Raw genomic sequence first — 288,358 nt, 5'->3', positions numbered from 1 at the left:
ATTTCACAGCTGCTGATGGACCAGGAGATCGTTTCATCATTGGGGAATCCCAAGCTGGTGAACAGGTGAGGTTAATGGCCTGAGAGCTCTAAAAATTTTGGTTTTGTGGACTTTGGAAGTCTAATTCTGAACAGTAATGATTATTTTAGAGATAGGTTCAGTTATTGATGATGAATTCAAGTGTAGTTCATAAGACAACAAAAGAATTATTGCTTAACAGCAGAGGACAGTTTCGAAGTAATTACTATGTACTTGTTAAGTGCTACCAGTAAACAAAGCTCAGAAATGTGTGTGTGTGTGTGTGTGTGTGTGTGTGTGTGTGTGTGTTTATGTTGGGAGTTAAACACAGGTCTATTTTATGAAGTCAGGCACTAAACCACATGCCCTACCTATCTAACAATATTCTTTTGTCTCAGAAAGTCTTTTTCATTTTTTGGTTTTCATTTTGGGGCCACACCCGGAGGTGCTCAGGACTTACTCCTGCCTCTGCTCTCAGGGATTGCTCCTGGAGAGGCTCAGAGGACTATATTGGATGCCAGGGATAGAATCCAAGTTGGTCACCTTGTAAGCAAGTACCAACTGGTGTACTATCATTCTGGCCCCAAATATGTCTTTCTCTTTATGGAGTATAATTTGAGACAATGAAAGTTTCTGATTTTTGGTACACAACTGTGTATAAAGTATCAAATCTAGCTCGTACTTCTGTGTAACATAAAACATCTTTTACCTTGTCCTATGGCCCAGTTGAGCCATGAGCTGATGAGTTTTGGAACCCTAACCCACCAGGAAGCTAGTGCACTGACAGAACCCTTCTGCCCTGTACTGGGGAGAACACAGTCTCAGCCTGCAGGAACCACGTGAATCCCTGAGAGCCTGCTTACACCAGTGTCTGCCTGATACACAGTTATTAGGTCTTACTCCGGCCACTTCCAATCTAAATTCCACCAATCCAGATACACTTAATGGACCAGTAACTTCCCCTTCAACCCTGTGCAATCAGGAAAAACACAGTCTTAGCCCACAGGGACCATGTGGACACCAAGCACTGCAATTTCTGTACTCCACCCACTTCACATACTCTAAGAACATATGGAAAACTACAGACTCTTAACTCAGTGCCAGAGTATTTCCATAAAATCCTCAACAAATATAAAGGAGCTACACTTACATCTGCTTATCCCATTGAAACATAGTAATGGAAAAATCAGAATAATAGAGGCATAAAAAGTTGCCTGTTAGAGTAAAATAATGAATCAGGTCAGTACTCAGTCAGAAAACTAAAACTCCATTGTCAGTACCTACAAAGCTCTAAGAACAATAGGAAAACAAGAATTCAACTACTTTCGGTAGATAGGAACCAGAACTGATGTCCAGAAAAGTCCTTGAGTGTCTCAAAACTCTCAAGTCTGGATGAGGAGGATCTCAAATCAAAGCTATATGCAATGGCAATAGAAATTAAGCTATTGCTGCAAGAGAAATTCAGTCAACTCAAAGAAGTGATTCAAAATGTGAAAAAAAATCCATACAAATAGAATTGAAGGAGCAAAAGAACACAGTAACAAGCTGCAGCAATAGAATTCTGAATGCAGAGATCCCTATCAGCATATCTGTAGACACTACAAGCCAGCATCAGAAAAAAGAAAGAGCGAGAGAATGGAAGAGAATGTCAGATATTTAATGAATAACAACAAGAGGTATAATCTCTGAGTTATAGAAATACTGGGGGGGGAGGGGAGGAAAGAACTACTCTGTAAAAAATAACAACTTGTTCATATTTTTGAATGATTGTTTTTCTGTCCTGGGGTTAAAAGCCCAAAATGAGATTTCTGGGTCCTATAGCAGCTCAATTTTAAGTTTACTGAGAACCCTCCCTACTGTTTTCCATAGGAATTGAACCAGACAACATTCCCACCAGCAGTGGATGAGGGTTTCTTTTTTACCATATCCCCACCAAAACAAATTGTTCCTGTTATTTTTTATATGGAGGGTGAGGGAAGAAGAAAACAGATGAGAAATAACAGGGAACAAGGGGCGGTGTACATCTGTGGTATTAAGGAATGATAGAGCTAAATTCCAGATCATAGAGTCAACAATACTGAAAGCATGAGACCAAAACTTCAACAAACTTTTAAGAAGTGCCTATAAAGATTGCAGACAGGAATTAGTGGTGGGGGTGGCAGAGGGAACCTGGGAACACTAGTGGAAGGAAGATGAAGTGGGATCAGTAATGGAACATTATATGTCTAAAACCGAACTGTGAATAACTGTGTAAATTATGGTGCTTTCACAAAATAAAATCATGTGAGGGGGATAAAAGATTGCCAATAAAGAATAAATAAATAAATAACAACTCAAAATCCACAACAGTCTCTGAAGAAAGGCTTCTGCACAGATTCAAAAGGTTCAAAGTGTACAAAACAAAAATAAACTCAAAGAGACCAATAGTATAAATACACTGGAATCAAAGATAGAGACAGACTACTTAAAGTAACGAGAGAAGAAAAACCTACAAAACAAAACAAACAAAAAAACACTTTCAATTTAGAGTCCAATCCCCTGTAAAGCTGTCATTTAGATATGAGGGAGGCATAAAAACATTCTCAGACAAACATGAGCTGGTGATTTTTGCTGTAACTAAGTCAAATTCTGGGGCCAGAGAGATCATACAGCAGTTAAGGTGCTTACCTTGCACACAACTGACCCTGGTTCAATTCCCGGCATACTATATGGTCCCTTAAGGACCACCAGAAGTGATTCCTGAGAGCAGAGCCAGGAAAAACCCCTGAACGTTGCTGGGTGTGACCCAAAGACTAAAAAAAAAAAAATTTAAAAACTAAGACAACCCTGCAAGAAGTACTGAAAGGTCATATAAGAGTTTATTTGGGGGCCAAAGCAGTAGGATGTTTGCCTTGTATGTGTGGCCAACCCAGATTCAATCCCCAGCACTACATATGGCCCCCTCGAGCACCTCTAAGAGTAATTCCGGAGTGTAGAGCCAATAGTAACCCCTGAGCATTGCTGAGTGTGGCCCAAAACTAAGATTTTAACTAAGATTCAATTTGTGATAATTGTTGTATCTCACAATGATGTTACCAAAGTCATTGTCTGAGTATCTACTGTGTTAGTGATAGTTGAACCTTCTGTGCTATTGTTTAGGCTTATTGAGTTTTGTGGTCTTCTATACAACTTTCCAATCAGATTTGCTGACAGTACTATGAAATTTTGTGGTGTCAGGGCCATGCAATCAAGGATCTATAGATCTGGAACAGTTTGGTGGCTTGACAGTTTGATGAAGTTTAGGTGTGAAACTGGGCCATTCCTATGTTGGAGGGCGTCAGGTATCACTTCGGACTGCTGTGTCTTCATGGAAATGGACTAAATTCTCCCATTAAACCACAGAGTGGCTTATTGGATCAAGAAACAAAATCTATCTGCTGCTTATATAAGAAACACACCCAAATTCACAGGATAATTAAAGGTTCAAAGTAAAAGGATAGAAAACAATCATATAAGCCAATGGTACAACAAAAGCAAAACAAAGTTGATGGCTGTACATATTTCAGAGCAAATAGAAATAAATTGAAAGAAACAGCTTGGAACAGACACTACTTATTGGTTATGAGAACAATAGATCAAGAACAATATATGGAACAGTATATCTTATAAATATATATAATAGAGTTGATTCTGCTCATATACCTAAAGAAATATAGACAGAAACAAAAAAATAGTGGGAGATTTCAACACTCAGCTGTCACCATCAGACAAATCCACCACACACAGCTGGTATTATTCTCACTGGTGAAAAACAGAAAACATTCTCTCTGAGATTTAGGCACAAGGGAAGGATGTCCACTGTCTTTGCTATTATTCGATATAGTATTAGAAGTCCTAGAAACAGCAATCAAACAAGAAAAAGAAAGATCTAAATTGAGAAGTTAAATTATCACTATTTGCACATGACATGGTATATGTAGAAGACCCTCAAGAGTCAAGTGAGAAGCTCATAAAAACAATAAACCGATATAGCAAAATAGCCAGCTACAAAGTAGCACACAAAATCAGTTGCATTCCTATATGCAAGTAACAAACTAAAAGAGAAATTGTTCAGAGTATAATCTATTCAAAATAGTATCTGAAGACATTAGGTACCTAGGAATCAACTAAGATGTAGTAGAGCTATACCATGAAAATTATAAATCAGTTAAGAAAGAAACACCTTAGGAAATTAAAAAATAATCCATTTTCATAGACTGAAAGAATATTGTCAAAATAAACATCCTACCTAATTTATTATATAGGTTCAGAGCACTGCCATTCCAAATTCTGATGATATTCTTCAAAGACTTAGAACAGCCAATAATTAAGTTTATATGGAATTATGAAACAGAATCAGACATAAGAATCATAGAGATAAAATAGCAGGGAGGGCACTTGCCTTGCATATGGCCAACCTGGGTTTGATCCCCAACACCATGTGGTCCCCTGAGCACTTCCAGGAATGTTTCCTAAGCACAGCTGGGTATGCCCCCCAAAAAAACAAAAGAAGCGACCCAGAATAACCAGAGTCATACTGAAGAATAAGAAATTAGGAAATACTCCATTACCTAATTAAAACAGTACTATAAAGCATAGTGATAAAAATAGCATAGTACTGAAATAAGGATGGACTCTGACAGATGGTTTAGAGTCAGGTATCCAAACAATAATCTTCAGATCTATGGTCAAGTAATTTTTTAATATATTTTATTTGTATAAAGTTGTTCACAGTGATTTATTATATTCAATATTCCAACACCAATCCCACCACTATCACATCTTTCCACCACCATTATTTACAATTTTCCCAGCCACTACCCAAGCTTGCCCCAATAGCAGGCCCTAGATAATTTATTTTATATTGCTTGTTATGAATAATTCACTAAAAATTATCAAAATAGATTTCCTTAGAAGAAAGTGTATAAAGATTCTTGTATCTCACCCTGGAGCTATTAAGCTATTATATTTAGCCCTTGTAAAAGAGATAACCAACATGTTGTTACAGGTTAATCCTGTGCGTTAATATTTTCTTAATCGAATTTGGTTGCCTTCTACTTTATATCCCATCCCAACTACTCCTAATATTTCAGTGGTGTAGAGCTTGAGATGCTCCAGGAATTCTAAAAATGTGACTGGGCTGATGTACCAGGAATTGAATTTTTAATTGATTGGTGACTTTGGGGTCCAGAAGCATCTCTTCAGCTTATTGATGTCTTTCGAGATTTATTTATGGAGTCTCTGGATCATGGCAGGTTAAGGTTAATGAGCTTATGTGGCGCCAGAAGCAGTTCATGGGCGTGATATCCAGGCTCCCGGAAGAACAGGGCAATGAGGAGAGGTAGTCCTGCGAGCCTGGAGATTTTGGTCACAAAACCCAGATACCTTAGTTTTTCAACAGATTTATTCCTGGGTAAGGCTCATCCCAAGCATATGAAGTCCAGCTGTGAGCACAACGATGATTGAAGTGTGGAAGTTTTCATCTGCCAGGGCTCTGGGCGGGTGGTGGGCTCATCCTCTACATATAAGAAATGTCACCATAATTGATAAGATCTAGTTTTTAATCTTAATCTAAAGGAAGTACCTCAAATATTGCAAATTTTGGACCAGAGCAATGATACAATGGGCAGGGTGATTTGTGGAACATAAAGTAACATAACAGGAGAATAACACCTAAGGATAGTAGAGATAAGAGCCAGGAGGATCGCCCCATGACTTGAAAGCTGATCTCATATGCTGGGGAAAAAGGCAGGTGGGATGCAGAAGAGACCACTAAGTAAATGATGGTTGGAGGGATGGTTCAGTATGGTAGATGCGTGCTGAAAGTAGACTATAGACCAAACATGATAGCTTCTTAGTGCCTATATTGCAAACCATAACACCCAAAAGGAGACACAGAGAGTAAGAGGGAATATGTCTGCCACAGAGGCAGGGGGTGGGAAGGAGTGCGGGTGGCGGGAGGAACACTGGGAACATTGGTGGTGTAGAATGGGCACTAGTGGAAGGATGGATACTCGAACATTATTTGATTGAAACGTAATCACAAAAATTTGTAAGTTTGTAACTGTATCTCATGGTGATTCATTAAAATAAAAAAATATTTTTTAAAATACTGGGCAGGGTGGTTGCCTCACATGCAGGCAACACAGGTTCAATCCCTGGTGTTGTAGTGATGGTCCACAGAGCTCCTCCAGGAGTGATCCCTGATCACAGCCAGGAGTAAGGTCTGCCACTGCTGGGTGTGGCAAAAAGAAGTAAAATTCCATACTGCAATATTTTCTGTTCAACTATTGGTTATATGTGTACTCTACTCTTAATTAGATATGAAAATTTCTTTATATGTTGAGTAATATCTTTTTATGTTGGATCTAATTTTTGTAAACTGGTAAGAATCCTTTACCAGTTAGAATTACTAATTTTGGAAAGCACCCAATTTTTTTATTTTAAGAACCACACAAAAGCACTTATTAAAATTTAATGGAAGGGCCAGAGTGATGGTACAGAGATTAAGTTACTTCCCTGGTACTCACCACCTCCTCCTCCTCCTCCTCCTTGGAAATCTACCTTCTCTAAGGAATAAAGAGAAAATGTTCCCCACCAATTGCACTTGGGACTACTAATGACTCCAGGATCATTCCAGTTCCTACTCTCCCCCACACACCCCTGCCCACCTACACACACACACACACACACACACACACACACACACGCAGAGGTATCACTTAGGCTGAATTTATAGAATATCGTACCCTTGAAACAAACTGAGTAGGCCCAGAGGCTAATACATTTAAGTTCAAGAAGGAAATGCCCTAAAGTGAGTATCTTTAGTACTCACTTACTGCCTTAACCAGTAAAATACTGTTTGCAAAACGATTCATGCCTCTATTAAATATATTTGTTCAGGCTGGAAAGATAGCTCAGTGTACTGGAATGCATGCTTTTCATGTAGAAGTCCTTGGTGTGATACCCAGCTTTGAACACTGCTGGGAGTAATCCTGAGACTGAGCCAGAAGTAGTCCCTAAGTATTGCCAGCATAGCCCACAATCCAAAAGCATGTTAAAAAATAGGACCAGAGGAATAGCTCAATGGATTGAGTAGATACTTTGCATACAAGAGGCCCAGGTTCCATCACCATAACCACACAATACCTTAAGCACCACCAGGAGTAATCCCCCAGCACAGAGTGTGGTCTGAGCACTGCTGAGTGTGGTCAGAATCCAAAATAATAAAAATGATAGGGGTCAGGAGATAGTAAAGCAATTAGGGTTTGATTCTTGGCACCACCTGGTCCTCTGAGCATTACTGGGCAAAGCTCTGGAGAACCCCAGTACTGTCAGGGTGACCCAGGTAAAGCCCAGCTCCTCAGAATCTCTGCAGCATCGTGGCATTGCATCCTTGGGCTCTTGGATTGAACTACTGGCCTGGCTGACTTAGAATTATCAGTGTAACTCCCAGGCCTTCTGGGTGTCACTTGGGAATTCTCCCAAAAATAATAATGATATATACTGTTGTTTCACTTGTACAGAAGACCAACTTGGCTCTCATAACTCCACTCTAAAGTACACATGGTATAAAAAAAAAAAACATGGTTTCATTTTTAAAAATCATCACTGAAATGGTCATTAAGAGACATCCTAGTTAAAACATCATAATCATGGTGGGTTAAGAGACATCCTAATTAAAAGATGTCCAGATTTGAGCTGAAGAGATAGTACAACGGGTAAGGTGCTTACAGTTGACCTGGGTTTGGTCTCTGGCAACCCGTATGGTTCCCTGAACCCAAAAATTAATCCTTGAGTACAGATCCAGGAATATACCCTAAGCACAGCTTGATAAACCATTGCCCCCCCCAAAAAAAAAATAAAAGTGTTTAAGATTGAATTATTTTAATTAATGTACCTAAACTCAGGTGTTGCTCAGGAGGTATGGGGGCCCCTCTGAGTGACTCTCAGTCAACTGGGTCTGTGACTCAATGTGAAAGCCCTAGAATGTGATGTTGCTCAGGCCCTTCCATTCCAGGGACTACCAGGCAACCCCTGAAGTGTTTGTTGACCTCTAGGGCTGCATCCAGTAATGCTCAAGGAACTATGTGGCACCAGGAATTGAACCAAGTTAGACCATTTGCAAGGCATGACCTCAATTCCTGTACCATCTCTCCAGCCCATCTCTCCAGATTTTATATCTTATGTGTTACCGTGGCAGAGTATTATATTCACTGTATTATTGTCATCCCATTATTTGTCGATTTATTCGAGCAGGCACCAGTAACGTCTCCATTCATTCCCAGCCCTGAGATTTTAGCAGCCTCTCCTTACTCGTTTTTCCCAACAATTGGAGGCTCTTTTCAGAATCAGGAGAATGAGACCTGTTATTGTTACTGTATTTGGCATATCTAATATGCCATGGGAATTCCAAATAAGCCTGGAGTGTTTAATTCAAGGGAAAGAATAAAGTAATATAAGATAGACACCTGATCCCAAGAATCTACAGTGACTAAAGTAGAAAAATAGAACACTGGAATTATATCAAGAAAGGTTGCATAATTCCTGTAGTTATAGCTGTTTTGATAATGAGATTGTTCTTTTTATTGGTCATCAATTTTTTGCCAGGCACTTTCTAGGCTCTGACATAGAACAATCAATGTGTCCACATTAAAAAAAAAAACAAAAAAAGATTAATTCAGGGACAATAGCCAAGCTATTTGCAGGCTTAAGGGAAGCTCAGAGAGTAATGTGAAAACTTTAGGTGATGGTAACAGTTACCAACTCTCAGTGTGAAGGAGCAAAAGAAGAGAGTGGTATCAGGACCAGAGGAGATTCATAGCTCTGAAAGATATCACTTAACTGGAGCTGTAGGCCTCCGTAGTCATGGCTTAACCATCACCAAAATGTAGCCTAGAGGAAAAGAGAAAGAGGTATAAATTATTGTTTTCTCTCTCTTGTACCTTTTAATCTTCTAGTGTTTTTTCCCATTGACTAAACCTTACTAAAAGTAGAATGATGGTATCCTGGCAGAAATAGTCAATGGAGGGGCTAGGGACATAGAGAACCCTTGTACCACAAGACCTTCTGAGTACCATGGGTATAGCCTTGATGGCCTCCTGCACTGCCAGTCCAAGCAGAACCACATCATTGGGCCAAACATTGAATTACCCTGCCCAGTTGGCAGAGTATCCCTGGCCCCCCTGAACATAGCTTGAGAGGTCCCAAACTATTAAATAGTCCTTAGAACTCAACATTCTGGGCCATGTAAATTATAGAATAGCAAATGGTGTCGTGTGGGAAGGCAAAGAGAAAATAAGATAAGTTTTTGTCTTTGTAGGACTCTTTTTTTTTTTTAAATTGAATCACCACAAGATTGTTACAAAGCTTTCATGTTTGAGTTTCAGGAATATAGTGATCAAACAGCCACCCCTTCACCAGTGCACATTTTCCACCACCAAAATCCCCAGCATCTTCCACATCCCAACCCTTGCCTGTGTGGCAGACAATTTCCACAATACTCTCTCTACTTTGATTTTAAGCATTATAGCACTGTCGTCCCATTGTTCATTGATTTGCTCGAGCAGGAACCAGTAACGTCTTCATTGTGAGACTTCTTGTTACTGTTTTGGCATATCGAATATGCCACAGGTAGCTGATCAGGCTCTGCCGTGTGGGAGGGATACTCTTGGTAGCTTGCCAGGCTCTCTGAGAGGGACGGAGGAATCAAACCCGGGTTGGCCTCATGCAAGGCAAACACCCTACCCGCTGTGCTATCGCTCCAGCCCTCTACTTTGATTACATTCAGTATTTCGACACCGGTCCCACCATTATTATTTGGAATTTTCCCACCACTGAAACCTGTTGAAAAGGCACTGCTAGACAATTAATTTTGTATTGCTTGTTATGAATAGCATATGATGTTGTGTGGCCGCGAGAGTGGCTGCGCACTCCTGGAATTCTGAAATTTTAGATAATTAGAGTCTGGAGAGATCTGTGCCGTGAGCTGCTCAATTCCAAGATTCTTTTGTCTCTGGATCATGGCTATTTAAGGAGCTTATATAGTAGCCAGAGGCAGTCCGTGGGCATCATCTCAGGGTCCCATCAGGGCAGAGGGATGAGAAGGACCGGCCCATCCCCTGTCCTGTGAGGCCTGGCGTTTGCCGTTACTGCTCCCACGTACCTGGGCTTCTCATTGGGTTCTGGAAGATGGCAGCTGCCAGGATTCCTAGGAGGCAGGCAAAGGGAAAGCACCTGCTCCTGTCTGGAGTAGCCTGGTGAAATCGGCCTGGTGCAAAGTCCACAGGCATCTCTGCAGTGAGCTGCTCAGTTCTGAGATTCTTTTGTGTGTCTAGGAATAATATTTATAATACAATAAGTACACTTAGCACTGCGCCTAATATAAATTGAGAGTTCAAAATATTAGCTGTTGGTGGCATAGTTTAAAGCAACAATATTATGAAAATGTATTTACAAGTATTTTTAATATAGTTTTACTTTGTACATCCAGTTTAAGGTTGTTGTTTTCTTAAGTATTTCCTTAAATTTTTATATAATACAAAATATATGGGCTAGAGAGATAGCACAGCAGGTAGGGCATTTGCCTTGCACGCGGCCAACCTGGGTTTGATTCCTCCGTCCCTCTTGGAGAGCCTGGCAATCTACCAAGAGTATCCCGCCCACACGGCAGAGCCTGGCAAGCTCCCCGTGGCATATTTGATATGCCAAAAACAGTAACAACAAGTCTAACAATGGAGACGTTACTGGTGCCCGCTCAAGCAAATTGATGAACGGGGAACAGTGACAGTGCTACAGTGCTACAAAATACATAACACAAATGTACCATCTTAACTATTTATAAGAGGAAAAACTTGATAGCATTAAGTATATTCATATTGTTGTATTCTATTATTTTAAATTTTTATGATGTATGTATCTTTAGAAATATATTTTTATCAAAATTTTCTTTTGGAGGAAACTTAAAGCTTTCAGTCCTCCACAGTAACCTCTACCCTAACTCAGTACAAGGACAGAAATATACCTTTTTTCTGTGCTGGGAGAAGTATACAGGGTATGTTGTGTTTTTAGTCTCTTTGTCAGTATTATAAAAACGCAGACAATAAAAATTTTGAACACAATGTTTAACTCAGATCATTAGAATAATTTTAAATAATTATAGTTACTAAATTTTTATTAATTGAAAAGTAAGCCTATATATTTTAGAAAGTTTTCAAGAATAATAATTAAAATTATTTAACTTGCCTTGATTTAACCAAAAATTTAGATAATAAGGTATCAGATCTCTCAAATACTAGAACTTTAGTATATGAGCAAATCTTGGTTTCCTATTAACTGTGATTCATAAAATTACATTGCATGGCGGGTTTTTTAGGTTTTCAGATCACTTTATGTAAGAGTTTATAGTAATAAATACAAGTGGCAATTCTTTAAGAAAATGAACTTTAGCCATAATACAAAGACAGTTAACAGAATGGGAAAGGATATTTACCCAATACACATCGAATAAGGGGTTGATATCAAGGATATACAAGGCACTAGTTGAACTCTACAAAAAGAAGACTTCCAACACCATCAGAAAATGGAGCGATGAAATGAACAGAAACATTGTCAAAGAAAAAATACGAATGGCCAAAAGGCACATGAAAAAATGGTCTTCATCACTAATTATCAGGGAGATGCAGATCAAAACAACAATGAGATATCATCTCACAACACAGAGACTGGCCCACAACCAAAAGAACAAAAGCAACCAATCTTGGCGAGGATGTGGGGAGAAAGGGACTCTCCTTCACTGCTGGTGGGAATGCCGACTGGTTCAGCCCTTTTGGAAAACAGTATGGACGATTCTCAAAAAATTAGAAATTGAGCTCCCATTTGATCCAGCTATACCACTTTTTGGAAAGGTATCCTGGAGAGGCAAAAGAGTATAGTAAAAATGACATCTGCACTTGTATGTTCATTGCTGCACTGTTTACAATAGCCAAAATCTGGAAAAAATCTGAGTGCCCAAGAACAGATGACTAGTTAAAGAAACTTTGGTACATCTACACAATGGAATACTATGCAGCTGTTAGAAAAGATGAAGTCATGAAATTTGCATATAAATGGATCAACATGGAAAGTATCATGTTAAGTGAAATGAGTCAAAAAGAGAGGGAGAGACAGAAGGATTGCGCTCATCTGTGGAATATAAACTAACAGAATAGGAGACTAACACCCAAGAATAGTAGAGTAAGGACCAGGAGATTTACTCCTTGGCTTGGAAACAGGCCTCAAATGCTGGGGGGGAAAGGCAGCTCAGATAGAGAAGGGACCACCAAGTAAAGGGTGCTAGGAGAGCCCACTTGGGATCGGAGATACGGGCTGAAAGTAGACTATAGATTGAACACAATGGCCACTCAGTGCCTCTAGTGCAAACTACCACACCCAAAAGGAAAGAGAGAACAAAAGGGAATGCCCTGCCACAGAGGCGGGGTGGGGTGGGGGTGAGGGAGTGGAGGTGCTGGGAAGGATACTGGGATCATTGGTGGTAAAAAAAAAAGGAGGAAAGAAAGAAAGAAAGAAAGAAAGAAAGAAAGAAAGAAAGAAAGAAAGAAAGAAAGAAAGAAAGAAAGAAAGAAAGAAAGAAAGAAAGAAAGAAAGAAAGAAAGAAAGAAAGAAAGGAAGGCAGGCAGAGAGGGTGGGAGGGAGGGAGGGAGGAAAGGAGGAAAGGAGGAAGGAAATAAACTTTAATGTAAATGGACCTGTTTGTGGGTAGATTTTTACTACATCTCTTCAAAATGAGTAAAACTATAAGCTTCTCCTTTATGGTTTCTATTTTTAAATGTCACATCTTCATGCTTTTCATTTGCAGCAGCAAAGTAAATCATCTTTCTTTTTCCTTTTTTTTTGGATCTTTTAAAAAAATTATTTTTGTAATGTTCATGGGCTGGAGCAATAGCGCAGCAGGTAGGGCGTTCACCTTGCACGAGGCTGACCCGGGTTCGATTCTTCTGTCCCTCTCGGAGAGCCCCACATACTACCGAGAGTATCACACGGCAGAGCCTGACAAGCTTGACAAGCTACCTGTGGCGTATCCGATATGCCAAAAACAGTAACAACAAGTCTAACAACGGAGACGTTACTGGTGCCCGCTCGAGCAAATCAATGAGCAGTGGGATGACAGTAACAGTGACAATGTTCTTCATAATATTTGATTACATTTAATATTCGAACACCAATCCCACTTTCCCACCACCATATTTTGGATGTTTCCATCCTAAACCCCAAACCCTGCCCCCAAAGCAGAACCAAAATAATTTATTTTATATTACTTGAATATTCTCCCTCTAGGAGAATCTGGCAAGCTACCTAGAGTTTCCTGCCCACATGGGAGAGCCTCGCAAACTCCCCATGGCGTATTCATATACCAAAACCAGTAACAGTGATGGGTCTCATTCCCCCGAGCCTGTAAGAGCCTCCAATGCGGCACCATGGAAAGAAGGAGTAAAGAGAGGCTTCTAAAATCTCTGGGTTACCATGAATGGAGACATTACTGAGACCGCTCAAGAAATTTGATGATCAACGGGATGATGATGATGATGATGATATTGCTTGTTATGAATGATCCACTAAAAATTATCCAAAAAAGTTTCTTAGAGGAAAATGTGTAAAAATTGTTGTACTTCACCCAGGAGCCATTTCAGCCCTCTATGAGATTAGTAACATGTTGTTAAAGGTTGAACCTTGTGTGCATATATATATATATATATGTATGTATATATGTATGTATGTGTATGTATGTATATATGTATGTATACATAAATATGTGTAAGTACAAAGGTAATTCCCCCTGAGATTGGTTGCCTTCTACTTTAAACCCCATCAAATATGGCGTGATACTCTTGGTATATTAGAGATGAAAGTATGAGATGTCCTACAGTTCAGGAATAAACTTACTCATGGGTGAGGCTTGTCCAAGCATGTGGAGAGTGTCTGTGAGCCTGGCGGTGGATGAGTTCTGGAGGTTTTCGGCTGCTGAGGCTGATTCTGTTGAGACTGTCACTGTCACTGTCAACCCGTTGCTCATCAATTTGTTCGAGTGGACACCAGTAACGTCACTCATTGTGAGACTTATTGTTACTGTTTTTGGCATATCCAATATGCCATGGATAGCTTGCCAGGCTCAGCCACTCGGGCTCGATACTCTCGGGCTTGCCGGACTCTCCAAGAGGGGCGGAGGAATCGAACACGGGTCAGCCTTGTGAAAGGCGAAAGCCCTACCACTGTGCTATGGCTCCAGCCCAATCTGAGAGCACCCTCCAAAACTCAGAATTATAAGACCTCTTCCCCACCTCCCCTCCTGTACTTTCGATTCTGTTGAGACAGGGAGGAAAATTCACCTGCTTCCCTCTAGGTTGCCTGGCACTGGGTCTGGAGGAATGTCTATGGCATATCATTCATTGCTCTCTTTAGAGAGATTTATTGTTGAGTCTCTGGATAAATGAGATTATATGGCAACTGAGGCGGCTTGTGGGAGCAACTGCCAAACTCCTGGAAAAGGGGGAAATGGGGACAGGTCACCCATCCCAGTTCCATTGAGCCTGCACTTTTCAGTCATAAGTCCCGCAAAATCAACTTTCTTGTATCTTTGTATTTTCAGCCAACTCAGACAGTAATGCCAGGACAAGTCATGCGGGTTACAACAGGTGCTCCAATCCCCTGCGGTGCTGATGCTGTAGTACAAGTGGAAGATACTGAACTTATCAGGGAATCTGATGATGTAAGTCACCACCATGTCTTCCCTTGCCTGCAGCAGTATTAGAAATCATGTCTATTTTCTTCATTGTTTATGAAAGTAATCCTATTTTATAATTATACTAGATCTTACATCGTAGTGTTTATGTTTCCAACTAAGAGTGATTGTCTTAGCCTAAAAATAGTTTATTACAGAATTTTTGTTATCATTAGAGTATAGCAGAATTTGAGTACAATAGATCCACAAAATTCTATGTACAAGTAAGTAAAAAAACTACCTCAGAGCTAGGAGAAATGTTAACTGCTCACATACCTCCTTACAGTGAAATTTTTCATTCAGACTAGCTTCTAATAAAGTGGGAAGAAGAATTTAAAAAATAATTCAATAGCAAACAATTGAACAAGTCTTTTTTAATATTACAGTGTCAAGATTTTGAACCAGGGGCTGGAGCGATAGCACAGCGGGTAGGGCATTTGCCTTGCATGTGGCCAACCTGGGTTCAATTCCCAGCATCCCATATGTTCCCCCGAGCACCGCCAGGAGTAATTCCTGAGTGCAAAGCGAGGAGTAACCCCTGTGCATTGCTGGGTGTGACCCAAAAAGCAAAAAAAAAGAAAAAAAATCCTTTTAGATTATTCTGTTTGAAATCATATGACTTGTTCTTGTTTTAGGGTACTGAGGAACTTGAAGTACGAATTCTGGTGCAAGCTCGGCCTGGCCAAGATATAAGGTAAGTTCTTAAGTTGTAGAATACATAGCCACTTTTATTTCTACATGATCACAAACTAATAAGAATGTGGTTATTATAAATCCACAAATCAGTCAAGTTAACATTATCTTTTCGGATTTTTAACAGAAACTAAATTTTCTGAATTCTGCATCCTTGACTATACTGCCTTTTTTTTTTTTCACAAAGATGGTAATCACAAATAAAATTTTAAAAACTATAAGGAGGTAAATTTTTACACCTTTTTAACTGATAGCAATCCTACTCCTAGATAATTCAAAATTATCCAAATCATCCCCTAAGTAATCCATAAACTATCAGTCTTCCAGATAAATCCCAGATTATTTATACAATTAGCTTATTACCCCTCCTTTACTACTTACTACCAATACTCACAGATTAATTTGCTGTTTTTTATACAAAAATAAGACAACTTCATAAACCATGATATATTTTAATTTTTTTCTTTAAATAAAATATATTTCCCTAATTCCATTAATGCAATTTTGTTCAACACCTCCTGGTAACAAAGCTACATTCCCATTTCTTTGACAGCAGACCAAGATAAATAGACCTCTGCAGCCATAGGATTGGACCAACCTAAGTGGCACAATTGGAAATTATCTCCATAGCATTATTCTCCATACCACAAAGCTAGCAAGCTAAATTAATGCCACTAGATATTTTCATAATAATAACAGACTTTATGTTAAGGAAGTTTGAAGTTTATGCTTTGACAGTAACATGCTATAAAGCAATTTATAAATAATTTTCAAATATATAGCAATGTATTCTGTTTTGCAGTAGTAGATTCAATATTTTTTCTTCTGTGTGTAATTTAATTTTTTCATTTAAAAAACATGATTTTTTAGAATATCCTCATTTATTATTCTGCTCTTGCTTCATCTCTTGATGTCTTTCTCCCCTTTAGTGTCCTACTCTGGCACTAATTTTCCCTTTGGTTGAGCAAGTATTATTTTTTGTCATATTGCTTATGGTTCTTCTCTGACTTTCAGACCGATTGGCCATGATATTAAAAGAGGAGAATGCGTTTTGGCCAAAGGAACCCACATGGGCCCCTCTGAGATTGGTCTTCTAGCAACTGTAGGTGTCACAGAAGTTGAAGTTAATAAGTTTCCAGTGGTTGCAGTAATGTCAACAGGGAATGAGGTAAAAAAAAAAAAAAAAGAAACAAAGAAAAGAAAAAAAAATGGTGGTTGGGGAGTGGGACTTTCAGATAAAAGTATTTAAAACATTTATTCTGTGTTATCAATAGAGCATGTATATTATTCATCTTACCACATCCCTGTAATAGGGAAATAATAAGTTGACCTCAGGAAGTATAATTACAAAAAGTAAGAAGGAACTATTGAAAATTACATATTAAGAAATGCTCTCCACTTATTAGAATAAAACATAACCAGTGCCCTTTCCACCCCCTCAGTGCAAAGAATCTTTGTACTGCCACCCATAGAAATTTGATCATATATACTCAGTCTCTTAGGACAGTGAATTTTGCTACTGTGCTCCTGAGATGATGAACCACTTCTGAGTATCAAGTATTTCAGTGAATTGGGACATTACATCTAGACTTTCTGCTTCCTCAGAGTTCCATGAAGTCACCAAAAAAGTGTTTAGTAATCCTTTTTACCTCTAAAACATAGTATTTTTTATGGCTTTTAATTCAGAATATGTCAAAAATGTCATTTCAACCCTGATATGGGAAGGTGAATTTGATAGTCTTTTTTTTCTGAGGACTCAAAATTTTCCTTGTCCTTGTTTTGCTTAGATTATGCAAAATCTCAATTGATGACTCTAAGGTCAAACTATAATATTGAAAAGTGAATCTGCCAGAAATTCAGCACCTAAGAACAGAATCAGAAAATATTAACTCCTTTAAATTTACTGTTTAAAAGAAAAAGATTAACAGAATTTTTTCTCTTTCAATCCCTAATTTTGTTCTAAAAATAAATCATTTTTAACTTCTAGAAACATTAGAAGTGAACATGTTTACAATTTTTTCAAATCTCTTTACATTCTATAAAAATTGTTCAGTGAGAGCCAAGAAAATAGCTCCAAGTATAGCATACATGCTTAGCTTGTATGAAATCCTGAGTATAATCCCTGCCACAGCATATCCCCGGAGCACCACCCAAACAGATAGGCCAATTTATGTGTTTGTTGATTTCAACAGACTATACATGTTGAAATTTAAGTAATACCATCCAAATTACATGATTGTGGACATATATTTCAAACTTCATATATATATTCAATAAATATTTACTAAGCATCCATCACATTCTGTTATACCAATCAGGAATTGTCTATACTAAATGTTAAACTTGTATGATTACACCATACCTTGAACCAGTTTACTTAAAAGTTGTTGAAAAGGAAGCAGCATCAGTTTCTTCTTGAGTGGTACTAGTCTTCTTTTGGCAGTCCACATAACTGTCAATGCATTATTCTTTTTCCTTTAATAGTTCTGGTGCAAGGGAATAAGAATCATGCTAGGAGAATATGGAAACTACCAATTTGGAAACCCCTGTATCACACAGGAATTGGGATGCCTGTTTTATTTGAAAGGTTTCTTTCTTTGGGGAGAGTAGGGGGCCACATCTAATGGTGCTCAGTGCTAACTCCTGGCTCTGTGCTCAGGGATCACTCCTAGCGAGACTCAGGGGACCATATTATTTCTGAGGATTAACCCCAGCTCAGCCAGTGCACAGCAGATGCTCAGCCTGCTATAATATCTCTCCAGTCCTCAAAAGTCAAGATCTCTTATATCAGTGTTATATAGCTTCCAGGTTCCCGTAGAGAAATACCCACTTCCACATATCATGTTAGTAGAAGCCCAAAGCTATGACTACCCACTAAGTATTTATTATTGCTTTCAACCATTTGCCAATCAGGTCATATTTTTCATAAGAAAAAAAATGACATTTCATCATGAACAGATTTCTGCAGAACAGAGCTAGAAATAAACCTAAAGTCAAATTTCTCCTAAGAGATGGAAAAGGGGTTTTGTTCATCTTTACCCTCACCCAAGAAGGTGCATTTTCTATAGAAAATTAGAAAATAATAATGACACTGCATATAAATCATTCTGCTTTTTAGCATCACTATACACTGGCCACTACTGAGCAGTGTCAGTGATTCTCCTCTCCCCTTAAACAGGCCACTCCTCGTCCTCCCTCAGCATGCCACTGATGCCAGGTACTATTCTTACTACTGAGGAAACAGAAGAAAACAAGATAGAAAAATTGATGGCTCTTACAGAATTTATATTCTAATTGAGAAGAATACTTAATTTTTTTAGATGTTGGTTAATGGTGTAAAGATACAGAAGGATAAAGCAATAGTGGCAGTGGAAGAGATTTATGTCAAATATTATCTCCTGAAACACTGCTGGAGTTGCTCAGCTTTACCAGGTTACTCCAGTGTGTATAGGAGATAGACAGATTAATAAATTACTTTTTATTTTATCAAAAGAAGAAGTTAAAAGCCTGCATCCCACATCAGCCATTTTATATTCTCTCCTGCATAATAAGGATAGAAGCACAAAATTTCAATTTTCCAGATTCTCTTTCCAATTGTAGCCTGGTTATGTGTTCTCTTTAGGATAAGTACTATTATGTGCTAATATATTAGAAGATGAAAGTATCAAAAGCATATGCTCTTTAAGTGTCAGGAACATCACTTTCCCCAACAACTCTGAGCATGATGGTGACCTTCTATTGTTAATAACTTTTGGTAATATACTTTCTTTTGTTTCTCTGAATCTCCCAATATATTTGTAATTAATTCCCTGTATAAGTTTTCCCGTCTCTCATTCCCCTCCATTTGAAATACCTAAAGGAATTTTGTTTTCCTGTCCAGACCTGACTTATAGTCTTCTATTTTATATAGGGCAATCAGGCCTCACTGATGCGGTGAAATTAGAGTGGAAATCTGAAGGAATTGAGGGTGTATGCCATGTGAGAGGAATTGTGTTCCAAACAGAGGGAACAACAAACAGAAAAGCCCTGAGGTAGGGTGCATGCTTGTCATGTTTGAGGAACAGCAAGGAGATCAATATGGCTGATAGAGGAAAAGGAGCAAAGTAAATGGAGAAAATTGGAGCATTAACAGAAGCAAGATCATTTTAAATAGTTTTGAAACAGAATCATAATACCTTAAATTATTGAATGTTACTGTGCCTTCTACTCTAGCATGGCATATGGAAGGGAATAAGGGAGAACAAAGAGACTTTTAAAAAGCATACACTATATACCCCCTCAAGAAATTTGGATTGGATTATTTGCAGTGGGGATGGTGACAACTAATCAGAGCTAAGATGTACTTTGAAGGTATATCTAACAGAATTTCACTAGTAAATTCAAAATAGAGTTGTAGAGAAAGTGAGAAATCAAGATGAATACCAAGATTTGGCCCTGAGAAAGTCTATGAATAGTTTTTATTTACCTAGGTAAGAAAGGTTAAGCAGTAAGAATCATGTCTAAAATTCTATTTTGGACATGTTAAGTTTGAGATACTTACTAGAAACCTTAAGAAATACTGAGTATGCAGTTGGATATTTTAATCTGGAGCTTATAGGAAGAGTAGGGCTAAAGAAAAGACAATTGGAAATTATCAGCCTATCCACATAGTACTTAAAAACTGGGCACTTGCCTTGTATGTGGTGGACCCCGATTCTATCTTCAGCATCATATGTCATCTCCTGAGCTCCACCAAAACCTACTCCTGAGCCAGAAATAGCCCCTGAGCACCTTTGAATGTGGCCAAAAAATAAATAAATAAATAATGTGGCCAAAAATAAAATAAAAAGCTATGTGAGAGGCCAGAGACATAGTCATTGTATAGGACTTAAGGTTTTCTTGCATGCTGCCAACCACAGTTTGAATCCCTGACACTGCATTTGGTACCCTAATCACTGCCAGAGGTCACTCTGAGCACAAATCCATAAACAGTTCCTACATGCTGCAGGGTAGGCCTAAAACCCATAAATAAATAAATACTGTGTAAGTCAAGATAAAATTATTTAGGATATGAATTTAAACAGAAGAAAGAAGTTTCTGGTTTTTGTTTCGAGGCTACACTCTTTAGTGCTCAGGGCTTACTCCTGGCTCTCTGCTTAGGTATCACTCCCAGTCATGTTTAGAGAGTCATCAGTGGTTCCAGGTAGCCAACCTGTCAGCCACATGTAAGGCAAGCACCTTACCAACTGTACTATCTCCCCTCCCCCTATGAAGGTACAAATGTTATGCTTAGGAGGCAGTGGTATCTTTCTCCTCTTTGCCCAACCTTGATTTTTCCAAGATTTTTTTGTTTGTTTTTAAGCTAGACCCAGCAGTGCTCAGGGAATACTCCTAGCTCTGTGCTCAGGGATTACTCTTGGGGGGCTCAGGGGACCATATGGAATGTCAGGCATGGAACCCAGATAGGCTGTAAGTAAGGCAAATGCCCTACACACTGTACTATCTCTCCAACCCAAGTTTTATTTTCTAATCTGAATATTGATGACATCATTTCTTAAATTATGTAATACATTCTAATCCACTTGAAACTTTAGGTGATCTATATGTCTTTGGACTGGACATCAGTCAAGCAACTCCCATTATTTTCAGAAAGTCAAGTTTATATGCTTGTTACAGCGGGTAGGTCGTTTGCCTTGCATGCAACCAACCAGGGTTCGATTCCACTGTCCCTCTCAGAGAGCCCAGCAAGCTACCAAGAGTATCCCACCCACATGGCAGAATCTGACAAACAACCCATGGTGTATTCGATATGCCAAAAACAGTAACAAGTCTCACAGTGGAAACGTTACTGGTGCCGCTTGAGCAAATCGATGAACAGACAACAGTGCTATAGTGCTACCCAAAGTACTCTCAATATTTATTTAAATAATAGATGCTGACTCTTGGCTAGTTTTGAAAGTATTATTACCATTAGTCATTGTCCTTCATCATATTTATTTAATCATTATTTTCTCTTTTATATGCACACACTACCTTCATTTATTTTATTTCATCTCTTATAATTTTCTTGGCCAGTATCAATAACAGAGGATTCTACAAAGTAGCTTCTGTTACATAATTAGAATCTTTAAAATCATTGACCCCCACAAGAGAAAGAATAAGAATTTGAATGCCTACTCTGTCCAATAAATGTGGACAGAGTAGGCATTCAAATTCTTATTCTTTATTATTAAAGCAATGCTATGAGATTAATATATTTATTTTTCATTTTATGTACGAGAAAAATTGAAACACAAAGAACAACTTTCCCAGCATCATGTTCTTTGTATAAGTCATAGAATTTTGTTTTATATCTGTTTTAAATTAAAATGACTTTTTTTCAGCTATGCCACTATGCTTCCTTAAATTTTATTTCTTCAACTTGTCAGTAGCAGTTTCTAAAACCTATCACATTATGTTCTCCAGCTCTCTAATTCATGTACAGATAAGACTATGACTAACCTTTTAAAATTGCCCTTCATTTTCAGATGCCTTCATTTCTTTAATATTTTCTTTTGCCTAGTATGCTAAACCTGAATTAAAATGTTCCATCCTCTAATTTCTCCACTTCCACTTCTAGGCAAAAAACTATTTCTGAGGAAAACTGCAGAACTGTGATCGACCCACTCCATTGTCTGCCATTTAATGTCAGTCTGTTGCTCAATAACCCAGTATATCTAGTGAAATGGCTGGATACATGAGTTAAAAATGAGCACTGGGGCTGGAGCAATAGCATAGCGGGCAGGGCGTTCGCCTTGCACGCAGCCAGTCCGGGTTCGATTCCCAGCATCCCATATGGTCTCCTCAGCACCACCAGGAGTAATTCCTGAGTGCATGAGCCAGGAGTAACCCCTGTGCATCACCGGGTGTAACCCAAAAAGACAAAAAAAAAATCTCATTTTTCTTTAGCTATATTTCTTTCTTCCATCTAAAAGGAAAAGGTGCATATTTTTTCTAATAGTAATTCATCTTCTTCTACATTTCAACCCTTTTTTTAATCTTTGATTTCTAACTTATGTCCTCTGAGTATTTTCTGATTAAATCTTCCTATGCTACTTCTTCCTACATCAAAACATAAAAGATTACATCAAAATTTAAAAGATTAACACTCACATTGTACTTAAACAATATGATGCCTCCTTAGGCTACTGTACTATTTACTCTTAGATTTGTTGAAAAACAGGTCTGCAGCCACTGCTTTTCCTCTCAGTACCTACCCAAACCTGATTAATGCCCTATTAATGCAGGAACTGCTTTCCTTATTATACTAATAACCTCCTATGTCTTCACATCCCGCTCTGATATTCATTCCTGTCTATATCATTTGACATTAATTACACACCTCGCTCACGTAACTTTTAAACTCTTTCTTTGTATTCTATAACTGTTCTCTTGATGCCCAGATACTCTAATTTTTTCCTTTTATTCCTTATCTGTCTTCTATATGGTGTATTCTCCCAAAGCTTGGTTCTCTACTGTGTCTTTCTCTCTCTAAATTCAACACTGGACTTTTTCCATGTATATGAAACACATGCAGAGGGTCAAAGCAATAGGACAGAGGGCATGACATTTGCCTTGCATGCGGCCAACCCAGGTTTGATCTCTGGCATCCCATATGGTCCCCAGAGTACCATCAGGAATAATTCCTGAGTGCAAAACCAGGAGGAATCCCTGAGCATTTACATGAGTGACTCTAAAACAAAAACAAAAAAGTTCAAACAGTGCTTACCAAAAGGTATCCATCTGATGGATCATTGCTCACACCTAGAGATGCAATGCTCAAGTCTAATGGTGCTGAAAGGCCACCTGGACCATATTCAGTAGTATTCAGCAGCCACATGTTGCTTGTATTGGAACTCAGGACCTCATATATGCTGGCTATGTACCTTACTACAAGATTTGCCTCTTTAGCCCCTATAGTTAGAACTTTATTAACATTTCCATCATTGAAGTCATGAACTTTGCATATAAGTGGATCAACATGGAAAGTATCATGCTAAGTGAAATGAGTCAGAAAGAGAGAGAGAGACATAGAAGAATTGCACTCATCTGTGGAATGTAAAACAACAGAATGGGAGACTAACACCCAAGAATAGTAGAAATGAGTACCAGGTTTGCTCTATGGCTTGAAAGCCGGCCTCCCATGCTGGGGGGAAAGGCAGTTCAGATAGAGAAGAGAACACCAAGTAACATGTGGTGGGAGGATCTGCTCAGGATGGGAGAGGAGTGCTGAAAGCAGACTATAGATTGAACAGGATGGCCACCCAATACCTCCATTGCAAACCACAACACCCAGAAGGAGAGAGAGAACAAAAGGGAATGCCCTGCCACAAAGGCGGGTTGGGGTGGGAAGATGGGCTGGGGGGTGGGATAGATGCTGGGGTCATCAGTGGAGGAGAAGAGGCACTGGTGGAGGGATGGGTACTCAAGCAGTGTATGACTGAAACACAAGCACGAAAATATGTAAATTTGTATCTGTACCCTCACGGTGATTCATTAATAAAAAATAATTTAAAAAATTAAAAATAACATTTCCATCATTAAAATAAATAATGCTGATGAACATTCAAATTTATCTGTACATTTAGACTATCTTCTTAAACTCATAAAAGTAGGATAGGTAGGCCAAAGATACCTCCTTAAGCTACTGTACTATTTTGTTGTATATTGTACTGTAACATTTTACAATGCTTTTGGTTTTGGTTTGGTTTTTAGTTTTTTATATTGTTTCGATTAGGGGCCACCCAAGCACTGCTCAGGGGTCACTCCTAGCTCTGCATTCGGGAATCAGTCCTGGCAGACTCCGGGGACCATATAGAATGCGAGGGATTAAATCTGGAGTTCCCTATCCACTGTACTGTGCCCAACCAGCTATACTATCTCTTGGCCCCCTTTACAATGTTTTTATATTATGTGTTGTCTGATTACTTGCTCAAGTATTATACCAGTTAACAGTGATAAATATTATATGCTATACTAATTTGAAGCAAATGTGTGCTGATTACTAGGTACGCAGACCCAAGTTTATTTGTAATCAAGATAATATGATATGACAAGGTGTCGTCGCTAGATATGAGCAGAAACCAAGTCTTTTAGAAGCCCTCATCTGTTCCCTAGTATTTTTCATTAGATTCAATTGAGAAGAGATTCTCTCTTTTTTTTAAGCCTAGAAACTGAACCCTTAGCTAAATTTTTGGTATACATTTATATACTACCTGTCACTGAATAGCACTGGTAATAAAGGAAATTTAAATGATAGAGAAAGTATACTAGAGAAGCCTAAATAGATAATATGTCTACAATAGAGGTTCCCAAACTTAATAACTTACCTCCTCCTTTTCAGGAAAAATTTGATTATTGTGTGTATAATCTCCAGATGGCTAGGGATAGCCCCAACGGCTCTCCCTCTTGCATCCCGTGTTGGGGGAGGGGGGTCGGGCCACTCCCCCAGCCAGGGAGGCCCATGCCATGGGGGGACGGAGGAGGAAACAAGGGCCAAGCCAGTTGATTGATCAGTTGCCGTTTATTCCATTCTCTCCATGCACCTGTTCTAGTCTCTCTGAGCTCCCCATTCTAGTCTCACACTGCCCCTTATTCTTGTCTCCTCCTGGCTCTCCCACTCATCTCTTTGCTCTCCATCTTGCAGCCTGGGCTCTGTCTCTCTCTCCAGTTGCCTGCACCTGTATTCTTCTACATTCTTCTTCCTCTGTCCCCCTTGCTAGTCTCTCCACAGTCCATCTTGCTGCCCTGCTCTCTCTCTCCTCTCTCTCCTACTCTCTCATTTCTCTCCAACTGCCCAGCACTGGGGGTAGAAGCTACACCCAGTCCTATAGCAGAATCAACATAAGAAAGCCCTTCCTGACTGCCCATTAGGCCGAAGTAGGGGGAGGAAACACCACCTAGGGCTGTTCCTCTTCTCTTTAGTCCAATAACTTAATTAACATCTTAATTCTACTTCTTAATATTAGTTATTTTGTATGAATGCAGTAAGAAATACATTGAGCTTGTAGCGTGGCTCTTCTGGGAACATCTCACCACAGACTCAGACTACAGCGCTCAGGCCAGAATAATCATTCCTAACCCTAGCAGGGTCCGAATCTAGTTATTGCTTTTTGGACCATGACAGCATTTGTCCATGACCATGCTCTTAACTTATAGTTTAGTATTATGGCACTTTGGCCAGGCCCATTTTGATACCAGGGTAGTATATAGCTCACAGCTTGCCCTGGGTTCATCCATCCCTCATCAAGACCCTGCTTTTAGGGTGCTAGGAACTAAGGGCAACTGAGGCTTAAGTTGAGAGAACAGATGTCCAGGAGGTAAATATCATTCAGAGTCAATTAACTCCCAAGTTACAAAAAGCATGGTTTTAACTATCTTCTTGTGTCCATACAAAAATTACATTGCTCTGAATTAACAATACAAAGGACTTAAGGAGAAGAGAAAAACAATATTTACAAGTCAACAGAGTACAAAGAAAGCTACAAATAAACACAGAGGAATAGGGGCACTGTAATGGGAGCAACCCAATAAACCTAAGCTCCCTGTGGCAAGGCGGAAAGAACAAACCAGTGTTATCCTACAATTGTGATTTGGAGCTCCCTCCAGGGCTCCAAAACACCCAGTTTGGGAAGCATTGATATTAAGTCTATAAGGCAGGGTGTAGAGCTCAGCGGTAGAATATATGTGAGTCCTGTGGTTGTATCTCTGTTACCTTAAAAAAAAATCTATAAACTTAAGAGATACATTCAATAACACTATAGATGAATCAAACTGGAATTTTTTTAATGTTACAAAATGGCAAAAGGAAAAAAAAGAGGGAGAAAACAAAATAAAAAAGAAAATAGCATGTTAGCCCTAAAGTATCAATAACTACATTAACTATAATGGTCTGCTTTACTTGTTATAGACCAAAAGTGGAAACACCATTTAAAAAGTATGAGCTATTGCTTTATGCAAAAACATGGTTGGATAGCAGTGGTATCATGCTGTGTGAAAAGGTTATGTATAATTTATATAACAGTCTTCAGTATAGTGCCAGAGAATCAATAAATCCCAGGGCATGTACTCTATCATTGAACTTTTCCCAGACACCAGAGACATCTTTGTGAAAATGGAATTGTTTTATATATTGATTAATGTCCCAGTTACAGATGTCTGCATACAGCACCCAGATAGTACAGCAGTTAAGGCACTTGCTTTGCATACAGTCAACCCTAGTTCAATCTGCAGCATCCCATGTGACCCCCTACCATGCACAGGTAGGAGTAATGCTTGAGTATAGAATGTATGGCCCAAAAACAAACAAAAGATCTACACATGTGGCAAATGGGAAAAAAATTACATGTATGTATATGTAAATTTTTTAATTTTGATATTATGCTATATTTATATAAAATTTTATCAATGAGGAAAAATGGGTGCGGAGCACAAGGTCCTCTGTAGCATTTTACAACTTCCTTTTTTTATTATTGAATCACCATGAGATACAGTTACAGCTTTAATGATTGAGTTTCAGTCATACAGTAAGCAAACACCCTTCCCTCCACCAGTGTACATTTTCCACCACCAATATCCCTAATGTCCCTCCCACCACCACCACCCCACCCCACCCCCTGCCTTTATGGCAGGCATTTTCCTTTTTACTCTCTCTCTACTTTGGACATAATGGTTTGCAATACAGATACTGAAAGAGGGACAGACATAGAAAGACTGCACTCATTTGTGGAATATAAAATAGTATTTTACAACTTCTTATGAATATACAACTATTTGTGAAAAAAGATATTTAAAAACTACATATATAAAATTTGAAAGAAGCTTCTGTTTATTAGCTTTAGATGTATGTAAGTTCTGGAAGAATATGGCTGAATGCTTATAATTTTTAAGAGTAGTTTTCTTAAATGAGGTGAGTAAGCTTCTGCTATAGTATTTAAACCATGTAAAAAGTGCCTAATGGCTAGACAGGGTAATGGTGCTGAGTAAAGGTGAAGAGGAAAAAGTTATGAAATTGCTATTTTAAAACTGTAATTTCAATAGATGTATGTTACTGAGCTTCAGAAATGTCAAAAATCCACTGTGATGGTGATAAGGTACACCAAGGCCATAAATGTCAACATCATTGCAAACACACACACACACACACACACACACACAGAAAAACCACTAGAGAAGCATGTTTTGTAATAGTAGGTATTAAATTTGTAGTAAGAGGAGGTATCAATTTTTTTATTTAATTTAGGCAATATTATTTATAATACAGTAAATCGCAAAATTTCAGGATATAAAATTCCAACACCACACACTTTTACAAGAGTATCAGCATCCCTCCACTAATGTATCAAGTTCCCCACCATCCCACCCTCTTGGTAAATTCAGTATATAGGCCTACTGTCAGGATCTGTTGCCAGTGGCCATCTGTTAATCACTTGTTGTGTTTCCTTATATTCTACATAGCAAAGAGATAATTCCATATTTTTCCCCTTTTCTTCTGACCAACTTCACTCACATGATACTTCCTAGCTCCAATCACATTGTTGTAAATCACATGATTTCACAGTAGCCAAGATTTGGAAACAAGTCAATTACCAAGAAAGTAGATTAGTGAATAAAGATACTGGTATTTATGCACAATGGAATGCTATATAGTTGTGAGAAAAGATGAAATCATCTAATTTCTACTACATGAATGGAACCTGAGCATTTTTATATTAGGCTTAATGAATAGTAGGAAGTCATAGAGAAATAAATAATATAGAACAGCACATATAAGGAAAATATATAAATTTTTTGTTTATAACTCCTTAAATATGTTAACTAACCTCCAATGTTCTATTTTCCTTCTTACCATATAATCTAATTACCAAGTCAAGTACCTTAATTCTAAATTAAAACATTTTTCACCAGATTATCAATAAACCATATTTTTTTCATTTTTTATATGTAATATATATTTTTCTGTAACAACGGGAAAGAAAAACTGGAGCGATAGTACAGCGGGTAGTGTGTTTGCCTTGCACATGGCCAACCCAGGTTCGATTCCTCCATCCCTCTCGGAGAGCCTGGCAAGCTACCGAGAGCCTGACAAGCTCCCAGTAGCGTATTCGATGTGCCAAAAACAGTAACAAGAAGTCTCACAATGGAGACGTTACCGGCGCCCGCTCCAGCAAATCAATGAACAACTGAATGACAGTGCTACAGTGCTACAATACATATTTTAACTTAGTCAACATAACTACATTTTAAAGAATAGGTTAAAAGAAAATTTAAAATGTATAAAGGAAATATTACAGTAAAATGGAAAGTTATAGACCACTACAAATGCCTAATCACCTTTTTGCAAAGAGAAAGTCTTAGAAACTTATTTCAATGCATAAAAAAATGATAAGTGAACTGAAGAGATAGTACAGTAGATAAGCACTTGCCTTATATGCAGCTGACCCAGGTTTGATCTCCAGCACACCAGTATGGTCCACCAAACCCCTAAGCACAGAGCCTGAAGAAAGCCCTTAGCACAATTGTAGGGCAAAAAAACAAACGAAAAAAAGTTTAAAATAAAAACTGAGTTACCACACCCAGGCTTGAGCCATTACAATTCCATCAAGACCACTGTCACTGTCACTGTCATCCTGTTGTTCATTGATTTGCTCGAGCGGGCACCGGTAACGTCTCCATTATTGGACTTGTTGTTACTGTTTTTGGCATATTGAATACACCACTGGGAGGACATCAAGACAATACAATTAAATTTTCTGAAGAAGAGAAACTAAGATTATCTCTTACAGTAAAATAATTTTATACAAAGAAGATTATCTCAGAGAACTTAACAAAGAACTCTAGAACTAAATTACTTAAATTTATTTTTTTTATTTTATTCTTTTATTGAATCACCATGTGGAAAGTTACAAAGCTTTCAAGTTTAAGTCTCAGTTATACAATGCTCAAACACCCATCCCTTCACCAGTGCACATATTCCACCACCAAGAATCACGGTATACCTCCCCCCTTCCCCCCACTTCCCCAGCCCCCCACCCCGCATGTAAATTACTTAAATTTCATGCTGAAGTTTTGCATAACAATAAATTGCTAATCCTTGAATATTCAGAATTTCTTCTTGTTAAAGTGCTTTCAGTAAAAAAATGTAGCATGTCAAAAATACACCAAAATGGCCACTTTAATTTAGTCCCTATAATGAAATTTTGCATTTTAGAAAAAGCAGAAACCAAACTTATGCCAAGAGATAGCACATGCTTATTAGTAGATGAATCCATTGATTTTTTTTTTTTTAGCTAATGGCCAAAAGAAACTTATTAAACATCCTTAATGGCTTCTGACATCTCACCTGTATGGGTGTAGAAACTATATCTTTTCCCCTCAAAAAAAAAAATTATTCCTCATATATAAACACGAAAAGTTCTTATAAATATACAAATAGAGTAGGCCAGTTGGCAAAGAATATAGTTAGTATTAGAAAAAAAGAGATAATATAGGGGTAAAGGTGCATGCCTTGCATGCACCTAATCCCACTTAAGGGCCCTAGAACTGGGGCTGGAGCGATAGCACAGAGGGTAGGGCATTTGCCTTGCAAGCGGCCGACCCAGGTTCTAATCCCAGCATCCCACATGGTCCCCTGAGCACCGCCAGGGGTAATTCCTGAGTGCAGAGCCAGGAGTAACCCCTGTGCATCACCGGGTGTGACCCAAAAACCAAAAAAAAAAAAAAGAGCCCTAGAACTACATGGTCCCCCTATTTGGGGGTGATCCACAGCATCATAGGGCCCAAGCAGCGCCACATCCTCAAGCCCTTATATTAAATCCGCAGGAGGGACCCCTGGGCCTTCTGAATACACCTTGGGAAATCCCCCTCCCCCCAAAAAAAATGGATGGTTAGTATTAAATCAGTGCTTCAATACATTTTCATCAAGGAAGCACTATAGCACTGTAGCACTGTCATCCCGTTGTTCATCGATTTGCTCAAGCAGGCACCAGTAACGTCTCCATTATGAGCCTTGTTGTTACTATTTTTGGCATATCGAATACGCCACGGGGAGCTTGCCAGGCTCTGCCGTGCGGGCAGGATACTCTCGGTAGCTTGCCAGGCTCTCCGAGAGGGACGGAGGAATCAAACCCAGCTCAGCCGCGTGCAAGGCAAACTGTGCTATTGCTCCAGCCCATGAAAGATCACACACTACTAAATTTCATTAAATTAAGAATACTGTGATTAGGCAAATCTATAGAAAGAAAGATCAGTAATAGTTGCCTCAGGCTGAAAGACGGGGAAAAACAGCAGTTAATATAAATCTAATCAAATAAACCAAAAAATCCTGGGAACACTAATTTTATAGTAAAGTAAATACTAGCTAACTTTGGGAGCTCAACAAACCAAGAGGATCAGACTTTAACATAAATGCTTCATTTGTATTCAAAGACAAAGTCCCTGAACAAAGAAAGAGGCCAAAGAACTTCTCTGAAGTGTGCAATAACCACTTTGAGAACCTTGGTGGCAAGGGATCACATCCAAGTCTTTGTGAAACCTCCATAAATACCAAAGTCCTAATATAAAGACTACTAGGAAAACTTTAGTTATCACACAAAGCCAGATCTATTAAAGTTTCTGAGCAGGGGAGCAGAGAGAGTGTGGGGGGGAAATCACTTGAACAAAAAGAAGACAGGTTTACTTAGAGGATTTAGAGTACTGGCTTTCGTAATAGGGTGGCTAGGGTGAGTTTAAGGTTAAAATTAGTAATATGTAGACATACTGCTCAGATTTTGTAAAATAGATTAGTGGATGAAAGTCTTCTTTTTGGGACATCAGTTCATGTGGCGCTTCTGTAAGATGGTGAAAATTGATTTAACTGCCATTTGAGGGCCAATCAATCAATGAAGAAACAAGGGAACTGGTAGACAAAGCTTTTTTATCAACAGATTGGAAGATTGTTAACTCATATTCTGAAAGTAAACATATTGCCTGAACAGTCACAAGAAATTCTTTTTATAGGATAAGAGAACAGAAACTATGAAAGACATTTTAAAAAAGGGTGAGGTGCACACTGGTGGGTACCAGAGAGATCAATAAATTCCTTTCTGTGGTGTTTTCTGGATGCATAGTTTTTTAGTATCTGCAAGTAAAGATTTCTGCTCTTTTTTGCCTTAGGACAAGATAAGGGGGACAGTCTTCATATTTTCTTCTAAAATTTCCCAGACAAGTTTTGGGTTTATAATGGTTTATAATATTGAATTCTTAATTTCTCTGTGCTCTTTCCATTACCATGGGTTCAGTTTTTTTATTGTGTTATTTTTTGGAATATATAGGTCTAATCAAACTTGCATTGAAACCCTATATGTCATGGTTTGGAAAAATTTATGTTATTCTAGTAATGACGCAGTTTTGCAAGTTGCTAGATCTGTTTTATTTCTCAGAAGGAAAGAATTTATGGGCAGTATAGGTAACTGTAAGACTATTCCAGAAATTAAGACATGATCAGTGGCAAAAATTATAAGAGGATACAGGAAAGCTTAGTAAAAGATTGGGTGAAAATATAGAGCTAAAAGAGAGATGGATTTAAAAGTTCTTAATGATTAAGACCTTTGGAAACATAATAGACAACAGGGGAGGGGAATATTGTAAGAATAACGGGTTGAAAGCTGAAAAGATAATGGCATCGTTGACAATAACAAACAAAATTAAAATTTAATGTGTTGCAGATAGGAAAGTAACACTGAACAGAAAAGGTGTGTTTTACTTTGCACTTTTTTCTTTTTTCTTTTACTGTAATAAATTTGAGAGATCTTTTCAGAGCCTACTGAGAGTATAATGTAACAGAAAACAGAACTCTGTTTTAGTGGAAATTTTGTAAGTTAAGTCTAGTTTATTCAGCCTCCCAATTTTCCATTTAAGTCTCTATCTTTTCCTTGAAAAAATACTGAAAATGCTCTTTAATTTCCACTCTGTAAGTCAAATAACTAGCTGTTATTTCATTATACAAATAACTGGTTACCTAGTATTTCATAGTTGTTATTTTGGGAACATTATAAGCAAAATATCAGAGAGGACTATGAATGGCAAAGAAAGTGCCCCAGTAATGAGGGGATCTTAATTGCTGTCAACTCTCTTCTGTGGAAAAAAATTGTATATGAAATTGTTTTCTTTCTGAAGCAGTTTATCTGGTAAATGGATTTGAGGAACTATAAACATTGACCTTTATACAATTATAATAATTGTAATAGTTTTGTTATTAAAATCATAAATCGAGTCTTATTAGTACATTATATAATAACAATTTTCCAAACTCTGCCAGTGACAAAGGATAAAAATGGATTGTGGTGATACATGGTAGCTAATAGTGCAGTATTCGAAGGAAATATTCCCAGGTACTAAGTTTTTCTCCAGCGTATTGGGCATAGACAATTGTTTGTAAAGGTACTACATTTCTAAAATAAAGCAAAAGAGAAGATTTGGGCACAACCTATTACTAAACAATCACAAGGAAAACTGAGGAACTAGAGATTCTCAATTAGAAAAACTGAGATATGAAGTTCTGAGTATTGGCCATCTTAGCTACCCATACATCCTAAATGTTCAGGCTTGCCTTTTAACTCTTAAAATAATATACCATATTTTATTACTTCAGATAAGCTTTTTCCTTTTTATAATATTTTCAAAATTACATCTTAAAATTGAGTAAATTAAAACTGTTTTATGTGTCTGTGCATTAAGGACCCCCTTCTATTACTCTAATAAATCTAAATCTGCATGCACATGATGAGTTTAATTCCATCTATGTTAACATGTAGGAGTAACATTGTAAGAGAAATTAGAGAAAAATAGATTATAATATATCTTGATGATAATAATCACTTTATTGTAGATTCATCTATATTAACTGCTGATTATCCAGATCCTAACAGCTACCTTTCAAGGTATTACTGCTATATATTATTGATGATAAAATTAAAGAATAGTGTGTTTGGGTAACTTAAATTTCAATGTGGTCTGAATTCCAAGTAAGACTTGTCTCACTGGAGAATAGAATAGTTTCTTGTCTAGACATATAATAATAAATGTCAAATCTCCAAAGAGTGATTCAGTTCAGAGTAATGGAATTGTAATGTATATAATTAAATATTATTTGTTTAAATTTGTTAGTTTAAAAGGTATCTCTCTGAATGAGATCAAAAAGCTTAAAATAAAATATAAATTATCATTCTCCTCAGATCTTTATTTTGCCCCAGTAAGCAACTTCTGGGAAGGGCAGGAATCCCAGAGCGTTGTTGTAAAATTATAGCCAAAACTTTGTGTGTATTCAGCCTGATATTTAGTCACCATTTAAATTTCTACAGTTTTTTAAAATTATAGAATAATGTTTGTCTCATCTTCCTAGGTTTTCAGTATTTATTCAAAGACCCTATAAGCATCTGTCTTCTCCTTGCCATGTACTATTAATGAACTTGATATACTGTGTTCTGGTTTCATTAACAATCGAAATCATTATTCTAAGAGAATAATTTATGGATTTGGTTTATTGTTTTGTTTTGGCTTTATAGCTTCTAAATCCTGAAGATGACCTCTTACCAGGAAAGATTCGAGACAGCAATCGTTCAACCCTGTTAGCAACAATTCAGGAACATGGATACCCTACAATCAACTTGGGAATTGTGGGAGACAAGTAAGTATTGAATTTTATTTGAAAGCTATTATTGTATAAATGTGAATTCTATAAGCTGGGTATGATTTTCACCAAAGAGAAGTCTAATCCCATAATTTTCACTTATATCATTATTTAGATGCCAAATAATTATGCAGGTGTCTAAGTACTTTAGGGATAGGCTGGAATGCCTATCATGACAAGAGAAATATTGTTGCTCTCATATAGATATGTTAAAGTTATAGGAATCTATTTAATAATGTTGGCTTTAGGGGCTGGAGTGATAGCACAGCGGGTAGGGCGTTTGCCTTGCACGCGGCCAACCCAGGTTCAAATCCCAGCATCCCATATGGTCCCCTGAGCACCGCCAGGGGTAATTCCTGAGTGCAGAGCCAGGAGTAACCCCTGTGCATCGCCAGGTGTGACCCAAAAAGCAAAAAAAAAAAATAATAATAATGTTGGCTTTATCTAAATAAAGCTAATGGTGAATGTGTTATTTTATTCACACTTTCAAGAAAGACAGGGAAAATATGGAGGAAAGAATAATAGAATATCAAAATTACTACTAACTGATTCATATATTTAAGTGCAATTATTTTTAGGACTTTCATATTGATATTACACCCTTAAATAACAAATTTTTCCAAAATATTTAGCAAATATTTTCCACTTGTAAATATTACAAAGGAAGGTAGGTGGGTTGGCTATAAATTCCCTTCTCTAAGAGCATATTATCCCATTTAATAAATTAATTCAGCGCCTATGTTTTTAAATCTCCAACTCTGTCTGACATGTAATCAAAAGCAAGTGTGCTCTCTCTGATCATCCCACTGTCAATCCATACTTCTACTTAACTATCTTTTCCCAGGCTGCATTTCCAGTTCTCAGGGAGTGTGCCTGCTTTTCATAGTACCTGAGAGATCAGCTTATTATAAACATAGATTAAAAAAAATTTTTTGAGTGATGCGTACAAGAATGTATCTGTTGCCCATAATTACCACTTTCTTTCAGTACCACCTTGTTACTAAGTAAAACCCATTACATCTGAATCCTGTTTGATTTCAGTTGAGTGCTCTCCTAGTACTCAAATATCCTACCATTTCACTATATGCTCTGATACATAATGAATCCCAGTTTAGGCTTCAACTAGACATAACACAATCCAAAACCTTAGACAAAGCATCTTGCCAGTAACCTGCACGGTTGCATCTTCTTTGTCATCTCCCCTTTTTGGAGGGAGGGAATTGAGCAATACCAGCTGTGCTCAAGGGCTTATCCAAGCTCAGTGCCTGGGGCTGTGTGTAGTGCCAGGGCTCAAACCCAGGTCTCCCACAAAACATGCATTAAGTCCTCCGAGCTATGTCTGTGGCCTATCATTTCAATTTTTTAACTTAAGTTCTTTCATCCAGATATTTTCTTTTTCTGAGGACATTGGAATAGAGTTTATTAAACTTACTTTCAAACATATTTCTTTTAAAATCTTCTCCATTTCTATTTTCCTAAATAATTATAAACGTGTGTATTGTTAAGTAACCAGCCAACTTCAAACCCATGCTTATGAAGTCATTGCAGTGTACCTAATACCATCCTGACCTTTCGCTGACAGTACTTGGGGGCCATTTTTGGCTCTCTTTTCAGGGGCTACTGCCAGAAATGCTTGGGGAACCATATAGTGCCAGAATACTGAGGATGGAACCAGAGTTGGCTGCATACAAGGCAGATGCCTTAACCAATGTGCTACCCAGCTCCTCGGCTCTTAGTAATACCAACAATCAACATTAAAGTAGAGGAATAAGATTTTGCAACTTATTTGGATTGAAGTGGACTGAATTTTGTCTTTATTTAAAAAGTTGACACAGTAAGATTATAGGAGGGGTACTTCAGAGTTCTATTATCTTTTGGTTTGCTCCCTCTCTGTTTATATTATACTTTACATGTGTCTGTGTATGTATGTACATATATACATATACTTTTTAATTATAGTTTAGGTAAGATGTTTATAATAGTGTTGAAGTTTATGATATTGAAGTACAGTTACTGCATCCCACCATCACCAAAGTGTTCAAGACCCTCAACCATTGTTCCTATATCACCTAGAGTCTGATCTTCATTCTCTCCTAACCAGTCCCCCGTATTTGTGAATAGGTTCTATAATATAAGTACAGGAGTTTGTCATTGTTCAATACTGTTTATTTCCTCATTTGTCTCTCTATGTTTTACAGATGAGTGGACTCATTTGTATTTGTCCTTCTCCCTCTGATTTATTTCACTTAACAGATACCCTCCAGCTCCATCCACACTACAGTGAACTGCATGTTTTCATTTTTCTTACAGTTGCATGGTAATATTCCTGTGCATATATACCACAACTTCTTATTAGTCTGTATTAATTTTTCTTAATTTTTTATTTTTTATTGAGGTATCATAGTGTACATAACTACTAGGGTTGTTTCACAGTGACAGAGCTACTATACCAATATCTCCACCAGTGTTTCAAGATCCCCACCATTCTTTAGTGAGCTCTTCCCCCTCCTCTTTCCTATAGCTGTATCCAATCATCTGTTGTTTCACATTTGGGTTGTTTCCATCTCCTTGCTGTTATACTGAAGCACCCCAGGGAACATAGGTAGGAATATATCCTTTTAAATGAATTTGGTAGCTACATTTTTTAAATACTTAGAAAACATGCACTCCTGTGTTCATTGCAGCTCTAGTCACAGTAGCCAAAATCTAGAAATAACCCAAATGCCAAGAACAGATGACTACGTAAAGAAAATATAGTACATATATGCAATGGATTATTACTCGGCCATAGGAAAAGATGAAGTCCTGCTATTTGTTGATATATAGATGAATCTGGAGAGTAAGAGCTGAGTGAAATGAGTTAGAGGGAGAGGGACAGACACAGAGTGATCTCACTCATATGCGGATAACTAATGCCCAAAGGGACTAGATACAAAGAGTAGGAGAACTGGTCCTTAGTAGAAAACTTGCCTCTGTGGGTGGTGGCAGTAGGGTGGGAGGTGGGCAAAGATGGAAGGGACGGACAACTATGATGGTAATAGAAGATTGGGTGCTGTAAAGAGGTAAAGTAATATGCATGATATCCTATCTCAGTACAGTATTATAAACCGCAGTGCCTAAAAGGGGAAAAGAAAAAAGTGCCTGCCATGGAGGAAAACTGGGGACATTGGTGGAGGGAAGTGGACACTGGTTATCTCTACTATTCTTGGGTGTATTGGTGTTGGAACATTGTAAGCCTGAAAGTCAATCATGTTTAACTCTATAATTTTGTAATTCACAGTGATTCGGTTTTTAAAAAACTTAACACTAGGACTAAAGTGGGGTGGTGAAGATAGTATAGGGCTTAAGGGTATTTGCCTTGCATTCTGACAACCATGGTTTGAACCCTGGCATTGCCTCTGTTCCTCGGAGCATTTCTGGGAGTCACATCTGAGCACAGAACCAGGAATGGCCATTGCGCACTGCTGGGTGTGACCAAACCCCTGTGGTAAAAAATATATGTAGGATACCTACTCATTCTCAGTGCTGTGAATACAAGGCTACTAACTCGGACAAGTTGTGTCTTGGTAACTCTGTGTCCACAGCATTTGGAATGAGTACATCTCCTACACTCAACAGTCCCTTCATATTTTAATAAACGCTCCCTCCCTCACCATGGCACTGAGAAAATTCAGCTGTCCAGTGGGTTTTAATCAGCAGTCTTTGAAGCAAATATAAAACTTTAGTCATAGGAGTAGACCACCAAGTAATGGCACTAACAATAGAATTCCATCAGTATGGACATCCACATGTAAAGCTTTGCAGCTGAAGTGAGTCATTTTATATTTCTAACAGAAAAGATCAGGGGGTAGAGAAAATTAATTTCAAATGGATTTAGGAATCATTTCAAAATTAGGGAAACTGCTCCCTCATGCTTAGACTGTCTTACATATTTACTTCTTGAATATAACAAACAGTAATTACGATCCAAATACATAGTATTATAACACTGTCATCCTGTTGTTCATCGATTTGCTCAAGCAGGCACCAGTAATGTCTTCATTGTGAGACTTGTTGTTCTGTTTTTGGCATATTGAATACGCCACAGGTAGCTTTCGAGGCTCTGCTGTGCGGGCGGGATACTCTCAGTAGCACGTGCAAGGCAAATGCTCTACCTGCTGTGCTATCGCTCCAGCCCAAATACATAGTATTAGGCAGAGAAAATATCTTAAATCTTGTGAATCAGTATGCCTTACATAAAAAAGGCCCTGATTTGGATTCCCATTTCCACATGGACCCCTGAGTACTACCAGGTATGGCCCTGATAACCCTAAACCTCTCCAGTCTGAGCATCCAATCAGTGGGAGAATATAACCAGAAGTGGCCCTCGGCTCCCTAGCACAATGAAGAAATAAAACCCAGATGCATAGAAAATCCACTCACTTGGGAATAGGTTTTAGGTTTATTTGGGTTTTGTTGTTTTTGTTGTTTTTGGTTTTTTGGGGTTTTTTTTTTTTTTGGACATGCCACCCTGTGCTCAAGAGGTTTCTCCCTGTGATTCTTAGCCAACCAAAATGACATCAATACATCAACCCAAGGATGTAGGGCTACTCAGGTCCTGTGGTGCTGGGGATACCTAGGACACCCCAGCCACTTGGGGAGTCTCCAGAGCCATGCTCAGTATTTCTCAGGAGTCTCCTAATCTGCAACTAGCAATTCTCAGGGAAACCATATGATGCTGGAAATGGAATGGGGTCAGCCACATACAAGGAATGCTCAATAACCCCTGTACTATGTCTCTTACCTGACAAGGGCCTTGCAGAGGAATAGTTCTTTTAAATAAAGATCAGCAGCAGTTAAATCTATGTTATTCCGTATTGAACTGTTTCTATTTCTACATCAGCTTTCAAACAGCTTGGTAATCTAACTTCCAAACTGATGACTTGGACCTTCCAGCCTTTCAAGGGCTGACGGGAGGCAATTCCCACAACTAAGAAATGGGTTCTGCCTTCTAGAAAATTACCATCACAGATGCCTCCCCCATTCATCAGGCTAGGCCTGCTTTGGCTCTGTCATACATTGGTATTTTGGATTTGAATTTTCTGCTCCTGCTACTGCCGATTTGTGAAGCTGCCTCTTCATTTTAAAAGCATGAACCAGAAGGGGAATAAATACTGAGATACCAAATTGGATTCTTATAAAACTGGCATATTTAGCAAGAATTGTCAAGATAGACTTAACAGTACAGTGATTATTTGGACAAAACCCAGTACCTTACATGTTCCAATTTGTAAAGCAAACATACACTTACTTCCTAGTGTTTTCTTTATGTTCTTGAAGTAAGAATTTCTAATTTTCTAAATTCTGCAGGAAAATTAGATCTGAATTTCATTGGTGGTGGTATTTATAAACTTGCTGCTTCACTATATAGAATAAAAAACCTTTTCTGTTCAATGCAGTTTTGATTTTTTTTATATATTTTATTAGTGAATCACCGTGAGGTAGAGTTACAGACTTACAAACTTTTGTGCTTGCATTTCAGTCATACAATGATCGGAGTACCCATCCCTCCACCAGTGCCCCTTTTCCACCACCAATCGTCCCAGCATCCCTCCCACCACCCCCATCCCACCCCCGCCTCTGTGGCAGGGCATTCCTTTTTGCTCTCTCTCTCCTTTGGGGTGTTGTGGTTTTCAATAGAGGTATTGAATGGCCGTCATGTTCGGTCTATAGTCTACTTTCAGCCTGCATCTCCCATCCCAAGTGGGCCCTCCTAGCACACTTTACTTGGTGGTCCCTTCTCTATCTGAGCTGCCTTTTCCCCCAGCATGCGAGACTAGCTTCTAAATTGTGGAGTAATCCTCCTGGTCCTTATCTCTACTATTCTTGGGTGTTAGTCTCCCATTCTGTTATTTTATATTCCACAGATGAGTGCAATCTTTCTGTGTCTCTTCCTTCTTTTTCTGACTCATTTCACTTAACATGATATGTTCCATGTTGATACACCTATATGCAAATTTCATGACTTCATCTTTTCTAGCAGCTGCATAGTATTCCATTGTGTAGATATACCAAAGTTTCTTTAACCAGTCATCTATTCTTGGGCACTGGGGTTTTTTCCAGATTCTGGCTATTATAAACAGTGCTACAATGAAGTGCAGCATACAAGTACAGATGTCTTTTCTACTGTATTTTTTTTTTTGCATCTCTGGGATATATTCCCAGAAGTGGTATTGCTGGGTCAAATGGGAGTTCAATTTCTAATTTTTTGAGAAGCATCCATACTGTTTTCCAAAAGAGCCGAACCAGTCGGCATTCCCACCAGCAGTGAAGGAGAGTCACTTTCTCCCCCCATCCGCACCAACACCGGTTGCTTTTGTTCTTTTGGATGTGGGCCAGTCTCTGTGGTGTGAGATGGTATCTCATTGTTTTATCTGCATCTCCCTGATGGCTACTCATGAAGATCATTTTTTCATGTGTCTTTTGATCATTCAGATATCTTCTTTGAGAATGTTTCTGTTCATCTCATCCCCCCATTTTCTGATGGGGTTGGATGTTTTCTTCTTGTGGAGTCAACCAATGCCTTATAAATCCTTGATATTAACCCCTTATCAGATGGGTATTGGGTGAATATTCTTTCCCATTCTGTAGACTGTGCCTGTATTCTGGGTCACTGTATCTTTTGAGGTGCAGAAGCTTCTCAGTTTAAGGTAGTCCCATCTGTTTATCTTTGTTTCCACTTGCTTGGCCAATGGTATGTCACTTTTAAAGATACCTTTAGCTTCAGTGTTGTGGAGGGTTTTACCGACTTTGTCTTAAATGTACCTGATGGATTCTGGTCTAATGTTGAGGTCTTTAATCCATCTTGATCTTACTTTTGTGCATGGTGTTGAGTAGAGGTCTGAGCTCATTTTTTTGCATGTAGCTACATGCAGTTTTGATTTTTGAGTTACAGTTTATTTTTTGATGATTTATCAGCAGAGTTCTCTTATTTTCTTCTGTTGCTTAACTATAAAATTATTTTCATTTTCACAACTTTGTTTTATTAAAGAAATGTGGGGCGGCTGGAGTGATAGTACAGAGAGGATAGGGCGTTTGCCTTGCACGTAGCCAATCCAGGTTTGATTCCCAGTATCCCATATGGTCCCCGAGCACCACCAGGAGTAATTCCTGAGTGCATGAGCCAGGAGTAACTCCTGTGCATCACCGGTGTGACCAAAAAAGAAAAGAAAAAAAAAAGAAATTCGAGGCAAGACCAGTTGTATAGCAGGTAGGGTGCTTGTCTTGCAGACTGCTTACCCGGGTCTGATCTCTGCACCACATATGGTCCCCAAGCCCTGCCATGAGTAATTCCTGAGCACACAGCCAAGAGTAAGACATGTGCACAAGCCAGGTGTAGCCCCACCAAGAGAAAAAAAAAAGAGGAAGGAAAAAAGGGAGGGAGGGATGGCAGGAGGAAGGGATTTTCTCACACTCCATAACAGACTTTTTCTTAATGGCTATCATGTTTACTTTCTTAATTCTAATAAGTAGCTATTGCAGTTGTTCTAAACCTTTAGGTATTACTATACTTAAAAAATAATAATTTTCAAAGGGCTGAGCATATGTTTTACACTGGGGAAATCTGGATTCAGTCTCCAGCACCATCTAGTCCCACAAACACCCCAGGAGCAACCCTCGAGCACAGAGCCAGGAGTAGCCCCCTAATACCACTGGGAGTGACTCAGAAATAAGTAAAAGATAAATTTCTTGCCAGATTCCCAAAAAGCTTTTCCTAATTATCCTAAGCCAATTTTGATTATTCTGTTTTAGTTACCATTTATATACTATTTATATATTTTCATTTTGTGGGGGTTTTTTATTTGCTTGCTTTTTTGGGTTTGAGGTTTGTTTTTGGGTTATAGCCAGCAGTGTTCAAGAATCTCTTCTGGCTGTGTGCTCAGGTATCACTCCTACTGGTGCTTGGGGAACATATGTCATTATTAATTTTGTTGATTCTTTCACTGATTTTCCTAAATTTTGTTCACATTTCCTGTAGTAACTTATAAATTTAAAGTCATGGACTATGCTTTCTTCTTTATATGATTCCTTTGAGCTCAGAGACCCAGTGGGACTGAAGTAGGATTAATGTCTATAAGTTGTAAGTAGATTGATTCCATACATAAGATAGACACACAAAAGAGTATCAGTAATTGAAGAATATGTTGACCTCTGAAGAAATTAGTAGTGGAGTACCTGAATTATTTTCTTATCATGGTAAGATAAACTGGTATATATTTTAACCTCCAAAATATAGGAATTTTTCTCACTCTCCCACTGTCATCGTCACTCATCTTAAAATGATACAGCTCACAGTTGGTATAGCAGATGAAACAGGAAACTAATTAGCAGCTGTTGTCCATCTGTGTGTTTATATTAAATATTTTAAAATAAAACTGAGATTGCATTCTGACTACTCTAAAATCTATAATATCTAAACTTGGATAAAGGCTCTATCTTGGTTTTGAATTTCAGAGTAGATTTCATGGTGCAGCAACAACAAAAAAAAATGAATGCAAGAATCAGAATTATAGTAACTTAAGGTAGATACAAACTTGTAAAGCAAAGTGTGAGCCAGCCCTAAGAGATAGCCCACAGTGTTGGAGTACATATTCATGAAGGGGGCCCAGGTTTGATTTGGTACAGCAAAGTTCTTCAAGCACCAGACAGAGCAACTGAACCTCAAAGTATGGAGCCAGTGTGGGGAAGAGAGAGGGAGGGAAGGCCCAGATGGCAGAAAAAGAAGCAGGTCTACCTGATAACCTTTCAGTTACTTCATTGCAAACCATAATGCCCAAGAGGAGGGCAGGGGAAGGATGGGAGGAGAGGCAAAGGAGGGAAACTGGGGACATTGGTGGGAAATGTACAGTGGTGAAGGGAGAGATGTTGGAACATTGTATGACTGAAACCCAATCATGAACAACTTGGCAACTGTGTATCTCACTGATTCAATTAAAAAATAAAAGAAAAAAAGAGAGAGGGGGAACTAGAAAAAATAAAAAGGCAGTTCTACAAAAACTCCTGTGTTATCACACAAAGAACACATTTTTTAAAAAATGAACAGAGAACATGATTCCCTACAAGGAGTCTCACTGAAAAAATTCACCAGAGAAACAGCATTCACCTCAAGGAGACCCAACTAAGGAGGACTTCCTCAGGTTGGGTTGATGGCAGAAGCAGAGATGGAAAATGTAAAGGGACTGGCAAGTCCAGCAAGCCAGTTCAGAAAACACTGAGGTAGGGCAGGAGGGAGCCGAACATAAAGGAGTTAAAGAACATCATTTCACTAAGACACTAAATCAAAAACAGATATCAAGTCTAAATGGTGGACTGCCAATCCTCCTGTGCAGCTATTCTCGTGGCAAAACATGTCTACTAACATTCTGTATTTACTTGACAGAATCACCACCTGAGTTGACACAGCCCCTTTCTATCCAACAGATTTTCTTTGAAGTGCTGAGCATTTAGGCTGTCACAGAATTCCATTTTGTACTTAAGTCTCCTGTACTCAGGAGACGTAAGAGTCTTGGGATTTCTTGAACTCAACAAAAGTCATGACCCACACCTGGCACCAACTAGAAGCAAGTCATTCCCAAGATATTTCCCAACAAGGTCACAGTCTTGGCTTCATAGAACAAAGATTACAACAATGGTGCCACAAGTGACAGGTTCAGAGTCCTAGCTCCGTCTTTCAGGTTTTTAGTCAAGGCCAACTCAGAAGCACAATGAAACACCACCAAAGTTACACTCCACGCTAAGTCAGAAAACCCCAGATAGATAGTACAGGTGTTAAGTCATATTCCTTGAACACACAGCCAACCCTGTTTCATATCCCCAGTGCCACATATGGTTCCCCAACCACTACCAAAAATGACTCCTGGGGGCTGGAATGATAGCATAGCAGGTAGGGTGTTTGCCTTGCATACGTTCGACCTGGGTTCAATTCCCAGCATCCCATATGGTCCCCCTAGCACTGCTAGGAGTAATTCCTGAGTGCATGAGCCAGGAGTAACCCCTGTGCATTGCTGGGTATGACCCAAAAAGAGAAAAAAAAAATAGACACAGAGCCAAGAGCCGAAGTGCCTGAACAGCACTGAGTAGCTCCTCTCCCCCACCAAAAAAAAAAAAACTCAAGCAAGATCTGCACTCAGTTGTAGGGTACAGTTATTGTATGTATGAGTTTTGAGTTCATATCCAATAAAATAATAATAATAATTTAAAGGAAGAAGGAAGGAATGAGAAGGGAGGAAAAAAAGGGGAAAAGGAGATTTTATAACGTAGTCACAAATTATGCCATCCGCATCTACAGCCATACCACCTTGAACACACCTGATCTTGCCTGATCTCAGAAGCTAGCAGGGCTGGATCTGATTAGTATTTGGATGGAAGATAAATATTCCATCAGTGTCCATCTTTTTTTCTTTTCCTTCCATTTCCTCCTTATCTTTCTTCCTCCTCTTCTTCTCACTGTTACATTAAGGTAAAATGGTCATAAACAAACTTCACAACTACAGGAAGTTAGGGAGAAAATATTCTTTAACATTGAAATATAATGTGCCTTCAAGTTGACAGAAGCTTGCTGAATCCAACTAAAGGAAGAATTTATGGGAATATGTAGATAATCCCATAAGGGTTATCTTCTGGATCCTAAGAGCAAATCTAGACCTCAATAAGAACTAAAAGCAGAAACTAGAAAATTAGAATTTAGGATTTCACCCTTTCTTTTGTATCCATGTTGGATATCTAAAGGGGAAAAATAAAGCAACCAGCTACCTCACAGGATAAGAAGTTTTTAGAAAATAATCATGTAGGCTGAAAAAAATAGTCTTGAATTGTTACCTTGATCTGCCCTCTTCATTTGAAGGGAAGTGCGAGCGCATTGTTCAATAGTCTCTTTCAGCTATTCCTTGCTCTCCTGCTTCCATAAGCCCTGCTGCCCAGAATTGAGGGCGGTAGAAATTCTCATTTATTCATGCTTAGCAGATCTTTACAGCCACTCTCAAATCTGAAGGATAAGACATTTGATTTTTTCCCATTTATCCTTTCCAGCTTTTAGAACTATTCAGTCAGAAGTACTGGTTCACTGTTCTTTCCTGTTGACTATAATAAACCTGACTAATTTCAGATTCTAAGATACCCTCCTACTTTTCCTAGTAGATGAAGAACAAATTCTTGAGCATAAGAACCTCCCAAAATCATGTTCTACCATATCTATCCAGTTTTTCCTTCCTTCACTCTAGGCCATTTTCCACATTAATCTAGGAACATTGCAGTCTTCATCATTCATCATTCACAAGCATATGCTAGTGTAAATTCTCTTGATTTGATGAGATTTTTCCACCATCACCACCTCCATAGACTGTTTCACTCACTTTGGGAAACATCTAGAGTGACCAACTTTTTAAATCCCAGTTTGTCTAGGATTTTCTAGTACATTTAATTTTGGGTACAAAAAGTGGGTCACTCTTATATTATCTGAGCAAATATCCCTGTGAAAGTACCAATGGACACTATTTCAGTATTCATAAGGCTGTCCTCAAGTAGTTTCATACAGAGTTCTTTTGATTCCCAGTTGAAACAGGACTTCATATAGTACTCATATTAAACCTATTCATTGAGGAAGGTGGTTTCATATTTGATTGGTATTATATCAGAAAACCTTTTTCTTTTATGTTAATATATTTGTCTTTATTTTTTTCTAGCCCAGATGACTTACTCAATGCCTTGAATGAGGGTATCAGTCGTGCTGACGTCATCATCACGTCAGGGGGTGTGTCCATGGGGGAAAAGGTATGAAAAATGTGGGACTCATGAAATTTTATCTATGTAATGTCCTTGAACACATCTGATAATTGTGGTTTGGTAGATAGCAGGTATTCATAATGACCTTTGACATGGGGCATATGAAATGTGTTGGCATTCTGGTCAGAGAACTTACCTCAGCAACACCATGGAGAACATTCAGCAGACTGGTTTTGTTGTCCCTCTCGAGGTTTCTGTAAAGCTGAATGAAGCTAACTCAGCTTTACATTAGAACTTCCTTTATAGGTAATATTTACCCCCAAAATAAAGCTCTGTAATTTTTCATTCTACTTAATTTAAAGATGCCATATATTACAAACTGGGGGAAAATAAAACCCTCAGTTCCACCCAGGTAAGAAAAAGAAGAGAGGCATCCTGGGCTGGAGCAATAGCACAATGGGTAGGGCGTTTGCCTTGCACGCAGCCAAACCGGGTTCAATTCCCAGCATTATATATGGTCCCCTGAGCACAACAAGTAGTAATTCCCCAGTGCTAGTAATTCCCCAGAGCCAGGAGTAACCCCTGTGCATCGCCCGGTGTGACCCAAGAAGAAAAAAAAAAGAAAAGAAGAGATGCATCCCTTTATGCTTTTTTATTGAGAAAGATAACTCAATTATTATTGAGGATAAGGTCAATAATCATAATAATCATATAAACAAAAAAAATGTAGGATTTTATGACTAAGTATATTCACATAAGATATAAATATAGACTATGGTTATAATTTGAGTATCTCAGTATTACTAATTTTATCTCAGTGAAGTTTTCAATTCATGATATTGGATCCCCTTTGAATATTACAAAACAGTATTTTTTTTTTTGCTTTTTGGGTCACACCTGGTGATGCACAGGGGTTACTCCTGGCTCTGCACTCAGGAATTACCCCTGGCGGTGCTCAAGGGACCATATGGGATGCTGGGATTTGATCCCGGGTCAGCCGCGTGCAAGGCAAACGCCCTACCCGCTGTGCTATCTCTCCAGCCCCTACAAAACAGTATTTTTACAAGAATAACTAGACTGATATTTGAATGTAAAATATTTAAGATCACAAAATATATTGCCAGCCTATAATCCTTTCCATATAGATCTTGTCTAAGTTTAATGACAGAACTAAAATTTCACAAGAATATTGTTATATGGGTTTGCAGATGGAACCCACATCTTGGTCTCCCAAGCACCACTGGCAGTAGTACAAAAGCATCAACAGTATGGCATAAAAGTAAAAATAGGATAATAATATCAGTTTTTATTAAAAATTCACATTTTTAAGGGCATGATTTATTTTAAGCTAGGTCTCATGTTTATAATTATTCTTGAGCTTTCCCTAATTAGGTATAAAATTGCCTAAATTTATGATCTGACTCTTTAATAAATGAATTCTCTTGGCTCTGAGAGCAAATGTCAGAATCCAGTAGACTGAATAGAGAATGCCAGCCTTTCACTCCCAAACTAAAGTGATTTGGCTGCCAATAACATATTTGAGTAAAAAGAATATTTGAATTCAAGACTGAATTACATTCAGAAGTTAAGGTATGAGTTCTCCTTATAGTAGACTGCTTTCCTCAAAGTCTTGTAGAAGTCTTTATCCCTGGTGGAGCAAATTGCTACTGCCCACTCCTAAGATCACAAAGCCCAGACCAATGAGCTCTGGATTATAGTAGAGCTATCATAAATTATTTACATCATGTCTGTTTTCTTTATCATCAGTGCCCGTGGTAATATGAATGTCATACAAGCAACTGTATTATCTCTTTAACCCAAAGTGTATGTGCGTATGTGTATACATACATACATATATCTATACCTGTATAGATATATGTAGATATATATCTGTTTGGGGGCTACGTACAGCTACATATAGATATATATCTGTTTGGGGGCCACGTACAGCTTTGCTCAGCATTTATTCATGACTTTGGCTCAGGGGTCACTCTTGGTGGTGCTTAAGGGATATATGTGCTTATGTGGTGCCAAGGATCTAACTGAAGTTGGCTGCATGCAAGGCAAGTACCTTATCCCCTATATTATTTCCCCAACCCAAAGTATCAATAGTTTAAAAAGGACCTATGAAGGTCATTTTTTCTACTAATCTGAATCTTTGTTGCATACGTTAACTAATTTAACTTAGAGTGGTCAAGCATCAGAATAAAACAAATTATAAGTGATAGTACTTAATAACTGTACTTAATTTATTGCTGTAATCATTAATAACAGTCAATAAGTAAAATTTTTATTACTTATCTGAATATATAAATAGTTGACTAGTTTAAATACTGAAATAGTTAAATACAGCATTTTCAGTATTTCAACTATTTCATAAAAGTTTTTCATACAGTATTCAACTATTTCATAAAAGTCTTTTTCTGTGTTTTCCATGAGGTTGAAAACATTATGGACTGCCATACTGTCATAGCCCCAGTTACTTCCCATAAACCATATAATTTCTGACATGTTTCTGTTACATCATTTTCTGTACTTAAGTCTTAACCTAAGACATATTGAGCATGTTTTCCTGGAAATGACAGATTTTCCTTTACCATGAATCTCTTATAATGGCTACATATCAAATCTAATTATTTCTAACTTCACTTTTTATAAGATAAGAGGACAAATTGTTCAGATTTACTCAGAACTCTCCATGAAACTTAAAAGATAGTCGTAGGTATCAAAGATACTCTGAAGTTATTTTATTTTTTCTAAATTTAGATATGATCAGGCCAGAGAGATAGTAAGCAAGTAGGGCATTTACCTTGCATACAACCAATCTGGGTTTGATCCCTGGCATCCCATATGGACCCCAAGCACCACCAGGAGTAATTCCTGAGTGCAGAGCCAGGAGTAACCCCTGAGCATCACTGAGTGTGACCAAAGAAGCAATAAATAAATGAATGAATAAATAAATAAATTTAGATATGATCACTAGAAAGCAAAATCAAAAGAATTATCAGAAAAGAATTTGGGACTTGATAAAAGTGGGATTGTGGAAACCTGAGAAATAGTTCTCATTTACCTAATTTTCAAAACAACAAAGTATTCAAAAAATAGCATAGATAGACTGTGACATGATTATAAACTTTTTTAGTTCATTCACACAGAGAAGCCCTTGTTCTCTTTTATTTCCTTAAATAGCCAAATGAAAAATTAAATAAATATAAAGTGTAGACAGAAAATTACACAAAAATCATAATCTTTTATATTATAGGGAAGGTATTAATCAGTAAGACAAAGAAATAACCTTATCAAATCATAGTAAAAGTTTGATATATGTCTTAGCTGCATCTTAAACGGAAATATTATAAACCATAGCAAATAAGTCACTTTCAAATTTTTGATCCTCATTATACTCTTCCCATATTTTTGGAACACATTTTATTTTAGAACAGAGTTGCTCCCAGGCGCATAATGGTTCCTGAGACCTTTTAGGTGGATCTACAATGTCAACATTATTTTTACAGGACTGAGCATGTGCTCACGGAGTGCAGCACGTGCCTCCCATGTGTTAAAGCCCTAGATTTTTTGTTGGCAAAGCATGGCCCTCTAAGTAACACCAAGCTTAACCATTGTGGCCCTTAATCACCTCTGTACCCCCAGTACAGTCAAGAGTGACCTGAAATTATGTTTATAATGAAACTAAGATTTTATCTGACACTTTTACTTGTGAATACATAATTTCTTTTTCTGGTGGCTATACAATTTTCTAACATTAATAAGGCTAAATGTTAAATCTCAAATTTTAAAATATAAACATAGAACAAAACTTAGAAATAATAAAATTATTATAGGTAAATATCAATATATTCATAGATATGGGTATTGATATGTATGCAAAAGAATAGAGTATGCATAGTTTTGTTGCCCTGTTATTATTTTTCCTAGTATATCGGTACAGCCACCTAGGCTCATTAGTAATATTTCAGAAAATAATCTCTGGGATGTACAGATAGACCAGTGGGCTGAGTGCTTATCTTGCATATGCCAACCCAGGTTTCATCCTGTCATTCCATATAGTCTCCCATGCCCCACCTTGAGTGCAGAGCCAGGAGTAAGACTTGAGCAGCCCTGGGTGTGGCCCAAAAAACAAACAAAAAAAAAATCTGTTTTACAGGGAATACAAAGAGGCATAGATAATTGCTAAATTATTTGTAAATATTTTCTCAGACTAGCACAAGTCTTAAACACACAGAACACAATTTTTTGTAACTGTGTATATCCCTTTTGTATCCTCTTAATAATACTGCAAATATGAATATATTCATTACCATACACAGACATATATTTCTAGGATGTATAAAAATAAGATGTGAAATAATGAATTTAGACATGCTGGTCTAAATCAACTTAAAATCATGCTTAGTAATCTGATATTCAGTATTCTGTATTCTATTACTTAGAATTCACCTAATGTGATAATATTTACCATCAACTCAAAGTTTTAAGTTAAAGGTCTTAAAAGCGATTTTCAAACTAACATTCTAAACATGATTCTACTTAAAAGTTTATAGAAAAATTTAGTTTAAATTGAACCCAGTTTTACAGACTTAAATATCTTGTAGGAATACTATTTGCTAATTTTATTACATAAATGTAAGAAAAACAAACCCAAATGAAGTAAAATGTATTTGTCTATTAACTTATAGCATTAATAAATGATTAAGTATATGACTACATTTTCTTTAAAAACGAAATAATTGTTCTACTATCAATTCCTAAGTATTTTTCTTAATACAACATAAACTAATTTTTTTTAATTATTATGAAAATATTTTGTGCATAGCACATTCAAAATTTGTTAGATTCAGAATCAGAGAGATAATACAGCGAGTAGGGCACTTGCCTTACATGAGGATGACTGAGGCTTGATTTCAGCACCCCATGTGATCCCCTGAGCCCCTCCACCTCTAGGAGTGATCTCTGAGTACTAGTCAGGATGAAGCAGCACTAGGTATAGAAAAACACAACTTTAAAAAATTGCTAAACTAACCAGAATGCCCCAAAGAGGAGAGACAGAGACAGAGAGAGAAGGTGCCTGGCATGGAGACAAGCTAGGGAAGGGTGACAAGAGGGAAACTAGAGACATCGGTGGTAGGAAATGTGCACTGGTGGAGGGATGGGTGTTGGAACACTGTATGACTGAAACCTGACCATGATCAGCTTTGTAACTGTATATTTCATGATGATTCAGTTAAAAAAAAAATTTTTTAAACATTAAAACTGAAAAAAAATTTGCTAACTTGGTTTGGAAAAGTAGTACAGGAGTTAAGGCACTTTTCCTTGTATGAAGCCAACTCCACTTCTCACACTGCCAGGTGTGACCCAAACCACTCTCTCACCCCCCAAAAAAAATCAATTTTTAAGTTATTAAGTTTCATTAATTTCTGAGAAATTTAAGAATATTCCATTACATAAGTACTTTCCTACTCCTAAGTTGCAACCTAGTATCTTTAGATCCAGAAATTAAAGTTGTTTTAGTGTTTCATTTTATTTTCTCTTTCTGGAAACAGAATATATGCCATGAGAACTACAAGACAAAATGGGCCTTCCTTGAGGGTGATCCCTCAAGGAAGTCATCCCTGAGCACAGAGCCAGGAGTAAGCCCTGAGGACAAGTGGGTGTGGCCCGCTCCCAGAAAAAACAAAATAGAGGAACTGAAAGATAACTGAGTTCATATTTTATTGCTGCTCAGTATTCACTCCAGGAACTAAGGAAAACTGCACCTATGTTTAAATCACCTGTAAAATGCCTCTTCTGTATAATGAAAGTTACCTCTTTCTGTCAGAAAAATTAATGGAGCATCTCAGTGGAGCCTCCAGTTATTAAAGTATAATATTTAAAGATGAGTGTGAAGTCAAATATATTAAATGAACACCTCTGATTTTATTTAATACATTATTTATTTTGGTGAAGGGGCTGGGAGACCATACCTAGTTCTGTACTCAAAGGCTGCCCCCAGAGCTGCTTTGGAGTCACTCCTGGCAGTGCTCAGGGGACCATTCAGTGTTGGGGAGACCCAAGCCTCCAGTGTGCAAAGCATGAGCTATTTCTCCAGCCTGAACTTGTTACTTAATAAGGAAACTGATGGATATTACAGCATAATAAAAAGAGAATTGAAAGAACACACAAATAGATAAAAATCAGGAATACTAAAATAAATTTGCTAACAGATGCAAAACTATTATTTTAAACCCTCAAACAAGTAGTGAAGTAGATCTCCAGGGGTAAAATTAACTTGCATTTCTTTGAATAATAATCATGTTCACCATCAGTTTTCTATTCCTTAAATTTTATAAAATAGTTTTTAAAAAATGAAAAGCACAATAACCGCCCAAAAATTGAGCTACACGGAACAATAATCTTTTATTTCTCCACTTTAAAATCTTTCACAATTTTTCTAACATTATTTGTGCTTATCTGAGTTGAAGAAAAGACCTACTACTCTATCTACTCATTTTTCTTCTCTCTGTATGACTCTAGATAGGTTTTTAACCTTTATTATTATGTCTGACACAAGATTTTTCTGTCATAGGAAACATGGAATATTCCATCAAATTTTTTTAATGAGTCAAAAAAGTGAGATTTTTAACAGGCAAAAATTTTTAAAGTAAAACTAAACATTTTTATCCATTTTGCAAAAATGAGCACATTTGCTTTAAGGCTCTGCAGGTATGACCTCTGCACATCTCTCCAGCCTCATCTTATGCCTCTTTCTTACTCATTGATTACTTCCTTGCTGCTTGAAAGTATTGGTATGTATTTCCCTTTACCCAGAATTCTCATTCCACCACATTTTGTATGACTGAATCCTTATTTTTACTAACTCTTTCAGAATGGCCTTTTTTTATTTTCTACTTCACTCCATTATTCTCTAGCTCAGCACTTCCTTCTGTAGTAAGTATCACTCAGTAGTAACCTTTTTTTTTTTTTTTGGCTTATTTTAAACTCCCCCTCCAATACATTCTCCGTATCAAGGACCATGCCCATCCTCATTAATTCTTTAGTACGTAGAGAATTCCCAATAAAGACTCATCATCCCATTGATCGTTGAATTTCTCGAGCAGTCTCAGTAATATCTCCATTCGTCCAAGCCCTGAGATTTTAGAAGCCTCTCTCTACTCATCCTTCCAATGATGCCATAGTGGAGGCTCTTTCAGGGTCAGAGGAATGAGACCCAGCTTGTTACTGGTTTTGGCATATTACTACACCATGGGGACCTTGCCAAGCTCTCCCCTGTGGGCAGGAAACTCCCAGTAGTTTGCCAGATTCTCCCAAAGGGAGAAGTAGGCTATAAGATATAAAGACTAGACAATCTAAACTATTTGTTGAACAAGCAAGTAAATGAAGACATATGCTGTTTAGTAAGGTTTCAGTGTGTGTGTTTCTGTGTGTGTGTGTGTGTGTTTAAGAGAGAGAACCAGAGAGAAGGTTTCTATTCTCACAAACTTCATATTACAGTAAAGATGATGTATCAGTGTTTAGGCATTTGCAATGTAAGATATCAGAAGAATACAATGTCATAAAAGCACATCTATTAGAAAAATCTGGAGAATTCTATTTCTGCTGTAATGAAATAATTTGTTTGAACCAACGTTCCATCATGAACAACTTTAGAAACTACGATCTTAAATTATTATTATTTAAGATTATTTATTGTTAGCCCAGAAGGTAGCTCAGAGATTTAAGGCTCTTGCTTGGTAAACACGATATTGTAAATTCAAATCTGCATATCACGACATGCACGGAGGTTATTAAGACAGTCCCACTATTAGTGAGAGACCCAGAAATAAAATAGCCTACAAGATGACTCAGTTATATAGAAAGCACCCAGGACAAGCCTAAGTTCAGAGTTTAATCCCCATAAAGAAATTTTTTAGGCAAAAATTTTCTTTGTGTCCATAAAAGCAACTTCAGGCACTGTTGCATTTTATTTCCAAAGATCAAATTTTGTTAGACCACTTAGGTTGTTTAGGGTAGAATATAAAGCTAAAGAGCTAAACTTCCTAGTATTTCCCAGTTTAGAGCTTTCTACCTATTTTTCATTTTAGTTGACTTATATTTGGTAATCTAGTGGATAAATGTCCAGTTTTCCTTCAGGAATATACATTATGTTATATTAAGTCTAAAGCAAATAGTATAAAACATATATACATGTCTTTCTTGCCAAGTCCTAGGCTATATTTAACATTATTTCTCTGACATTAAAACTGTCTTGAGGGGCCAGAAAGGTAGTTCAGAAATTAAAGCACATACCTTGCATGTTACCAACCTGATCCCATCCCTGGTACTTCATGGTCCCCAAGCATCACAGGGTGCAGCTATTGAGGTCCCTGAGCACCACCAGATGGTCCAGGTAATTAACTCTGCACCACAAGGCCCAGACAGCACTATCCACAAGCACTTTCATAGAACCTCCATCCCACCCAAGAACCACTAGAAAGAACCCCGGGCATCCTGAATACCATTTAGGAACCCCCCCCAAAAAATATATAAATGAAATAAAAGTTTAAAACATGGTTGAAGCCAGAAAGATAGTTCCAAAGGGTTCTTTTCCAAAGATCCTATGTTTTATTTCCAGGACTAACAGGGTGGCCCTGGTGGCAGCCAGAGCCACTAGATCGAGCATTACCATATTACTGACCCAAACACCAAATCACCAGGTCCACACTGCTCTGAAAGAGGCTTCCAGACCCCAAGCATTGCTGGAGATGCCCCTATTTTCTAAAAACTTTGTCTGGAGGCTGGAGAGATAGTACAGCAGCAGGCAAGGTGCTTACCTTGCATGCAACCAACCCATATTCAATTCTGGGAGCCCATATGGTGATTCAGCCCCACCAGGAGTGATCCCTAAGCCCAGAGACTAGAATAAGCTCTGCAAACCTCCGGGTGTAGCACAAGATTTTTTTTTTTAAGTTTGTCTTAAAAGAACAGCAGTAATTACATAATGATATTATAAATTAATGTGGTTTTTCACTTTTGGGGACAGGGATGTACTTTCTGTTGTCTCTTTTGGAGACATTATTTCTTTTATTCATAGTTTTATCTCCCTACGCCTAACTTAGTAATCAGCATATATCAGGTGTTCAATAACTATTTATTTCATGAATTGATGACTATGGAATTAAGTTATATAGGAATATATGTCTTAAGCAATCAATTTCACTTCACCTTTCAGTCTTAGAAATTTATTTCATTTCATTCATTTTAAATGTTTTGAAAGTCTGGTATTAGAATGTTTGTCCGTTTGGAGTAAAATGATTATTTTTCTTATTTGCAGGACTATCTCAAGCAGGTGCTGGACATTGATCTTCATGCTCAAATCCATTTTGGCAGGGTTTTTATGAAACCAGGGTATGAAAATAATCTTTTTATCTTACAAATGGAGTTGGTTTGGCTCGGTTGATAATCAAAGTTTGCATTTTCTTTGTGAATTATTCAAACAAAAAATATTATAATATTTTTTAAATCTTTGCACAAAGTTTGGCTTTTAGTTGAAATTTGGATTCATCTTATCATGGTATAATTGAAGCAGAATAACTCTCACAACCTTTTTCCCCTTTGATCCCATAATTTTATTCCTTTTTCTTTTTCTGTCTCCTCATACTACTTCTCTTTATTTAATAAGCAATTTTTCTATGAAAATTCTCTACATGCAAAATTGGAGAGAACAATGAATCTTCTATGTATCCATCACCCAGCTTCAGTAACTATCAATAATTTTCATAATTGTTTTATAAATCCCCTTCTCATCTTTTATGGGAATAGGGGATGGAATTTATTAAAATCAGTCTCTATAGATATTTTGTCATTTTGGTTTACAACTTAAATCATAGCAGCAATGTTCTCTTGTATAATCTTATTCTCTTGCCTAAGAAAACAAATACTTTCATTCATCTAATGCTGTGAAAATATTTAAAACTCTTCCAAATATCAAGAAAAAGAATATTTCCCTTTAATTGTTTTATAAGAATTCAGGTCAGGTTCTTTCTTATTGTATTTGATTAAAACAAAAACACATACTTCCCCCACCCGGCCATTTTTTTCATGAACTTAACTTATTGAATAAACTAAATCACCTTCCCAAGACACAGGATTGGCTAACTGCTTCCTTAATTTGTTCCTCTCTCTTTCTATGCTTTAGTTCAGAATTACATTCTCAGGTTCTAGGATATGACTCTGTGTGAGCCACTGGGTTTAATTCCCCAAACCACATATACATAAAAAAGGAGAGAATTCTATTCTAATGGATGTCCTTATGAGCCTTAAAAGAGAGTAGAGACTTCCCAGTTGTTAAAGAGTAACCTGTGGGGCTATAGAAATAGTACAGAGGTTAAAGGGCAGTCCTTGCACTCAGTCAACCCAGGTTCAATCCCTGCACCACATATTGTCCCCTGAACACTGGCTAGATGTCATCCTTTTGCATAGAACCAGGAGTGAACCTGGAATACCGAGGGATGTGGTCCAAATCCCACCCCACTCCCCAAAAAAAGTAGCTATGGGAGTTGTCTACAAATTCAAGAAGCCTTTTGAGTGCCAAGCCAAATTAGCCTTCCCAATTTTTCAGATGTAATGGGTTCCACTTGTCAGTTCCAGATCAAACTTTGCTTCCTTGATTTTGCCATTTCACAATAAAATTAAGTATCTCTAAAACATTTTCCACGATTTAATAAAATTTAGAATTTCTGGCTTTTTTTTATATTATTATGGTTGCAGGTAACAGGGCCATATTTCTTTTTCTCAATTTATTATTGAAACTGTTGGGTTGGGATAATTCTCAACTTCTTAAGAATATTTCATTTGCAGGATGTTGAGCTAGCACACGGGTTAAGGTATTTGTCTTGCATGCAGTTGACCCAGGTTTAAATACTAGGACCACATATGTGAGTCACCAGGGGTCACTTCTGAACTAGGAATAGCCCTGAGCACCTCTTAGTGAGGCCTAAACCACCAACCCTTTTGTGGGAGGGAGATTTTTTTAAGCATATGTTATGCTATAAATGCACGGATTTTCTTTTTTCTATTTCTCTGGATTATAATTTTATTTTTTTGCTTTTTGGGTCACAACCAGCGAAGCTCAGGGGTTACTCCTCTTTCTGCACTCAAGAATTACTACTGGTGGTGCTTGGGGGACCATGTGGAATGCCAGGGATTGAACTTGGGTCGGCTGAGTGCAAGGCAAACCCCCTATCCATTATACTATCACCCTGATCCCTGGACAATTAAAATCTTATTAAAATATAGAGAATAGGAGCTGAAGAGTTAGTACGAGGGTAAAGCCTCTTGTCTTGCACATTGCAACCCTAGTTCAGTGCCCAGTACTGCCTGTTGTCCCCAAATCACCACCAGGAATGATTCTGAGAATAGACCCAGGAATAAATCCTGAGCATCTCCAGGTATGGTCTAACCCCACTTCAAAAAAAGTTAATGAAATTTAAATTAAATAATAGAGAATATCCCCAAATAATGTCAATGTGCTTTTCTCCAGTCTGAAAATTAAAAAGACTAATCTTTTTATATTAAGAAATGTGCTGATACAATACCCATCAGATAAGAGGTTGATATCAATGGTATATAAAGCACTGGTTGAACTCTACAAGAAGAAAACATCCAACCCCATCAAAAAATGGGGCGAAGAAATGAACAGAAATTTTACCAAGGAAGAAATACGAATGGCCAAAAGGCACATGAAAAAGTGCTCTGCATCACTAATCATCAGAGAGATGCAGATCAAAACAACTTTGAGATACCACCTCACACCACAGAGACTAGCACACATCCAAAAGAACAAAAGCAACCGCTGTTGGAGAGGATGTGGGGAGAAAGGGACCCTTCTTCACTGCTGGTGGGAATGCCGACTGGTTCAGCCCTTCTGGAAAACAATTTGGACGACTCTCAAAAAATTAGATATTGAATTCGCATTTGACCCAGCAATACCACTGCTGGGAATATATCCCAGAGAGGCAAAAAAGTACAATCGAAACAACATCTGCACATGTATGTTCATCGCAGCACTGTTTACAATAGCCAGAATCTGGAAAAAACCCGAATGCCCCAGAACGGATGACTGGTTGAGGAAACTTTGGTACATCTATACAATGGAATACTATGCAGCTGTTAGAAAAAAGGAGGTCAAGAATTTTGTAGTCAAGTGGATGGGCATGAAAAGTTTCATGCTGAGTGAAATGAGTCAGAAAGAGAGAGACAGACATAGAAAGATTGCACTCATCTATGGTATATAGAATAACAGAGTGGGAGACTAACACCCAAGAACTGTAGAAATAAGTATCAGGAGGTTGACTCCATGGCTTCGAGGCTGGCCTCACGTTCCGGGGAAAGGTCAACTCAGAGAAGCGATCACCAACTACATTGTAGTCGAAGACCATGTGGGGGAAGGGAGTTGCGGGCTGAATGAGGGCTAGAGACTGAGCACAGCGGCCACTCAACACCTTTATTGCAAACCACAACAGCTAATTAGAGAGAGAAAACAGAAGGGAATGCCTTGCCACAGTGGCAGGGTGGGGTGGGGGGGAGATGGGATTGGGGAGGGTGGGAGGGACACTGGGTTTACGGGTGGTGGAGAATGGGCACTGGTGAAGGGATGGGTTCCCAAACTTTGTATGAGGGAAGTATTAGCACAAAAGTGTATAAATCTGTAACTGTACCCTCACGGTGATTCTCTAATTAAAAATAAATAAATTAAAAAAAAAAAAAAAAGAAATGTGCTGATATTACTTACCCTCAAATATGAATTGTGTAAGAACCTATTATTTAAATTAGTCCCATTACTTATACTTAATTTTGATACTTTTTAAATTTTCAGTCTACTATTTATAACTTACTTCAACTTTAGTTCATCAGTTTCTAATAGTTTTTCTTCTACTAAAGTAATAATATTCTGTGACTTCACTGTATAAATGCTGTTACATTCTGTTTCAAGAGAATTGGAATAGGTATTGAGCTATTGATTGAGCTAACAACAAAAACTTCACAATCTAACAATAGGACAGCCAGGATACCAATGCATGATTTAAAAACATTTTTATTGTAAAACCTTTTTCCTTAATTTACTGAGGTAGTTTGCAGTATTGAAATAATTATTTTATACTTTCGGTTTAGCTTTACCAATCCCCTTCAAGAATCTTTTTAAATGGATACCTTTAGAAAAATCATATTATCAGACTGCAAGATGCAAAAGATCATTTAAATTGGCCTTAAATGCGGTGGAATATAATTGTTGTATAGTCTCTTTTTGTGTGTTATTTTGCTTTATTAAAGTGGTTTTGGAAATTTATATGAGCTTCCCTTAATTGGCAAGAATTTTGCACTTGTTTAAAGAAAGAAGAATTTAAAGATAATTGCAGGTATAAAGATCTTAAGATTGATTTAAATATTAAGATTGGCTTAAGAATTGACAGGAAATCTTTTTATTTAATAAATGATCTAAATTGAGTGCTGTATAACAAAACTGGGATAATTAATTTACTCATCATTCTACTTAGTAGCATGTAATGAAACAACTTTTTGTTCTCTTTAGCCTGCCAACAACATTTGCAACTTTGGATATTGATGGTGTAAGAAAAATAATCTTTGCGCTACCAGGTAAGAATAATTCAGATCACTTTTTCTTTTTAATTTCTCTGGTAAAATTATTCAATTCTTTTTTTTTCTTTTTATCCTCAGTGGTAATTCCCCTGTCCAAATACCTGATTTTGACCTTGAACAAATCACTTAAACACTCTGATATTGTTTCTTCATGTATAAACTGGGGCTAATATCTACTTAATGGGTTGTTGTGCAAGTTAAGAAAAGTTTCTTTTTAAAACAGTCTAAACTGGGGCTGGAGCAATAGCACAGCGGGTAGGGCGTTTGTCTTGCACGCGGCCGACCCCCCGGGTTCGATTCCCAGCATCCCATATGGTCCCCTGAGCACCGCCAGGGGTAATTCCTGAGTGCAGAGCCAGGAGCAACCCCTGTGCATCACCGGGTGTGACCAAAAAGCAAAAAAAATAATAATAATAAAATAAAAAATAAAAAAATAAAACAGTCTAAACCATAGGATGATAATCAAGTGTTAGCTGTTACCTAACCTTAGATTTTCTAGGAAACCTCCTTGCAGGAAATTTGGTGAAAATTAGCAATCTAATTAATTCCCACAGCTATAAATAATATAATGAAGGGACTAATGACCTTACATTACCCATGCAAGTCTTGAACAAAAAAATACAAAGCTACATTTGGTCTTTGCTAGATTTGAACTGGGAAGGGAATCACTGTATCACTGTATCACTATCATCCTGTTGATCATCTATCTGCTCAAGCGGGCCCAGTAATGTCTCCATTTGTCCCAGCCCTGAGATTTTAGCAGTCTCTCTTTACTTGTCCTTCCCAAAGGTGCCGCATTAGAGGCTCTTCAGGGTCAGGGGAAGGAGACCCATCGTTGTTACTGTTTTTGGCATATGAATACGCCACAGGGAGCTTGCCAGGCTCTCCGGTGCAGGCAGGAGACTCTCGGTAGCTTGCCAGGTTCTCAGAGAGGGAGAACTAAGCTATAAGATGTTGCATGGCTGCAAATGCGACTGCACGCTTCTGGGAGCTTGGTTTTATAGTCTCTGGATGTTGACCATTGAGATTCTGTAATCTGGGATTACACGGGCTGAGTACAGTTTCTGGGTGTGACTTCCTAGCTACTGGAAAACAGGGGATCTGGGTGGAAGAGGCCCAGTCCTGATTCAAGCAGGCTTGGACATCTCAGTCCCTGGTCCCGCACACCAGGATTCCTCTGCTGGTTCCTTCATGTGTGAGGCTTGTCCAACCATATGGAGAGGGGTCTTGAGCATGGCTATGGCTGGGTTTCGGAGCTCTTCAGCTGCCGGGGTTCTACTCGGGGCGGGGAAGGGGATAAAGAAGGATTAATATACAAGGCAGTAATGCTAGTACTGTTGCTTCTCAACCAAGTTTGTCACTGACCCCACCCTTATTTCCATGGGTTCATATTGTCAAAAAAGAAAAATGGTTCCATTTACAAATATTTGTTCAATTCCATTTTTTATTGATTTTTTTGTCGCTGCTTTTAAAACTATTACTACTTTTCATTGTATAGTAATTTAGAATTTTTGCAGATCTAATTTAAATTTTCCATTTTTAAAGTTATCTTCCAATATGTATCAGAGTCTTATTCTCTCATCTTTGACACAGATTCCTTCAGAAAATAACTGACTTATTCCTTTTCTATGGGTTCCTAATATAGTTCTCTACTCTTGGTACCAATAAATATTTAAAAATAAATAGTAAGAATGTAAGAAGACAGAAATTTTTATAACATTTTAAAACTCCTTTGTATAACTATAGAAGAGATAAGATGTCTATATCTAGAAAATTTTGAGAGAAGTGAGTAGTCTTCACAATGTAATTACAGTATGGAACCTCTTGGACCTCTCAGAAGACCATTTCGTAAAGACTTGTGATTCTCTTCCTAGCTTCATTTTACCTAGAAGAGATTGTTAATTTTCTCTGCAAGGTATACTTGAACTAGAGCCCATCAGTGGTATAAAAATATATATAATGAAGTTTACTTAAAATACACAAATTATTTTTAGTATAACAAAGAATTTTATAGTGGGAATCTCTTTCACAATTGCTAAGGAAGTTGATATACCAAGGAAGTGACAATTAACCGGTTTTCAAATTGGTACTATTATTTGAAGTTTTCTGTGCTCAACCTGAGAGAACCAAAAGAGGGCAGCAGCAACACATGTTCAAATTGAAGAACTCAGCCCCTTTTATAAGAATTTTAAGGGTCAGCTTTTTTTCTGCTTTCCCGAGGGCCATGCATTTAAAGCCACTTCTAACCTTACTGAGTTTTAAATCGGTTTCAAAGTTATGATGCCAGGGCCAGCAACATGCTTCAGGAGTCCTGCATTCTATTCCCTGAGCAGTATAGTATGTTCCCCCAAGCAACATCATCACTGGAAGTAGACCTGAACACTATCAGGTATAGGCAAGAAAAAACAAGACAAGTAACAAAACAAAAGTTATGGGTATTTACTTACTCTTTTTTAAACTTGAATATTAATTGTAACACACTGGAAAAGACACATGAACATTAAGAAATGGTATCAGTGATCTCTTTTTTTGGTAATGGTTTTCTGATCCTTTTTTCTTTTTTTTTTTTTTAATTTTTTATTGTGGAAAGTTACAAAGTTACAAAGTTTTCAGGTTTAAATCTCAGTTATACAATGCTCGAATACCCATCCCTTCACCAGTGCTCATATTCCACCACCAAGAATCCCAGTATAGCTCCACCCCGCCCCCTCACACCCCAAGCCCCCCCACGCCCCTAGCCCCCCCACCCTAAGCCCCCCCCCGCCTGTGTAACTAATAAATTTCACTTTACTTTCACTTTGATTGCATACAATATTTCAACAAAACTCACTATTATTGTTTGGAGAGTCTCTCCCCTAAAGTCAGACCTGCTGAAAAGGAAGCATTAGATAATTTGTTTTCCATTGCTGAGGATGAAGAAGTATGAGGTCGAGTGACCACACTTAGCGGCCTCTCAGTTTTGGGTTTCTGTAATTTAGTATTTTAGTAACTAAGTCCAGAGAGATATCTGCCAGAAGTTGCATCGTTGCCAACTTGTACTTCTCTGATCCTTTTTTCTTAGAGCACATAATTTTTTGTAGATTAATTTTATGAAGGAGTAGTTACAGGAGCTCTGCAATTATTTTTGAACAGTAGCAAGGGAAAAGCAGTTGATTCCCATTAATAATCTAATATTCTGTTGGAAAGTCATTTTTTAATTGAAATAATAGTATCATTTTTATAATTAAAAAATATGTTCTTCACTACTTTTGTCTGTAGAAGAAAATTAAAGGTACAGTTTTGGCTAAACATATCATTGTCTTTTACTTTTATCTGCTACAATTAGCAACACAGAGTGAGACCAAGGCAACCAGAAATAGCCCATCCCTGCTCCAAGTTTATAGGTGCATATATTCACATACAACTATAAAAAGTATTAATAAAGTGAAACTGGGTATTAAAAATTATTTAGTTCAAATGTTTAATTTTGTAGGTGAGTAAAGGTTTAGAACTCACCAGGTTCACAAGCTTGCTTATTTAGCAGGCCCACACAAGAAATTAAATCTGGGCTGGAGCAATAGCACAGCAGGTAGGGTGTTTGCCTTGCACGCAGCCTACCCAGGTTCAAATCCCAGCATCCCATATGGTCCCCTGAGCAACGCCAGGAGTAATTTCTGAGTGCAGAGCCAGGAGTAACCCCTGTGCATCGCCGGGTGTGACCCAAAAAGCAAAAAAAAAAAGAAATTAAATCTGTCATTCTTTGCCCAGTGGTTTTTTTCATAAAGTGTATAACACATTCAGATTTCATCTTGGAGAAATGTAACTAATTTCCAATTTTTTTCTTATATCTTTAAAAAAAAACTTGGTATTTTTTATAAGCTACCATAACAAAATGTCACTGACTATATGACTAGTTCATAACATCAAAAAGTTAATTTTCTCACAGTCCTAGGGGTTGGAAATATAAGATCAAGATGCTAGCCTGTGCCAGAGGGATAGTATAACAGGTAAGGCTCTTGCCTTGCACAGAACCTACCTCAATTTGATCCCAGGAGTGTTCTCTGAGCACTAACCAGAAATAATCCCTGAGCATAGTCCAAAAATATAAAACAAAGACACAGCCAAACTGGTTTCTTTTGAGTTCTTCCTGGCTTGTAGATAAGTGGCCAGCTTCTCACTGTGGTCTTGGTAAGGTCTTTTTTCTGTGTTTATAAACTCCCAATATTTGTTCTTTTTTGAAGGATACCATTTCTGTTTGATTAGAATGTCACTGTTATTAACTCATTAGCACTGTCACACTGTCGTCCCTTTGTTCATCGATTTGCTCGAGCGGGCACCAGTAATGCCTCCATTGTGTTACTTGTTGTTACTGTTTTTGGCATATCGAATAAGCCACGGGTAGCTTGCAAGGCTCTGCCGTGCGGGCGGGATATGCTTGGTAGCTTGCCAGGATCTCAGAGAGGGTTGGAAAAATCGAACCGGGATAGCAAACGCCCTACCCGCCATGCTGTCACTCCAGTTAACTCATATAACCTTAATTACTTCCTAAAGACCCTATTTTCAATTACAGGCTCATTGGGAGGGGGTAAATATTCAACATAGAAATGTGAAGGGACACATTTGGTTCATAATATTATTAATCATTTTTTTAATTGAATCTCTGTGAGATACAGTTACAAAGCTTTCGTGATCGGGTTTCAGTCATACAAAATTCCAGTATCCATCCATCCACCAGTGTACATTTCCCATCACCAGTATCCTCCTTAAGTCTCCTTATTGTTCCTGCCACCCATCCCCCTCCAAGCCCCTGCCTCTATGACTGGCACTTTTCTTCTCTCTCTCTCTCTCTCTCTCTCTCTCTCTCTCTCTCTCTCTCTCTCTCTCTCTCTCTCTCTCTCTCCCTCTCTCCCCCTCTCTCCCCCTCTCTCCCCCTCTCTCCTCCTCTCCCCCCTCTCTCCCCCTCTCCCCACCTCTCTTTCTCTCTCTCTCTCTCTCTCTCTCTCTCTCTCTCTCTCTGTCATATTATGGTTGCAATACCAAAACTGAGAGGACATTGATCTTTACATTGATCTTTAAGTCCTTCTAATTTAAATAAATATATGGGTAGGGGGCATGATGAGTGAATTTATTTTGCTTATTTTATTATCCAATTTTTGTAGTCATTTTGTATTGCTTGGGGGGAAAAAAACAACATGTGGTAACTGCTTTAATACTAACCAAGATTATTAGTAACTGTTTAAGCATGGTCCTCTAAAAAGTAGAAGTAAGTGGAATTAAACAGGCAGCAGAAGTTCCTATGTTTCACGGGTAGACCTAAATATTTACACAGTGTGACATTTGAATGACTGTACTTAATTTGTGCAACCTTTGGTGTTCACGGTGATTCAAAAGAGGAAAACTAGTTATTAGTCATTCCTGTCTCTGTGATACCTGAAAATATAGACAGACATAAGGATTTTGAAAAATTTTTGTGTATGTGCTATAAATTTCTGTTGGTTGACTTTCAGGGAATCCTGTATCAGCTGTGGTCACCTGCAATCTCTTTGTTGTGCCTGCACTGAGAAAGATGCAGGGCATCTTGGATCCTCGGCCAACCATCATCAAAGCCAGGGTAATGTTTTCCAGTGTTCAGCAACCAAAGCTAAAGCCAAAATTGTGAATGGATGTTATTTCCTAATGGTCCCAAACAACTTCTAGAATGTTATACATTAATTTTGAGGGAAGAGCAATTATATTTACTTCCAGTGGAGGAAAAGGGGGCCCTTTACTTTCTTCATTTTCTCTGTGATTTTCAAAGTAACTAATTTTTTTCCAGCTTTTTTCCAGCTGAAAATCCATAGGGGCATGCATATGTAATGACAGATGGTCAGTAGATTATAAGTGGTGCCACCTGAACATTGATTGCCACTATACCTGCTCTGTGGGTGGGAGGACAAGAATTCCTTTCCCCTATGTAGACTCCCAGAGGGCAGCAAAAGTTTATCTATTCACTTTCTAGGTGACCTCACTCATAATTTTTGAAAGTTCAGAAAAAGGCAAGGAGCCAAAGAGAGTGCAGGTGCAGGGTTTAAGATGTTTGCCTTGGGGCTGGAGCAGTAGCACAGCTGGTAGGGCATTTGCCTTGCACACAGCCAACCTGAGTTTGATTCCCAGCATCCCATATGGTCCCCTGAGCACCACCAGGAGTAATTCCTGAGTACAGAGCCAGGAGTAATCCTTGAGCATCCCCAGCTGTGACCCAAAAAGAAAAAAAAAATGTTTGCCTTGCACACAGCTGGCCCTGGTTACATTCTAGCACAACATGTGGTCTCCCAAGCCACTCTAGAAGTGATCAGTGATCCCTGAGCACAGAACCAGGAGTAAACCCTGAGCGTATCTGTGTTTGGCCCAATCTTCCCCTTGCCAAAAGTGTTAAGAATAAGACAAAGACTCAGTGGATCAGAAACAGGTAACTTTATGTGATATTATTTGTTTCATGGTATGAAGGCTGTCTTCTCACATGTTTTCTATATCATAGAAAAAGTTAACTATAGGTACTATGTTTTCAAGTGACTCCAGAATTGACTGATTAGGCATAACAGAAATTTGATATCTATCTGAGAGTTCCTCTCTTCCTCTTCCCCTCTGTCCCTAACAGTCACCATTTTGTTCTCTGCTGTTGTAAGTTTAACTGTTTTATGTACTTGACATAAGGACAGTTATTTGTCCTTCTGAGGCTAGATAGATCACTTAACAATGTACTCTGGCTTTATTCAAGTTGTCACAATGTAAATTTTTAATTAAATTTCTTTTTAAGCTGAATAATATTTCAGTATATGTATATTCCACATTTTCCTTATCCATTTATCTTTTAATGGACATCTGGGTTATTTCCATGGGAAGACCATGCAGTGCTGGGGATCAAAGCCGGACTTCCCACATGCAGTACATGTTCCAGCCCTTAGAGATATCTTTGTTGGGGGATGTGTCTCAGTAGTAGAGCATTTGCCTTGCCTGTTCAATGCCCTGGATTCAATCCTCAGCACACCACAAAAAAAAAAAATTCTCTCCTGATTATTAAAAGAATAATAATAGACATGCTAAAAGAACAGACATATGTCCAAAGGAGGATTACTGAATTATGATGGTCTTATTTTAATTTGAGGAGCTTCCATAATGTCTCTATCAGTCTGCAGTTCCACCAATAGTGTAAACAAGTTCCAGTTTCTCTACAACCTTACCAGTATTTCTTATTTTGTATTTTTTACATAATAGCTAACATGTATGCGGTGATGTTCATTGTGGTTTTGATCTGAATTTTCCTGATAGCTGGTGACCATGTCTTATTTGGAGAAATGTTTAGGCCATTTGCTTACTTTTCAGAAAATTTGTTTTTCACTATTTGTTTTTCACTATTTACTTGTGAGAGCCTTTTGATTTATGAGTTCAAGTGAATTATGAGATATGAAGTCCTATCTTTTGGATTTTAAACTGTTATGAGGAAGATTGAAAATATTTTCTTCCAGTCCATAGGTTGCCTTTTGACTCTGCTGATTGTTTTGTTGCTTTGCAGTAATACTTTTAGAAGTATGATATATTCTTACTTTTATTTTTTTTATTATGTTACCTGTGCTTTTGATGTAAGAAAGCATTGCCAATGTCAAGAACCTTTTTCTTTATGCTTTATTCTATGAGTTTAGAGTTTCAGGTTTTACATTTAAGTCTTTAATTAAATTTTATTTGGTTTTCTATATATAATGTAATGTAGGCATTCAGTTTTATTCTTTTGCTTGTATTTAGCATGTTTCCCCTAAATGCAAATCCACACTTTTCAAGAGCTCTGAAATAAATTAAAATATTAGCTACAACTAGTTATAATCAGTCAAAGAAAGAACATAAAACATAGAAGAGAAGAAAGAAATATAAATATTATTCTGATGATATATAGAATAAAATTTTCATGAAAAATATAGGTGTCAAATTTTTTTTTTTTTTTTTTGCTTTTTGGGTCACACCCGGCAATGCACAGGGGTTACTCCTGGCTTTGCACTCATGAATTACTCCTGGCGGTACTCAGGGGACCATATGGGATGCTGGGAATAGAACCTGGGTTGGCCATGTGCAAGACAAATGCCCTACCCACTGTGCTATTGCTCCAGCCCCTAGGTATCAAATATTTTTAACATTGACTTAAATATTGAGATAGTTGTAGACCAGTATATAAAAAATAGTTTTTTATTAAATTTTACTAAATTTTTATTAAATTTTAGTAAAAGTTTAAATATTTCTGTAAACAAAATTTTATGGGAGTTTCTCAATAATGACAGTGGTGGTCTTACCTTAAATTAAATGAAAAAATGAAGAGAATCACCAGAAAAAAGCATACTGGTCAAGTGGGATCAGTCACAAATTTAGACATATAAACCAATAATACTAAATTTGCTCATTCTCAAAGTTAGGGAATAAGAAAAATTCACAGTTAAAAGAGAAAAAAGAAGATTTCTCTTTAACTTTTAGATGCTCTAATGATTCTTATTTCAGTTTTAACATCTTCCATCTCTAAAAAGAACAGTGGGCTGACAACAGTAGTGAGGTAGTGCTCTGAAATTGAATCATAGTACATTTCTCACTCCCATCAACTCACAGGTTTGAGCATTGGTGTAAGAATATGTAGCACTCCTTTCTCCTAAACTATCACTAGAACCATCTGAATGAATTGACAATATGCTTACCAATCTGGGGAAATGACATAGAGTGTTAAATCCTGGTGTTAGTAACTCACACTGTTAGACTCTCACTAGTACACTATCTAGCTAATGTCACATGAATTTGAAAAGTTAGTACCAAAAGAATCATCCTTTGATGCCAACTATTCTGAAGAGTATCAATTAAAAATAAACACTTTGCTTTGTGCTTTGTTCTTTTATGATTGAAGTTGGAAAAACTGATCTTCAGGAGCTGAAGAGACAGCAGGTGAGGCATATGCCTCACAAGGTCATTATCCCTAGAACTTCATATGGTCTCCAAACCCAGCCAGAAATGATCCCTGAACACAGAGCCAGGAGTAATCTCTGAGCATATCCATGTATGGACCAAAAACCAAACAACAAAACAAAAATACTGATCTTTAGTACATAATGAGAAGTACAATTTTTGCAATTCATGAAATTGAAGAACTGATGTAATTTTTCCATAAAATGTTATCCTATCTTACATCTCAATATTTTTTGTAAGCACCTTAAACAGCACTATTCTTGGCACAGCTGTATAAAGCAGCACTGTTTTTTTGTAGAACCCTACCTGAGATAACTCCTGTAAGAATCAGCTCATTTCAAGCAGTGATTCAGAGAAGGGAATTGCCTTCTTCTTCCATGAATTAAGGTCAACTTGTCCTAGGAGAGAGAGCTTTGAGACATTACTAAGCTATTATAATTTGTCCACCTTCAATCCTCTCTTGGGCCTTGCTGTCCTGCATTCTGTAGGAACTTGATGGATTTTTTCTGGCTGATGCCATGAACAGTATAATGAAAGGAATTCAACAAAATAGTTATATTTGAAAACTGTTAAGATGTTTACAACTACAAAGAGAATTGTTTACTGTGGTAGTATCTATCCTTGATCACCAAAAGACTATTTCTTTATATAAGACTTATGATTTGTTAACAATAGATTTAAATCATAGAACTGTTTGTCATAAGAAACTTAAATCATAATAACATCAAGAAGTGAAATATAAAATAGGATTATAGGAACTTTGAAAAATGAATTTGAAACCAATCCATACAAGTATATACAGTACATGTTAAAATTTATGGGGTACATTTAAAATTATATTGTAAACTTATCAGAAATCAGAGTGATAGTATAATAGCTAAGGAAATTAATTACCTTACACAAATCAAATCCAAGTTTAGTCCGTCTGATTCCAGAGATCCCATTTGATCTCTCATTCACTGTTAAGAGTGATCTCTGAGCACAGAGACTGGAGTAATCCTTGAGTACTGACAGGTATAGCCCAAAAATCAAAATAAGTTTACACGGTAAATTTTAGGAAAATTAGGATCACTAGTACATCAATCAATAAGTACCTCAAACATCTATAGTACTTACCAAGTGACTTAATACAAAGGTCCACTGGAATGCTCCTTAGCCACTGGAATGTCTTATTTCCAGATATATTGAACTACTTTGGTGGGCTATAGTCTGAATTATATGTTCAAGGAATACCTCTTTGGCCTCTTCTACCAAAACATTACCACTTTGACTTACCAGATTTCAGCATGAATTTAATGAGACAGATTTTTAAAAATAGCTCCAGGTTGATTGATTGATCAGCCTGTATTATGTTTATAAATTCAAGTTGCTAGTTATAAAAGATCTTATCTTTGTTAGAAAGATGTAGAAGATGCCATTCTGTAGCAAAGACTAATTGAAAGGAATTCATTTAATACCAGTGATAGACTAGACCAAAATGGTTTAATTTTCCAAACAGCCTATTTTTCTTCACTGTAACATATTGCAACACTAGGGGAATATTCAGAAAAGAAACAAAAAGTCTCTATACATTTTTTTTTTTTTTTTTGCTTTTTTTTGGGTCACACCTGGCGATGTACAAGGGTCACTCCTGGCTCTGCACTCAGGAATTACCCCTGGCGGTGCTCAGGGGACCATATGGGATGCTGGGAATCGAACCCGGGTCGGCCGCGTGCAAGGCAAACGCCCTACCCGCTGTGCTATCACTCCAGCCCCTCTATACATTTTTTATTTAAGCTATATTTTTAACAGTGGCTAAATAGTGCCTCAGTAAATATTTTCTGGAGGAATAAAAGTGGGGACAGAGGGATAGATTGATGAATACTCAGAAGAATGAGTATTGAGGTTATTTGTTTAGGTCTGCTTTTTTGTTTAATGATAAAAATTTATTTTGATTTCTCAATTCCTAGACCAGAGGCATCTATTCATTCTCAAAACTCATAAAATTAGACTTGAAGAGTAAAATTTGTGTCTTTTTGTAATGGATCACCATGAGCTACGCAGTTACAAAGTTGTTCATGATTGAGTTTCAGTCTTACAATGATCTAACACCCATCCCTTCACCAGTGTACATTTTTCCCACCACCAACGTCTCCAGTTGCCCTCCTGCCCCCCACCCCCAACATGCTTCTATGACAGACACTCTCTCTCTCCCTCCCTCCCTCCATCTCTCCCTCTCTTTTTCCTTCCCTCCCTCTCCTTTTTTTTCCTTTTCTCCATTTATGCACTTAGGCTTTCAGAACTGTTACTGAAAGGGTATCTTACATATCCTTTCAATACCCAGTTCCCTCTGTGGCAAGCTTCTTTCCATAGACCAGTCCTCCTGGTCCTCATTTTTATTGTCTTTGTGTAATAGTCTCATATTGTTTTTTTCATATTCCACAAATGAGTGCAGTTATTCTGTCTGTCCTCCCTCGATTCATTTCACTCAGCATGATCATCTCCTTGTCCATCCATGTATAAGCAAATTTCATGATTTTATTTTTTTGTAATGGCTATGCAGTATTCTATTGTTTAGTACCATAGTTTCTTTATCCACTAATCTGTTTTCCGGTACTTGGATTATTTCTAGATCTAGAAATTGTGAATAGAGCTGAAACAAACATAGAAATGCAGACAGATAACTTTTCTGCATTGTGTTTAGAGCTCCTAGGATATTTTCCGAAGAGTGGTATTACTGGGTCATATGAAATTTCAGTTTCTAGTTTTTTCAGGAATGTCCATGTTGTTTTCCAAAAAGACTGGACCTAGTCAGCATTTCCACCAGAAGTGAATGAGAGTCCCATTCTCCCCATATCTATACCAGTACTGATACTTTTTTGATGTTTGCTGTTTATGAGGTGTGAGATGATATCTCACTGTTTTGATTTGCATCTTCCTGATGATAGGACATTCACGTAGAACATTTTTTTATGTGCTTTTTGACCAGTTGTATTTCTTCTTTGAGGAAATTTCTGTTCATCTCTTCTCCCCATTTTTTGATGGGGTTAGATGTGGGTTTTGGGGGGTGTTTTTTGGTTTTTTGTTTGTTTGTTTGGTAAAGTTCTACCAGTGCCTTGTATTTCTTAGATATATATCAGATGAGTGTTGAGTAAATAATTTTTCCCATTCCATGGGCTGTCTTTGTATCCTGGTTGTCATTTCCTTTGAGGTACAGAGCTTCTTAGTTTATGTCCCATTTGTTTATTTTTGCTTCCACCTGCTTGCTCAGTGATGTTTCATCCTTGAAGATGCCTTTAGCATCAATGTCATGGAGAGTTCATTTATTTATTTTTTACATGTAACTTACCGGTTTTCTCACCAACAGTTGTTGAAAAGACTTTCCTTGCTCCACTTCATAGAAAACTTATATTTTTAAACTTCCCTTCTATCCCTTCCCTACTATGAGTGCCAACTAATTAGTTGCCTTTTTTTTTCTTTTTGGGTCACACCCGGCGATGCACAGGGGTCACTCCTGGCTCATGCACTCAGGAATCACCCCTGGCGGTGCTCAGGGGACCATATGGGATGCTGGGATTCGAACCCGGTTCGGCCGCGTGCAAGGCAAACGCCCTACCCGCTGTGCTATCGCTCCAGCCCCATAGTTGCCTTTTTTTCATCAGAGCAATACAACCACTAACTTTCTATCATAACAGTAAAAACAGCAGAATGCTAAGATCTTTTGTATGTTCATTATATTCTTTGCACAACCTCCCTATTCTAATTTCAAGAAGTGTTTAGGTAATTGAGTTTGTTTTTCTTTCTTTTTTTACCCCTGTAGTTATCATGTGATGTAAAACTGGATCCTCGTCCAGAATACCATCGGTGTATATTGACTTGGCATCACCAAGAACCACTACCTTGGGCACAAAGTACAGGTTAGTCATTCACTCCTGCAGGTATTGTAATGCATCCAAAAACATACACACATACATATAGATCTTCCTTTTAGTAATTCTGTAATTTTCCAATTTGAAAGATTTAATGAGTTATATTATTGTTAAATAGTACAGCATAAAACATAACAAGAATTTAAAAATTAAGAGGGACCAGAGAGATAGTAAAGGGGATAAAGTGTTTTGCCTTACATGCAGGTGATCCCAATTTGATTCTCAACACTTACATGTGGTTCCCTGGGCACCACCAGTAGTCACTCCTGACCACAAATCCAAGCATATTACTCTAAGTATGGACAAACTGCCTAAAAAATGAAAATAAAGATGTAAAGTTTAATTTTTCCATGCAGATCTGTTTTCTAGACGAACATTTGAAACACAAATCTAGAATGACAGATTTTTGTTTGTTTGTTTCTTGTTTTTGGTGTGGTGCTAAGTGTGGAGCTCAGGACCGCAGCATGCAAAGCATGCACTGTCATTGAACCACATCCCTAGCCCCAAGACAGAAGACTTTTATTGGTGTATTCAACTTATAAATTCTGGACAGAAACTTTATCTTGCAGTAATGAGAGCACATGGCTTATGCCACCCTGAGTGTGAAATGAAAGCCCAATTATAGACTGATTCTCAGTAGCCTTTGTTAAACCTTAAATTTTAAACATTGAACTTTTTTTCCTCTCTCTTCTTTTTTTTTGTGGGGGGCAGTGTTTGGACTACACCTGGTGATGCTCAGGAGTTACTCCTAGCTCTGCACTCAGAAACCATTTCTGACAGGGCTCAGGGCACCATGTAGTTTATATGGGATGCCAGGGTCAAACCTAGGTCAGGTCGGTCGGCCCAACCCACTATACTATTGCTCTGGCAACTAAACATTAAACTTTTATTCCCAACTTCCACAGTTATGTTATGCCTAACTTTTGATAAGACTCCAGAAAAATCATGTAACCCTCTAAACAAAGGTCTTACCAAATGAAAATGTCACCTACACCATGACTGAGTACATGAGCTTTACCATCTGAGATTAGAACTCAGATTAACCACCAACTAGGACCCTGGGGAAGTTAACCAAACCTCTTTAAACTCCTCTGAGAATTAAACAATTCTCAGAGGAGTTTAAAGAGGTGCCTACCGCTTTTTTATGTCTGATATATTTAGTAAATACTAAAGAAAGTATTGCTATTGCTATGTATAAGTAATTATTTCATCATTTTAAAAGCCATACGTTTCAGATACATATAACATTTCATAAAACATTTCATTAAAAATTGAGAAATTCTGTGGCACTTTGAATAATGCTAAAAATGTCTGATTTTGTTATTTGAAGTGCAATTTATAATGTCTCTTTTTAAAGTTTACTGAGAAGGTAGTAGGATACAGTGGTGTGGCTGCTATAAAAGGTAGTAGGAAATTTGATCACTTCTCTTTTTGAAGAACTACAAGGATTCCAAGTACATAGTATACCTGTTCTGGTGCTGTAATGAGAGTATTCTTTCCTAGGCAATCAGATGAGCAGCCGTCTGATGAGCATGCGCAGCGCCAACGGATTATTGATGCTACCTCCAAAGACAGAACAGTATGTGGAGCTTCACAAAGGCGAGGTGGTGGACGTCATGGTCATTGGCCGGCTATGATGGTTACAGTGGGAGAAAGCTTTGATGCATGTCCACATATCATTGACTGTATCCTGTAATATGCAACGGCACAGCTAGTTTTTCTGATTTGGATAAAAGTTGATCTGTATAGTCAACATCTTGAACTATATTTCAAAAGAATTTAAATACCTTTTAAATAAAAGAAAACACCTAAAAATAAATTTAACAGACAACTCTATTCTGATTATATCAAAGCAAATTTTTCCTTTCTCGCAAATTGCTTTGTGTGTTCAATGCTAGGTCTGATAGCGATAGCTTTTAGTAGACAGCAGTAGGTGCCTGCAGAACTTGTGTTTTTCTCATCTTTAAAATACGCGACTACTTATGCTCTTAAATCAAGGCTGTCTGCTTATTTATACTAGTGTAGGCAACACTTGGATTTCCCTTCTTAGTATGCTTCATAACCGCTTTACAGAGAGCTTTTGCTTGTTCTTTATCATGTATCTCGTGTTTATGTGCACAGTGCCAAAAGAAGAGTGACTGGGTGGAGACTCTACCCTACCTCCAGGAGAACCACCCCTGCAGAGTGTCCAGGGAGGTTTCTCACCCAGAAGCCTAATGGCACAGAACTCCTGGGCAGTAACTGGATACCTTTTATTCAAACAAACTGGGGAGGGGGAAATGCTTCCTTAAGTGCTGACAGCCTTTTTAACCAATACATTTAAAATTGTACAGAAAAAAAAAATAAAATCAAAGACTGATCTTGTACAGATATTAGTGTTACCAGCATTCATGTGGAATTCAAAAGCAAAGAAAAAATAATGTTAAACAACTCTGTACCATAACATTTTCTGTAATGATACTAAAACTTAATGAATAAAAAAAAATCCTTGATCATTATTTAAAAACCATTGTGTTGGACTTGTTATTTTAAAAGAAAAAGATTGTCATTCTAATGAGGCATACTTAGATAAAAGAATAGTTTACTCACAAGGGTAAGTAGTATAAGGAAGATTTTAAATGTGGTTTAATACGTTATACTGTAGCATTGTAAAAATAGAGCTTAGAAAATTAAAGGGAATCTGCTGTTATTCTGTTGTTTGTACTTATAGCTAGAGAATCACAAATTTAGAGGAAAGATGCTTGATAATGGTAGTGGAAGAACTAAATTCTTATTTTAGATACCATAAAAATTCAAGCAATTATGATTACTTAGAGTGGAAGAGTAGATAAGTAATGAACCAGTAAATTGCAGGTGAGTATCTGGGTTTTCTTTTATCATACACAAAAGAAAGATTTTTTTAAGTGTACTGACCATAGAAATATAACAAATACTTCATCCACAGTGGTTCCTTCAGTAAAAATTTAGGGGCTCTTTTAAAAAGTTGTGGCAACAGAGAACATTAAGTATATAGAGAACTATTCATAGTAAAACAGAAAACAAAAATTAACCGAGTAAATATGGTGCTAAATAATGGTGATGAATAAAGCTAAGTAGAAAACAGGGGCCGGAGCGATAGCACAGCGGGTAGGGCGTTTGCCTTGCACGCGGCCGACCCGGGTTCGATCCCCGGCATCCCATATGGTCCCCCAAGCACCGCCAGGAGTAGTTCCTGAGTGCAAAGCCAGGAGTAACCCCTGAGCATCGCTGGGTGTGACCCAAAAAGCAAAAAAAAAAAATAAAAATAAAAATAAAGCTAAGTAGAAAACAATAAATATTTAATTGGTATTTGATATATCAAGTTAAAAATAAGATGTTCTATATTTTAAATTTGTTATATTTGCAATTAAAGACGATGAATTTAGTTAACTAAGGTAAATTAGAGATTATACAAAGAATTCTTTACCTAAATGCATACAAGACATATTTATTAATTATTTACTGTGTGCTTGGATACAGGTACATCGTGCTACTTTTTGCAAAGATGAGTAGGAACAGTACCAGACGAAATACTCCATCAAGGGAGATTACAAAAACATGAGCAAGTAACCATAATATTTTACTTTGTTTGTTATTAAAATAAATGATAGAGTACATATATGTAATAAGTGCTATAATTCAGATTTAGAGAATTGTATGAGAACCTTCTCTAAGGTAAGATTTCAAGAAATAAGATACCATTGCAGGGGCTGGAGCGATAGCACAGCAGGTAGGGAAACCGACCCAGGTTCGATTCCCAGCATCCCATATGGTCCTCTGAGCACCGCCAGGAGTTAATTTCTGAGTGCATGAGCCAGGAGTAACCCCTGTGCATTGCCAGGTGTGACACCCACAAAAAAAGTAAAAAAAAAAAAAAAAAAGATACCATTGCAGTGTATCTTAAAGAAAGGTTGGGAATTTTTAAATGATACAGGAAAAGGGTATTCCAGTAACAGGATCATGAATCCTTAACATTTATTATTTTTATTATAGAAGGTGAAATTCACAAGGGTAAGGATTTTTTTATTTTTCTTGTCCTCTAATATTTTCCCCAAGTACTTTGAAGAGTGTTTAGCATGTGTATGTATACTTAAGTATCAGAAAGTATTTGTTCAATGAAATACAATATCTAGAGTTTACTATAATGCCAGACACTTTTCTAAGTACTTTAATATAATTTTTATAACCCTATAAAGGTTATTATTGCCATATTACAAATGAGTACACTGAGGCACAGAAAGTTTAAGAAATTTGTCCATGTCAAACAGTAATAGGAAAAGCTGAGATTCAAATTTAAAAGTCTGGCATTTCAGACCATACTCTTAAATACTAAGCTATAGAAATGCGATGAGTGTTTGTAATACATTGTAATAAATTGTAATACATGTAATAAAATAATAGACGTTTGTAATACATGTAATACAGAAGAGGGGGATGGAAACAAACATGTTTAAGGCTCTAACTATTAGGATTTTCAATTTGTATCAGAGACAAGCTAATAGAAATTCTTGATTATGCAACTATTAGCATAATTTTAGGTAAAATGCTCAAAGAGAGTCAAGTAGCATCAATTTTAGGAAGAAACTACACTGATAAGAGCTGAAGAGTATGGTTGTAAGCTATAGAGATCCAGTGGCTGGAGCACATAATAAATTGCCTTCCCCTTCTCCCCCAACATGTCCCCCCCACACACACCTAACTTCTATCAGATGTGACCCAAAAATAAATAAATAAATGAGTTAATTGTGGTATCATAGGAGAAGAATGATTATAGCTTTAACCATAGTAGTGGAGCAAATGGCAATGGGATGGGAAGGGAAGGTCACAAGAAATCAATGTGACTGCAAACTCAATGAATGAAAAGGTTTTGGTGATTGATTTAAAATCTTGAAAAGGAAGTTAAAGAAATAAGAGAAAATGTTTCAACACTTAAAAAAATTTCCCAGAAATATCTTTTGCAAAGGGAGTGGTGAGTTTGGACAGGTTGTGTTTCAGATACCAGATGTAATCTAAGGTTAGACATGACCTACTAGCATTTGAAAATACAGGTTAGAACTTCAGGAAATGTAAGGTGATTAGGAACACTTATTAAGAAAAGGTTTTCTAAGAAAAGAGGCCATGGCCTTAGGGAGAACTTTGTTTTGGAGGTTGGAAGAAGAGATCATGAATGAAATGAAAGAAAATAGAGGTTTATAGAAAAGAAAAAACAGTGTTCACTGTCCAAAAAAAATCAAAGAAAGAATTTCCAGAAGGAATCACAATCTAGTGTCCTAAAGAAATGTCAACGTTAAGGCAAAAAGTACTGATAAAGAAGAATTAAAACCATGAGTTCTTGGTAATTTGTTCATGAGAAAAACAAGATGATAGCTTGAGCAGATATACAGATAGATTCTGTTGAGTTTTAAAAGAGAAGCAATTGTAGTGGATATATTTTTTTAAAAAAGGTTCAATATGGATAAAGAAGAAAAACAAAGGCTGAATTGTAGGATCCTGGTGACATAATTAACCTGAAGAATAAAAGGAATATTTTTTCTTCCAAGAGAAAAGGAAAGAAGTACTAACACATTTGTAATTAGTGCAATGGAAATCTCCTTTTAAAGTTAATAGTTCTGCTTTCCACCATAGAAATGAATGTCTTCTAATCTATTCGTCTTCATATAACAAAAATTATTATAGTATCATGCATATGTAACATATTAAGATGTATGATACACATCAGAGAGAGATTAGAGAGTCGGTAAAAGAATTCTTTATCTCATATTTAAGTAAAAGACTAAGATATTTTCAGATTCTAATGAAATTCTTTTTGTTATTGTTGTTTCTTTGGGGGAGGAATGGGAGGCACAACCAGTGGGGCTCAGGGTCTGTACTCCTGGCTCTGCGCTCAGAGATCACTCCTCGAGTTACTCAAGAGGCTGTCTGGGGGTTCAGGGATTAAACCCAGGTTGACTACATGCAAGGCAAGCACCCTACTGCTATATTACCTCTCCAGCCCCATGAAGTTCTTACATGTGAAATTTAAACTGGTCCTTTCACCTGTTGTTTAGTTTCTTTGATTTATTCAGTGTAGGGTTGGTTGATTTATTTTTGGTTGTTGTTTGTTTGGTTTTTGTTTTTTGTTTTGTTATGTTTTCTGAGTCACACACAGACTCCGATTCAGTGCTCAGGGATCAGGGGTACTATATAAGGTGCTTGGGATTAAATCTTTGTTGATCACATGCAAGGCAAGCACCTTATCTGCTGTACTGTCTCCCCGGCCCTACATGTTTTGTTTTTTTGAACTATATCACAAAATTAAGAGAAACTTGTACTTACCAATAAGTGCTTTTAAGTGATGTCACAAGTTACAAATGGTTTTTTCTTTTTTTGTATAACTTTCTTTTTTATTATTATTACTTACTAACCAAGACAACTAAGAATCTAACCTGTAACCAATTCTCAGTCGTCATGAAACCCTAAAAGGTAAGTCATTTTCATCCACAATTATGGAAAGTGTGGAGTTATGCAACTGCAGAATTCGCAGCAAATAAGCTATGTATCTTATTATTCGATGATGCTGAAACTAGGTTTGAAAATGGTTTGAAAATGCATTTCATTCAGCTGCTTAAAGGAAGAAGCTAAGCTTGATTCCCTTTAATAGTTATGCTATTAGAGCTCAGTAATAACTTGTCCTGGAACCAACAAGTTTGAAGAATTGCTCAATTCTGGCAATTTTGTGCATTCAATTACTGTTTTTCATTATACTTAAATAAGTTAAAATTTTCTATCTCTACAGTATGTCAGGCACCATGCTAGACACTAAGGATAGAGTGATAAAGGAACAAAGATTCTAATACCCTGGTGTAGAAAATAACTGAGAAATTGAAAATTTTAAAAGAAGAGTACAGTCTATGGAGATCCAGTATAGTAGAGAGAAACTGGCTAGATGGCCTAAATCATCATATTAGCTTGTGTCAGGGTCCAGCAGTTTTTAAAAGCAGAAATAATCCAAAGAGATTTTTAGGTAAGAATAAGTTTAATGGGTGTTAGAAGCCTGGAAAAGCATAAAGGAAATATTGAGATACCACAGAGCCAATAAACTGCAAGAAGCAATAACCACAACTAGAGCTGGGAAGGTAGGAAGGAAAGGTTAGAGTAATCAGAATCTAAGACTCAGTCCTCTAAAGGAAAGACCAGGACCCAACTACAGATTCTAAGAGTATCAAAAAAATAACAGAAACTAAAGCCAATTACTGTTGCCACGGTGACAGTTACAGAAACAAGAATCAAACAGTAATCAACACCAGTCCCTTCTCCCCTCCCTTTGCTTTCCAAGTCCCAGTGCAACCAACTGTAGAATATGAAGCCAGCTGGAAACGAAATGTAGTTTTCACAGTTTAAGCTCCAGCACCACAATACAGATTGCAGTAGTGGATTTATAACTGAGATATAGTCATGTGTTAAGTGGTGACATTTGAACTTCAGTCTGAAGAATGAAAATAACCCCCATGTGTTAAGAATTTAGAGATGATGGGCCAGAAAGCTAGTAAAACAGATAGTGCACATGCCTTGGAGTTTTCCCTGAACACTTCCAACTGTGTCTGTCCCCCCCTCTCACCACTCACACACACACACATACATGCACACACGCACACATTGAGTAATGAGTGCCGGAGAGATAGCTCAATGGGCTGGAACACAAGCATCACATGCAGAAGGCTCAGGTTTAATTCCTGCCACTGCATGGTCCCCATAACATCACCAGGAGCAACCTCTGAGCACAGAATCAGGTGTGGTTCCTTATCACCACTGAATGTATCCCCAAAACAAGCAAACAATAAAATTGAACCGAGAGCAGATATTTCAGAGAAAGAATATTAACAAAAATGACATCAGTAAGAAGACAAAGTATGGAAAGGAAAGAGATTCTCAGATGTATTTGGAGAGAGCTGAAGCCAGCCAGGATGAGGGTACTTACAAATGTATACATTCTTGGGTGTAGTGTGAAACTCATACACTTATACACAACATAACATACTGTGATATATGTCAAGTACTCGAAGAAAAAAATAAGTAAAGTATTTTTACTTTACAAGTAAAACCACTGAAGGTTTAAGTAAAAAATAATTACTATGAACATACTGAATGTAAGTTATCATGCTAGACAAGGGCTTCTGCAAAAAAGAATGATACTCTCTGCCTCCATTTCTGCCGTTATTTTGTTTCTTGGTTAATGGATCACCATGTATCCAGTTTCCCAAACCAGAAAAGTCTCTTCCTTCACACTTCCTACACTCTGTTAGCCACAAAACTCTGTCAACTCTACTGTAGGTCTTAAAATTAACCTCCTTTTTTTTTTTAGTTGGGCGGGGGGGGGGGGAGAGCATTGTTTGTTTGTTGTTTGTGTTTTCATTTGGGGGGCCACACAAAATTACTCCAAGCTCTATATTGAGAGTGGGGATAGCATTCTTGATGGTGTTCAGGGGGATGATACAGTGCGGATCAGACCTGGGCCTCCCACATCTAAAGCACATACTCAGTGTTTTGAGCTTCTCTCCAGCCCCAAACTCTCTTTTTTGTTGCCACTGCTACCACACTGATGTCTCTCTTATCTCCAGAATTTCCCTTGACAAATTCTGCCTATCAGAGTGACCAATTCAGAACACAGATCTCTCCATTTAACTCTTCATTGGAAAACTACTATAGGGCACATGCAAGGGGGTTAAAATAAATGCCTTTTATGCAACCCACCTGGGTTTGGTCCCTGGTACCCATGTGGCATCCTGAGCATCACCAGGTGCTGTTCTGGCAGAGTAACAACGTTACCCTTCTGGTCCTCAGCACTACAGACCTCAAGCAGCACAACTTTCTGAGTTCCTATCATCGTCAGTTGGCCAAGAATCATCAGGAGAGAACCCCAGGCTTCCTGCCCACTGCTTAGTAGGTCCAAAAATAAAGACCAGAAAGGAAAGGTATTTTGGGAAGGAAGGAAGGAAGGAAAGAAAGAAGGAAGGAAGGAAGGAAGGAAGGAGGGAGGGAGGGAGGGAGGGAGGGAGGGAGGGAGGGAGGGCCTAGAGAGATAGTACAGCAAGTAAGTTGCTTACCTCGCATGTGACCAGCCTGTGTTCTGTTCCCAGGACCACATATCATCCCCTGAGCTATGCCAAGAGTGATCTATGAGCACTTCCAGTTGTGGCAAGAAGGAAGGAATGAATAAACAAATGAAGGAACTACAGCAAATTAGATCCAGGACCCCAGTTAAGGCATTTGAAACCCTCTACAATCTAGTTCTTCCCTTCCATCTTCATTCCCCGACCCCCACCTCCCATTTTTTTATTAGTGAATCACCATGAGGTACAGTTACAGGCTTACAAACTTTTGTGCTTGTGTTTCAGTTATACAATGATCGAGTACCCATCCCTCAACCAGTGCCCATTTTCCACCACCAATGGTCCCAGCATCCCTTCCACCATCCCCACCCCATCCCCACCATCCTGCCCTGCCTCTGGCGGTGCATTCCCTTTTGCTCCCTCTCTCCTTTTGGGTGTTGTGGTTTGCAGTAGAAGTATTGAGCGGCCATCATCTTTGGTCTATGGTCTACTTTTAGCACGCATCTTTCAGCTCAAATGGGTCCTCCCAACATCCTTTACTTGCACCCACCGATTTTTTATGTAACACGAACCATTTACAGTTAACACTTTCAAATCATGTCAGTTTTATGCATTGTCTTTGCTCAGGCTTTCCAGATTTAATATGGGCGTCAACTTCCAGGAGTCCTTCTATAGTTCCCCAAATTAACTAAATGCTCCCTCATTTGTGTCCTACTTACTATTACCTCTTACAAGAATCATCTACTACCTCTCCACCTGAGGATTCCTTGAAAGACTGTTCACTATCTCACAGTGATTCAATAAAATTTACAAAAAAAAAAAGACTGTTCACCTTTATAGTGTAGCACACTGTCATTACAAACTGACCAACAGAACTGACCTTCTATAACTCTCACCAGGAAGTCAGAGACAGAACTAGCAAGAAAACATAACCTAATCTTCAAATATTCAGCAGACAGGCCCCCTTGCAGATAGTAGCAAACATGCACATCTCACAAATAAGAACAGAGGCCTCCTAATCATAAACTTCACCTCAAATATTGTCTTGTAGAATCTTTTACAATGAAGTTATGCATCATTTTACATTTTCTTCATGTTTAAAGGTATTAATATTCCAAAAGTAAATGAAGTAAATGTTTAAAATTACTGTAGCTTTTTGGTCTTTTTTTTTTAACTGTTTAATATATACCAGCAAGCTCAAAAAGAGTGGAAGTAAGATAATGTGAAAGAATTTCCTCATTATATCAAAATTAAATTAGTAATATCAATATGGAGGAAATAAGATTATATTTATACAGAAATGTTTTTCAATGGGGGCTGGAGAGGTAGTATAGAGATAGAGAGGCTAGGGTGCTTCCTTTGCATGCCATCAACCTAGGTTTGATCTCCAGCACCACATATGGTCCCTGATCTCAGAGCCAGTAGTAAGCCCTCAACACCACCAACTGTGACCCCAAAAAAACAACAAAAACAAAAATATTTCTGATCCTGAAGCAGGAAGAACAGGACAAGATTTTAAAAGGTGAATGAAGAAATGAATGAGTAGACATCTAGTCAATAGTATTCATCAACAAATACAGCCTAATCACATATCCCTGAAAGGATAACTTTTGAATCATCAATTTGTGTATATCCATTCCTCCAAGAAGCCTATGCTAACATCCCAAATATACTAGATACTACAAGACAACAGAGGCCTCTGCCATCTAAGACTATGACACTCAAAGTTTTTCCTTACAGAAGTTCAAAGTGAATTAGATTTGTCTCTGAAAACTGGGATACAGGAGAGAGAATGGTAAATCACATAAAGAGTTCTCAACTTCCTTGGTAGGATATCTTTAATACAACACTATTAAATTGACTTTTCTCTCCAAGAAAACCCTGAACACCTCACACCATACTGGAAATGAATGGGCATGTGAGGAACACTGGAAACTCTTTTATCTCACAGACTGACCTTCAGGGCTTCTCTTTCCCAGTTCTCTTACTTCAGAGACTGTGTCAGCGCATTATGATGCAGGAGCCATAGAACAATGCCTAGAACTTCTTTAGATGAAGTGGTTGGTTGCCTCCCTAGTAGACATTAACACTTTCTGCTAAAGAAATGTGAAAAGAGTGGAAACGTGTTTTTTGGAGACTATTCTCCAAATAGACATCCAAGAGATTTCCAAAGACCTATTTCGGCCTCATCTCTATGTAAGTAACTGGTTTTGCAATTTTGATATAAACCTGAAGGAGAAGGAAATGAATAGTTCACTGAATTCTAAGAAATGGAAAACAAGTCTTTTTTTTTTCATCTTCCTCTTTCATTTCTGTACCACACCAAAACACAAAAGATTAATCAGATGCTTAACTCCTATTTACAAAATTTCTTTTTCTTAAAATAATTTCATTGAGTTTTAAATTTTAAATTAAGACCATTTTCATATTATTTTAAATTTTTTATTTTTAAACGGTTAGCCAAATTCTCAGTAATAGAATTGAATAAATTTGTGGACAGGTATTGGACGTTAATCAAATGAGAGAGAAAACCCAGCACCCAGCACTTTTCTGTTCAAAGCTGAAAGGTTGTTTGGGGAAGTTTGACCCAGATGGAGGAGGATTACACAGTTTGACCTCCTAAAGGTGCATACAGAATTGCAATTTAAAATTATAATGAACCAATTCTAAAATATGTCTATTAGTATGTTTAAGAACCTTAGAAAAAAATCAGCTAAGTAAATGCTATGCTTCAAAATGTTACAAAGAACTAATGTCAAAACATCAAGATTACAGAAAACATCTTTAACAAGTGGCAAGTAAACTCTGTCATTAAGAGATTTTGTGTTATTACAGACAGCCATAAAAGAAACACACAAGAGAATTGGTATAGAGATGTTATCTATCAGGTTATTTTAGCTTTGTACTAGGTCTGAAAATTCTTATGATCAAGTATCATAAAAAATTACCATATGGGACTAGCAAGTAGCAAACAAAGGACAGTTTAGGGGCATTTATAGGTTATCTGAATTTCAAGGTCAGAAACTCCAGGACTCCTGGATTCCCAGTCCCTCCCCTTCTCAGTTTCCTTTCAAACTCCAGTTGCCACCTGCAAAAATTCCTAGTAACTATATTGCTGGGAAATGGGCATCTCACCACCAATATAGGGCAAATATACCTCATTTACACAGGATTTTTTTTTAGTATTCAAAATATTACTGCATGTCTTACAGAATCTTACATCTAAAATTTTTTTGCATTCTTTGGTTTATTCTTTTTTAATTAAATATTTTTTCATTAAATTACCTAAGATACAGAGTTACAAAGTTGTTCATCATTGGGTTTCAGTCAGTCTTCCTACACACATTCCTTCACCTGTGTACATTTTCCACCCCCAGTTTCCCTCCTCCCCCTCCCCCATCCCTTCCTGCCTCTATGGCAGGCGCTCTCTCTCTCTCTCTCTCTCTCTCTCTCTCTATCTGTCTATCTATCTCTATCTCTCTTTCTCTCTCTCTCTTGTTCTCTCACTCACTCTCTTTCTCTCTCTCTCCTTTTGGGCATTATAGTTGCAGTACAGGTACTGAAGGTTATCATGTAAGATTACCTACTTTCAGCACTCAGTTCTTGTCCAGAGTGATCATTTTCAACTATCATTGTCATAGTGGTCCCTTCTCTATCCTAACTGCCTTCTCCATGTCCCCCACCCCATACTTGTGGTAAGATTCTAACCATGGGCCAGTAGTCCTGGCCCTCATTTCTACTGTCTTTGGGTAATAGTCTCATACTGTGATTTTTATATCCCACAAATAAATCCACACTGTTCTTAACCTAAATGGGGACTTAGTCATTCTTGAACAATATTACCCAAATGGAATAGTGCAGGTATCTTGGCAGAACAGCTAGATCAAAGCTGATTTTTTTTTTTTTTTTTTGCTTTTTGGGTCACACCCAGCCATGCACAGGGACTACTCCTGGCTGTGCACTCAGGAACTACCCCTGGCGGTTCTCAAGGGAACATATGGGATGCTGGAATTCGAACCCGGGTCGGCTGCGTGCAAGGCAAACGTCCTACCCGCTGTGCTATCACTCCAGCCCCAAAGCTGAAATATTTTTAACCCTAAAATGTAAGCACCATTGCTTCTTTGTGCTATATTTCTCCTTTAATCCACTAGCATTTGTTTCTGGTCTGCAATCAGGTTTTGGTTTTTGTTTTTGTTTTTGCAATCAGGCTTATTTTTTAGCTAAAGTTTTATTTAGAAATCTGAGGTATGGAGAGAAAGACAGAGACTGAGACTGAGAGAGATAAAGAGAGAGAGAGAAAAGGGAGAGATAGAAGTTCAAAAGAGAACTTGGGCTTCCTCAGAGGGGAGAGAACTAGGAGTACAGATCTCAAGTTTCAATATGAGCAATTCCCATGATGGAGAATTCACCATAAAGTAAAAGAAAGGAATTACACATTTCAAGTTGAAATACCAGTGAATCTGCAGGTACCTGCAATCAACGTTCTGTAATTAAGTTTTAACATAAATTTAACTTAGTCTTTTTTAACAATTAAAATTAGCCTTTTATTTTTATTTACAAATAAAAGGTATTAGGATATGACTCAAAGTAGTAGACACATGCCTTGCAATTAGAAGATTCTAAGTTTGATCTCTGGCACTTCATGCCCTCACCACAAGCATGAAACACCATCAGGTGTAACCCTGGCAGTCCCTAAGAACAAACAGACCAAGTGATCCCTGAACCACACCCTCCTCCCTAACACCATGAGGTATGGCCCTGTTGATAATCAAGTATTCAAGTGCTTTTCAAAAGAAACATATACTGTAATTCTTCAGGAAAGTGCAAACTAATGTAACTGCTGAATTCATCTCCATGTAATTAGAGCTGAAAAGAGGAAAAATAAGAAGACAGAAATTACTAATTTTAAAAAAATAGCAAAGAATGTTAAGAATCTGAAGAGAAATTAATTGGGTCAATCTCAAAACTCAAAAAAAGACTATGCTCTCCTTGTTCAAAAGTCAGTTAAAACTCATCTTCAATATTAATAATGTCTAAAATGTAAAGACACTTAAGTGACTAGTGAGAAATATAAACTATTCTAAAATATAAACTATAATAGTAAAAATAAGTACAAAATCCCAGTAGAACAATTAGAAAAGATAACTTATTTTTATTAAAGAATTTTTCTATAAAAATGAAAAAGAAAAAAATATTTTGTTTTTATGTGAAATGAAGCCAGTTCAGTGTTGCCACATGACCTATAGCATCCCTGCTTGCCTTCTTTGCTTTAATTCACACAGATATCCAGCACTTACTATATTTCTATATTATGTACACTCATAGCCCTGTATGTGATTAATCTGTTTTAATGCTATAATTTACTTTCTGAGGTTTTTTTAAATTAATTAATTTATTTTTTTGCTTTTTGGGTCACAGCTGGCGATGCTCAGGGGTTACTTCTGGCTCTGCATTCAGGAATTACTCCTGGCAGTGCTCAGGGGACCATATGGGATGCTGGGAATCAAACCCGGGTCGACCACATGCAAGGCAAATGCCCTACCCGCTGTGCTATCACTCCAGCCCCTACTTTCTGAGTTTTAAAAGATAGGCTTGTACTGAAATGTAATTTTATTAAGACATGATTGTGTGAACTTTCGTAAAGAGTTTGCTTAAATAAGCCTTATTTTAAAAAATACTTTATATAAAATTTACCAACATTTGTATCACTAAGTTAAATGAAATTATGCAGATTTCATTTGCATTACCTTTCTGCTCTGATTTCTCATCACAAATGCTATAGTCATATTATTTTCTGACATTCAGTGATCATGGAATGATGCAAAAGATACCAAAATGCACTGTCCGTATCCTCAATGTATGAACAAAAGTCTTCTATGTCTATTATACAATGGTTGTAAAACTCTCAAAACTCATTAAAATATATTACTTAAATGAGTGAAATTAATGGTTATGTAAATTATTTCTTTTGGTGTAGGGGGCAGGGGGCTCATTCCTGACAGTGCTTGGGGCACTGTATATGGTGCCAAGGATCAAACTGGGGCTGGCTGCATGCAACGAAAATGTTTAAACCCCTTACTATCCCTCCAGCCTTGTAAATTATTTCTAATAAAACTATACTAAAAACTCACTGATAGATAGAAATAGTAGGAAAGCAGAAGTATTTGTGTAAGTCCAGCCTACACAAATTAGCTCATTTGAATCACTCATTAAGGTTTACTCCTTAGGGACTTTGGGAAAGAGGGCTGGGGGCTGTAAACTTTCAATCTGCTCTTCAATACCCCAACATGAGAGCACAGCAGAGCACAAGGAATGTATCATAGTGAAAACTTTGAGAGATTGTGATGTCCCAAATAGATCACTCTTAGAGACTGGTGATTTCTGTTTCAAAAAATATTTAATGTTGGGCCAGGAGTTTAGCAAGAAAACACATGCCTTTCATGTTAGATTATCTAACCCATGTCCTGAGTTAGATCCCCAGCACTGCCAAAAAAAAAAAATACTGATATATACTCTATGGAAATGTAATCGACACGATATATTATATATGTGTTATATATGCAAGGGGTGTATATAAAACAACTGAGAAGATATGCTGAAACTTTAATGCCATCTTCAGGTTTTGAGAGTAAACCAAGTAAATTGTTATTTTAACAGCTGATACCGCTCTTTAATGGTTGACAAAATGTATGGTGGAGAAAGTGAAGAATTGGTTTCACATAACCAACTCATTTGTATTAAGAATACTGCAGTGGAGTTCTGCCATAGTAAGGTGCCCAGCTCTACAGTTTCTGAACTCTGCACACCACCACACCATCCCAGATAGATCCATTGCCTGAATCATGGGTCAGGCAAAGGCCAACTCGTTGGCCTTTCTGGAAAGGGGTCAAGTGGATTCCCCTTCCATCCAGTAGGTCTGATCACTATAAGAAGTTGCCCAGCTCCACAGTTCTTGAACTCTGTGTTCCCCCAAACTATCCCAGCACAATCGGAGCACCTCAAACTCAATGAATGAAAACAAAAGGAAAGTTCAAGTAGCACCAGCTCAGAAAATCCTCAATGACTTTCACGACACTTTGTGAGGATGTTAAATGAGATCAAAAGAAACAATAGCACAGGTAGTCAGCAACCCAACAGTGCAGAAGAAAGAATGATGCTGAAATGAGAAAACTTAAGAGCATAAATGAAGATCATGGTCGTGATTTTAAAAATTCAAAGCTTAATAGAAGCTCTTAACCGCAGATTAAAACAGCTGAGTTTGGTCATTTCATCCAGGACCTCATCCTTGGTCCAGGATGGTATGAAGGAAGTAGAAAACAGAAGGTAGGAAATAGTGAAAGAAATGATGGAAGAAATGAACAGCATACCAGAGAAATACAAGACAAGCTCAAGAGGGAATAATAAAAGAATCATCAGAGTCCCTGAAGAACAGAAAAGCAAATTAAATAGAAAAAAAACATTAAAAGTAATATTTTTTTAATTTTAAAGAAATATCAGGAATTTCCAAGAATCAGGATTACAGGCATGAAAATCTGAGACCCTGAAGGATCCCAGTTCAGGGGAACTAGGAAAATTCCAAGACACATCATATTTAAAAACTCAAAGATAAAGAATAATGAAAGCAACAAGATCAATAAAGAAACATGCATACAAGGTAGATTCACAGATCTATCAAACGAGACTCTATGAGCCATATGGGAATGGAAGAATATGGAACAAAAACCCAATGAAATGAACACCTCACCAAGAATACGCTATCCAATTAGATTATCATTCAGGTTTTTTATTTGGTTGGGTTGTTGTTGTTCTTGTTCTTGTTGGTTTTGGAGCTGCACACTCAGTGATACTCAGAGATTACTACTAGATCTCCAGTCAAAATTACTCCTGACAGTGCTGGTAGACATCTGGGATGCCAGGGAATTGCAATGTAAAGCACCCTACTACCTACTTTACTATTGCTCTGGCTTGTCATTCAGTTTTTTGGTGTGTATGTGTGTGTGTGTGTATGTGTGTGTGTGTGTTTAAGAACAATACAGAGCTTCAGGGACAGGAAACAGCTTAAGAAATTCATAGCCTTGAAACCAGTTTTTCAAGAAACATTAAAGGAGCTTAAACTTTAAAGGAGGATCAACTTCTCAGGCACATGGCTTTGCGTATGGCATTCAATCAGGGTGCTTATCGCCCTCTACTATATAAAGGAAGGTATTAACGTCTCATTTATATTGAATGTTCTATGGCTTATTAGTCTTTCCAATATTTCATTTCTTAGGATAAAATACTTTGTACTTTCATAGGCCTATCGAAAGCTTTTTTTCTATCTTAATTTTTTTCTATATTACTAAATTTTACAGTTGCAGGCTCTGCCTATTTCATGTAAACTCCAAAACATTTTTATTGTTTTTTAATGATAGGGAAAACAGGATTATTACCATAATGAGACCCAAGTACAAAATAAGTTAGTGCAATATATTTTAGATACAAGAGTTGAAAGCTTTGCTATATAAATGAGAGTATCCATTATTTTAATTTTATTTACATAGGTTAAAATCATACAGCAATCAGTTATCACAAATTTACTTTTATTGATTTATTTTCTGATAATTGCGTTTGCCATTCTTCTAAGTTTTCTTATAGTAAGCAATATGAAATAAATTTGTTTAGTACCTGCTAAGGGGGATTGCTGATGGGGGAGGGAAACTGGGGAAATTGGTGGAGGAAGGTAACACTGGAGGTGGGATTGATATTGGAACATTGCATGCCTGATCCAATTGATTATGAGTAACTTTGTAAATCACTGTGTTTTAGTAAACATAAATTTTAAAATTAATTTTTTTAAAAAAGAATAATGCAGTCTTGCGCCAGAGAGACAGTACAAGAAGTAGGGTACTTGCCTTGAACATGGCAACCTGTTTCAAATCCTGAGCACTTTTTTTGAGCACCATTTGGAATCACTCCTGAGGTCAGAGCCAGGAATAGCCTCTGAGGACTGCCAAGTGTGACTGGGAAAAAAATGTTGTCTTGTTGTCTCAACTAATTGACCAGAATAATTGGATGAATCTGGGAGAGAGGGCATTGTGCCTGTCAAGTGTGAGGTACCTCATGCAAGACAGGTGCTCCACCACTGAGCCAGGGGCCCAGTCTTCATCCTTAGCTTCCTTAAAGCTGAAGGATTTCCTGTAGACTTTAGGGCTTCCAAGTGTCTAACATGCATTCCCCAAGTTTTGTCCTAGAACTAACAATATTATCAGAAGCTATCAAAAACAATTTTCAGGAACACATTTCAAGTGACAATGAAATACAACAAATGTAGTACAATCAATATATAGAGTGGAAACAACTATGACAAAGTTCCTACCTATGCAGCCAACTGACAACCATTATATATGATCGCTTCCTACACTAGCAGAAATAAATCAGAAGGCACATTCCACCTCAGAGTTGTTAACAATAAATGTTTCTTAAAATGTATGAGGTTTTGTGAGTCAAGAAACTAATAGTGAACAAAAAGGAACTCGGTCAAGCAAATGCTGAGTAGATTTATACTTTTAGACACAAGTCATATGTGGTAGGTCAACACAGACATTACTTTGGTGTTTACTTCGTGATAAACATGGTGCCTAGTGTTTTCTCTTCACCTATGTGTTCAGCCATCCCAACACTGAATTTAGTTGGGTCATATTATCCTCTTTCTGTAGCTCAAAGATGTTAAGTAATGAGTTCAAGGTGAGAGAAATACCAGGCTGAGTCTAAATATCCAGAACCTGGATCTATCTAATTCCAAAACCCATGGTATTCCCACCATACCACTTTTCATGCTGATCTTATAGCACTTGAGTTCTCATAGTGATTACAACTGCAGTTCCCTGGTCCAGGCTTTCCTGAAGTAAAAACTCTTAAGGAAAGGAAATATGTTATGGGAAGATAGAAGACATTAGAGCATTGCATAGTCATTCTAGCTTTTTACAGGAAAAAAAAAAAATTAGCAGGCTCCAAAAAGCCCTCTGTTAGGCCACTCAACACCTTTATTGCAAACCACAACAGCTAATTAGAGAGAACAGAAGGGAATGCCCTGCCACAGTGGCAGGGTGGGGTGGGGGGGAGATGGGATTGGGGAGGGTGGGAGGGACGCTGGGTCTACGGGTGGTGGAGAATGGGCACTGGTGAAGGGATGGGTTCCCGAACTTTGTATGAGGGAAGTATAAGCACAAAAGTGTATAAATCTGTAACTGTACCCTCATGGTGATTCTCTAATTAAAAATAAATAAATTATATAAAAATTTAAAAAAAAGCCCTCTGTTGAAAGGCTGTTTGGGTCTTTCACTTCATCACATTATCAGATATCTTCATATCTTCATTGGCTAGAGGAACCCAGGATTTCCCTGTTTGTCAGGTAAGGCCAACTATAAACAACAGACTTAGCATTCCCCACTTCAGTTCACCGAAAGAACATGTCCAGGATCATCATCAAGAGTGGATAGCAGTGTTCTGGCATCTTACTAACCTAGTTTAGAGAGCTTGAAGACACAGATATCATGTTTGAAGTAAGAGTGAGAATTAGTATTGAGATTTTCTTCACTTATATTTTGTTTATTTGTTTGTTTTACAAAAGACTGCATCATGAAAAGGAAACACAAACTGAAGTAAGTTTAAAAACTTTGCTTCCAACTGACAATTCTGACTTAGTCCTGAGTTGAGGTAAGATACATTTTCTTAATGTATGTCCCCATATGAACAAAGTCATTGCTCTTTCCTTTTTAATTCTTTCTCTGTCCCTTCCTATTCTATTTAGTTCACTTTCCCTGGCTTCCTCCTTCTTTCCTTTTTCCCCTCTTAAAACCCAGTGTTCCAAAAAGTTCTTCGTAGATCTCAAGAAAGGATGTGCACAGAGATAAGAGTATATGGGTTGAGAGACAAAATGTAAAAACTCATGACTTCTGGAAAGAGTGAACAGTTGCTGAGATATAGTTTGTAACTCTAACCCAAAAATTCACTGATTTTTGCTTTCCTTCATCCAGCATACCTTTTCCTTACTTTTTAAATGATTCTTTTAATGATGCCTTATATAAGATTTTTAAAATACAATTATGAACACTTGCTGAGACCTCTGATTCTGTAAGTCTGCAAAGTTGTTCCACTGGATAAGTAATGGAGAAGAGAAAACAAAGATGACAGCATTTCTGTGCTTGTTTCCCCTAACCATTCTATCACTGTGAGAATTGTTCCATTGTTGTTGCAAAGCTCTCTTTGGAAACCTGAAATGGCTAAGTAAAGCTTTTTGTACTCTTGATTTAGATCTCAAAACTTCTCTGTCTTCCCTCTCCAGTTATCTCCTCCTTACCTTCTTGTACTTCCTCATTTCTTGCATTATTTCCTTCAATTTTTAAGCAATCATAAACTTAACACAAATATTACAAGAAAAGTAAAAAGCTTTTTCCCTGGATCTTTTGATAATATTTTACAGTTTGATAACCTATAATCCCATGTACTTTTGTAAGTATATCCTATGATCAAGGACATTCTCCAACACAACCAAAATAAAGCCCTCCAATCAGTTCATGTTGGAGCTGGAGCAATAGTACAGCATGTAGGGTATTTGCCTTGCATGAGACCAACCTAGGTTCAATTCCTGGCATCCCATACGGTCTCCTAAGCACTGCCAGGAATGATTCCAAAACCAAAATCAAAACCAGGAGTTTCTCTCTCTCTCTCTTTCTCTCCCTCTCTCTCTCTCTCTCTCTCTCTCTCTCTCTCTCTCTCTCTCTCTCTCTCTCTCTCTCTCTCACTCACACACACAAAAATCAGTTCCTACACATTACATGTTATACAATATTACTCTGAGATCTGTCAGATTTTACTAATTGTCCCAATAATGACCTGCAAAGCTGAAGGATTCATTTCAGAGTTTCAAATTGTATTTCCTTATCTTGTCTCTTTAGCCTTCTTCAGTCTGAGCTATTTAAATGTTCTGTTCCTCATTAGACTTGTACTCCGATGTCATTTATGTCAGTATGGATTTTCATGGTTTCCAATTCATTTTATCATCTCCCTATAACTGATTACCCATCTCTTCCACCTTCCCCTGTCCCACGTAGAGGGCCCTCCTTGCACTATTCTGCCCCTTAACCTTTCACACTAGTCTGAAGCCCCTTTCTTCTTGCCTTATTGAGTACTGGCCTCACCAGTAAAGACTCCCTTTATTTTGTCTCAACTTTTGAACTTATAACTTAATTAAAAAACAATTCAGTGCCAAAAATAAAAAAAAGGAATAGAAGGAAATAGGAAGAAGAAGACAAGGAAAGTTACCTACTCTATGTTTTTGGTTCTTCCTCCCTTTCACCTTTCCTATTCATCATGGACCCTGTTGACCCTGTCCGTCCTCACATTCTTCTTTTCAGTTACTCAAGGCAGAGTTGAACCTTGTAACTAGAGGATAGTAGTTCATCTAGTTACAGTAGTCTGCATACTGATGTTGGACTTAAAAGCTGTGGAACCTTGGGTAGGTTATCCTTCCCCTTTTTGCATCAGTTACATGAAATATTAAAATAATGCTACTTCATAGTGTTACCAGAACTAAATGAGATGTAAAGCCTATGGTGATTGCCATGTAGCAAGATCTAAGTACATTTTATTGATTGTAATTCCTCATTATCTCCTTTTCTAGATGATGGTTTTCTTATTTTTCCTTATATATGCTTTCTTTTTGTCTGATTCTTTTGAAACTTTGAATTCTTCTGGTTATTTAACTCCCTTACTATTCTTGACTCTTACTTTTCCTGTTTGTGTGTAAGCTGTCCTAAAGGAGATACTGAGTTCCAACTAGCAGAATGTCAAGAAATTTCTCTAGCTCCCATGAGCAGTCTCAAAAGTCATGGGATATCATGCAGCTGTGATATCTGTGTGCCATACTCTGATATGATATGATAACAAGACAATCATTATTTATCATTTAGCTTGAGTTAGAGGAAAGACAAGACTCTGCTTGGAAGCATTAGGGTAGAAATATCTACAGGGCTTCCTTCTTTTAACTAACATCAAGTCTGTGATAAGGGACGAGTGGTATTTTGAAAACAAACAGAATTATATTCTGGGGAACTTTGTTCCATTCTTGAAATTCTGCCATTTCTAGTAATGAAAGATGAAGTCCAATTGTTTAATTCATTTCCCAGGAGATATCCAGTTGCTCATCTTCTATTCTACCCAAAAGTAGATGAGCAATTCTCATGGATTAGATAGATACCCACTACTTCACAACCAAGAGGTAAGCCTTCGTCATGTCAGTAAAACAAGTTTTCCATTTAATATGATTTTGTATAATTTATACCTTTTTAAATTATATTTAATATGTTTGTATGTTTGTATGCAAGCACAATGAAGAAGATCAATAAGAAGGCTACCACAAAGATGAAAAAACAAAGTGATATGTACATGTCATCCTCCCAGGATTCAGCAAATCTTCAAGATACGTTGAATGATGGAGAATATGCCCCTTTTATATCTCCTCCCATGTTAGAGAGCAATTTTATTCAGGTAAATATTTGCACCCTGAATTACCATATAATGACTCCAGTAAACTTCATAAAGTCAAGTGAAGAGGTTGATAGAATTGTTTTGAGAAGGGAATGTGTGAGACAAGCAGAACAGTTTTAGAACCTAAGACCCCTTAAATTTATAAGGTTAAAGGAAAATTTATGAGTGGTCAGGTATAGTAACTTTGAATATCAAAACCATGACAACACTGTTGTAATCAATAATCAATAAGAAGGTTCATTTCAATTTTCCCAGCAAATTCTCATTTAGTAATTCTATACTAATTCTACCATAATTGCCATTATATTCTAAGCTTTCCAAAATTGCATTAAGAGAATATGGTGAGGGCTGGAGCAATAGCACAGCGGGTAGGACATTTGCCTTGCACGAGGCCAACCCGGATTCTATTCCCAGCATCCCATATGGCCCCCTGAGCACCACCAGGAGTAATTCCTGAGTGCATGAGCCAGAAATAACCATTGTGCATAGCACAGTGTGACCCAAAAAGCAAAAGAAAAAAATAGGAATACGGTGATATTTAGAACATCCTATCAAAGGAAAGTATTTAGATAACTTCTTTCTTAGACTCCAGAGATCATGGCCAGAGAGGTTCGGTATTTGCCTTGCACAATGTCAACCCAGGTTTGATCCCCTGTCCCACATATTGACCCCCAACCTGCCAAGAGTAATCCTTGAATAGCTCTGGATGTGGTCCCAAAACAAAAACAAAAAGATTTGGAGAAAATTTTTAAAATAATACCTGTGGCACAGCTAGACATCACAATGAATGAATCTTTGTTAATTCTGAAGATAAATTGTAATTGCTAAATTATGTCAAGGAGAAAAATTTTCTTCTCATGAAAAAGTGCCTACATTATGAATTAGACATTTCATTGCATTGAGGAGCATTTCTCATTTTTCTCTAAACTTTCTAATTTAAATTTTCGAACAGAGGAATAGAGGGAAAAGTTCAGTGGTGTAGGACTAACCCTAAACTTTACAGAAATGCTACAGTCAAGGCTAACATGAAACACACTCTCAAGCTGATCCTCAATTTAAATCTACAGAGGACAGGGAAACTCCAGAAACACCCTATCTTCAATGCCCGTGTTTTCATTGATGCACGCATTGATGCCTGGGTGTTGCAGCCACTTCCTCGCCTACAGAACACTCTAGGGGAACATTAATGAGTGACATCTCAGAACACACATGATTTGATGGTGCACTTGACCTCCTACTTGTCTCTTTCCCATCAACGATGTTTTCAATTTTTTTGCATTGCTTCTTGCATCCTTTCCAAATAATCTAATCTAAGTATTTCCAAGTGATCTAATGAATGCTAGGGGAGGTAATTAGCATTCATTAAACCAAACATAGTTACATACCATAAGTGGACAAGTTATTTCCTGCCAGAGGCACCTCTCTGAAAATTTAAACTCAGAAACAACAACATGAAGTAGGGATGTGATTCAAGTGGAAGAGAACATGCCTTGCATGTGTAATGCCCTGGGTTTGCTCCCCGGAATCACATAATTCCTTAAATATAAATAACCAGGAGCCTGCAGCACTACCAGGTGTGACCCCTACAACATAAGCCAAAACACAATGAAGAAAAATAATTTTAAATAAAGTGAAAAAGCCACAATGCACAGGTTACCCATGTATACAATGTCAAATGAAGTTACAAGTCTACTGTTTTGTTCTATTTCTCTCTAGTTCAGAAGACTGCCCAAATGCAGTACCAGAGAGACATCTCATCCTCACAACACTTTTTATAAAAACAATGTTATTAATAAATGTTTTTAAATTTTCAGATGTAGTTATTTTCATTTCTCTAGTTTCTTTAGCTTCAATAATATTGTATTAAATATATGTCTTACTACTCTGTGAGGGCTGAGAAAGTTTTTCCAGAGAGACCAAGAGGCCCCCACTTATGCTTCTTTGGCCATGCATGAATCACATGAGTCTGCTGAAAGCAATCACAGTCTTGTGGGAGTGATAGAATCACTAATTTAACTTAATCAGGATTTCACCCTTGTCAGCCCTGAGAGGGGAGTACTGAACAAATATCAGAATTATGTTAATAAGGAAGAAGAAGGACATGAATGTAGATGGGGCATTAATTATTGGGAGTTAAAACCTCATGTTTTATGGAGGGGCTACATCTGGCAGTACTCTTGGGCTGCTTATGGCTTGGTCCTTCTGGTGGTGATCAGGGAACCATGTGGTGCTGGGGATCAAGCCCAGGTCTTCTATGTACAAAGCATGTGCTCAGGTCTTTGACCCATCTTTCTGATCCCTGCAACCTCTTTCTGAGTACATTTGTTTTTACATTACTTTTTTGTTTTTGTTGAACCAGTTATTGAAACCAAGTGATGGATGGCCCTTTCTGGCTTCCTTCTCATCTTTGTTCACCCAGCCAGTTGATCTCCCACATTTTCCAGGTCTCGGCTAGAAGCTCTTCCTTAGAGAACCCTTTCCTAGTAGCCCGATGCCAAAGGTATGTCCTGGAGTTAGCCATTTAAAAACTCTGGAAGACATTGGCTAGTCAGTCATTAAACAGCCGTTATTAAAAATTAAATTGTGTAAATTTACAATTAAATTATATTCAACAACTGGGCAACAAATACTCAGAAGTAATTATTTCTATTATTTTACTCCATTTTACTATTACATATTCTTCAGGTTGTGGACACAGGAATTTGTCAAAGATTAATGAAGACATCTGTGGAAATCCATTGACTGTGTTAAATTTTAAATAGAATATTGCACATTTTTTCTTTTTTCTTTGTGTTATACTCTTATTTTATAGCAGTAAAATTCATTATAAATATGTGTATTCCAAGAGACAGTTGTTAGGAATATGGCTCAATGGTAAGATGTGTTTCTCGCATACATGAGACCTGGGTTCAATTCCCAACATTGCAGAGAAAAAGAGTTGGTATTTATCAGCATGACATTACTTATACTATACTCTCAGCCTCCTATTTTAACGTAGCACTTACACTTGGTAAAACCTCTTAGAATAATAATGGCATACTGTTTAAAGTTCATTTCCCTGGGCCTGAGAGATAGCATGGGGGTTAAGGCACTTGCCTTGCATGAAACTGTCCCCTGAGCATCCCCAGTAGTCATTTCTTAGTACAGATCCAGGAATAACTGAGCACTGTTGAGTGTCCCCTCACAAATAAATAAAAATAAAGTTCTCCTTTCTTTTTTTATTTTATTATATTTTTAATAATGTAGGCATACTGCTATTTGTTCAGCCATTGATTAAGTTGATTGAATTGGGCATGAACTCCACAAGTTCTCCTTTCCTAACAAACTCTCAGGGTCTGCGACTTGGGTCTGCCTGCTCATTAAAATGGAATGACTCCAGGAATTTACAAGAACTGAATGAACAAATACCTCATGACTCATTTCTCTTCCATTCCTCCTTTGCTCAGATAAGCAAGATTTGTAGGGGCCATGCATGTTATCAGGAAACTTCTCTTCCTATTCTCTGCCTTAGGTCAACAGGAAAGGTGAATCCATTTATCTTCATAACAGAGCCAACTGGGTGACTGTCGGCATCTGCTCTACCAGCCACACCAACAAGATTCCCAACGTGATGCTGCTAGCCCATCTAACATCTGCCGCCAATAGAGATACAGATCCCCTTTTCAGAAGTCTTCTGACGTCATCATCATCTCCAGAGACACTGGTACTCACCAGGTGAGCTATAAAGGTTGGAGGTTAAGGATCTCTCAGAAAGTATGTTCTTCCCTCAGGAGTTGAAAATAGAAACTACAGCAACAAATGCTTCAAGGGAGCACCTCACTTGTGCCAAATGAAAGTTTCTAAGTCTCAAAGATCAATGTGACAACCTGGCCATCAAGCAGAAAGTTAATTGCAATGTTTCTTGAAGTTTTATGTAATTCTTGTGCTGATCCAGGCTAATATTCTCTATCACTCCAATTTTAGTTCAGTGTAGTTTGGCCAGAGAGAGCTCAACAGGCTGAGCACATGCTTTGCATGAGCGAACCCCAGTTTCAATCCTTGGCATCGTATGGTCCTTCAAGCACAGAACCAGGAAGAGTCCCTAAGCACCTTCAAATGTGACCCCAATAACAAAGGGGAAAAGTCTAGAGCATATTCAGTTGTAGTATTTGTGCCTCTCAAATGTGAGCATTGAAACTATTTTTTTATTATTTAGTAATTAAAAAGAACTGAAGATTCATAAAAATTCCTCTCAGTATGCCCTTTCTCCCTTCACTATCCCAACTTATCAGAATTCTCTCTAGTATTGTTTCAAGTCATTAACTAGCTGAATGTGCAAGAGTAAATCTCTTCTGTAAATTTCAACTTGGCAAAATTAAATGGGACATCTCATGGTAGTAGATAATTGCTACTCTTTTAGAGCATCAGAGTTTTAGGATTAGAATTAGGATGAAATGGCCCTCCAGAGCCTGACATATATTAAAAGATTTTTTTAAACTTGTAATTCAGGTAATATGAATACAACAGCATTAACTTTTTTGGTTTTAATATACAAAGTCTTTTTTATTTTATTTATTTATTTAACTTTTATTGAATCACTGTGAGATAGACCCTTACAAAGCTGTTCATGATTAGGTTTCAGTCATACAGTGTTCCAATACTCATCCCTCCACAAGTGTACACAAGTGTTTCCCAGCACCAGTGTCCCCAGATTCCCTCCCATCATCCCCCAGCCCCACCCCCAGTCTGCCTCTATGGCAAGTACTTTTCATCTCTCTCTCTCTTTCTCTCTCTCACTTGCTCTCTCACTCTATCTTTATACCCTCACCAACACCAAAGTGCTTAAGACCCACCACTACCATCTTTATGGCACCACTAGTCCATCTTCTCACCACCACCACCACACCTCTCAGTTCTACAAAGACCAAACATTTGTCATCATTTGGTATTGTCTGTCCCCGTGTTCTGTTTCTCCAAAAACCACAGATGAGTGAAATCATTCATCACTGTTCTCCCTTTTATCTCACTCCTCAATATAATACCCTCCAGTTCCTTCAAAGTTTCTGCAAGCTGCAATAGTTTATATTTTTTCATAGTTGCATAACATTTCACTATGTGTATATGCAATGGCTTCTTTAACATTTTGATAATGTTCATGTTTTTTATTTAATTTTTCATTATATTGAATGACCATGAGATAGACCATTACAAAGCTGTTCATGATTAGATTTCAGTCATACAATGTTCCAAAACCAATCCCTCAACCAGCATAGTTTCCCAGCACCAAGTCTCTACCTCTCCCACACCAGCCTCTATAGAAGACACCTCTCTCTCTCTCTTTCTCTCTCTCTCCTCTCATTTTAGGCGTTATGGTTTGCAATAAAGATGCTAAAAGGTTATCATGTATATCCCTTTACCTACTTTACCTACTTTCAACACTCAGTTCTTGTCCATAGTGATCATTTTCAACTAATGTTGTCATAATGCACCCTCCTCTATGTCATCTACCCTCTACCCACCCTAACCCCTGATAAATGTTTGTTATTTTTTTTCTTTTTAGATCACACCAGACAGTGCTCAGGGGTTACTCCTGGCTCTGCACTCAGGATTTACTCCTAGTGGTGCTTAGGGGATTGAACCCAGGTTGCCTGCATGCAAGGCAAATGCCCTACCCTCTGTACTGTTGCTCTGGCCCCAATACCACAGTTTTTTTAATTCACTCATCTGTCATTGAACACTTAGTTTGCTTTTGTATCCTCACTAGTGTACTTGACATTCAATAAAAAACACTTTTTGAGTGTTTTCCAAGGGGGAGATGTTGGGGCCACACCTGGTGATGCCGAGAGATTATTCCTGGCTCTCTGCTCAAGAATGACTTCTGACAATGCTCAGGGGACCATTTGGAATACCAGGGATCAAAAATGAGGTCAGCTGCATGCAAGACAAGCACTTTAACTCTTGTACTATTCCTCCAGCCCATATATTGGGTTTTATAGTGGTGGAATTTATTAATCCATGTACATGTTTATTAATACCAGTTCTAACTAGTCATCTTATACAGATCTTGTTTCCTTAATGATATTTTGTGTGGTTTATCTGCCCAATTATGAGTAGGAAGTTCAAATCTCCTACTACTATTGTGTTGCCATTAATCTATCATAAACTTGCTTTATAAAATTTCCTATAACTTTATTTGGTTAATCTGTTGATCCCTTAACAAGTATGTAATGTCTCTATCCCTTTCTCTCTCTCTCTCTTTTTAACTTTAATCTATTTAGTGTGATGTAAGTATAGCCACTCCTGATTTTAGTATACCATTAACTTTTATGATTGTCTTTCAGTCTTTTACCTGAATCTGTGTTGTGGTGAGAGTTCAAGTGTGTCTCTTGTAAGAAGCTGAAGCTTCTTACAACCAGGGATTGAACCCAGGTTGGCTGCATACAAGGCAAGCGCTTTACCTGCTGTACTATCATTCCAGCCCATTGATGCCATTTTTTAAAGAAGATTTTTGTTTTTTCCATTTAACTTTTTTTTTTACTTTTTGAGTCACATTCAGCAATGCTCATGAGTCACTCCTGATTCTAAATTCAGGTATTACTCCTGGCAGTACTCAGGGGACCATGTGGGATACTGGGGATCAAATCTTGGTTGGTTGGGTGCAAATCGAGCACCCACCCTGATGTCGCTCAGGCCGTAATATTTCTTTTTTATATGAGACCATCTTCTTGCATTTTATTGCCTGATCCATTCAGCCACTCTGTACCTTTTGATGAAATAGTTTAGTCCGTGGCATTTAGATACATTTTTGATACGAAGGATTTTTTCCCACTTTGTTTTAAACACCATGGTCTACAAAGTTTGTACATGATCATTTGTTCTAGGTGTTCAATATTCCAACCCCAATCCTACCACCACAGTCACCTTCCCTCCATTATTATCTCCGTTTTCCCAATCACTCCTCAAACCTGCCACATTAGCAGACCCACAATAGTTTATTTTATATTGTTTGTTACCACTAGGTAAAAATATTTAGCTGATCAAAAAATATTTTATGGAAGAAATTTTGTGAAAATTGTTGTATCTCACCATGGGGACATTGTCTTTGTCTGAGGGTTTACTAAACTACTCTTGCAAGTCAAACCTTCTGTGTTAATGTTTTCATTACTTGAGATTAGTTGGCTTCTATGTTGCATTCCATTCAATCTGGTATGCCCCTACTAGGATGACAGTATTGTAGAGTTTGGAGATAATGTTCTCTCCAGGAAATTCAGAATTGGGCAGTTCAGCTGGAGGCATTGGGGTGTGGGAGCAGCTGTCAGGGCTTTGTTAGGGTGAGACCTGGCCTGCCCCTATCCAAGATTGCCTCAGAGGTCTCAGCCAGGAGTGGGTGTCTGAGAAATTTTTGTGGCTAGTTGATCTCTTTTGAGATTTGTTTACAAGTCCCTGGAACAAAGCTGGTATATGAGCTTACATGGTCATGGTGGTGGTGGTGGGACATGGGCCTTTGAGATTAAGGATCTTGATGCCATTTTTTGTTTGTTTGTGTTTGTTTGTTTGTTTGGGTGCCATATCTGGCAGTGCTTAGCACTTACTACTGACTCTGCTCAGGGATCACTCCTGGCAGTGCTCAGAGGACCATGTGGGGTGCCAGAGATTGAACTCAGGTTGGCTGCATGCAAGGCAAGCACTTTACCTGCTATACTATCATTCCAGTCCATTGATGATATTTTATTTATTTATTTATTTTTATTGAATCTCTGTGAGAACAGTTACAGAGCTTTCCAGTTTAAGTCTCAGTCACACAATGATCAAACACCAGTGCACATTTTCCACCACCAAGAACCCCAGTATGCCCTCCATCCCATCCCTCCCCCTGCCTGTGTGGCAGATGATTTCTACTTTACTCCACTTTGATCACATTCAATATTTCAACAAAAGACCCACCATTATTATTTGGAATTTTCTCCAACAATCAGACCTGCCAAAAAAGGCATTATTAGATAATTTGTTTTCTATTGCTGGTTATGAAGACATACAATAGTCGCATGGCCACAATCCAAAACGGGATTTTGTATTTCTGATATTTTAGTAATAAGTCTGGAGGGATTTCTGCCAAAAGCCTCTAGGTTCTGAGATTGGTTTGTGTGCCTCTGGGATCATGGCCATTCAGGAGACAGAGGAGCGGTTTGTGGGCAGCAACTCGGGGCCTCGTTGGGGCAGGGAGAGGGGCCAGTTCCACCCCCATCCCATAAGACCCCAGTCTCGTCACTGCAGTCTCATACCTGGCTGTCCAGTAGGCTCTGAAAAGGTGGTGGCCACCACATTGCCGGAGGGAAAAGGCGGAAGGGACAAACACCTTTCACCACCCAGGGTGGCACGGTGCCATAGTTTAATGCTCAGTCCAGATGCATTTCTGCCAAAAGCCGCTGGGTTCTGAGATTGGTCTGTGTGCCTCTGGGATCGTGGCTGTTCAAGAGCCAGAGGAGCCGTTCATGGGTGGCCATTTGGGGCCTCACTGGGGGAGGGGGAGAGGGGCCGGTTCCACCCCCCATCCGATGAGGTCTCAGTCTCATCACTGCAGTCTCATATCTGGCTGTCCAATAGGGTCTGAAAAGGTGGCAGCCACAGCTCTGCTGGTAGGAAAAGGCACATTGATGCTATTTTTTAAAGAGGATTTGGGTTTTTCCCATTTCATATTTCCTTTTTATATGAGGCCATTCAGTATCCTTGCAGAGCTGATTTAGATGTGAAAAAATTCACTTCATCACTCCTTCAAATATGAGTGATTACCTTGAAGAGTAAATAGCTTTCTTTTGGAGGTTCTTTTCATTTAGTACTTTGAATATATTGTACTATTCTTTTCTAGCTTGTAAATTTTATTTGAGAAATCTGATGTGAGTTTTATGTTGCTTCCTTATATATGAGTCCTTGCTTTGCACTTGCTGCTTTAAGAAATCTCTGTCTTTGGGCCTTGCTATTTTTATTATGATGTCCTTTGATGTTCTTTTTGACTTTATATTGTTTTGTTTTGTTTTCTTATGAGTCACTTCTGGGGCTCCCCAAGCACTTGGGGAATCTTGCGGTTCCAAAGATTGAGCCAGGGACTCCTGCATCTCTGGCCTCCCTTCGACTTGTTTTGATTGGTCACTGTCACTGTCACTGCCATCCCGTTGCTCATAGATTTGCTTGAGCGGGCACCAGTAATGTCTCCATTGTGAGACTTGTTGTTACTGTTTTTTGCATAGCGAATACACCACGGGTAGCTTGCCAGGCTCTGCCATGCGGGCGAGATACTCTTGGAAGCTCTTTGGATTTTCTGGATCAATGCATCAGTTTCCTTCAGATTGGGAACATCTCAGCTATTATTTATTCAGTCTGCCATTCTTTGCTTTCCCTCTCTCCCCTCCTTCTGGAATTACTTGAGTCTGAAGTTGTTCCTCCTGATAATATCAAATATATATCTTCAATCCTCTTCATTCGGTCTTACTGTCTTTTCTGTCACCTCTTCTTCATAAATGGTGTGTGACCTGTCATAAGGTCACTGATTTGATGTTTAGCTTTTGTATTCTGCTGTTGAGACTTACTAATATATTCTTTAGATCCTTCATTACTGTTTAAATACATTCTTTCCATTTTTTTTCTTTTTTCTATCAGAGTCTCTTCAAGCTATTGATTCTCTGTTCAGATGATTTTGTTTCAGATCATTTAACTTTGTGAGGATTGTTGTTGTAGTCTTCTTCAGGCAATTTAGAAAGATCTGATATAATTAAAGTTCTGCCTGGACTTTTTTTGTCATCATCTGTTGTGGCTGAATTTCTTCATTTTTACATTATTACCAGTACTGCATGGGACCTAAAGATGAAGGTCCAAACTGTTCCAAGCAGAAAAATCAATGTTCCTATTCACAAGATAGACTAGTACCTGTGACACTAATGATTTCCTTTTTCTATATAATGTAGGAGCACTGCCATTTATTTAGCCATTGATTAAGTTGATTGAATTGGGCATGAACTCCACATTACTTTTTTAATTATTATTTATTTTTTTATTTTTAAACATTTTTTAATTTTATAAGTTAGTTCACAATGTTTGATTACATTCAATATTCAAACACCAATCCCACCACCATTACACCTTCCCACCACCAAATTCAGGATGTTTCCATCTCAAACCTCAGTCCTGGTCTCAAAACACAACCGAAATAATGTATTTTGTATTGTCTGTTATGAAGAACTGCTGAACATGTTTACATAAAAGTTTTCATATAGGAAACTGTGAAGATTGTTCCATTTTGGCAGGAGCCATTAAGACATTCTATAGGATATCACTAACATGTTGTTAAAGTTTGGGTGATGTGAGCTTTGCTATATATATATATATATATATATCTGAAAATATGTATATATTCATATATATATTTCCCTCTATGGTTTATTGCCTACTATCTGAATCCCATCAATTGTGGTGTGGTAGTTATAGAGAATGGGTAGGGAGTGTTTTATGATGTCGCACAGCCACAAAAGCAGCCACATGGTCCAGGAATATGTTTACTCATATATGAGACTTGGCCCAAGCACGTGGGGAGAAGCCTTGGGCGGTTGGGTTGTGGAGGTTTTTGGCTGCCAGAGCTGGATCCCTTGGGGTGGGGAAGGCTCTCACCCACCCCCCTCTGGGGCACCCGGTGTGAAACAGCCTGGTGCGGAGTCCGGTGGCATGGTTATGGGTGGCCTCATGTTATGCTCCCTTTTGAGAGAAGCAACCGTTGTGATCTGGATCGTGGCCGATGATGAGATCTGGTGCCGGCAGGAGGTGGCTTATGGGCATGACCCCAGGGTCGCCAGAGACTGGGGAAAGCAGGCAGAGGGTCTCCGCTCCTGGTCCCGTTGAAGGTCACAAAGTTCCTCATTACCTGGGTTCCATAGGACTTCACTCATGCATGAGGCTTTGCCCGAGCACGTGGGGAGCGGCCTTGAGCATGGTGGCAGTTGGGTTCTGGAGTGTTTTGGCTGTCTGAGCTGGGTGCCTTTGGGTGGGGAGGGCTTTTCACCCACCCCCCTCTGGGGCGCCCTGGTGAAGTCAGCCTGGTACAGGATCAGGACATTCTGTGGTGCTCTCTTTCAGGAGTTTTAGTTTATAGTCCCTGGGTTTTGGTCATTCATGAGATTACATGGCGCTGGGGGCAGTTTGTGGGTGTGACTGTCAAGATACTAGAAAACTGGGGGCCAGGGGGGAGGAGGCCCAATCCTAATCCAAGCGGGCCTGCGGCTCTCAGTCACAGGTTCCCACCTACCTCTGCGCTATAGGCCCTAACTGTGTCTTTTGGTCTCTTTCGAGTTTTATGGGTCTCTAAAATAAGGCCAATAAATGCACATATATAGCTGAGCCGGAGGTGGTTTGTGGGTGACTCCCACATACCTGACTTTTGTCCTTTTAATTTCTTGGTAAATTTGGCCCCAAGTTGTTGGGGTCTGGTCAAAAGGCACAGCAGCAATTTTGGGGTGTCTGGAAGTCTGAAAGCACCATCAGGCTGCTGATGCACTCACCCCACAGTACAGGTTGACCTGCTGGTGGCACCATATCCCCAGACACTAATGATTTCTGATAGCTATGGATGCTCTTTCACCAGCTTCAAAATACCCAGATGGTTATGGTAAGAGAAATCAGACTTGTACATGACCACAGATAGCTATGAGCCAAGTCTGTTCCACCTTGAGAGGTGGGGGCAGGGAGGAGAGGACTTGGCTTCATACTGCCCCAGCCAGAGTCATTCAGCTGAGAAGGCTTCATTGGCAGCTAGGGCCTCTTCATCGTCTTGCCAATTGTTGTATTCCTATGCATGTGCCTGTTTTTAGGGGAAATTCCGGGCAGCTGTGCTCTATCTGTTATCTGTTCATCCAGAGCATTCCCTCTTGAACATGTTTCCAGTTCCCTTTTCTTTTTCCTTTTTCTTTCTTTCCTTCTCTTTCTATTTCTTTCTTTCTTTTTGTTGTTGCGAATGAGTTTAGGCCACATGCCACAGTATTCTCAGCTTACTCCTAGTTCTGTGCATAGGACCCATATATGGAGCCAGGAATTGAACTGACATATGCTGCATGAAAAGCAAGCATCTTACCTCTGCTGTTATCTCTTCAACTCCCAGTTCCCTTTTAAATTCCTGTCACCTTGTGAACTATCCATAGTTCACAAATAGCTTGTTCCTTAGAACTTGGAGCTATAAGCTATCTGTTCACCAGGGGGCAGCTGCACTCAAGTGTGTACCTGCCTGTTTTCTTTGTTTAGGGCAACCTGGGAACCACTAGTAGGCATTCAGGCATACACTGGCATTGGAGAAAGCCCAGCCTGTTTCTCAGTTTCCTCTGACCAGCATTCCATCTGTTCGCACAGAACACCTGCACTGGAGTGCACTTCTGCTTAGTGCTCCATTCAAGGTAGCCTGAGGGTCTATGCTGTTAACCGCTCTTCCCTAGAGACCATATATTCTATACAATGTCAGATGTGCCCTCACGACTCTGTATTCAGAATGGGGACTGGGAGGGGAGGGACTTCTGAAGCTGTAAAGCCATTGATCCTCTGCTTTGGGCCCTCGAGTGCTCATGGAAGGTTTGTGACCACCCACAGTGGAGATCTCCCATTCCCTCTGGGCTCTGAGTTCCCCACCCCTTGCTGGGAGACCCCATGTATAGGCACTGCCTGACACCTGGACCTGGGGAACATTCTGGTCTCAGTTCTCTGTCTCTTCTGGCAACCACTCCCTCCCTTAGAGCAGGAGGGAAGCTACTCAGCTATGCCTCCAAATTCTGTTCCAGTAGTTTTTCTAGCAGAGACACCTCTGTAGCTGCTCACTGGTCTCTGATTAGTTTTTCAAGGTGAGGCCTAGTAATGACTTATGTCCATACTTTTTTTTTGGGGGGGTTGGAAATGCAGGGAATTTTAAACTTTGTTTTCTTTTTCATCACCTTGGTCCCACCCTCCTACAAAAAGATTTGAACCGCAGAAGCTAAGCACCACACCTGGGTTCATTGTGGCTACGAGTTAGTACTTCCCATTCCATGACTGCCACTACCCAGGCCTGCCTGGGAGACAAACTATTTTACTAAATCTCTTCAGCTGCTATAAAGCAGAAGTAGAGAGGCTAGGAATACGGTTTAGCAGTAGAACCCTTGCTTTGTGTGTGTAAGATTCAATCCCCAGTACCACCCAAAAGAAAAAGAATGAACAAAAAGGTCTTTTGAGGAGAGAGAGGGGGGCAGTGAGGAAAAAGTTTCTGCCATAGAGGTAGAAGGTTGGGGGGAGACTGAGGATATTCGTGTTGGAAAATGTACAGTAGTGAAGGAACAGGTGTTGAAATATTGTATGACTGAGACCCAATCATGAGCAACTTGACTGTGTATCTCACAGTGATTCAATAAAAATAAATCATTTTATAGAAAGGTCTTTTGATAGGTTTCAAATCATAGCTCCGGATAACATTTGCATTTTGATTGCAGGTTTCTTCCTCTACAGTTTGTTACTCTTAGTGTGCATGATTTTGATAAAATGCGACTGAAAATAAAGCTAGTGAGTCGAAAAGCCTACTACCTTCAGCTCTGCGCCCCTGCATGCATCCAGGACACTTTGTTTTATCAATGGGTAGAGCTCATCTCCTTTCTAAATCAGGAGAAAGCCAAAGCTTCCAAAATGTCAGAAGTCTCAAGCCTCTCAGAAATCACAAACAGCACAGACAATACATGTTCAACAGATATCATGGATTTTGTGGCGTTCACAGAAGACCAGCCCCCATGCAGGCACTCAAGTGCATGTGAACATGCTGCTGAAAGTGTAGACTTCTCCGATGTCACCAGGAACACTTATGTCACCGATGTTACAGATATTCCAGAAAATGAAGTCACAGAGGTCCCAGATATAAATATTGTCACGGAAGTCATAGAGGTCCAAGATGCCTGTGAGATCAAAGCTGCCTCAACTGTCACAGTAGTATTTGAAAATGATGACATAAAAGAGTGCACAAAGGAAGAAAAGGTACATGACATGAAAGACTATTTTCTGATAATTGAGAACAAGAGTGTTAACATTACTCTTCTTAGTTAGCTTCCTAAAATTGAATATCAAAATCCTGTGGCACTTACAATAAGTAACACTGACATCCGATATTTTGGTTTTTGTTTTTTGGTTTTTGTTGGGGACAGGGGGCTTCCCTACCCAGTGGCGCTCAGGGGACCAAGGGCTCACTCCTAGTAATACTCAGCCAAGGATCCGAATATGCCAGTAACTTGGGTCCTGCATTGCTGGATTTCTCCAGGGTCACCTGAGTGGTGTTCAGGGGCCTCCAAGGCCACACATGGTGTGCTTGGGAGGCCATCTGGTACCAATGATAGAATTCAGGTCTACTTGCACCCTATCCCCTGTACTAATTTCCTCAGCCTGAAGATTTGATCACTTCCACAGAGAGATTTTTTGGCACTGAAATCTAGTGAAAAGATTTCTAAAATCTAGTGAAATCTAGTGAAGAGTTGTAATATATGATCTCATTAGATTGGAAGTCACTATCATCACCTTCAGATTTATTCTGGTATCAGAATACTATGATGGGGAGGAAAGAACTTTGGAATTAGAAGACCTAGGTTAGACAGTCTATTTATTAGTTGAGTAATAAGTACCCTATGTAATATGTACCCTGCTACATATTAGTTGATTCACTGAACCTATATGAGCCTCGGTTCCTCATTTCTAGGATGAGGATATTAATATCACATATGGTTTAACTTAAGATTTAAGTGATTATAAAATTACTCAGTACCTTGAAGGATTTGGTGAAATTTCAGCAGGTTAAAGTAATAGTGAAAATAGGAAAGACCAGAAAATGGAAAAATAAAGAGTCACAACTGAGAATGGTTCGGTTTGACTGGACGATGAGACTGAGAGAAGTGAGAGAGAAGTAGAGAGAGAAGTAGAGAATATTAGAATATAAGAATGGATGGAGATATGACCCAATGGGCAGGGGTGAATACTTTGTATGCAGAGTGATCCCCTAAGAACTTAGTGCAACCCCTGAGCTTGGAATATCCCCAGTGGACCCCAAAACAAGCTAAAAAGCAACCACCAACCACACATACTTTTAATACAGGATTAGAAAATAGCTAGCAAATCTTGAATGACAAATTTTATAAGTATGGACTTAACCCATTGGTAAATATTAGCCACCAAAGGCCTCCATGTAAGAGAATGAAAGAACTTGTTTTTTTCTCCTCACTCTGCATTTTTTTAACTTTATTTTATTTGAACTGTGTTTTTAACTGTCTTAATATGATGGCAGGATAGGTTGTAGGTAAATAGGTAAGTATGGAGATTGCTGCAAAAAAAATGTCCAAGGTAGAGTGGGTGACAACAAAAATATGACAAAGGGCTAGAATAGACATTTTACAGAAAAAAAACTGCTGATAATTGGGAAAGTTTTAACTTCACTAATAATCAAGACTTGAGAACTTAACAACAATATCACCTATGAAACCATTAAGAGAATAAATAGGGCCAGATTTAAAAATACACAGTGATTTAGGCCCTTGGGTTCACATTACTGACCCTAATTAAATTACTAACACTGCATTAAATTACTCAAGCACTACCATAGTGATCCTTGATCATAGCGAGTTTAGTTCCCCCCAAAATTCAACAACAGTAACCACAAAATATATTATCAACAGTGAACATGTGTGTAAGTATAGTCAATTTGAAATTTATACAGATGTGTAATCGGGATGAGAATTGATGCAAATATTTCTAAAATCATTAAGAATCAAGGTCCTTTTGACTCAGTGATTCAGATTCTAAGAGTATTTTATAAGTAATTCATCTGAAATATAAGATGAGGTATTACCTACCAAGATACCAATTTGGGAAGGAAAATAAAGAAAAGGAAAATAAATCAATCATACCACATCTATACCATGTTTATAAAAATTAGACAAAATTGGGTGCAGTCAGGGTGATATGATCATAGAAAATATTTACAAAAATTAAATAATGGGAATCTTTCATAAATATTTTGTTATTGTTTTCTGCACCACACTCAACAGTGCTTGGGGATACTCCCAGTTCTGTGCTCTGGGGTCCCTTTCAGAGGTGCACAGGGTAATATGCACTGCTCAGGATTGAACCCAGGCATGTGTTCAACATGTGAAGCTGTCTCTCTATTTTTATTTAGTGAATATTAAATGAGGTCACCTAAACATAGGAAATAGCTAAGTGGATCTAATAAATCCAGGAAGGGCAAATAGCTATTGATCTTCAAGAGTATCAGCCAAGACTATAGGTGTTCAGTTAACTTCTGTTAAATATATGTCTATTCTGTATAAACAGTTGTAAATACTTGGGTTGATAGGGTTGGAGGCCCTGTCAGGCAGTGCTCAGGAGGCCTAGAGGCCCCTCCTAGCAATTCTCAAGAAGGGAGGTAAAGGCAGAGACCATATGGTGCCAGAGATCAAACTGTGGTTGACTGCATGCAAGGAATGTGCCTAAACCTATTGTAGAGCTTTATAAATTGTAGAGCTTTATATAATGCATAGAAAAATGTTTATAATAAAATACTGAGATGAATATTATGATCCTCTTACCTAAAATTACATGTATATATGCAGACAATAAGAAATGAGCAGGTCATATTGTTAAATTTATTTTTATATTGTGGGATTATAGGCAATTTATACTTTCTTTATACTTCTAAATGTAGCTTTCATAAAAATGATTTTATTTTGAAAACAAAAAGGTTTCACACAATTTTAATGACATAAAATTTATAGGGCTAGAGAGATAGTACAATGGGTAGGGTGCTTGCCTTGCACCTCAATCCCTGATACCACATACAGTCCCCAAGCACAGCCGGGAGTTATCCCTGAGCACAGAGCCAGGAGTAAGTCCTGAACACTACTGGGTATGGCCCCAGAACAGAAAAAAATGTTTATAGTAAAATCATTAAGTAAAAAATGTAGGGTAAAGAACTTCACTATGATCAGAGAGCAAACACAAACAAACTCAACAAATGGATGAAAAGAACAGAAAATGTACCATAAAAATGATTGTTTTTGGTCTGTGGCATGAAGCAAGCAATAATGTACTCCCTTTCATTTTAGGTCTTGTAATGTTTTCTAAACATTCTCTATAAAATGTGTATTATGTTCATTTTCAAGAAAAAAATAAAGTGTTTTTAAGGAAGAAAATAATGGTATTATCTCCAAAGAAGCATTTTATAGATGTGATAAACTAGATTATGGGGAAAAGGGATGGATGGTTTTCACAAACAATGTTTAGGTCTGAGACATTCTAAAAAGGTAAAATGACAGGGAGACATGGGGTATCAACACAATCCAGGAAATGAGGAAAATGAAAGCAATGTTAGAGTATTAAACCTTAGACATAGATTCTACATCTGTTGAAAAAATTCTTGGGGCCGAAGCGTTGGAACTGCAGGTAGGGTGTTTGGCTTGCATGCAGCCAACCCAGGTTTAATTCCTGGGATCCCATATGGTCCCCTGATCCCCACCAGGAGTAATTTCTGAGTACAGAGACAGTAGTAACCCCATAAGAAGTTGGTATAGCCCCAAAGCAAAAAGAAAAAAAAGTAAAAAGAAATTCTTTACTATTAGTATGAACCACCAACTCTTATTACCTATTAGAGGTTTTTAAACCAAGAGCAACCTCAGTTTAATGAGTAAGTAGCTGGCAAGGCAGTTGTACAAAACATTCTGACAATTCAGGAAAAGAAAGTACTATAATAATTAAATGCTGATATTCTTGTTTGAATGTATACATGAACACATGAGATTTGGCATGTGCTATTTTATATCTGCATGTTGCCAGCCCCAGTATCCACAATGGGGCCCACCTCAATGGTCTGGCAACTCTACCCACTTTTACTCCTCATTACTTGTGCACAGAGGGAATTCAGTAAATACAAATGGAATATGATGGCTGTATGAGACATAGGTCCATGAATATTCTGTATCTGACACTTTTCTGTTATTTACTTTGTTACTGCTTATTATATCTATAGGAAGTAAAAAACATTCTGAAGCCTGGATGTCTACGAGACTCAAGAAATAAGAGTGAATTCAAAGAACCTTCAAAACATGTCACCATCTCAAACTTAACACTGACTTTTGAAGGTGAAAAATGTATTTACTCCACCATGAATCCAGACAAAAGTGAGATGTGTTCATCCAGTGAGGTGGATGGAAGCCTTGAAACAAAGACAACTTATCTTAAACACATGACCAAAAATAATGAAATATCCAGGTATGTGAAACAGGGAAATATGAGGGAAGCTAAGATGGGAAGTAATGAAAATAAGTATATGCAGCAGATTTTGCCGAAGATTCTCAGACACCAATACAATGAAGTTAAATGAACATATAATTAACTCTTAATTAATCAGTTGGTTCAATCTTAGCTGATTTTTATATTCTTGCCAACTTCTCCCACTATTCAGTTCTCATCCTTGCCTCTCTTCCTGGAGCAGTTTTGTGCTAAAGAAAATAGAATAGGGACAGCAGTACAGCAGGTAGGCTGCTTGCCTTGCACACGGCTGACCCAGGTTCAATCCCTGGCACCCCATAGGGTCCCCCAAGCTTTCTAGGAATGATCCCTAAGTATAGAGCCAGGAGTAAACCCTGAGCACCACAGGGTGTAGCCCAAAAACCAAAACAGAAGAAGGGGAAACGTGTGTGTGCGTGTGTGTGTGTGTGTGTGTGTGTGTGTGTGTGGAAAACTGGTACAATCAGAGCTAGAAAACATCAGAAAAATTATACAAGAAGAACCAGTATATAGTACAGCAATTAGGGCTCATGCCTAGCATAATCTGATCTGGGTGCAGAACTGAGTATCACAGGTACTGAGCAGCACTGAATTTAACCACTGACTGATTGGCAATTGAGACACTGCCCCACCCCCCACAAAAAAAATCCTAGAGCTGTTATTAAAGAACAGAGTTGTGACTTTTACTGATCCATTTTTCAGTTACTCGAAGAATTACCTCTATTTCATATCATTTCTTTTAAATATAAAGAAGCTAAATTTTGGGGGGCTGGGGCAATAGCACAGCGGGTAGGGTGTTTGCCTTGCACGCGGCCAACCCGGGTTCGATTCCCAGCAACCCATATGGTCCCCTGAGCACGGCCAGGGGTGGTTCCTGAGTGCAGAGCCAGGAGTAACCCCTGTGCATCACCAGGTGTGACCCAAAAAGAAAAAAAACAAAAACAAACAAACAAAAAGAAGCTAAATTTTGCTTTCCTAACTTTATGAAGCAAATAACTCTTGATTGTAAAAGCCTAAAAAAACCCACAAGGCAATATCACATTCCTTGAAAAACTAGAAATTGAACTCCCATTTGACCCAGCAATACCACTTCTGGGAATATACCTTGGGGGCCCAAAAACACACAGCAGAAACATTATCTGCACTCCTATGTTCATTGCAGCACTATTCACAATAGCCAGGATCTGTAAACAACCTGAGTGCCCAAGAACATACGAATGGACAAAGAAACTATGGCACATCTACACAATGGAATACTATGCAGCTGTTAGGAAAAATGAAATTTGTCTATAAATGGATGTACATGGAGAGTATCATGCTGAGTTAAATAAATCTGAAGGAGAGGTACAGATAGAGAATGACTGCATTCATTTGTGGTATATAAAAATATATATAGTAGAAGACTAATATCCATGGTCAGGGAAAACAGGGGCTAGGAGAACTGGTCAGTGGTTGGAATCAACCACAAGTGTGTGTGGGCAGAAGGTAGGTAAGATAGAGAAGAGACCAGTATAACAGTAATAGCTGGGAATGATCACGCTGGACAATATCTGAGTGTTAAAAGTAAGTAAAGGAATATTCTTGATAACCTTTCAGCATCAATATTGCAAACTACAATGCCCAAAAGGAGAGAGAGACATACAGGAAGAGAAGAAAACCACCTGCCATAAAGGCAGGAGGGGTATGGGGAGGTGTAGGTGATGGAAGGGAACCTGGGGACACTGTTGCTGGGAAAATGTACACTGGTGGAGGGATGGGTGTTGGAAAACTGTGTGACTGAAATCCAACCATGAATATCTTTGTAAAGGTCTATCTCACAGTGATTCAATAAAAAATTTTTTTCTAACCACAAGGAAATTCTAGAATATGAGTACTTTTAACAGTAAGTGGACAATTTGTAGACTACATGGATGCAAAATATTACAAGGATAATATAAAATTAAGGATACTTTATGGGGCTGGTATAGTGAGTAGGATACTTGCCTTACACCATGGCCATCTAGGATTCAATACTGGCATCCCTTGTGGTCCCCTGAGTCCTCCAGAAGTAATTCCTGAGTGCAGAGCCAGGAGTAAGTCCTGAGTATTGCTGGGTGTGGCCCAAACAAATATCCATAAAAATCTAAATATACTGTCAATATGAATTATTAAGCATAGGGGCTGGAGCGATAGCACAGCAGGTAGGGCGTTTGCCTTGCACGCGGCCGACCCGGGTTCAAATCCCAGCATCCCATATGGTCCCCTGAGCACTGCCAGGAGTAATTCCTGAGTGCAGAGCCAGGAGTAACCCCTGTGCATAGCCAGGTGTAACCCAAAAAGCAAAAAAAAAAAAACAATTATTAAGCATAGAAGAGCAGAAGAATCATAATACTTGAGGTACATTTTGTTGACATGACATTGTTATGATAAATATTTACAAAATAGTTATCCTTCCGAGGGATAAAGAGCTTTTTCTAAGAGCCAGAGAGAGCTCAACACACTGGGGTTCATACTTTGCATGTAAATGTCCAGGTTCAGTCTCCAGCACTGCACGGTCTCCTCTACACCGCCAGGAGTGACAACACAGGGCCAGCAGTAGCTCCCAAGAACAGCTGAGTGTGGCCCCAAAACCAAACCAAGCCAACAAAATGTTTTTTTATTTGTTGTTAATGGAAATTAACAACAAAATGTTAATGGAAAAAAACTGCAACTTGAATACGAAAAATTATATTTATAGAAATGGTGAATCTTCATATATTGCTTTATTTAAATGTTTTATGGCCCTCACTGATATATTGAAATTATTAAAGACCATTCTTCTACTGTATTCCTTTCTATTCTCTCTGAGAGAATATTCTCTCTAAGAGAGAAAGAGAGCAAGCCAGAGAGGGAGAGAGATTATTAAAAGTATGAGGGTGAGTAAAAGAAATTTGTCTGGAGTTAAAAAAATACTCAAAGCTATCTTAAAGGGTGGCCAGAAAAATATCACAGGGATAAGGTGCTTGTGTTGCATGTGTAAGGCTAATCCCAGTTAAATCCCCTGCACTGCATATAGTACCTCTGAACATTACCAAGAGTAATCCCTGAGCACAGATCCAGGAGTAAGCTCTGAATACCGCTAGGCATGGCCCCAAAACTAAAATATAAAGCTATTTTAATGATCTAAGGATTAGCTACTCTATATGGACTTTCTCTTTCACTTTGTCTCTTAGCTAACTCTTGATAAGGGAAATAAAAGAGTATGAAAAAAGCTCAAGATATTGATAGACCTTGAACTCAGAGTTATGTTAGCTTTTGGACTACATAGTTTTCATAATTCAAGAGCCTCTACATCCAAGGCAAAGTATTGGCAGGTCTCAGTTAAGATTTATAATTGTTTTGGTTGCTTGCTCTCAAGCAAAACATCCCTTGCTTTCTAGTATTATATGCCAGTAATTCTCAGTGTGAACAGTGAGCAGCAGCACCTGATAACTTGTTAGAATGGGACATTCTTGGGTGCAACCCTATCCTTCTGACTGAAAAACTTGGAATAGGCTCAGTGTTGGTATTATGGCTGTGGCTGGTACTACAGCCAAAGCCATGCTCAAGGTCCCTCTCCACACTTTCGGACGAGCCTCACACATGAAGGAACCCGCAGAGGAACCCAGGTGTGTGGGATCCGGGGCTGAGATCTCCAAACCTGCTCAGAACAGAACTGGGCCTCTTCCACCCAGATACCCCATTTTCCAGTTGCTAGGCGGTCATACCCAGAAACTGCCCCCGGCACCATGTAATCCCATCAACGGCCAATATCCAGAGACTATAAAACCAAGCTCCCAGAAGCGCATGGCCACAAAGTGGCCATCTTATAGCCTAGTTCTCCCTCTAGGAGAGCCTGGCAAGCTACCGAGAGTTTCCTGCCCGCATGGGAGAGCCTGGCAAGCTCCCCATGGCATATTCATATGCCAAAACCAGTAACAATGATGGGTCTCATTCCCCCTGACCCTGAAAGAGCCTCCAATGAGGCATTGTTGGGAAGGACAAATAAAAAGAGGCTTCTAAAATCTCAGGGCTAGGACGAATGGAGATGTTATTTTCTCAAGGAAAATCGACTTGAGAAAATCAACGATCAACAGGATGATGATGATGATGATTAGTATTATAATAGATGCCAAATGAGTCTAATACAGAGCTTCTGAAACTTTTTTCTCTCAAAACCCCTTGACCACCTGGGGGGGGATGGAAATCTCGAGTGAGCTCTGCTAACTCCAAAGTTGATTTTTGAATTAATTTTTGGTCATTGCATATTCAGAAACATTTTGCTGTTGCCAAATATTTTGCAACCCACACATTCTGTTATGGTCACAACCCACAGTATTAAGAAGCTAGGCTCTAAAGCATGGTTATGTTTGAGAACAGTTGCCTTCTCAGAAGCCAGTATCACAAACAAAGTAAGGTCTAGCAAGAATTTTTTCCCCCACAAGAAAGAAATTCTGCAGCACTCACTATAGTCAAAATAAGGTTCTTGTATAGCCACAAGAAGAACCCAAACTCAAACTCAATGGTGTCTGAATAAAGTTCCTATATATGACCAGGGAAATTTGGATTCTGACTTAATGCAAACATTTTTAATTATAAGACTTGGTTTAATATTCAAGAAATTTTCCTGGTTCAGTTTGAAGATAGAAAAGAAGTGAGGGGCTGGAGCAATAGCACAGCGGGTAGGGCATTTGCCTTGCACGCGGCCGACCCGGGTTTGATTCCCAGCATCCCATATGGTCCCCTGAGCATCGCCAGGAGTGATTCTTGAGTGCAGAGCCAGGAGTAACCCTTGTGCATCACCAGGTGTGACCCAAAAAGCAAAAAAAAGAAAAGAAGTGAAACTTCTTCCAGAGCATTGATCATTTATTTCATTATGTATCAACTGAGTTCTTTCAGTGGGACTAAATACCAAGAGAACTACTGGTAAATCTGCTATGTTGGAGGAGAAAGAAAGACAAAAACGAGGGAAAACTAGGAGACAGTCAAAATGAGGAAAGGATATTAAAAAATATAAGAACTATCGGTTAGAAATAGTGATAGAAAGACAAAGAGATTTAAGACAAAATGATAGGTGCAAGAGCCACTTGAAGACTTAACTTTTACTATGTCTTGTATAGAAAAGCATAGGTTTATGAAAAACGTATGACAGAAAAACGAATCCATCCAGTTTAACAGTTTGTACCAAAACGAAGGTGATCAAATCTATTCACTTTGATGCCTTATTCTACTTTAGTACATCCATATGTTTGAAACATTATTCTACTTATCTATATCTTTAAAAAATACTCCATAATTAAACATCTCACAAGGTGTTAACCGTTTAAGTCATTTCAACTTCTCTTACTTGCCTTTTTGCGCAGAATGGATATCCTGATATATTACATAACCTTTTTCTTTTCAACAAGCTATTAACAAGTAATAGGCTATAGTATAGCTCAGTAGTAGAGCACTTGCCTTTCATGTGTGAGGGCCCTTACCTTAATCCCTGGCAACAACAACAAAAAAATTCTAATTAAGGTTAATAGTTATTTTTTGTTTTATAGAAAATCTCAGGGCTTATTCCTGGTTCTCTGTTTATGAAACACTCCTGGTGGCACTTGGGGGACTATATGTGGTGCTAGGGATTGTTTGCCATGTGCAAGGCAAGTGCCTTCCTTACACACTGTACTATCTCTCAACCTTTAGATTTTATTTTTAAGTAGCATTTTAGATTAACAGAATATTTGAGCATTTAGAAAATGCTAAGCTACCACCTCCACAGTTCCCCATCCTAGCGCATATCCCCTATTAATAACACTTTGAATTAATTGTACATTTGCTACAGTTGCTACATGATATCAACGCATTATTAACTATCACTCCTAGATTGAAGTTTATTCTTTGTGCTGTACTATGCATCAACTTTGATACATGCATTTTGATATGTATGCACCATTACAAAACAGTTGTCTCAATACCCTAAAGGTCCTCTAAGGATTAGATTAGCCCTTTATAATTTTTTTTCTTTTTGGGTCACACCTGGTGTCACACCTGGTGGTGCTCAGGGGTTACTCCTGGCTCTGCACTCAGGAATTACCCTGGGGCGGTACTCAGGGGACCATATGGGATGCTGGGAATCGAACCCGGGTCAGCCGCGTGCAAGGCAAACGCCCTACCCACTGTGCTATCACTCCAGCCCAGCCCTTTATAATTTTTAAAGATTGTAAACTTGAAAAAATTTTAGCATGAGAATAACTTTTTCTATTAAAATGTTTTTAGACTATTATCACTATTGAAACAATTAAAAAATGAATTTACTATATAATTTGCAAACATTGTAGAATTTTTAAGATGAAAAGGATCTTCTTGTTTGTATTTTTATTGATTGAGATTCTCTGATTTACAGTAGTGTTAATAATGTCTTACTTTGCACATAACTCCAACATTACAACCATCATCAGTGTACTCACTTCCCTTTGACAACGACCCCAAGACCCTTCCCTTTCACCACCCCCCCAGCCCAGTTCTGTTGATCAATTCTCTTATAGTGTTGCTTTTGGCCCTTGGTTGCTACTTTGCTGTGTTTGTTTCAACCCCACAAAAGAGAGAGATCATTCTGTATCTATCCTAAGATAAAAAAGGATCTTAAATGTTCACTGTCAATGTCACTGTCATCTCAGTGCTCATCGATTTGCTCAAGTGGGCAAGAGTAATGTCTCCATTGTGAGACTTGTTACTGTTTTTTTGGCATATAAAATACACCACGGGTAGCTTGCCAGGTTCTGCCGTACGGGTAAGATACTGTCAGTAGCTTGCCATACTCTCCGAGAGGGGTGGAGGAATCAAACCCAGGTCAGCTGCGTGCAAGGCAAACGCTCTGCCCACTGTGCTATCGATCCAGCCTAATATTAGCAAACGTTGCTTAAATGTTAGCAAACCTCAAATTCTTCAAGACCTGACCCAATAATCCCCTCAACTTCCTATGCCATTTATCTTCTAATTCTACATGGAGAAAGAAAATAAGAGAGGGGGCCTGGGAGAACTTCAGTGACTCAGGTGCCCTGCCTTCCAGCTTGAGACCCCAGGTTACACTGGAGCCACCCCACAAACCTGGTGCAATCCTGACAGCTCTGCTGTTTGTGCATCTGTTACACCTGAGATTTCTGGCACCCTAGGCAATTTCCAGCAGCAGCACTGTCAGATGTGAGTGAGCGCTGCACGAACAGGTGTGACCCCCAGCAGACATGGGAATAAAACTGCAGACACCGTGACACAATGTGAGCACATTGTGTCAGCATCACAATTAAAATACATAATCCCAAAGCCGGAGCAATAGCACAGTGGGTAGTGGGTCGGACATTTGCCTTGCACACGGCCGACCCAAGTTCGATTCCCAGCATCCCATATGGTCCCCCGAGCACCACCAGGAATGATTCCTAAGTGCAGAGCCAGGAGTAACCCCTGTGCAATGCCAGGTGTGACCCAAAAAGCAAAATAAATAAATAAAATACATTATCCCCAGCAAGTACTTTCAAGTAGGATGCTTATCACAGCTAAATACGCGTGATCTTGATAAGCACATCTACAAGCAACCACAGCTGAAGGAGTAGCTGCAGTAGTACCAACGCAAATACCACAACCAAATATGCAAGCACCAGTGTGTGTATCGTCACAAAAGCCATCCTTAACATAGCAAAGGGAAAGATTAATAAAGAGAAAGGGCGGGAAAGAGGAGGGAAGAAATAAAGAAGCAAAAAATAAACTTTGGTTCCAAAAATTACTCTTAAGCTCAGTTTAATCAAGCATGGATGATTTTTTTATTGCCTGTTTTCATCCAGGACATAGTTACTAACTAGAGCTAACTTTAGAGTATTATAAATGAAAGATGTAAGGTCTAAGAATAGAATGGAATGGCATTCCTTCATGCTTTATTCCTTGGACATTTGTAGGATTAAGTCAGGATCATTCTGAGACTGAAAAAAGTTGCATATTTTTTCTATCTCTGCATGAAAAAAGGATTTAAATAACACTAGGTTCACTGTATCACTGTATCACTGTCGTCCCATTGCGCATCAGTTTGCTCAAGCAGGAGCCAATAACATCTCCATTCGACCCTGTCGTGTTCAGGGTCAGGGGAATGAGGCTCATTATTGTAACTGTTTTTAGCATATCGAATACACCACCGGCAGCTTGCCAGGTTCTGCTGTGACAGATTCCACATCACTCTCTTCTGGGAGCTTTGTTTTATAGTCTATGGATCTTGGCCATTGATGAGATTACATGGTGCCGGGGGCAGTTTGTGGGTGTGACTGCCAAGCTACTAGAAAACTGGGGATCTGGGTGGAGGAGGCGCAGTCCCCATCTGAGCAGGCTTGGAGGGATCTCAGCCATGGGTTTCACATTCCTGGATTCCTCTGTCAATTCCTTCATGGGTGAGGCTCATCCAAGCATGTGGAGAGTGGCCTTGAGCATGGCTGTGGCTGGGTTCTGGAGTTTTTCTGCTTCCGGGGCTCTGCTTGGGCGGGGAGGGAAACAACCCATCCCCCACTGAGGGGGCCCCAGTGAAGACAGCCTGGCATGGGGGCAAGAGATTCTTCCAACACTAGGTTACTGGAAGAAAAAAAAGTAATGATCTTGGTTAATATTTTGCCCTCACATTAACTTGTCTTTCCATGTAAATTGAACTATTAAATCTAGATGATTCAAAAATTATGGATAATTTTATGATGTCATTTCAAATGTCATTTCAAAGATTTACTACTTACTACTGTGACTCTTCCCTTTATTTTAAAGAAAATGGCAGCCTTTATTTTAAGTATATTTACTTCACATTTCTCAGTCTCTTGAAAAATTTTATCATTAAGTGCAACCATAAACTGCACTAAATTTAAATCACCAGATGTATTTTGAAAATTTCTTAGCAAAGTAGTTTTTTATTTTTTAAATAGTCATTATAGAACTTGAACTCAATGTATTTGCCAGACCTCTTTAAAAGGATCAGAAAGGGTGCCATAAAGATAGCAAACCATTGTGTAGATGTACCAAAGTTCCTTCAACCTGTCTGTTCTCAGTACTCGGGTTTTTCCCAGATTCTGACTATTGTAAACAGTGCTACAATAAACATACAAGTGCAGATGGTTATTTCTACTGGGTTTTTTTTTTGCATCTCTGGGATATATTCCCAGCAGTGGTATTGATGGGTCAACATGGGAGCTCAATTTCTAGTTTTTGGAGGAATATCCATATTGTTTTCCAAAATGACTGGACCAGTCTGCATTCCCACCAACAATGAATGAGTCTCTTTCTTCCCGAATCCGTTCCAGCACTGGTTGTTCTTGTACTTTTTGATGTGTGCTAGTTTCTGTGATGTAAAGTGACATCTCTGTTGTTTTGCTTTACATTTCCCTGATGGTTAATGATGTAGAACATTTTTTTCATGTACCTTTTGGCCATTTGAATTTCTTTTTTGAGAAAGTTTCTGTTCATTTCTTCTCCCCATTTTTTGGCAAGGTTGGAGGTTTTTTCTTGTAAAGCTTTACCAGTGTCTTGTGTATCCTGGATATTAAGCCCCTATCTGATGGATATTGGGTAAATAATTTTTCCCATTCCATGGGCCCTTTCTGTATTTTAGTCACAGTTTCTTTTGAGGTATAGAAGCTTCTTAGTTTAATGTAATTCCATTTGTTTATATTTGTTTCCACTTGCTTGGTCAGTGGTGTTTCATCCTTGAAGATGATTTTAGCTTCAGTATCATGGAGGGTCCTGCCTACATTTCCCTCCATGTACTTTATGGATTCAGGTCTGATATTAAGGACTTTAGTCTATTTGGATCTGACTTTTGTGCTTGGCATTAGAGGTCTGAGTTCATTTTTTCGCTTGTAGTTGTCCAGTTTTCCCAGCACCACTTGTTGAATACTATGCAGTTGTTAGAAAAAATGAAATCCTAAAATTTGTAAATAAGTGGGTGGACATGGAGAGTATCATGCTAAGTGAAATTACTCAAAAAGAGAGGGACAGACATATAATGACTGCACACATTTATGGAATATAAAGTGACATAAGATGAGACTAACACCTAAGGACAGTAGAGATAAGGGCCAGGAGGATAGCACCATGGCTTGGAAGCTGGCCTCATATGCTGAGGGAAAAGGAAGCTGGGATAGAGAAGGGACCACTAAGTAAATGATGGTTGGAGTGATCGTTCAGGATGGAAGATATGTGCTGAAAGTAGATAAAGGACCAAACAGGATGGCCTCTTAGTACCTGTATTGCAAACCATAACACCCAAAAGGAGAGAGAGAGTAAGAAGGAATGTGCTTGCCACAGAGACAGAGGGTGGGGAGGTGGCAGGAGGGATCCTGGGAACACTGGTGGTGGAGAATGGGGACTGGTGGAGGGATGGGTGCTCAATCATTGTGTGACTGAAATGTAATTATGAAAGTTTATAAGTCTGTAACTATCTCACAGTGATTTAATTAAAAAAGGGGGAAAAATAGCAAATCATAATGCCCTAAGGGAAGAGAGAGTGAGAGAGCAAGAGAAACAGAGAGAAAGAGAGAGAGAGACGGGAGAGAGAGATAGAGAGTGAGAGGAAGAGGGGAGAAACAGAAAAGGAAAGTGCCTGCTGTAGAGACAGACTGAGGGGAGGGGAGGGGGAGGGAAATTGGAGATATTGGGAAAGGGGGAAAGGTATACTGGTGGAGAGATGGGTGTTGGAAGACTGTATGACTGAAACCCGGCCATGATCAGCTTTGCAACTCTGTACCTCATGGTGATTCAATTAAAAAAAAAAAAAAAAGATAGCAGGTAGGACACTGGCCTTGTACATGACCAATGCAGGATTGATCCCCAGCACCACATTTGGGTCCTTCAAACCCCACCAGGAGTGATTCCTGAGCACAGAGCCAGATGTAAGTACTGCGCATTGTAGGGTATGCCCCCCACACACCAAAAAAGATCATAAAATTCGAAGGAAAAAGCCAGAGAGATAGTACACTGACTAAAACAACTACTTGCACGTGGCCAACCAAGTTTGATCGCTGGCACCACAAATGGCCCCTTGAGCACCACCAGGAGTAAGCCCTAAGCATCATCAGGTGTGGCCCAAACCTCCCCAAATAATAATTAATTACTAATAAGTATTTTTTAAAGGGTCAGGAGATAGCTCAGTGAGTGGGCTGAGTGCACACTTTGCATGCAGGGGCTGTGGGTTCAGTTCTTGGCATAGTGTGATTCCCTAAGCACAATTGGGAGTGACCTCCAGGTACCACAAAATATGGCCCAAAACCAAAACAAAAATTCATAAATTTTTTGTACATTGATATCAGAAGACATTATCTAAGGATAATTATTATTACCGAAGGCTTCTTTTTATATGAAATAGTAATGCTTCACATGTTATTTAAATATCTTAAAAATATTTAAGAGAGCTCTTAAATATCAAATATCAAGAGGGCTTAGGGAGGTGGCTTAGTTGTAAAGTGCATGCCTTGCATTCATGAGACCTGGATTCAATCCCTGACACCACACCAAAAAAAGTTCAAAAAACAAAAATTTGGTGAAGACTGAAATGAGTTAAGCACATATACTCCTGAGTAGCAGCAGTTTTTCTCAGTCTCAATCACTTCAAAAGTTTTCAGGTACAGGAAGACCAAGGCAAAGGGGTCTTCAAAGCATCATGACGTGATAAGTGGTAGATCTACTAAAGATAGGTTCTATAGTGCTACATATCATTCCTCTCCAGGCTTTTATAGGTTAGAAGGAAATGTTACAGAATTTCGGTCATTTGACTCTTACATATTATGATTGACAATGCCCTAGGCTTGCTGTGTTTCACTTCTACCCATAAAGCATTTAAAGAATGGCCAGTTATCTCATACCTGGCAAGTCTTTGAAATGTTTGAAGTTACACTGGCAAATTTTGAAATGTGCTGTTTATTTTTACAGGAGCTTGAGAACTGATTCAGACACTTCAGGTATGGAACAAATTCCACCAAGTTTCATTGTGATCCCTGGTACCCAATAGTCATTGTGGGTTCTGGAACAGAGTAGTTAATAGCAAAGGAATCTAGCTAGATGTTTTGATGCATTTTCTTTCCTGCCTTTATATTCTGGGAGTCCTGCAATGGGCAGACTATTCCTCAAAGTCTCTCTTCATACTGTCTTTCAAGTGGTAGGCATCATTTCACCTTTTTCTAGGCTAGTAGAATTCAGCTTCCTACTTCCCTGAATCAAACTCACTTGATATGCTCCACTCCCAGGCTAGATTTTGGGCCTCTCTTTTTGGAAAGGAAGTGGTCCATAACTAAATTTCTTGATACATCTATACTCGTATAGCCCCTTTTTACTTCCTAATTACATCTTTGGCCTCTGCTTTGTTGTCATGTAATTCCAATAAAAGATTTTGCTTTATTTTCTAATAGAATTTTTCTTTACCTATTCTTTTCCTCCAAATCTTTAACTTGTACCAAGTTTTTGAGCTGATTGTTGTCATATAAGCACCAATGGAAATCTCTCCCCTTGCTTGACCCACTTCTAAGTTACTGTCTAACCTGGGGAATGGAATAGTCCAACTTCAGTCATGCACATAAAAGAACATGAGGAAAGAACACAGAGGCACATTCTACTGTACTTAAATGGAGAGAGAAAAATGGTTCTATTTAAGAAACAAAGAACACTTCAAGGCATTCTTAGTCACCTTTGCCAGAAACCTAAAAAAGAAGCAAATGATCATAGGGGAGGAGTTTCTACAAATGATATTTGTCTTTTGGCCTTTCGCAAGTCTTCAGTGTCTAAGAGTATCAGATGAACTTCACAGTAATGTAGTTTTGCCTATATCCCAATCTAGAGTATCAAAATTGATAACGTTATATTTGCTCTTATGGTTTATAAGGAAATTCAACTGCAGTGGGTAGAATTTTTGACCATCAGCTCCTACCCAGAATTTTATTTCAAAATGAAATAAAAACAAATTTATATAAATTCCAGAGATAACTATTACGGAAAAACATTTCCTCTGATTTTCTAAAGGCAGGGATAAATCTAGCAGAAGCTTTCTCTTTAATACATAATTAGTACCTAAGCATATAATTAGTACATTCTGCATGTATTCTGAATCACTTATTATTTAAGCCTGTGTTTCTCAACCTTCATCGAATCTAGTTTACTTCTGACCTGTTTCCTTCCTATGCTCCCCTGTTCTACAAGTTAGACCCGTAGTCTCATGCTATGGTCTCCCCTCTTTCCCTTACATTTACATGATTTTCATCCATGACCCCCGGAATATCCTAGGAACCAACGGGGCCATGAAGCCTCTTGATTGAGAAACTCCAGTTATTGGGGCTGGAGCAATATACAGCAGGTATATTGCCTTGCATGTGGACCACAGTGGTTCTGTCATCAGTACTCCATGTAAGCCCCTGAACACCACCACATGTGATCCCAAAACAAAACAAAACAAAATAGACTCCAGTTTAAACCATGAAATTTTTAAATGAATGTCAGACATTGATACCTTTATTTTTATCTCATGCAAGACTGATTACTTCACTGTCTTCTGCCACAAACTCAATGTGCTTAGTTGTACGTGCTTTCAGTGCCTTTCAGTTACATATGAGGCACTATGGCAGGCTCTTGGAGAGATTAAAAATAAATAGTAGAACATATTACCTAGCTCTGAGACATGGGCACAAATAAGTTAAATTGAAATATTATAGCTTCTAAAGAGAACATCAGAATACTTTATTTTAGCTGAAATAAAGGAAAGCAATCATGAAAAATTCTATGAATGCAGTCTCTATTGTGTGTGTGTGTGTGTGTGTGTGTGTGTGTGTGTGTGTAGTAAAACTCATGAAGTAAAAGAAAGGAACTGCACACAATAAGTTGAGATATGGACAATTCCAGAGTGGAATGCTAAAGAGGCAGTCTTTGAGTTAGGAAAAGGAGGAACAAGAATATCCTGGATACAAAGAGCAAATGCTCTGAGTGAAATCAAAGAAATGGGACAGTGCTGAGCATGTTCAGTTTAGGAGCACTGAGCGAGACAGCAAGAGTCAGATTGTGGACACCAGGAAATGTGAACAGCTCTAGTAGAAAGAAGGAGCCGCCTGCTGCTGAAAATTTTACAATCCATATTATGTTTTAGGACAATTAATCTTTGTGATCAAATCCCCATCTCTAAGAAAAGTTGGAGGAGGCTAGAGGTAGGAGGTTATTATAATAGTCCTCTGAAAGGTACCAAAGTCTTGAACTAGGTAATTAGCCATCAAATAGAAAGAAGGAAAAAAGACTTGAATACACAGTCAGGATTTGCCTAAGACAAGACAAAGTGACAACCACAGAAACTAAGGATGAAAAGTCTGGGAAACAGCATAATATGTCTAAGAGGTAGACAGTATCTAAAACTCACTAGAAAAATTAAGTGAAGGAAATTTAAAAGGGAATGATGAATAAATCATCTATTAAACATTGAGCTTAATTTTTTCTTAAAACCCTAGATCTAAGTTCTAATTGCACTTCCTCTGCTTCAGGAAGGTGTCATTTAATCTCTCTGGATCTTCATTTTTCTAACAATAAAATGTGGGTGTATATGGGGGTGAAGGAGGTAAAGAGGTTATTGTGATCTGCTTTTTGGGGGCGAGAGGAGGGCTATACCCAACTGTGCTCAGGGGTTATTCCTGGCTCTTTAGTCAGGGATTAATCCTAGCAGTAGTCTGGGGACCATGTGGAGTACTGGGTTTGCAGCACGCAAGGTAAACCACCAAGCACCTAGCCCTTAATACTATTTCTCTAGCCCCTGTGTTGAGCTGTTTCAAGTCCCTTTCTGCTGTTATTTTAAACGCTGAATTGTTTGTGTTGGTGGTTGGCCCCTATGTAAATTTAGCAGGCAGCTTGAAACAGCAACAGTAAATCAAGAGCTAATTCCACTTTCAGCTAGCTAAAAGCACAAAGGATAGAACAATATAAAAATTTGATGTCACAAGGCATTAACTATTTTCACTGTCTTTTTTCCCCCACATACTTTCTCATTCTTTCCACCTTTCTCTCCTGTATCTTCTCATTTTCCCTTACTTAGACTTGTATAATTTTTCAATTTTCCCTCTGATTAGCCTTTCGCTCCCCCTTTTCACAGTCTTCTGAACTACTTTTTTCTCCATTTCATACTCTCTTTCTTACATTAATTTTTTTTAATCCAAGGAAAGCAAAGATTAGTAGAATCTTTAATTCCTTGACTTATTGATTAAATGTAAATTTAAAATGAGTCTGTAAATCTGATTTCTAGTCTGGGTGAAAACTATAAAATAACTTATCCATACAGTAAAAGAATAAATTGCTGTTACTTTGAACTTTGTCAGATTCACATTCACCCAACTCCTAGGCACTGTTCACTGGATACCTGCCCTCTCATTTATCTCTCAAACCTCTCAGCAATTTGAAAAACTTTTACTTTTTTTACTTTTTGAGTAAAATTTTGGATAAAGAGACATATTTCCAAATGTATTGTTTATATGAGAGGTTTAGTAGGTAGGGTCCAGCAGAAGCCTGTCTCTGGATGAAGCCCTCTCTCCTTCCGTGACTCTCCATTACTCACCATTTTAGGTTTTTATTCTCTTAACTGATTCTTTACTATGAGCCAAAACAATAGGCTTATTTATCCTATGGTATTTCTTTTCAAGACGGAGAAAGAAAAGAAACAAAAGCTGGAAATTCGAGAAAGGAAAAGGGAAAAAAAATACAACACACTGGCAGTGTGAGGCCCCGGACCGCCCATCTTTCTTTTTCACCTTCCTCTTAACTATTGAAAATCAAATTCCTGGGAATCCTAAGTAGCCTGGTTCATTCTCCTTATGAAATTTGGGCGAAAGAGAGAGACTGAAAGCCATAACAGGAAACCCGTTTGTGGAATTTAGCAAGGAGCTCTACTGGAAAGAGCAGAGAGATGGAATGAGGTGGATAGAAGAACCTGTACATGAATTTAAGACCCAAATTTAGTGTTTTCCTTCTGTGCTTTTCTCTCTCCTGCTTTTGGCTTTTTTTATTTCACGTTTCCCCCTTTCTACTAATCTCTTCCTCTTATCCCTTCTCCTTGCCCTCTGGTTCTTCCCCCATCAGGTCTTATCCTCCTCTTCTTTCCCCAAACTTGTGCCTCATCTGTTTCCCCCTTTCTCAGGGGGTTGGATGTGAGAATGAGAAAGTAAAGCAGAAAAAGAAAAAGCCAATGGAATATCTATGTAAGACAACCTCAAGGTAACTTTATTAAAAAAACAAATTTAAGTTTCTGTATATATAAACATATAGCTCTCCAAATAGTAACACTTTTTAAAAAATCCATGGATCTCATGGTTCACTTATTTTCATAAACAAAATTTTATTCAAAATATAATTCAAGAAAGGTATATTTTGGTTATTTTAACTAGTTCATTGAAGATCTCAAAAAAAATGTTTCTGATGATTGCACTTGGATATTTACAAACAGTTTTCTCTTCTGTTAATAGCAGCTAAAAACATTGATTATAAGATTATATTCTTTTAACATTGGATCCTATTTATTATTATAGATCCTATTTATTATTATTGGAACCTATTGGTTATTATAGTATCAATAGAGCTAGAAATGGTCAGGGTTTTGTTGTGGTTTCTGAAATCTACCATGAGTCCAAATGTTGTCTTAGTAAAGGCAGAAGAGACCTGGGGGAGAATTACTTAATGTTGTTTGTACAAGTCATCCTTTTCATTTTCTTTCACCCTTTTTTGCTCCCTCCTCACACTCCTTTCAAACCTGTTTTCTTAGATTAATCAACACAACCTTTTTTCATATGAAAATGATACAAATGTTTATAGAGTGTCTACTGGACCCCAGTGTACACTTGCACATTATAATCTGTGTACAGGGCACCTTCACAGCAAGTATGTGCTGGCCCTGGCCTACTATGTTCTAAAGTTCTTTAAGTCACTAGATTTTCAGTGAATTACTTAGCAGTGACTCTCTTCTGTGGGTTACAGTACTTAAAGTCACATAAAGAATAGAAGCAACCAACTTTAGGAACTTCTGCTTCCTCCCCCATCATTGCTAGAGTGTGTGTGTGTGTGTGTGTGTAGAAAGTAAACTAGGGGTGTTCTTGGCAGGAATCACGTATCTGTATCATCTGGGCTCTGCTGATTAAATTAAACCCTTCTTTTCATCCTTCTGAAACTACTACCAAAAACTGGCTCGTGCAAACATTTAGTTTATTGATAAGGACCCACCTACATGCATCACAGAATAGAGGGAAACGTCAGAGGAAAACGTAAATGAAAACTAACTTATGTCAGTGCTCTATAATGCCACATTGTCCACACACTCTTTAGTCTTTGTTCTGGTCATTTCCCCCACCTATAAGTAAACTCGTTTAATGTGGTGGAGGACAGCAGAGTGGTGGGGCACCAGGCAAGACATCTGGTTCCTGTTTCCTACATCTACCTAGTAAAGACATCTCTCAAGCCCTGACATCATTTACTGTATTACGGAATTTAGAGAGATTAGCTTCTTTGACAGTAACCCAATTCTTTTTTTTGAGGGATTGGAGTAGGGGTGTGGAGTGTTAGAATTTTGAGCCAAATCTCAGGGCTACTCCCTGCTCTGTGTTTGTTGGGTCACTCTCACTGGGACCCAGCATCATGTGGTGTCCAGGATTGAATCAGGTTCTGTCACATGCAATGCCTTAATTCCTGCACTATATCTCCAGCCTGATAACAAATTCTTTTCAGTGATTTCTACAAAATATCAAATTGATATCTCCTATGCTAATGAAATTAAAGGTATTTTCAAATCAGAGAGATAATTCAATGGGCTGAGCACAGGCTTTGTGTGCCAGAGGTCCAGGTTCATTATGTGACCCCCCTATTGTTACCCCCAGAGTCACTGTCAAAAGTCAAAGGGAAAAAAATACTCCAAAAATTGTGGTCTCTTTAAGGGAAATCTGATAAAGGAACATGATGGCATCACACCATATTTAAATGTTTTAAGTAGTTTTAAAGTAGTTTTCAGATGTAGTGAAAAAGGACACACCATATTTAATTCATTATTGGGGTAGGGGACAACCCAAGCAATGCTCAGGAGGCCCAGGAGCCCCTCAGAGCAATTCTTAGCCAACCAGGCTAGTGATTTAATGCAAGGACCCAAGAATCTGGTGCTGGAGATTACCCAGGTCACTCTTGGAATGCATGGTGAAGCCCTCCAGAGCCACACCCAGCCACACTTGGTGGGAGTGGGGGGACGACCATGTGAGCCAGAGATTGAACCAGGGTCAAACAGTTGCAAGGTGTGCATCATAACCTCTGTATTCTCTTTGTAAGCTCCACACTACATTTCAGTCTTCACTTTTGAAATTTTCAAAATGTCCCACAAATATTTGAATTGTAAATGCTGACATATAAGGAGAAAAGATACATTTTATTGGTGAAAAAAATTAATAACAGACTTTCAATTAATCTAAAATACTGTGGAGCCTGGCAAGCTCCCTGTGGCGTATTTGATATACCAAAAACAGTAACAAGTCTCACAATAGAGATGTTACTGGTGCCTGCTTGAGCAAATAGATGAACAACGGGACGACAATGCTACAGCTACTGTGGAAGTTATTTGGTTCCTCAGTTAAGCATATATTATGTGTATATATATATATATCTCAGATATAGATGATTTATTTTAAGACACAATTTAGCATGTATGAACCTGTGAATAATTCAATATTATATATTTTGCAGAATAATTTTTTTAATCTAAATATCTTAAATTTTTAGGTTTTATATGAGCAGAAGTAGTTCTCAAAAACAAAGTATTTAGGGGCTGGAGCAATAGCACAGTGGGTAGGGCATTTGCCTTGCACACGGCCGACCCGGGTTCAATTTCCAGCATCCCATATGGTCCCCTGAGCACCGCCAGGGGTAATTTTTGAATGCAAAGCCAAGAATAAACCCTGTGCATCGCCAGGTGTGACCCAAGAAGCAAAAAATTAAAAATAAATTAAATGCTGTAAAAGTGATTTTAAAAAACTAGGAAATTTGCACAGATAGCTCAATGGGTTGGTGTATGCTTTGCTGTGGGAGGTCTGGGTTCAATCCCTAACCCTACATGATCCCCTCTACATACTGTAAGAAGACACTCTCAAGCAAGGAACTGGAAGTTGTCTCTTAGACTGACTGGGTGTTGCCTCCAAACAAAAGAAAATTAAGAAACTGGAGCCAGGAATATGGTTCAAGTGGTAGAGCACCTTGTGCTTGTCACACCTGGGTTTCAGTTCCTGGGACCTCCTGTCCCCTTGCCATCACTGGGTATGGCCCTGGTGGCCCACAAACATAATATGAATAGCCCCTAATTTTTAAAACTTAAGAAATTAGGTTTTCTTTATGCATAGCTTTAATGTCTAGATTTTAAAAATAATATCTTGGACTGGAGCCATAGTGCAATGGGCATAGTATGTGCCTTAATCGCAGCTGACTTGAACTCAATCCCAGCACCCCAGATGGTCTCCTGAGCCCCACTCAGGAGTGATCCTTGAATGCAAAGCCAAAAGTAATCCCTGAACACTACTGTTTTGTGTGGCTCAAAACAAAACATAAAAATTAAAACGAAGATCTTACCTGCCAAAAGAATATTTATTGTTATATCAAAAAGTTATAATAAATGTAAAATTATTTTAATCACTTAGTTTATTTATATTTGGGGGATTTGGGTTTTTTTAAACAGTAATAATCTCAAAACATTAAATTGCAAACTTTCTAATTAATTCAGTTTACTTCATCTTTTTTTTTTTTATCAGATAAAAACAACTACAAAACAAAGCTCAAGAAATAACAGCTAATGCAAGGGGAAAATAAAGCATTTCCCATGTTGCAGAAATAAAGGCTACTTCCAAGAACTAAGATCTTAATGTGTGTCAATCTAATTTTTAAATCTTAATTCCTATAATAGTTACGATCATGATCACGAAATCCCGTTAATCACCGATTTCTCGGGTGAGCTCAGTAACCTCTCATTTCGTCCTTTCCCTGAGATCTTAGAAGTCTATCTCAGCTCAGCCCTCCCAACGATGTCGCACTGGGGGCTCTTTCAGGGTCAGGGGAATGAGATCCAGCTTGTTACTGAATTTAGCATATGGATACACCATGGGAAGCTTGCAAGGCTGTCCCATGTGGGCAGGACACTCTCAGAAGATTGCCAGTTTCTCCCAGAGGGAGAAGTAGGCTACAAGATATTGCGGTCGCACGCTTCTGAGAGCTTGCTTTTAAGTCTCTCTCTGGATGTTGGCCATTGATGGAATTACACACACCTGGGTTCCTCTGCCGGTACCTTCATGCATGAGGCCTGTCCAAACGTGGAGAGGGGCCTCGAGCATGGCTGTAGCTAGGTTCCGGTGGTCTTCAGCTGCCAGGAGCTCTGCTCGGGGTGGGGAGGGAAGCTGGAGCCCATCCCCTCCGAGGGGCCCCGGGGAAGACAGCCAGGCGTGCAAGCAAGAGACTCTCTGCATCCCTCTCTTCTGAGAGCTTGCTTTTAAGTCTCTCTCTGGATGTTGGCCGTTGATGGGATTACACATTATGTTTACTATAATAGTAATTAATTTTAAAGAACCATAGATAATATGGTTTTCAATTTATAAAAATGTTTAGCTGTAAGAATTCTTTTCTTGGGGCCGGAGCGATAGCACAGCGGGTAGGGCGTTTGCCTTGCACGCGGCTGACCCGGGTTCGATCCCCGGCATCCCATATGGTCCCCCAAGCACCTCCAGGAGTAATTCCTGAGTGCAAAGCCAGGAATAACCCCTGAGCATCGCTGGGTGTGACCCCCCCCAAAAAAAAGGCAAAAAAAAAAGGATTCTTTTCTTTAGGGCTGTTTGATAAATCTGTTACTTTCTCGCTTTATTTTTTTCTCCTTTAGACTTTTACCAAACAATGTGTTATTTCTATTATTTCTATTATTGATCACCATAGGGACTTGGAAGATGGGTGCCATTGTATGCATTCTATTGCATTCTGCGTTCATTTTATTTGTGTGGAGGATGAGAGGTTGAGCCATACTCAGCAGTGCTCAGGACTTACTCCTGGCTCTATGCTCAGGAATCACGCCTGGCAGTATTCAAGGGACCACATGCAGTGCAGGTATTCTACATTTAAAAAAATCCTAATGTTTGGGTCAGAGAGATAGAAAGTTCTTGGCTTGCACACAGCCCACCCCAGTTCAATCCCTGGTATTGCATATGGTCTGTGAATTCTGTCAGGAGTGATCCCTGAGCTCTGAGCCAGCAGGAAGCCTTGAGCAGTACCAGGTGTGACCCAAAACCAAACAAACAAACAAAAAAAGAAATATAGAGAGACTGTATCCAAGGAAAGGCTGGGATTTGTAAAAGCCTTGTTTTCACAAAACTTTATTTATTCTACATTGTTTGTATCCATGTATCTCTGTATCACTGTCATCCTGTGATCATCGATTTGCTCAAGCAGGTGCCAGTAACATCTCCATTTGTCCTAGCCCTGAGATTTTAGCAACCTCTTTTTACTCTTTCTTCCCAGTGGTGCCGCATTGGAGGCTCTTTCAGGTTAAGGGGAATGAGACCCATCATTGTTACTGTTTTTGGCATATCAAATACACAACAGGGAGCTTGCCAGACTCTGGCATGCGGGCAGGATACTCTCGGTAGCTTGCTGGGTTCTCTGAGAGGGAGAACTAGGCTATAAGAGGTCTCAAGGCTGTGCTATAGTGGGAGTTTAGTGTTATAGTCTCTGGATCTTGGCTGTTGATGGGAATACACAGCGTGGGGTGTGGGGGGGAGCAGTTTGTGGGTATGGCTGCCAAGCTACTGGGAAATGGGGGAATCTGGGTGGAGGAGGCCCAGTCCCAGTCCTGATCCGAGCAGGCTTAGAGATCTCAGCCCCGGGTCCCACACACCTGGGTTCCTTTGCTGGTTCCTTCATGCGTGAGGCTCGTCTGAACATGTAGAGAGTGGCCGTGAGCATGGCTGTGGCTGGGTTCCAGAAGTCTTTGGCTGCTGGGGCTCTGTTCAGGGTGGGGAGGGAAACTCAACTCCCCTCCAAGGATCCTCCATGAAGACAGCCAGACATGGGGGCAATAGACTCTGCCATAAATCATGATATCTTAATTTTTCTTTTTTTAAATAGGTGAATAGTATTTCATTGTATATTTACATCACATCTTTATCTACTCCGTTATGGATTGTTTTCAAGTCTTGGCTATTGTTGGATAACACTGGGTTGTCCTTACTACTCCCGCAGGGAGCTTAAGGTTTGTATGTGTTCTTAATTTCCACAATAATCTAAGGTATATTATTTATTTCCTGCTTTAACAGAAAGATGGTGGAAATGAATCTTAGAAAGTTTATTTGTTTGGACCAGAGGGAGTACAGTGAGTCAAGCACTTGCCTCCCACATTGCTAAGTGCCATGTTCAAGGGACGTACCAAAGTTCAACATGAGTTCAATCCTCTGCACCTCATTCAGTCTCCAGTTTCAGAGATCAGAGATCAAACTGCCAGGTTTGGTCTCTGAGTACCACCAGTATGAAAACAAGCAAACAAGCAAAACAAGCAAACAAATGAAAGTGTACTTGTTCAAAGTCGTAGAGCTAGAAAAATATATATGTATCAGATTTCACACAAGTCTTGCTGGTATTTGTACTGTGGACTGTATAGCAACAAGGAATGTGTCATACCTCCATCTTCTCTCTGTCCCATAGACAAATGCATTAGCTACTGGGTATATGTAACTGTTGAGCACATGAAATGTGGCTAGTGTAAATGAGAAACTGAAAATTTAATTGTTGGAGGTTTTTTTCTTATACAGTTCTACAAGTATCTTGTATATCCTCAATATTAATCCCTTATCAGATGGTTATTGGGTAAATATTCTTTCCCATTATGTGGGCTCTTTCTGCATTTTGGTCACTGTTTCTTTTGAAGTGCAGAAGCTTCTTAGTTTGATTGTAGTGTAGAATATTTTTTGATTCTATCTGGAATGGGGGAAATTATTTAGCAGTTAAGGTACATGCTTAACATATACTGCCAAACATGACTGGGTTCTATCCCTGGCACTACATGTCCTTCCAGGCACCACAAGGTATAGCTCTGGAGACCCCTGAGCATCACTGACTTTGCTGGGTATGGCCCTGGAAGTCCAGAGTACTGCATCCTTGTACTCTCACCTTGAACTGTCAGCCTGTTTGGCTGAGTCTTGCAGGAAATAACCTGTACACCACCTGAGAACAGCCTGGCAAGCCCTACACCCTCACTGCCAAAGCAAATGTCATTTTATTTCTCCTCAACTATTGTAAATTTGTTAATTAAATTGAATGTAAGTATAAAATACAAACCAGATTTTGAAATCTTAGTGTGAAATATAACAAATATCTCAATTTTATATGGATTATTTTAAAATTACAATATTTTGGATATGGGCTAAATTTATAAACTAATTTCATAGTCATGTTTCTAAATTTTTCTTTCCAAATCAACTAAAGTGATATTTGGCAAATTATACAGTGTTCTGACATATTTCTATTGGACAGTGCTGCACTAGAGTAAAATCTCCCCATTCCCCTTGCTGTCACCCCACAGGATCCCCATCTTCCTTTTCTTCTGTTTCAAAGAAGGAAGGGACTACTTTTTTACCTTCACAATCAGGAATGAAGTTGTTTCCCAAGAAACCAAAATGATATTATCAGCAGTGTCATTTTAAGTTTTAAATATATGTAAAACGATTTTTTATTTGGAAATGCTTATCATTATAGAAGGTGTTTTCTTAGAAGAAGTTATCTAGAAAATTTTATTCTAGGGAAGAAAGTCATAACAATGACTGATTCTTGTTATGTGACAACAGGATTCTTCAAAATGCAGTACCAAGGCCAGAGAGAGTTTAATAGACTATAATGTATGCTTTGCGTAATAGGAGATCTGGGTTTGATCCCCAGTATCACAATGCCCCTTGAGCACCAAGAGGATTAACCCTTGGCCCAGAGTTGGGCTAAATACTGCCTCGTGTGTTCCCAAATCTAAAACCAAAACCATGGGGGTATGGTGCTACCAGCAGGTCAGCCTGTACCTACAGGGCGAGTGCATCAGCAGCCTGATGGTGCCTTCAGGCTTCCTGATACCCTAAAATTGCTGCTATGCCTTTGGACAGACCCCAACAACTTGGGATCAAATTTACAAATAAATAGTCAAAAGCTAGGTATGTGAGAGCTATGCCCCAAAACCACCTCTGGCTCAGCTATACAAGCTCATTTATCGGTCTTATTTCAGAGACCCATAAATAAATCTTGAAAGAGGTCAAAAGCCACAGTTATTCTTGGACATGTGCATGGCTGAACAGACCAGGGTAAATCAGAGAGGTTGGGTTAGCCTGGTGACCACCCAAGCAGAGGCCCTGGCAGCCTCTTGCTTCTGCAATCCAAAATTGCTGCCGTACCCCTGGCCTGACTCCACTGTCTCAGGATGTACCTCATCAAGATATAATCTGCTGAAAATTCTGGTATGAAGATTTTGTGACTGAAATCCCCAGGCTTTCTTTATGAGGGGAGTGTCAGGATGGGCTACCTCCCCCAATTTCACTGTACTTCTGGAAGCCTCAGCAGTCACATCCACACCCCAAAGCTACCACCCAGTTAAAAACTTCTCCAGCCTTACTGTCCCTATAAAAATACTGAATGCCCTAAACAAACACGATGACCTCTTAGTACCTGTATGACAAACCATAATGCACAAAAGGAAAGGAGAGAGAGAGCGAGCGAGCAAGGAAAGTGCCTCTCATAGATAGAAGACTGGGGATGGGGGTGGGGTGTTGGGGGATGGTGGGAGGGAAATAAGGGACATTGATGGTGGGAACTGTAACTGGTGGAGGGATGGGTGCTGGATCATTGTGTGATTGAAACCCAATTATGAACAGCTTTATAATGGTCTATCATGAATATTCAATTTTAAAAAACTTTTAAATAATGTGGAGTTCATGCCCACTTCAGTCAGCTTTGTCAGTGGCTGAATAAATAGCAGTACTCCAACATTTAAAAAAAACCAAACAAAATTTCAGTAGCAGGGCCAAAGAAATAATATAGTGGGCAAGACACTTGCTTTGTCTGTTATGGTCCCTTAAACCCTACCAGGAGTGATCCCTGAGTGCAGGGCCAGAAGTAAGCCCTGAGCATTGCTGGGTAACTCCCCCCAAAGTTCTGTACCAAACCTCACTAAGTACAAATGACTGTGTGGAACAGCCTGATCCAAGAACCTACATCATGGTCTACGAATAACCACTTTGAAAAACAGAAATGTCATAGAGTTAAAGCATTCTTACATATGACCAAACAGTTCCACTCTAGGTATTTGCTAAAGAAAAATAACATGTTGACAGCAAGGTATAAGGTATGTACTTATAACAAGCCTTGCATATAAATGACCTAGGAATTTCACTAATAGTAAAAATCTAGAAACAAGGTCAACAGCTCAACCATTTTTGAATGATTAACAAATTGCGGCATATTCATAGAATTAAACCACTTACCAACAAAAAGGTAGATTCAAGTGGGAGACAACAATGAGTGCTGGAAGAGGAAGGAACCATAGCTACCTTTTTGGAGGCCCTGGTACATAAACTTTCTTATCATCATAACTTGTTACTTGAGAGGTCCTTGTACCTTTAAACACATTTGACTGATTGAGAGTCTGCAAAGTAGAAAGTCTCCATGGCTCACTGAACACATAAGTAAATCTGCCCTGTCTGAGTTAAAAAGCAGCATGACTTCTGAAAAGGAAACTCATGCCAGAGAAATCTATTTAAGTTCACTGAGTCCAATAACATAAAGCACTGGTAGAACTTTATAAGAAAAAAAATTTTTAATAGAAAGAAGAGATGTTCATCAACAGAAGAAGTTACGCAATGGCTAATATTTGTATGAAATAATGCTCTGCGTCATTTATTTTCAGGAAAATGCAAATCAAAACAGTGAGACTGACACATCACACATAAGGAACAGAAACTACCGGTATAGGCATGGATGTGAGGGTAAAGGGATCCCCATTTATTACTATTGGGAATGTCAACTTGCCCCAGCCTTTTTTTGGAGACAATATGAACTCTTATTAAAAATAAAAGCTAGGAATTGAGCTTCCATATGACCCAGCAATTTCTATTCCTGATATTTACCGCAAAAGGCTCAAAAACTCTATTTTGAAAAGACACTTTATGTTAATTGAAGTACCAGTCATATTAGCCCAAATCTGGAACACCCCATAGCCAAGAACAGGTGACTAAATATAGAAACTATGGTACACATACACAATGGAATACTATTCAGATCTAAGAAGAAATCATGCAATTTTCTGCTTTGTGCACGGATTTGGAGAGTATCATGTTGAGTGAAATTAGGGCGGGGCAGATAGAATGATCTCTATTATATGCAGGATATAAAGAAATATAGTTGGAGAATAACAAATGCCCAAAGGCAACAGAAACTTAGAATCATTTTTTAGTAGGAAGCAAATCACTGTAGGGGAGGTGGGAGAGGAATAGGATGGGGGAGGGCACACTGGGAAAATGTATCCCACGTGGAGGGAAGCAAACACTCTGGTGGAGGATATGTACTTGAATGTTTTATGCATGAAATCCTACCATTATGAGTATTACAAATCTTAAAGCCCAAAATTAAAATTTTTTTAAAGTTCACTGAGGTTATTAATCAAATTTAACACTATATAATTTTAAAAAGTGATCTTGAACTTTCTTTCTTTTCACAAAGACCCACATCAAAATATTTTGTTCTGGGTGGGAGCAAACAGGCTGTGTGAGTGACTTCTACACGCATTGTAAGAAAGGCGTGGAGGGCTGGAGAGGGCTCTGAGGGAATTTACCACAATTAAGCCAGTCAGACTGGCACCTTCAACCTCTGTCCAGCAGAGTTGATCACAGAGAATGAAACAGATAAACACGCAATGACTATCCAAGCTTTAAGGTCACCTGAACAGCCATGAGTGAGCTCATAGGCTGGTCATTTTATTCAGTACATGTCCAAAGGCTGAGCACCTGATTTGCATGTGGAAAGTCCATGTTCGAGTACTTCCAGGTGTGATACTAAGCACTGAGCTGGAAGTAGCACCTAAAAACAACAGGGTGTAACCCCCAAAACTGAAGGGAAAAATATAGGATGTGGATAAGGATTTCTCTGTCAGAACCAGAGTAAGTTGAGAGTGAGTTTGGGAAGGAGCAATTAATACCTCTTATTACAGGAAATACTGTAGGTACAGACAATGGATGTGTTGATGTCTAAAATACTTACCAAATAGTAGATTTTTCTGAAGATTTTAATGGAAGACTACAAATATTAATTCTCCTCCTTTTGAGTGATAGAACCTTTTTCACTTGCTTTGCGTATGGGCTGGGCTTAGTGAAAAGAGTGGCAAGGGGGGTGAGTAGCTTGGGAGGCTGGGTTATGAAAAGGACTATAAGGACAGGGAGAGTGCTCAGAGGGCTGGAATGCATGCCTGTACGCACATGGCCCCACGTTTGATCCCTAGCATCACTTGCCCACCCCCACCCCATAACACTATTTTTGAGTGTAGCCCTGGCAACTCTAGCACTGCTTGACTGAAGCAGCACCACATCAGTGGGCACAGGCATCCACCATCCACCCCAGAAAACTGGACAGAGGATGGCCAAGACTGACCACCAGGCTCCATGAGCACTGCTTGGTAAGCCCTCCTCTCCCCACCCCAAATGGATGTACAGTTTCTAGCTTGGTTGCTTTTTCTTGTATCACTTGCTCTGGGAGAAACCAGTTGTCACATCCTAAGTAGATTTCCCCACGCCAAAGAGCTAAGTTCCCACTAACAGTCATGTGAGGAAGCTTTCTTGGAAGCAAATTCGCTAGTCCTAGTCATGGTTGAGATGAGTTGCAGGCTCAGCTGACATCTGAACTGGAGCCACCCAGCTAAGCTAAGCTCTTGGTTTCCTGACTGCAGATATAGTTACATGCGCATGTAACTTTGTATCATTATTTTTCACACCCCTAATTCTACTATAGATGAACTGTTCTTTAAAAATTCGTTTTATATAAGAACTTATAGGCGTTTTTTAAAACACGTGAGCTGAAAGTTTAGAGACCCTTTAAGACAGCTCAGTTTTCGTTATTAAATTTTATGTGTAAGGACAAAATTGCCCTAACACAGCATGATGGACAGCAAATAACAATCCCCCAATGCTTCATGAGGAGTTGACTCTTTACAGTGCTAAATCAACTTCTCAAAGAGATTTTTAAAAGAATAATTGTTCCACTGTGATCACCATCAGAGTTCTGCCTACTTACAAGGGTCTTCAACATTTGGTTTATATATGTGATGTTTGCAAATTATATTCAGGGGCTAGAGAGCTAGTTCAGTGTGCACATGCTTTGTGAGCAGAGGCCTGGGTTCCGTTCCCAGTATGACATGATCCCCTGAGTGACCTCTCAGCACAGAGTAGGGAAGTAGTTTCAGTAATGCCAGGTGTAGTAGCCCCCCAAAACAAACCCCAAATTATATTTAAATTTGAAAATAAAAGATCTGGAGAGATAGTACAGGGCATAAGATGACTGTCTTGTACACAGCCAACCCCAGTTCAATCCCTGGAAGCATATCTGATCCCTTGAACACCTCCAAGAGTGATCCCTGAGCACCACTGGATGTGGCCCCAAAACAAAACAGAAAGATTACAAATACAAATTCACACATTTTACCAAGATCCTACGTGTTCACTTGTTACAGGCTTTTTAAAAAATCAGTGCTTCATTTTCTTTTCTTTTCTGGTCAAACTCAGTGCATCTTTTATGCTTTCTGTCTTATTTTCAGCTCTTTGCACCCTATTTGTTGTTCTTCCTTCCCGCATTTGCTTCAGGAATTCTCCAGAAGTCATGTGGGCTGACTGCTTTCAGTCTAAACACTTGATTAGTTAGGCCCTCAAGTAGCTTCACATCATTTCATTGACCTGATTTAAAAATTTAAACTCCCAAATAAACCTTGAAAAGATTGTCTAAAAACTACTCTGGAAAAAGGAAGGAATGGTATTTGATTGTCAGTGACCTGAAAGGGACCCTTTTGGTGTTCGGATCTTTCATTAAACCCATTTTTGGGGGCTTGGTTTGGCTTGGTTTTTGATTTTTGAGCCACACCCAGCTGTTCTGGGGTGGCTCAGTGAGGTCACTCCCACCTGTTCTCTGAGACCCTGTAGTGCCAAGAATCCAACCCACGGCTTCCGATTACATAGTATGCACTCCAGTCCTTTGAGGCATCTCCTGGCCCTGAACACATTTTTAAAGCCAATCTGACGGATCAGAGAGATATCAAATAGAATATGAGGGTAAGGCATTTGCCTTACACATGGCTAATCCTAGTTTGATCCCTAGCACTGCTATGATCCCCTGAGCATTACTAGGTGTGAGCCCTGAGCAGTCAGGTGTGCTCAACCCCTCTCTTCCCAGCCAAATACAATCTGAGTGCCAACACTTGCTTTAAATCTTCTGCAAAGATTAGGACTTCATGAAAAAAATTTTAAGTTTAAGATATCAGTTTCTAATAAGTATTTACAAATTCTTAGCTGTAACTACTTTCTACATCTAATCTTTAATTTCCAGTAGAAACTCCCCTCATAGGTTGACTCTACCCCTTCCTTATCAGGGATATGTACACTCTAAACTGACACTCCTATGAAAGGGTTACTGCATTACTAGTTCTATTTCTTATTAGATGTAAGCAAGAGAGGCTACTAAAATCTCAGGGCTAGGATGAATGGAGATGTTACTAGGCCCACTCGAGCAAATCAATGATCAGCGAGATGACAGTGATACAGTGATACAGTGACCAGCAGTACTCAGGGGCTACTCCTGGTTGTATGCTAAGGTAACTTCCTGGCAATTCTTGGGGTGGTGGTGGTGTTGAGGATTGAACACAGGCTTCCAACTTTCAAAGCATGTTCTCAGCCAATTGAATTCTGTTCCCAGGCCCCATATTTTTACTTTTAAAGGAACTTTTACTTTCCACTTCTCAGTTATAGAAACTAGATGCAGAATTATTATAGTGTCTGGAGTTTTCTCTTCCCTTTTCTCTTTTGTACTTTCCAGTTTCTTTCATACCACTGTGTTGAAGCAGAACAACCATCTTTAAGCAGAAATTATTTGTAAGATGGATTAATCAAAGATCAAACATTAGACAAAGCTGGATATTTCCATTGATCTTTTCATCATCCTATTTCACCTCTTTATATATATTCATTCATTCATTCATTCATTCATTCATTCATTTAACCTCTCTGTGCCCCAGTCTTCTATCTATACAATAGGAACCAGGAACTGTGGCACTACTTACCTCATAGAATTGTTATGAAAATTTTAAGAAATAGGGGTCCAAGGATCACTGAGTGGTAGCTTATCGCCTGTCAAGAGTTGGAGTAGGTCACTTGCCTTGCACGTAGCTGACCCAGGTTTGGTCCCCGGCATCCCATAGGGTCCCCCAAGCCCTCCAGGAGTGGACCACTGAGTGCAGAGCCAGGAGTAAGCCCTAAGCGAAGTTGGGTGTGGCCCCAAAACCAAAGCAACTTGTCCAAGGTTGCACAGCTGTTATGCGGCAGAATTTGGAGCTCAGGGGCAGGCTGATGCCAGATCAGACTTCACTGCTATATTATTTGTGCTGGGCTGGAGCGATAGCACAGCGAGTAGGGCATTTGCCTTGCACGTGGAAGACTCAGGTTCAATTCCTCCGTCCTTCTCGGAGAGCCCAGCAAGCCACCAAGAGTATCTCGCCTGCATGGCAGAGCCTGGCGAGCTACCCGTGGTGTATTTGATATGCCAAAGACAGTTACAATAACGTCTCACAATGGAGACGTTACTGGTGCCTGCTTGAGCAAATCGATGAACAACGGGATGACAGTGATACAGTGACAGTGATTCATTTAACAAATATTTGAGGACTATCTGTATATCAGGTACTGTTTTAGATTCCAGAAAATCTAAAAACAACGAATGATGGATAATACATAGTGATTGCTCTATGAAACTTGTTTTTATTTTAAGAAGACACACAGTAAATATGACAGGTGATGAATGAGTAAACAGAAATAAAGTTGTACAAAGTGAAAGGAGTGCTGGATATGGGTGTGTGGGACATTGCTATTTTATCTCTAGTGGGACAAGAATCTCAGATAAGATAGCAGTTTAAATAAGACCTAAAAGAAGTGAGGCAAAACAGGCAAGTGGAAACTGGATATTTAAGCAAAAGAAACTGCTTTGAAACAGAAGCTATGGGGACATGTAAGGAGAGCAAAGATGCTGGTGAGGCTGGTGTGGAATGAGAAGGGGAAAGAATTGAGGTTATAGAGACAAACTGGCTATTAAAGCAGTGGCTTACTCTTTTATTTTAGATGGATCCCTCTGGTTTCTATGCTGAGAAAATATAGGTGGAAAAGAGCCCACTGAAGTAATCAAGGCTAGTGAAGATATCCTGGAGTAGTTTGGTATCACTGGAGATATGTTTTATATATAGAAATGACAGGATTTCCTGATGGATTGAATGGGCAGTAAGTGTGAAAGAAAGTTTGAGCAATTGTGTAGTGGTATTACCATATGCTGAAGAAAACTGAAAAAAAAAATAGATAAAAACAAGTTCTAGGGTTGGGAGATGTGGCTTGGTCATAGAAGATGTGCCTAAAAGTACTAAATCCTGGGGCTGGAGCGATAGCACAGTGGGCAGGGTGTTTGCCTTGCACGCGGCCGACCTGGGTTTGATTCCAAGCATCCCATATGGTCCCCCAAGCACTACCAGGAGTAACTCTTGAGTGCATGAGCCAGGAGTAACCACTGTGCATTGCTGGGTATAACCCAAAAACAAACAAACAAACAAACAAACAAAAAACAAAAACAAAAAGAAAAGAAAAGTACTAAATCCTGACATATTAAGTTAGTAATATTCTGTGGAAATTCAGATGGTGGTGTTGATGCTGTATATGATTCTGGAATGTAGTTTAATCTAAGATTTAGAATTGATAGTGATAGAATTTAAAGTCATGAGATCAGACGAAATTATCTATGGAATCAGTGATAAAAGGAATACAATGATACAAATAAGGAGAGGACCTGAGGAACAGCTCAGTGCAGCGTTGCAAGTGAATGGGCATGAGTTCAATCCCTGGTGCCACCATAAGTGACAAGCATCTTGGTGATTCTCTTGTCTGTGATACTCAATGCTGCAAGTCATTTCTAGACACACTGGAGCCAAGAGTGTGTTAGCGCTGCAACAAAGGGGTACAAACTCCCCCTAGAAGTACCACAACTAAAAAGATATGCAGGTGCTGGGGTTGGAGCAATAGCACAGCAGGTAGGGTGTTTGCCTTGCATGCGGCCGACCTGGGTTCGATTCCCAGCATCCCATATGGTCCCCTGTGCACCGCCAGGAGTAATTCCAAAGTGCAGAACCAGGAGTAACCCCTGTGCATTGCCGGGTGTGACCCAAAAAGCAAAAAAAAAAAAAAAAAAGATATGCAGGTGCCGTACCCAGAAAGCACATCCTTGAGTGAGCATTACAGAGCACCACAACTCAAGGAAAGAGGAGGGAAGAGGAGAGATGAGTAAAAAAATAAGGAAAAATTTAATGAATGTAGCACTTTACATAATAATTTCATTTGATCCTCATACTTTTGTACAAATGAAGAAGCTATTTTATTATACTCTTTATGATTAACAAAAATAAATTCTGGAAAAATTAAGTGACTTTTTTGGTTTAGTTTTGTTTTCTTGGGGTGGGGGGCATCACTCCTGACTCTGTGCTTGGGGACCATATGGTGTCTTATCTGGAACCCAGATTCTCTTTCATGCAAAGCATGTGCTCCAACATATGTTGAGTTATCTGTCTGACCCCAAGTCACTTTCCTTTGGTCAAACAGAAGGTACTGAGTTGAGATTCAAACACGTGCAGAGAGAAGTGAATAATTGAACATTAGACCTGTAGGACACCACAGTACTTAGCATTCTGGGTGGTTAAAAGAAGAAGAAAGAAAGAAGACTGAAATGGAAGTTCTGATGAAGTCAGAGAAGAAGTGGATTGAATGTCATTTACCTGTCTTTTTAAAAAAATATTTTTCTCTCTCTCATTTTTTTGTGGGGGAGTGGTCACATCCAGCAGTGCTCAGGGGTCACACCTGTTTCTGTGCCCAGGGGCCACCACACTGGTCCTGGAGGACCATGTGCAATGGCAAGATTTGAACTAGGGTCATATCCACCATCAAATTCTAGGCAAGTGCTTTCACCTTTGTGCTATCTCTATGGCCTGAGGCTGACTTATCTTAAATTATACTGATTATACTTAAATCCAATTGACATTATTGGATTGACTATATTGCTGGCAAACAACTGCATAACATTCTTTTTTTATTTCTTTTTGGGTCACACCCGGCAATGCTCAGGGGTTACTCCTGGCTCTGCACTCAGGAATTACTCCTGGCAGTGCTCAGGGGACCATATGGGATGCTGGGAATCAAACCCGGATCAGCCGCATGCAAGGCAAATGCCCTACCCGCTGTGCTATTGCTCCAGCCCCACAACTGCATAACATTCTTAACATAGAAACTTAATGTTTTTATTTATATTAATTTCTATCTTTATGAAAGACAAAGTACTATGAAAACATCAAAATAATAAGCCAATTGAAAAAGTCCATAGCTTGTTGACTTGTTTACTGATATTTAGAAAAATATGAAGAATAATTTAACAAGCAATATACCTCTATTTTCATAACTTCTCATGTCTGAATCAGTTATTACCCTGCTTGTAATTGACATTTTTTATCATCCTACTCATACAATTATTAAGTGATTAGACTACATAGTAAACTATGAAAAACTTTCACATGTACATAGGGATGATAAAAATCAAATGGATATTGTAGGCTTTGTTAAAGATTTTACATATAACAATGTAAACAACAATGGGAGACTGTTAAAAACTGAAATTCCAGACCTGTTGCAAGTGCTGAAGTTCCATGTTAACATATTTACCAGAAACCCTTAATAAAATAAATAGCATTTTATTACATAAGCATGTAACAGGGAATGTTTGCGATGATATATTAAGCAAATGCCAAATATGAGGAAGGATGTTTACTATAGATATTTTCTATGGAACACTAAATTTACAGCTCGGTTTTCACATTTCACCCATAATACTTAGTTACACATTTTCCAGGGTGACTCAGTAAGTTAAGTATCTTGTGACAAGGATGAACAACTCCTCTGACATAAAGGTTTAAATCTTAGGTTATGCGTGTTATTTTATTTTTGTATGAGTACTATATCTTTTTAACCCTCTTACTATCCTGGTTACACTCCTTGTACAAAGGTTACCAGGATCTTCATATTAGGATGGGGGCAGAGTAGTTAACTCCTTTATATTGCAGATGGAAAAAGATGTTGGTCCAGGAAATTTGTCATTCAACCAAATCACAGAACAAATGAGCTACAGACCAAAACTCAAATCACCTTGCTTCCAGTTTTTACTTTTCTAGCTGCTCTCTATATTTTGCTTATTTGGGGCTTCTGGAAATGATTCCATTAACTAAGGAATTCATTTTTTTAAACCAGGATCTACCACTTTTTAAAATACAAATATCTAGGGCTGAAGTGATAGTACAGTTGGCAAGGGATTTACTTTGCATAGTATCAACCTGGGTTCAATTCCTGGTACCCCATAGAGGTCCCCTCTGCCAGGAATGATCCTTGAGTTCAGCCAGAGATAAGTCCTGAGCACTGCTGTGTGTGACCAAAACAACAACAACAAAATCTTTTGTTTTTTAGGTCACACCCAGCAGTGTTCAGAGGTACTTCTGGTTCAGTTCTTAGGGGGTCATTTCCAGGGTGTTTGGAATGGGACCAGGCATCCTCTATACAAAGCATGTATACAACCCACTGAGTTATCTCCCATCTCTCAGGACCCAAAAAAAATGTCTTTAGGAGATAAGACTAATGTTTGTATACGCTTTACAGAAGAATTCCCACTATTTCGAGATAAGTAGCTTCTATCTCATACTGATAAGGTCATCATTTTATTAGGGCAGGATTATGGGAATACTGAGTTGTTCATGTTACTGGGGAAGTAAGGCTAGGTAACTAGAGGTTTCATTTGGGTGGGGTGATCTGCAGAACTGCTTGGGGCTAATTAATTGGAAGGCATGAGTAAAGAGAAACTAAAGAGGTTATTTCTTTGAACAGCTTAATCAGTAGCTCATCAATGGAGGTGATTTTGTCTCCCAGGGGATCTTTGGCAACATCTATATATTGTGGATCAATTACACAGATACAGCGAAATAGCATTCCCGTTTAGCATATTTTAATTTTAAAAGCAGGTATATCCTGTAGCAGATTTTAAAAAATGTATTCCTTGGTTAATGGAATCATTCTGAGAACTCCCACATCAATAGCCTTACGTGCAAAAAATAGAGTAGCTAGAGTATTAACTTTTAAAATGTCCAGAGCAACGCCCAACAATAAAGAACTATCTGGCTCCAATATTCGAATCATGAAAGTATTGCAATCCTTGGATATAGAACGAAAAATTTAGGACCTAGAGGAAGCTTTTTCAATTAGTTGTTAAAGCGTTTACAATTTATTTAAGCTTTTTCAATTACTTATTTAAGCATTAATGAGCTTAGGAAATAGGACTTCTTTCCTTTGGTATATAGTTAAGTTTCTAGGTAATTTGGGGGGTATTAAGATTTCAGTTAAACCCCTGAAATTCACAAATCCTGTTGGCTTCTTTGCAGAGGTATACGGACCAAAAAAAGAGCTTAGTTGAATAGAATTGGAGCTGGTTGTTCAAAGTACTGTCTACTTTGACAAATGCGGTGGCAGAATTTCTTGGTCACATCAACAACTTGAATCAACTTTTGGACGAAGTGCTGATCAGATTTGAGGATAATTAAAAGAAAAAAATATCCAGGAAGAGGCCCAAAAGTATCTTTGACACTTTGGAAACCAGTTTATATTTCACTCAGAGTCCCACAGTTTCTGGGACAGAAGGTGAAAAAATAGTGGGAAGCAACGGGAAAGCCATCAATGGCATATCAGATCACTTTGAGGAGTGGCTATGTGCAATGTGCATTTAGGAAGAATCAGATTTTCTTCAGGAGTGGACAGCAGTAGGTGAAAAGGGCCAAGCTACCGAAAGTATTGGCTCACTTCCTACTGCGACTCACATTTTCCCTGAGTCCCCACTCCAGCAGGACAGCGGATTCCAAAGCGAACGGCTAGAGCTCGTGAAACTATCCCAGCGCGCAATTTATACTTAGAGAGCGAGTGCGCGCGACCGGCCGCTGGGAGAGTTGCAGAGTTAACCAATGAGAGGACACTCTCCCAGAGCCGGCTCGGGATTGGCCAAGCCCCTCCAGCTGCTCCTCCTAGCATTGGGCGGGACGCTTTGGAGCAGGACCGGGATAGGCGCACACGCAGTGCCAGAGTCTCGGGGGCGCGTGCGCGGTCTCGCGGCGGCCGCGGGGGCCGGTCTCGCGCGGTCTCGAGGTGGAATCGTTGGCGGCCGCGGCGACGGCGGCGACTGGCGGTGGGGCGGGGGCGGGGACTCAGGAGAGTGAGGTGGGGAATCGGGAGTTTCTGGATTCTTTATCCGGTATTTTAAGTGCCGCCGGGGAAACTGTCGTTCCCGCGACGTTTCGGGTCGGCTGCGGCGAGGACGATCGGCGACCGCTGTGGCGCCAAGGTAAGAAGAGGTGGACAGTGGGCTGGAAGCTGTGGCGAGCTTAATCAACAGGTCCTCCGCAGCGCCGTTGTGAGGCGGGGAAAGGGGTGGCCGGGCGCGCCCCCTCCCCCACAACGGCGTCCTCCGGGGCCCAGGCGGGACCCGGAGCGGCTCCTCTGGCTGCCGCGAGTTGCGGCACCCGGCGGCCGGCAGCCGCGGACGTGAGCCCAACCTTTGTCCCTTTCGGAGGCGCCCTGCCTGGCGTCGCGCGTCCCCTCAGCCCGGGCGCGGGACGCACCTTGGCGAGGGCTCCTGCCCTCTCCCGCCCGAGTGGCCGGGGACGCGAGGGCCAGGCGCTGGTGCTCTCGCGCCGGCGGCCGCGAGTTGGCGAGGGAGCCCCCCCGGACGCCGGTCGGGGCTGGGTCAGGCAGCGACCGACTTGGGGCGCGGGGCACAACTTTCCTTTCGGAGACGGAATGTTGTCAGCTCGCCTCCGCCTGACTCAGCGCCTGGTTATTCGGTGCTCGTTGCATTCTTTAAACAAATAAACACACGGTTCCTGCTTCCTTGTGACCACTGTGAAAGAAAAGGCTCATCTTGTTGATGGCTCTGAAGGTTGCCGATTGCAAGGTGAATTTTCTGTGTGTGTGTGTGTGTGTGTGTGTGTGTGTGTGTGTGTGTGTGTGTGTGTGTGTGTTGAAAGGCAACCTTTTAACAGTCCCTGGTGTTGCAAGGTGAATTTTCTGTGAATTGCGGTGTGTATGTGTCTCTGTGTGTGTGAATTGCGGTGTGTGTGTGTGTGTGTGTGTGTGTGTGTGTGTTTGTGTGATGAAAGGCAAGCTTTTTAACTGTCCCTGGTGAAAATTATGTAACTTAACTGGACACAACTCGCCTTCGACGTAGCTGATTGACAGGTACAGTAAGGTGACGGAATTTAGGTTTCGGTCGAAAAGGTTTTTCTTGGCAGTTGGCGCTAAAAATCTTGATAGCTTGTTGGATTTTAGAAGTAGCATAGTCTGTGTGTCTTGTGTTTTGTCTGCATACTCTTAGCGTCCAATAATTTAGATTTAGAATCTGTGAGGAACAAGGCTTCGAAATTTTAATTTTCCCAACAAAGTGAAAGGCGTTAATATTGCTGATTTTTTTAAAGTATTGTGCTCTAATGTTAGTATTCTAATTGTACTTTGAATTATACCAGAAGTTAATAACCTATTAAATTCTGCAAATGATATGTTGGTTATTGGTGTCTTTGAAGTATAAGTATTGTGATGAAATTGCTAAATAAGCCTTTTCGGACTATGAAGTACTGGTACTTTACTAGATCCTGTGTATATGACAAACTATAGAGTTTAAAAGGCTTTTCATTATAACTGACTGTTAAATTATCTTTATAGGTGCGACTGGCAAAAATAGGGAGAGCAGTTCATTGTTTGATCTTTGTTAAAAATTGAAGTAGATATTACTACATACTTGAATGGCTTTTGATTAGAAAAACCCGAATTTGCTAAGTAAAAATCACTGAGTGTTAACTTTATTTTTAAAGATTATTAAAATGGGAGAGGATATATGTTTTAAGTGACAGTGACTTAGTCAACTTAGTGACTTTAGCTCTTTATATGTTTTTTTCTAAATTATGATCTTCATTACAGACATTCTGATACAGTACTCATTACAGACATTCCTGATCAATAAGGGGTCCTTTTTATCTAAAAGATTCTGGTTTTTAAAAAAAATTCTGATTTCAGAGTTTCTAAGGAAAAAAATTAGTTTGTCAACATATGTGCTTTATGGTATAATTTTTGATTATGTACTTACTGAATCATAAAATGTGTGTATTGGAAATAATAATAGTGTTATATAGGCTATCTTTATTTTCCTGGAAAAGAAGCTGAGTTTTATAGGTAGGGACACAGTAATTTGAGTGCTAGTTAATGACATAGTTCGAATTGAATGTTAAAATGCTTGTCCCCAAATTGCAAGTATATTGTTCTTTTTCACTGTATTCTGTTACCAAAAAAAGAGATGCTATCTCATATATGTATAGAGGGGAGGTGGAGGGTGGGGGGGAGGAGAAGGAAGGGAGGGAGGAGAGAGCCAGGATTTTTTTGGGGGGAGGGGTCACAACTGCCAATGCTCAGGGGTTACTCCTGGCTCTGCAGTCAGGAATTACTCCTGGTAGTGTGGTGCTGGGTGCTTGGGGACCATATGGGTTGTTTACAGCTTTTCAATATTGTAAACAGTGTTTAAGGAGGATTCTTGTGCATCTGAAGTTCACTTTATTGACTAAAAGTTGAACGGCTTGCATCCTTCCCTAAGTATGAGTTGCATTGGCTTCTCACCGTTTCCACACTTGGAGTTGTCAGATAAATGTTACCTGATTTTTTTTTTTAAATGTCTGTTAATCTGATTGTGGGAGCATGGGGGGTGGGGGTTATGTATTTATTTCTTTCATTTAAAAATATTTAAATTTTAATTTACACAAAACATAATTGACACTTTATTTTGTTTGGACAAATATATATAAAGCTAAGTAACTTAGCAAGATAAAACTTCTATTACCTCAAATCAAATTCTTTGTACTACCCTTGTGTAGTCAACCCTTCCCCTACTTTTAATCCTTCACAACCAATGATTTTTAGTTTGTCTTTTCTAAAATATCATATAAATAGATTTTTTTAATATTTAGTCCTTTGAATCTAATTATCCCTTAGCATAATACATTTGAGATTCTCATGTTCACTGAGTTCTCTTCCACGTTGTTGACAATATTAGCAATTTCTTCTGGTTTTATTATTATTAAAAGAGTTTGAAGAATTTTTGGTGACCATTATCTCGTACCAGACATAATATATGTCAAAAAGAAAAATAAAGATATTCTTCTATTACTTTCTCTGCTAAATGCCGATTTTCCCTCCCCACTGATTTATCTGGCTGTTTTTGCTAACTATTCTAGCTATTTTCAGGCGGAATATGGTGGGAATTACTTAGTTATTATTGCATACTTGAGTCTTAAGGGGCTCAGTCTTAAACTCAGAGTTACCACATTGCATGCAGAGCATGGGCTACACCCTTTGAGCTCTCTCCCTAGCCTTTGAGTTACATAGTTTTAAAGCTGGGCTGGAGCGATAGCACAGTGGGTATGGCGTTTGCCTTGCATGTGGCCAACCTGGGTTCTATTCCTCCATCCCTCTCGGAGAGCCCGGAAAGTTACCAAGAGTATCTCGAAGAACGGCAGAGCCTGGCAGCAGAACCTGCCTAGCTACCCGTGGCATATCCGATATGCCAAAAACAGTAACAACGAGTCTCACAATGGAGACATTACTGGTGCCCGCTTGAGCAAATCGATGAGCATTGGGATGACAGTGATACAGTGTTACTGTTTTTTGGTTCCACACCCTGTACTGCTGGGGCTACACCCATCTCGGTGCTGTGGTAGTTGATTGTTGGGGAACATTGATGGGGAGTCCAAATGGGACTCCCACATGCAAAGCATGCACTCCAGCCCCTTGAACTGTCTCCTCGGTCCAGTTCCTTCTGTTTTAATGCTATGTGTAGTATTCCGGGCTGGAGCGATAGCACAGCAGTTGGGCGTTCGCCTTTCACGCGACCGACCTGAGTTCAATTCCTCCGCCCCTCTTAGAGAGCCCGGCAAGCTACCGAGAGTATCAAGCCATCGAGGCAGAGCCTGGCAAGCTACCCGTGCGTATTGGATATGCCAAAAACAGTAACAATAAGTCTCTCAATGAGAGATGTTACTGGTGCCCGCTTGAACAAATCGATGAGCAGCGGGATGACAGTGACAGTATAGTATTCCGTTTTATGGATGCTTGTTCATTTACCAGTTAAAGGACATTTGTGGGAAGTAGGTTATGAATAAAGCTGCTATAAATCTTTGCCAACAGGGTTTGGAGTGGGAAAGGATGAGGATGGGGTAGGGGGAGCACACCAGGCATGCTCTGGGATCAGGGGATCATTCTTTGCACATTGCAAGGACACTCACACACTGTAAGTATTAAAGAAACCATATGTAGTGACAGGGATCAAACCAGGGTTGACACTAGGCATGGCAGATGCCTTGTGACTCTCACCTCCCAACTGGGTTTTGTATAAATATTCATTTGTTTTGGTTTTGATGATGGTTTTGATGATACGGTTTTGTATTGATGACCATACTCATCAATACTCAAGAGTTTACTCCTGGCTTAGGGATCACTCCTGACAGTGTTTGAGACAAGTGCTTTATCCCTGTACTAACTCTCCAGTTCTGTGAAAGTTCCTTTTTTTATTTTTGCATAAACACCTGTAAGCAGAATTGTATGTTTATTGTACATTAATTGTCCATGTACATTTAACTTTATTATAAAAGGAAAGTGTCTGTTAAGCAGAATAATTACCCATAAAAATGTTCTGATCTTTAGGAACTAGAATACAAAGGTGAATTAAAAGTGTGTCTAAGATTAAGATTGCTTATCAACTAACTTTAATAGGGAAGATTTTATAGGATTTTAATGTGTCATAAGGTCCTTAAAAAGGAAAGTGAGACAGTAGTCAAGGGAAAAAAAGACGTAAGGGAAAGGCCAAAGAGAGAGCTCAACAGGAATGTGGGAGGCCCATGGGCCCCCTCACTACCTACCAGGAGCTAACCCCAAGCACAGAGCTGATTAAGAAGCCTGGAGTTGCAGGTGAGGCCCCCAAACCATCAGAACTAACAAAGCAAACAAAACCAGAGAGCAGCAGAATTGCTTAGTTTGATGGAGAAGCGATACTATCTGGTAAAGAATGTTGTGACCCTTAGAAGCTGGAAAAGATGATGAAGTGGATTAGTAAACGTCAGAGCCCCCAGAAAACCAGTTCAGCCAATACCTTGATTTTGCTTAAGGAATGATTCCTATGTCAGACTGTAGTGTAATAAATGTGTACTGTTTTAAGTTTGTTACAGTAAATTGTTGCACAGGGAAATGAAAGATTAATATACTATAAAACTATTTTCAAAAGATGTTTTGAAACACTATTTTCAAAGTGTGTTGAACCATACTTTGCATTCTCACCAGCAGTGTTTTCATTATTTTATACCAAGCCTCAACACTTGATACAGTCAATCTTCTAAATTTTAGTCATTCTGTTATGCAATGTAGTATGTGATTGATTGTGGTTTTTATTTATATTTTCTTCTGTTTAATGCTATTGAGAAGCTTTACATGTACTTATTTACCATATGAATATATTCTTTGGTAAATTGCCCAAATATTTTTCCCATTTCAAAATAGTTTTCTTGTTTTGAGAGCTTGTTTTGCTATTTCAAACAAAATTTATTTTAAAAAGAGAAGGTGGATCCTGAGTGTTGATTCACTTCAATAGGACCTTTGATTCTGTTATTTACTTCTGAAATCATATACATTAACATTCTTAAAAATGAAGGAAACTGAAAAACAGTTTTTGAACTAAAATGTTATAAAGTTAGGAGTCAAGATATTTGACTTTACATATTGGCAGGATTTATGTGTTCTTTTTTTGTTTTTTATTTTGTGTCACACCTAGCCATGCTCAAGGGTTACTCCTGGCTCTGCAGTAATGAATTATTCCTGGCAGTGCTCAGGAGACCATAGGAGATGCTAGGGATGGAACCCAGATGAGCCACGTGCAAAGCAAATGCCCTAACTGCTGTACTCCCAGGCTCTAGGGTTTATGTTGTTTTTTTTTTTCTGAAGTTCTTTTCTTACTTCCTTTTTGGGGGAGAGGGTGGGATTTTTGAGCATACCCAGCAATGCTCAGTGACTACTCTTGGCTTAGCACTCAGAAATTACTCCTGGTGGTGCTTGGAGGACTATGTGGGATGTCAGGAATTGATCTGATTGTACTGTGTGCAACCACTCTACCTGCCTATGACTCAGGTCCTTATTCTGAAGTTTTTAGACTGTATTACTTTAAAATTAGAAGTGAAGAAGGAAAATGTTACTTTTTATCATTATAGTCTAATATTTTTCACGCTAGGCTAATATAAGCAAGTTTAATGCATTTGACTAGTGGAGTATATTTTGAATTAAGACAATGGCTTAGATTTTTATTTGGTATAAGAAGAGTAGAAGTTAAACAACCCACCCCCCCAAAAAAAATAATAATGATCGAAAGCCCGCCTTGTTCCTCATACCAAAAAATCAACTGGAGTTTTGACTGATGAGCTAAATGTTGAGTTTGTCAGATTAGGACAAATTTCATGTATTAAACTTTAAAAAGAGTGAAGTACATTTGACCCTTGAACAACAAGGTTTTAAACTATGTAGGTTCCTGTGTATGTATGTTTTCTTATAAACAGATGATATAAACTTATGGTACAATATAGTACTATAAATGCATTTTCCTTGTGGTTTTCTTAACATTTTCTCTTTAGTTTTGTTAAATACAGTATATGATACATTTGATATAAAATATAAAATGTCAATTACAATATTACTTTAATTTTTAAAATTAAAAGTATTTTTAACTTTATTAAAAATACCATGATTTACAAAGTTGTTTGAAATATAGTTGTTTTAGGCATTCAGTGTACCAACGACAATCCTACCACCAGTGTGACGTTCCCATTGTCCCCAGTTCTTCCTGTCCCCTAAGCCTGCCGCATTAGCAGGCACAAAATAATTTATTCATGTTGCTTTTTACAACAAAATGGTAAATAGAATTTACTAGAAAATAGTTCAGTAAAAGAAAATTGGTGAAAATTGTTGCATCTCACAATGGGGTTATTAAACTCATTGAGTGTTTACTGAGCTGCTTTTGCTGCTTGATCCTTCTGTGTATTTTGTTGTTGCTAACTTATTGAGCTTGCTTTTGTTGTTGTTAACTTATACTACTAATATGCTATGCTGTCAGTTTTGTGGAAATTGGAGGTGTCTAGAACTGGGATGATTCTTGGCCTGCCCCTTTCCCAAGGGTGCCCCAGAGTTTTCAGAAGAATTGTGTACTCATGAGTTGCATCAGGTTGACCTGGCATCTCTTCTGAGATTAATTGTGAAGCTGTGAATCTGGGCTGTACATGTGGCAGTGACTATGAAATGTCCACAATTATATGATTTGTAAAGTTTTTGGTCTACACAGTCACTGTCACTGTCACTGTCATCCCGTTGCTCATCGATTTGCTCGAGTGGGCACCAGTAACTCCATTGTGAGATTTGTTGTTACTGTGTTTGGCATATCGGATACGCCACGGGTACCTTGCCAAGCTCTGCCGTGTGGGTGAAATACTCTTCGTAGCTTGGTGGGCTCTGAGAGGGGCGGAGAAATCGAACCTGGGTGGGCTGTGTGCAAAGCAAACGCCCTACCGCTGAGCTATCGCTCCAGCCCTTGGTTTACAGTAGGCTATTCATTGTTTTATTTTAAGGGAACCAGAAATTACATATTTTGTTGTTGTTGTTGTTGCGCTGGGGTATTTAGGAGTCAGCTGTGCAACCACCTTCCAGCCCTTTCTCCTCCTCCTCCTCCAGATTATCCTAGTGTTCCTTTCCCTATTCTCTCTTCCACCCTGTCCCAAGACTCAGGCATCCTACTAAAGACCATATTGTGTTTTTTTTTTCCCCCTGCTTTTTGGGTCACACCGACGATGCACAGGGGTTCCTCCCGGCTTTGCACTCAGGAATTACTCCTGGTGGTACTCAGGGGACCGTATGGGATGCTGGGAATTGAACCCCGGTTGGCTGTGTGCAAGGCGAACACCCTACCCACTGTGCTATTGATCTGGCCCTAAAGACCATGTTTTTCATTTATATTATTGCCTTTGGGTGTTTTTAATTCCCCTACTATGTTTCTTTATTTGCTACATATGAGAGATCATTTTGTGTCCCTTTCCTAAAGAAGTTTATTCAGAACGATACTCCATGTAGCAGCAAATTGCAGTTCATCTTTTCTTAGAGCAGAGTAGTATTTCGTTGTGTGTACCTACCATAGTGTCTATCTCCAGTCATCTGTTTTTGTTCACTTGGGTTGTTTCCAGATTTTGGCTATTGTGACATGTGCTGCAATGAACATAGGAGTGCAGAGGTCTTTTCTGCATTGTGTTTTTAGGCCATTGGGATACATTCCAAGAAGTGGGATTGCTGGGTCATATTGAAAGTCAATTCCTACTTTTTTGAGAAGTGTTAGTATTGTTTTCCAAAAAGGTTGGACAGTCAGCATTCCCATCTGCTGTAAATGGGTTTCCTTCTCCCTCACACACCTCCATCAACACTAACACTGGTGGTGGTTTTTCTTTATGATGTGTACCAGCCTATCTGGTGTGAGATGATATCTCATCGTTGTTTTGGTTTGCATTTCCCTGATAATTAGTAATGCAGAGCATTTTTCCATATGTTTATCTGTATATCTTTGTGTGTGTGTGTGTGTGTGTGTGTGTGTGTGTGTGTGTGTGTGTGTGTGTGTGTGTGTGTGGCTTTTTGGGTCACACCTGGCGATGCACAGGGGTTACTCCAGGCTCTGCACTCAGGAATTACCTCTGGCGGTGCTCAGGGGACCATATGGAATGCTGGGAATCGAACCCGGGTCGGCTACCTGCAAGGCAAATGCCCTACCTGCTGTGCTATTGCTCCAGCCCCTGTATATCTTCTTTGAGGAAGTTTCTGTTCATCTTTTCTTCCCATTTTTAATGTGTGGTTTTTTTTTTTTTTGAAAGTTCTGCCAGTGCTTTAGATATCTTGGATATTAACCCTTTATCAGATGAGTGGTGGGAAAAAATTTTCTCCCAGTCTGTGGGGTGTGTCTGATTCTATTTTACTTTGAAGTACAGACGCTTCTTTATTTAATATAGTCCTTTTTGTTAATCTTTGCTTCTGCTTGCTTGACCAATAGCATTGAATACTTAAAGGGCATTTTTAATCTTTTAAAGGCAGGACTGACAATTTTCTGTAAAGGATTAGGTAGGAAATATTATAGGCTTTGCAGGCCCTATTATTTCTATCTCAAATACTCATTGGTACTGTTGTAGTGCAAGGGCAGCCAATAGAATGTGACTTGTGTTTCAGTAATACTTTTAATACTTTATTTATAGAAGGTTGAGCTAGATTTGATGTGTGGTTTAGTTTGCGTATCTTTGATATAAGCAAGTGTTAGCAGGAGTGACAATAAATTATAACATACTGTAGAAAGCTTTAGCTGTGTTGCATAGTAGCTGCTATAATTCCCAGACAGGGCCTTCTTAGACTTTTCTTTCTGATATGTAGAATATATGCATAGGAAGATGATGGAAAAGTTAAAAATACGGTATGGAAGGCCCTAAGTAAAATATTGTGACTTAGATATTAAGTTGGCTTTGTGACATGTGAGATGTATATATTTAGTTTTTTTCTCATTTGTATTTTAATTATTCTAAATATTAGAAGTTATATTTGTGTTTATGTTTACAGCTAAGTATATTTTGTTTTCTGTTGTTTGGGGCACACACTGAGGTGGGCTGGGTGGCTACTCCTGATTCTGTGCTCGGGGAGGTTTCTCAGTGATATTGGGAGAGATGAGGTGTCTACAATTAAACCCAGATCTGCATGCAAAGCCTTTTATGACCCTAAGGTTTATGGTTTATGCTTTAAAAAATATGTTGTATAACTGGCTTTATAGTAGCACTGTAGCACTGTCGTCCCATTGCTCATCGATTTGCTCGAGCGGGCACCAGTAACGTCTCCATTGTGAAACTTGTTGTTACTGTTTTTGGCATATCGAATACAACATGTGTAGCTTGACAGGCTCTGCGGTGCTGGCGGGATACTTTTGGTAGCTTGCTGAGCTCTCCAAGAGGGATGGAGGAATCGAACCCAGGTCGACCTCGTGCAAGACAAATGCCCTGCCCACTATGCTGTCGCTCCAGCCCGGCTTTACAGTAGCATCAAAATTTGTGGAAATTGAATGCTAGATTCAGATCTCTGACTCAAGTGATTGATGTAAGTGACCGGCAAATATTTCAAAATAATGATTTCATTAAGAGTAATATTTAAGAGTTTATATAAAGCAGTTTAATCAGTTTTTGTAGGTATAAAGGGATGATGTTCTTGGTGCTTTTTGTATGCTTATTCTTTTTATTCATAAATTTTATTTAAATGTAGTAGTTACTTTGATCAAGTCACTGCATCCCTTATTTTTTCCTAACTCTTGACCATATCTCCTGTCCATTGTCCTATCTCAGTGTATATATAACACAATGGCATGCTGTATTCTTTATGTTTTAAATATTGGCCCCATGTCCAGTTTTTTTTCAGTACTTCACTTTGAAAAGAGGAAACAAGTGCAGAGAGATTATTTTATCAAAAGTTCTTTTGTAAGTACTAAGAATTTATAGTTATTATATGCCTACAAGCCTTTAAATTTTTATATTGTATTAAGACTTTTGTTTTACTGTATCGTTTTTTTTGGGGGGGGTCACGCCCAGCAATGCACAGGGGTTACTCCTGGCTCTACACTCAGGAATTACTCCTGGTGGTGCTGGGGGACCATATGGGATGCTGGGAATCGAACCTGGGTTGGCCATGTGCAAGGCAAATGCCCTACGCGCTGTGCTATCGCTTTAGCCCCTACTGTATCTTTTTTTAAAAGATATTAAAATCTATTTTTAAAAATCTGTGCTTAACTCTACTTATTATTTAAAATATATTTGAAGTGAAGAACCTTGAACCTCTACATCAAAAACGCCTTAAGAATAGGAGCTATGGGGGCTGGAGCACAGAGGGTAGGGTGTTTGCCTTGTACTCAGCCAACCCTGGTTCGAATCCCAGCATCCCATATGGTCCTCTGAGCACCGCCAGTAGTAATTCCTGAGTGAAGAGCCAGGAGTAACCCCTGTGCATCGCCGGGTGTGACCCAAAAAGAAAAAAAAAAAAGAATAGGAGCTATGTTATCTTAAATTTTTAATGCCTAATGTGACACATACATGTTATCAATTTGTACTTTATCATCTGTCTAAACTTTAGCCTTGATTATATGCTTCTTACCATTAACTATAAACTAGTCACTTCCTATAATCTCCAAAGATTTGAGATTCAAAACACAAATTTTATTTATCCTAGGTTGGCCATAAACTGTTTATAATGGTGGCATAGGAGGATATCTAACTTTTTAGTGTTCCTGATTAATTTTCTCTGTAGAAAAAAGTAAACAGAATTTGCTAATGGCATTTTCTTTCTGAAGGTGTTACTGTGCAGTTAGAGCATGTACTTTGATCTACATGTTCAGTGATCAGATTCTACAGACATGCTGAAATATTTCTTCTTGACTTGTGTATGACTGAGCAGGTTAATATAAAAATCTGACTCCATATTTGCAGAATGAATAATGTATTAATGAAGCTTGTAGGAGAGGAAAAATATTTTTTTTCTACTAGGTTTATTATCTTTGTGCTCTAAATTAAATTGATGAAACAGATTAACAAGAAAAATGATTTATTACCCAACGGTATTTTTCCCATAAAAATATGTGAGGATCCAAAGAAGTAGAGAAACATAAATTTTAGAAAAGTAACCAGACTAAGGAGAAGCAATTTAGATTTAGCGATTTAAGGGTTGTTAATTTTGGGAAAGTAAATATATGGAGGGGAAAAGGAGGTTTACTAGAGATATGTTGGCATCTTCTCCATTGATAAGTTAATTCCAGGAGAAACTACATTTTCTGATATCTTTACTATGGATATTTAGGTTAACTTCACAAAGGGAAATTTATGCCTTGATGTTTTTGCCAGAAAGAGAAAGGACAGCACTGTTTTTCTCTCTGTGCTTGTCTGTAGCTCAAAATAATTCTTATGCTGGAGTGTCTTATTTTAGATTGACATATTCTGATACCTTCCAGAATCTTATTTTGGAAGATTTGTTAAATGATCCATTAAGAATGATTAGATAGTACAGAGTGATAATACAGTGGGGAGGGTGTTTGCCTTGCTTGTGGCTGACCTGGGTTCAATCCTGGGCATCCCATTTGGTCCCCTGAGCACTGCCAGGAGTGATTCTTGAGTGCAGACCCAGGAGTAACCCTTGAGCATCGCCGGATATGACCCCAAAAGCCAAAAATATAAATAAAATAAAACTTCTCTTCTTAAAAAAAAAAAGGTTAATTAGCATAGTTTAAAAAAAAAACAGAATGATTAGCATAGGGGCTGGAGAGATAGTACAGTGAGTAGGGCATTTGCCTTACACACAGCCAACCCAGGCTGGATCCCTGGCGTCTCATATGGTCTCCCTAGCACCTTGAGTGCAGAGTCAGGAGTAACCCTTGAGCAATGCTTTCTGTGACCCAAAAAGCCCCCCCCCCCCCCCGGGGCTGGAGCAATAGCATAGCGGGTAGGGCGTTTGCCTTGCACGCGGCCGACCCGGGTTCAAATCCCAGCATCCCATATGGTCCCCCAAGCACCGCCAGGAGTGATTCCTGAGTGCATGAGCCAGGAATAACCCCTGTGCATCGCTGGGTGTGACCCCAAAAAACCAAAAAAAAAAAAAAAAAGCCCCCCCCCCCACACACAAAATGATTAGCTTAATGCCTCCTGCATACTCTGTGCAGATAAGATATGGATAAGATATGAAGTAGACTACAAGTCTAGTTTGTATCATTCACATGAGTAGTAATGAACTGCATGTTTCAATAAACATACTTTAATATCAGTAGTTTAATTTTTTGGGTCACACCCAGCGATACCCAGGGGTTACTTCTGGCTCTGCACTCAGGAATTACTTCTGGTGGTGCTTGGGGATCATATGGGATGCCAGGGATAGAACCCAGGTCAGCCGTGTGCAAGGCAAACACCCTATCCTCTCTAATATCGCTCTGGCCCGATTAGTAATTTTTTTTTGCTGGGGAAGAGGGTAGGCAATCCTGGCTCTGTGCTCAAGACTTACTCTTGGTTCTACTTGGAAGGCAAAATCATACCTGTTGTACTAGTAGTCTTATATGAATTCTGTGAATCAATTGCATTAGATTGACTTAATGAATACATAAATCTGCATGTTGTTTCAGCTTTTTTTCCCCATCTCTGAAAGAGTAGTGAAGGTTAATAGATGGAAACAATATCTTGCCCCTTATAAACAACTTACATATGTAGTGAGATGAAGCTGTACTAGGCTTTATGTTTCTCATTGACTCAGAAGCACTGAGTATATTTTTCACTAGATCATTTTCATTATACATTTATAAATAAAATTTAAAATGACATCTTCACTCCATGGTAAGACCTTGCACATATATATAAAGTCTGTGCTTACTCCCTGGAACTCCAACAAAACAGTTCACAGAGTTGTTTCATCATGGTGATTTCAGCTCTATGTTTAGTAAAAAATTTAATTTTGCCCAGGTCGGTGTGCTTATATCAATAGTAAATGTATGTGTTTCATTTTTTTTAAAGGTCATCTTTCATATCTATCTTAGGATTTTTCTTTCCCATTTATATCATTTTTTCAGGGTATCTTTCTTTGTCTACAGGTAACCCCTGTAACATCTGTGCAGTTGGAGTATAGCACTTACCTAGTAAGAGTGCAGTTGAATAGTTTTGCTTGTTTACAACGATTATAGTTTCCTAAGGATAAAGACTTCCCCTTAGCTTTTTCTTGCTTTTGATTGTCCAAGTTTTTGTACCAAATGAGTAATTACATTATAGAAGATGTGGTTTAGTAATCTTTTCCCCCTTTTTTTGAGTGTCTGGGTGGGGGAATTTCCATGCAACCCTCAGAAGATCCTTGTGGTCATTTCTTACAGTGCTTAGAGACTTCTAGGCCATACTTATCAGTTCTGGGGTCATGTAGTTCTGGGGATGGAATTAAACTATAGGATTTGGTATACAGTAATCAACTTTGGTCTTTTGTTCTAATTTCTTATTGCATAGTCTCCCTCATATACTTTTTTCCTTCTAGTACTGTCTGTCAGCAGTAGTATTAAAACTTTAATGGGTTCTAAATTTGTTAACACTTGTATGCCCATCTGTTTACTATTTCTGATTCTTCTTTTCTGTTCTGACATCATAATCCTGCTTCTGATCCTGAACATAATTTTTACTGCTTCAGTTGATCACTACTTAAGTTAGGTATATCTTTTTTATTACTAGCTTAATCTTATTCTGACAATTCTTTTACATTTCTTCAATGACTAGGCAAGCTATTCTTTTTCCTCTTTCCTATCTTCTCTTTCTCTCATGTGGTTTGAACATTGCATATCAGAGAGCCATCTAGGCAAAGGTAATCATCTACTATTTTCCTGACCTTTGGAGCATATTTTTTCCTCTAGTAAGCTGTAAGTCACTTAAGGTCACAAGTTGGAATTTCTTATACTGCAATTTTAGAAGCCTGAAGAGTCCGACACATTGTTTCAGAGAAAGTAATTAACTAAACAATTGACATTCAAAATTAAAGGTAGTGAAGTAGGGGCTGGTAGCTCATTTATGAGGCCCTGAATTCTATCTCCAGAACTATATGCTCACTGCCCTCACCCCACAGAATCACTGAATATAGCCAGGGGGGTCTGAAGCACTGAACATTAGACCTGCATTGCTGGAATCAATCTTGCATTGATGCATTGCAAGAATCACTGCCAGTGGCACCACTGTTTAGAAATATCAGAGAAGCTCTCTGTAAGATATACAAAGAATAGGCATCTAGAGTATGGTAATAGTCATGTAAATTTGGTATTTAGGGTTCCTTGAGAATTTTCTTTGATTTCAAGACCAACCAGTTCTTTTCACAAAAAAATATAAATAGATTTCTTTGGAAACAGACAGAAAGACCATTTGGAAAATACAGCTGTTTTTCACTATGTATCATGGTGATAACATCGCTGTCATCCCATTGCTCATTGATTTGCTCGAGCAGGCACCAGTACTGTTACTGTTTTTGGCATATCGAATATGCCACGTTTAGCTTGCTAGACTCTGCCGTGTGGGTGAGATAGTCTCAGTAGCATGCCGGGCTCTCCGAGAGGGGCGAAAGAATCGAATCCAGATCGGCCGCGTGCAAGGCAAACACCCTAGCCGCTAGGTTATCGCTCCAGCCCATGCTCAGTATTTAATTTAATTTATTTTTGGGTTAGACCCAGCAATGCTCAGGAATTACTCCTAGCCCTGTACTCAGAAATTACTGCATGTAGTGCTTGGGGGTCCACACGGGGTGTTGGGGATTGATCCCCGTCTGCTATGATTATTCAAAACTATGTATTGAATAATCATAGTTTGAAATTAGCCCCTTTCCTTATGTCACTTTCTTTATTTTCCTATGCGTAAAAAGCTTTAAAATACTGACTGGTGTACTTATATTTCCTCATGTCAACTCCAGTTAGTTCAGAGTGGGTTTGACTTTCTGAATAGCCTTGTTGTTTTTTGTTTAATAAGTAAGTAAATAAATAAATACAACCCACTAGGAAACATTCTTCCATTGCTTGTAGAAGAAAATGAAAACAATTTAGCTTAACTGTCAGAGTCAACCCTGACTTTATCATCTATCTCTTACACTGGCTGTTTCCTTATCAATACTATTCTTCTCCAACTAGGCCATATACTATATTGGTAACAATATACTGAAAAGCCATATTGTAAATAATGTTGTCCCTCAAGTTTAAAAAGATCTCTAGTGATTTTGAAAATGCTGTACATTACCTTTGTCATAGTGTAGTTTTTAAAACTTTACTAACATTTTGGATGCATTTTAATCTTTTATTACGAAGTTGTTGAAGGTGATAATGGGCAGTTCAAATAACCATCCATTTGATATCTTTGATACTGTTTGGCTTTAAACCAATACCTATCTTCAGTGTGTGGTCTTGAATATCGCCACAGAATGTCAACTTTGTATTTGATACAAGCAGATGGAAATTTTCCCCACTAATTAAAAACAAACAAAAAAATCAACATGCAATGTATAGTGAGTTTAGTTACCTAGATAAAAATTTTGTTCGCCAACTCTTCTTTGTATTGTAAGTTACTATAACAGCATATGCAAATTTGTAAAGGAAAATAATAAATTTAGATTTGGTATTTATCTCATTGGTTCCTGGGAAAACTTAAAGGTCATATTAAATTTTAGGCATAAAATGTAAGAAAGAGGGTATTAGGTGTTTGAATCTGTTTATTTATTTATTTATTTTTTAAGAATATCCATGTACAAGTGAAGGGAAATCTTAGGAAGGTAACCCTCAAAACACTGAATTGAGAATTTTAATGACCAATAAGAACTTTCCTTTCTTAGTGTTAAGACTGTCACTGTATCACTATATCACTGTCATCCCATTGTTTGTCCATTTACCCGAGCGGGCACCAGTAATGTCTCTATTACACTCAGCCCTGAGATTTTAGCAGCCTCTCCTTACTCATCTTTCCCAACGATTGCAGGCTCTTTCAGGGTCGGGGGAATGAGACCAATCATTAATGTTTTTGGCATATCGAATACGCCCCGGGTAGCTTGCCAGGCCCGGCCATGCAGGCGGGATACTCTCGGCAGCTTGCTAGGCTCTCTGAGAGGTATGTATGTATCTTTTACTGTATTTGAGATATGAATACATCATGGGGAGCTTGCCAGGCTCTCCCATGTGGGCAATAGACTCTTGATAGCTTGTCAGGTTCTCCAAAAGAGAGAACAAGGCTATAAGATGTCGCTCGTCCGCTTGCAGCGTCTCGCTTCTGGGAGCTTGGTTTTATAGTCTCTGGATGTTGGCTGTTGGTGGGATTACATGGCACTGGGGGCAGTTTGTGGGTGTGGCTGCCAAGCTACTGGAAAATGGGGGGTCTGGGTGGAGAAGGCCCAGTCCCAGTTCAAGCAGGCTTGGAGATCTCAGCCCCGGGTCCCGCACACCTGGGTTAAGTCTGTTTGTCTGTTAAGACTTTAGGAAAATCAATGCTTGCCGTATAACTGTCTGTTTTGAAGTTAAGTGAACTGAATGAAACATGTCCCTGCTCTTTAGATTTGTAACTTTGGGAGGTACCTAGCCTCACTAAACTTATTTTCCACATCCTGAACTGGTGCTAACTTTGAGGAATCTAAGATTGGCAGATAATACATGTGAAAGACTTGCTATTTTACCTGGCAACTCATGTTGCTGCATTTACTTTGGCTATCAGATTGAGAACTACCATCTTCACTGCTTGCTAATTACACAAACCTTTCTGAGAATTGGAGAAATAAACTAGGGGTTAAGGTCCTTGCTTTGCTTATGGCTGACCCAGGTTTGAATCCTTGCACCAGCACTGCTTCAGGAAGAGATTGCCAAGCGTCACCAGGTGTAATCAAACCCTCTTGTCCTAATAAATAATCATCTTAGTTGTGTCCTCTGTGAAACATCATACAAAGATGTTTTAAGGATTATTTATATAATGGACTTGAAACCATAGGTACAAGAGTACCTTCTATAACTGTGGAATGTTTGTTTTGAGGTGCTTTTTAGGCAGTGTTTGCTTCTTTTAATCTGTCTTCTCTCTTGTCTTTGGGAGTAACAATAATATCTAACCTTGTGGAAGATTGTAGATTAACTTCATGTAAAATATTTAGGAGATTGTTTAGCACGCAAAGAGAATCTAAATAATTTTAGCTATTTTTTGTGGGGGTGGTTGTCTCATAAGGGTATTCAGGAGGCCCAGAGGTCCCTTCTTGTGGGTTTTTTTTTTCTTCTTGCCTTTTGGGTCACACCCAGTGAAGCACAGGGCTTACTTCTGGCTATTGCACTCAGGAATTACTCCTGGCGGTGCTCAGGGGACAATATGGATGCATGCAAGGCAAACCTGCTATCCCTCCAGCCCCTCCTTGTGGTTTTTGGTCAGCCCAGCAAGTCAGCCAAATTCAAGGCAAGAGCCTTAACCCCTGTATACTTTCTCTGGCCCCTTAATGTAACTTACTACTTTATCTGCATATGTCATCACTACAGCAAGATTGTTAAGCATTTGGTGAGAAATTTATCTGTGCTGGAATATATCACTGAAGTTGATTTTGCTTTCTCATTCAGGCCCTGATATACAGTGTATGGGAATTTATTTGGCAGTAGTTAACTGGTAACATTTCTGAATTTATTGCTCTCTGCCACTGTTTCTATCACTGTGGCAAGTGACTTAAATTTTCTGGACCTTCCTTTGTTATTTGAAAAAAAAAGAGTTTATCATCTAAGATTGTCTTGTCTTTTAAACATCTAAGTCAGCAGGATTTTTCTCCTCTGTGAACCTTTAAAAGATAAAAGTGAGCTTATCTTTTCATCCACTGCCAGGATGACCCTTGAAATCCCTACCTAAACATTTTGAAAAACACTGAACTAGGTGATATTTAAGGATCTTTTGGCCTTGGTATTAATTATATGGAAAAGCACATTTACGAAGAATTTAAATCCTATAAACAAAAACTTTTGCCTTTGAGAATAGCTTATTAAATATTACTGAATGAGTGTATGCCTCAGTTTTTAATTAGTCAGCATTTCAGTGTTTGCTTTAACTCAGGTTTTATCAGCATTATTGACATTTGGAGCTGGATAATTCCTCGATGTGGAGGCTGCCCCATGCAAATGCATCAGCATTCCTGGTGTTTACTAAGTATGTGCCAGTATTATCAACCCAATTTTGACAATAAAAAAATGTCTAAACATTGTCCAGAGTCTTAGGGTGAAGACAGGTGGGAGGCTAAATCACATTTAATTGAGAACCAGTGGAATTCACAGAAGTTTAGGAGTCGAAATGATTTTAAAAAGCATATACCTGATAAAATTTGACAGACAAATATTTTAGGATCTAAGTGTTTAGCAAATTGCAACAATAGTTTTCTAGCTCTGTGTGTGTGTGTGTGTGTGTGTGTGTGTCTTTGTGTGTGTGCATTTCTAGGCAATTATATATTCTAGAACCATGGGATGAAAATTGTAAGTTGTAAACTAAATTTCTTGGTTTTCCATCCAGTTTTTTCCAGGAATATTAAAAATGACTAAACATCTTGGGACGAGCTATATAGTACAGTAGGTAGGGCAGCTTGCCTTGTGTGCAGCAGGCCTGTATTCTATCCCAGTCATTCCTTATGGTCCCTTGAACCCTACCAGGAGTGATCCCTGAGTACAAAGCCAGGAGTATGCCTGATCAGAGCCAGGTATGACCCCAAACCCAAACCAAACAAAGCAAAATAAAGCTACTAAACATCTTACATCCAAGAAAGATGCATTTTCCAAAATAATAAAATTGCCTTACTGATACCTAATTGAATTGGATAGCAAGAATCAGCATTCTTTCTGAGTCCGTCTGAGAAGGCAGATTATTTATTTATGTGACTTTAAATTACATATTTTCCCTACTCTCTTTTGTTCTTTTGTTCTTTTACTTTGGTTTGTACTTTACTGGAATTTTCCCCCCACTAAAGGCAATTTTTCTTCTATTCCTTACACATTTATCTGGCACAGAGATTCTTTATTTTGTTTTATTTTGTTTTGTGGTTACAGTTGGTGGTATTCAGGGGCTATTCCTGGCTGTGTGCTTAGAAATTACCCCTGACAGTGCTTGAGGGACCACATGTAGAACTTAGGGGTTCAAACCAGGGTTGGAGGAATATAACGTAGATACCATAACTGTATTATCTTTCTGGCCCCTAGCACATACAGTCTGTCGGAAGCCTAAACAGTGAACTAGGTAGAATTCTAGAAATGAACTTTAATGTCTTGTGAGGATGTCCACTAATATGTAAACCCAGGGGCCAGGGATATAGCTTGGTGGTAAAGCATTGCCTTGCCTGGGTTCAATTCCTGGCTCCCCTTATGCTTCCACCACAACCAAAAACAGATAAAGCCAGGAATTTGCAGTCTTTTTATTTTTTAAAAAGCTTAGGAGCCTTGATTTGTCATTTTTAGAAATGTTTATCAGTGTTATAACTTAATTTTTTTTTAACATTATACCTGTTGAGTTAAACAAGATCAGTTTTATTTCAGTCTACTTAAAATTGATCTTCAAGAGCCTTTTGCACTTTGGTGATGGTATGTGCAGTGGAGTTCTCTTTTTGCTATTTTTTTGGGGGGGTTTCCTCATTGTATTATGCATCAAAACCATAAACATTAACACTATTGTAATCATGTTACCTAAATTACAACCAAAAATAAATTCAGTAAATTCTATGTGTCCATGAAAGCATTCAACATTTTTGAAAGATTTAGTCATGAGTATAATCTCAGTTCCTGGAATGTGTATGGTTAATTATATGGTTAGTATGTCATACATCTTTTGTTAAGTGTCTAAATGTATCATCATGATTCTTTCCTGTCCAGTGATCTGTATACATAGTAAGGATGTATGAAGTATATGAAATAATAAAAATTTTAAGATAAAAAAATTGATCTTCAAGACCAGTTTATAGTTTGATCAGTTTAAAAATATTTGAAAAAAAAGGGGTCTGGAGCAGTAGTACAGTGAGTAGTAGGGTGGCTTGCTTTGTTTTGTGACTGACTCAGGTTCAATCTGCGGCATCCCATATGGTCCCCTAATTAATTAAAAAGAATCACTCCTCCAGGAGTGATTCCTGAGTGCAGAGCAATGTACGGTGTGCCCCGCCCCCCAAAAAAGAATTGAATTTTCTTCTTCTTTTTGGGCCACACCCATCGATGCACAGGGGTTACTTCCGGCTTATGCACTTGGGAATTACTCCTGGCGGTGCTCAGGGGACCATATGGGATGATGGGAATAGAATCTGGATCAGCCGCATGCAAGGCAAATGCCCTACCCGCTGTGCTATCACTGCAGCCCCTGAAAAAAAATTTTTTCCCTGTAATTTCAGGTAATTTCAATAAATTGAAGCTACTTTTTCAGTTTAATCTTGGGGATCATTTTGGATATTAACTTCATGTTTTCTTGAGGTCATAATCTCTTCATACTTAAAGTTGATCCAAAAGTTACAGTTAAATAAAAACTGCATTTTTTTGTTTGTGCCTTAATCTGGAGATAAAAAAATACCATTAAAAATTAATGATATTATAGAATGAGTGGTTAAATAAATTGTGATATTATACAATATAATACTATTCAATTATTGGAAAAGAAGAGATCTTCCAGTTTGCTGCAACTTGGATGGAATCAGAGGAAGTCATACTAAGTAAAATGAGTCAGAAAGAAAAAATAATTACCCATGTGATCTCACTCATATGCAGAGTATAGAGAAGCAAAGCAAGGGACTATATGATTCTCCAGTGGAAATAAATTCTGAGGTATGATCAGTAGAAGTGTAATCTGAAGATGCTAAGGATGTGGGATAGGGAGGGGGCCTTGGAATAATGATGGAGTGGCCTTGGCATTTAGGTGTTGGGCATGGTGTAGCAGCACTGATATGTAAAATAATATTGGTACTATTGTAGAAAGGTAAATCAAAAAAATTTTTTTTGCTTTTTGCTTTTTGGGTCACACTCAGTGATGCTCAGGGGTTACTCCTGGCTCTGCACTCAGGAATTACCCCTGGCGGTACTCAGGGGACCATCTGGGATGCTGGGAATTGAACCCGGGTTGGCTGTGTTCAAGGCAAACACCCTACCCACTGTGCTATTGCTCCAGCCCCAGTAAGTCAAATTTGAAAGCAAGAATAAATGTAGGAACAAAAATGGAGGGTCTTTGGCAATGACATTTTGGTGATGGTGGAGGTGCAGTATCTTTTTTTTGTTGGAAGCCACACCTTGCAGTGTGGACTTACCAAGATTCTGTGCCCAAGGATCACTCCTGGTAGTGCTTGGGAGACCATATACAGTGTGGGGGATTTGAATCACGGTCAGCTGCATGTAAGGCAAGTGCCTTATCCCTCTACTGTCCACCCCCCACCACCTGCTGCACCTACCCCCGATGCAAAAACTTTTTATGCCAAAAGCATGAATACTGGCACTGTTGTAACCATGTTCCTCAACTACAGTAAAATAAAAGTTAAGAAAATAATTATGACCGGGAATATTGTTCAGTTGTGTAGTACTAGCCTTGCATGTGCGAGACCTTGATTTCCATTTCTTAGAAAAATGATAATAATTTTAAAAAATTTACTAACTCACCCTTTTAAAGAATTTTAACCCATCCTTCTAGTAATTGATTTTGGGAAATATACATTGATTTTAGTTGATGTTCACTAAGAATCTGGAAGAGAGTGTATTTTTATGATTGCAAGCAGTATATATTGAACTAAACTTTCTCTAATGCTTTTCCCTGTAGAAAAACGCTGGAGACTTTTACACTTCATTGTCTCATTTTTCTGTTTTATAGACTAAGAAAGTTAGCTGACTTCTATGAAAGACCAGAGAAGAGAAACTAAGAGGATAGTTGGACAGTCTTTCCAATTTGCATAATATAAGTTCTTTTCACCATTCTTGGCACGAATAGTGAGTTAGCTGACAAAGCTGTTTCTATGGAAACAAATAGTACAACTTCTTAGAATGTCAAAAGAATGCTGATCACTTAAAATGGGAATTCCCCACTGCTGTTAAAGGTATTATATGCACAAGAAAGGGAAGAAGAATTGGAAAAAAAAAAAAGTAGAGCATTTTGAGCGCTACTATAACTGACAGTATTTGTATATAAGAAGTAGGTAATTTACATTTCATGCTATCCAAAAATCAGAATACTAATCATTTAGGAATTGTTTTCCTGCTTACTTTCCATGTACTCCATCTTTTAGACAAGTGGTTATTTTTCTTGGCATGGAATTTTTAGTAGGCCTCTACCATCAAGCTATTTCCAGTCAACGAATCTCCATTATTTGTGCATACTGAAGCTCACTTGAATTTCTTTTATTCTCTTCTCCTATAGCAGTTTATATAAAGCCTTTTTCTTACATTAGTTTGAAGTCAACATTTGAATCAACTTTGCAACCTAAAAATTGTTTTTCTTTATAAATTTTTCTTTATAAATTATTTAAAGAGATTTGAACTATTTTTTGTTTGTTTTTTGGGTGGGAGGGCACAACCTGGCATTTTAATGAAGATTTGAAATGTGGATTTCTGAGATATTTTAAAAATTGTAATTAGAGGATTGGGGTGTTTTCCTGTACTCAAAGTTAGCAACTTCTAACTACCTTATCTGCTTAAGGTGTTCTTTTACTTATGTAAACTTTCGTTTAGTTTTTATTGTTGTTATTTTGAGTACTCAACAAGCAGTGCTTAGGGTTTACTCCTGGCTCTATACTCAGGGATCACTCCTGGAGGTGTGCTACTTAGGGGACCATATGTGGTGCTATGGACTGAGCTTATATATGGTGGGAACATATGTGGTGGACTCAGGAGACTGTATGGGGAGCCAGGGATTGAACCCAGGCTTCCCACTATACTATATCTCTGGCCACAGAATTAATTTATAGTTTAGTTCTTTATGAGCTTTGAAAGGTGAATAAAGAATTTTCTTTGTGGATGCGGAAAGTTTAATTCCTTTGTACTAGGACTCTGTTGTTGTTTATTGGTTATGTATTGAATTTGTGAACACTGTAGTCTTTTGGAGTGTCATACAGTCTGATAGTGTGGGATTGTTGTTTAAGCCAGGTGTACTGGATTAAACAAACAGGAATTTGTGATCTTAAAGGTAGAATTTGTAAGAGAAATTGCGCACATTTCTTAGTTTATAAGACCCTTGAACAAGAACAAAAACAATTTGGGAGGCAAATGAGAAAAAAATGAGAAGATTTGTGCAGGAAAGTAGAAAAAGACAGGGCCAGAGAAGTAATTCTAGAGGTTCTTCACAAACTGGCACCCAGGGTTGCTCCTCAGCATGTGCCTCTTGACCCCACAGTATCACTGGGCCCTGGTATGGCCCCTATTAAAATCAAGAGATGAAAAGAGATGGAGTTAGCTCAGATTTATCTTTCGATAAATCTAGGAACTATAAAAGTCATGAAAGATTCTGAACAAAAAAGTAATTTGCTAATATACTTAAGTATATCTTTTACTAATACCAGGGGAGCAAAGAATGAGTTAAGATAGATTTCTGCTGACTTGATCATTCTGTTATTTACCTACGTGACCTGTAATGGCCTTGAAATTATTCTCCCCGAAGCTAGCCTATATTATTTATCACTTTTCATTTTCTTCCCTTACTAATTTTTTTCTCTTGAATTCTGTTTTAATTTATGACATTGCCATCCACCTAGTGAGTGACAGTGTTTCTGGAGTCTTATTGCCTAGGCTTACATTTTTTGTTTTTTTTTAAATAATGTAGGCGTATTGCTATTTATTCAGCCGTTGATTAAGCTGATTGAATTGGACATGAACTCCACATTACTTTTTTTTTATTCTTTTCTGAATGTTAATTTTATTTTATTATTTTATTTTTCCCACTTTTTTTTATTCACTGTGAGATACAGTTACAGAGCTTTCATGTTTGAGCTTCAGTCATACAATCATTGAATACCACCAGTGCACATTTTCCACCACCAAATCCCCAGTATTCCCCCACCCCACCCCCATTCCAGCCTGCCTGTGTGGCAGACATTTTCACCCATGCTCTCTCTCTCTACTTTGGCTACATTCACTATTTCAACACCAGTCTCACCAGCACTCAAACCTGCTGAAAAGGCAATTCTAGACTATTTGTTTTGTATTGTTTGTTATGGATAGAATATAATCTAGGAAATTCTGTGTCGTTCTCTTCCTGGAGCTTTAGTTTATAGTCTCTGGGTCTTGGCCATTGATGAGATTACATGGCATCGGGGCAGTTTGTGGGTTTGACTGCCAAGCTTCTGGAAAACTGGGGACCTGTGGGGAGGAGCCCCAGTCCTGATCCAAGCAGGTTTGGAGATCTCAGTCACAGATTCCCGCATACCTGGGTTTTCCTGCCAGTCCACACTCTGATGAGGTTCATCCTGTCTTGGGTGAGGCTTGTCTGAGTGTGTGGAGAGTGGCCTTGGGCATGGCAGTGGTTGGGTTCTGGGGGTTTTCAGCTGCCGGGGTTCTGTTTGGAGCAGGGAAGGAAACTCAACTCACCCTCCTCTGAGGTGCCCTGGTGAAGATGGCCTGATGTGGGGTCAGGAAATTCTTCAGCACTCTCTTCCGAGAGCTTTAGTTTATAGTCTCTGGGTCTTGGCCCTTGATTAGATTACATGGGTGGGGGCAGTTTGTGGGTGTGACTGCCAAGCTACTGGAAAACTGGGAACATGGGGAAAGGAGGCCCAATCCTGATCCAAGCAAGCCTGGAGCTCTCAGTCATGGGTTCCCGCCTGCCTCTGCACTACAGGACCTAACTGCATCTTTTGATCTCTTTTGAGATTTATGGGTCTCTGAAATAAGGCCAATAAATGAGCTTATATAGCTGAGTCGGAGGCGGTTTGTGGGTATGTCTCCCACATACCTAACTTTTGGCCGTTTAATTTCTTGGTAAACTTGGCCCCAAGTTGTTGGGGTCTTGCCAGAGGCACAGCAGCAATTTTGGGGTATCTGGAAGTCTGAGGGCACCATCAGGTTGCTGATGCATTCGCCCCACAGGTACAGGTTGACCTGCTGGCGGCACCATACCCCCTTGGGCTTACATTTTGAAGTCTTCTGTTTGCACGGATAATGCAGTACTTTGATGATGAGAAAACCTGGTTCCTGACCTATGAGGGTTTTTAGGAAGGACATGTTTGAGCTGTGATTTAAAAGGAGATAAAGATTAGATCCTTAGCAGTCCAATTCTGAGACCAGTTCTCTTAAACATTGTTTGGTTTTAAATAACTAACTGAATATAGTGTCCCTAATTAGAATTGAGAGAGGAGGGAGAGGACCAAAAAGACAAGATTAAAATCTTAAATTGATTCTGGACACATTAATTTCTACATCTGTAGTATATTTTGGTAGTTTGAATCATCTCTTTAAAATCTCAGGTGGCTCTCATTGCCTAGAGAATTGAACTTACTTACTGTGTATTAAATAATACATATAAATGATTATCCATAGAAAGTTTGTTATTTTCTAACCATACCTTCCACTATTTGTTTTATTTTTAATTCTTCCCCTCACCCCTTTGAATCACTGTGAAATACCCAGTTCATGATTGGGTTTCAATCACACAATGTTCCAACACCACTCCTTCACCATTGTATGTTTCTCACCACCAATGTCCCGTTTCTCTCCCACCTCCAGCCTGTCTCTATGGTAGACCCTTTTCCCTCCCTTCCTCCCTCCCTCCCTTCCTCCCTCCCTTCCTTCCTCCCTTCCTCTCTCCCTCCCTCCCTCCCTCCCTCCCTCCCTCCCTCCCTCCCTCCCTCTCTTCCTTCCTTCCTTCCTTCCTTCCTTCCTTCCTTCCTTCCTTCCTTCCTTCCTTCCTTCCTTCCTTCCTTCCTTCCTTCCTTCTCTCTCTCTCTCATTCTTTCTTCTTCCTCCCCCCCACTTTTTTAGGCATTGTGGGTTGAAGTACAGGTATTGAAAGGTAATCATGAATATCACTTTTATCTCCTTTCAGCACTCAGTTATTGTCCAGAGTGATCATTCTACTATTTGTTTTAATTCTATTTGCCTTATTTGTACTTTTCCACACCTTGTATTTCTTCTTTATTAGCATCAGATGAACTCTTCCTTACTCCTCCATTTTGTCTTCAAAGCCTACTTCAGTTCTTCACAGAAGACATATTTGGGGGCCAGAGAAATAATACAGTGGGTAGGGCCCTTGCCTTACATGCAGCTGATCTGTATTCAATCCCCTGTACCCCATGTGGTTCCCTGAGCCTCGTGAGCCTTGACAGAGCCAGGGGCAAGCCTTGAGCATAATCAGATGGGCCCAAAAAACAAAAGAAAGAAAAGACAAGGTAATTTGTACCTGCTTCAATGAATTAAATGAATGAATACTGTGTAAAATACTTGGCTATGAGCTAATAGAATAGTTATTGTTCTTTTTCATTGTTGTTTATTCACTGTCACGTCATTGTCACTGTCATCCCGTTGTTCAACGATTTGCTCGAGCGGGCACCAGTAACGTCTCCATTGTGAGACTTGTTACTGTTTTTGGCATATATGATATGGCACAGGTAGCTTGCCAGGCTCTGCCGTGCAGGCGAGATACTCTCGGTAGCTTGCCGGGCTCTCTGAGAGGGATGGAGGAATTGAACCCGGGTCGCCTGAGTGCAATGCCCTACCCACAGTGCTATCAATCCAGCCCTGTTGTTTATTCAGAGCCAGAAATAGGAATAGCTGGTGTGGCCCTCAAGCTCCAAGTGCCCCCTCCAGTAATTTAAGAATTATCTAATGATTCCTCTCAAAGGTTCCATTTTAAAACCAGAGAAATCAGTCTTATTATAAACAAGGTATTTATGTGAAAACCACATGATTATGAAAATGGAAGCTATAATTTGGACACAGGTCAGGAAAATCTACCAAAATTCTTATGGAAACACAATTCTAATGATAGAATTAGAATTCTAGATAGAATTCTAATGTCTGGTGATTTTCCTGTAGTCTAGGTCGGCATATTAAGCAGCCTGACAAGCTGAGTGAAGATTGGCTGACCTTAGGAATATTGTCTAAAAACTGCTTTTGCTTACTTGGCAACTCTAACCAAACTCCTGCAGTGATGCTCAACTCAAGGAGTTAGTAGATTTATTATTATAAATATTTTTAAAGTCTTGAGTAAAAGAAGACTAATTAGATACAATGTGTGGGTTTATATATGTACATATATATATATGTACATATATAAACAGTCTACCAGTTTTGCTGAGAAGTGGTTTGGTGAGAAGCGAGTAATATCCATTAAAATGTTGACAGATTTTAAAATACAGCAGTCAAATTAGTACTAAGAGTATAAGCACATGTTTTTAGTTTTAAAACTTGCATATATATTTTAATACTCAGAACTATCCTGTGAATAAATTTTCCAAATAAATCTATGGATCAGAGAGAGTAATAGTAGTCTTAATTCATGAAAATAGAAGAAATGGTACTATATGCAGTGCCAGGGATCAAAAACTCTAGCCCCATATATCTTTTTCAATGTGATCATTTATCAATTAGAGACTGATAACTTGTTTTTTAACTATGATGTGGCTTTGTCCTATAGCTACCTTAGCTTCTAATTAAAGTTTCTTTTACTAGTTTCTTTTTTTCCTTTTTTGGACCTCCCCAGACTTGCTGGGGGTCATCTCCAGTATGACCAGAGGTGCTCAGGACGTCATCTGGTGCCAAGGATCAAAAACCCCACAGCCCTGTACATATCATCCATGTAGTGTAGCTCTTTTGGCCATCTCCTAGCCCCTAATTAAAGTTTCTTGTTTGTATCTTCTTCATGTCATAAGATATTAAATTGTCTCTCAAAATACTGCTGTTACTTCGTTAGTCACACCAGAATGATTTAGCTATAGGCTACTTTCTTTAGTAGTTAACTGGGGAGTTATTTTAATCTCATGTGTACTAGTTGAATTCAGTGAAGTACTGTGTTCATACAGTACTACAAGGATTGAAACATCTTTGTGCCTTTTCTCTTCTAAACTAGTAACCCCAATTTTCTTACTTTCCAATTTTGCTGAACTTTTCAATAGCATTTTTCTTGGTTGTAAAATGAAACTGCTTTAAATTCTTGAGAGGGGTATTTTTTTGTTGTCATCTTATTTTTTATTATCTACAAAATAAAAAAGATACTTTATATAGCAAAACTGTTTTGTGAGATGTTTTTATGTTGTGTGGAGGTTGGGAGTAGGGTGTGTAAAACTTTTATATTGTAATTCTTATACTTTTTTCCCTCATCTTTCCCCTTAGATTTCCTTCATGGATACATTTCCATAACATTATTTGTGATGTGAAAAGTTTAAATTTTTTTGAAGTAACATGGATTTTGTACTACAGAATCAAGATATTGGCTGTAGAGGAAATTTTTATTTCTAAAAAGTGATACAGGTTTTTAGAGATAACCATGACTACATCCCATATGAATGGGCATGTTACTGAGGAATCAGACAGCGAAGTAAAAAATGTTGACCTTGCATCACCAGAGGAACATCAGAAGCACCGAGAGATGGCTGTTGACTGCCCTGGGGATTTGGGCACCAGGATGATGCCAGTTCGTCGAAGTGCACAGTTGGAGCGTATTCGGCAACAACAGGAAGATATGAGACGTAGGCGAGAGGAAGAAGGGAAAAAACAAGAACTTGACCTAAATTCCTCCATGAGACTTAAGAAACTAGCCCAAATTCCTCCAAAGACTGGAATAGATAATCCTATATTTGATACAGAAGAAGGAATTGTCTTAGAAAGCCCTCATTATGCTGTGAAAATATTAGGTAAGTAATAGAACAGTGATTTAAAAAAAGTATTGCTTTTGTTTCCCTTTGTCAAAAATTCATATAAGAAAGAAGGATGATGGGAAGAATTCCCAGTACTGCATGGAATCCTGAGCATTGCTGGATGAGCTGCCCACTTCACCCCTAAGGAAACTTCAATTTGGAAAATACTTATTTTCATTTTGTAATGAAGGATAATAGCCTTGTACCAAGCATTATTTTTTCTGTGCACAATTTGCTAACACATCAAACTACAGCAGGAGTATTTCTTTAAAGTAGCATGTGTCTCCTGCCAGAATTTTGATTAATACACACATACCAGAAGATAGCTTCTCACAGCCCTTTTCAGACCAGAAACAGCAACTGTGTTTTAAATGAGGAAATTATGCCACAACTAAGTCATTTCTTGAGCTGGAGTCTTCAGTTTCCAAAGGATATATCTGTGAGTAGAAAAAAATAGTCTTTCAAGATTAAAAATGTAAACAAAACAGATACTTGTCTCATAGTTTTTAATGAAGGTATTTATTTATTTGGTACTATATAATACTAAAAGTGACAGGGCTAGATTAGTAGAAAATATTAAGGAAGGGTGAACTAATTTTTCTTGTTTAAAAAGAGCCAAAATCTTAACTGAAAAATAAAAAATGTTGAAATTTCATTTTAAATGAATATTGATATTAAGGAAACATTCCCTAAAATTTTGGTATTAAGGAAAATTTCTCTACACTTTCCCTAAAATTGTTAGATTTTAGTAAAATTTAGTAAAAGTAAAATTTCTTTACTATAAAATATTGGGGGTTTTTTTTGTCTTTTTTCCTAAGAAAAAGCACACTACCTGTGAATAATTTAGAGAAAAGAACAATGCTGGTTAAAGTGGGGTGAGGTAGATTTAGAATCATTTTCAGGTATGAGTATAGATTTAGCAGGTTTTATTTGGTTTTAAAGTCTTGGGTAAAAAGTTTGGACTATGGTTATAGACAAGTAAATATGGTAGATGAGTATTAAAAAGGAATGGTCTTAGGAAAATCTGTTGTTTTATCAGGTTATTACATCTTTAAAGAAACCTTAGGAAAGGTACATGCCCCTGGACACCCACACATGCCGATTGTATTGACTTTCTTGTAATAATAAAATTTGAAATTTGTGGTTAGAAAATTTGCACTACTGTTAAAGAAAAATTAATGCACACCAATGGAAGTGTAAAACTAAGCTAAATAAAATATGCTAATAATATTAGTAGCATGTTTCAGTCTTGGTTAGTATCTGCATATATTTTTGCCAGATGTTTCTGAATATTCAGACTGTTATCAAGAATAATTCCTTGAGCCAGAGAGATCACTTAAAGGTCCCTTGCATGCTTTGCATGCCTGAGATTCAGGCTCAGTATCCAGCATGCTATGGTTCCCCAAGCATAGCCAGAAATAGCCTCTGAGCACAACAGGGTGTGGCTCCAAAACAAAAAACAGAAAACAAAATAAAAATAAAATAGAGTATTCCTGTATTTGACATTGTAAAATGAAATATCACTTCCCATTCCTTTCTGACATCTGATTCTTTACTGGTCATGTAATGGACTACAGTTTTGCTGTATTAAAATTTTTGGGTGGTTTTTAAAAATGCAGTTTATTTAAAGCCAGCAAACAAAATTACAGTTCCAATAAGCCTTTGAGTTTAACTATTCCTGAAAATTACTTATTTTGCTTTTGAATTTTCACTCAACTGCTACAGGTATTTCCACACAAACTTCTGTTTGACGATTGTCTTCCTCACTAGAAGTGAAATGGTTAGAATTGTTGGGTCTGATTTAATGTTTAAAATGTTAGGATTTTTTTTCTTTTGGGTCACACTCACCGATGCTCTGGGGTTACTCTTGGCTCTAGAAACTACTCCTGGCAGTGCCCAGGGAACCATTTGGGATGCCAGGGACGAATTCGGGTCAGCCACATGCAAGGCGTATGCCCTACCCGCTGCACTATTGCTCTGGCCCCAAATGTTAGGATATTTGAAAAAATATTCAGATTGCTAAAATTAAAGTGAATCTATAACAAATGATTTAAAAATTCATTTAAGTGTATATTGTGTATTGTTTGGTTAAATATGCATAAATCTCCAGAAAAATAACTGTGACAGCATTTAGTCTTCGACAATGTGTCAATTTTGCCTATTAGTTTTCTAGGTTACTAACTTTTTCTGACTTGCAAAGACTTGGCATTATGTATTGATATGTTAGAAATGCATGGCATCATTTCTGAAAGTTCAAGGGTAATTGAAGTTAAATGTTAAAATACACTCAATACTTAATTTGAGAACCAAGTTAAAAAAAATGTAAAAATTTGTTGGAGCATTTTCTTCCTCACTGGACCTGAGATGGTAGTTTTAACTAAACATCTGTAAGTTCAGTACTAAAGCATATTGTATTTATTCACAAATATTTTATTTCAAATAAGTGTCATTTACTAGGTTGAGAAAAAAATTTTAATTATAACAAATTACCAACTATCAAATACACTCATTGTCTATAGAAAGGCTCAGGGATGTGATGTGGCTTGTCAGTTGACATGCATGGTAAACCTGGGGGATGTTGTAGGTTCGGTTCCAGTCACCTGTGATAAAGCGTATATCACATTAAAGGAAGTAACATAAATATATGGTTTTTCTGTACATGTAGAATTATAGAATTATATTTACCTTTACTATAGTCTCTTAAGTGTACAGTAGCATTTTGTCTAAAAAGATTATGTGTTTGCCTGTGGTATAAACATGAAGTGAACATATGATGTTGAAAAATGGCATGAGACTCTTTTTTTTTTAACTTTTTGGGTCACACTCGGAGATGCACAGGGGTCACTCCTGACTGCACTCAGGAATTACCCTTGGCAGTGCTCAGGGGACCATATGGGATATTGGGAATTGAACCCGGGTTGGCCTCATGCGAGGCAAATGCCCTACCCGCTGTGCTATTGCTCCAGCCCCGGCATGAGACTTCTTAATGTAGGCTTGCCACAGATTTTCAGTTTGTGAAAGAATGAATTATCTACAAAGTGCAATAAAGATAGGACTATGTAGTGCAACAGTAAGATCAAGTCATAACGGAGACCAAACACATTTTTAAGTTTTTCCCAAATGGCACAAAATTGTCTGGGATTTAGTATTTGAGACTTTTTTTTTTATGCCAAAACTCCTTTTATTCTCTAGAAGAAAGCGTGTAGATTTTGTATTTGGTTAAATAGTTTCTACTCCGACAACAGTTTCTCTTCTTTTTTGAGGTGTCTGAGGGTAGGGTGGGATTGGGCCATATACAGCTATGCTCGTTTAAGGGCTTACGCCAGGCCCTCAGGTTTTACTCCAAACTCTGCTCAGGAGTTGCTTCTGCTGCTATTTAGTGGGCCATACGCAGCCAGGGATCTAGCCAGGTCAGCTGAGTGCAAGGCGCACCTCAACCCTTGTACTTTCTGTCTCTTTAGTTTCAAGTTTTTCATCTTCTTAACCATAGGTAGGAATAAGAGTTTTGTTTTGCTTTCCTCTAAACTATCTTTGTTTAACTACTTGTGTAGTATTTGCTCTTAAGATGTTAATCCAGTTTGTTATTAAGTATTAGGATCTTTTTCTGGCTTTATTTTGAGTAAATTCATTTTCTCCCAGTTCCACTGAAAAAACAAAATTTAAGATCTGAATTTTATGTATGTAAAAGGAAAACAAGGCAAAAAAGGACTACCCCTGTTTAAGCTGAGATTTATTGACTGCATCTTGATTTATCATCTCAGTATACTGAAAACAGATACTGTTTCCTTACACCTAACAAGATTGTTTCTCACTTATACAATACAGTTTGCTTAGACAGTTTGAGGGGAAAAAGACATTATTTTTTTAGATTTCTTTCAAGATAAGGAGTTGATTGGCATCTAGCAATTTCTGAGGATAGGCTAAAAGAATTTATTATTACTTAAGCAATGAAATAGAAAAATTATGCTAGAATAGATTTATAGAAATATATCTGTTTCCATGTGGGCAAATGGAGCTATAAGAAAAAATAAGTGAAGCTAGTTCAGGATAGAGGTTATCTCCAGCGTTTTGAAAGATTGCCAGAGATTGAAATTCCTCAGCTTCCTTGAGGATTTTAAACTCTTGGGTGTTTGAAGATAGCATTTTCAGATAAAGCAACTTTTGTTGATTGCTTTTTGTTGCAGTCATTCTTTTCTTTTCCAAGGACCTTATTCTCTGTCTCCAGCTCCTTGCATTTTAATTTTTTAATCTCCCTGGAGTTGAAGAGACAAAATAAGGGAAATGGTTAACTTTTATGACTGTTGCTTGTTGATTTTACTCAGTAGGAAAAAGAAATGAAACTCCTGGTTTTTCACATTGCACTTACAACTAGACTAACAACTAACCTTTAAACTACTATTTGGCTTTGTTTTGGAGTTTTCTTTTGCCACATATGGTGGTGGTTGGGGGCTACTCCCAGTTTCTTTCTTGAGTACCATGTGGTGCCAGGGATCAAACCAAGGCATACTTTATGTAAAGTATGTAAAAGTTTGCAGTTGTAGAGATAACTTAGGGCCAGATCACATGCTGTGCATGTTAGAGTCACACCTTCTATCCCTGGCACTATGTAAACCCCCAAGCACTTCAGAGTGGAGACCCAATTCAAACAAAAATAAAACCCTAAAAAATGTGTGCTCTTTGACCAACATCTCTTCATTTCCCGTATCCAAATTCTCTCTACTCTTGTATATCATGCAGGATATACTGGCTTATAGTTAAATTCCAACTGTCTTAAATTTTATTTTGCTCTGGGTCAAAAGTTCTTAGGACATTCTTATAGTTTAAAATTTTTTTTTAGTTTTTTTCTGCATTTAAATTATGAGAATGTAATTCATATATGACAAAGAATGAAGCTATTTTGATTTGGGAAAGAAAGATAGGGATGCCTAAGAATCACTTGAAGAACTATTAAATCTATAAAATATTTAATTGCTGTTAAGTATTGAGATGTAAGATACACATTTATCATTCTGTAGCTTTTCAGAAGATCCTATAATAAGAAAATAAGCAAATTTTAAGAACTCTTTTGTCATATAACTATAACAAATGATGTATTCTATAAATTTTTCTCTGATATTTAATTTTGGTCAAAATCTCAATTTTTTAAAAAATGAGAATAGGAAATATCTTTAAAATGATTCTGTAACTAGTATTGAGTAGACAAGGCATTTTTGGAAAGTAATACACATTTTTCATATCAATCTCAGTAAAGACTATAAGGTGATATTGTGGTTCTGATAAAACCAATGGAACAGAAACATCCTGAAGAACTATTGTAATATATGTGATACATGTAATAGTTATGTATGTAATACATGTAACAGTTAGGTGGTATCATAAATCAGTGGAAAAAGAAGGATTATTAAATAATTGGTGTTGGAATAATTTACTTCTTGAAAGAGGAAAATTGTTAAGCATTTTCCTCAGATCTCTACCAAAGTCCAGGTGTATTAAAATTAATTATGAAATAGAAACAATAGGAAATTAGAAGAAGTGGAGGTAAATATTAAATGACCTGAGAAATGAAGTTATAAGCATAGAAACAAGCTAAAGCTTATTCTAAATAAGCATAGAAACACAGCAAAAGATGGGGGGGAAACTCAACACATTAGACTTGATACCTATAAGAGCTATCACAAATACAGTGTGAATATACATGGAAAAATTTGAAAACTATTTTCAACAATTATGACTAGGGTACATACATATAGGAGTGGGGAGAAAGACATTTGTTTTAGTCTCATACCCAGCAGTGCTTACTTAGGAGGGCAGCCTCTGTTTTTCTGGGACCATGTACCTGTGCTATGAATTGAACCAGGACTCTTGCCTGCAGTCTATTGCCTCTAGCACTTTGAGCTGTCTATCTGTTTCTTGAACATTTTGGAATAGCCCTTCCTCAGAAAAATATGTAAGCAATACATACTTAATAACAGGCATACATACACATACCAGAACTTAAAAATAAAAATTTAGGAGACTCATAGAAAATTGTTTGTTAAAGTTGATGAGTTTTTGAGACAGCAAAGAAATGCCTGACAATTGGGAAAATTAACTTCAGTCACCCTGTTTAAGAAATTGAAGATTTGAAAACAAAAAGATTCTGCTACAACATCCAACAGGAGAGAGAACAAAAGGGAATGCCCTGCCACAGAGGCAGGGTGGGGTCGTGGGGGTTGGGGTGGGGTGGTGGGAGGGATACTGGGAACATTGGTGGAGGAGAATGGGCACTGGTGGAGGGATGTGAACCAAATACAAACATGAAAGTTCATAAGTTTGTAACTGTACCCCACAATGATTTACTAATAAAAATTTTAAAAAAAGATTCTGTTGAATATCACAAACATTGCCATGTTGGGACATATTGGTAAAATATATGGAAAGCTTTTTAACTTAAAATATTGGAATCTTATTTTTAAATTCGATTTCTAAGGATTATGTTAAGAAAACAATTTTAGACAAATTTTTGTGCAGCAGTGAACATTTTGTATTGAAATGTTTATTATTATGAAAGAAGCAAAAATTCAGAGCAATGTAACACTCTTAATGTTTTAACTTATACTTTAGCCATAGAATATATTACTACTGTAATAATGTCTTCTAAAAATAGAAGTCTATTGGCTATGTGGGGAAACAATTTAAAACATTCTGTTGAAAAGAAAAGCAGCAGTTTAAAAAACTGTTGCTTCTAGGTGATGGGACTATTGGTGGTTTCAAATCTGTTCCTTTTTGTTTTCCTCCCTTTGTTCACTTTTATAGTGAGTTTTAATGAAAGCATCTTGGGAAAATGCAAGTATAATTTTTTATATATGCATAAAGTATATTGAAATAGTCTAAAATAAAAGTATGTAATTTTCATTGTTTAATTTTAAGAGCTTTAAAAAAGTAGTAAAATGACATTTACCATTTTTAAAAATGTGTGAATTTGTGTTTTGAAGTGTTGTTAAAAAATTTTTACCTTAAAACACATGTTAAATTGAGACAGAAGCAATTAATTTTTGAATACCTTTTTCTTCTCCTACTAGAAGTGGAAGACTTGTTTTCTTCGCTTAAACATATCCAACATACTTTGGTAGATTCTCAGAGCCAGGAGGATATTTCACTGCTTTTACAACTTGTACAAAATAAAGATTTCCAGAATGCATTTAAGATACACAACGCTGTCACAGTACACATGAACAAGGCCAGTCCTCCATTTCCTCTTATCTCCAATGCACAAGATCTTGCACAAGAGGTACGTATTCTGAATATCTTGTTGACATATACCAGTAATCATTAGGAATAGTATTATTGGAAATCCATCAGGTTTTTCTTTTTTTTAATGTATAGTATTTCAGTAAACAAGGCAGAAAATGGGCTAGTGGTAAGGGTAAAAGTTTCAGAGCTCTACACACTTGTAAAACAGGTTTGGAGGTGCTTTCTATATTAGCACAGAATGGTCCCAAAGGGAGGTATTTTCTTAATTTAGATGCATAAGATGGACAAAGAGCCTATGTGTAAGAGAGCTGAGAGGTAGTTTTGTCCAGGTTCTGTGTTAGTGTGACCCAAGGACACATTCCTAGATAGAATATTAGAGTTTAAACATGTTATTCAAAGAATTGTAAAATGCATTTATATTCATCATTGAAGTTAAATAAGTAAATTGTAATTAAAATTTTCCTTATAGTTTTGCTTACTTGATTTTAATGTTTTTTCCTCAAAAATACCTTAAAAGAAAAATGACAAACATTATTTTAATCTTATTATAAATACAGTATAATTTTATTGTAGAGTTGGTAGAAATACATAAAAATTGTTGAAATCAGTCTTCCCTGTATCTTTAGGAGGAAGGTTTGTCCAGCTGGACCTGGGAGAACAGGTCCTTTCAGAACAGTGAGTGGAAAAGAGAATAATGAGATAAACAGGAGAGGTCAGAATTGTTTCTGTTAAAGTTGACATAAGCCATAGAAAGGGTGAAAAGAAAGGATAAGAAAGACCTCACTTAATGATATATAGAATACTGAATAAGGAAATGTATTGTAATGAAGGGGGAATGCCAAGATCATGTTTAACTCCAGTATTTAGAGAGGAGAAGGACAGAGGAGGAAAGAAGTCAAATGGATGAACAAGCATCAGGGTTTCAGTTATATTGGTGATACGGATGAGTTTGGGTAGCCATATATCCACAACATAGACTTATGAAATCTCAGCTGCAACCCCTGAAATTTTCAAGGGTTTCAAACTTGCAAACTTTCAAATGTGCCTGTCAAGTTGACAGATGGTGGTGGGTGGGGTTGGGGTTAAGAATGGAATATGGGAACACACGTGGTGGGATTGGTGGTGTTGAAATATATGCCTAAAACCTCAACTATCAATAATTTTGTAAATCACAGTTCTAAATATATGTATTATATATATACATATATATGTTTTTGTTTGTTTTTAAAGAAAAGATCTAACAGGGCTGGAGTGATAGTACAGCGAGTAGGGCATTTGCCTTGCATGTGGCCGACCTGGGTTCTATCCCCAGCATCCCATATAGTCCCCTGAGCACCACCAGGAGTAATTCCTGAGTGCAGCGCCAGGAGTAACCCCTGTGCATTGCTGGGTGTGACCCAAAAAGCAAAAAATAAATAAAAAAAAGAAAAGATCAGGGAGGTAGTATACCTTAAAGATATGAGTTAAAGAGGCAAAGAACTAGAAAAAAGTTAATGAGTAAATACATTGGAATTTCAGAGTGATTTGCATGTATGAGGTCCTGGGTCTGATCCCCCATCAAACTGCCCCTCTTCCAGATACTTTGGGAGAGAAAGAGATCATTGAAAGGGACTTTTAAAATGATCTGATTCGAGGACTTGGTGGAGTAATGCAGATATTTAAAATGCCTGCCTTGTAAGCATATAGTTAGGAGTTCAAATCCTCATATTAGCACTTGTGCCAAGCACAGTTCTAGCCAGCAGCTTTGCTGTCTGCAATGCTTGATACTGGCTCAAACAAATTCTGGCAGCACGCTAGCCAGATAACACATATTTGTGAGCACCACAAAAGGGTACAACCCCTTACCACTATTTCCCCCACCCTCAGCCCTTAACTTGAGATTAAAGTTGCGGAAGTATGAAAAAAGTTGGGCCAGGAAGTTTGACCACCACAAGCAAGCACATAAGTGGGCAAACATCAAAGCATCTCCTAAAGACTCACATACAACCATAACTTGTATGTCTTAAATAAAGATTGTAATCCCCAGCAAGCACAAGTATAAGCATAATAAAAGAGAGCAAACCTTGGTGAGCACTATGGCCAAGTGTGCATGCATTGCAACCTGATGTGTGACCCCACCCTCCACCCCCTCAGTGAGAATCCCAGGTAAATGTTGAAGTACCACAGCCAGGTATGTGTATGAACCCTGGTCATTGTAGCAACATTAGCTCCCTCCTTAGGAGGGAAGAGAATGAAAAAAAAATTTTAAAGCTCCAGCTAAAAATAATATCAATTTGAATATTAGTTTCAGAGTAGTTAATACTTTCACATCATAATATTTGAGAATTAACATGCATTAGAAGTGATTCAGTATGTGGGTGGTAGTGACTTTAGGCTGAGACTAGTCTTAGAATGAGTACAAGGGATGAACTTGGTCAGAAGCACAATGTTAATGACTCCTGCTGGAGTTGTGCCTGTACATTATAATGCAGCCTTGACTTAGGGTTCATCACATTTAAGTACATACTAGCCTATCAAAGAAGAATGCAGAATCTGACAAAATTCTGAAGATATTACAAGGATGTGAAGCAAAAACTGGTAAATCTCCCAGGCTAGCAAGTATCTCATTCAAACATGCTTGTAAGAGATTAAAAGAAATACAAACTTTTTTTCTGGGTGGATAGATTGGTGATTTGCTTATTTAGATGCTTGTTGTTGTTTTAAATTAATGTAAAAGAGTTTACACCAGGAAATTCAATAAATGATTGCAAAGCTAGTGAAGGATTTTAAGCAAAACTTTGGTTTAAACAGGATTCTATATTAAAAGTATTCTAATAACATTGTGAAACATTGTAAGGTCAGAATGGGTTTATAACATGTGGAGGCTGTTTTGATTGTTCAGACGTAAGATGTTCAAGAACAATTGAGCATGACGTAAAGAGTTATTGAAATGGAAAATTAATAGGACATAATTGTCTCTACATGGGGAGTAAAGGTAAAGGAGTCGTACAAGGTGACTTACTTTCTTTTCCTGGTATTGTTCTTTGCCAGTAGCTGGCTATGAAGATAACAGTTATATCTTCATTGCGTTCAGTTTACTAGGACTCTAGTTAAATACCATGAAAATACTAGAAAATAAGCACATATTATTCAGGAAAATAGCCTGTGGGCTTCTATAATCATTGTGGGAAGATGGCATGGTATATATAAGAAATTATAACACTTTAAGGCTATACCAGTATGGTTAAGAAATGAGGAATACCAAGGTAAAGTGCTGAAAAAGAATGCTACAGAAAGAGCTTGGACTTAGACCAGGGCGATAGTACATCTGGCAGGGCACTTGCCAGGCCCGTGATCAATCTAGGTTCAATCCCCAGCACCACTGTATGGTGTGATCCCTGAGGTGTGGCCCAAAATTTAAAAACATAAAATAATTTTTAAAAGGAGCTTGAACTTGATTCTGTTAAGTGACAAGGAGCCAACAAAAATGGAAAATGATTGTTTCAAAATTCAGAAGGATATTTAATGACAAGGAAATTTAATGATTTTTATAATTAGCATCACTTTTAAATATAGTGTGATTCAATTTTGATAAAAGTAAATGGAAAGATATATAGAAAGTAGAGATTTTCTTTAAAATGAGGTTAGTGATACTGCCTTTGGTAATCAAATTTGAGCTATAATTTACACTTACATAAAATTGGTTCATTATATTGTAGTCTTTATTTTGAAAAATATATATATATATGTGTATATCACGTAGTTCTCCACCACAGTTACAAAAAGGCATGCAAGTTGTCAGTTGATCTGTCTTGTATTTTTACAAATTTGCCTTTTTCTAAAATTTCATACACATGGAATAAGATTATTTTGTAGTCTCCTGTATCTAACTTCCCTTGCTCAGTTTGTTTTTCAATTTCATTTCTGTATTAATATGTATCAATAATTGTAACTTGTTGAGTTGTATTCTATTGTATAAATATCCCACAATTTGTTTATTCATTTGTGTGCGGATTGACATTTGAATTGTTTCCTGTTTATTACCACTTTAGTATAGGTATTATAGTGTCTTATTTTGATTTGAACTTCTTTAATTAGATATTGAACATTTTTTCATAGGCCATTTTTTTTATTTTTTTAAATTTATTTATTTATTTTTGCTTTTTGGGTCACACCCAACAATGCACAGGGGTCACTCCTGGCTCATGCACTCAGAAATCACTCCTGGCGGTGCTCAGGGGACCATATGGGATGCTGGGATTTGAACCCGGGTCGTCCGCATGCAAGGCAAACGCCCTACCCGCTGTGCTATCACTCCAGCCCCATAGGCCATTTTCTAGTATGAAATTTCTAGTCAGTTTTTTTTCTCATTAAAAAAAATTAAATTGTTAAAGTACTGGAAGATATATATATCAAATGATTATCTCAAGAATCTCTATTATCTCTCTCTTTTTTTTTTTTTTGCTTTTTGGGTTACACCCATCGATGCACAGGGGTTACTTATGGCTCATGCACTCAGGAATTACTCCTGGTGTGTTTGGGGGGACCATATGGGATGCTGAGAATTGAACCTGGGTCGGCCGCATGCAGGGCAAACGCCCTACTCACTGTGCTATCGCTCCAGCTCCTCTAATAATTATGTCTTAATCTGTTAAGATCACTCTTATTTCCTTTTTTTGGGTACTCTCTTTTCTAATATTATACTTTTAACATTAACCATTCCTGTAATTTTAAAACTGTATAAAAATGAAAAAGGAGTTTTGACTTTGAAGTAAAATAGCAAAAAGTAGTATAACTGGAAAAAAGCACAAGACTAGAATGGGCCATAGAGAGAGTAGAATAGGTGAGACACCAGGGCCAGAGCAATAAAGTACAGTGGGTCCAGTGCTTTGCCTTGCACACATCAGACCTACGTTTGAGCCCCAGAATCCCATACTGCCAGGAGTAATCCCTGAGCCACACCAGTGTGGCCCATAAAAACAAAAACAAAATTAAAAAACTGTGGGTGTGGCATATTACCTTGCACATCAGTCCTCAGAACCAGAAGAAATAATCCCTGAGCACAAGGAGTAAGCCTTGAGGACAGCCATATACAACACTCCTCCCTTTGCCCCCCTCCTCACTGTGCCCCGTACACACACACACACACACACACACACACACACACACACACACACACACACACACACAGAGATTAGGAGAGCATTTCCTTTTTAGACAACCTTATCCTTGGGCCTTTCTAGAAATAGCTGATTGTATGTGTTGATACGAAAATAGGAAAAATCTAGATTAATTGGAGGAAGCAAACAGTTGTATTTTCTCTGGAGGGGTAAATTTAAGAGAACTTAAACTGATTTTAAAGTAAAATTAGGAAAAGTAAAGTAAAACTAGGAAAAATAATTATTGGAAATTATTACTTTCCAATGAGTTGATTTCATTTCATTTCAACAGGGTTTTATACACTGTTGGTCCATTTTGTAATCTATAATTTTCTTTTTAGAAAACCTTTCAGCTACCCAAGGTATATGATAGGGATTATGTATTAAGTCAACCTATTTTTGATGTCTCAAAAAGAAAAACATAGCTTTAAAATCAATTTTTCATTACTTTTAATAATTTTGAATTACTGTTGTTGTGCATTAATAAGACTAATGAAATTCTTGAAGAAGGTCATTATCATGCTGTCACTGTCATCCCGTCATCGATTTGCTCCAGCAGGCACCAGTAACATCTCCATTGTGAGACTTGTTACTGTTTTTGTCACATCAAATATGCCACAGGAAGTGTGCCAGGCTCTGCTGTGCGGGCAAGATACTCTCGGTAGCTTGCTGGGCTCTCTGAGAGGGGCAGAGGAATTGAACCCAGGTTGGCCGAGTGCAGGGCAAACACCCTACTTGCTGTGCTTTTGCTCCAGCCCATTATCATGCTATCCTTACATATTTTTTACCTCTTAAATTAGAATCACTTTTTTTTCTACTTATCAAAATCATGGGAAGGACTGATTTGGTATTGTTGATTTGATCTGCTTTTGGTCAAATAAATACCAAAGTTGCTTTCTCTGGTTTAATAAAATTATTTCAAGTAGCCAGAGAAGCTATTATAGAATTCTTTGTTCCTATTTTAGTATTCCTTTCATTTTAAAGACCAACCTATTTTCAATTTTTACTGATTTTTTTTTTTTTAGGGTACCATAACATGGAACAAATGCTGAAGTGCTGTACCATTGATCTACATCTGGGGGGAGGGGCAGGGATATATATATATGTATATGTGTATGTATATACATATATATATTTAATGGTGATAATTTTAGAGCAGAGGGTTTGTTTTCAGCATTGCCGGGTACACTCTTGGGTGGGTTATTGAGTTTGGAAAGAGAAAAGGAGGCATTGACATTTAGAACATACGTAATATATCTTTTAGAGAAAGTAGCCCACAAATAAGAATATACTTTTAAGAGATTTAGGTAGAAGAAAAAGATAGAAATTAAAAAGAGAAACTAAAAAGATAGAAACTAAAAAGCAGAAGGAAGTCACTTAAATTGAAAGAAAATTTGATTTAACATGAGTAGTGTATTTGACTCGGAGAGCCTGGCAAGCTGAGAATATCTTGCCTGCATGACAGAGCCTGGCAAGCTACGGGTGATGTATTTGATATGCTAAAAACAGTAAAAAAAGTCTCACAATGGAGACGTTACTGGTGCCCACTCGAGCAAATCGATGAGCAACGGGGTGACAGTGACAGTTTATTTGAGAAGTATAGTTTTCTCTAAGAAAGAGGGAAAAAATACCAGTTGTTCATGGAAAGAAAGAAGCATGAATGCAGTTACAGGTGATTAAATTTTTTAAACAATACACTACAGCTTTATTACTAAATATAAGTGATATTAAGTGGGCTATATCTCTTTTGAAAATATAAGTTGCCAAGGAATTTTAGAAAAGACAGCAAAAAAAAAAAGTAACCTAATATATACGGCTCATTGTCAAAAAGTGCCTGCCTTATTAATGTGAGACTGTGAGTTCAGTACCCATTGCTACCCACATGATCCTGCAGCTTAGGATCCCCAGTGCTGCATTGAAGGAGAACTCTGGGTCATAGCGAGTCTTGAGTGAATATTATACTTAGTGTGCAAGCACAGTGGCAAGAAGTATAACTTCTAGTGAGCATGTGTTTGAGCACCACAGTGACCCCCAGCAAGCATAATAACCAGAATGTGTGTCAGCACAACAATTTAAAGAATATGACTTCCAGCAAGCTCATGTGAAGGCACCAAAACTAAAGGTGTATGTTCCATATGAGTACTTGGTCTAAACCTGGCATATGACCTTCAGCAAAACAAAGTAGACCAGATAAACTGATAATTAGTTAGAAAGATAAAACTGAAGAAAATCAGATAAAACTGAAAGATAAAACTCACCCCTGAGAGAGTCTACAGGCCCATATAATACTATATGTAAACTGTATCAAAACAAACGATTTTTTGATGGAGATGTTATCATCTATATCCCTGTACCTACTTTCAACACTCGATTTTGTCCAGAATGATCATTTCTAACTATTATTGTCATACTGGTCCCTTCGCTATCCTAACTGTCCTAACTGATTTACATACAGTTGTAGAAACATGATTTAAAACATGTTAAATAGCAAAATGGCCGTTGGAACAGAATTTCTTCCCCATGTGTTTCTTAGGCTGTTTTGTCATATGTTGGGAGGAGATACTTCAAGGAAAATGTAGGACGTAAGCATAGATATTAAAGTCTTATCTGGTGGTTTTTTTTTTAAATAAAGAGTATTGTTGTTAACTGTAATAACAATATTGAAATCTAAAATAAGAACATTAGTTATTTTCTTAGGATTCTTTTTAATCTTTTAAGTGGCTTTTATGAATACACCTATTAAAATTAAGCAAAGTGCTGGAGAGATAGAACAGTGGGTAGAGCACTTGACGCTTGCTTGCACGCTATCAGCACCCCAGATAGACCCCTACGCACTACCAGGAGTAGTTCCTGAATGCAGAGCCAGAAGTAACACCTGAGCATCATTGGGTGTGATACCCAAAAAACAACGAAAGATAAAATAAAAGTTTATATAGATGCTGATGCTATTTCCTCTAACCAAGAAACTAATTTCTCTCTTAGGTACAAACTATTTTGAAGCCAGTCCACCAGAAAGAAGGACAAGAATTAACTACCTTATTGAATGCTCCACATATTCAGGTATAAAAATGACAGAGCATTATATTTGTGGCTTTCCTAGCATTTTTCCTTATTTCTTTTAAAGCTCTAAGACTAGAAGAAACCTCAGACATCTCATCTGTTTTTAATTCTGTACAACCCATGGCAAAATAGTTATTATGGAGTTAAAGATTTTAATTAAATATTTTATTTATTTATTTTGGCTTTTTTGCCTCACACCCAGGGATGCTCAGGGGTTACTCCTGGCTCTGCACTCAAGAGTTACTCTTGACAGTGCTCAGGGAACCATATGGGATGCTAGGGATCAAATCTGGGTTGGCCATGTACAAGGCAAAGACCCTACCCACTGTACTATTGCTCCAGCCCCTACTTAAATATTTGAAATACTTTTATATTTAATTATTATTCTTGTTTTTGTAATATATTAACATGACTTATTCAAATATACAATGTAGATGTAAATTCAAATGTAAGATGTACTTGTTTATAGAACATGTCAGTTCTAACTTGCCATATTTCAAGTATTTAGTAACCCTGCTGAATACTGACTGACATACTCTGATTAGCCAAAGTGGTCATTTTAAATAACTGGATTACTGTATGGGATTTCAGGTGGAATTTCACACCTCTACATGCTTAAATTTCTCATCACTCTCACTCCTGAAAAAGACTACATATTCTTCCCGTCTTCTTTCCTTCCCTAAAGTAACCACCGCTAGTTTTCATAGAGTCTAGAAGTCTTATTGGCTTTTTGCCAGTTCATTTGCTTTAGTTTCTCTTATTTCACTTAACCACTTTAAGGTCCATTTATTTTGTTCCAAAGGGGACAATTTCATCTATCTAAAATTTTTTTAATGTCAGTAGCATTCCCTTTAATATATGTACCCTAGATTCTTATTTAGTCCTCTGTTAATAGGCATATAGGTTGATTCCATGTTTTAACTATTGTGAATATTGTAATTATTAATGTAGAATGCCAGTTTCTTTCAACTTAATGTTTTCATATTCTTTAGATACTAGTTAAGAGAACCATATATTTTTTAAAACAAGTAATTATTTTTCACAAAATTTCTCCCTTCTTGGTACTTTTTGCTTTGATTGTCTACGGTATTGATACTATAATTAATTATGTTTTTATAAGGCCCGTAAGCTACATTTAGACTTTTATAAACAATCCCAAAACATAGTTATAATATCCCAACTTATCTCTACCATATTTTTTATTATGGTTATAACTGTAGAGGAATGAAATTTTATCTATTCTTACGTTGAAAAGTTTGAAATAGATCTGAAGGAATTACCGTACTATTTTTAAAGCTTTAAAGACTAGAATACAATGTAAGTGATTAAGTTAAATCCTTGTATTGAAATAAATGATACTTTAAATGCTATGATCTCTTTGAAATAGGCACTTTTACTGGCTCATGATAAGGTCGCTGAGCAAGAAATGCAGCTGGAGCCCATTACAGATGAGAGAGTCTATGAGAGCATTGGTCAGTATGGAGGAGAAACTGTAAAAATAGTTCGTATAGAAAAGGCTCGAGATATTCCTTTGGTAAGTGTTCTGTATCTCTCATCTGAGATTCTATAGATGAATTTCTATATCACTGTATCACTGTCATCCCATTGTTCATCAATTTGCTCGAGCAGGTGCCAGTAACATCTCCATTTGTCCCTGTCTCGTGCTAGTGTAGCCTGATGGCATATTAGGGACTCTTTGCAGATCATGGGAATGAGGACTGTCGGTGGAACTGTTTTCGACATATCGAGTACGCCACGGGTAGCTCATATGGGCGGGATACTCTCAGTATCTTACTGGGCTCTCCAAGAGGGACGGAGGCTTTTGGGGTGGCCTCTAATCGCCTTTACAGGTGTTTCCAGTCTACCAAATGTAAGCTTTTGGTTGACTGGCATGTTGTAACAATCTGCACACTGACATACACACACCTGCCTTTATCTCTGGGCAGCACCTGGGACATTTGCAGCCTCAGGTTGATCTCCTTGAGGTTGATGGAGTGTGCCCGGAGGTTGTTGAGCAGCTGGCAGAGCAGGACCCTCTTGTGGAGGATCTGTGCCAACTCAAACACCTGCGCCGAGTCCCAGATCACCCCGTGGTTGGCTGACAGCACCCCACAGTGGATGAGCCACTGTGCACACTGCTGCCAGGGCTCTGTGTCAGAAGGTGCTATAACTTGGCCCAGCCACACCAACGCTATTCTATCCAAATCTTGCAAAACAGCCGGCAATGTCCATCAAGAATCACGCTTAGAGTTCCAGCAGGGATCATGCATAGAGTTCCATGCCTGGTGTGCTGAGCTGCGCGTTGTCTAAGGCGAGATGATGAGCCGGGTTTGGGAGACCACGAGGAGTTTGGGCGGTATTGGCACCATCTTGCCTCCAATCTATAGCTGAGCCCGGAGGTGTTTTGTGGGTGTGTCTCCCACATACCTAACTTTTGGCCGTTTAATTTTTTGGTAAACTTGGCCCCAAGTTGTTGGGGTCTGACCAAAGGCACACATGCAATTTTGGGGTATCTGGAAGTCTGAGGGCACCATAAGGCTGTTGATGCACTCACCCCACAAGTACAGGTTGACCTGCTGGCATCATACCCCCAATTTCTATATATGTTATATGAAAACATCTTTAGATTTCTGAGGGAGGTTTTTTAGGTTAATTTTTTGGATTTATCATCTTATTTTCTTTACTCATTTAAGAAAATTTTATCATCTTTTCTTATCTATAGTTTGATAAAGTAATAGCTTATTGGTAGGTAATAGGATTGGCACTGTCTGTCAAGTTGTCAGCAAAAGAAGTAGGAAGATCAGGAAGTGCTGAGCCTTAGCTCAAGGTGGAAGACAGGGTTCTGTAAAGAGAAACCTTGCAGAACAGTTTGCAGCAGCTGGAGAGGCACAACCAAAAAAATAAATGGAAACTGATTATCCCATGGCCAGGATAGTTCCATCAGCTCAGAATACTTGATTATTGCATGATCCAGTGACCTTGTGGAAGGATAATTTGAAAGATCATAACTATGTTAGAGACTTCAAATTAGAAAATATTGTAGATTTGTTGGATAAATGTTCTTCTGAGAATACAAGCCCAATGAAAGTGCTAAGTAAATGAATACAGATCACTGGAGTATACCAAAAATTCTTTTATGAAAATTTACAAGATACTTTTGCAAGTATTAAGTGCTACAGGAAGTAGGACCTTACAAACTGGACCTTAGTGTTGTGGAAAACGGAAGCTGGAAAGCAACTTACAACAAAGAGGCAAAAGAAAGAAAAAAAGGAAAACACTTCATCTAGTGTGATAGAAGATAGGTGATATTGTAGAGCCCAGAGATCAATGGGCACAGCACTTGCCTTGCACATGACTAACATGGTTGTGAGCCCTGGTACTCCATGAGCACTGCCAGGAGTGATCCCTCAGAACAGATCCAGGAGTACTCTACCTTTCGGTTTTGTAAATAAATTTTATTAAGGTAGTTAAAGACTGCTATTATTGGATTAAAAACAATAATAATTTTAAAAGGAAGAAATACAAAGACTGGGGTAAGAGAGAGATAGTTCAACAGGCTGGAGCATATGCTTTGTATAAAGAAACATCAAATCCCATATTTGATCTCTGACACTATATGGTCCCTCAAACCCTGCCTGTATGCCCCAAAAATAAATTTTTAAAACAAGTGCTTAGTATGAATGCTTTATTTTATAGTCAGTTACTGAATATTCTATTTTAAGGGAGCTACAGTTCGTAATGAAATGGATTCTGTCATCATTAGTCGGATAGTTAAAGGAGGTGCTGCAGAAAAAAGTGGCCTATTACATGAAGGAGATGAAGTTCTGGAGATTAATGGCATTGAAATTCGGGGGAAAGATGTCAATGAAGTTTTTGACTTATTGGTAAGTTGACACAGAAATAAGAATAATTGATAAATTCATAAAAAAATTTTTTTTTGTTATTAGATTAAAATATTCTAAAAGTTTTAAGATACTTAACTTATAGACTATCTTATTAACAGAATTACTTCTATAATATGATTAGAATTTCATTTTGGAGCCTTAAGTCTGATACTTAAATTTTTTAAGCTACTAGTCATATTGTCTCTGAAATCACTATTAATAAAATTCATTAATTCATGTAATATGTATTTGTTGAGTGACTTTGTTATCTACTAGAGAAAAAAATCAAAAATCCATGCCTCATGATTTTTATTACATTTTTATTATCTTCAGTTAATTATTTAATATTCAATAGTATTTGTATCCAATGGCTGTCATACTAGGTGTAAATATGGAATACTTCCATCATTATAGAAAGTTTTGTTGAACATTGCTGTTATAGTCAGAGAGCCTTTTTTGTCAGATATTAAGGAAAATTTGTGATCATTTCATATAGTTCAAACTACATGTATTCTGAGATACTGATTTTTGTTAAAGTATAACTGACATATTCTAGAATAGTTTAGTTTAGGGAACATCAGTTACAAGATCATGGGATGATATTTTCATAAACATGGAATTTTAAAAAACCTAATCTTTCTATTACAGTCTGATATGCATGGTACTTTGACATTTGTTCTGATTCCCAGTCAACAGATTAAACCTCCTCCTGCCAAGGAAACAGTTGTAAGTGATTGTTTTTTATACCTATTTAATTTCTGATGCTACTGTTTACTTTGTTTTTAAATCCATAAATCTTGAGGATTTTTTGAATTCACAGCAAAATTAAACAAAGTACAGAGTTTACTTATTTCCTCACTCCCCCATCCACAAACACGTAATTTCTGTTTGTAATGACAAATCACTGTTGTCATCTGAAAAAAACATAAAATGACTAAACAGAGAAGAAGGCCTTTAATGGCAATAAAACAGCTTAAGTTGTGAAGACTGTCCGCCAGTGTAGTCTGTAGCACAAATTTTAAAGCTAGAATAATGTAACTATTTAAACATATTCCTAGTAGCTCTTGAATATTCATGAAAGGGAAAAGCAGGCATGCATTATTGAGTAACATGAGTAACATGGAACAGCTGCTCATGGCCATATATTGCATGTACTAAAAAATAGCAGAGAAGCATCATCAGTGATATGGTTCCTAGTATGGTAATGAATAGAGAGGGCTCTACTGCTTGATCTCCACTGACTGGTACTGTCCTGCCACATGTCTAGAGTTGTTACCAATAAAGGGATATTCCTAAGGTTCAAAGGAGAGGTTGTCACACCTTTCAAACTCCAGGCCTCAGCCCAGTGTGTTTTAGCTTTTCCTAACTCCAAGAGTCCTGAGTTTTTAGGGAGAAAAGAGAATAGACAGTTGAGAAAAGCTTTGATACTAGCAGCATCCTGCTTAAGATTGGTACATTAGTTCTGTCAGTGAATTGGTAGTTTCATTATTACCCAAAATTCAGATTGCATTAGGTTTGATTCTCAGAACTATTTGGTTCCCCAAGTACTATACCAAAAGATGAGCTCAGTACCCTGGGCTGTCTCTCTGATTTCAAAATTGAATTCTTATGCCATTTGTCAGACTTTCAGACTCTATTTTCTTCAGGATCCTTGAATAAAAGTTACATATATGCCTCTTAAATGTACCCTAACATCTCTGGAAGTTTTAGTCTGAGGGAAATTAAATAAAAATTAAATAAATGGTGAGAAGGCTATGTCTAGGTCTATGGCCTTTGCCAGACATAGCTAGTGGTTGTAAGGGAATGAGGTAGGGCTTCTGAGGTGCTGGTAATAATCAGATTTTTTTGAATTTTGTTTATTAGAATTTAGATTTCCTTTTTATTATAACCAGTAAAATATTTAATGAAATTGAAAATAATGTTTTGGTTTTTTTTGTTTGCTTTCTGGGTCACAGTCAGGAATTACTCCTGGCGGTGCTCAGGGGACCATATGGGATGCTGGGAATTGAACCCGGGTCATCTGAGTGCAAGGCAAACGCTCTACCCACTATCAGTCCAGCCTCAACAACGTATTCTTTAGTGGTACCGTCAAGCAAAATTATTTTGAGACTGAAATTCTTGGTTATTTTAACTTATAATGGAGGACATACCCTTTTAAGGAATATTTAGTCAAATTTCATAGTGTTGTCATTGATTTATAATAGTTAATTCCTGAACCTTTTTCAGTAGAATAAAAATATTTCCTCTCATAAAACAATTTTGAGACAGGATATTATTATTATTATTATGGTAGCAGTGTATTTATAGTGAGGATAAAAGAATTAAGAAAATCCAAATATCACAGTGATAGAAAAGGTCTCAAAATTATAAAATTCTCAGCTGTCAATCATTTTCTGGGCTCATTGACCACAAATCTGAAATTTCAATGTAGCAGAAATACTCTATGAATACAGTTTTTCCATTAGATGTACGTTTAGTCAGGAAGGGACGATGGCACCAGCAAAACTGACAGGAGCATCGATTACAGATATAGGAGGTTTAATGTCTTAACTTTCCTGATAATGGTTATATGGAGATTTTGAATCTTGTTCATCTTATTGAAGCATCATTTTCAGAAGTCAGGAGTAGAAGGATTCAGTTCTTTCTGCATCTCATAAGGTCTGTTACTGCTTCAGGTTGTCAGTTGCCAGCAGTACAGTGTTTTTTCATCCTCCTAAAAATGTGTTTGGGATCATCAACATGAAAATAACTAAAATATTTCAGAACAAAAGAGTCTGAGAAAGCGCAATCCCCAAATACTATTACATAACTTAATGTTCTCTTTCAGCTCAGATATTGATATCATTTCATTGTTATTATTTCATCCATTATTATTTTATGATTAATCGTTTTGTTTTTTAGATCCATGTAAAAGCTCATTTTGACTATGACCCATCTGATGACCCTTACGTTCCATGTCGGGAGTTAGGTCTCTCTTTTCAAAAAGGGGATATTCTTCATGTGATCAGTCAAGAAGATCCAAATTGGTGGCAGGCTTACAGGGAAGGAGATGAAGATAATCAACCTCTAGCTGGGCTTGTGCCAGGTAAGAGACAATGGAGTAGAAAGTAGATAATTAAAATATAGCTAAAGAATATTTTTAAGTACCAGCCTCATCAGAGAAAATGTCATCATCGTTCCTTGCTTTTTAAAAAGTAAGATAGTGGGGCCGGAGAGAAAAGTACAGTGGATAGGGTGTTTGCCTTGCACACGGCCAACTGGGTTCAATATCCAGCATCCCATATAGTCCTCCAAACACCGCCGGGTATAATTCCTGAGTGCAGAACCAGGAGTAACCCCTGAGCATTGCTGGGTATGGCCCAAAAAGAAAAAAAAGTAATATAGCTGGGCTCTATAGAACACTGCCTTAGGTTTGATTCTTGCCACCACATTGTTCCCTGAGCACCACTGACAATCACTCTGAGCATAGCCAAATGTATAACTACTTATTCATATAGTTTGTTTCTTGTATTGTGTTTGTATCTTGAACAGAAATGTGGCTAATTTTTTTGGACTTACAAACATCAACCTTTCCAAATCTGTTTTAATGAGTTCAATACTTGTTTTGTGCCTATAAGGCACAAACTTGATTTCAAGTAGAAATTTGTTAAAGGCATCTTTTTTAAAAATAAGGGGGATGAATAAATAATACAGTGGGTAGGTCACTTTTCTTGCACATGACCAACCTGGGTTCAGTCTCTGGCATCCCTTATGGTCCCCTGAACACTGCCAGGAATGATTCCTGAGTGCAGAGCTAGAAATAATCCCTCAGTATCTTTGGTGTGGCAAAACAAAAAGAAAAAAGGACAATAGGACAACTAATTTTATCATTCCTAAGGTATCTTAGGGTGGGTAAATAGGGTACTTCAAAGTTTTCACTAAAGAAGATTCTTTAGCTTAGACCATGTGAAAACTTTGCTCATATTGGACCTAACTTTATAAATTTTGGGTGGGAGAGGCGTTGAGCACTAGCAATTGAACTGGGTTGTCCACATTCAGGGCAAGTCCCTTACTTGCTGTACTACCTCTCTGGCCCCAAGGACACTAAATATTAAGGGAGAAGATGATAATATAGTTTGATCCTGATTTAGGCATAATTTTTTTTTCCCTTTTGGGTCACACCCAACGATGCTCAGGGTTGCTCCTGGCTCTGCACTCAGGATAGGCATAATTTTTTATAAACTTTCTATAATTCCTAGGATGAGGGTATAGGTAAGAAAATTAGAGCCAAAGAAAAAATAATAAAATACTTTTAAAAACAATTTAGTTTTATTCATTCAGCAGATATTGTTTTCTCTGCATGTGTAAGCTTAGTACTAGTTTCTCTTTTATACTTTAAAGCATGTACATTAATACTTTATACAAAAATATAAAATATTTTTCTGTGTTCCCTAATTTTATAATATCCATAGTATTATAATCTTCGTACATCTGTTATACCACTTTGTACTTAATTGTTTAAAATCTAGGTACTGTTAAATAATTTTTTTTAAATAGTTTTTGCTAAAACTTGTTCCTGAGGCAGATTTTTCTAAGATTCTTTTGTAACTTTTTTTAAATTTTGTGTTTTTTTTATAACATTTTGGAACCTAGTCAAAGGATCTTAAAATTTTTTTAAAGATTTATCTGTAAAATTTGATTTAAATTGATTTGATTGTAAGTAATGGGTTTAACAGCAAAAAGCAAAAGAAGGGCATGAAAACATTGTTTAAATATCAGCTGTTAGAATAGGAGGCTAACACCCAAGAACAGTTGAGATAAGTACCAGGAAGATTACTCCAAAAGTTAGGAGCTGGCCTTGAATGCTGGTGGAAAAGGCAGCTCAGATAAAGAAGGGACCACTAAGTAAAGGGTGCTAGAAGGGCCCGTTTGGGATGGGAGATGTGGGCTGAAAGTAGATATAGACAGAACATGATGGCCACTTAATACATCTACTGCAAACCATGATACCCAAAGGAGAGAGAGCAAAAGGGAATGCCCTGCCACAAAAGCGGAGTGGGGTGGAGGGGACAGGGTGGGAGTGCTGGGAGAGATGCTGGGACCATTGGTGGTGGAAAATGGGCACTGGTGGAGAGATGGGCACTCGACCATTGTATGACTGAAACACAAGCATGAAAGTTTATAAGTCTGTAACTGTACCTCATGGTGATTCACTGATAAAAATTTTAAAAATAAATAAATATCAGCTGTTAGAGATCTAGGGAGTGGCTCAATGGAAGCTGTAAAATGATCCCAAATACCATCTATATACACTCAATCTAATCCCAGCAGTTCTCCAATTAGGTTCCCCAACCCACTAACAAAGTGTGCATTCCTCACAGTACAGTTAGGTGTATGTGTGTGTATTGCATCTAAGGTGTGTAATTCCCAGTGAGCACCACAGCAAGCATGTATATGATCGTATCATCACAGCAACAATATAGGGAACCAGAACGATGTATAATTATACATGTATATAATGTAGGTATTGTAGCACTGTAGCACTGTCACCCCGTTGTTCATTGATTTGCTCGAGCAGGCACTAGTAATACCTCTATTGTGAGACTTGTTACTGTTTTTGGCGTATCGAATACGCCATGGGTAGCTTGCCAGGCTCTGCCGTGCAGGTGGGATATTCTCAGTAGCTTGCCGGGTTCTTCGAGAGGGATGGAGGAATCAAACCTGGGTCGGCCGCGTGCAAGGCAAACACAGTACCTGCTGTGCTATTGCTCCAGTCCTATATCTAATAATAAATATATATACATATATATATATATATATATACACTATATTATGTAACATAAAACTGTAGTCGGGATGAGGAAATTGTCTAAGGATTGTAGCATTTACTGTGACTCCCTTCTAAAAGATGATTTTCTGAGTGAAACAAGAAATTAACATAATATTTCAAAATAATATATTTTGGAGGGGTTGGAGCAATAGCATAGCAGATAGGGCATTTGCCTTGCAAACAACCAACCTGGGTTCAATTCCCAGCGTCCCATATGATCTCCCGAGCACCACCAGGAGTAATTCCTGAGTTTATGAGCCAGGAGTAACCCCTGTGCAATGCCAGGTGTGACCCCAAAAGCAGATAATAATAATAATAATAATAATAATAATGTATTTTGGAGCCAGAGAGGTAGTAGAGTGGGTAGATTGCTTGTGTTGCATGCTGCTGACCTGGATTTGATTCCTGAACCACGTATGGTTCCCCCAGACATCTCCAGAAGTGATAACACAGAGGAACAATCCTTGAGCGCTTCTAGGTGTAGCCCCAAAATAGAAAATTAAAGTAATGTTAGAGTTGTTCTCTCTATGTATAACATCACAGAATGCCACAGATCCCCAAAAACTATGTTCAAGGAAACAGCTTGCAGTGCTGGTACACATGCTTTAAATGTGGGAGGCCCAAATTCTATTCCTGCACTAACATCACCTCCTGAGCACCAAGCCAGGAGTAGCTCCCTGAGCACTACCAGGTGTGGCTCAAATTGTTTTAAAAATTTTTAAAGCATTTTAATGTTTTAAAACATTTTAGTATGTTATAATCTTAATCCTGAAGAGAAAAATAAGGTGTGTGTATGAGTGTGAGAGAGAGATTTTTGGGGGTTTATTTTTGTGTTTGTTTTTTGTTGTTTTGTTGCCACAGCTGGCTGTGCTCAGACTTACTCCTGACTGAGCGTAGGGATCACTCTTGATGGGCTCCAGGAACTGTATGTGGTGTCAGAGATCAAAGACAAGCGCTCTACCCAGTCACTATACTATCAATCTAGCCCTTTTTAATTTTTTTGAAAAATGTTTTTAATTTACTTGAGACTTTAGTAATTTGAAGATTTAAGTAAAAGATTGATTTAATTAATTAATACATTAATACATAGGATTTCCAAAATGGGGGGGAAGAGGGAGTAGAGGATGATAAATGCAAGGGGATGTGTTGAATGTTGATTTAGAATTTAATAGTGATGAATGTTTATATATCTTTTTTTTTTAAGTTATCTCCTGGATTAATTTTGAAGTAATTCTAAGTACTCAGAACCATTGTAAGATCCAGCATTATTCTTTTCATGTAGTAAATTGAAATTCAGTAAAAGTTTTGAAAAATTGAACTATTAAATTTTTTAACAGACAACCAAAAAGAAAAAAATAATAATTTTTTAACAGAATTGTCGTATATATTTTCTAATAGATATACTATTAACATAAGTTGTAGGATTGATTGAGATTGAGATTAAATTTAGTACTTAAAAATTTGGGGGGGGGCAGGGGCTGGAGCGATAATACAGTGGGTAGGCGTTTGCCTTGCATGTGGCCAACCTGGGTTCAGTTCCCTGCCTTCCATATGGTCCCCTGAGCACCGCCAGGAGTAATTCCTGAGTGCATGAGCCAGGAGTAACCCCTAAGCATCACCGGGTGTGACCCAAAATGAGAAAAAAAGAAAAAAAAATGGGAGGGGGGGGTCTGGAGCGGGTAGGGCGTTTGCCTTACACACAGCCAAGCTGGGTTAGATCCCCGGCATCCTGTATGGCCCCCAAGAACCGCCAGGAGTAATTCCTGATTGCAGAGCCAGAAGTAATACCTTAGCATTGCCAGGTGTGACTCAAAAAGTTAAAAAAAAAAAATTTGCAAGTTTAGGGCTTGGAGCAATAGTACAAAGGGTAGGGTGCTTGCCTTGCATGTGGCCGACCCAGGTTCAATCCCCAGTATCCCGTAGCACTGTAAGCACTGTAAGGAATAATTCCTGAGTACAGAGCCAGGAGTGACCTCTGAGCCAGTGTGACCCAAAAATAAACAGTTTGAAAGCTTATAATCATAACTAAATATTCAAATGAATACCAGGACATAGGAATATAAATGAAGAGTAGTTGTTACTTCTGATATTTTTCCCCTTTTTTAGAAAAATCCTCTATGTTTTAATCTTTAATATTTAACTGTTTTTCTTTTTGCTCATAAGGGAAAAGTTTTCAACAGCAAAGGGAAGCCATGAAGCAAACCATCGAAGAAGACAAGGAGCCAGAAAAATCAGGTTGAACATTTATATTTAACATTAATGAGTTTTTCTGAGTCTCCTTCTGGAAGGATGATTAAATTTACATATGATTTATAACTTATGAAAATTTAAGAATGATAAAAATGTTAAGAATGATGTGAAATCATCTTAGGAAAAATTGATTATCTAAGGATAGCAAAGAAAAAGAATTTGAGTAAAGAATGCAAATGAATGTTAAAAGTAGTCTTAATATGGGATTAATGAAAAATCATAAATCATTCCCTGAAAATACATGTAGTTGTGCTGTCGGTAACATATATATATAAGAAGTTCCAAATTTATAGACCTACCTTATTCCAGAAAAACAGTTACTCAGTATACCCCACTGTAAATTTGTTCCTTACGTAAACAAGAGCACTCTGCACACACACATCGCAGTTACACCTAAGTGTATTACTCACTAGTATAAATGTATATAAGTTTTATTAGAATGTTATTGTAAGTGCTTCAATTTGAAAAAATGCTACTTCATTCAAAACAAAATATTTTATCATTATGTTTCTTCAACAGGAAAACTGTGGTGTGCAAAGAAAAATAAAAAGAAAAGAAAAAAGGTTTTATATAATGCCAATAAAAATGATGGTAAGTTCTGTTGTCTTACATAGCTAGACTTAAATCTAAAGTTTAAATACAGGACTTGAAAAATGTAAGTTGTTACTGTCAGAGTTTTATTTCTAGTCCTAATTTGCCTTATATCCATGTAAACACATATACTATACATGTTTCAGAAAGTCATTTCACTGTAACTGTCATCCCGTTACTCATTGATTTGCTCAAGCAGGCACCAGTAACATCTTCATTGTGAGACTTGTTACTGTTTCTGGCATATCCAATACACTATGGGTAGCTTGCCAGGCTCTGCCATGCGGGCAAGTTACTCTCAGTAGCTTGCCAGGCTCTCCAAGAGGGTGGAGGAATCGAACCTGGTTCGGCCGTGTGCAAGGTGAACACCCTACCTGCTGCACTATCGCAGAAAGTCATTTAGCAGAATTTTTTTTTTCTCTTTAAACTCTTCGAGAAATACATTGTTTAGAATGCTGAGAAGAAAAATTTCAAATGAAATTCAGTATTATAGTGTTATGTTGATAATTTCTCTAATTTTTCTAAGCTATGTATATATGTGAAATTAATGAGTGCTTTTAACAAATTCTAACAGTATTTTTAAGTAAAAAGCTTTTTTCTCAATACCTCCTATTACAGAGGCAACCCATTTCACAAAATTTGAAATCTACAGATATGAGACAAATGTTCTCTTTTGAAACATTTGAAAATGTTTTATTTTCATTTATTGCTTGCATTAAAAAATTCTTGAAATCAGAGGCTCTAGTAATAGTGAACACAATCTGTTATACCTCAGTGATGACGCTTGCTATTATATACGTGTGTGTGTGTGTGTATCTCACCTATTAACTTAGTTCAACATTGTTGTCATCTAATTTCTAATAAACATTTATTATGGGGAACTGGATACATCCCTGATAGTGCTGGGGGCAGTTCTGGAGAGAGGGATATGGGGTGTGCTATACAGTGTGGGGATTAAACCCAGGGCCTCACACCTGCCAGGCAAGTGCTATATTACTGGAACCACATCCCTGACCCAGTAACTAATTTCTTATAAATCTAGCCTTCTGACTGAGAGGGGAATCTACCCACCCCCATTCCAGGAAGGTCTTAGAGTTCTCAGCCCAGAGATCCATCTACCTGGGATAATGTGGTGTGTTGGGATTATTTCCTTTAATATCATTGATAGATCACCTAAGAACATTGTTACTGAATCTTTAATCCTGTTCTATTTACATGGTTGAGTAATACCTGCTTCTTCATCTTTTGAAACACACAAAATGAATTGATTTGGCTCTTAACCTTTATTATACTATAGAAAACTTGCAAATCTGAAGTCAATATATCAGATTTATCACAATAAAGCCATTCAGATTGGCACTTTAGACTTCCATTCAGTTGCAGACAATATGATAGTGACCTCCCAGGTGACAAGCTATTCCCATACAAGAGGATAGGGTGATGATTTATTGAATACAATTTCTGCTCCCAGCTCTGGCTTTCTGGCTCCAGGCATGTGAACCATTGTTTAACAGTGTTTAAATTACATTGAGAACAGTAAGCAGGTACATTAAGAGCAAAGATGAGGATATTTGCATAGCTGTGGCCAAAGAATGATAATTAGTAAGTCCTTTAATGTATAGTATCAAAGTCATGGCAGTCTATTTTAGCAGGAAATTTCCTGCCTGGGCACACATTTGCAGCCTTCATTGTCTAAATTAAGCTAAACTTGTTTTATCCAGGGAGGACTCTATGAACATTGAAATAGGGAACACATAGTCTCCCACATGTAAATGCTGTCAGTGTCGAATTAATACAATTAGGAGTTCACATTTTATATTGGGAAGAGCTTTTTGGAAAAGGAAGGTCTTATATTTGTAATAATGTTATTTTCATTACTGTTTTTATTAGTAATTAGCATTATAATGGCTTCTCTATTTCAGGAACATTAATTTTCTAAAGCATATGGTTATGCCTTCATGCACTTCAGTTCTTACAGTAAGCTAATTAAAAGATTAAACTGTAGTACTCCTCTTCCTAAACTATTAACAAAAATAATTTTTTCTTTAAGGATTACAGACTAAGGGCCAGAGAAGAAGCTCAAGGCATTAGTGTGCATGCTTTGCATGTAGGAAATTCAGGTTCATTGATCCCTTGCATACCCCCAAACAGTGTACTAGGAGTCGCTCCTGGGCTCTACTGTTGGTGGACTATTAAACAATAGCAAATAAAAAATTATAGGTTTCTGGTTTCTAGATCACATATTAAATGACCTGTTTAAGTTTTTACAGCTAGTATATAGTTGGACTAGAAATGAACCAATATAATTTGAGCTTCTACTTTGCTATGATTTGTACTTGCAAGACTAAGATGATTTCCTACCTCTCATGGGACTCATGACCAGGAAAGTCTGGGTACACATCTTTGTTCTTTTCCAGTCAGGAGAAACAATAGGAATGAGGAAATGGCAGGCAGCTAATCACTTACCTTTGTTCCTAACAGTTGTAATGTCATCTGGATTATGGGCTTTAGTAATGTCACCTCACCGACCATACTTTATACCTCTCGAATCATAACTTGTGGTTAGCATTAATATCCCCACCTAAAGTAATCAAATGCAGAAAGTACATATAGCTAGGTATGACTTTGTTTTCAAGATATTCTAGTTTTCTCTGATAATTCTAGTTGTAGTCATTGTTTACAATTGTCTGTGTCAGCAACTGTGCTCAGCATATATATTATCCGATTCTTAAAAGCCCAATACAGGGCTGGAGTGATAGTACAGTGGGTAGGACCTTTGCCTTGCATGCAGCTGACCTGGATTCAGTCCCCGCTTCCCATATGGTCCCCCGAGCATCAGGATGTGACATTGTTTTAGCCTAATTGTTTAAAAATTTCAATACACTAAGCAAAGTAATAGTCTCCTATTTTACAAAAGTGATAAACTATTCTTAGCTATTTATTCTAGTACTCCTTTGTTAAAGCATTACCTGCAAATTATTTTATGTAAGAATCAATATGATTATATTGTTTAAAACATTCACAGTATTACAAGAAAAGGAATAAGAAGTTTTGGAATGATTATGTTGTCCAGTTTGTTTTCATAGTACATAGCAAGAATATAATAACATGAGAAAATATTCCTGATGTAATATTACCCATTTATATTATTATTATATAAAAAAATTAATCATTTTAAATACATTTCCAATTCTTGAGAAGATAGCAAGCTATTTTAAGAGGATTCTCTATTTAGACCCAGTTTTCTCTATTTAGACCCAGTTTTTCAAGATAGAGATCTTCAGCTGTATATAGCTTTTTAATTATTATTAAGTGTATTTATTACATTTCTTCTTCAAAGATTATGACAATGAGGAGATCTTAACTTATGAAGAAATGTCACTTTATCATCAGCCAGCAAATAGGAAAAGGCCAATCATTTTGATTGGTCCACAGAACTGTGGCCAGAATGAACTGCGTCAGAGACTCATGAATAAAGAAAAAGACCGCTTTGCATCTGCAGTTCCTCGTAAGTTTGGAAGCATTCTCATTTTCCAGTGCTTTTCAGTTATCACCTGGAGAATCAACTATATGTATGGAAATTATTATCCAGTTCCTCAAAACAGTATTGTTAAAGAACTTTGTTCTTTAACAAATTGGGAGGGAACTTTCAGAAAAATAGTCATTCTTGAGAAATTTTAATTATTCCTAAGTATGGTAATTAATTGTTTTGGACTTTTTAAAATCAGCTCCTGGCTCTTTTAACTGATGGAAAAAATAGAAATTTAGGTTTAATCTTTGAACACAGAACTTCTGTTTAATTATTGTATCATATCTGATAAAAAACTTAAGGAAAAAAGGAGTGGTAGTATTGCAAGATAAAGTTTTAAAGTTTAAGTGCAGACTGTTATTATGGTAATTAAATGTAGTTACTATAATACTAATGCTGAAAACATTTTGTTTGTTTCTTAATGTGTAAATGAAAATCATGTTAGATGTTAAATACGCAGGCTGTTAATATATCCTCAGTTTAGTATTTTGTTACCCTTATTACAAAAATTTTTCCACTAGAATTATTACCACTCTCACTCTGATTCATGCCCTTTAATTTTACCTGATTTGTTTATCTAGATACCACTCGCAGTAGGCGAGACCATGAAGTAGCTGGTAGAGATTATCACTTTGTTTCACGACAAGCATTTGAGGCAGATGTAGCAGCTGGAAAGTTCATTGAGCATGGTGAATTTGAAAAAAATTTGTATGGAACCAGCATTGATTCTGTGCGGCAAGTGATCAACTCTGGCAAAATATGCCTTTTAAGCCTCCGTACACAGGTAAAAAACTATTTCAATTTAGGCTAGTGAAAGTTTTTTTGCAAAGTAATGTAGTGGAAACTACAAGAACCACAGGGCCTAATTAAGTTCTCATAGTATTTCCCTTACTGATTCTCTGCATGAAATAAGATAGCTTTCTACATCTTTCACTTTATTCAGGTGGAACCTGGGGGGATAGCTCACTGGTAGAGTGCATACTATTTTTTCTTTCTCTTTTCTTTTTTTATTCTTAGCCAAATAAAATATGGCTAGCTTTGATCTCCAGGACCAAAATATAAGAACAAAGCAAAAATCAGTTTTCTCAGAGAAGAAAATCCATACCAATATAGATTGGTAGATAGATAAAATAATGTTTGAGGTATGTAAGGTTTTTTTTAGGAAATTTCTATTTCTAGAGTATATGCAGCTTCAACATAAAATTTGCCTTAATATGGTGGTGCCTGCTGCTTATGTCAACTCAGGAAACGTAGGCAGTCATCATTAGCGAGACAAAGGAAAGGGGATCAGGGCATGGCATAGACATGTACCCAGCAAGCTTGAAACAGTGAGTTCAATCCCTACATTGCTTACATGCATGGACTGTGATCCTTGAGGCTCTGCTATCTGGAACCTGTAGCACCACAGTAGAGTGTGCAGTCCCCAGTGTACAGCCAGGAGTATATAGAGAGCACTGCAGCTAAGTGTGTGAACACCACAGCCTGTGTGTATCACCCTCAGCAATTAGCACAACAGCACCAACAAAGGAGGGGGAAAGAGACAGGATAATTTGTCTATGAAATAGCTCTCCTGAGACAGGTGTTTTGTTTTTAGTAGGAAAAGACCCTTTCCTATTATTCCAGTTATGAACATTTGACTTAATCATAAATGTGTTTAAATTCCTTAAAAATTCTTAAATTGTTTAGACAGATTTGTCAAAGAACAGAGAGCAGTTAAACATAATATTCTAATTAGTAATAGTTTTTTTTTCTTCCCCTTCCCTTCGTTATTGTTGAAATAATTAAAGTTACACAAACTTCATTGTGATGCTCACACACTTTTTTCAGATGCTTGATTTTGAGGTGTGCACACTTTAGTTCACACACATTTGGTTGCAGTGCTGCCAGGACCTCAGCATGTGGTACAGCATATCTGACTCACAGCCTCATGCTTTTGAGGCAAGTGCTTTACCCTTGATAATTTTTTATGGAAAAAGGAACTGCCCCAGGTTTGGAAGAGAGTATAGTAGGAAAGATGCTTGTCCACCTGCACCACATATATTCATTCTGCCAGGAGTGATCCCTGAGCACCGCCACGTATGGGCCCAAAACAAACCAAAAAAGGACCTGCCCTCCCCGTCTGAGCCCCTTTATAGTAGAGTGCTTCAGTTTAGAGACATCAAGTAATGTACTAGCAAAGGCTAGGTGACAAAGAATCTCCTAATTCAAAATGAGTTTGCTTACCTTGGATGTTTTATTTCAGTTTTCTTTTTCATATATTTTGAAATTTCCCATTTGATTTTGCTGTGTTTAATACATGGCATGTAGTAGGATAACTAACATGTCTAAATTCTCCAGAATGGTAGGGGGCGGAAGCAGGGAGTTGGTCCCCACAGGGCTTATTCCTGCCTCTGTGCTCATGAGTCACGCTTGACAGTACTTGAGGGACCATATGCAGTGCTAGAGATTTGAACTTGAATCAACTGCATGTAAGGCAAGGGCCTTAACCTAGGTGACCCCAAAAACAGATTTTTAACATGGCTTTCAGAATCTAGCCATGTTGCAGGGTGTTTTAACAACATATAATTGTCATCCTTCAGAATCATTCACTTAAATTTCATTACATAAAACAGCAATTCAGTGTAGTGTATGTATGCGTGTTTTATAACTATATTCTTTTTTTTGGGGGGGGGGTTACTCCTGGTTCTACACTCAGGATTACTCCTGGTGATGCTCAGGGGACTGTATGGGATATTGGGATTCGAACCCGGGTCAGCCTCATGCAAGGCAAACGCCCTACCCGCTGTGCTATCGCTCCAGCCCAAACTATATAATATTCTTGCAGTGAATGATAGGATCTTAAGAGTATTAGGATTGTTACAAAGATATTTGGAATTATTTTTGGGCAGTGTTGTTTTTTATATGGTCACATCAGTTGGGATTCAGGGTAGTACCTGGAAAACAAACTCTTTTGCATATACTTGTGCTCTATCACGTGAGCACTCCCTGCCCTTCATGGGCAGTATTTTAAATATTATATTATTATATTCCAACTTATTATTTATTTGCGATCTCTTTTGTGCTTTGGAGGCATACAAGTAGTTAAATAGTACAGTACATGATAATACCATGGTTAGGATAATTGCCATGCATGCGGCTGACCTGGGTTTTATTCCCGGCATCCTGCCAAGACTAATTCCTGAGTTCAAAAGTCAGGAGTAAGCCCTGAGTATCTCCTGGTATAGCCCAAAAACAAAAAGAAAGAAAAAGTAGTTAAATGAAGAAAATTATTTTGAAGATCTAAAGTAACTTTTCTTTCAGTCATTGAAGATACTCCGGAATTCAGACTTGAAACCATATATTATCTTCATTGCACCCCCTTCACAAGAAAGACTTCGGGCATTATTGGCAAAAGAAGGCAAGAATCCAAAGGTAAATGTACTTTACTACTGTGCTATTTTATTGAAGATAAACAAGAAACAGTTTGGTCTGCTCTGTCATGGTGCTTAGAAGCTACATGAGCTTGAGCTTTCTTTTTTTGGTGAGGGGAGTGGGGGATGACAGCTATCGGTGCCTGAGCTAACTCCTAGCTCCGGGCTCAGGGAGGATGCAGGGAATCATGTGGGGTATCGGGGATCCAGCCTGGATTGGCTGAGTGCAAGACAAGCGCCTTACTTGCTGTACTGTGGCTCTGGCTCCAGTTTAAGCTTTCAAACCAACTGTCCTTTATGTCATATTACTTTTCCCAAAGTCACATTGGTTGCCTCTGATTATGTTAACATTTATCATCATCATCTCTTAAGACTTCTTTTATTTTTGGGAGGGAAGGGCAAGCATCAGGTTGTTCAAGACTTGGCTCTCTACTCCTAATAGGGATTCACAAATATAGAGCCAGGGGTCACACTGTGTTGGCAGGATGCAAGGCAAGAGCCTTAACACCTATACTATCTCTCAGCTCCCTCTTAAGACTTTCAGTCATCTTCACGTAGGTCCAAATTATTTCTAAAAAGGATTTTCTCACTTTTCTGCAGAAAATAAGTTCTAAAAAAATTCTTAGGGGTTGCCACTTTTTCTTGGAGATATCTGTGGAGTGCCAAAGTTTAATGCTCTTGTTTTTCTTTTTTTATTGAAAGTTGAAATTTTATTGAAAGTTTATGTTCCTTTCATAAACTGTCATAAACTTTCCATTGAAAGTTTATGTTCCTTCTCTATTTGGTTTCACCAGAAAAAATGAATATGGTTGAGATAGCTTATATAATACTAGATACTATAGATACTGTGTCAATTTATTGATCAGAAGCATTTTTAATTTAAATTTATGAATTAACTGTCAAATGACATGTTTTCTCAGAATATCAGTTATTCCTTTTTTTTTTTTTTTGGGTCACACCCGGCGATGCACAGGGGTTAGTTACTCCTGGCTCATGCACTCAGGAATTACTCCTAGCGGTGCTCAGGGGACCGTATGGGATGCTGGGATTCGAACCCGGGTCGGCCGCGTGCAAGGCAAACACCCTACCCGATGTGCTATTGCTCCAGCCCCATTCCTTATTTTTCTGTTTTAGACAGATCACTCAGATCTCATTTCATTTGCTAATTAAGCCGCTGAATCCCCCTAAAAGCCATAAAAAATACATAACTGTCCTTAAAAGCTTCTTAGAAGTAATTAAAGCATAGTCATACTCATTTCCATTCCATCTTAACTATTTACCAGAGCCACCCACACTATCTGTTCTCCCCCGAGAAATCTTTTCCAATCTCTTTACTTTTATTTCCTTTGAAATTGTGGGGGAGGGCTATTGGGTCTTTAGGTTGGGGAGTAGTTAGGGCAGTATTTGATGGTGCTTGGAGATGCCCTCAGTCCATTGTTCAGGGGTCCCTACTGGGAGTGCTCAGTGGATCATGGCATTGCCAGGGATTAAACCCTGGTTTCTACATGCAAATTAAGCACTCCAGCACTTTGTTTCCCTGGCCCCTTTTAATTTTGAGGGAGATGGGGAGGATGCTCCCCAAAAGCAGTGCCCAGAACTCAGAAGTCCTATTCTTTGATACCCAGGCAACCTAATAGTTCAGTGCTAAGGCCCAGTAATGGATGCTCTTTGGTTGAAGCAGTGCAGGTGGCCACCAGAGCTACACCTAGTGATGGAGGGGTGGTGGTGGGCTGGTCATGAGATGCTAAGGATGGAACTCAGAACCTAATGTGAGCCCCTGAACCCTGAGTTACTTATATAAGGCCACCCCGGGGAAGTTCAAGAGCCAGGATCAGTTCAGTGCTCTGGTTCACCAATGCTTAGGGGCCACAATGTGCTGGGAGAGTGGGGATTAGTGTCAGGGCCTCCCACTTGCTAAGCACAATATAGCTTCATAATACAGTTTCATAATAGTTTCATAATAACTATAGGTTTATTGTATATCTTTTTGTTTGTTTGTTTTTTGGGTCACACCTAGCGATGCACAGAGATTATTTCTGGCTCTGCACTCAGGAATTACTCCTGGCGGTGCTCAGGGGACCATATGGGATGCTGGAATCGAACCTGGGTTGGCCGCATGCAAGGCAAACACCCTACCCGCTGTGCTATTGCTCCAGCCCCTATTGTATATCTTTTAAAATAGCCTACCATGTGGAGCTCTCTCTCTCAGCCCTGTAGTCATTTTTAATGTTATCATTTGCTATCAGAAAAGTTTGAATCTAATGAAGTAATGCATTTTCATTTTCGTTTGGTGTAGTGAGGAAAAATTTTACTCTTATGATTGCAAAAATTTTCCTGTTTTCTCCTAAAAATGGTTTATTTTGACTTTTTAGTCCACATTTGGTGGTCTTTCCCTGCTGTGGTTGGTGTAGTATGTGGTACCAGGGATTAAACCTGGGTCTCCTGCACATGAAGTTTATCATCCAGACTCTTAAGCTATCTCCCCAGCCCTAAAAATTTTTAATTTTTGCTCCTAGATCTGTGATATATCTCAAATTATTCTTTGTTTTAGTGTAAGCATAGAAGTTATTTTCATTTGAACTACATTTTATTTGGTTTTAAACACGTGGCTATTTCATTGCTCTATGTGGGGGGGAGGGGGTGGGAGGGCTAGGAGGGATACTGGGATCATTGGTGGTGGAGAATGGGCAGTGGTGGAGGGATGGATACTCGATCATTGTATGGCTGAAATGCAAGCACGAAAGTCTGTAAATCTAAATCTAAATTTACGAAATTATTTACGTAATTACGAAATCTAAATTAACGAAAGTCTGTAAATCTAAAATCTAAAAACTGTACCCCATGATGATTCGCTAAAAAAAAAAATTTTTTTTTAATTGTGGTTAGCAGTGGTGGACAGAAATGGACACTGTGGAAGGTGTCATTTTGGAATATTGTATGCATGAAAAGCTATCTATTGTAAATCATGGTGCTTCAAATTAAATGTAATAAAAATTTTAAAGTGTGGTTGGTTCACACTTTTTTTAATGAAATGTGAATGTGGCCCACCAATAGAGCATGTACTTTGCATGCTTGACATTCTGGGTTCAATCCCTGGCACCACAAAAATTAAATTATTTTGTCCCATTGAATTACATTGACAATGTTGTCAAAAATGAAACTGTGGTCCAGGAAAACAGGTCAAAGGGATGACTTGCATGCACAGTATCCTAGAATTGATCTCTGGCATCACATCACCTGCCTAGCACCACTAAGTATGGTCCTGATTGCCCTAGGACAGCTGGAAGACCTCACCAGAAAATAAATTGACCAAACATGTCTATGTGGAGGCAGAGAAAGGAATTACTTTTGAATTCTGTTCTGTATGCTAATAATACAGTTCGTAATAACTATAGGTTTATGGTATATCTTTTAAAATAGCCTACCAGGAGTGATCGCTGAACTCAGAGCCCAAAAAAAGCCCTGAGTGGCCCAAATGTGGGCCAAAAAACAAGCAAAAAAAAGTAGTAGTATAAGATTTTCATCTACTGGGAGAATTTAGAAAAAATTCTAAATATAACTGATGTTTTATATATAAATTATAAAATTAATTTTATTAAATGAATATATAAATATATTTTTATTTTATAAATCTGTTGCAGTCAGAAAACAGATATCAATCTTATGTTATTTGTTGAACCTTTTATGGCCTATCTGTTCTATCTTGATCTATGGTGCATGCACACAGGATGGATTAATTCCACTGTTGATAGGTAGGAGGTGGTGTATTTGATTGCCTTTTTTTACTATACTTGTTTTATCTCATTATTTCCAGTAGTGCTTCATCTCTCACAAAATAGAACTGAATAAAAACAAAGTCTTCTTGGGACTAGAAACTCTAGAGTGTATGCTTTAATGGTGGAGCTAGAGTGTATGCTTTTATGGTGGAGCCCCAGGTTTGATCTTTAGCACAATATTTCCCCCCACCCCACTCCCCAGGCACTGCCAGGGATTAGTAGTACTTTCTGCATTAGTATTGTACAGTGTTAAACAGAAACAAAATGAATAAATCCCTCTATTTTAATCCTCTGAAATGTATTCACTAGAATAAGTGATTTTACTCTGTAGATACAAAAAAGTAAACATAATTAATGATCTGATTCTACTTTCTTTGAATTCCTCAACCTGTTTTGCTTAGGAGTGGTAAACTGATAGTATGAAGTAGTATGGTCAAATTTGCCTGTAGACTAATTTTATCAGTCAAAAAAAATTTTTTTTTCTGGCTTTTTGGGTCATACCCAGTTGTGCACAGGGGTTACTCCTGGCTCTGCACTCAGGAATTACTCCTGGCCGTGCTGGGGGACCATATGGGATGCTGGGAATCGAACCTGGGTCGGCCGCGTGCAAGGCAAACGCCCTACCTGCTGTGCTATCACTCCAGCCCCCCCCGAAAATTTTTTTTATTTAATTTTTTTTTTATTGAATCACTGTAGGACTAGAGCAGTAGCACAGTGGGTAGGGCGTTTGCCTTGCACTCGGCCGGCCCGGGTTCGATTCCCCCATCCCTCTCGGAGAGCCCAGCAAGCTACTGAGAGTATCGCACAGCAGAGCCTGGCAAGCCATCGTGGCGTATTCAATATGCCAAAAACAGTAACAACAAGTCTCACAATGGAGATGTTACTGGTGCCCACTCGAGCAAATCGATGAACAATGGGATGACAGTGCTACGACAGTGCTACAGTGCTAATGAATCACTGTGATAGACCCTTACAAAGCTTTTCATGATTTGGTTTCAGTCATACAGTGTTCCAACACCCATCCCTCCACCAGTGTACATTTCCCAGCACCAGTGTCACCAGTTTCCTTCCCATCACTCCCCACCTACCCCGCCTGTATGGCTGGTACCATAACCCCTCTTTCCCTCCTCCCTCTTTCCCTCTCTCTCTACCCACTCCCCCCATTTTTTGAGCATAAGAATATATAGTAAAAGACTAATACCAATTTTTTCAGCAAAACATTTTAGAAATAGTTTTGAAAAATAAGAAGTAGAAACACAATGTCATATAAACTATGTAATCTGTTTTAGCAAAAGATGAAATTAACAGTGACTTAAATTTGAAAAGAAAAATGTAGGTGTACTGGATCTTTATGTGAATATGTACCAAGATATGGGGCTTAATATTTATATTTCAACATTACATTACATTACATTACATTACATTACATTACATTACATTACATTACATTCCTTTATCCTCACGCATGAAGGAACGGGCAGAGGAACCCAGGTGCTCCGAGATCTCCAAGGCTACTCGGATTGGGACTGGGCTTCTTCCATCCAGATTCCCCATTTTCCAGTAGCTAGGTAGTCACACCCAGAAACTGCCCCAGGTGCCGTGTAATCCCATCAACAGCCAACATCCAAGAGACTATAAAACCAAGCTCCCAGAAGCGAGATATCTGATAGCCTAGTTCTCCCTCTTGGAGAACCTGGCAAGCTACCGAGAGTTTACTGCCAGCGTGGGGAAGAACCTGGCAAGCTCCCCGTGGCATATTCATATGCCAAATACAGTAACAATGATGGGTCTCATTCCCCTGACCCTGAAGAGCCTCTAATACGACACCATTGGGAAGGACGAGTAAATAGAGACTGCTAAAATCTTCAGGGCTAGGATGAATGGAGACGTTACTGGACCCGCTTGAGCAAATCGATGGTCAATGGATGATAGTGATACAGTGATTAGCACCATAAAGATTAGATTCTTATTTGAATTCCATAATTTCTTTTGATACACTTAACCTCTGAGTAGTTTCAGCAAGAATGTCAAGATCCATTCAGTTCCCAGTGGTGTAGTAGAGCCCCTGCTAAGGAACAAAGAAATCTGTGTGCCTTAGCTAGATGCAGAACATTCCAGAATGAAAACTAAAGAGCCACACAAGAAACTGTCTCAGGACAAGACAGAACTGTCACATTTTTCATGTTTTCCTATTACAAAAGTTCATACAGATGAATGGTATACACTGTTTTTGATTTATGAGTCTAAGTATAGTATTGATGTGTATTCTTTTAAATCTGAGATATTTGGGCTTTAATTCTGTTCATTAATGGATAATTTGGGGACATTTTACTTTATTGAATCCGTGTGCCAGATAATCAGCAAGTTCTAATATATTTTGCCCATAATTTTGCATCCTGTTTACAAAATTATGCAAGACAGCTGTTCCTTTATCCATTATTTAAAAAATAGTTTGCCAAGTAGTTTCCAGAACTCTTACTGGATACTTTTCATCATCTTAATAAGCTATTAAGATGATATTGAAAACAGACATTTTAGGGATAACCAACAGTTTTAGATTAATCAACAGTTTTAGATTAACCAACAGTATTTTTGTAGAAAAAAATACCCATTCTATTGATTATTTTATTTTTCCATGTTTATTCTGCCTCATTCTCATTAGATTTGTGAAGGGCCAGTGCACTTTAGAGGAGCCCTACATACTTTAGGTCTTCTCCCTTTGTTCCAGTCAGACATAAAACTCTTTATGTTTCAGATAATGTTATTGTTAGGAACAAATGTCTGTTCTTCGAGCCTCCAATCTTTTTTTTTTTCAATTTTCTCCAATATGAAAATTATAACAGATAATAGTATTAAGTTCCAAATGGTTCACAGTGAGTCTTACGGTTTCTAAAGCAAAGGAAATCACAGATCTTTGGCTTAGTGTTGGAAGGAGCTCCTGAAGCTATTTTTCAGAAAACAAGGAAAGCTGTTTTTAAATATCACTTCTTAGTGCCTTCAGCCATCTCTGACTCATTCATAAATGGAATTATCTAAATTTTTAACCTTCTCTTTTCAGCCCGAAGAATTGAGAGAAATCATTGAGAAGACCAGAGAGATGGAGCAAAACAATGGCCACTACTTTGACACAGCAATTGTGAATTCAGATCTTGATAAAGCCTATCAGGAATTGCTTAGGTTAATCAACAAACTTGATACTGAACCTCAGTGGGTACCTTCCACATGGCTACGATGAAGGAAACATCTATAAAGGGCATATTTGGACTTGACCTGACGAACTGCCAATGGGAAGATAATCCTGATGCTTCAAGAAGACTCTGAGGACAAGGTCTCAGAGCAGGCAGGATAAGCTGTAGACCTGTTCATAGATCTCTAACTAGTAAGCAGTCCCCTTAGGCAATTTGTGCACAGTAGTCTTTATTCTCTGCATGGCTTTAACTGTTCTGCCTTGTTTGGTGGGTTCTAAATGGAAGCTTTCAACAGCAGTTCCACTTTATCTATTTAAAACCTTTCTCATTGTTTTTTAAAACTCTTCTGCTCAGTAGTATTTTACATTTAAAAAACACTTATGCACACAATAGTCCCTATCTTACATAGTTACAAACATGATTTGAATGGTTAAATTACTTCATGGTATGTATTGTGCTGCTTTGCACTGGATGAGTCAGTATTTGGTTAGAACAGTAGTCTTCAACTACCCTCTGAGGGGTGCCAGTCTGCAAGTGTAGGAAGGTTGAAAACCACTGGCCTACCAACTTTGGTTAGAATTATCAGTCCTTGGATTGGTTTGCAGGACAGGTACCAGTCTGCAGGGGTAAAAAGGTTGAAGAAAGCTGTTAGAAGACTAGTGTAAGCCCTCAAAAATACTTCCCTATGAAACAAAAAATCTGGTCCCACTTAGGCCTGGAATAACTCTCATAGGCTTAAGTTCACTTGTGTGTTTTTTAATTTTTTAAAAAGCATTCCATTAGAAGCATGAGTTTTTTTTAGCTCAAACTTCTCGAATAAACTGTACATTCACTGTACATTTTGCAGACTCTGATCTAGTTAAATATATACTGCAAATGCTTATCTTTTTAAAGATAGGGTTTTCTGAATGCTTAAATTATAACTAATTTGATAATCATGCTTCCTTTCACTGATCTGCACAGTATAACAGAGTATATAACTTACATTTTTGTGAATGGCAGATGTTCATATACATGATCTTAACTATTGAAGTTTCTTCCTCATGATGTAGAGGTTTATATATATATATATATATATGAAAGGGGAGCACATTTGATGGTTTTTGCATTTTTATAAATGAAGAGTAGTATTTGATTACTGCTATAATTATAGGTAACAAACTGGACTTTTGTGAATATAGCTGCTGTATTTGTATACTATACTAATATTTAAAGATGAATAACTGGTCATTGATAAGACTTGTTCAACATTCGATAAAATTACCTGCATCCTAGGGAAATACTGTGATAATTGCCTTTGAGATAGGAAGGAAGAGGTGACCTAAAAGTCATTTGAACATTTTAGGAAAAGAAATTTGTGGGTTAAAGATAGCGGGGGTAGGAGATGTAAGTAAGAAACAAGTTTTTATCCTAATGTCTGTTTATGACCAGAATGCAACAAATAAGTCATAAATGTTTATGCTACCACTTAAAGTTTTGTACTGTCAACAGCTGTAGCTTTAAAATTCAACTTCTGTAATTATTGTGAAAAGTTTATAGTCTTTCATGGTATGGTATTTGACAAATGACCTCAATGTGAATGTCTTAGTTTTATTTTTATTACTTTAGCTACAGCATTTCCTGTTCCCAGAGCTAAACACTGGAATAATACAAAGATGTCACTTAACATAAGCAGTTGTTTTTAATAATTTTTCTTTCAGTGTTGTGTATTTTTGACTTTTTTCTTCTATATAATTTTATATGAACAAATGTAAAAAGTTTTATGTTGCCCTTTCTGTTCAAATTTACTTGACCTCAGAGTTGATTGAAGAGTCTCTTACATGAAACTTTTAAGCTAATGTTTCATAGGAAGATAGTTAACATTTCTAGGTTAGGGAAAGGAATGCTATATTATCTCTTCGGTCTGAAACACTCCAGCTTACAGCAAGAAAATGACATGGTCACACCATTTTCAACACTGTAAAACAAGGAATATATAAGCACTTAGTCTTTTCAATTTTCCAGTTTACATTCTTCTTGGGAACGAAAAGTAGTCCTCAGTCAACAGTAGTTTTGTGAGATTCTTACATTAACTGACAGATGTTTTTTATTATCCCTAAGATTTAAAACGTTTAAGTTTTAAAGCTGTTTAAGTTAGACTGAGATTTCAGTTAGTGACAATGATTCTGTGATAACCCCAGGATTATGTGCAGACATTAGGGCCATATGCTATCAAGAAAACTTCTACAAGAAGACTATTGTCAAGGCACATATCATATATATTCTTAAGAAGCCCAAGGTGATGAGGCATTTTATGACTCAGAAGTTCTCTTCTTCCTCATCAACACTAGATCTTTCATCTGTGTATCAAACTTTTCTTAATCCTAGACAAATGGATGTGCTGATAATTTAAGTTTGTAAACAAAGTGAAAATTAATTTGCCAACTTCCTTGAAAGAAAATGAGGGAAAAGCTTTGCAATACCTAGTTGTCTGACCATGTGACCAGTTCCATTTCCTATCCCTCTGTGGTTCTGACTAGAGGCCCCACTGTGGTGAACTTAATTAATCCACTTGTAAGAATGACAATATCTAATAAATGCACATGGAAAGTCCAAAGAAGGAAATATCTTCCTTTACTAAATTTTCCTAAGTCAGAACACACAGCAAGAAGTAGTGTTTAGACTAATACAGATTTGCTTTCTATGAAAATCTGATATTTTGATTTCCGTATCTGAACCATTTCTCCATGGCCTAAAGAATAAGTATTGATAAATAATTTGAATGTAACTTTGTGAATGTGTATAGAAAATATAAACCAGGGATTCAGCCTTAATAAAGGTAACTTTTCTAACATCTATTGTTAGCCCTCTATACTTTTCTTAACCTGCACTCTATTTGAGATGTCATACTGCACACTGTATTATAAAAGTTAAAAGTAAAACTATTTCAAAATTTAAAGTGTTCTCTCTTATTGTGTTTCAAGTCATCTACCATTCAAAGTTTCAACAAGATTATCTAAAGACCACCACTCTCAAGATTTTACCAGAAACAAATATATTAGACCCTCTGGGTCAAACATGAAATACTGTTAGCAGATGTTTCTCCTGTTTCCTTTTTAGAAAACTAGGCAAACATCTTATGGCTGTGAATGTACTTGTTTCTGGGGAAGAGGGTGAGTAATACTTAGACAAATTCTTTTCAAAGTCAGCCTGGGATTTGAGGAAACTGCATGTAAGATGTGAGTTAACAACGTCTCATTTCTTCGTTTTTATTTTGCCCTATGATGCCACTCTTTCAGAGGGAAATGATCCAGAGTTTTATACCTATATACATGTGCTCTCCAAGTCCACCTATATATACTCCCTCTGACCTGCCCTGTGACACGCCCTTAGACACACCCTCTGACCTACCCTGTGGCATGCCCTTAGACACGCCCTGTGACCCGCCCAGTGGACGCCCTTAGACACGCCGTGGCTGTGTTCATATCCTCCCTTAGTTTATTGGCTGTCTGTTCCTTGGTTGTGCTCATATCCTCTTCATATTTCTTTGACCCGCCCTCAGAACCTCCTTCTGTCCCTCCCTCTGACCAATGCCCTTCACCCGTGAAATGCCCTTAGACACGCCCTGTGTCCCGCCCTTTGACCCTCCCTGTGAACCACTCTCAGACCCCCCCCCTAGTTTATTGGTTGTCCATTCCATGGTTGCTTTCAGTTCATCGACCATCTTCACAGTTTCTTCTCTGAATTCTTTATCTGAGAGGAGGTTGTATTTGTGGGTGACCTCAATTGAGGCTTTTGGAATCTCTTCATTTTCTCCTTGTGGTGGGTTTTTTCGATGTTTCTTCATGTTGTTATGAAACGATAGAGGTGAAAACTTCCGATTCTCTATCTCTTGCTCTATTCTCTATCTCTCCTCTTGCTACAGGAGCGGATTCTAGGTGAGCTAAATCGATGATGGTATTCTTTTTCCCCTTCTAGAAAGTTGCTGCCCACTGACCCGCCCTTTGACCTGCCCTCATAACCTCCCTCTTTTCCTCCCTCAGACCCACGCCCTCTGAACCCTGGCAATCCCTTAGACACACCCTTCGACCCACCCTGTGCCACGCCCTTAGACACGCCCTCTGACCTTCCCTTAGACTCCCTCTTGCCCATCCTTTGACACGCCCTCTGACCCACACCCTTCAACCCACCCTGTGCCACATGCTTAGACATGCCCTCTCACCCACCCTCTGACCCATACTTAGACACGCCCTTAGACCTGCCCCTGATCCACCCTGAGACACGTCCTCACCCAACCTCTGACCCACCCTCTGACCTGGCCTGAGACACGCCCTCTGACCCGCCCTCTTACCCACCTTGTGACACGCCCTCTGACCTGCCCATCTGTTCCATGGTTGCTTTGAGTTCATCAACCATCTTCACAATTTCTTCCTCAGACACACCCTTCGACCCACCCTCTGACTCACCCCCTGATCCACCCTGAGACACGCCCTCTGACCCACCCTCTGACCTACCCAAAATAGTCCCAGAGTAATCTGGCTTCTTACCCCATTTTCAAATTGATTTTTATCACTTGTACTGCTCAATAGCCAAAACAAATCTTCAGTTTTTTCTTGCTAATTAGGGATTTTGGTTTTGAGTCCACATCTGGTGGTGCTCAAAGCTTACTCCTGGCTCTGCATTCAGCAATCACTCCTGGCAGGGCTCAAACTCTAGTACCCTGCCTGCTGTACTGTATCTCCAAAACAGTTTTCTTATCTGCAAAATGAGGATGATTTACCCCTTAACAGGGGGGGAGGGGGTTGGGAGGATTAAAAGTGATGTTACCTACTTCATTCAAAAGACTTAGAATGCAGCTATTTACTATTGCATTTACATTGAATCTCAGACTTTATTCTGTGTGCAGCAATAGTATTTTCTAGAAAGTCACCTGCAGGAGACGCCCTATGTGTTAATCTTTACACAAAGTTTTAAATATTGAGGAAATATCAATAATGGAAGAGGATGAATTCTGAAGGTTACGAACAAAGGCTAAATTGCATGCAGGAGGCCCAGGTTTTACCCCAAGCACTGTCTGATCACCCCCAGCACTAACAGATGTGGACAAAAAATTAAGAAAAAAAATTAAAATGACTAAAAAAGAAAAATCAACCAAGGGACCTGATAGAACAGGGGGTAAGTCTGACCCAATTTAATCCCTGTCAGTTTATATGACTGGGAATGACCTGAGCACTAGAATGGTATGACCTCCCCTCCCATCCCCCAAATACCTACCAACCAATCCTAGATACAACACTATGTTCTTTGCCTAGGGTTAGTCTCAAGCTCCTATGTCTTAATTTTCCTTTTTTAAATGTGGGAGATCACATACACGCATATATTAGGGTTATTATGATAACGTAAATCAGATGGTACCCAAAACATAACAAGTTCTATTATTTTATAGCAGCTATTGAATATTAGTACTCTAAAAAGTCTAGGCAGTGATAGCATTTGATTTAATATATGTCTTATAAAATTACTGTCCCAAGGACAGAGCAATAGCACAGCAAGTAGGGCGTTTGCCTTGCACACAGCCAACCCAGGTTCGATTCCAAGCATCCAATATGGTCCCCCTGAGCACTGCCAGGTATGGCCCCAAAACAAAACTGTCCCACTGTCACTGTCATCCCGTTGCTCATCGATTTGTTCGAGCGGGCACCAGTAACATCTCTCATAGAGAGACTTATTGTTACTGTTTTTTTTTGGCATATCCATTATACATGGGTAGCTTGCCAGGCTCTGCTGTGTGGGCTCCATACTCTCAGTAGCTTGCCGGGCTCTCCGAGACGGGTGGAGGAATCGAACATGGGTTGGCCGCGTAAAAGGCGAAAGCCCAAACGCTGTGCTATCGCTCCAGCCCTAAAACTGTCCCATGTCCATTTATTCAAAAGTGAAATTGGATACAAGAAAGCCTGAGTAGCAGTGTCTGGTATAGCTAAAAACCTCAGTCACCTGGTCTGGCAACTCACAAGCCTCACCTTCCTAGAGGCAGGACTGCAAGTTAGTAGTAATGTAACACTAAAATGTTACCATTCAAACAGAAACTAGGTTTTTTTAGCTTGAGAAAGAAGTATCAATAAGCCACAATTCATTTGCAATCATAATTTATTATTATACCCAAATTTAATAATCAGTACGTAGAACACTGACATGAAGGAAGAAGAAAAGGAGGCTACCCACTTCCTATATGTGCAGAGGCTCTTCATGAATTACAATGCTGATTAGAGCATAAGAACGTGACTATGACTTCATCTCACTAGTAAATTAATAATAGATCACTTGTTCCACAATTATTTTACTGTTCCATAGTCACATTGAAATTGACAAAATTCCCATGACAGACCTAACAAATCTATCATGCAAGAAAAATAATGTGAAGGTTTCCATACAGCTTGAGGCGAAAGGATCATATAACACAAGGATAGCTGCAGTTCTCATGACAGCTGCACCAAGGTTTGCAACTGTGGGAACAAAGGATGCTCCAACAGTAGTTGGCCTGAGACCACAGCTGTTTCCTAAGGGCTGTTTCCTAACGTGCTTGGTAAGTAGATCACTTGTAATACATAGAAATGGAGTGAAGAGACACTTCGTAAAGTGCAGATACTTGTACAAGTTCCTGGATCCCACCTGTGATAAATGGTGGTTGAACTGGTTCCACAAAGTAATCCCATAAATGTGTATCCAGGGAAATTTTACAACCAGTGAAATTCTTAGGCCAAACATAAATAGCCACACATACCAAGCCAACACACCATGGATTTAAATGGTGCCGTGTTAGGATTTCTGGAAGAATCAGAATAGGAACAATTATTCAAAGAGAAGATCCTCATCTTTCTCCTCTACCAGAAGATTAGCAGGCTCCACCATGACCTCTCCAGCTGCCCTTCGCTGCTCCAAATCCTTCTCAGTTTTCTCCTTAAGAACCTTCTTCTTCTCCTGTATTTTCTTTAACCTGTGAAAATGGAGGAATTTTTTTTTAACACTTTCAGAACTAAGTACATTTGATTTATCTGTGTTTGTTATCAAATAACATCTGCAAACTAGGAACAAACTAATTTCAATTTCTGCAATTTATATGCATTTTTTTAAAAGATTGAGAGACCAGAGAATAACTCAGATGTGAAGTGTGTGTGTGTGTGTGTGTGTGTGTGTGTGTGTGTGTGTGTGTGTGTGTGTGTGTGTGTGTGTGTGTGTGTGTATAGCCATCAATATCACTGACAGCCCAAAAAACCTGAGATAACATTATAAATTACACTTAGATCCTACTCAGGGTCTAAGATGGACATGTCTTCCCTGGTAGTCCTGCTTTTTCTTATCTCCTACTCCTTCCAGAACAGACTCCTATACAATACCTATTGAGTTCTGGTCCCTCTTACCTCTAAATGTTCATAATCAATTCATGTATATGAATCATTTCTATCCAAATACAGTAATAATTCCCTAATGGTACGATTTATACTGTTATAATTGCCCCCAAGTACTTTATAGTTACACAGTAAACATGCAGTACTTCTTGAATGATTAATTCCAGCTTCTTTTTATTCGAGAGACACCGAATCTAAATCATTGTTTCATTTTAAAGATTAACCAAGTATAATAATAGTTTCTCTAGGGCCTGTAGAGATAAATCTACAGGCCCTAGAGAAACTATTTTTTTTCATAAAATTTATCATAAAATTTTTTCAGATGCAGTATTTCAGGTACATGCAGAACCTGGCATAGATTTATCTCTACAGCCTTTAGCAATACTATTTCTTGTATCCTATCAATAAAACAATCGATGATAACACCAAAATTCCTAAATCAACAAGTGTTAGCAAACACTTTTTATAATATGGAAACAAAAATAATCAAAAGTTGCTAATTTCAACAAACCTATAGAATTCTTCTCGTTCTCTCTCATCCAGCTCTGTGATGATATAAGCAAGGGTACGTTCAATCCGAGGAATGATAACTAGGTTTAAAAATAATCAAGTAAGAACTTGAAATCTTGACATCCTGACCCCGCGCGGGCTGTCTTCACCGGGGGCAACTCGGAGGGGGGAGCGGGTTGAGTCTCCCTCCCCGCGCCACCAGAACCCTGGCGATGGAAAACCTCCAGAACCCAACCGCGTAGCCATACTCAAGGCCGCTCGCCACAGGCTCGGATGAGCCTCACCTATGAGTGAACCTGCAGAAAAACACAAGTATGTGGGACCCGTGACTGTGATTTCCAAGCTTGCTCAGAGAAGAACTAGGCCTTCTCCCCCCAGCTCCCTAGTTTTCCAGTAGCTAGGCAGTCACCCTCACAAACTGCCTCTTGGTGCCATATAATCTCATCAACAGCCATGATCCAGAAACCCTGAAATAAAGCTTCCGGAAGAGAATGCTGCAGATCATCCTGGAGTGCGCAGGACCTCTTATACTCTAGTCCACCAAAAGTAGCACACATTTTGTTTGGGTTTAACATACATGCCTGTAATCTCATATATAAGGACTTAAATGGCTCCAACATGAAATACAACAATCTTCACACAACTTTCCTCATATGGTGGTGAGAAGGTGCATGGCGGTGGTATGGTTTTCGGAATATTAAATGTAATGAACTATTATGAACTTTATAAAAATGAAATAAAAACAAACAAAAAACTTGAAATCTTTTTTAAAATGCAGTAAGTACTTCTTGAATGATTAATTCCAGTTTCTTTTTATTTGGGAGACACCAAATCTAAATCATTGTTTCATTTTAAAGAATAACCAAGTATAAGCCTGCTTCATGAGCGGAGGGGAGAAAGCAGATGGAACAGAGAAGGGATCACTAAGAAAATGACGGCTGGAGGAATCAGTTGAGATGGGATATGTGTGCCAAAAGTAGATAATGGACCAAACATAATAGCCTCTCAGTGCCTGTGTTGCAAGACATAATGCCCAAACGTAGAGAGAGAGTATGGGGAATATTGTCTGCCATGGAGTCAGGGGGACGGTGGGAAGGGGGAAGTATACTGGGATATTGGTGGTGGGGAATGTTCACCAGTGGAGGGATGGGTGTTTGATCATTGTGTGATTGTAACCCAAACATGAAAGCTTGTAACTATCTCACGGTGATTCAATAAAATAAAATTTTTAAAAAATAACCAAGTATAATAATTCTTTGTTTATTAAATTTATTTAATAAATTTTAATAGAACTCATGCATTTAAGAAGTTTTTTCCTAACTCAATAAGATGTACATTTTTCTTAATGTAGGAAAAAATGAAATACAAATAAAATGAGGTAAATATAATAACAAAAGTTCCTGTTGTAAATATTGTGGTACTTGTCCTTCTGTCTGTCATCTTTTCTACAGACAAATAACACTGGACACGATATATACTAGGGCTTCTTAGACATTTTCCTCACAACCCCTTTTCACCTGGAAATTTCTTTTATGTGACTCTGATAGCTATAAGTATACAAATCAAACATTTATTCATAACCTTAAATTTATTTTTAAATTATTTCCTAAGACCTCATATGGGTCACAACCCACAGTTAAAAGGAATAGATAGATAGATAGATAGATAGATAAATAGATAGATAGATAGATAGACAGACAAATAGATATCTCCAGTATACTGAATCTTAATATCTAACACTGAGCTACAGATGTTAGTTTAGATTTTTTGTTTGTGCTGGGGAGTAAATCACATATACGAGGCACTGCTTTACTACTGAACCATATTCCTAGTTCAAGCCACAGACATTCTTTTAAATAGCCATTCACTATTTTTTTTTTTTTTTTGCTTTTTGGGTCACACCTGGCTCTGCACAGGGGTTACTCCTGGCTCTGCACTCAGGAACCATCCCTGGCGGTGCTCAGGGGACCATATGGGATGCTGGGAATCGAACCCGGGTCGGCCGCGTGCAAGGCAAACGCCCTACCCGCTGTGCTATCGCTCCAGCCCCTTAAATAGCCATTCACTATTTTAAGCAAAGGAGCACTAAGGAATTAGACTCAGGATTATAAACATCCCTGAGATAACATCAATACAGTGATCTGAGGGGGCAAGGGAATTTGAGAGGCTAAGATAACGGTACAGGGATTCTGGCATATTTTGATGGTGGGCATGGTGTAGCAGCAATGCAAGTTAAAAACAGTAATGCGAGACATAAGCCTGAGAACTTTGTAACTTTCCACATGGTGATTCAATTAAAAAAAAAAAAATCAAAAGGAGAGAGAGAGACAGAGACAGAGACAGAGAAACAGAGAAGTGCAGCCATAGAGGCAAGCAGGGGGTGAGAGAAGAGGGTGGTGGGAGGGAACCTGAGGACACTGGTGGAGGGACGGGTGTTGAAACACTGTATGACTGAATCATGAACCATGAACAGCTTTCTAATGTTCTGTTACAGTGATTCAATTAAAAAAAGTTTTAAAAAAAATGCTTGGGTTGGAGACACAGTACAAGGGTAAAGGCATACTGTCAACCACAATTCAATCCCCCACACTACATATGGTACCACAAGTACTGCTAGGAGTTACCCCTGAGCACTGCTAGTACAACCCAATGCCACTCCCAATAATACTACACCATATAATTTTTTAAAAAAAGATAAAAATATTAAATTTTAGAAGTAGAACAATGGCTGGAGAGATAGTACATGGGTAGGGCACCTGCCTTGCACATGACCAACACAGTTTTCCTTTGTGTAGAATCAGCCTATTTTGCATCTAGAATATGAACCCCTTGAGTGTTAGAACCCTATACATTTGTTTGATTCTATGTACAGATCTTGTACTAAGCAAGCAGTCAGGATACGTGTTATGAGTTTTTCAAAAATAACTTCCCATTAATATAGGACCAAACAAAATAATTTCTTTGCTATTCAAATCTTGCTTTTTTCCTTAACTTGAATGTTGCTTTAAACTGTTTCTTTAGCAATCTAATTTTCTAAGACTGAAAATAAGTACATCAAATAGAACACTTATTTTTAGAAGTCAAGAATAACACAAGTTTAGGCACAAAGTCTAAGGGAGAGGAGGCTTAAAAATAGAATTTAATGGGGCTGGAGAGATAGTACAGTTGGTAGGATGTTTGCCTTGAATGTGGCTGACCCGGGTTCAATTCCCAGCATCCCATATGGTCCCCTGAGCACCGCCAGGAGTAATTCCTGAGTGCAGAGCCAGGAGGAAACCCCTGTGCAACGCCAGGCGTGACCCAAAAAGCAAATATATAGATATAGATATAGATATAGATATAGATATATAGATATATATGTATATGTACATACATATATATATAAAATTTAATGACATAAAACAGTGTTTGGGGGAAAGAAGTAAAAACATCAGTAGAACTCTTAAAAAATGGCTTCCACTATTTAGTCACAAATGAAAAAATAAGGGGAAAAAAAAACACACAATTTTTAAGTCACCCCTCTCTTCGGTAAATCCACCCCAAATCATACACATACCTTTTGTCAAAACCCTTCCATGAAACCCAGCTCTGACTGATCTGCTGTCCTCGTTCCAGCAAGAATATGATTTTCACTGTGCATCCAGTCCCCTGTTCCTGGCAGCTGTGTAACAAATGTAAAGGCATAGACAAGGTGCCGAGTACTCACCATGTTCAATGGCATTTACACGCCTGTTGGTTATCTTAATAGCTTCATCCAAAGTAACAAAGGAAGTCTAAAATAAGAGAAAAAATTAACGGTGTTTAACTAGGAAGCTCAAAGTCTTTCTAATAATGTACTGTTCACTTGGTTCTCCTCAGATGTAAAGTACATCTGGAACCCGAGACTACCACTATTCAATGTGTCTCAAAGACAGAATGAAACTGTCATAGAACTAACACTTTCTATGCTATTGTAATCTACATGGAATTAAAAGTGTGCTGCAAAATTGTAAAATTCAAAAGGAGAAAACTGTTCATTAATCACCTAAATATATATGGTTTAGGCAGAAAGAGAAAACAATAACATGTTTATATAAGCCATATTTACAATTAACATGTTTACATAAACATGTTTATATAAGCCATATTTACATTTAAATCTAATCTGGACTGTTGCTGCTCTTACCTAGCATAGAAGAAAACTGTACCACTACAAAATATTCTGTTAGTAGTAAAAGCAAGAACAATGTACACCACCCAAACTTCAGAAACCAGAACTAAATCTTTAGCTCATTTCACACAGGCTCATGAAAACAAGTGAATGTACTAAGTACAGCGTGCTCAGAGGAAAGATCTCCAGTTCTTCTGCTACCTACCTGCAATGACGCCAGTTCTACCAGAAGTTCCACTGCTTTGGCATAGTTTCTTTTTAATTTTGCCAACTGCTCCCCACCTCTGGCTAAACCAGTCAGTTCATAGCCTGAAAGAACCAGCCAAACAATAATCGTCATTAGAGAGGAAATAGTCTTTTCCTTCAAGTTCCTGAAAAGATAAGTCAAAATAATCGCAAACATGAAAAAACAATGCACAAACCCTTGTTACATGCAACACAAAGTGCCAATCTTGTGCCTCAAACAGGACATGCTGCTGAAGACATTTCAGGATACTACTCTAAATATAAGCAGATAAGTTTTAACCAACTTCATCCCACCAACTGGCTGAATGAATCAAATGTACACCCTTCCTTTTGTAGCTCTTCCTTCATGATAACCATACCAGAGTGAGTCACTCGGCTGATTCTCTGCTACTTCCTTATACTGCCAGACTTCTCTCAGCAGCCCAGCAAAAGATGAATACCAAAAAACCCATTATTGTTTCTATGGGGAAAAAAGCTGATCACTCAGGAAAAACTCTATTAATAAAGATGTGCTACTGCCCCCAATTACTATCAAATTAAGAAAATTTACCATAAACTATTGTAAACAGAATATATAAATTTAGGAAAGGCCAGGCAGATAGTGCAAAGAGCAGGAGGGAATGCTCTGCATGCAGGAACACTGGGTTCACGGTTCCAAGCACCACTGGATTTGAGATACCCCCACCATCCCCCAAAAAATCTGGAAAGACTCAGCACTCAGACTGCATCACAGTAGACAAAGAGTTCCAAACTGGAAATTATAAACTATATATTATGGGTGCATTTTATGTAGAAAGGCACAGAGAAGTCAAAATAGTGATTCATACTGTGTTGGCCTTAACATTTTCAAATGGCAAGATTGCAACATATTTCTATTTCTAGGTTGAAATAAAATATTTAAAGACATGTACAAGATCCTGTTACTCCCTCTCATAACACCTCTAATTAATTGTTGTCTGAATTATAGCAGATAAAAGAGCCTCTCACATCGAAACCAGTGAATTCAAAGAAGGCTTATTGAACACCATTTTCCAACTAAAGTTAATATAAAAAGAAGTAAGATTCCAGAAATATACCAGCGTCGTTTCATACTTACTGTCAGTTCCTTCATGGTAATGTTCAAACACGGGCAAAGTAACACCTGTTAAACACAGAAACAAAACTGGGTTCACAGCTTGTCCTTGAAGTATGGGTCCCCAACCAGGGATTCCTGTGTTTCTGTTCTAACAAAGACTCAAAAGTCAAGACTTCTGGAATTGTACCCAGTTTCAATGAAATAATTCAGAAATCTGTCTTTTTAAATGTTCGTTCCCATTTAAAAGTCAAATTATACTGTATTAAATTTATAAATGGTTGTTATAAATTTTCTTCTTTCAGCTTCAATGAGGTACTTATATTTAATGTATGGATTTTGAAGAGCTGAGACATACAAATAAACTGGTATCACCACAATCAATATAATAAACATACTCATCAACTCTAAAAGAGTTGAGTCCCCTTTCCTCTGTGTGTGGTACACGTTAAGAGTAATGAACATGAGGGGACGGAGAGAGAGCTCATGGGTTGAGCCCATGCTCTGCATGCAGTAAGCCTGAGGTCAGTCCTGGGCACTGCATAGTCCCCAGAGCATGGCTAGAAGCAATAGCCTCCAAGCACTGCTGGGTATGGTCCTAAGACAAAAATAAAAAAATAATACTTTACATGAGATCTATCCTCTTGACATTTTAAGTGCATAATACTAATATTTTAGCTGTAGGCACTGTTGTACAGCCAATTTCTAGAAGGGCATTCATACTATAAGAAAACTAATTTCATATCGAACAAACAACAACTTTCCTCTCCCTACGCCCCATCACCTGGCAACCACATTATAATAGTTTAACATGCAAAGTGAATTACTAGCTCTCAGTAGAAGAGAAAATGGGACATCAAAATCCTGCTGTATGAAAAATGTATGAATATCACAGCCAGGAAAGAGTGCAACGCCCCGTCACTGAAACAAAACAACAGGTAGAGAGAAATAAAATCTTGGGACTATATAATACATAGGTTAAAGCGCTTGCCTTGAATGCAGATGACCCCAGTTTGATCTCTGGCAATTAAAAAAATGGGTCTCCTAGGCACCACCAGGTCTGGCCCAAACCCACAAATAATAATAAATGTTACTAAAATAAATAAATAAATAAATAAATGTGAAGAAATAAAAATTTGCTGTATAGACAAGTCAAGTTTTAAATGCCATTTTCCCCCTCTAAGGGTTATAAAGAATTTTTAAAAATCACCTGCTACATTATCCTTCTTTGCTCGAATCTTCACCTGGGCTTTATTTACATTTTGGATAACAGTGGTGCTGTAGAAAAAGAAAGTCTTTATTTGAGTTTTGATGGTAAGAAATGTACCTGAAAGAATTCACTAGATAGTAACAACAGTGAGATGTCACAAGTAGGTTTTGATCATTCTTTTTCCAAAAAAAGAGAAAAATCACAGCTGTCAGAGGAGGCCTCAATGAGCAAAGAATGAACAGAGGCGTAGGAAAATATTGGACTGATGTTAAAGTACCAACGCTGAATTTGCAGTCAGATGTGGTACAAGGCATTTTTATTCTGTTAATACAACGTGGAGAAAATGGTCCTTCTAGGTTTGCTATTAAGCTGGTTAAGCAGTTGGTCAGTTCCTTTACTCAGAACCTTTGTTACTTCCATTTATGACTGACCTATCATTAACAAAATATTTTTCCCATAACTATTCTGAAACATATTGACTCGCCTCTGGCACACTGTTCATTTCCCTCTATTCTAGAAAAGTGAAAGCAATTTGTTATCCCACCAACACCACAATCTGTTACCTTCAAAGAGCTCAGGCCCCTCAGGCTGTAAGACTTATGAATAAGGCAATTCTATTAGAAATAAGCTCAGAAGCAAGGCACTCTACAGCAAGGTAACTACAGTTAATAAAATGCTGTGTAGCTTATTTGAAAGTGACTAACAGACAACTGGAAAAAGAGCTCAATGAACTGAGCATTGTGGGAGGCCTGGATTAGATCCCTGGCACCACAGGGTCCCCCACTACCAGGAACAATCTTCAAGCACAGAACCAGGAACAGCAACCAAGCACTGCTGGGTGTGGCCTGGCCCCAAAATGAAACAATCACTAAGTATACATTGTGAGTTCTCAAAATTAGAAAAAAAAAAAAAGTAACAGCATAGAGAGACTAGATTTAGTGGCCACCATTTCACAAAATGCAAACACATCTACACTGTAACTAATATGTTCTATACCAACTACATACCAATATAAAAGAAAATAAAAGAGCTACGGCATCATCTGGTAAAGACTAACGGGCCCAGGACATAAGGCAGTAGACAGAAGTACTCTGCATGCACAAGACCTTGAGGTTATCACCAAGCAATGCATGCCCAGCTCAGTCATGGTGGCAATACCAGGTGTGACCCTGGTGTGCCCCAAGCACCTCTGGGTATAGTACTAGTGACTCCAAGCAATGCCAGCATGAGCCACAGCCCAAGCACTGGTCCCGTCTGTTTAGCCAAGTATCACCCCAGTGGTCCCAGGACTCCTAAGCATTCCTTGGGAGTCCCTCCCCTGTTCCATTATATAGAAGGAAATAATAAAACTAAAAAAAAAAAAAAAAAAGAGAGTAAATTCCTTTGTTCCTTCTAAACTTTAAGGAGGCACTGAACTAAAACTGAGAACTTACTTAATAAAAACTGACAAAACTTCTAGGTAAAGCAATTAATCATTTTATATGCTTTGTAAAGAATATATTGAAATGACAAAAGCCCTAAAATATATGCCCTTTAAGCAACAATTGTTAGTCTCAAAAATGTGTCCTAAAGGAAATGATTAAACAGAACATAAATTCATGAAGATGTTCACGACACCTTTTCTATCATTACAAAAACCTGAAAAATCAACCTGAAAATCAATCCAAAGGTTCAGTATTAGAAGAAAATATTAATAAGGTACATATACCTAGAGAAATATATTCTGCCCCATTTTTAAAAAGGATGGAGGAATGTTTGCTACAAAATTATGTTTCAGTTACAAAGCTGCAGTATAGAAAACAAAGCATCCTGTACTGCAACTATGCAATAGATACATCAGGCATTAATAAAGACTGAAATTACAAATGGGCTAAAGCCTTCTTCCTTATTAATATGCTCTTTAATGCAAGTATTAACTTAATACTTGCACAGTTCTAAATTTAAAGTAGTTTTAAAATAATGTACATAAAAGCACTTTGCCCTTTTTAAAAAAATCTCCATTTTGTCATACCTGAAATCCCCTGCTGTAAACTTGGCTTCAGCAAGAGAAAAAGCCGCTTCTCTCATTACTTCGCCCATCAACATTTTAGTCTGAAAAATTACAAACCAAATAGCAGAATCAAAGAGGTTTTAACAAGGGAAAATCATATAGTCATCTTCTTTTAATATCGACCTCAGGTGCTGTGGATGGAGCTCCAGGGAAGAGCACATCCTTGCAAGTACATGTGCAAAGCAATTTCCTACAAAAAATGAATCTTTACTGAAGGACCCTTCTGCATTTTGAATGGGACCAAGCTGATTTGGTTAATTTCAGTTCACTGCAGTACAGTCAAAATCCTAAGGGTAGTGATTCTAACACACATCTAGGCTATTCAAGGTGAGTATACCCGATCATTTTATTGGAAAAAGAAAAACTGGGAGATGGTATGGAGTTACTTTGATAAATACTAAAAATGTAGAGCTACAAGGAAACAACTTGGTACTAGAAATGATGTCAATGAAACAGAGTGGAGAGTTTAGAATCAATCCTAGGCATATATGGGGTTTTAGTAAAGATTCAATAAGTTCAATAAGTTATTCAATATTACTTATTGCACTTATTGAATCTTTACTAAAGATTCAATAAGTTATCCATTTATAAAATGATATGGTCAAGGTCCTACCTCACACACAGAGAAAGGAGGTGTGGGGGAGGGAGAGGCAAAGGAAGAGAAATATTAAAGATGGCATTAGAAAACACTATGAAGGGGCTGGAGCGATAGCACAGCAGGTGGGGCGTTTGCCTGGCACGTGGCCGACCTGGGTTCAATTCCTGGCGTCCCGTATGGTCCCGAGCACCGCCAGGGGTGGTTCCTGAGTGCAGAGCCAGGAGTGACCCCTGTGCATCGCCGGGTGTGACCCAAAAAGCAAAAAAAAAAAAAAAAAAAGAAAACACTATGAAATACTACTATAATCTTGTTAGGTTTTGCAAAGCATTATACGTAATACACAGACTATAAAATGCCCTTCTTGAAAGTGCCTCTCTTAGAGGGAGGCTGGGGGTGGGGGGATGTGGTATTGGGGAATGGTGGGAGGGAAGGGGGGACATTGTGGTGGGAAATGTACACTGGTGGAGGGATGGGTGCTGGATCACTGTATGACTGAAACCCAATTATGGACAGCTTTGTAATGGCCTATCTTACAGATATTCAATAAAAAAGAAATTTTTTTTTAAATAAAAAAATAAAATGTCCGTAGGGTGGGGCAAGGGGCAGGGCATACCTGGCACACTCTGCAGTTATTTCTGGCTCTGTACTTGGGAATTACCCTGGCAGTGCATGGGGGACCATATGGGATGTCGGGGTTCAAAGCCATGTAGGCCATGTGCTAGGCAAGTCCCCTACCTGCGATGCTATTTCTCCAGCACTAAAACACCTCCTTTTATACATAATACTTAGAACCTATACAGAGGAAAAGTTGTATAAATAAAAAACGACTAACAGATTTGACCACACAAATATAAGTACTATTGGGAGAGGAAGAGTTCCCAAGCAGTGCTTCCATATCCTGAAGGTCACTTTAGATGTCCCCAGGGTCATTTCCAGTGATATTTAGCCACCCAGACCACAGAGTTCAATGTTAGAGCCTAACACTGCAGTGCTGCTTGGGCACAACAGTGCTGGAGGCCACTGGGGCCACCAAGGCCACCATCAGGGGTAGTTGGGGGTCAAGGGTTAGCCCAGGCCATGCAGGACCTCATGCATGCAAACTAGGAGTCCCTGATCCCTGAGCTATTGTCTTCCCTGACTCTAAGGTATTATTTTTCTTTCTTGCTGCTTTCTGGCCAGGCCAACACTCTAATCCAGGGCCTCACACATACAGCACAAGTAATCTACCACTGAATCACATGTCTGAGTCCCTACTAGTTTTATTTCTGGGCCACACTCATCAGGAATCACCCCTGACAGTGCTCAGGGAACTACACCCGGTGCTGGCAATCAGTTGGCTGCCTGCAAGGAAAGCACCTTACCCACTGCACTATCTCTCTGGCTTTTTATTTTTTTTAATTTAAAATGGTCCAGGGCTGGGCTGGAGTGATAGCATAGCGGGTAGGGCGTTTGCCTTGCAGGCGGCCAACCTGGGTTCAAATCCCAGCATCCCATATGGTCCCCTGAGCACCGCCAGGAGTGATTCCTGAGTGCAGAGCCAGGAGTAAGCCCTGTGCATTGCCAGGTGTGACCCAAAAACAAAAAAATAAAAATAAATTAAAAAAATAAAATAAAATGGTCCAGGGCTAACTGGGTAGCAAAACTAACAGCCTGGAATACCTAAAGTGAATACCCAAGAGTTCACTCCATGGGATCTCAGTGGCTCTGCCGCTTGGGATTCCCAGCACCACAACAAAGTTTGCAGTCCCCAACACAAGCAACCAAATGTGGGCTCCGTGACAAGCACTGCAACCAGGTATACAAGCACCATACCCGGCTATCTCTGGTCACACCATGAAAAGAATGCGGAATAAATTTTTTTTATATATTTTTGAGGCAAAAAGTAATAAAAACTTCAGAGAAAATATTTTGAACATTTTATACACCAATTATAACATATCAAGAAGTTCTACAAAAAATAAAAAAGTCACCAACAAAATCAATTTGTTGTTTCGGGGCCACACTCAGCTGTGTTTAGGGATCATTTCTGTCAGGGAAACATATGTGGTACCAGTCAAGCTAAGGACAGATGCATGCAAGGCATGTGCCTTGCCCCTTTATTCTCTCTCTAGTATGAATGACATCAAATTTCAATAGACATGAAAGCTTAACCTCACAAATAATCCAAAGTAGCAAAAATTAAAATAAGACATCAACTGTAACCCAAAAGACTCAAACACAACAGCCTTCAATCAGGCAAAATATTTACAATGTCCTCTCACTCATCATATGGTAGTCATAAATTAGTGTAACAATTTTGGCAATTTGGAAAATATCTTTTTTAAATTACAACAAAAATTTTAGGTACACGGAGCCTGAGAGACAACGCAGAGGACAGGGTGCTTGCCTAGGACACGGCCAAACCAGATTCTATACCACCCCATATGGTGCTCCCAGCCCTACCAAGAGTTATCCCTAAGTGCAGGGCCGGGAGAAGCCATGAGCACTGCTACATGTGACCCAAACCCTCCCATCACCACCAAAAAAAAAAAATTTAGTTATCTAAGAATTTATTTGGGGGCAGGAAGGCAGTGAATTAGATATGCAAATATTATGCAAGTTTTATATACATGTATATATATATAAATAAAACACTATGCTTTATACAACTATAGATATTATCTATGAGTAAATATCTTAATTTCATGGTGAAAATATCCATGTGTATGACTGTATATAGCCACACAGGTTATTCTTTGTGCATATTTGGAAAAGCAATACCTAAAAAGGAAAACAAAAAAAGGCAGGGGTGTGGGGGAGGGAGGCTGGGGATATGGCTCAGTAGAAAACTTGTCTTGCATGCATGAGGCCCTGGGTTCGAGGCCAGGCACTGCACACAAAAAAGAAAAAGGGAATGAAAGGCCACAAACCAAACTGTTAAAAACAACTCCTCTTGGAACTGAGGAGAGTTGGGTATTAAACAGAAAATAGTAAAGACCCAGGACTGTAATCATAACACAGCAGGTAGAGCATTTGCCTTACACGAGGCCGACCTGGGTTTGATTCCCAGCATCCCATATGGTCCCCCGAGCACTGCCAGGAGTAATTCCTGAGTGTGTGAGCCAGGAGTAACCCCTGTGCATCACTGGGTATGACCCAAAAAGCCAAAAAAAAAAAAAATTACCAAAATGAACTCTACTATGCGCTATTGTTCCAGGTTGCAACAACAAGGAAGAAGGGGAATACATTTTAATGGCACATTTACTTAAAAAAATCAAAATGATAAAGTACAATAAAATGTAAGGGTCACACTGAATATTTCTTACTAATTCTAAAGTAAATACTGTCCTAAGCAAAGTTTCTTCTACCTCTATTATCTTCTTTAGGATCTGTCGAAATCGAAGAGTTAAGGCATCAGATTTTTTCTTCAAGAGGTTTCGACCTGTCTGTGCACCTTTCAACCGAGCCTTCATGATGGTCTGTGCCCTATAAGACAAAATTAAAGATAGCTATTCCAAATGTTCAAAAGAAATAAAACAGCTCCTACATAAATTGCCCTTTTTCAAACTGAGTTAGATCATAAAGCATTTGTAGCTGGTAGATCACTTGTATCAGTTTGTCATCCCGTTGATCTTTGATTTGCTCGAGTGGGCACCAGTAACGTCTCCATTCACATCTAGCTCTGTCTAGCTGGTAGATATAACTAAAAATTTTGAAACTGTAGATTTTCATCAGTGTTCTCAGAAAATTATTTATTTAAAACAAAAAACTTTAGCCAATATCTAGAGTTACAATTGATGAGAAATCCTACTTTATGATGTCAACATAGTTTACTACCTTACATTGGAGGTACATTACAGACTTTAAAAATTATCTGTCCAGGGCTGGAGCGATAGTACAGCGCATAGGGCGTTTGTCTTGCATGCAGCTGACCTGGGTTCAATCCTCGGCACCCCATATGGTTCCCCAAGCACCGCCAGAAGTAATTACTGAGTGCAGAGCCAGGAGTAACCCCTGAGCATCGCTGGGTGTGACCCAAAAAGCAAAAAAAAACCAAAAAATTGTCTGTCCACTAACATATATATCAAAATCTGAAACGTTCAAAAACCAACAATCCCACTATAAGGAATTTTTCCTACATATGTATTCCAGCTCATGTACAAAATATACAAGATTAAGGATGAGTATTCTAGCCTTAGTGCAACAGTAAAAATATGAAAAGAAGTTAAATGTGCCATAAGTCATGACTAATTTTATAGAGGCTTGCATACAACTATACAAAAAGGGAAAGACAGATGTACCCTTTAGATTATACTTCGTTATGTAAAGGGATAAAAGTACTAATGTATAGTGATTTACAGAAACTGGTGAGTTTCATTTGAGAAATGGCACTAAGTGAAAAGAATGATTTTACTGTTACATTCTTTTATATCATTTGCATTTTTAAACAATGGACATATTACTTTTTCTATGAAAAGTATTTATATCATTAATCAAGATAATCATTTTATTAATTTGAAAATAATTCAGAAATTATAAATACAAACATCCCTAAGAAGTCGCAAATTTCTTTACCTCCACATTTCAATTTTTGTCCATCAGAAACACCAATACTGAGGTCAAGAAAGCAACAGCAGAAAATAACATTTCTATTTTGCTGCCATATGCCAGACCTGTGATCTTAAGGTGATATATAATTTCATATGATTAGTGTAAAAACTATAAAATGGCACTTATCAAATGATCTCTGGCTAAATTTTTAGGTTATATTAAAAACTTTTAACCACTGGAATACATAGGGTCAATAATATATAGGACTAAAATAACAAAGATGAAAATTTATACATTACCTTGAAAAGTAGAAAAAAAGAGGTTCAGGAAAGTGAAACAGTAAGTTTGAGTTGTTTCACTTAGAGTAAGTGAAACAATACTCTAGAAGAAAAGGCATGGTGAAAACTTGGGCCAGAATTTTTTGTGTGTTTATTTTTGTTTTCTTGGAACCACACCCAGAGGTGCACAGGATCATTTCTGGTGGGACTTGGGGAAACCATATAAGGGGTCAGAATTGAAAGTAGATCTGCTGTGTGCAAGGCAAGCGCCCTACCCACTGTATCATCTCTCCAGTTCATTGAGGTGGATCTTTACTCCAGTAAATTGCGCAAAGTTCTAATCTAAGAGCATGGAATTCCAGCCATGTGCCACAGTGCCGCTTCTATAGATCATACCTGCATCAGAACAATTCCCTCTGGGGAAAACAAAAACAAAAATTTGCTATTTTAGTGGCTGACTTTGCAGCCTGTACTCACTGAGGTCTAACCAAGTGCAGCTGGTTTATTACCCAGCCTGAACAGGAGCTAGCCTGTCCAATGTGTACATTTAACATACTGTATTATTGACACTAACACCAAAACTTAGACTCAATGATCTGGATCAAATTTAAGGCCAATCTTGTACTGCAGATTCCAGCAAGTTTCTAGAGAAAGGGGAACTAATTTACCATGTTATTTTTTATCTTCTCCTAGGTTACAGCACCTAGTATGCCACCTGTGTGAAGTCTATAACTTTAAATCTCAATTCAAGGCTCAAAGGCGTGACACTTTGCCAATGGCTTACAACAAGAATTTAGTAGAAACTGGATTTGACTAACTTCTGTTGACTCCACATCTTTAAAGTCTCTTTTGCTCCCACTCCAAACTTATTTTGCTCCTTCTTGTTCCTAAGGGGCTGAAAGTCCCAGATTTCACAGAATAACACAAAAAAACTACTTTTACAAATTTTAGAACTGGTCAATCCTACCAAAAGGGCATGGCCTTAATCTGGGGATGATACTTTGTTTCCAGTTGAAACAGAGACATCTGACTACAGGACAAAATACTCCATTGCTAAGCCTTGGGGGAAAAATACTTAAGAGAAGCAGTCACTTCCTGCATCAGATTTTCCACTTATTAAACTGTGAGCTCTCAAAAAGCAATTTTCATCCTCACAATTTTTTCTAAACTCAGTCATTTTCACTGTAGTATGAAAATAAAAACAAAAAAGTTAACATGATGACTACTATCAAACATTAAAGCAGTGAAGAGATTTTATTCCATACCCACTAAAAGCAGAACTGAGCTCCATTCCAATTAGAGCAGAGATGGCTGAAGAAAGTCGGAACACAAGAGTGTTCAAGTGGGGCCAAAGCGATAGTACAGGGGCAAGGGTGTTTGCCTTGCAAGCAGCCAACAAGGTTCAATCCCTGGCATCCCATATGGTCCCGTGAGCACCCCATGAGTAATCCCTATCATCAGGTGTGACCCAAAAAGCGGAAAGGAAAAAAAGAGAGTGCTCAAATGAAAGGCAAAGTAAAAACTTACAGCTTTTTAGTCAGTGTTGGTCAGTCAATGAGATTTGAAAAGTTTTACCTGTGAGCTGGCAACTACTGAAGTTTAGATTCTTTCCTCCTACAAACTAGGAGACATGCGCTTCCCTTCTCAATTACATTTTAAATGAACCTGAGAAAGACAGGTCCAAGAGGCAGAAAAAGCAATGGTTCAGAATTGAAAGCCCTTTTTAGCTACAACCGAAGGAAGGGAGATCAGGGGCTATAATCAGATGATTAATAAAAGTCTCCTTGTGAGAATGAAGGGCAGGGGTGGGGAGATAGTACACAATGGAGCACCATATTTTGCATTCAGGAATCAGGTTTGATATCCACAAGCACTGCAAGTGGTGACCCCCAACCCCCAGCAAAAAGCCCCTGAGCATCACCCAAAATACAACAGCTACTGTCCTGATAGTGCTGAGCACTCTCAGACATTTGGGGGTAGGGAAGGGAGGGGGGGATGAGTGTCTCCCAGGCAGTGCTTCAGAGACCTGGGGTCCCTCACCGCTATTTCAGACCAGTCAGGCTGGTCCTTCAGGGAAGGGTCCTATGCTGCTCTTGCCCTGCGGTCGTAGGTGCACCAGGCCCTTCATTCAAGCAGACAAAGTAACAGCGACTGGAGGCTAGGACAGTGACTTCGTCAGGCTGCTAGAAATCACACCAGATCTCTGGTAATTCCAGAGATGGATCATTTAGTGCCAGCAACTCACTTAGTTCCTCCTACTATAAAGGGAATCATGGTCCTTGTGTATTTCACCAGCTTTGTTTTTCTCTACAACTACCTTCCTTCTCTCACTTAATTGAAGAAACAAAGCACCTCCATTTCACTAAGAGCTGAAGACAGCCAGGCAGGAACCAAAACCTAGGTTTGGCCTTTGAATATAACTGTTTTAAGAGTCCACTGATTCTGACAAAAGGCCAGGATGAGGAAAAACAACTTGGAACACGTCCAAAGAGAGAGGATCAAAATTAAAAGATAAGTCACAGCCAGAACCCTGGTTTTTTACTCCTTGCTACAAATAAGAGAGTTTAACAAAAATCTTCATTTCCCACTGGTGATTAGACACATCTGAGAAAACTTCCCCTATTTGTTTATCTGTTTTGCAAACTAGTCAAACGCCTACTTTTGTAGCAAGACCCTACTTCTGCCAAAGAATTCAGGCCAAAAAGAGAAAGGTGCTCCACAACTGATAAGATCCTAGGACACGGTTCAATCACGGAATCTTTTCTTGTGGTTGTTCCATGGATGAATAATCAAAACACTCATACTGGAAAGACGTAGTCCAGTGAAGCTATGTAAGCAAAAAACCCAGTTTACCACCTGGCACGACGGCACGGCGGGTAGGGCACTTGTCTTGCACGCAGCCGACAGGGGTTCGATCCCCGTTACCCTCTATGGTCCCCCCAAGCCCGCCAGGAGTGAACCCTGAGCGCAGAGCCAGGAGTTAAGTCCTGACTGAGCACTGTTTGGGTGTGGCCTCAAACCAAAACACACACACACAATCATTTTACAAGGTGATGGGTGATATTAATAGGGGTCTAAACAAGATGCAATGGAAAGAGTGCTTCGGCACCTCACATATTCTCTCAGGTGACATTTCAGGGGATCTCAGAGCCTGAGCTAAGAGATCCGAGACCGAATTCAACTTTCACTCCAAGGGCGACTCGACCCGATCCCAAACTGCCACCTCTGTGCCCCCTTGGAAGTAAACCCGTCCCTCGTCGGAGCATTTAGCAAACCCCCGCAGCCAGTTCTGAACTGTGAGGCGTGAGCGCCGACGGCCCGTAGTTACATAAATCCAGGGGCCAGCTCATCCGGGGAGCGAGGGCCGATGCGAGGGTCGACCGGCGGGCCCCCCACGAGCCCCAGAGGGCCAGGCGCCTCGTTCATTGACGACAGTGTGTGCGTGTGGAAGGGAACCGCGGCCTCGCTCCCGGGCCCGACCCTGAGAGCCAGGAGGTGGCGCGGCTCCGGCCGGCGTGCTGCTCCTCACGCCTTTTCATCGTTTACTCACATTCTCGAGGGAAAGATTTCAATTCGGTCTTTGCCCGACATCCTGACGATGGTGGTTCGGCGCGGTTTCCCGGCCGGTAATCGTGGCTGCTACTAGCCCAGGCACCGCGTCTTCCTTTAACCAGAGTCAGCTGGTTGGGTCACTTGACCGACCCCGGTTGCCTAGCGGCAGCCCGACTCAGCACAATTGACTTCCGCTTCCTGTTAGGCACACGCGGGGCGGGCGGGGGGTGGGGAGAGAGGGCGGAAGACGGAGAAGCCCGGATGTTAAGGCGCGCACCCCTACGGGTCTGCCCCTCCCTTTTTGGGACTCCCCCCTCGCCCCACCCTCTAGCTCCCAGAAGGCTGCGCTGCACGCTGCACACGCGGGTCGAGAGAAGCGAAGAGTCCACGTCTTCTCTTCCATTGCCTTCAGTCACAGCGCCACCTCCCGGTTGGCTGACGCTTCAGCCAGGAGTCACCCCTTAGGGACAGATCCGAGCCCCACGTCTTCCCCGCACCTTGAGGGTTATTTAGGGGGAGAAAAAAAACAAAACTAAAAAGGTAACGATCAAACAAACTTTTGGGCCTCTTCCGTTTCGAGGTCTCCCTAGACCTCGGAGGACTTGTACTCTATGGTTGGTGGCCAAGAGCGGCCTCGAGTCTGTCGGCGCTTGCGTGCTGCGAGGCGGTGCCGCATGCGCCGTCGACCCGAGCGAAGAGCACGCTGAGAAGATTCGGCGGTTCGGTGCGGTCGGAGCGAGTCTGGGCTTTCTGATTAAAGCGAGCGGCGTGGTTCCACACATATACCTCAGGTGACTCGTCGCCCAGCTCAAGGTTTCCCCAGGAATTGGCGTTGGCCGTGAGCCGTGACCTGGGTGGTCGTTTGTAGGCCCCGAGCGAACGCCGCCCTCTCTCTCCCGTCCCTGCGCGGGAAGTGCCCGGACACCGCCGCCCGCCGCTGTGGAGTGGGCCTCCGCGCCGGCTCCGTGTCGCTCTGGCCGCGGTGCAGGCGTGTCACTGTGCCAGCGGAGGGTCTCATGGAGGAAGGGGGCGGGGGTGGGACAAGGGACCGCACAGCCACTTCAATACGCTTAACGTGAGGGGAGGTAGGGCGGCCCGGGAGAACGCCCGCCGGACGCCGGCCTCCTTCCTGCCGGGGATTTCGGGATCCTGCCTGCCCTCAAACTCCCCCCCCCTTTTTTTTTCCGCCCGAGCAAAGCCTCTCGGTGGAAACCGGGCAAAGGCGCTTGGAGGAATTTGTGGGGTGGGCCTCGGTGTTGGAACAGATCTGGGTGACAAAAGGGGGACCAAGAATAGCTTAGGTCTAGGTTCAAAAGGATCCAAGAGTAGATTAAATAATTGGTCGTTGATGTCCTGAAACTGAAGCTCGTGTTAGCTTATTGCTCCGTTTGTGGGGTTCCGTGGAATGAGTTACTACTGCTTGACACACACTCGGTTTGCCGTCCACACTGGTGACGATGGGACTGTGGAGTCCCACAGTGGTCTTAGAGTTATGCAGGGTTTCCGGCCTGGGGCTCCTTTTATCATCCCCCCCCCCCATACTTGGGCTGCTTTAATTTTCATTGAAGAAGGAACTGTGGACCAGAGCAGTAATACAGTGGTAAGGTGTAGGCCTTGCACACGTTCGACCCGGTTTCGATCCCCGGTACCCCATATGGTCCCCTGAGCACCGCCAAGAGAGATGCCTGGGAGCAGTCAGGAGGAAGCCCTGAGCGGGTATGGCCCCAAAAATGGGAAGAAAAGAAACATTGTTTCTTGGAACGAAGGTATGGCAGCTTTTCATTCCGATTATATTATGGAAAAACTCTTGCAACCCTGTCTTGCCACACTTGGGGATTTATTTAGAACTTCATGCTTAGTCTCAAATTATCTCACGCCAAGTGTTGCTGATTCTGGAAAGGTATTACAAAGACAACCAGTAATATTTGTAGAATTGATACTCCTGTTTAAACTGCAGTGGCAGAGTTTAAAAACTTTATTTAGGCCTCCTTTACTTAAAAACTAGCATTCTTTAAGCCAAATTATTGGGGAAAGGTGTCTCTCACAATGCATTTTAGTTAAAAATGCGAATGTGGACTTTAAAGAATATGGTAACTTGACTATTAACGTAGTGGGGTTTTTTGGGTGTTTTTTTTTGTTTTTTTTTGTTTGTTTGTTTTTGCTTTTTGGGTCACACCTGGTGATGCACAGGGGTTACTCCTGGCTCTGCACGCAGGAATCACCCCTAGCGGTGCTCAGGGGACCATATGGAGTGCTGGGAATCGAACCGGGTCGGCCGCGTGCAAGGCAAACACCCTACCCGCTGTGCTATTGCTCCAGCCCCACATAGTGCTTTCTTAAACCATGCTTTATGAAAGATGTCTCAGAGGTCATTTAAGCAGGAAAAATTACGATACAATTGGAAATTAGCTTGGAGGTAGGTAAAATATTTTGATATTAGATATTCTTTACAGAACTCATACCAGACTGTAATTTGGCATGTTGACACTCTGGGTTAAAGTTACTTAATTGGGTGGAGAGATAGTACCATAGTGCAGTTAGGGCAATTGCTTTCAGCACAGCTGACCTGGACTGATTCCCTCAACCAACCCTCCCCCCCCATGAGAGATCCCCGAGCACAGAGCCAGGAATAAAGCCTGAACACACCCAAGTGTGCACCCTGCCTAAAAAAGAGGGCAGTCTGATTACTAGATTTCTGTCCAAACTCTTGAAGTTGTTTTTCTGTATCCTCTCTCCTGTTCGTTCACTGTGCTCCCTTTTTTTTTTTTTTCCTTTTTGGGTCACACCCAGCGATGCTCAGGGGTTACTCCTGACTTTGTACTCAGGACCATATGGGATGCCGGGGATTGAACCCAGGTCGGCCGCGTGCAAGGCAAACACCCTACCCACTGTGCTATCGCTCCGGCCCACTATGCTCCTTTTATAGTACTCCATATTGCAATTTTCTTAGTAATTTTTGATTCTTCTGATAAGAGTTATGAATCAGTAATGCTTAGTAGCTGCTACAAAGATAATTGTTTCAAGATACTTCACAAAATGAAAACCCTAATTCCTTAGCCTTTAATGTACATTAAAAACATTTGTATAGGGCAAAACATGATTTGGATCTTAACTAGCTATGCTTAGGGATCACCTTTGGTGGTGCCTTGGTGGGGGACCACATGTGGTAGCAGGATCATTCCCAGGTCTGCTTTGTACCATCTGTCTGGTATTCCTGATTGATTTCTAAATAATAGTCTTAGCATACATATGGGTATAAGCTCAAAGTGGATCGACTCATAGATTCTTTGTGAAGTGGATACTTTTTTGTAATTGTTTACTTTCTATCTTCACTGTGAATGACAACATTAATAGTATACTTACCCTCAGTATTACAGAAAGATTTATACCTCCTAAAATTAGTAACATACCTCGCATCATGGTGGGGTTTTTTGCATTGTTTTTTCTGTGTTCCTTAATCAGATTAAGTCTTGCTTTTTTCAAATTAAGTCTACTCTTTGAGTAAATTTGATTAGTAAATGTGTTTAGTTCCTATTTAAGTTTTTTAAATATGTTCTTGCACATTTCCATTACTTTTATTTTGACAGTTTGAAACTAGCTTTCAAATTGCAGCACTTAAACATATGTATTTGACTGTAGTCTTTTAAAAAAATAAAAGGTTGGGGCTAGAGCGATAGCACAGTGGGTAGGGCGTTTGCCTTGCACAGGGCCGACCCAGGTTCGATTCCCAGCATCCCATATGGTCCCTCGAGCACCGCCAGGAGTAATTCCTGAGTGCATGAGCCAGGAGTAACCCCTGTACCTCACTGGGTGTGACCCAAAAAGCAAAAATAAGTAAATAAATAGTAAAGAAAAAAAACTCTACTTAAAATTAAACAACCATGACTAGAGAGATAGTAAAGGAGGTAAGGAGCTTGCCTTGCATACAACCAACACAGATTCAGTCCCTAATGCTGCATAGGGTCCCCCCAATCCCACCAGGAATGATATCTGAGAACAGCCAGGTGATGCCCCAAAACAAAACAGACAAAACGTAAAATAAAACAACCAGCTGATGAATAATTTTGGCAATGGAATGTTTATTTCTCTTTGATAAATCTGGACTGGAGCGATAGTACCACAGGTAGGGCATTTGCCTTGCACACAGCCAACCTGGGTTTGATTCCTCTGCCCCTCTCGGAGAGCCCGGCAGGCTACCAAGTATCCTGCCCACATGGCACAGCCTGGCAAGCTACCCATGGTGTATTCGATATGCCAAAAACAGTAACAAGTCTCACAATGGAGATGTTACTGGTGCCCGCTCGAGCAAATCGATGAACAATGGGAGGACAGTACTACAGTGCTATTTGATAAATCCATATTTTATCAAGCTACAAGAGAAATGCATTTGTTTTGCTCAGTAGAATATGTGATACTAAAATCTCCAACTAAACAGTGATAAAATACTTCATACTAAAATACTACTGGTGCTTCTTGGTTATGGGGTGTGTGATTTGTTTGATTAGAGCACAGACTGCATATAAACGTCACAGACACAAATTGTAAATCTGCCAACTGACATGACAACGAGTTGCTTTACCTGTGCTTTAGTTTTTTCATCTGTAAAATGGGAGACCTACGAGAGAAGTAGTACTTTGGGAAGATAGGCAGGGTCCAGATCATTTTGTTTTTTGTTTTTTTGCTTTTTGGGTCACATCTGGCGATGCACAGGGGTTATTCCTGGCTCTGCACTCAGGAATTACTCCTGGCGGTGCTCAGGGGACCATATGGGATGCTGGGAATCGAACCCGGGTCGGCCGCGTGCAAGGCAAATGCCCTACCCGCTGTGCTGTCGCTCCAGCCCCGGAGTACAGATCATTTTATACCCTGTGGGTAATGGAGAGATGTATAACTCAGTGGGTAAGTCACTGGAAAGGAGCAATTATATTATAGTGGTTTTTTTTTTTGAGGGCCACATTTGGCAGAGCTCAGGGACCATGTAGTGCCAGGTGTTTGACCTGGGCCTCCTATATGCAATTATGGTATCTCCACAGCCTCAACAGTTATCTCTTAAGCAGCACTGGAGCAGAGGTATATTTTTTTATGAAAGTTAGAAAACATTAAAATTATGAATGGTGATCGAGGACTCCTTTTTTAAAAATACACTTCTGGGACTGGAAAGATAGTACAGCAGGTAGGGCATTTACCTGTACACAGACAGATGGCCTGCGTTTAATCCTGGGCACTTTAAATTGCCCCCTAAACCCCACCAGGAATGACCTCTGAGCTTGCAGCTGTGTGGCACTAAAACAAAAAATAAATACACTAATGGTCAGAGAATACTCAAAAGACCTGAGCGTGTGGTTTGCATGCTAGAGGCTCAGGTTCAGTCCCTGGCACCACATAGTTCCTGGACACTGCTGATGTACTCCCCACACACACAAAAAAAAATATTGTGGTATGATTTCAGGCTCATGGATCATAGAGAATGATTTTAGATGTATTTAATGCTATGAAAATAAGAGAGACCTGAATTTTAGAGTTATATCTATATATAAAGTTAATCTCCAGAATACTGGGAGTAATGGGTGAATAGAAACTAAAACTTGTGATCGAATTAAATTCAGATTTAGCTGAAGAGGGCACATTTTAGTTCAGTTTAATCAAATTAATACTTTTGTATTAATAAATGGTAGGGGGGCTGGAGCGATAGCACAACGTGTAGGAGGACATTTACCTTGCACGTGGCCAACCTGGGTTTGATTCGCAGCATCCCATGTGATCCCCCGAGTAATGCCATGAGTAATTCCAGAGTGCGTGAGCCAGGAGTAACCCCTATGTATCGCCAGGTGTGACCCAAAAAGCAAAGATAAAATAAATGGTAGGGTATTCTAGTTAGGAGTTTAACTAATCAAGACATTTTTCTCTTTGTATCATAGACTTCCAAACTTATTTGGCCTAATATCCCCTTTTCAGTGGAGAAAAAAATCAGCACCACCTGTAAATCTACCTTGCTTAAGCTAACAACTGATAAACCTTGCCCCCAGGATTGTAGCACCACCGTGTCACAGCTTTATATGTGTGCTAGCATGTATAGCCTTTAGTTTGCTTAGAAAAAATTTAAAATTTTTTTGCTGATAGGTAGATAATAATAGTGATGCTTCCCATCATTATTTTCTAAAATGGTGGTATTAAAACAGTGTTTAACTCGAGGTAAACCTTTAATCTTTAGTCTCCGCGTGCTTTATAGATGGTTATTATAGTTTATGAATCCTCTGAAACTAGTGGCAGAGGATTATGTAAGCCTTGCAAAAACATAGAACAAAGTGAAAATCATCTGTTTTCTGGAACTAATTAAGTTGTAAAAGTTGAGAAGATCAACTTCTTTCCAAGATATGATATGGAAAAATAGGCTATTTCTTTATTTTGACCTCAACTGAAAACTTGATTCTTCTGTTTTAGTTGCAGAATGCCGAGTCTAAGTTGTAGATTTTATCAACACAAATTTCCTGAAGTGGAAGATGTAGTGATGGTGAATGTAAGATCCATTGCCGAAATGGGAGCTTATGTCAGCTTGCTGGAATATAATAATATCGAAGGCATGATTCTTCTTAGTGAGTTGTCCAGAAGGCGTATCCGTTCTATAAACAAACTAATTCGAATTGGCAGAAATGAGTGTGTGGTTGTCATTAGAGTGGACAAAGAAAAAGGTAAGTGAGAAAAATGTTTGAAACACAAATTTCTGACTTAAAATAGTCTGTCTGAAATATTTTATAATTGTCCAATTCAGTTTAAAAAACAAAACTTCCTCTCTGTGGGGGAGCACTGTAAGCACCATACCCACTGTACTATAGCTCTGACCCCCAAAACCACCTCTTTGTATACTTACAATCTCTATGAGCACTGGAGAATGAGAACAGTAAATGGGGCACTTGCCTTGCATGCAGCCCACCCAGGTTTGACCCCCAACACTGCCAGGAGTGCTCCCTGAGCATAGTTGGGTGCGCCCCCCCAAAAAAAAAAAAAACTTTAAATATATATATCAGGGAAGGATGCCAGTTAGCTACCTAAGCAAGATTTTTTTCTCATGTTAATATCCTTGTTTAGTTAGAATAAGCCTATCTCAGATATTTCAAGTTTGATTTTAGACCACTTCTGGCATGTATAAGATTCTGTAATAGTCTTATGTCTAAATAGAACAATGTATATTCCTTAATTAGAGTGAGTATAGGTAATGGGAAAAAAGATTCTAGTAGACGATCAACACAGGGTTGTCTCAACACAGGGTTGTCGTGACCTTTAATTTGGGGTTGGGGAGGGTGTGGGAGATGGTCAGAGAATATAGGGCTACACAGGGTTTCATTGCCCAGCACCACTGGTCTCAAACAGTGCCACACCCCATGAACCATCCAGCACAGTTAACCCAAGTATTGCCAAGAGTACCCTAGATTCCCTGAACATTGTGTGGGACATAGACACACAAAATCTAAAGTACAGTGAAATAAATTGTGCCTTTATATCCATCATGCTGCCAAACTGAGAAGACATTGATGTAAACCAAAGCACCAGCTTACTCATATTTGTCCAGTGCTACCTTCTTCACTTAATAATAGTAATTAGTAATCAATAGTAAATTAGTAATCAGACTATTGTAAGCTTTGAAAGATCAATATGCTGTAAATGAATACCAAAAAGCTGTGTGTCTTTCTGGAAATTAGAATGTACATGACCCTCGATCCAGTGGGATCTTTCAGTAGTGCTAAATAACTATTCTCTTTTTTTCTTTCTTTCTTTTTTTTATTATTGGGTGCTTTACCTCTGCATTTCCTTTTTCTCTAAACATACGTAAAGCAATTAAGCCTGTTTGCCTTTAACTGACTTGACATAATTAAGATACTGGCTTTTAATTATCTTACTATAATTTATAAGCAATTGGTTTTAGGTAAGTAGTAACATCATGCTTGAAATGCCAATAGGTCACCATTGATGAACTTATGTCTTTCAATCTCACCCATCTAGTTGATACTGCTACAATTAAGTTTATGCTTAGCTGACAGCTTTTTTTCTGATACAGATGATAAACTTTTTGATATATTATCCCTAGATAGTGACAACTAATTGGCATATTGGTTATTCTGAATGTTTTTTGCATGACTTTCTTATAGTTCTTACCTCAATTACTAAGCTCCAGAGACTCTACCTTAGACTTATGTCTATATCACTGCCCCATTAAGACCTAGCATGATGTCTGGGCCGGGGGAATAGTACAGTGGATGGGACATTGTCTTGCACGCAGCCAACCTATATTCAGTCCCTGCAGTCCATATGGTTTCCTGAGCACCACCAGGAATGATCTCTGATCATAGAGCCAGGAGTAAGCCCTGAGCACTGCCAGGTGTGGGGCGGGGGGAGGGGGAAAGCATGATATGGAGCACCAAGCATGATGTTTTGGCATATATATTTTTCTGCTACACAAAATACACAAGAAGGAATTAAGTTATTCTCAGCTATGACCAGAAAGAAATGAAAGACTATACTTTCATAAGTTTAATAGATAAATGTAGAAAGTATTTTCATGGCATCACTGTACTGAATTGATTCAAAACGAAAAAAAAATTGTTAGAATCATAGTTAAATAGGTCATGTCACATTCATGTAAATAACTATTTGAACTAAGATCTGAATACCCTAATACAGAAATGTCTCCAGAGTAAGATGCAGAAAAAAGCAAAGTGGTCTTACAAAAGGGGATCCATAGTAGATTCGGTCTGGTAGATGGGTCTTTCAGCATAAACCCAGAACAAATGATTCTACCATACCAAAGGCTGAAGGAGAAGATGAAAACAATTGAAAGAAAAGTATTGCTCTAGTTATTTTACAATGTTTTGTCTGAAGTCTGTAGAAAACTTCAGGTAGAACAGTTTAAATCCCAGTAGAAATCTACAGTCTTAATAGCGTGAAAGCCAGAGATCAGAGTTTTGAACAATCACAGCAAATGAAAATAGTGACATGGATCAGAAAAAGAACCACAGAGAGTGTGCCTCTAAGTTTATGTACAAATTTTGCTCAAAACTTTGGAGAACCCTTGGGCAGGGTGGTCTGCAAGGATCCTAAGAGTGTAAAAACCTAAATAGGAAACAGAATTTGCAGTTTTATTTATGTAGAGGGCATTTGGGGCTCCCAAGCAGTGCTCAGAGAGCCTGGAACTGAACAGAATATACAATAATATGGTGATTAAAATGTATCTCTGAAAACAAGTTTCATCCTGTACTACTTACATAGTATTTTGTAGATACGACTTTGGTAGGAAGTACTGTACCTTTGTTGACCAGGCAGTCTTTTTATAAAAATTTGTTTTAGTGGTTTGCTGGCACCTCGACCAATTTTTTTCAAAATTTTGTCTTACAGGGTACATTGACTTGTCAAAAAGAAGAGTTTCTCCAGAGGAAGCAATAAAATGTGAAGATAAATTCACCAAATCCAAAACTGTAAGTGTATTTGTGTTATTTTAGTAATATTAATCCAGTATTGAATATATTTAATAAATAGGAAAAAACCTTCAATTTTTTTTTAATTCTGTATTCACCATTTCCAATTATATTACAAAGGAAAATAATTTAGAGACATGAATATGACATGGTGGCCAGAGAGCTAGTACAGCAGGCAGGGGTCTTGTCTTACACAGAGCCAACCTGGGTTCTCTCCCCAGCACCCCATTTGGTCCTGCTAGCTGTGCCATGAATGAGCCCTGAACACCACTACATGTGACCCCAAAACAAAGAAGAATGAGTACTGCTTTGTTTTCCTCCCTCTCTTGTAGCTGTTGTTACCATGAAGTGGGGAGGGGACAGAGGTCCATGCCACACTTGATTATAGTGTTCATTAAATAGGTATCACACACCACACCCGTTTTTGTTCTGGTGCTAGGATTCCCAGTTAGATCATTCTTGGCTCAAGGGTTGGTGCCAGAAACAAACTGCAAGGCAGTACAAGTACTCTCCCACCAAGCCTTTCTCAATCCCATAGAGAGTTTACCTCTCATGGTACTAAAGCATTGCTTATGATTTTATATTGTCAAGTCAGTATTGAGTATTAGTGTCTAAACTAGTTGATGTTAAAGTAACAGTGGGTCATTTCAATTTTTTGACTTGTCCTGTAGTTCTTTATGGAGTAGGAGTAGAGTATTCTGTGCCTGGGATAAACCCAAGCTACCTTTGTACATGAAAGCCAAGAGCCTGGGCAGATGAATCACAACCCTTTCTCCCTCTTTGTAGTTCTCCCTTTTTTCAGGGGTGGGGGCAGGTCTCCCAAGCTGCATTCAGTAGGCCCTGGTGCCAGCCTTCAGGCCATTGTCCGCCAGCTAGGCCTATAGTTCAGTTGAGGACCCGAGCTGTCATGCTGCTTGAGTCCTGCAGTTCTTGGCAATTACTTGGATCACACTGGTGGTGCTTGAGGGCCTCCGGCGCTATAACCATCAATGATCAGAAGACCATGTGGCTCCAAGGATTAAATTGGGTTTGGTGGCATGCTAGTCCATATTCCTTAACCTCCATACTTTTCTCATTTTATGGTTTTTTTTTTTTTTAATTTATTTTTTAAGGAGAAATAGCACAGCGGGTGGGGCGTTTGCCTTGCATGTGGCCAACCCGGATTCAATTCCTCTGTCCCTCTTGGAGAGCCCAACAAGCTACTGAGTATCTCGCCGGCACGGCAGAGCCTGGCAAGCTACCCGTGGCGTATTCGATATGCCAAAAGCAATAACACAAGTCTCAATGGAGACATTACTGGTACCCGCTCGAGCAAATCGATGAGCAATGGGGTGACAGTGAATCACCATAAGATACAGTTAGAAAGCTTTTGTGAATGGGTTTCAGTCGTACAATGTTCCAACACCCATCCCTCCACCAATGTACATTTCCCAGCACTAATATTCCCCATATCTCTCCTGCCGCCGCCACTACCCCCAGCTTCTCTCTCTCTCTCTCTCCCTCCCTCTCGGCTCTCCCCCCCCTCCTCTCTGCCTCCCCTCCCCTTTTTGGGCATTATGGTTTGCAATATAAATACTGAGAGGCCATCATGTTTGGTCTTTTACCCACTTTCAGCACACATCTCCCAACCTCCAAGTTCTAGGTTCTTGACTTTCAACCCTGTTCTGGGATAAGGATTATAGTGATAACCACTGATTGTATATGAAAAATAATTAGGAGTTTTTAAAGTGTCTGACTTGAATCAAAACAAGCCTCTTACTATTTCCTTCTATATGCTGTTAAATTTCTTGTATTATTTTTGCTGTAATTTCTACTTCGCTCATAGTAATCTCCACTGGTACAACAAGAATAGCCCATTTCTTCATCCTCTTTCTATATATTTCAATTTTCTGTTTTTATTTAAATTATTGTTCATTTCCTAGATCCTTGGGTTTTTTCTCTTTGTTTTTGTATTTTGGTTGGTGTCTGCTATTTGCTCTGGGGTACTATGCAGTGTGCAGATTAAACCTGGGACCTCCCACATGGAAAGTCTGCACTCCAGCCATTTGAGCCCTTTCTTCATCTCTAAGATCCTTGTTTCTTAACTGTACTATTAAATTGTTTTTCTTTGCCCTTGTGTCTTTTGTTCTGTTCATGACCTGTTTCTGTCCTCAATATAAAATGCCAAGAAAACTGTTTAAATGAAAAGCAAAAACAGTAACAAGTCTCACAATGAGAGACGTTACTGGTGGCCACTCGAACAAATCGATGAGCAACAGGATGACAGTGATGATAACTCTAGTAAAAGAATAAATTTCTGAGAGCATTCGATATTATTCATCTCTACTGATGTGTCTGTTTTATTTTAAAATGTCCCCACTAAAATCTTGGGGTAGAGGAGTGGCACACCTGACATTGATCAGGCTTACTCCTGGCTCTTACCTAAGGAATCACTCCTAATAGTGCTCAGAATTATCTGGGGTGCCAGGGATATAACTGTGCCCACCAGCTGTGTGCAGGACAAGTACCTTAGCCACTGAACTGTCTCGCCAGACTCCTAAAACCACTTTTCAATGAACACTAGGACCTTCAGGCTGTGTCTCAAGGTCAAAAAGATTGACAGCACCTGACTGCTTATTAGGATGTAGGATCTCAAGTCCAACCAGCTTTGAGAATACAACTCTGAAAAGTGCTGCTCAGACCAGAAATACAGTACAAAGATTAATATACTTGTCCTGAGTGTGGCTCTGTCCACCACAACCCTGGTTTGAATCCGAGCATCTTATATGGTCCCTGAGCCCCATTATATGGGATGCCACGGATCAAATCCAGATGTGCAAGGCCAAGCACCTTACCCACTGTAAAAAAAAATCTTAATTCTATTTTATTCTCCAATAGAATTATAATAACTTACATTTGTGTAATAAGGTTTATGTATAATTTTATTTATAACATGCATATATACATGTAAGAGCTCTGCAGTAGGGAGAGATTCTCATATTTCCCATTTCTAGATGAGGAAGCAAAGGTTAATTTGTTTGAGTCAGTATGTGATCTGGGTCTTAAAACACTAATTTTTTTTTCTTAATTTTTGCTTTTTGGGTCACATCCAGCAATGCTCAGGGGTTACTTCTGGCTCTTCATTCAGAAATAACTCCTGGCAGTGCTTGTGGGACCATATGAGAAGCCAGGGATTGAACCCGGGTGAGCTGCGTACAAGGCAAACACCCTACTCGCTGTACTATCACTCCAACACCAGATACTAAATTCTGTACCGTCTCTACTAGTTTTATCCATTTGAGTTAATTAGCCTAGGAAAGCAGATGTTCCTCTGTAGGGATGTTTTGTTGTGTGGAATTGGAGTCAGTTTAACCAAAGATAGGCTTTTATATATGCTGTCTCCTAAATATGAACATACTTATTTTTTAAAATAGAACTTTGAATTATTGAGCTCTTTTATGTTTATAGGTTTATAGCATTCTTCGTCATGTTGCTGAGGTGCTAGAGTACACCAAGGATGAGCAGCTGGAAAGCCTGTTCCAGAGAACTGCCTGGGTCTTTGATGACAAGTACAAGAGACCTGGATATGGTGCCTATGATGCATTTAAGCACGCAGTCTCGTAAGAAGCTTGCTTTCTTCCTTGATATCACAGATACTGGGTATAATACAAATTGGGAACCTGACTTTAGTATACTAAACCCTTGCCAAATTTATTTGCAGTGTCAGAGATTATGATCAGGACCTTTGCATGTAGGACACACATTTACCATTGAACCACATCCCTGACCCTATGAAATAAAAACTTAAATATTTCTCTGTGAAAGGCCCACAAGGGGTCAGGAAATAAACTGCTCAACAACCTGTTAACATGCTTTGCATGCTAAAGCCCCAGAGTTAATGACTGGTACCACCTGGTCCCTAAGCATTGCATAGAGTAGCCCTTGTGCACTGTAATGAAGTGCACTGTCAGAACCAGAAACACAGGCCCGTGTGTGTGTGTGTGTGTGTGTGTGTGTGTGTGTGTGTGTGTGTGTGTGTGTGTGTGTGTATGCGAATACATATAAATGTATGTAGCCAAGCCTTTATAATTTTGTGTACTATAATCAGTTTCACAAGCCATGTGATTCATCTCATACTACTACTTACACATTTGTCTTCTAGTTATTGCCCTAAATAACTTCAGGATCAATGTATATGTCTCATCTAAAACTGTAATTTCTTGTTTTCTTTGATATTTCTTGTTTGTTTTTTTTTTACCTTGAGTCTTTTAATTCACATCTGTTCTTTTTGCACAGCCTTCTGCTTTCTAATCTGTGTAGTTACTCGTCTTTATTCTTTTCAGGCTCTGATTCTAAACCTTTTTTCCTTCCCTTCCTTCCTTCCTTCCTCTACCCTTTCTTACCTTTTATTCTGCATAGACAATGACCAATCATTTCTACAACTTCCTTTCCTATATGATCTTTTGCCCTGTTTTTCCTTCTGTTAACACACAGCCTTGGATCAAGGTTCCTTTTCTGCACTTGCAGACTGCTAGGTGTTTATAAGACACACATGCCTTGTGTAGTCATGGTCTACAAGATCAGATGGTTCCCCTCTGCTGCCCTCATTTCTCTGTGATCAGTTCTTCCATTTTTACAGTGATTTTTTCTAGAGCTTCGCTATACTTCCTCTGAGACCCACTTCATTTTCTTTCTCTCACCCAGCCATTTGTAAAGAGAAGCTATTGCACAAGATCTCATTCTACTATCAGCAAATTTTTCTCTATTTCATCTTATTCTTTCCTGTATTTATGTCACACAGAATGTGCATACTTCTTCAAATTAATCTATTATATGAACATATTTGTTCCAGCATGTGTTCCAGCCCTTTGAGCTATCACCCCACATTAGGAGCCTTAAAGACATATATATCAGAATAGATTGTCATAGGATTGATTGGATGCATTTTATATTTAGTTATGCCAAGTCAGAGAGATAGTACAGAAGGTAAGTAGCTTGCCTTGCACATGGCTGACCCTGGTTCAATCCCCCAAGCAAAACCAGGAGTGATTCATGAACACAGCTAGAATTTGTTTTTGTTTTTTTGTTTTTTGAGCAACACCTGGCAATACTCCGGGCTTACTGAGGGGGAACATATGGAATGCCACGGATAGAACCTAGGTTGTATGTGTGCAAGGCAAGAGCTGTGCCCACTGTACTACCTTTCCAGTCCCTGGGTATTTCTTTTTTCTCTTTATCACCAGTATTGATGTACATCTAGTTTTATTTTCCTTGTCCCAAACATGGATATAAGTATCCTGTTCCGTATTTCTTGGTATTGGTGAATTTAATACCTTCTATTATGTTTACTGACCATTTCTGCTTTGAAAGCTCTTGGTTCTTTGTCCATTTTGGTTTATTTCCTCACTGGTTTGTACATTAGTTGAATAAAAATTTTACTCCCAAGGTTATTTTTTGCCCTTTACTCCATGGCTTTTAAGCACGGTGCTTGATTATGCCAGTCCTTTTAAATATATAACTTTTTGTGTGTGCAGTTCTTTGTTTAAATTCATCCATTTTTTAAGTCATTTTACGTGTGTGTGTGTGTGTGTGTGTGTGTGTGTGTGTGTAGAGAGAGAGAGAGAGAGAGATCAATACATATATATAGCAAACTTGCCAATGTCTATACACCCTGGTTCCTGTCTTGTGATACTTACTAGGATTAGATGAAATGCTGTTTCTTACATGAAGAAAGAAACAGCAACAAACTGACGTTCCTGATGCAACGAACTAGAAGCAGTACCTTCCCCTTCTGAATCCAACAATATTTGTGTTTTCCTCTTCTGTGTCTTTTTTTATGAACTAGAGACTAAGCCCTTGAAGCAGACTGTTAATTGTATAGAAATATATGGTGGTTATCAACTACACTGAGACATATAAAACTGCTTTAGCAGATCCCTAATCAGTTGCTATTATTTATTTTTCTTTTTTTTTTCCTGGGGAGAGGAGTGGGGCTGAGCCACTTCCCCCACAGGGCAGTGCCCTACCCCCCCCATTCACCTTCTGCCACCTCCCCAATTTCCTGTCCTGGAGCCTGGCTCCTCTAACCCACCAAGTCCAGGGTAGGCCCCCAGCATTCCTGGGTACATGGATGGTGCCAGCTCCCACTGGACCGTAGGCCCTGTGCCCCGATGCCCAGTAGGGGCATCATGAATGTCCAGGACAGGACACAGCAGCCCGGTCTTCCTGGGAGGGCATCCAGGGTGCTCTGGTCCACAAGCGAATCCTCCAGGCCACTCTATTTATTATTCTTTAGGTGCTTTAGTGACATTCTCTCAGTACCACAATCTGTGAGATACACTGTTTTGATCTTTATTTTACACACTTGGAAACAGGTCTGAAAGGGTCTAATGACATTTAAGTACACAACTGAGGTTTGAACTGTGACTCTTAACACTAATTCTGTACTCTGAAACATTCTGTGTGGTATTGTTTTTTGGATTGAAATTCAGTAAAATATGTACCATTTTGTTTTTCTGTCAGAGACCCATCTATTTTGGATAGTTTAGATTTGAATGAAGATGAACGGGAAGTACTCATTAACAACATTAATAGGCGTTTGACCCCACAGGCTGTCAAAATTCGAGCAGGTAAATGATTTTTTTTATTTGCAACAATTTTCTATTCCAGTAAAGCTTTCAAATAAGCCTTATTAAAGAATAATGCTATATTAAAATCTGAAATTATCTGTTTATTTTTTGAAACATTCTTCTAATACCGAATCAGAAAATTTGTATTGGCACAGTTTTAAAATTGTCATGAATTTAGGTGATCTTACCCCATTTCTGAAATGGAACAATTTATTTTAGTGCATTCCTTTTTTTTTTTTTTGCTTTGTAAATAATTTCATTATTAATTTATTGAGGGAAATGAATAGTTTCCACTAATAGTTTAGAATATATTCTGGTTTTGGTTTTGGTTTTTGGTTTTTCAGTCACACCCGGCAATGCACTGGGGTCATTCCTGGCTCTGCAGTCAGGAATTAATTACTCCTGGCGGTGCTGACCGTATGGAAACCTGGGAATCAAACCTGGGTCGGCCACGTGCTCAGACATCTTTCCTGTACACAAATGCTATGTAGGAATCATGTTATTTATATTTAGATACTTTTATTTTTGCAGAGATGAAATCATACTTTGAAGTTTTTCTCTTTAGCTTTTTGCCCTTGGTGTTTCATTGCTGCCCTTCCATGTAAATGGATTGACTTTGACTTTTTTTTTTTTTTTTTTTTTGTTAAGTTCTGTTCCATAGATTGATAAATTGGTTCCCATTTAGGATTTTGCCAGTTTGTTTTGTTTTGGTGTCAATTTGAACCCAGTTTGAACAATCCAAGGCATATGCTGTACCACTGAGTTACATCCCTGGTCTTGATTATACCAATTTCTTGAGTATTTTAGAAAACAACAGAATTTAATATTGTTATTTGCAGATAGCACTTATTTATACAAAATTCTGTAAGATAGATTCCTAAATAGAATTGCTGGGTCAGAGGTTTAGGGTTAGAGGGTTATACAATTCCTAAACTGTCCTAAATAATATGCTGTTATTGTTCCATTTATTCAGTCTTTATACCCTTCCATTAAAAACCGATGCGTAGAAAGGTTGAAATCATGACTTTAAATCGGGCACAGTAAGCCTTTATGACATTTATTTTTAGGGTTTGATGTGCATTATAATTTTATCACATGGTATATGGTATTCTAACTAGGATAGTAGCTGGAATTAATTTTTTTTCTTTTTTTTGGGGGGGGTCACACCCGGCAATGCATAGGGGTTACTCCTGGCTCTGCACTCAGAAATTAACCCTGGCGGTGCTCAGGGGACCCATATGGGATGCTGGAAAATGAACGCGGGTCAGCTGCATGGTAGGCAAACGCTCTACCCACTGTGCTATTGCTCCAGCCCCTGGAATTGATTTCTAAGTAAAGAAACAGTGATACTTTCATAAATACTTGAATACTAATAGAGCTCTCATATCTCCATTTTTCTTTCATTTTGGTGAAGCAAGATAGTTTTCAGTTTTTATGATTTTCATGGTTTTTAATTTTATTTTTAGATATTGAAGTTGCTTGTTATGGTTATGAAGGCATTGATGCTGTAAAAGAAGCCCTGAGGGCAGGTTTAAATTGTTCTACAGAAACCATGCCTATCAAGGTGAGTAGTCAGTTTTCTCCCTACTGAAATATCTACCTCAACCAAATCAAATTCATGGCTCTGTTTTATAGCAAGGCATGAAGTTACTCTTATTGATATTTCTAGGGGGTATTTATAATTGTACTTGGGTTTCCTGTTGTAGCTTTTATTATTATCATAGTGTATATAGGGATTTTATTGGTATTTAGTGCCAGAGTGCTAAGTAATGCTAAACCTCCTTCCCAATAAAACGTTACTATAAAAAGTGCTCAAAATCTTGGAAATATCAACAGTGTGACTTCTCATATTCACACACACTGGGAGGTCTAGTCTGCCTTTTATTAGTGATAAAAATTAACTGAATGGTTGTTTTCAGATTCATGAAAGAATTTGTTCTGTTTAGTTTTGAGCCAAATTGGTTTTTAATTTTTATCCACTATTCTGATGATGGCTGGAATTAATTTAGTCATCAGAGATGACACCTAGAAGTCATAACTCTTCATGTTCAACATTGTAGTGCATTTGGGTACTGGGCTACATCAATAAGCTACCCCAAGGACTGGTAACGTGTCAAGGCATGTGCCTTATATATAAATTTAAGACCCTGAGTTTGGTCCCTGGTACTGCCAAAGATAATACACCCCAAATTGCAGACTTGATTGGGAGTTAAATTTTGGATTGGCTTGCTAAAAATAGTTTAGCAAGACAATTCTCAAAGTATCTATTCTTTTTCAGTAGGTACTTTCATAAGGGAAATTTTGTCTTTGTTCCCTAGATTAACCTAATAGCTCCTCCTCGGTATGTGATGACTACAACAACTCTGGAGAGAACAGAAGGCCTTTCTGTTCTCAATCAAGCTATGGCTGTTATTAAAGAAAAGATTGAGGAAAAGAGAGGTGTTTTCAATGTACAAATGGAGGTGAGATTAATATAAATTTTGTCTTGTTCTAAATTTTTTAAGAAATTCAAATTATCTAAAGTCAAGGGGATAGCTCAAAGGACTGGAACACCTGTCTAACATGCAATGGACCTGGGTTCTATCACCTGGCACTACGGTGCCCCTCACCCAAAGGGGGGAAAAATTTAAATCATCTAAAGCATCTGTTCCCGAACTCTTATGGTATATCGCCCCCTTTTCAGAAAAATAGATTACTCAGTGCTTCCCTGTAAATCTACTTTATTTGAACAAACAAAAGGTACTTCTCAGTTGTACCATGAATTGTTCAGTGCTCTCCAGTAGAAGGAGTATTACCCACTTTGGAAAAACAACAGTCTAAGTGATTATGTGTAAAATACAGAACCATTGCTTTTTAAGTTTTGACACATTTAGGGTTATAACTGCTAAGCATAAAACAACTATTGGCTCAGGGTACCTATAAAGCCCATAAGGGCTTTGGGCTTGGTTGGTTTTGGTTTTGGGCCATATACAGCAGTGGTCAGGGGATTATGAACTGACAGATAACAAAGAACTCTCATGAGATGGTTACTTGGGACTGATAATTGTTGGTGTTAGATGAAATACCTAAAACTTGATTTCAAGTTCTAGAAAAGAGTTGTCTTCTGTGCGGTGCTTTTTCAATCATAATAGGGACAGAGCCTATTATATACACACACATATCTCCATAATAATTCTTCTGTGAAAAGAATGTGTATTTGAAAACCATTTTCACTGAAATTATTTTCAGATATTTTTAGTTATAGCTTTTTTTTTTTTTCTTTTTGGGTCACACCTGTCAATGCACAGGGTTACTCCTGGCTCTGCACTCAGGAATTACTCCTGGCATTGCCATTTGGGATGCTGGGAATCGAACCTGGGTCGGCTGCCTGCAAGGCAAATGCTCTACCCACTGTGCTAGAGCCAGCCCCAGTTTTAGCTTTAAACTAACAAAGTAGTTCATAGCACCTAATACTTTTTCCTGTATTTTTAGTTCTCAGAAATTCATTTCTTGTAAATAATATTTAGTGTAATGATGTCAGCACAGAAGTGAACAGGAATGGCAGAATTGTTAGGAAAGTGCTGTAGAACAATAGTAGTATTGAAATTGTATTTGTAAACTTTTTACTTACTTTAAAATTAAATTTCCACTTCTGCAGCCCAAGGTGGTCACAGATACAGATGAGACTGAACTTGCAAGGCAGCTGGAGAGGCTTGAGAGAGAAAATGCAGAGGTGGATGGAGATGATGATGCTGAAGAAATGGAAGCCAAAGCTGAAGACTAACTTTGTGGGAAACAGACCAGTTTAAGGAATACACAAACAGCCCTTCCTGGCTGTCAACTCTAGACTTAAAAGTTTTCCAGTATTGAAAACTTCAAAACTGAATATGTTTTATTTCCAAGTATTTAAATGTCTCATCAAACCAAAACATGAATGCCCTCCTAAATGCCAGCTGTTTTTACATAGTAGCTTCAGCATATTGAGCATTTTTAATGGAGAGGCCTAATTTAACTAGAAAAAGCTAAGAATAGTCATAAAATTGGGTTTGTGATTCCATTTCTGATGTGTCCAAATTGGTACTCCTTTGTTGTTTAGGGCCTCCGTGAAATTTTCAGGGGTACTTAAACCAAATGGTCCCAACCGTTCTATATATAAAATGTATGAAGCAAACATTAAATAAATTTCTGGGATATTTAACTGTAGGCTTCTTCCTTCTTGTCACCAGTTATAATATGCATTATGAATACTAGTTCTAATTATTTTCATTGTAGTCTGACCTTAGAAATATATGGTCAGGTGACAAAAGCATCTATACAACAGATCCTTTCAAAAGGAAAGTGAAAGTCAACTCAGGAGAGGAAAGCCTTATGTTACAATTAAAGATTACATTAGTTGTGTGCCTTTTACCTGTTTGAGATTGACAACATGAAGTCTGAGGGAAAATGTATCACACTGGTCCTTGTTGGTATACTAAGCTGCTTGCCTTGAGTTTTTAATTCAAGTTGGTAAAGTTTGTGGTTTGTGGAGGACATTTTGAGTGCATATGTAAATGCTGCTTTTAATTTAGTTATTTTGATTATCACCCAACTTAAAATATTTTATTGCAATATTCATGAGGTGCCACCTGAGAGCTTCAGCTCTTTATAATGAAATAGAGATCTATTTGAAAACTATTAAAATAGCTTTTCTACATTTCCATCATTTTTATCTTTAAGAACTATTTAAAATTTTTAGAGGTACCATAAATTTAAGGTAAATAAATTTCATAGAGAAACACACAATTTGAAGTGCAGCTGCAAGAGTAGTAATTGTGTAGAAAGTCAGTTTGGTCTGCTTTATATTAATCTCTAGGATACTTAAGATACTAGATATATTTTACCCTTTATTCCTAAGTATACCTATTTTAATTCCTCAGGAGATTAAACCTAACTCATCATCCTAGTTAATCCAGAACTAAATTTCACTCGTTAAAGAGACTAGAAAATAGAAATGTGTTGTTGGAGACCGTTTGTACCACTTATGAAAATGGTCTCTGACAATTTAGCACTCTTTTTTTTTTTTTTTAAATCCAGATATTTATATGGGCATTTCCATAGGACCTTTTATTGCTAGTAGCATTCCACAGTGGGAATATTTAGAAAATCTTGGCTGTTCTCAAAATTAGCACATTTTTTGCTGATCTTTATGAGGAATCAAAAAAATTTAATAAAACTTAATGTAAACCGTATAGATTAAATGTTATCAAAATACAATTGCTCCTTAAATCTACTATAGGCAAGAGAACTGAATTTTTGTTTCATAACACTTGAAAAGTCATTACTATTAGAATATTGGTGGCCTGCACTGTAGCACTGTACTGTCGTCCCATTGTTCATCAATTTGCTCAAGTGGGCACCAGTAATGTCTCCATTGTGAAACTTGTTACTGTTTTTGGAATATCAAATACGCCACGGGTAACTTGTCAGGCTCTGAGGTGGAGGGTGGCCTGCAGTGAAGATTTTTATCCCATGAAGTCTTTGCTTAGACCCCACAGTTTTGGAAGTACTAACACTTAACAGGAAAAGGTCACTTCTTCCCTGACAACGTGAAGGAGAGATAATAACATAGAGCTTACACATATGCCCTGTGACCCAAGAGTACCACTTCCTGATAAGAGGATAAGATCCACACCAGGCTTCAAATACCTGAACAGATTGACATTTCTCTAGTTTACCCCAAAATTTGTCTCTGTCCCCCCTTAAAACCTCTTCATTAAAAATTAACGATTTCTTCTATTCTGACTTTGAGGTCAACTTGTGAAACCCACATAACAAAATTAGCTATAGTTTATGTGTAAGCTAATTGAAAATGACCAGGAAAAAAATAAGACCTCGTTTTTCATAGGTTTTACAGCAAAGTAAGGCAAACCAGTATGTAGATAATAATCAAAAACATTTAGTGTGGGGACATACTAAGCAGTATAGGCATTATTTATCTTCCATACTTTCAGACATTCTTAGCTACTTTCACATCAAGAACTATTTAAATGGTTCTGGATTCTACCGTCACCTATATGCCTTACTCCATGCCAGGGATTGAACTCTGCCTCTCATGTAAGGTGTGTGCCCTACCAGAGTCAAATCCCAAACCCCTGGTTAAAGATTTTTTAAAACTGAAGTGACACTACTTTGGCAAGAGTTGTTACCAGGTGTACCTCCAAACTGCTATTTTAAATACATGAAGATTCTGCTGTCCTAAACAGTGGAATGCAGTGCCAATTTGGAGTCAGGAAACCATCAAATGGCAATTTCAGATAAATACCTGCTGATACTCAAAAACAATAAAGAATCTAATTCCAGGGACATTAGGCCTTGGTGGAATGCCAAATGGAAAACAGTACTTTGAAAGGCAGTCTCTTACAATGTAAGGAATTAAATAAAACGCCATTAGCCTGGAATTCCTGATCAGTCGTGTCAGGTACTTTAGATAAGATTAAAAGACCAAACTCTTTAAGAGTACAAATTTTTACTTAAGCACTTTGGAAGTATCTACTGCCCTTAAATGTTATCTATTCATTAACAGAAGTCTAAGCAGTTGTACTTGGCAAGAATGCTGGCCAGATCACTGTATAAACTTGAAATAAAAGTGTTGTTAAAAATACTGCATGATACAGACTTTTCACTACTTAACCTAACTACTAGATTAACCTAACTGGTGAAACTTCTTGGTATTTACCTGTCTCGGTTGATGTTTTCTTATGGGAGACACACCCAACTATGTTTAGGCTACTTCCTATCTTAAGTGCTCAGCGTGAGGGCGCTGCAGCTCCACACTGCAGGAGACCATGTGATGCCAGAGAGTAAACCTGGCTCTCAAAGCTTGAGCTCCAACCCATTGATCTCTGCCCTTAATGTTGTCTGTTTTGCTTTGGGGGGCCACACTCATTAGTGCTCACAGTTTAGTACAGACTGCACTCAGGGATTACTCCTAGCTGGGCTCAGGGGACCATAGGTGGTGCCAGGGACCAAACCCAAGTCAGCTGCATGCAAAGCAAGTGCCATACTGGATCTACTATTGCTTCAGGCCCAGTTCATCTTAAAACCAATTTTTTACACCTCTATTTGATTTCCATTTACTTCTCTTGTCTTTTAGAGCCTTCCCACTCTGCATCTCTAAATGCATTTTTCAGTGTAATTTTACTATTTTATGTATGTAACTAATCTTCATCTGTATCCATGTTTTCAGCAATGTATATTTGTGCTGGTGCGTTATTCAGAACAAAACCATATTTTCTGTTTAATCAGAATCTTGCCACCATCCCAAGTCTTAGATTGGGACACTTGGTGATTTAAGACATGTTCAGTGATAGGTCACCCAAGATGCTTTCATAATCAGTTTGCATAGTAATTCATACAGCCTCAAGTAAAACCACAAAAATTTTAATAGAAGGAAATGTCAACTTTTTATCCGAAAATAAGTAGTTATTGACAGCATTCAGAGCTGCCATGCGACCACAGTTCTATTAATATTATAGCATAACCAGCTAATATTAAAACAAGGGAAACCTACTTTGATACTTGAAGACTAGTTGGTCATGAAGATGGGCAAAAGTCTGATGCCACTGCCTAATGGCTCTTCTAGTGCTTCCAGGTTAATGGAAAGGTGGAGGGGAGGAAACAGCCATAACCATGGCCAACTGCAATCCTAGCAACTCCACCAATCTTGAGTCCAAGACAGTACAATATATTTGAAGAAGTGAAGTCAGACAGACTCATTCTCCAGGAAATCCTGTCTGTCATCTGGTACAAGGCAGGATCCTGCTGTTTCCTTACGTCATCTTGTCATGTTAGCTTTTTGATAGCTTCAATCCATTCAACTCGTTCAGCCTTGCTGCTGGCCTGGATATAATAATGTGTATCATCCTTAGTAATCACTTTGAAGAGATTTCCCTGGACATTTCCTTTAACCCCTAGGCAGAAAAAAATTAGTGAATATTCATGTCCATTTTTAGCTGGAAGAAGCTGAAAGTCAACTGAGACACAAAAGAACATGAAGTCTGTCCTAAATACAAATGTGTATCATTTAGGAGCCCCACCAATGCTTGTTTTTCTTTTCCTTCCTTCCATTCTCTCTCCCTGACCTGTGTGCCACAGAGCAAATCAGTGGTAGGTCTGGATATGTTTTGAAAGCCTTCTTGGCCAGTCCACATGATAATCATAGAAACCAAGTATACTGATGTTAAAAGCAGGTACGGATTTTTGATTTGACTTTAAATAAAAAAATTAAATTTTTTAATCCAAATTCCACTTCCTTAAAGTAATAATACTATCTACCTACTTTAGCTGGCTATTATGAAATTAGTGTGATAATAAGAGTGTGTTGCTAACCTTTACATGCAATATAAGTATTAAATGCTTATGGGCTGCTTAGGACAAACTGAGGGAAAAGAATATTAAGGATGATTAAACTATTGAATCCTCAGCCCACTACACATACACTTTCTCTAATTCCTGAAGTCAGTTTCAAAACTCACTATTAATTGTCCTCCTGGTACAGCCCTCCTCAGCTCCCACAGCCCAGCCCTTCATGAGCAGAGCACTGCTGAGAGAGCAGGAAGTAAGCCCAAAATCTTCAGGTCAGGGCCGAAGTGCCCCTTACCAGTGGGAACACCATTATCCTCCAGGGCGGACACAAGAGAACCTCGAAGAGAAAAACCCCCTACTGGCCGGTTCTCCTCCTGCAGAGAGAGAAGACCTGATTAGGAACGGAGCAAAAACAGCCGGTGGGAGGAGTGACGCTCGTACTTGACTCCACCTCCCCCAACCCGCTGCCACAGGCCAGCTACAGTGGTCAGTGAGGGTCCGTGTAATTACAGAGGAGGCTGAACTCCGGCATCACACCGCCCAATTATCCACACCAGTTGGAAAGTTGGCGCTTCATGTCACGGGTGGCACCAATAGTAGCAACCCTCAGCCTTCCCTGAGATCTTGCCAGCTCTCAGGGGCCTCCTCTACACTCGGGGCAGTAGAGGGGCATTCTCAGTGGGAGCTCAGCAAGGGAGGAACTGCTGACTGGCCACTGTTTCAAAGCCATCTTCCAAGACATAGACGAACAAACTGACGAAGGCCTATGGTTTCTTGTTGATGGGAATTAGATCTATTCGGCATGCAGTGAAATTGTAATTCAGGATAGCAACTGATTATATAAAAAATGAAAACAGTAAATATGGCTTAAATGTTACATGGTTAAAAACAAAAACCTTAAGTCACCAGTGGAGGAGCTAGAGACAGCTCAATGGACTGGGCACATATTTTGCATGCATTTGATTTCTGGCATTACCTGGAGTGCTCCATTACATGGAGTGCTCTGGTACTCCCTGAGCACCACTGGGAGATGCCCTGAGAACCACCAGGTGTGACTCAAAGGACAGACAATAAAAATCAGTGGAGACTCAAAGTGGAAGCCCAACAATTTCTGGGCCATTGGGACAGGTGGAGGGTAGAGTTGAGGACCTCCTCCAGTTAGTGGGCTGACCTCTTAATCAGCCCCTCCCACCTGTCCTCACCATTCAGCAAACTTTGAAGAAACAGACAGATACTTTTCATCTCTAAATAATGATGCTCCCCCTGTAAGGAAAGTGAGGGAGGGGGTGCAGGTGTGAAGAAACCACTTGCAGGGGGAAATGTAATGAAAGGCAGGAGTATGAGTAGGTTACATAGTGGAAGAAGGAAGAGCATTGGGAGGAGAAACTGTGGAAGGGATGCTGAGCGAGAGGTGTTGGCTTGGCTCAGGAGAGAAGTGTCTGTAAGCATCACGGATGCGTTGTCAGTGAGCATGTGGCACTCACTTTGGAAGGGTCGTAGTAGTGCAGGTAAGCCGGATCCTTCCTCAGGACAAAGCGCCGCACCTTCCAGTTTTTCCTCTTGTGCCCCTGCAGCCAAGAAAAGGTGCAAGACTCTTAGTGGACAGCTTCGAGCTCAATCCCCAACCCACCCCACCCCCCACATGCATCTCAAAGGCCCAACCACCGAGTCAACCTGCTCCAGGGACTCCCCAAACATCAATGACTCCTCAACTCAGTGACATGAGTGAAAACACTGCCACATTTACTTGTTTTGCCGGTATCAGCACTGAAGCAAAGGAGCACACCACTCTGGGCACAGTTGTGAAGGGGGTGCCTCCCATTTCCTGCAGCTGCCCCTCCACCCCTGGTTAGGAGCAACGATCCGAGTCTGCTAAATGCTGAGCTGACGCTGCAGAAAGAATTGCCTCTTCCACAAACTGTGGAGAGAATTCTTTTCACTGGCAATGTGTACGGGCTGGAACTGCAGGGCATGTAGTCTCAGGAATGGAAGCAGAGTCTCCAGGAAGCCTTGGGAGCAAAAGTCTAGCAAATGCACCACCCTCCCCGCCAGGCAATGCCTCCAGACAGTGTCACCAGTGTGGGCTTTTCACGGGCCTTCTTCCTGAACTTGCCTAGTCTGGGATGCATGTGTGCTAGTGGGCCAGCCCAGACCCTTCGACACGTTCCCTGGCGTGTGCTCTAGTGGTTCTACTGCTGCCTTCTGGAAGTCTCAGCCCTCTCCACCCTTCAAAGCCACTCCTGCCTACCCTCTTCTGCCCCCCGGGTTTGAGTAAGGCAAGATGACGGTCTGCTCCCTGGGCAACCACACCTGCTTGGTCAGATAGCCTTGCTTGACCACAGTGCCGCTTAACTCCATCGTGCTGAGGTTGAGTTCTTCCTTGGGGATTGAGTTCTTTTTGTAGCTCTCAACCTGGCAGGTAGGGGAGAGTAAGGTTTCTGACACAAGAATGGTCCAGTTTCAGTGAGGAGCTGGACCCAGGAGGAGGAAATTCCTCTGTGCACACAGCCCCTCCCCTTGGGGTAAAGCTGCACCCCCCCCCCGCCCCACCCTCCATGGACCTTCTGGCCCCCACTCTGCCCCAGGAACGAAAAGAATTCTGTCCCCAACTTACAAAGGTGTACAGGGCAGTGGAGTCATCTAGGAACTGCTCGGCCAGATCCCCAGAGCGCACGGCTTCCATGCTACGCGAGCCCACAGGCCTGAGAAAGTTCTCCTCCAAAAGCACAGAGGCCAGAGTCACGCCCTCCAGGCGGCTGGCCGAGAAGTTGTTGGAGATGAGCCAGTCCACCAGGGCAGAGCCTGCATCAGGACAAGGGCAGGTGACACGGGTCAGGTGAACAGCCACCTTCATGGAAGCACTTAACCATGACCTCCTCGGGATCCCCTCAAGAGCAAAGTGAAGGCCTTCCCTGGCACAGAGGTATAGGCCGTCCCAGAGTGGCCATGCCTATGTGAGCTCCCATCTCTGCCTCCCAGCCAGCCCAAGAGGGCACTCACCTATGAAGGTCTTTTTGTAAGTGCTTCCCTGCTCCATGTTGGGGCTTGATCGGACTCCACTGCTGCTATCATGCATCTTGTTCACAATAGCACTGCACCAGAGGAAAGCAAAGGCAAAGGGACCTTTGTCAGACCGACAGGCATGAGGAAGGGCCCGAGAGCCACAGCAGATGAGGCATACATACATATCACATACATCCATACCACAATGTATGTATTGTGGTATGTATGTGGTATGTATATAACAAAGAAAGCAGGATGTTTGGTTTTGCTCCAGAATTTAAGAGGTCAGATTTTAGGGCATTTCTTTTTTCTTACTTATTTCCATACTAGGCAAGAATTATTTACTTCTACCATAAAGAGAGCATCATTATATAAATAGTTATACAAAGTAAAAGAACTATGAGCTTGAATGGAGAAGCCGAAGAATATACAGTAAAGGATTCCCTATGATCTACTATCCAGACTCCTCCCATCACCTGTCATTTGAATCCACCCAGATCTGCAGCGGCAGTCAATATCCCTGGCACACAACACAGATTTCAGCACCAGGTTCAGAGCATTTGGGGAGCCCAGAATAGGATTTCAACCACATCTTGGGAGGTCAGGAGCAGTTTCTGCAGATAAACTATTGTAATGGTTTCCATGAAGGTAAGTTGTTTCGTTCCAACTTTATATGAGTTTGCCTCCTGCCACTGCTCTTGGGAATATTCCTGCCCACAGTGGATGGAATGTTCTCAGTTTTTCTTAGTGCACTTGAGCTGGGAAGTCCCAGATGGAATCTTGCTCATTCCCACTGGCATCTCCTAAGCACCTAGTACAGAGCATGGCAAACTGTGGGCACTCACTGTTTATGACCGAAGGGATGCATGAACAAAGAAGCCCACAGAGCAACAAATCAACTGCTACCAGAGCACATCGTTCTTGCCGCCAGTCTGCAAAGGAGACCAATGAATGAGGGGGAGCAGCTTCCTGGGCAGCTGTGACAGCCCTGGGTGCCTTGGCGGAATCTGATGGGGAGGTGGGATGGGTCTCATGTCTCAGAGGTGGGGAAGTTCCACAGGATCAGAACAGGTCACTGGTGCCATTTCCGGGCAGAGAAGAACACAGAAGCAGGAGAGGGACAGCAGAAGGCCTGGGCAAAGTGAGGAACCCTAGGTGTGGAGCCACACACAGATCCCCTACCTCAGGGGCCTCACTCCTCCCCCTCGGGACTGCTCAGACAGAAAAGACTGGGGGAAGGCCGGGGCAGTGGGCACTCACATCAGGCTGATGTTAGGGGGTAGCTTGAAGGAATTTTTCAGAACGTGCAACTGCTGCACCTTCCCTGGCTGCCCCGCGTGAATAGCCCCAGTTATCTCGAAGGCCCAGGCATCCCTCTCCTCTCGAGAACAGGCCTCCAGGAAGTACTCAGTGGATGTTTTAGTCTTCAGCTTAATGAGGAACTGTGGGAAGGACAAGCAACAGAACAACACTCATTGGTCAAGCAGGCAAGAATGACAAGGTCCCAGCCAACCCAGGAGACTGTGCGGTCTATGGACTTCTGGGAGCCCCCTACACCCACCCCCGGCCAGTCCCCAGCAGGTGACAGAAGATTCACATATCTAGCTCATAGTGGTATCAAGGATTTGAATCCAAAATTTTCTTTCTTGGGGGTGGCGGGGGCGGGTTGTTAATGGTGGTGGTGCTTTTGACTATGTCCTGCTGTGTTCAAGAACTATTCCTGGCTCCGTGCTCAGGAGTGACCCCTGGCAGTGCGTAAGGGACCATATGTGACACCTGGGACTAGACTAGAGTCAATGGGCACCTTAACCCCTGTACTCTCTCTCCAACCCCTAGTCCAGATTTTCCAATGATAACTTAGCTCTTCCACCTCCAACTGCCGAGATGGGAGGGTCTGAGACTGGCGCTAGACGGAACCAGGGAATCTGCACTTACGGGTCGGTTTTCATAATCCAGGCAGGGGCAGGTAATGGTGCAGCCATCCAGAAGGATCCGGCCCTTTGGAGGGTTCACCTTCCGGCCCCCCTCCAGCTTGTAGTACAGCAGCGTGTTCTGCTGAAGGATGAACCAACGAGCTTTCCAGTTGTGAACAATGTGACCCTGAGGAAGACAAGAGAGCCCTGTGGTGAGGTGGCCACGGGACCAGGTGTGGGTGGCTGCTAAGCCAGACGGCCCCAGGAAACCGCTCTCCCACAGAGGAGACTGCCTCTCTCTCTCTTTCTCTTTTCCACTTCATCTTACTTGTTTTTATTCTGTAATTATTTCAAGTCCGAAAAACACCAATGAATGATATAAAGTTGTTTTTTCAGAATCATTTGAGAGTACATTTTCTCAACTTTCATTATGCATTTATTAAATTTGATAAACTCATTAGAACAATAAAAAGATAAAATTAAAATGGGATGTCCATTCTAAGGTTAGCTTTTTAAAAAATAAATTGAATCACTGTGAGAGAGAGCGTTACAAAGCTGTTCATGATTGGGTTTCAGTCATACAATGTTTCAACACCCAATCCTCCACCATTATAATTTCCCAACACCAATGTCCCCAATTTCCCTCCCACCCCTCCAAGCCACCTCCCACCCCTCCCATCTCTCTCTCCCTCTCTCCCTCCCTCTTTCTTCTTCTTCTTCTTCTTCTTCTTCTTCTTCTTCTTCTTCTTCTTCTTCTTCTTCTTCTTCTTCTTCTTCTTCTTCTTCTTCTTCTTCTTCTTCTTCTTCTTCTTCTTCTTCTTCTTCTTCTTCTTCTTCTTCTTCTTCTTCTTCTTCTTCTTCTTCTTCTTCTTCTTCTTCTTCTTCTTCTCTCTCTTACTGTCAGCATTATGGTTTGCAATACAGATGCTAAAAAGTTATCACATATATCTCTTTACCTACTTTCAACATGAGAGTACATGTTTAACAAGATCCCCTGTTGTTTCTGAAATTTGTGTTGTATATTCCCATACAAAAAAAAGTGGGGTGGGGGTAGGGGCAGAGAGATAGTACAGTGGGTAGGGCATTTGCCTTGCTCACAGCCAACCAGGTTAGATCCCTAGCATCCCCTATAGTCCCCTAAGTCCCGCCAGAAGTAGTGATCCCTGAGTGCAAGAGACAGGAGTAAGCCCTGAGCACCACTGGGTATGGCCCTAAAACAAAAACTAACCAAAACAAAGGGAGTTATTCCCCACAGAATCCAGCACAACCATCAATATCAGGAAATTTACCCTGACATATTATTCCCCTATGCCACAGACCCTGTTCAAGTTTCACCAACAAATACTACCCTGTAGCATCGCAAGTCAAAGGAGCCAGCACAGAAGGAAGTATGGAGTTTCAGAAGGAAGTGTGAAGTTTCAGAAAGCAAACACTCTCCTCTCTCTTTCTCTCCCTGTTTTTCTGTTTTCTGTGGGTTTTTCTTTTTTTCTTTTCTTTTTTTTTTTGAGATTTGTTGAACTGTTTTCAAAAACTACTGATATAGAACCTTGGGACTATGAATATTTGTTAAAAGAGTTTGGGCCACACCCGGCAGTACTCAGGGCTTATTTCTGGCCCAGTGCTCAGAGAGCACTTTCAGCAGGGCGTGGGGGGCCATATGGGATGCCTAAGATAGAACCTTGGTCAGCCCCATACATGCCCTATCCACTGTAGTATCACTTGGGCCCTTTGTATCACTTTTGAGTGCATATCAAAATCCCATGACCTTCCTTATGGACCTTGTAGTTCCCACTGGCCTCTTCTTCTGGTTATAAACCTTGAAAGAAACTGAAAATTGTAGGACAGAGCAATCCTATTTCTGGAGTCAGATACCGAATACATTTTGTATATCCTTCCAATATTTTCTCCTTCTAGCTCTGTTTTGTTGTGGGTTGTTTAGTTTTGCTTGTGTGTGTGTTAAAGACCAGGGCCAGGTGTGTGGTGCAAACAGTGAAGCACATGATTTGCATGGGGGAGTGTGGGGTTAGAGTCCCTGCATCACATGGTTGCCTGTGAGCACGGGCCAGGGGATGGGAGGGTGCGAGTAGGACACTATCCCATCATTCAACTACCTAGTTTGGCTTTCCTGAAAATCACACTAGTTAATTTTCTTTAAAACATGCCTTTAATGACCTTTTTAAGAAATGTGCCATTTGCTTGCCAATCTACAATTTGTAACAGAAGTGGCTTAATTTTTTCAGTTATGAACACTACTACAATAAGCAAACTTGCACCTAAGTCTTGCCCTCGATTTCTAATAAAAATTTTTCCCTCTGGAATATATTCCTAGAGGGGCTGGAGCAGTAGCACAGCGGGTAGGGCATTTGCCTTGTACACAGCCGACCCGGGTTTGATTCCCAGCATCCCATATGGTCCCCTGAGCACCACGAGGAGTAATTCCTGAGTGTAGAGCCAGGAGTAACCCCTGTGCATCACCGGGTGTGACCCAAAAAGCAAAAAAAATAGAATATATTTCTAGGAAAAAATATTACTAGCTAAAGATGTGGACAGGTAAAGCCACAAACAGTGCCAGTGCTAGGTACCCTATAGGCTTACGTTGCCGAGAGTAGTGGGCCTAGAAGCCAGGGTGCTCTCAGGTGGGCAATAGGGACAGGAGAGTCAGGTGTTGGCCAGGAACCCATTTCTAGAACACTGGGGATGAGCTGCTGGACAGCTAGAGAGAAACAGGCTTAGCACAGGCTCAGGAAAGAACTTCCTTGGTGTTTTCCCAACACGGAACCCAGTGAGGCTCGGATGCAGCCAAGAGAGAAGCCTTCCTGGAATCAGAGAACATGGGCCCAGTTCACCCCTTTCTTTCCTCACATGTGTTTACTCCTAAGGCCCCAGCAGTGCTTACATCTGGGGGACTGGGATTCAACACCCCTTGTGAGTGCTGAATGCCCGGGGGAAACCAGAACTGTGAAAAAAGGTATTTGTGAGCATAGGCCTATGCCCAACTGACGGTGACAACTAAATAAACTTCGCAAAGGTAGTCCAACAAGAGCTTTATAAATGTGCCTATATGATATTACATTCCCGGGAAACAGGCTGTTCTGGAGATTAAGTGTTACAGGTGTGAGCCCTAAATGCTGTCCTGTAATGTGAACCCACGTGTAACAGGAGGGCTGACAACTTTCCTTGACAGGGGCCAACACATTTAAAGAAAGAAAAATGAGAGGCAGGAGAGACAACCAATGGGGCTAAGCACATGCCTCGTGTGTGGGGGGGGTGGGGGGGTTTGGGTTCAGACCCAAGCACTATATATATTTTTTTTCTTTCTGGGTCACACCCAGCAACACACAGGGGTTATTCCTGGCTCTGCACTCAGAAATTACCCTGGAGGTGCTCAGGAGACCTGGGAATCGAACCCGGGTCGGCCGTGTGCAAGGCAAACGCCCTACCCGCTGTGCTATTGCACCAGCCCCCCAAGCACTATATTTGAGCACCACCAGGAGTGAGCCCCAAACACAGAGCCAGGAGTAATCCCTGAGGACCACCAGGTATCGTCCAAAAGAAACAAAACCATGAAACCAAACAGAGGCCCGAGGTCATGACTCAGTGGTGGAGCAATGGCCTTGCAGGCTGGAAGAATCCCACATAGTCACTGAAAACACTCCTGGGGCTACAGCTCCTGAACACTAAATAACAACAAAACGGAGGGAAGGGATGCGGCAGGAGGAGGAGGAGGGCAAATAAGGGCTTTGGCCTAATTCCTCAGCAACTGATGTTCTCTACTGCTCAGCCCCTGGCTCTGGACCCCTGGGCTGACAACCTCTAACTGAGATGACCTATAGTGGCATTAGCAACAGATGGGCTGGTGTGATGGCAGGGGTGTTGGGGGCGGGGAGGGATATTGTCACATGATCATAAATCTCCAGGGGGTGGAGGGAGCCAGTGGCTAGACACAGTTGACTTGCATTTACCCCACCCCCTCACCCACCTAAATCCCTATATTGAAGCTCTGATACTCCCTCCCTCAGATTGGTACTTTATATAAAGGTAGAGTCTTTAAAGATGTGATTGAGGGGCCAGAGCGATAGTACAGCAGGGACAGCATTGGCTTTGCACATGATCTACCTGAATTTGATCCCTGGCATCCCATATAGTCCCCCAGGCGCCACCAGGAGTAATTCCTGAGTGCAGAGTCAGGAGTGACCCCGGAGCATCGCTGGGTGTGACAAAAAAAAAAAGATTCAATCAAATGAAAATGAGACAGTCAGCAGACCCAGGAGACAGTCCGAGGGCTGAGCACAGACTTTGCCTATGGGACCCCCAGGTTCCATCCCTCAGTGCCCCCAGCACCTCTTGGGGCACTGAGTCAGGAGTAGTCCTGGGAGCACTGCCAGGTGTGAAACTCACCCAACCCTCCCAAAAAACAACACACACACATACACACACATGGCAGGCTGAGTGGTCTCTGATCCAATCTGAGTGCAGTCCTCCTTAGGGGGGCTGGGAGACACAGAGATGCCAGCAGGTGAGCACAGAAGAAAAACCAGAAGAAAGACCAAGTGGAAACATGAGGACAGGTGGCTGGAGTTACAGTTCTCAGAATAAATGTACCCTTGGCGGCCGGAGCCATAATACAGCTAGTAGGGTGTTTGCCTTGCACACGGCCGATGCGGGTTTGACCCCTGGCATCCCATAACATCTGCCAAGCACTGCCAGGAGTAACCTCTGAGCATCAATGGGTGTGACCCAAAAAATAAAATAAATAAACAAAATAAAATAATTAAGAAATGCACCCTGCTGACCTGGCTCTTGGATTTTACCCTCCAGGGCTAAAAGAAAAGAAGTCTCTGTCTGTGGGGCTTTGCTACACGGCCAAGGAAGCTAACAAGGAAAGGAAAGGCAGGGTGAGGTGGGCGGCAAGTGCCTGGCCAGCAAATGCCAAGGGAAGTCCAAATGGAGGTGTACTCCTGGAGGGAGCAACCCCAAAGCTGAGGGGAAGAGAGCTGGCCGCGTGTCTGCCAGGCCCGGCACGAGCAGGCATGTACATTTGGCAGCAACCAAACAGGGAAATAGGAAAACTGGGTAGGACAGCGGCAGCAGGACAGGTTGTCCTGACACCCAGGTCCTGGAGTTCCCAGGGACAAGTGGCAAACAGGGTTCGAGGTGATGCTTCCATGGGAAACTCCTGCCAGTACTGCAGGGGGCTGGTCTGTGCTCAGAGCCGGGCCTCACGGCGTCCCAGCCCAGGTCTGACCCCCCCCACAAGGATTCCTGAAGTACTTAGTATCTAAGATCATCCAGGAATCCCAGCCGTTCCAACTCGCTGGAGTGGACTGTTATAAACAACAAAGAATCCTGACAGCCAGCAAAGGAGAGAGGTCTGAGAAGCTCTGGTAAGAAGAGATACATCCACGAAGTGGGTAGAAAACGAAAGCCACTGGTGGCCTCATAAAAAGGTTCATGTTCTTTGACCCAATATTCCACGTCTGGGAATGTGTGCCAAGTAATCTAGAATATGGACCAGGCTTTATGCATGGAGACACTTCAGGACCACTGCTTAGTAAAGAGAGGGATGGGGAAAAGCAAAACATTTTCCCAGCACCCACATGACTATTGGGGGGTGGGAGGGGCCCAGTCCTGAAGAGTAAGAGAGGTCACGGTCAGAACCCACAAGATCATACCCAGTGCTCTAAGAACTCAAGAAACAGAACTGTGAGGGCTGGAGCAATAGTATAGCAGGTAATGTGTTTGCCTTGCACTCGGCTGACCCAGGTTCGATTCCCAGCATCCCATATGGTCCTCTGAGCACTGCCAGGGGTGATTCCTGAGTTCAGAGTCAGGAGTAACGCCCCTCTGCATTGCAGTGTGACCCATAAAGCAAAAAAAAAAAAAAGAATCATAATTGTGATGAGACCAAAGAGATAATACAGGATAATACAGTGGGTAAGACACTGGACACTGGCTTTGTACGCTGCCAATCTGGATTCAATCACCAGTATCCCATATGGTCCCCAAATACTGCAGGGATTACTCACCTCCAAAAAAGGTGATTGTCTTTAACATGGGCCAAACACCCTCTTTTTATCTTTCACAATACCTAAAAATAACTCCAGTTGCTGGAGTATTTCCAGAAAATTTAGAAAATTTCTGGAAGGAAAGCCCCAAAAAGTTAAATGTCATCACCTCCAGGGACTAAAATTACATACAGGGGAATAAGAATGGAAACTTGGGCTTCATGTATACCCTTGAGTATTGTTTTGGTTTTGAAAAAAATAACATGCATTTATTATTGTAAATGCTGGACTAGACGACCGCTGGACTAGAGCTGTTACCAACTGGATTCCACAGGATATCAAAAGAATGCCTGGCTGCCCACCTACGAGATGGTCAGACTTCTTCGTCAAGACCCTGAACGAATGGTTTGAGGCTCCTCATGTTCCTGGAGCGAGCAGACACCATTGAGCTACACTAGCACATGACAGGAATGAATTAAGACGTTACTGGCGCCCACTCGAGCAAATTGATTAGCAATGGGATGACAAGTGCTACAAGTGATTATTTTATAATGAAAAATTACATTCTTTGGGGGACGGGGTTTGGACCACACCCAGCTGTGCTCGGAGCTTACTCCTGACTGACCACAAGTGGGGATCAAAATTCCAGTGTCCACTATATGCAAGGCAAGCAGCTTAACCCCAGTACTACCTCTCTAGTCTGGAAAAAGTGACACAACTATCTGATGAGATGATAAGGAAAATCATCTATCTAATTATCTGAACACTAATGACAACACTACTTGCATCCAATTATGCTGACATCAGGGACACAACAATGAACAAAATTCTGACCCAAGACGGTAGAGATAACAGACAAGGACCCCATGAGGGTGATTAGTTCCAGGAGAAATGCTGGTTGGGGCTCTCCGTGTCTCCACCCTCTGGCCTTCACTCATTTCCAGAGTGCCACTCCAGGTCGTACAACGCTCTCTGTGACCAAGACGAGATGGCAGAGTGATGGCCTGTCATTCTGACAGTTCAGAAAACACTGCTATCTCCCTGCTGTGCAATCAGTGAAATGCCAGCTGCCAGCCCTGAGCAGCCCCGAAGCAGGGGAGGCCGCCAGCCACACGTGCAAGTGGTTCCTCCAGCCCTTTCGGAGAAAGCCTGGCTGGGCAACCCTCTGGCTGAGAGACGGAGCCAGAATCTTGAGACTGCGCTGCTGCTGGATTCCTGGCTTCAGTATCTGTGAGAGAATAAATGTTTTGTCGTTGTTAAGCTCTGGAGTAATCATTATACAATGCTAGATAAGGAATACGGGCATGATGCAACCTCCAAGGAGGACGGAGGTGGAGCGGGGGAGGGGCGGGGAGGCTCCCTCAGCCTGGATCCGGGGGCTGTCTCACTCCGCCTCAAAGCTGGGGTGGAATGAGCCAGATCAGGGACAGGAGGACCAACGCTTTGCCGCTATGGGTACTTGCAGTGACTCTGTATGCCTTGGGCAGTGACTCTGAGCTCAGAGGCCTGCAGGGAAGAGGTGGGGTGGTTCCCTGCAGCGGAATTCCATCAGTAGAGGGAGGATCACAGTTTCGGGAGGATCACAAGTTTCGGTTCTCTAAACACCCTGGGTACTGCAATCAGTCACAAAAGGAGAAAGAGGATACAAAGACCTGTGGGCCAGAAGCTCACAGAGCCCAGGGGACCAGGCAAGCTAGGACAGAGGCCAGAAGATCAAGGCTTAAATGGGAAGGGGGCCCACCCCTCCCAGGGCAGGGCCATTTTCCTAGAGCTCCCAGTGGCCCAGACAAGAGAGGAAGGTCCACAAGCTGGGATGGTAACCCAGGTATTAAAGGGCTCAGATCTAGCTGGAGGGACCCTTTGGAAAAGACTATGATGCTCCTCAGTTTTAAAGATGAGAGATAGGGGCTGGAGTGATAGCACAGCGGGTAGGGTGTTTGCCTTGCACGTGGCCAACCCAGGTTTGATTCCCAGCATCCCATATGGTCCTCCGAGCACTGCCAGGAGTAATTCCTGAGTGCAGAGCCAGGAGGAACCCCTGAGCATAGCTGGGTGTGACCCAAAAAGCAAAAAATAAATAAATAAATAAATAAAAATAAAAATGAGAGATAGAGGGCCAGGAAAATAATACCCAAGAAGAGACAGTACGAGTGATGGGTAGACTTGGTCCTCCCCCAAAAGCCTGTTCAAGTTTTTACCCCTAGTCCCTGTAAATATGTTCTTACTTGAAAATGGGGTTATTGTGGTGGGGGAGGTTCCCAGCCAGTGTTCAGCGGGCCACTTTTGGTGATACTCAACAAACTAGGTTGACAGTTCAGCATGCAGGCCCAAAAATACAGCTCTGGGGGTCCCTGCAGGGTCAAGCTAGCAGGCCCACCCTGGCACTGAGGGGTTACACCCAGAGGGGCTTGTGGTGCTGGGAAGTGAACTGGGGTTGTTCACATACATACAAAGCATGGACCCTTGACCCCTATCTTCTTGGTCCTGAAATTGGGTTAGTGATAGTGAATTCAGGGGTGTGGGATGGGGGCTGCTAATCTCTAACATAACTGGCCTCCTTGCACAGAGAAGAAAATGGGGATGCTGAGAGACACAGCAGAAGCTGGCTGTGGGATGGCAAAGCGCAGACAGGAGAGGTACAGGACAGCCATGGGACACCACAACCTGCCTCCCAGTGCCTGCAAGTATGAGAAGAGCCCAAGGCCCTTCTCCCCTCCATCTCAGAACTCCCTCTAGGCAACTCCATCCTTGATTTACCTTTCCTTTACTCCTATCAACATTGAAACATCTGCCTGACCTTATTTTACTTAGCCATTTGGTTTCTGTTTTTATCTACAGGTGGTGTCCAGTTTCTTTCTACATGAAACTTTTTGTTCCTCTGGTTTTTACCATGTTCTTTGAGGGAGAGTCCTACGAATGAAATATCTCGGTCAGAGCATGTTCATGTGGGACTGTCCTTTCCAGAGGGTGTGTGAGAAGGCTGCAAAGACCCACAAAGCCTCCACCTCTGTTTATTTTATTTTAAAGTTATGTACTTAATTTAATTAGCACTGTAGCGCTCACTGTCCTCCCGTTGTTCATCAATTTGCTGGAGCAGACACCGGTAACATCTCCATTATGAGACTTGTTGTTACTGTTTTGGGCATATCAAATACGCCACAGGTAGCTTGCCAGGCTCTGCCATACAGGCAGGATACTCTCAGTAGCTTGCCGGGCTCTCCGAGAGGGACAAAGGAATCGAACCCGGGTAGGCTGCGTGCAAGGCAAACTCCCTACCCACTGTGCTATTGCTCCAGCCCACTTAATTTAATTAATTTTATTTATTTGGGGGGTTATGGGGCCACACCTAGAAGTGCTCAGGGTTGACTCCTGGCTCAGTGTTTGGGGATCACTCCCTGGGGTGCTGGGGTTCCTGCATGTGCTACCCGGCCTACTCATCCTCTGGTGGAAGGGAAAGCCGGCCTGCCCATAGCCGTCCTCCCCTCGTCTCCTTTAATACCAGGCCAAGTGAGCTGGCTGCATATAGCCTGGAGCTGAGCTTCAGTCTGGTCCAGACGAAGAGCCAACCTGTTCATGCCCCTGCCTGCCTCTGCTTCCCAGTCACCCCTGATGACTGTTTCTGTTCTGGCTTCCAGCAGGAGCCCTTCCCCGCCTCGGGGTTGCAAACCCTCCTAGCTGTGTGCTGCCCTGGGGCAGACTCAGTTCCCCCCAGTCTCTCTGGTGACATGGGGTGGCTGCTGTTGCCCCAGAAAGAAAGAGATGGAGGGAAGGAGCTAAAAAAAAAAAAAAAAAGAAAGAAAGAAAAAAATAGCCAGGCTTGATCAATAGGTGCGACCTGTTAGGTGAGCCGGGAGTCGCCTCAGCTTGCCAGAAGGGTGCGGCTTCCGCTTACCTCAGGGTCAAGCCCAAACCATGTCCCCCAACCTCCCACCCCACCTCCTCACCTCCCTACCTCCTGTCTTTGGGCTTGCTGAAGTGAGCTTTCGTTATTCCAGCCAATCCCTTTGTGTGGGCTTCTGGGATCAGGTCCGTGGGCTCCCTGGACTCCCCCCCCCCCCCCGAAGTCAAAGCCAGCACCAGAGCAGGGGGGCTGGCAGCAAACGCAAACCCTGCCTTCCCACTAGCTCTTGCTGACTGCATGGGCACCAAGGTGGGGCATTGAGTACAACTCTCGGGAAACGAGAAGGTCCCCGGGGCCCACGGACCAACAGGGTCCACTGAAACCCCTACCCAATATCTGTCTCATGCTTGCATCCCAAGCTGCAGAAAAGTGGGAGAACCGAGATGGTTGCTCCTGAGCTGCCCCTCAACACAACAGTTGCGGTGACCATGAAGGGTCAGTTTATCATTATTTTAATCCCAGTGGCATCACTGAGGGCATGGAATTTTGTTGTTGTTTTTCTAAGAGCCACACCCAGCAGTGCAGGGGTGGAGTGGGGCAATTAGTGCCAGGAATTGAACTCAGGGCCTTGCACATACAAAGTACTCTACCACTTGAGCTATATCCCAGGTCCTGGGTGTGGAATTTTATACTTGCTTTATTTCATCCGACCCTTGACCCAACTTCAGCCCTGCTGCTCCAGCTTAGGTTTTGAACAAACAACACACCCACCCTCCTACGTCAATAATACCTAGTACAACGTGGTCGCTTTCCTGGATCTCAACATGACACTTGGCGGTTGATGTGAGCGCCAGAAGAGGGCCCCTTCATCCTTCTCATTCCCCCTTCCTTTATGTACTACCTCTCCCGCCCATATATCTATATGCTCTGCTAGCAGAAACGTTTTGAGGACAAGATAAATGCAAACACGTAAAAGAATTTTAAATGATCAAACTTTTTTTGTGGCTGATCTTCAGTTCAGTTTCTCCCTGACCCCTTGTTCACTCACTGCCTGCGCAGCGCAGACTATACAGATAGACCAGAAGGTTGAGGATGAAGCTTTTTTTTTTTTTTGAGGATGAAGCTTTTGACACACACTCCCCCCATCCCCGTCTGCTCTTTCTTTCTTTTTTTTTTTTGGGGGGGGGTCACACCCGGCCATGCACAGGGGTTATTCCTGGCTCTGCACTCAGGAATTACTGCTGTCGGTGCTCAGCGGATCATATGGGATGCTGGGATTTGAACCCGGGTTGGCCGCGTGCAAGGCAAACGCCCTACCCGCTGTGCTATGCTCCAGCCCCTCCTCTGCTCTTTCTTGCCCCCTGCAACAGCAATAACAACACCCCTTGGTCCTGACAGAAGAGGGGCTGGGTTTGGATTGGGTGGGTTCCACCTGGACTCCATCTCCCACCAGCTTCCGGATCCTGAGCAAGTTTTCTTTGCTTCTCTCCTTTGGGGATTGCAGACCAGGGGGAGGGGGGTGCTGCGGAGCCTATGCGCCTGGGTGGTGTGTGTGGGGGGTGGGGGGGATTGTAGCGCACCGTGGAGCAGACTCGGCTGCCCCTGGCTCCCCGCGGAGGCCAACGGGCAGGCTAAGAGCCGCGCTGCCCGCTGCAGAGCGCGCTACCTGGCTTTAGTGCATCCTTCTCAGTCCAGTTGCTCAGCTGTCTTCATGGCCCAGTCAACTGTCCACTGAGCACACCTGCGCTTCACTAACCTCGCAGGATTCCCCGATCTCGCCTCTCTCTGCCTCTCTCTGCCTGGCGCCCTCTTTTCTATCTATCCACCCTCCCACCCCACGATCCCGTCCCCCCTCCCACCCCCTCCCCCACGCTGGGCTTTCCCCAGCGACGGGACCCCACGTAGCACACTCCCGCGGGCACGGCCGCTGTGGGGAGACTGGGGTGCACTCACCCTCTTCACCAGGAAGCCCTCCTTGAGCACGCCGTCCTCCATGTCGCCGTGCCCGCCGCGCAGGGCCCGCGGACCCTTCCAGGTGCGCTGTCCCCGCGCCTCCCGCCGCGCCGCGCGCCCAGGAAGCGCCTCCGACGGGCGCGGGCGACGCCTCCCTGGCCCGAGTCCAGCGCTAAAGGCCGCGAGGCCTGCGGGCCAGGAAGTCGGCCGGGTTGGGTTTCCTACGTGCTCCCGCGCACCCCAAGGGTACAGAGTCTGCCGGCTCCTGGAGTCCCGCCCCGGCGTTGCCGCCCCCTCTCTCGCCACCCGCCAGGGGTCCCTGCAGTGAGCTCGGAAGCCTCTTGCCCACCGGGTTTTTGCGCAGATTCCTCCAGCCCAGCCTGAGCCCCGGGTACAGGAATTTACAGAACTAAAGCAAACGGGAGAGAAGGCACGGGATGGATGGGGCGCACCAGGCTAGGAACTCGCTCTGGCCTTCTCAGGGGTCCCAGGGAAGTTCCTCTGGGCAGGTAGGTCTCAGGTTTCAGGGAGCAGTCACCCTCTGCACAGAGGCTAGGGCTGAAGGTTCC

At 39.3% G+C, this 288,358-nt stretch overlaps 6 protein-coding genes across 24 annotated transcripts in view; 4 read left to right on the top strand and 2 right to left on the bottom strand.

The window, feature by feature from the left end:
* The window catches only part of GPHN (gephyrin), a 494,826-nt gene extending 419,855 nt beyond the window's left edge, over nt 1-74,971 (top strand). For all 19 annotated transcript variants that reach the window (XM_004612348.2, XM_055130244.1, XM_055130246.1 and 16 more), the window contains 11 exons: nt 10-65; nt 14,681-14,800; nt 15,448-15,506; nt 16,520-16,673; nt 34,066-34,187; nt 45,911-45,998; nt 55,279-55,352; nt 59,536-59,600; nt 65,090-65,193; nt 72,355-72,451; nt 73,967-74,971. In XM_004612348.2, the coding sequence (XP_004612405.1) occupies nt 10-65; nt 14,681-14,800; nt 15,448-15,506; nt 16,520-16,673; nt 34,066-34,187; nt 45,911-45,998; nt 55,279-55,352; nt 59,536-59,600; nt 65,090-65,193; nt 72,355-72,451; nt 73,967-74,100 (1,073 nt within the window). In that variant the 3' untranslated portion in view covers nt 74,101-74,971. The remainder of the gene's footprint in view (nt 1-9; nt 66-14,680; nt 14,801-15,447; nt 15,507-16,519; nt 16,674-34,065; nt 34,188-45,910; nt 45,999-55,278; nt 55,353-59,535; nt 59,601-65,089; nt 65,194-72,354; nt 72,452-73,966) is intronic.
* Nucleotides 74,972-94,938: 19,967 nt separating this feature from the next.
* GARIN2 (golgi associated RAB2 interactor family member 2) lies at nt 94,939-113,476 on the top strand. The gene is made up of 4 exons (XM_004612420.2): nt 94,939-95,097; nt 98,609-98,811; nt 108,564-109,095; nt 113,123-113,476. Exons 1-4 carry the CDS (start codon nt 94,939-94,941, stop codon nt 113,474-113,476), a joined length of 1,248 nt encoding a protein of 415 aa, XP_004612477.2.
* A 36,483-nt stretch (nt 113,477-149,959) lies between these two features.
* On the top strand, nt 149,960-224,027 carry PALS1 (protein associated with LIN7 1, MAGUK p55 family member). Its single transcript, XM_004612343.2, has 14 exons — nt 149,960-150,117; nt 178,705-179,225; nt 186,290-186,498; nt 194,582-194,659; nt 196,047-196,193; nt 198,382-198,543; nt 199,192-199,269; nt 201,445-201,628; nt 206,516-206,587; nt 207,122-207,193; nt 210,534-210,701; nt 211,304-211,506; nt 214,023-214,133; nt 220,967-224,027. The coding sequence occupies exons 2-14, from the start codon at nt 178,859-178,861 to the stop codon at nt 221,141-221,143; spliced, it is 2,028 nt and encodes a 675-aa protein (XP_004612400.1). The 5' UTR covers nt 149,960-150,117; nt 178,705-178,858; the 3' UTR covers nt 221,144-224,027.
* A 3,177-nt stretch (nt 224,028-227,204) lies between these two features.
* On the bottom strand, nt 227,205-246,863 carry ATP6V1D (ATPase H+ transporting V1 subunit D). Its single transcript, XM_004612342.3, has 9 exons — nt 246,676-246,863; nt 241,665-241,782; nt 237,681-237,760; nt 235,670-235,737; nt 234,484-234,528; nt 233,347-233,450; nt 232,698-232,764; nt 228,993-229,071; nt 227,205-228,069 (listed from the first exon to the last, which is right to left on the bottom strand). The coding sequence occupies exons 1-9, from the start codon at nt 246,714-246,716 to the stop codon at nt 227,925-227,927; spliced, it is 747 nt and encodes a 248-aa protein (XP_004612399.1). The 5' UTR covers nt 246,717-246,863; the 3' UTR covers nt 227,205-227,924.
* A 464-nt stretch (nt 246,864-247,327) lies between these two features.
* On the top strand, nt 247,328-266,922 carry EIF2S1 (eukaryotic translation initiation factor 2 subunit alpha). The gene is made up of 8 exons (XM_055130819.1): nt 247,328-247,468; nt 253,119-253,366; nt 256,065-256,144; nt 259,592-259,743; nt 262,646-262,752; nt 264,219-264,316; nt 265,071-265,214; nt 266,390-266,922. The coding sequence occupies exons 2-8, from the start codon at nt 253,126-253,128 to the stop codon at nt 266,513-266,515; spliced, it is 948 nt and encodes a 315-aa protein (XP_054986794.1). The 5' UTR covers nt 247,328-247,468; nt 253,119-253,125; the 3' UTR covers nt 266,516-266,922.
* A 3,407-nt stretch (nt 266,923-270,329) lies between these two features.
* Nucleotides 270,330-287,831, bottom strand: PLEK2 (pleckstrin 2). The gene is made up of 9 exons (XM_004612340.2): nt 287,790-287,831; nt 276,013-276,177; nt 275,338-275,519; nt 274,075-274,166; nt 273,689-273,876; nt 273,385-273,486; nt 272,559-272,642; nt 271,370-271,448; nt 270,330-270,680 (listed from the first exon to the last, which is right to left on the bottom strand). Exons 1-9 carry the CDS (start codon nt 287,829-287,831, stop codon nt 270,553-270,555), a joined length of 1,062 nt encoding a protein of 353 aa, XP_004612397.1. The 3' UTR covers nt 270,330-270,552.
* Between the last annotated feature and the right edge of the window lie 527 nt (nt 287,832-288,358).

Source organism: Sorex araneus, chromosome 3, assembly GCF_027595985.1.
Source record: "Sorex araneus isolate mSorAra2 chromosome 3, mSorAra2.pri, whole genome shotgun sequence".
NCBI classification, from domain to species: domain Eukaryota; kingdom Metazoa; phylum Chordata; class Mammalia; order Eulipotyphla; family Soricidae; genus Sorex; species Sorex araneus.
The sequence above is the reverse complement of the archived record's forward strand: the minus strand, read 5'-3'. Positions and strand labels throughout refer to the sequence as shown.

What these genes read in the sequence shown, in the direction of transcription:
- GARIN2 (XM_004612420.2), top strand. Translation starts at nt 94,939, where the DNA reads ATGAAGAAGATCAATAAGAAGGCTACCACAAAGATGAAAAAACAAAGT. An exon ending in TAGAGAGCAATTTTATTCAG is followed by an intron (nt 95,098 to 98,608) that starts GTAAATATTTGC and finishes TCTCTGCCTTAG; the next exon opens with GTCAACAGGAAAGGTGAATC. An exon ending in GAGACACTGGTACTCACCAG is followed by an intron (nt 98,812 to 108,563) that starts GTGAGCTATAAA and finishes TTTTGATTGCAG; the next exon opens with GTTTCTTCCTCTACAGTTTG.
- PALS1 (XM_004612343.2), top strand. Translation starts at nt 178,859, where the DNA reads ATGACTACATCCCATATGAATGGGCATGTTACTGAGGAATCAGACAGC. An exon ending in TGAATGCTCCACATATTCAG is followed by an intron (nt 194,660 to 196,046) that starts GTATAAAAATGA and finishes TCTTTGAAATAG; the next exon opens with GCACTTTTACTGGCTCATGA. An exon ending in CTCCTGCCAAGGAAACAGTT is followed by an intron (nt 199,270 to 201,444) that starts GTAAGTGATTGT and finishes TTTGTTTTTTAG; the next exon opens with ATCCATGTAAAAGCTCATTT.
- ATP6V1D (XM_004612342.3), bottom strand. Translation starts at nt 246,716, where the DNA reads ATGTCGGGCAAAGACCGAATTGAAATCTTTCCCTCGAGAAT. An exon ending in GAAATCTTTCCCTCGAGAAT is followed by an intron (nt 241,783 to 246,675) that starts GTGAGTAAACGA and finishes TTTGTCTTATAG; the next exon opens with GGCACAGACCATCATGAAGG. An exon ending in GAACGAGAAGAATTCTATAG is followed by an intron (nt 228,070 to 228,992) that starts GTTTGTTGAAAT and finishes CCATTTTCACAG; the next exon opens with GTTAAAGAAAATACAGGAGA.
- EIF2S1 (XM_055130819.1), top strand. Translation starts at nt 253,126, where the DNA reads ATGCCGAGTCTAAGTTGTAGATTTTATCAACACAAATTTCCTGAAGTG. An exon ending in TAGAGTGGACAAAGAAAAAG is followed by an intron (nt 253,367 to 256,064) that starts GTAAGTGAGAAA and finishes TTTGTCTTACAG; the next exon opens with GGTACATTGACTTGTCAAAA. An exon ending in AATTCACCAAATCCAAAACT is followed by an intron (nt 256,145 to 259,591) that starts GTAAGTGTATTT and finishes TTATGTTTATAG; the next exon opens with GTTTATAGCATTCTTCGTCA.
- PLEK2 (XM_004612340.2), bottom strand. Translation starts at nt 287,831, where the DNA reads ATGGAGGACGGCGTGCTCAAGGAGGGCTTCCTGGTGAAGAGG. An exon ending in TGGATTATGAAAACCGACCC is followed by an intron (nt 275,520 to 276,012) that starts GTAAGTGCAGAT and finishes TCCTTCCCACAG; the next exon opens with TTCCTCATTAAGCTGAAGAC. An exon ending in TTACAAAAAGACCTTCATAG is followed by an intron (nt 273,877 to 274,074) that starts GTGAGTGCCCTC and finishes GTCCTGATGCAG; the next exon opens with GCTCTGCCCTGGTGGACTGG.